The following is a 288,358-nucleotide window of genomic DNA, read 5'->3' on the forward strand; positions in this document are numbered from 1 at the left end:
GTTTGTAGGTAGGATAACAGTCTTGCTGTTAAACAAATTTAATTTGATGCCTTTAGTAGATATTTACCTTTGTTTTTCACTGCATTAGCTGGGGGAAAGGATAAGCCACTGTAACAAAAGATGCTTATATACAATGGTCCAAATAAGCTAGAACATTACTTCTCTCTTACTCAACAGTCTGGCCAGTCTGAGCTGATGAAGCAGTTGTGCACCACGAGGTCATTCAGTCTTGTGTTCAGCCAAGCCCGAGGGTGCTATCTTGCCTGAGGGGTCTATTCTGGGTGACTACTTCATCTGCATTGCATCCTGCCAGAAGGGGAAAGAACAAAAGTCCAGGGCAAGCAGAATGTCCTGTGAAGGGTGACTAGAAACATCACTATTCTCTCATTTCGTCAACCTGGACTGAGCATACGGCCACAGCTAGATATGCTCAGAAATGGAATTTCTACCCCATCTATGTGCCTAGGAAGAAGGGGAAATGGATGGTTAGGACCATGATAAACTTGTTCTGTAACACTATTTATGTAACAGTTTAATATTATATCTTCTTTTTCTCTTAACCCTGTGACCAAGACATAATGATTTTACAAGGGGAGAAACACGTTTAGAGACATTAACCAGTTTTGCCAAATTCACCCATGTAGTAGGTAAAACTTCTCACCTGAACCGAAATCTCCTAACTCAAAATTCCAGGGTGCTATTTTACCTATATGAAAGAGGTTGCCCATTTAAAATTATCAGCAGCTGGACAAATTTTTTTATTATTCACATCAAGTTGGTGTACCTAGAGCTGATTTAGGTACATAATAAATATGCTTATATTTATATATATGTATAAAGCTTATTTAGCTTATTTCGATTATCTTCCAGCTCATTAATATTTTATTTAGGTTTATACTTGCTGTTAAACCCATATATTGAGTATTTTATTTCATTGATTGCTATTTTTCAGCTCTATTTGACTCTTTTTTTTTTTTTTCAATTTGACTCATTGTTGTAGATTCCGGTTCTCTGGTGTGCTTCTCCTTGTCATCTGTTTTTGAGCATCTTAATCACAGTTATTTGAAGTCTGTCTAATAACTCCAATATCCAAGTCACCCATGAGTTTATTTCTGTTGTCTGTTTCTTGGTATGCTTGGGTAAGTTTTGACTGAATGTTGGACAGTCTATGTGAAAAATGATAGGTACTCTGTATCTTCCTCTAGAGAAGATTCCAGAGTGTATTTTGACAGGCAGCAGAGGGGAAGATCACCTCAATGCAGCCAGCCAGGACCAAGTAGATTCAAGGCTGGTTTGCAGTTTTTTTCTGTAAGACTCCAGCTTCTAGTTTCCCCTGCATTCCAGGAAAGTTGCTTTCCAGGAGTGCCCTGATGTTTCCTCTTTTGCGCTTGGATCTGCTTTTGCCACTGAATGCTTCAAAAATTCACCTCTTGCCTTAAACAGCTTAATCAGTCAATTCTTCAAGTGAATGATCGGCGGTAAGTGTCAGGCTTCTCTGTCCCTTTTTTCTGGGATCTTCGGCCCACAGTTCTGGCTGTCTTGGCAGCCACAAACACTTTTCTTTTGTCTCCACAGTTCTATGAGATTGTCTGATGCTCTGCTGTTATCCTTACATGCGGTCCTCTCTTTGGCTTCCTCGAGAAATAGCAATGCCTGGCATTCTTGGCGGCCTTGACAGCTCTCTGATACTTTATAACAGAGGCATGTTTTTGTGGGGTGTGTATGTGTTTAAAAATCTGCTTTTCTCATTCCTAATAGAAGCTGAGGTTTGCTATAAGCTGCTTATAGCTGGAGGCAGGGGTCTCTATGTACTTCAGTATAACTGAAGTGATCATTGTCATGTTGGTTAAGATGCTTGATTTAGGGACTCTGCCTCTTATGAGGTCTAACAGTGAGGATTGCATGATCTTTCCAAAAAGTCCTTTAAAAAGACAATGGTTTTTGCTCATCATTTATTCTTGTTTTTAAAAAAGCCCAAAAGAGAGAGTATCCTCTGCCCCAAATTAACTGCCTATGAATAGTAGTTTGCATTGTTGAGGATTTTGAACTTTCCAGAATGTTTTTACCTATAATATTCACCCCATAAATATATGTTGTATGACTTTTGTATCAATTTTAAAAGATATTTATATTTTTTTGAGACAGGGTCTTGATCTGCTACCCAGGCAGGAGTTTGGTGGTGTGACCACGGCTCACTGCAGCCTCCATTTCCTGGGCTGAGTGATCCTCCTGCCTTAGCCTCCCAAAGGCTAAGGCACCCTTCTGATAGATCCTTGTTTTATAGATGATGAAACCAAGAAACATACTAAGTAAATGGCTTAAAATCACAATCTAATTATAGGCAGGAATAACTAAAATCAGACTTCCCAACTCCTAGCCCTTTCCAATACATTAAAGTGACCTTGATTCATCTGTGTATACATCATGGACCTGTAGTCACGCTCCTAAGTTTAACTTTCCAATATTGCTTGTATCGTTAACTCTGTAACTTTCTATCAAGGATCTTTCCAGTGGCATAGGAAATGTGTATGTCCTCTGAGAGGCACACCTACATGCACTTGGGCAGGTGCACAGGTGGATCTATATTCTCAGCCTGCCCATTCAGTCTGAACAAAAAGGAATCATGATAGTTTGATTCCTGGGTGCAGAGCAATGCTACACACATTCCGATATGGTTGTTGGAGTCTAAGAACAGTGTTCCCATGCAGATACGTGACATGAAAAATACGTGGCCTTCATTTCCTAGAATGTTATAGCCATGGAGTCTTAGAATAACTCTTGGCATCCCAATTAAAAGCTGGATCACTTCCTCCAAATAGTCTTCGCTCACTTCCGGGAGTGGGTTGTATTCACCTTTAGCTCTGTTCATGAGACACTCACATGGGATATTCCTAGCCTTCTGTCCCCTTAGTTACGGGCATTCCAGCCTCACTGCTGTATAACCAGAGGCATGGGAGCTGCAGCTGTCAGAATCCTAATCCCTTCTGCTTGGACTCGTTACCAGTGTGTACAGTAGTAAACTGTGTGCTGTGATGCTAGCCTTTCAGTCACTACCAGAGGTCTCAGCAGCAAAAACAAAAATTGTGGATAATACGTTTTAACCTTCTAGAAACTCAGCTAACTCCTTTAGGTATGTCCAGGCTTTCCATTTAAATATTAGCTTTAAGGCAGACACGTATAATGAAGACGTCTTTCTTTAATGGGAGAGATCTAAATTGGGAGCAAAACATGTGACCACTTTTGCTATCGTTTTAGCTGTGTAGCCTCAATGACATAATTTAACCTTGGCTTTCCTGATTTGCAAACTGTAGGGGAAATAATGTCTTCTAACTTGCTGAAGTATGCTGTAAAAGAAAATGTGGTGGCTGTAAAAAGTACTTTGGGATTCTTGGAAGAAAGGAGTGCTATATTAATTCACGGTACTGTAATAGTTATTTTACCCCAGATTGAGAAGTAAAATATCAAATTGTTGTTTTCCAAAGTTTGAATAACTGTTAAATTTATTCAGATAATCTGCTCTATTCGAGAGGCGTAAATAGTTTCTTCAGTTTTAAATATATCGGCTGTGATAGTATGGACTCCTTAAGGTAGATGCTGCTCAAAAGATTATTTGGCAGTGACTGTTTGACATTGCATACGTGCTAATGATGCATTGATGGTAACAAGAGAGCTTTCAATGTTTTAATCACCTCTTAAATTTTAGGATTGCGATCTTACTAATCAATATGAAGATGATGCCTTTCTTTGTTACAACTGAGGTGGTCTGGTGAAGAATATGTTTTCTTTCTGTAGTAGCTTTTTAAAATTTCTGACTCGGAAGCCTTTGTTCTCATTTTAATTTGTTCTAGATGGTGTTTAAATGGTCTTTCTCAAATCACACTTTGTTAATATATGATATTTTAATATAATTTTGTCTGCTGTATTCGAAGTTAAACTTCATTAAGAAAGTATAAAAGCACTCCATACACATTTTGAATTAATTATTACCATTTGATATTTTAATGTATTATCTATCTAGTTTTCAAGAAATAATGAAGAAAACATCAATATATCATCAACCATCATTTCATTACTTGTTGGATTCAGAAGCTCAAGAAGGTAAATCATTTTATGTTTATGTAGCTTACCAATTCTAAGAAGACAAATAAGTAATAGAATATAAAGTGTCACCTTTGCAATATTCATTAATGTCTTAAAGGGAGCTGGGACTTTTATCAATGGTGTGTTATGTCTCGGTTTATATTTGCGAGCCCGCAAACATCTTGAATAATGTTTAATGTCTATTACTATAGCATGATCTTGATATGTTAAAGATAATTTTGACAGAATGTATTAGATTTATAGACTTGCTAAGCACGTACAGAGTTTTTGATCTTCAAATAAGGAATACTTTTTTTCTCAAGAGCTGTACACTAAATGTTTGATGTGATTTCTAAGCAAATTTTATTTCAGATAAGAAGCTTGTAAGAAAGATAAAAATAGTTTTATGTAAAAACTATAAGTTTTTACTAGTACTTGGATGAAAGGCGAATTTAGGCTATACAAACATCTATAGCCTGAGTTTATGGTTCCTCTAACTATTAATTAGAGGCAAATACATAATGTAATTTGACCTCTGGATGTAAGGAGATTAAGTTTGAATTCTACTATCAGTGTGGTTATTTGAAATTGAACCATCATTTTTATATAGTCTTAAATATCAAGCTTGACTTTGCATGAGTTATGTAATATAACTGTCCCTGTTGTCTTGAGATCAAAAGTACAGACATACACTCTTGACAGACTAGAAAAATTACCGTATTTTTGTAGAGCAGTTGTAATACAAATCTAACTATCTTGATTTCTTTTGTTCTCTCCTTATCTGCACACACTGTAGATGTTTTCTGAACACTATAGTCCTGGTTTTTCTGTTTTTGGCCATTCCAGGTGGCTTCTACCTAGGAGAGCACATCTTTAGGCCAAGAGAGCTGGGTGTATGCCCAGTGTTGGCAGCCTACCTTCCTGAAACACAAATAGTTTCACCAAGTGATTCTTGCAAACCTAACCATTTAAGTTGATCACTTAGAGAACCGAGAAATTTAGATGATTTGAATGAAGATGCAATTTCTGTGTGGTTTATGAATAAAATTACAGCATTATCATTACCATTAGTAACAATTCTTGGTTTCAACTGTGTAGAAGATAATTTGGCAAATTACAAAGGAAATGGAAGAAGTTCAAGGTAAGGTTGAGACAGAACTAGCATTACAATGTTTTACAACACAAACAAACACACTCTGTAATTATATAGCCAATTAAAGCTTTAAAAATATGTTCACACACACAGAGCTAAGGGGATTAAGGATGTGTCCTTGGAGCAGATCAGGTGGCATTTGGTTGGAAAGGCATCACCAAGTAGAGGAACACTCAGTTCTGAAGTACTGAAGTATACGGACTTTTCCTGCCCTAACTCTTTTATACTTAGAATCCTGTGCTTGGAAAGGATGGAGCAAACCCATAGCTCAGTGCTCGTATTTCAACACTGGCATGAAGATCCAAGAATTATAGGATGTCACTTATTTATACACAGATTAAAATTAGGGCTATAGTGGGTGCTGATAATTCTTCTATATGTGTTTCTAAGGCTATATTATAATCTAAAGTGTCTAAAACCTTACCCACATTAACTATTCTAAATATCCTATGTTGCCTGCCTCATGCCAACAGCCTCTCTCCAGCTGTTAGTATATGTAGCAGTCTGTTATAGAACAGTAGGGTCACCCGAGGACCTGCAGCCTTGGGGCAGATTCATCCTTGCCCAAGGCTCAACGATTCTGGCTCACAATGACCCTCAAGTCTGTCACGTCTTGGCATCCTACTTACTACCTCTTGTCAGTTTAGGGCCTTCAAGACATAGATGCCAAAATGGGGCTAAGCATGTAGGGGATTTACTTGGGGAAATGTTTGTGGAGGATAAGGAGGAAACAGAAGTAGGGAAGGAGGGTCTTCAGAGCCCAACGTGGGTCCAGTGCCCGTGAGAGGAGAGAGAGAAGACAGATTGGGTGAAGAGTCTCCAATTGCAACACAATTCTGAGACAGTCTCAGGTGGGCTGATGAAAATCCCTGAGCAGCAGTTGCCCACTAGAGGGGTGTCCTATATGGAACAGGAACCGGCTGGCTTGAGTAGGCAGCCCCAGGAGGAGCACGCTCTCCCAGGAGCCACAGCTGCAGCAGTGGGCAGTGTTGGGCAACTCTGCTCCTTGTGGCAGGTTCTCTTAATCTCAGTGGCACACCCAGAGTAGTATGTATCTAAAATAATTTTCCTTTGCAGGTTTGCCCCTCCACCTATATTTTCGATCTCAGTCAATGGCAACATCACTCCCCAGGCTACCCAGAAACCTGGAATCATCCTGATCTTCTCCTTTTCCTTCACACCCTTCATCATTACATCTCATTGAGTTTACATTCCTGATATGTTTCCCTACCCCTTGTTCCATTTCCACCATCACTTGCCTTGATTCAGGTCTTCATTATCTCTGCTCCTGACTGCTGTTAACCGCCTTGTAATTGTCTGTCTTGCTCTGGGCCAACTCCCTTTCCTTACCCTCTAGTTCTTTTTCCTACTGTAACCTGCACTGCATCATCTTTTAAATCCACATCTTGTCACATTTGTCTTCTGCTTAAAATTCTTCAGTGCCTCGTTGTTTCTTATAGGATGAAATCAAGACTTCTTAGCATGGCATAATGTGTTTTACCTTGTGCTACTATCTTCATTTATCCTATATTCTGGTTCTCAGGGTTTCCAAAGTTCAGAACTGGTCAGGAGACTTTTTGCCAGTGGGCTTTTGCACATGTCATTTCCTGTGTATGACAGGTCTTCCCTTCTCTTATTTGACAAACTCATAATTAGGAAGTCTCAGATAAGTCTTTCCTGAGCTCTCTGAGAGGTGGAACTTTCTATTTTTGAGTTGCCTACTGAAGCCTCTGTTATAGCACTTTTACTGAACCTGTATTATACAGCACTTGGTCTGCCTTCTAATTCATAGTGCCCAGGTACTTAATAAATGAGTGAATGGATGAATGAATTAGCTATAACATAACCCTATTGGCTGACTTAAATTTGCTCATTGGCAATGATCTTGTATTTCTGATCATCACTCAGTTGACTCCCTTCAGGACTTAATATAATGTTCTGCTCAAGGTATCACATTAAAATTTTTCAGGAGCATCTTCATAAATCTTTGCAGAATTGGATTAATGGGTAATATTGCTTTTATAAACAGTATTGCATTAATATATATGGAAATTTATGTAATTGTATCACTGTTTTAAGAAACCAATCAAACTATAGTCTGAGGCAATATATTTAATATACTAGTTGGAGTACTATAGCACATATAATTACTAATGTGAGAATAATTTATTAACACATTTTAAACATTTTACAAGTAACATGAATCATTAACTTCCAGATAAGACTAATAAATTTCTACATGTTGAATAAAAATAACTCTTGAATATACCAGTCTACTTCAGGTGTCTTCAAAACTCAGATTTGAATGTCAAGTTTGAATGTCAATTGTCGCCCCTAGGGGAGACATACCACCACTTCGAAGGCACACAAGTTCATACTTGACTCCTTGACCCAAGGTTACTGCCTTCATTTAGACACTTGTCAGTTTTCATCTAGATTGTTCCAATTCTTCTAATTAGCTTGTAAGGTCACCAGTTCTTCAGCTACTGGTGTCAGATGTAGTTCTTAAATATCAAATCTGATCATGTCAATTCCTGTTCTAATAATCTTTATTGACTCCTCCTTACCTTATAGAACAAAGGTCAATGTTGCACATAAATTTAATCCCAACCTACTTCTTCAGGCTTATTTTCTATAGTTCCCCAGCATACACCTTGCATAATGCTGATTATAATCCTTAAAGACACAATCCCAAATGCCATGATCCTGAATGTTGAAATCCCCTTTGAAATACAAAGGACAAAGAACAAATTCCCTCACATCTAACTGAATTCCCAAACCATAATGATAGATTTGGAATTAGGTGCCATCAAAACTTCTAAAGGTGGATTTCAAGGTGTTACCAACAGTTTCTTTTTCCATTCAGTCCAATACATTTGCCGGAAAATTCAGGTGAGTGGATTGCCTGTGGAATATGGTAACACGGAAAACTTCAGTTTAAAGCGCATTATTTGTCTGCATTGGCATTCCTTGCAGCTGATGAAATTCTAGGAGCTCTTAATGAATTAAAGCTGAATTTTCCTGATGAAGTCAGCAAAGTTACTGACTCTAAAATAACTATGTGCACGGTAGGATAAGAAAGCACACAGTGATGTTGCTGTTTGATCACCAGTATTGTTTCAGCCTAATATGTGGTCTGTATATGAGTGCATGAGCAATGGATTTCCCTGTACCCAAAACAACATAGAAGCATAATACAGAAGATGGGAAATTTAATAGGAAATGCTCATGTCAGTGTATATTGAATCAAATTAGAGTTTCAAAAAGAGCAGCCTCATGTAGAAAATCAATGTGAATGTATTCTTCAAGAAGAGCCATGACCTAAAAGAAAAGAAACAGTTACTCATCTCCATGCAAGACTTCAGAATAGAGTTAATGATCGTGGAAGTCGGCCAGCTCATACAGGCTACCTCCTGTAAGTTGGTAGCCCATAATTTATCCCTGTAATACACTTTTTCCTATGTTGAATTTTCTTTTTAGTTTCTTTGGGAAGGTTTTGTTTTTCTTTTTCCTTTTTTAAAGTTTTTTTTCCTCACCATTTTAAATCATCAGCATTGTTTTTTACAACTCATTATGCTGTATGTTTCACCTTTATATTTTCAAAACTAGAGGTATAAATTGTATGAGCTTTTAGAGAGTTCTAATTTATTTTATGCATTTTTTTTGCAAATTTGACTCCATGAAAGTGCATTTTAATAACACTGACTTTGTGTGTAAGCATTGTGTATATATGTAAAAACCTTAAAACTTCCTCAATAAATAAAGGGATGTCCTTTTTCTGCATCTGCATTTGTGAAAGGTAACATTTTTCAAGATCTCAGCTCTTTAGGCAACTGTATATATGGTGGTGACCCATTGTTGGTATTTAATTTTAATTTTTTCAGCAAGGGGGTCTCACTATGTTGCCCAGGCTGGGCTCTAACAATCCTTCCACCTCGGCTTCCTGAGTAGCAGGGACTACGGGTGTGAGCCACCACATCCAGCTCCATTGTAGGTTTGGATCAGTTTCATCAAAAGACTTAGGTTGGTCATCAGGATATTTCAAGTGACCAAACTATATAAGTGATTTCTTTATGAATACAGTTTGTCTGCTTATAACTGTTATACCCATGTAACTGTGGGTAGCACACCTGAGTGCTTATGATTGCAAAATTATGTATGTTATTGTTGCCAATTTTATTGTATAAAGTAGCCCACGAAGTGTTCTGTTGTATTTTTATGTTTCTAAACTCTTAAAAATGTAAATATGTTTTAAAGAACTTTTAAAATTATTTTTATCAGAATTATGTATTTGGGGTTTTGATCTTTCAGGATTCAACACTGGGGATTATGGCATCAGAAATTGTGTCTTTTGGGATTTTGGCCCAAACCCCTAGCCTTGTACCCTCGCTCTATAGATCTTCTAACAACTCCTGGGCTTAAATATCTCCTCTTTTATGATACTTCTCCTGATTCAACCAACCACTCATGCTTCCATAGCATTTTAGAAAGACTTGTTGTATAGCATTTATCAAGCTATTGACATTTGTTTCGTTGTCTGTCCCTTCCATGATCCCAGTAGCAAACTTGTAGTACAACTAATTCATGTTGTTTTTCCACTTGCATCCTGAGCAATCTCAATAAAAGATACGTTTTCTTTCTTTTGTAAGGACAAAATGTAGCATTGTATGGTCTACTTGATTAGAGTTACAACCTCTATACATTCTTGAAACTAAGAAGACCAGCAGACAGAGAATATTTGTAGAATCTTCTCAGGAATTGGTTTCAACATAAGGGTCCAAGACCTTGGCATTGCTGAGGTTTTCAGAATTGTACCTTTTAAGTTAAGCCTGTGACTATTTACTAATCTGAAAATATCTTTAACTTCTTTTTTTAAAATCTGTAGGCATTTCTAAGAAGCACATGACATTCATCTTTGAATAGAAGATTCATTTGAATGACAGTTTCTTTCATTTACTAGAGGGGATTTTACTTTAAATTTTGCTGGCAGATTTTCATGACAGCCCTCAAATGGAAGCTTGAATTCACTTGTCATAGCTATTAAAGAGTTGTTTTTTTTTTTTTTTTTTTTTTTTTTTGTTGGGGGGATGCATTTCTGTGATCTGGCCCTTCCACTTATTATTGCTATTATTGACCTTAAAACTATAGAAGAGAATAATATAGACAAAGCCTCTATTTTTGAAGGCTTGCTGTAATCCAGAATTGAAGTCAATTCATTGTTGAATTTTCCTCTTAAAATCATCCTCATAATGTAGCAGAATCTTGCTACTTTTCACTTTATACTTGAAACCCCTTTAATTCTCAGGAGAACAAGAGCACCTGGTAGATTTTATTCAGCATCACCAAAGACTGAATAGCAGAAAAATGATGTTAAGACTTTTTTTGTATCAAAAGGATTAAAATACATAAGCCCAAGATAGCAACATAATTGCAGTACTCTGCCTTGACTATGTTTTATTTACAATCTATTTTAATATTTGTGTTTTAATATTCAATTCACCAATCAAATAATGTTCTAAAACTATAGTAGATAGCTTTTATCTGAAGGTACAGTTATCAGAAGTTTTCTGCTTCTCATATAGGGAAGCCGATGTACAGAATCTTGGGTAATATTATCTGGTTTTTGTTGTTTGTCCTGGGGGCAAAGTGCTAGATAATGAGGAAAGAATATATGTGGAAAAATTATTCTTCAGAAATGTATATTAAAATTCCATTGTATGACAATGCTATTAATTTTTGTAGGAATTACTCTTCAAATCTTAAAAACCAGACTATCTACTAATTCACCAATCTTCTCAATATTTGACTCATATTCAACAACTAAATATACATGCAGTTTAAGGGGCCTGTTCTTTGTAAATTATTTGGAGCACAGATTTTTTCCTTTTTATGACAACAAGGCTGCTGTAGGGATGCCTTTATCATAGGGCAGCGCTTTCCATTAGATTCTAGTTTAGAGATTCTTATTATCAACCTTGAAATGGGTGGTGTTATTGTTAGAGCTTAATATTAAACATGTCTTGATTTACATAAAGAATTATCGTTAAAACTATCAATCACCTCAAGGCCGGGTGCGGTGGCTCATGTCTGTAATTCCAGCATTTTGGGAGGCTGAGGTGGGTGGATCAGTTGAGCTCAGGAGTTGGAGACCAGCCTGGGCAACATGGTAAAACCCCATCTCTACTAAAAAAATACAAAAATTAGCCAGGCGTGGTGGCGTGTGGTTGTTGACCCAGCCACTGAGGAGACTGAGGCATGAGAATCACTTGAACTCAGGAGGCAGAGGTTGCAGGGAGCTGGGATTGCGCCACTACACTCCAGTCTGGGTGACAGAGCCAGACTCTGTCAAAACAAAACAAAACAAAAAACAAAACAAAACAAACAAAACCCTCAAAAAACAAAACAACAACAAAAAAAGAAAAAAACTATTACCTCAAAATCTTTAAATAGTAGTTCACACTGGAAAACAGCAACCAATGTTTTAACATGGAAATAATTGTGTGTTTATGTGTATATGTTTGCTTTTAAAGTTTTACACTTTTAGACAAATTATTATTTTTTTCCTTGTCGTAAAGAAATTTCATTTTGATCATCGTTCCTCTAAAAGAATTTTTTATGATTTTATCAGCATGGTACTTACAAAGAGCATATCCCCCTTTAGACAAATTATTTTAGGCAGCCAAGTTTAGTTTATTTGGGTTTCATGCTGTAAATTATGCTAATTTATGAAGGCTACTTGTTGGATGCTTGTAGTATTCATATAATATTTAAATGCAAAAGAGAATATTAATATAAAGCATTATCAATTAAATTTTATTCAACCTGATAATGTTTTCTGTGATACATGACCATCTTAGGTGTATAACTAATTTTGCATTACCATTTATGAGTGATATAGTTGTGCTCTTTTTAAAATGTATATGCAATTAGTAGTGGTTATATTCATTTCATGAAATCTCTTTGAAGGTTCTTTGTTTTAGGAGTGTAAGTAATTTTCAATTATAATATATTCATATATTTTTAAATCTCATTTCCATATGAGATTTATGTAAAGATGGGGTCATTCTTAGAATGAAATAACTCTATTCAGAAGGACACAGTCAAAAGCTAGGAATTCATTTGTTATTCCTCTGTAGTTGTTAGGACAGGAGCACTAATCTGGCCAACTAACCTTTAAAAGAACATGCAAAGTCAAAGATGTCAGGTTGTATCAGTAAATATTCACCGCCAAAGTTTGTATATCAAAGACTGGGACTTTTGAAGATGTTCCTGGGACTTAGTGTACTGTAACATCTATTAATCCCTGATACCTTAGGTGACTTGTCATAGAAGTGCTACATTTACAAGTAGTATGCAAGGAGGCCCAAGAGGACAAATTCAGTTAAAGGTCAAGAAAGCAATTAACGTTCTCTACTTTTCCCTAAAGAACTTCCACAGCAAGTGTTGCCCTCCCCCTGCACCCCCAGTCTTAGCAAGGCAAGTGCATATAGTGAAATAGAAGTTAAAGTTCAAATAAAACACGTTACCAATATTATTTGGTTCTTAGAGCTCTTCCTGAATATGAATGCATACAGTTGTTTAAGGTGAAGTACAGTGAAAAATATTAGAAGAGAAGGCTCTTGCTGAAAAATACCAAATTTCAATTTCTTTGTTTCCCCTCCATCTCTGTCAAGGGTCAATGTTTGCAGTAGTGGTAGAGGTGGGTGGTAGGCTGGGCCTTCCTGTGGGTATGGTTAAATTGGAGTTCTTTTGAGGAGTACATGATTCTGTCTGTATTCTAAGCAGGACACACACACACACACACACACACACACACACACACACACACGCATGCACCCCAACCCTCTATTTTCTAGTCCTTCAAATTTTGAACACTCTTGTGTTCACTCAGATCTTTACTTTTTGATGAACGTGTTGAACTCCCCAAAACTGTCCTTATAAGGTGAGTTTCAAGATTTCTGACCTCTCGGTTGCTACGATTTCTCATTGTCCCTCTAAAGTGGGCCTTCTCTAACTGGATGTACAAGTATAATCTGACTGGTGTAAAATAAAGCCTCTACCTCCCTGATTTTGGAAATTATATTTTTCATGTGGGCTAGGTGCACCGATTTTTTGATGGTCATATTAAACTTTTGACTCATATTGAGCTTGTGGCGAAGTAAATGTATCTATCTGTCCCCACCCCCTACACAGTGCTGCTAAACTCAGGCTGAATATGGTCTCTAGACTTATCTTTGTTAGATTTCACATTGTTAAGGCCAATTCATTGTTATAACTCAAGAAATTTTCCATCACATTTAGTTTTCTATTATACTTGTTGTCGCCATCACATTTATATATTCTGAAAACTTTATAATACTTGTAATGTCATCAGTTAGTCAAACCATTGACAAAACTGTTCATCAAGGCAAAGCTGAGAACACACCATTTATTAGAAATGTCTATCCAAGTGGGCACCAGAGCCAAGAGCGTTGGGAGTACTGTGGAAAAGCACTTTCATCCAATCCAACAATTCTTCATAGGGATGCCAATGTTTGTGTCTGTGGATTTCCAATTTTTCCAAGGGCAGGGACCATGTCTATTTGGCTAGCTACTATATTCCATCACTCAGCACCATGCCTGGGACACAGAACAACCAGGATTGCACTGGGTGGCCAATATGAAGAGGTGGGTTCTTATATTCCATCACCAATCTTTCTCTTAATCTATATGAACTGATTGGTGGCTCTTAAAATACATTGCTTTAAAAAAGTGCATCAATTATTATTTGTTGCATGTAGCACTGCAGAAGTAGACAGTGGTGATTTCAGCTCCCATAAAAATAATAAAGATGTTGCCACCCTGATGAATGGCAATATTAGTTTGCATTATGAGTCATTTTCAAATAGTTTACCTTATTATTTCTCACCTAAAGTCAATTCAAAAGCTCCTTAGTCTAAGCAGAAATGCTGTATTTCTGTCAAGTTCTTTTCTCTTTTCATGGATTTACTTATACAACTATTACCTTTTTCTTTTCCTTTCAGAGACCAGAGAAGACTATGATGACAAGCAGGTGGTCACAGAGATCATGGCAAGATGTTTTATTCCGACTTCGATAACAACTACTTCCTGGGAAAGTTTTCATTTTATTGGTCATGAGATTCGAATTACTGAGGCCATGGATTGTTACGGTGCTGTTGTTTGGCCATCGGTATAATTTCATACAGAATTTGTTACATTCCAATTATTTTTCCAGCCAGTTTTGTTCGTTATTATGTTCTATTTGGAAGAAGAAAACAGGTTCCATATTCCTTCTTTGTGACCTCAAATAATACTATGTTTTAGAAATCATGTGATTGGGAAATTACTTCTCCCAATTAACTCTATAATTCTATTTTATTTTCTTTTTCTTCTTCTTCTTCTTTTTTTTTTTTTTGAGACAGAGTCTTGCTCTGTCACCCAGACTGGAGTACAGGGGCATGGTCTCAGCTCACTGCAACCTCTGCCTCCTGGGTTTAAACTGTTCTTCTGCTGCAGCCTCCTGAGTAGCTGGAACTACAGGCGTGCACCACCACGCCAAGCTAATTTTTGTAATTTTAGTAGGAATGGGGTTTCACCATGTTGGCCAGGCTGGTTTCGAACTCCTTGCCTCAAGTAATTCGTCCACCTCCGCCTCCCGAGGTGCTGGGATTACAGGCGTGAGCCACCACCCTGGACCTCAATTTTTTTTTTTGAGACAAAGTCTCACAATTGTCCCTGAGGCTGGAGTGCAATGGCATGATCTCGGCTCACTGCAACCTCCGCCTCCCAGGTTCCAATGATTCTCCTGCCTCAGCCTCCCAAGTAGCTGGGATTACAGGCGCCTGCCACTATGCCCGGCTAATTTTTGTATTTTTAGTAGAGATGGGGTTTCACCATGTTGGCCAGGCTGGTCTGGAACTCCTGACCTCAGGTGATCCACCTGCCTTGGCCTCCCAAAGTGCTGGGATTACAGGTGTGAGCCACTGTGCCTGGCCACGGGGCCTCAATTAATTGTATTTCTGACTTTATTAAAATTTGTAGGATTAATACAGGGTGTTTACTTCTTCAGTTTTTAAAAGAAGAGTTTAGAGCAGTAAACACTTTCATTTCCCCTTTTATTAGTTCCATTTGAGTTAAACAATTGCAATGAAATCTTTATGAGTCTCACATGTAGAATGTCCTCAAAGACCCTCAATCCTTTACCAACTGTCCCGTGAAGAGTAGTGGACTCACCACCCCACCTGCCCCGATCCCACACACTACTTGGAAATGACTAGTATTATCAGAAGTTGCTTCCTTTAAAAATGATCAAACCTAAGCAACTGAATTCCACTATTTTAGTTCTCTCTCTTTTCCTCTCAGTAATCCCCAAGGAATTTTTCTAACAGAAATGTTGAACCTCTCAGAGGATGCACTTTTGTTGACATTTCTTGGAGTGATGTACAGGTACACACATGAGTACTCTCACATACTCATATATGCATGCATATATATCATAACATTAGCGACATATTTATCCAATAAAGTTTAATTTTACTTTCTGTTATTACTTGCCAAGCATCCCTGTTTTCTTTTTTCTAACTTTCATAGGCCCTTGTTCTATGCTATTTCCTGGAAACAAATGCAAAGCAGTATAATATGGTTGACAAAAACGTAATTGAAATTGGAGCTGGAACAGGACTAGTCTCCATTGTGGCAAGTTTACTTGGTAAGCAGATATTTCTGATTGAATAGAGGGAGTGTCAGAGAATTTGATGATCAAATATCATTAGTTGTTTTACTATTCAGTGTACTATGACCTGCACCTATCTGGGACTCCTTAATTGTTTGAATGGGCTTCATCTAGAAACTACAGATTGTAAAGTCTCCTTACCGGTTTCTTTCATAGTTTTCTGCATTAAGTTGTATTAATTCTTCTTGTGGAATACTGTCACAAGCCTCAGATGAGGTGTTCTAACTAAGCGGTGCACGGAAGCATTCTGGTTGCAAGAGGAGAAATGTGAAATACTAGGCAGAGGCAGATCTATTGCTGCTGATTCAGACGCACTTTAAATTTTAGCACCATTTCAGTGTTCCCACGTAGTTGTAGATTCTTTTTGAGTTTTGAAGTGCTATGTTTTTATGAAAAAGCATGTGTTAGAATAGGGAGAGAGTATTAGAAATCACACAAAAATCACACGTCTGCTTCTATTTTTAGGTGTTTGTCCTTGAATTTGTTTTCTCAGTTCATCTCCATTCTTTTATTTTTTCTCTGTCGCTCAGGTGGAGTGCAGTGGTGTGATCTCCACTCCCTGCAACCTCCGCCTCCCGGGTTCAAGCAGTTCTCCTGCCTCAGCCTCCCCGAGTAGCTGGGACTACAGACACGCACCACCATGCCCAGCTAATTTTTTTGTATTTTTAGTAGAGAGAGAGTTTTGCCATGTTGGCCAGGCTGGTTTCGAACCCTTGACCACAGGTGATTCACCCGCCTGGGCCTCCCAAAGTGCTGGCATTACAGGCGTGAGCCACTGTGCCTGACCCACCTCCATTCTTTTTTATTGTTACCCTGAGTTCTCTCACGAGCATCTTTTCCAACTAAGCATGTGATAGTTTTTAATATATGCCTGAGCCTATTTCAGTTCAGTCTTTTTGCTATTGTTATCTATCTCATTGCCTTAGTTTAGCTCCTTCTCTGATGTGTGCTACCCAGATCCATCCTGATTTCCTTGATCTTCAGAAGTGCACACCTGCCACTTTAAAATCTTTAGAGGAATTGAACATTTAGCAATTTACAACTTTCAAATTTGTTTTTATAAGAGTATTTATAAGTCTCTTGGAGTCTTCCCAAATACATTTTTTTTTTAAAGTTGCTGTATCCTGATATTGTTTGCCAAAGTCACTATTCCATTTAGTAAGGATAGGTCAGAGTCACTATTCGATTTATACCTGAAAGCCTGACTTAGGAGCAGAATTTGTGCTTCGGGGAGTCATTGGTTTTATTAAAAAGAACTGGTCCCTTGAGTCCGCTTGTCTAACTTGGAACAAATATTAAAAGATAGAAACTTTGATTAGTCAGTATGCTTAAAGTGGTAGTGTTTATCTCTCTAGGCAAAAAGATATTAGGGGGAGTTTACATTCAATATGGGCAAAGGTGTGTTCCCTACCCTGAGATTTAAAAAATATTTGTTGAAAATGATAGACCCACCCATAGTAGAATGTAAAGGCTTGTATCTCTGTGAGTGTACCAATGATAGGCATATCTCCCTCCCATTTTAATGTTTTCACAAAATACAATTGATGCCAAGAGACTCGTGATATTGCTGCTGAGGAGTAGCTTCTTATTTGTCTGAGCTGAACTAGACTTCTCTTCCATTTCTGCTTTCTTGTTCTTTACCTGCTCTGTGCTTTTCTGATGCTGCAGATTTGGACAATCTTAGATTTATTTGCAGATTATTTTCAGCCTTTGCTACTGCTCAAAGCTTACTTTAGTGACCAAATTTCTACAGATTTGCTTCTGCCATATTTCTTCCTCAAAAACCCATCACTATTCACTTCTATCCTGGAAATTGTTTACATCCTCTTCTGTGAGCGGTAGCTTTATGAGCACTATACACTTGCTGTGACTAGGTTTTTAGCATCTTTTGATGGGAAGATTTACACTTGTGATGGGCCAAGTTGAAAACCTGGGCATAGCATGGATGTCATCATACTTTTCAGGTAATGCCATGGAAAGGCCTTCTTTCCTCCCTCCACTTCTCACTTGAGCACTTCCTGTTCAACTAGAGGATGTCTGATGTTGCATACACTCACTTGGTCTCACACGACTGAGGCTCAGAATTCTTTTAGGGAGGTACCTATTCTTCCATCAATGACTTCTCGTTGTTTCAGTGAGGGTGCCAAATATTTTGACTTTCTCTTTCTCTTGATTATTTTTCTCCTAGTATGTAGTAGATAAATAGCAAACAAAAACAATAGTAACAGCAAAACATACCAGAAAAAAAAAACCAGGAGAACGTAAAAAATGCCGTGGTGCGCAAAAGTACCATGGGTCTCTGTCTTTTTTTTCTCTTTAAGCAGAGGCATATAGCTGCTTTAGCATCCATTTGAATGGGATTCCCTTTCTGTGTATAGGTACTGACGAGTCTTGTTGTGTGGGGGGATGAACAATTTTGCAGAATTGCAAAGTGCATGTTGGCTTGAAACTCTTGATTGTTCTACCTTATCTCATGAGGGTTACTTTCTCTACTGTCCTTTGCTTCACAGGTGCTCATGTGACGGCCACAGATTTACCCGAATTACTTGGAAACCTGCAATATAATATTTCCCGAAACACCAAAATGAAAAGCAAGCATTTGCCTCAGGTTAAAGAACTCTCCTGGGGAGTAGCTTTAGATACAAACTTCCCCAGGTCTTCTAATAATTTTGACTATATTTTGGCAGCAGATGTGGTCTACGCTCATCCTTTCTTGGAAGAGCTCCTCATTACCTTTGACCATCTGTGCAAAGAAACCACCATCATCCTCTGGGCCATGAAATTCAGGTTGGAGAAGGAAAATAAATTTATAGATAGATTTAAGGAGTTGTTTGACCTGGAGGAAATTTCCAGTTTCCCTAGCCTGAATATTAAGTTGTATAAAGCTGTGAAGAAAAACCGGAGGAGTGTATGACATCCTCAGTGAGGACGTGGAAAGGTTAAGGCAATTTTTAGCAAATAATCACTTGAAAGAAAACCCTGAATAACCTTATGTGCCATTGAGTTTCCCAAGGGCAAATACACACACAGATGCACACACACACACACACACACACACACACACACACACCACTATGAGAATAAAAGATAGTTTCCCAAATTTGCCTCACCCCAGGCAGTAATTTTTCCAGATACTGCATGTGAGTCTGTAGGATTGGGGGTAACTTGTTCCTAGTTTGTCTCCATCAGCACCCAGGCCTGCCTTCTACTCATGCAGTAATAGAAACTCTTGGCAAAGTCACACTGTGCTGTCATTGTCTGCTGTCCTTATTCCTTATATCACCATTTATTATTATTTTAATCAATGGTGCAATTATTATTTTTAATGTATAATCACAAAATGATAGTTTTTAATGATATCTCTTCAGTGAAACTTGTTATTAATTCTTTTAAACATAAGCTTATGATTCTCTCTTTAGAAATAAGGAAATCGACTACAGTGGGATCTGCAAATAAATCTGAACAGGCAGATACATAATGTAATGGTAAATCTCAGACTTTTGTGGTTTCCATTAGTGCTATCTTATAGGTGGTCTATCATCTCTGCCTGGCAGAGTGGACCTCTGATGTAACCTCTGAAATCAGTCAAGCTTGTGGATTTGAGGTCATGGATGAGGACATTTTATTCTGTCCAATGAAAAATGAGTGAACACAAGCAAAAATTGTTGAGATTTTGGAGAAGTTATTGTTTTGTTTTAAGCCAACAATCATTATTTTGTATCACAAAAACAGAAATAAGCATAAACACTTTGTGTTAAAAATATGTATGAAAAGATTTAGGTCTCTGATCTCAGATAATCAGACATATAGCTGGTTTTAAAGTTTAAAGCTCTTCTGATGAACATATATACATCTAGATACTTGAAATACAATATGATTTTTTTCACATAAACTTTCCTTAGAGTAGAATTTCCTTAGAGTAGAATAAAGTCTGTAGTAATTAAAGTCAGTGCAAAAAGAGCAAAGAATTAGGATTTTGTACTATGTAACTGCCTAGACGACACTGCTTGGCAATTACTCTGCCATGTCCCCAGTAACATTTTTTAGGCTGTTACTGTGCCCTCTGGGTGATACTTTCCTTTCTAGAATTAATCCTTTCTGCTTTGGTGAAAGTTTTCTGTCCACTCCAGGTTGAGTATAGTTGAAAAGAATATTTTCTAGAACTCTGATCAGAAAGTCAGGCTACAAATATACTCCAGTGTATTTTATTTTATTTTTTTAGTACATGTGGTTCATAGGACAATCTCTCAATAATTCCCAATATTTACATGGATCTCTGTCATTTTCACAGTCTGTTACTTACATAAAGTCACTTAATCCTCATAACCATTCTAAGAGGTAGAAGCTATGCTATCCCTACTTCACGGATAAAGAAACTGAGGCTGAGATGTCCCCAGGCTACATAGCTGCAGAGTGGTAGTGCTACGACATTCAAGTCCAGGTCTGTACAAGCCCAAATCCTGTATTAACCACTGCACTGTCTTTATATATTTAAAACAAGAATTTTCAAGCTTTTAAAAGCAGGTGAAGTCATTCCTTCAAAAATGAAATAAATATCCAGAAAGATAAGCAAATACATGAGAAAAAAAATGAGACCTGTTCCATTTTAAAACTTGTATTTCCTATGTGAGTAGGTCAGGGTAGGCTTGTTTCGAAGGTGATATTTAGGTGAAGCTGACAGGAGGTAGCAGTGCAGGTGTCTGGGAAAGGGTGTTGCAGGCAGAAGGAACAACCATGCAGGGATCTGAAGGAAGGAGCCAGTCAATCCTCTGGAAATATCAAAGGCCAGTGTGCTTGGCACAGAGCAAGCAGGAGAGGTTGGTGCAGAGTGAGCAAGTATTTAGAGAGGCTACAGGGAGCTAGATCACGTAGGACTGTGTTGCAGGCTGGGTTCTCTAGAAACACACTCTGAGAGGGAATTGGGTGAGCAGATCATTTTTTAGGGAGTGCTGTTGAAATGAAGACCTATGGAAAGGAGTGGAAGGAAGTAGGACAGAAACAGGTCAAACTGCAATGCAGGCCCAGTAACAGTCTGATGTGACCCCCAGACAGAGCACTGGCCTGAGAGTGGCCTCTGGAGTTGCCCTGATTGGAAAGATATGTCTGGGCCTTGATGACCCTGTGTGGCCCAGTCATTGGATATGGGCTGCCCTGGGAAGACTCTGTGACCTTGGGTGAGGTGACTTCAGCTGAGGCAGTCCTGAAGACATTGACCAGCTCCAGCAGCAGGGGTTAGGTCACCCTGAAGAGGATCTGGGTGGCTTATCACAGGGTCCAGCATGACCTTTAGGCCTCAGAAAGAGCTCTGGCTTTTCTTCTGGTAGAATGGAGAATCTGTGAATGGTTTTGCGAGTAGAGGAGTCAAAGAAACTTTCCTCATGTAAGGACCACTCTGGCTGTCATTTTGAGACTAGAATGGGGAGAGATGAGACCAGGGAGAGGCTACCGCAATCTGAGGTGGCAGCCTGCATTGGGGTGGCGAGAAGTGGCCAGTTCTAGATGTGTTTGGCTGCCAGAGTCAACAGACCTTCCCACCATGTAGAGTGTAGAGTGTGTGGGAGAAAGAGTCAGTGCTGAGTCACTGTGCATAAATTTATAGTCAACAGCTTAGAGATAGTTTGTGAAGCTCCCTCAGGGAACAAAAAGACTAGACAGAGGGTAGAACAAGGACTAGGCCCCAAGTCATTAAGAGATCACATATGGGTGTGTATACTGAGATGATTTTGAAGGTTCTACACGCTCTCCCCAACTCCAGTTGTATGCGTATCTGTTGACTTTGAACAACATGAATTTAATACCACAGTGGTTTTTGAACTGGTCAGTAGAGTTCCAAGGCTCCTGAACGCTGCCTCTAGAGGTTTCTGGGAGCCTGAGAGTTGGAAATGCAGCAGAAACCTTGGGGTAACAAATGAAAAAATGACTCCTCTGCTAAGAAAATATTTGAATATCATTACTAAGTTATTTTTAGGTAGAATACATAAGGTGTCCTTTCAAAGACAGCATTAGGACCAAACTAAACATACAGTTCTGTAAAGTTCATCTTTCTCTATGTGCCAATCTGTCAAACGCAGTGTTCCGGATTCATTGTTTTATTCTGTTTATAGCATTCACTCCCAAAGTTTAACACCCACCCACACACACCATGCCCCTCTTTTCCACTTCATTCTATTATCCACTTCATTCTTTTATTCTTTTGTCTTTTTGCTGCAGTTTCTCCATACTTTTTAGATCCAATTTTACAATAATTTAATTTCAAAAGATGTAATTGGAGTAGACCTTTTCTACCTTACTTTTTTTTTTTTTTATTTTAACGACTGGGAATTGATTTGTTAACTTCAATCTAAGGGAGTTATACTGTGAATTTTCGCACCTTTTTATCTGGCTTTTTGACAAGCTAGACTATGTTATTAAAAACCTTGGTCCAATTCTTTCAGTAACTTTCTGGATTTCCAATAGAATGAACTTACTGATTGTCAAGGTTTTAATATAGGTTATTACAGAATAGCTATCACTCCATAGAAGACACCCCAACCTGCAGGAGATTCTCTGCAGCTTAAAATTACACACAGGTAACCATGAGAGTTCTGTTCCCTAGACTGTATCAACTGTCTTTGGAAACTAAGTACTGCACTAAAACCGTCTATCTTGGAATGTAATGATGTATCCTCTTTGATTTGTACCAATTTTTGTCTACCAGAATTTAGAAAAAAAGCTTTTTTTCATTCTGTATTCATACTCTGTTCCCTTTCTTTTGGATAAAGAATTGGTGACATTGGGTAACTTCCTAACATATCTGCAGCCAAATAGGAAGCTCACTATTGTGGAAGAAAAAAGCTGAGGAAGCAATAACAGAATGGAGTGTTCCATTTCTTTCGTTAAGGCCTCAGAGTCTAGGAGCTTGGCGTTCTCAGTGGATGCCTGGTCTTTATAGACAGAGACCATGTCTCATTTGTTTAGGTAGCACCATTGCACATGAACAGACACATAATTTCTAAGTATCATTTGGAAATAAAACACATCCACTGAGTGGAATTTAGCTGCAAGAAGAGATTTGCAGGTATTAACTTTGAAAACAAGCTGGGGACCTTGGATCATAGATATAAAAGAATTAAAGTCAACCATAAGTAAATCAGACAAGTAAGCTTATTGATAAGACTAAAAGAAATGTAATAGACTGTGCTTCTTCCTACTTCATTTTAATTTAGTTTTCATGGAAATCTGTAGGTGAAGAAAATAAAAATGGTCAACAATATGTACTTTTAAGGCACATATAAATTATAAGGCGATAACAGGAAATACAGTTGGGAATGGAGCAAGTAAATGATTTGCAAAAGTATTAGTAGGAATACAGGCACAGCAAAATTTAAAAATTATAGGCATTTGTGTTAGTATGTATGTGTGTGGACCCAGTTCCTTCTATCTTCTTTATGAAGCCTGGAAGTGGTTTGCGAATGAGTTCCACACCCAGATATCACTATGTTTGAGTCTGTGATGTGAAATTAAGTCTAGGATATTACCTGCAAGTCCAGTGTCAGTATTTGCTTTGCTTTGAAGTTCCACACAAAATCAAAGACAGTGTTCTGTATAATTATACTGTAGTATTAACGGGATGGTTGTGTCTTACGTGCCTTGGTTAGCATCAGTTAGTTGTGAGGTCATATTAACTCCTTTTTGAAGGATTCCTGAGCTGGACATTTGTGTTTACTCAGGTCGCATATGGCTGTGTAGTATTTAGATTGCTGGGCATACACTGTTGACTGCTTATTCTACTGAACTAACCTTTGGTCTCTATCATGAGCAGTGCTTTCACTCTCATGATAGAGACCTCTGTGTTCTTTGTTTGTTGTCTTTGTTTGTTTCTTTGTTTCTAAGGCAATTGTCTTTTCCTGAAATCCAATCAAGTTGGCATTTACCATCAAGGAATTTCAAGGGATTATTAAAAACAATAACAGATATCCAGGTCAGTTTTGTGATAAATGGTATTAATGGGAAAAACGGAAAAATACTGAATATCTTCTGCCAACCAAGAACACTTTACCAAACCAAAAAATATTGCTTGGTTTTTCAAACAAAGGCACAAAAGAATGAGATTAAAACATGCTATTAAAATATTTTAATAGCTGGGCATTATTTCATGACACTACAAATATAAGTATAAAATTTTTAAAGTGACTTATTTGGCAAATGCTAGATTTTGTAGTTTATGTTTTGAAAATTTCTGTATTCTCATTGTCCATAGTCTGCAATGTTTATACTGTTTGTTTTAATTTTAAATTACCTTCACTGGAATTTTTTTTTTTAATTTTTAGTGTCATTATTTAATTTGGGTGTTCTTATCTAGTGCCATGGTTCAATTTGGGCTTCTTATCTACTTCTGCGTTTTCTTTGTTAGTAGAGTATGAATCTTAATGGCAAAGGTTGTCTCTTTGTCACAAACCATCATAAATAAGCCCAAAGGACAGGCCATAAAAATGTAAGAAATTCTTAGATTAAAAAACATGAGTAATGCTTCTACCTACCTGGCATGCAGAGGTAAAAGTACAGTTGGCAACTGGTAAATTATTAACACTTTTCTACCAAGGACTTCCTCATTCCTTAGTATCTCTGTGATTAATAGATAGTCAATTTAAGAATTAGAAGATGTAAAGCATAATAAAAACATTTTGTAATCATGTATTGGAAAGAAATTAAGGTAACATTTTGTGCAACATTCAAGGGGTCAGGGGAACAAAGTGCTAGAACTCTTGGGAATAGATTTCATATTTTTTTGAAGAAGTAATTCAAGGAGGATGAAAGGTAATTATAAGTATGCAACTATTAATTAATGCATAATAAATAGTTGAATAAAGAATAATTAATGCAATTCCCTTTTACTTTCCTTGAATTTTAGTTTTTCTTCTTTTGGCAGCCTCTAATGGTTGTCATTCATTCATTTATTTATTCAGTATTTACTGAAAACCCACAATGTGCCAAGCAGAGGCTGCAGACACAATAGTGAACAGGTAGTCAGGGCCAGTCCTCATGGAGACCATGAGCCCAGTGCAGATGGGCAGAGGCAGAACTGGGGATAGCCTGGTAGGGGAAATACATGAAAACCAATCAGTTCTGGGTGTCCTGGCAGTGGGACCTTAGTGCACAATCAGGGCATAGTGAGGGCTTCTGGGGGAAGGTGTAGCTGGGTGAAGGAGATGGAGGTGAGGGCAGAGAGGAGAGATGGGACATGCTCTAGGCAGAAGGAAGTGTGTGTGCTAAGCTTTGGGGGCAAATAGGAGTGACTTGTTGCGATGACTCGCTGGAAAGATTGTAGCTTCTACGAACCTTTGCTGAAGTACTATCCATTATTAGTGGAATACTCACTGCTTTCAGGACTGTTTTAGAGATTTCCAATGTAGCATCTCACTGAATCATCCTGACAACCCTAGTGGCATTACCCCAATTTATATGTGAAGATATTACGGCTCAGCAGAAATAGGCCTCCTCCCAGGTTACACGTGGGTGGCAGTTGTTGGGATGGGAACCTCTGTCTCTATGGCACCAAAGCTTGTGCTGTTTACAGAGTATGGCCTTGTGTAAGTTTTCCACTCTGAGCCCTGCAAGGAAATCCCAAATTTTAATTTTATTCCCCAGCTCATTTGGAGCTATCCGGTTTCATAAACCTTGTCTTCATTTGCCAGCTGAGCACAAATTAGTTTAAGTGGGCTACTCTTGAGATGAGCCTGCAGAAATGTACTCCTATTCATAGTATGTCTCCAAGAGTAGAATTTTATGAATCCACATATATACCCAGCGAAGACTTCACTAAGTTTTTCTTTGCAAGGAATATGGAGCACATATTAGAACAATTAATTTAAAGGTGTATGTTGATCTTAAAACAACCAATGTGGGAAGCGAAAAAGACCCTATTATATAAAGGAGGTGCCGAGGTGGAAGCAAACGCTATTCTTTTGCTTGGGCAATGGCTCAGGAAGAACGAAATGAATGAAATGTGGGCTGCCCTCTGCTGACTTTTCAGCAGAGAAGGCCAAGGGGGTGGGGATGAACTTTAAAACCTCATATGATCTGTTTGTGGCCATATTCTGTGAACGGTGCTGATGTTTATAGGTCTGTTACTAGGCGGGAACTCTCCCTGAATCAGCAGAGTTAAGCCATGGGGTGATGTGAGAACACCAGTTCTTGGAAACCACCTTTTAGCAATCTTTCAACGGGAGGGCCCGCATTGACTCAGGCAGCACAGCCTTCCAATGCCAAAGACCAGGCCAAAGGGACCCAGTGGGAGACTGGAAGGACACCAGTATCTTTGGCAGCAAAGTGCTTGTCTAAGTGGAAATAGCCTTTGGTGCCTGTTAGCCTGAGGTTGACCAGGCACCTATGTCCCTGGAGGGCGATATTGCAGAGTAAGCCGCAAGCCCTGGCCGGAGCCCTCCAACAGGTGACACGATGTAAGCTGATGCAGGAGCAGGGTGGTGGGTGAAGGGGGGAAGGAGGGGTGGCTCGGAGAGCTGCCACAATGTCAGAGGCTGTCTTGTGAGCATAAGGTGAAGAGGACGGTGCTGACTGCCACAGGAGAGCAGAGGCAAGGCAGCCATTGAATGTTCCAGAATGGAGAGAAGGGAAAACATTGTATTTAAAACTTCTTGTGAGAAATGGTTACCTGGCACAGGCACAACTTCAAAAGCAGCATGGTAGAAATGGAAACCCGAGTGAGAGACCCCAAGGTTATTGAGGAAAGGAATCACAAGTGTTTCTCTCTGATAGTCTCTTTATTGTGCTTATTCCTGGCTGATTTTTGAGCTGACCAGCAGAGCCTGAAGCCTGCTGATTGTCATCTCTACGAAGCAGATGACTGAATACGGAGTTTGATAAATGCAAGAAGTCAAAGCCAACATCTGAAGAAATTTCAGCTGGGATGTTGATGCAATCTCTCTGAAATAAAATGCTTGCTTTGCTTCTATTTCATGCTCCTACCAAGTAGGTGATATTCTAAGGATTTAGATACCATTACCCTAGAGCTCCGAGAATAAAATTTGAGTATGAAATTACAGATGATCACCACTGGGAGGACCCGGTGATCTGCAAAATGAACTTTTCCTTCTGAATAAATAAGTAAAAATAAAAGAAATGATTTAAGCAAGTGAATTGAATTATAAAAGATGATATGCAAATGCATCAAAAGTGGCAAGGGGTAAATACACAACAGTGTAATGTGATAAACGTGTGGTGTTGTCTTCTTTTTTTTTTTTTCTTATTTACATATATTTTATATGTTAATTCTTTCTATTCTGTTCATTTTTTTTCCTACTAGATTCTTTTTTTTTTTAATTTATTTATTATTATTATACTTTAAGTTGTAGGGTACATGTGCATAACGTGCAGGTTTGTTACATATGTATACTTGTGCCATGTTGGTGTGCTGCACCCATCAACTCGTCATTTACATCAGGTATAACTCCCAATGCAATCCCTCCCCCCTCCCCCTCCCCCCTCCCCATGATAGGCCCCGTGTGTGATGTTCCCCTTCCTGAGTCCAAGTGATCTCATTGTTCAGTTCCCACCTATAAGTGAGAACATGCGGTGTTTGGTTTTCTGTTCTTGTGATAGTTTGCTAAGAATGATGGTTTCCAGCTGCATCCATGTCCCTACAAAGGACACAAACTCATCCTTTTTGATGGCTGCATAGTATTCCATGGTGTATATGTGCCACATTTTCTTAATCCAATCTGTCACTGATGGACATTTGGGTTGATTCCAAGTCTTTGCTATTGTGAATAGTGCTGCAATAAACATACGTGTGCATGTGTCTTTATAGCAGCATAATTTATAATCCTTTGGGTATATACCCAGTAATGGGATGGCTGGGTCATATGGTACATCTAGTTCTAGATCCTTAAGGAATCGCCATACTGTTTTCCATAATGGTTGAACTAGTTTACAATCCCACCAACAGTGTAAAAGTGTTCCTATTTCTCCACATCCTCTCCAGCACCTGTTGTTTCCTGACTTTTTAATGATCGCCATTCTAACTGGTGTGAGATGGTATCTCATTGTGGTTTTGATTTGCATTTCTCTGATGGCCAGTGATGATGAGCATTTTTTCATGTGTCTGTTGGCTGTATGAATGTCTTCTTTTGAGAAATGTCTGTTCATATCCTTTGCCCACTTTTTGATGGGGTTGTTTGTTTTTTTCTTGTAAATTTGTTTGAGTTCTTTGTAGGTTCTGGATATTAGCCCTTTGTCAGACGAGTAGATTGCAAAAATTTTCTCCCATTCTGTAGGTTGCCTGTTCACTCTGATGGTAGTTTCTTTTGCTGTGCAGAAGCTCTTTAGTTTAATGAGATCCCATTTGTCAATTTTGGCTTTTGCTGCCGTTGCTTTTGGTGTTTTAGACATGAAGTCTTTGCCCATGCCTATGTCCTGAATGGTACTACCTAGGTTTTCCTCTAGGATTTTTATGGTATTAGGTCTAACATTTAAGTCTCTAATTCATCTTGAATTAATTTTCGTATAAGGAGTAAGGAAAGGATCCAGTTTCAGCTTTCTACTTATGGCTAGCCAATTTTCCCATCACCATTTATTAAATAGGGAATCCTTTCCCCATTTCTTGTTTCTCTCAGGTTTGTCAAAGATCAGATGGCTGTAGATGTGTGGTATTATTTCTGAGGACTCTGTTCTGTTCCATTGGTCTATATCTCTGTTTTGGTACCAGTACCATGCTGTTTTAGTTACTGTAGCCTTGTAGTATAGTTTGAAGTCAGGTAGCGTGATGCCTCCAGCTTTGTTCTTTTGACTTAGGATTGTCTTGGAGATGCGGGCTCTTTTTTGGTTCCATATGAACTTTAAAGCAGTTTTTTTCCAATTCTGTGAAGAAACTCATTGGTAGCTTGATGGGGATGGCATTGAATCTATAAATTACCTTGGGCAGTATGGCCATTTTCACGATATTGATTCTTCCTATCCATGAGCATGGTATGTTCTTCCATTTGTTTGTGTCCTCTTTGATTTCACTGAGCGGTGGTTTGTAGTTCTCTTTGAAGAGGTCCTTTACATCCCTTGTAAGTTGGATTCCTAGGTATTTGATTCTCTTTGAAGCAATTGTGAATGGAAGTTCATTCCTGATTTGGCTCTCTGTTTGTCTGTTACTGGTGTATAAGAATGCTTGTGATTTTTGCACATTAATTTTGTATCCTGAGACTTTGCTGAAGTTGCTTATCAGCTTAAGGAGATTTTGGGCTGAGACAATGGGGTTTTCTAAATATACAATCATGTCATCTGCAAACAGGGACAATTTGACTTCTTCTTTTCCTAACTGAATACCCTTGATTTCTTTCTCTTGCCTAATTGCCCTAGCCAGAACTTCCAACACTATGTTGAATAGGAATGGTGAGAGAGGACATCCCTGTCTTGTGCCAGTTTTCAAAGGGAATTTTTCCAGTTTTTGCCCATTCAGTATGATATTGGCTGTGGGTTTGTCATAAATAGCTCTTATTATTTTGAGGTATGTTCCATCAATACCGAATTTATTGAGCGTTTTTAGCATGAAGGGCTGTTGAATTTTGTCAAAAGCCTTTTCTGCATCTATTGAGGTAATCATGTGGTTCTTGTCTTTGGTTCTGTTTATATGCTGGATTATGTTTATTGATTTGCGAATGTTGAACCAGCCTTGCATCCCAGGGATGAAGCCCACTTGATCATGGTGGATAAGCTTTTTGATGTGTTGCTGAATCCGGTTTGCCAGTATTTTATTGAGGATTTTTGCATCGATGTTCATCAGGGATATTGGTCTAAAATTCTCTTTTTTTGTTGTGTCTCTGCCAGGCTTTGGTATCAGGATGATGTTGGCCTCATAAAATGAGTTAGGGAGGATTCCCTCTTTTTCTATTGATTGGAATAGTTTCAGAAGGAATGGTACCAACTCCTCCTTGTACCTCTGGTAGAATTCAGCTGTGAATCCATCTGGTCCTGGACTTTTTTTGGTTGGTAGGCTATTAATTATTGCCTTAATTTCAGAGCCTGCTATTGGTCTATTCAGGGATTCAACTTCTTCCTGGTTTAGTCTTGGAAGTGTGTAAGTGTCCAGGAAATTATCCATTTCTTCTAGATTTTCCAGTTTATTTGCATAGAGGTGTTTATAGTATTCTCTGATGGTAGTTTGTATTTCTGTGGGGTCGGTGGTGATATCCCCTTTATCATTTTTAATTGCGTCGATTTGATTCTTCTCTCTTTTCTTCTTTATTAGTCTTGCTAGCGGTCTGTCAATTTTGTTGATCTTTTCAAAAAACCAACTCCTGGATTCATTGATTTTTTGGAGGGTTTTTTGTGTCTCTATCTCCTTCAGTTCTGCTCTGATCTTAGTTATTTCTTGCCTTCTGCTAGCTTTCGAATGTGTTTGCTCTTGCTTCTCTAGTTCTTTTAATTGCGATGTTAGAGTGTCAATTTTAGATCTTTCCTGCTTTCTCTTGTGGGCATTTAGTGCTATAAATTTCCCTCTACACACTGCTTTAAATGTGTCCCAGAGATTCTGGTATGTTGTATCTTTGTTCTCATTGGTTTCAAAGAACATCTTTATTTCTGCCTTCATTTCGTTATGTACCCAGTAGTCATTCAGGAGCAGGTTGTTCAGTTTCCATGTAGTTGAGCAGTTTTGATTGAGTTTCTTAGTCCTGAGTTCTAGTTTGATTGCACTGTGGTCTGAGAGACAGTTTGTTATAATTTCTGTTCTTGTACATTTGCTGAGGAGTGCTTTACTTCCAATTACGTGGTCAATTTTGGAGTAAGTACGATGTGGTGCTGAGAAGAATGTATATTCTGTTGATTTGGGGTGGAGAGTTCTATAGATGTCTATTAGGTCTGCTTGCTGCAGAGATGAGTTCAGTTCCTGGATATCCTTGTTAACTTTCTGTCTCGTTGATCTGTCTAATGTTGACAGTGGAGTGTTGAAGTCTCCCATTATTATTGTATGGGAGTCTAAGTCTCTTTGTAAGTCTCTAAGGACTTGCTTGATGAATCTGGGTGCTCCTGTATTGGGTGCATATATATTTAGGATAGTTAGCTCTTCTTGTTGAATTGATCCCTTTACCATTATGTAATGGCCTTCTTTGTCTCTTTTGATCTTTGATGGTTTAAAGTCTGTTTTATCAGAGACTAGTATTGCAACCCCCGCTTTTTTTTGTTCTCCATTTGCTTGGTAAATCTTCCTCCATCCCTTTATTTTGAGCCTATGTATGTCTCTGCGTGTGAGATGGGTCTCCTGAATACAGCAGACTGATGGGTCTTGACTCTTGATCCAGTTTGCCAGTCTGTGTCTTTTAATTGGAGCATTTAGTCCATTTACATTTAAGGTTAAGATTGTTATGTGTGAACTTGATCCTGCCATTATGATATTAACTGGTTATTTTGCTCGTTAGTTGATGCAGTTTCTTCCTAGCCTCGATGGTCTTTACATTTTGGCATGTTTTTGCAGTGGCTGGTACCGGTTGTTCCTTTCCATGTTTAGTGCTTCCTTCAGGGTCTCTTGTAAGGCAGGCCTAGTGGTGACAAAATCTCTAAGCATTTGCTTATCTGTAAAGGATTTTATTTCTCCTTCACTTATGAAACTTAGTTTGGCTGGATATGAAATTCTGGGTTTAAAATTCTTTTCTTTAAGAATGTTGAATATTGGCCCGCACTCTCTTCTGGCTTGTAGAGTTTCTGCCGAGAGATCTGCTGTTAGTCTGATGGGCTTCCCTTTGTGGGTAACCCGACCTTTCTCTCTGGCTGCCCTTAAGATTTTTTCCTTCATTTCAACTTTGGTGAATCTGGCAATTATGTGTCTTGGAGTTGCTCTTCTCGAGGAGTATCTTTGTGGCGTTCTCTGTATTTCCTGGATTTGAATGTTGGCCTGCCCTACTAGGTTGGCCTGCCCTACTAGGTTGGGGAAGTTCTCCTGGATGATATCCTGAAGAGTGTTTTCCAACTTGGTTCCATTTTCCCCCTCACTTTCAGGCACCCCAATCAGACGTAGATTTGGTCTTTTTACATAATCCCATACTTCTTGCAGGCTTTGTTCATTTCTTTTTCTTCTTTTTTCTTTTGGTTTCTCTTCTCGCTTCATTTCATTCATTTGATCCTCAATCGCTGATACTCTTTCTCCCAGTTGATCGAGTCGGTTACTGAAGCTTGTGCATTTGTCACGTATTTCTCGTGTCATGGTTTTCATCTCTTTCATTTCGTTTATGACCTTCTCTGCATTAATTACTCTAGCCATCAATTCTTCCACTTTTTTTTCAAGATTTTTAGTTTCTTTGCGCTGGGTACGTAATTCCTCCTTCAGCTCTGAGAAATTTGATGGACTGAAGCCTTCTTCTCTCATCTCGTCAAAGTCATTCTCCGTCCAGCTTTGATCCGTTGCTGGCGATGAGCTGCGCTCCTTTGCCGGGGGAGATGCGCTCTTATTTTTTTGAATTTCCAGCTTTTCTGCCCTGCTTTTTCCCCATCTTTGTGGTTTTATCTGCCTCTGGTCTTTGATGATGGGAATGTACTGATGGGGTTTTGGTGTAGGTGTCCTTCCTGTTTGATAGTTTTCCTTCTAACAGTCAGGACCCTCAGCTGTAGGTCTGTTGGAGATTGCTTGAGGTCCACTCCAGACCCTGTTTGCCTGGGTATCAGCAGCAGAGGCTGCAGAAGATAGAATATTTCTGAACAGCAAGTGTACCTGTCTGATTCTTGCTTTGGAAGCTTCCTCTCAGGGGTGTACTCCACCCTGTGAGGTGTGGGGTGTCAGACTGCCCCTAGTGGGGGATGTCTCCCAGTTAGGCTACTCAGGGGTCAGGGACCCACTTGAGCAGGGAGTCTGTCCCTTCTCAGATCTCAACCTCCGTGTTGGGAGATCCACTGCTCTCTTCAAAGCTGTCAGACAGAGTCGTTTGCGTCTGCAGAGGTTTCGGCTGAGTTTGTTATTGTTTACTGTGCCCTGTCCCCAGAGGTGGAGTCTACAGAGACAGGCAGGTTTCCTTGAGCTGCTGTGAGCTCCACCCAGTTCGAGCTTCCCAGCAGCTTTGTTTACCTACTTAAGCCTCAGAAATGGCGGGCGCCCCTCCCCCAGCCTCGCTGCTGCCTTGCCGGTAGATCACAGACTGCTGTGCTAGCAATGAGGGAGGCTCCGTGGGTGTGGGACCCTCCCGGCCAGGTGTGGGATATGATCTCCTGGTGTGCCTGTTTGCTTAAAGCGCAGTATTGGGGTGGGAGTTACCCGATTTTCCAGGTGTTGTGTGTCTCAGTTCCCCTGGCTAGGAAAAGGGATTCCCTTCCCCCTTGCGCTTCCCAGGTGAGGCAATGCCTCGCCCTGCTTCAGCTCTCGCTGGTCGGGCTGCAGCAGCTGACCAGCACCGATCGTCCGGCACTCCCCAGTGAGATGAACCCAGTACCTCAGTTGAAAATGCAGAAATCACCGGTCTTCTGTGTCGCTCACGCTGGGAGTTGGAGACTGGAGCTGTTCCTATTCGGCCATCTTGCTCCGCCCCCTCTGTCTTCTTTAATTAGGTATTGTTTCAATTCTGCCCCTTGCCTGCGCACTTCGCACACATTATGAAATACATTCTCCAAGAAATGGAGAAATGGGGGCTGGTTTCTAGTTCTTTGAACACTGTACAGGTGTTTGCTGGTGTGTGTTGAGGCGGAAGGGGTGATGAGGGAGGAGACGGAAGAGGAGCCAAGTGTAAGGGAATGAAGACAGGGAGCAAGCAGAGAGGACACTGGGGTGGGAAGGGAGATTTTGATACTTACAGCCTAAGAAGAAATGTCTGATTGTACTTTTCAGATTCCCATTTCTTGTAACCTAGTGGTTCTCAAACCTAAGGGTGCACCCGAATCACCTGGAGGTTTTGTCAAAACACAGGTTGCTGAACCCCAACCCCAGAGTTTCTGATTCAGTGATTTGGAATGGGGCCCGAAGATTTGTGTTTCTAAGTTCCTGGTGATGCTGATGCTGCTGGTCTGGGAACAAGACTTTGAGACCCACTGTGTGGCCGTACACTACATCTCCGTCTTCAGAGATCATCCTTTGAGGCTGGGGCATGTTGGTACAAAAGGGAGATGCTTTCACCTACCTGCTCCACTGTATCCTCCACTCACTCCATCGGCTGTGTCTGATGATTCATATCTCTACAGGCACCTCTTTCTGGAAAGAACACCTTCCCAAGAGGCCTTCCTATGGGTCAGTTCCTCTAGGCTCCATCCTTCCCAAGTTCTTGCAAGATTGCATGATACAGGCGATCATTTTTGCATGCACTAAGTATTCTTTTATGTTTATGGGCCACATATGCCCATTTGAGTCTAACACTTTAAGCATAGTTATAGTCTATGAAGTGAAGACGCAGTGAGAAAAATTGTGCAGAGATTATTTGACAGCCAGAGACTAAGGGGATATTTCTTAAAATTCTAGTTTGGGGACTTTGGATATGAGATGTGTGTAAGCTATTAAAGAACAGAGAGTGACAGTGTTTAATTTTATTGCTACAGTGTGTAATAGCTCCAAATTCAGACAGGCTCTTAATTAAAAATGTGCTCCTAGTCCCAGAGATTGGATTCCCAACCTTTATATGGTCTTCAGAGGTATGATTCTGATATACACGAACAGTGACAATGTTGAGCGTGGGATTTGTGGGGTACAGAGGAGTTTGTAAGGGATGGGGGAACATAGTGGGGGAAGCTCAGTCAGAGTTCTTGATTTCATCAGTGTAGGAGTGTACCTGGGCATGCACCTTGTTTTCACCCACCTTCACCACTTGCTGGATAAGCTAGAAGGTGGTTGGTATTGGTGAGTTGTTTTTTTTTTCGTTTTTTTGTTTTGTTTTTTGTTTTTTGTTTTTTTTGAGATGTGGTCTCGCTCCTACAGCCTTGACCTCCCAGACTCAAGTGATCCTTCCACCTCAGCCACCCCAGTAGCTGGGACTATAGGTGTATGCCACTACACCTGGCTAATTTTTTGTATTTGTTTGTAGAGATGGAGTTTCACCATGTTGTCCAGGCTGGTCTCGAACTCCTGGGTTCAAGCAATCCACTCACCTTGGCCTCCCAAAGTGCTGGAATTACAGACATGGTCCACTGTGCCCAGCCTTGCTTGGTGAGTTTTTTTTTTTTTTTGGTCACAAGTGAAATATTCTGGCAGCATGGAGTATAGTATTTTTTTCCTTTCCAAATATGTGATGAATTCAGGGCATATTCTTCCACGAAACTGGTATCATAATACCTCCAACTAGATAATCTCCATTAAGTAATTTGAAAAACTGAAATTCATCATTTTCATTGTACAAAATAATTTTAAAATAAAAGAAATTTAAGAATTTTGACAGTGGAGGTGAAGGGAGGTGTTCATTTTCTCTTTCCCGCTATGAGGGGACAGTCATCACAGTGAAATATACCAGCCTGAAGCAATAGTTCTCAACCTTGGCTCCTGAGCGGAACCCCATGGGAAGCTTTATGGAAATCCTTTTTCTCTGCTCTGCCTTAATCCATTGAATTTAGAGCCACCAAGAGTGGGGATGGATGTATTTTGGTGCAGAAATCTGTGTTTTTAAAATGCTCTCCACAAGATTTTTGTTGGCCATTTTTTGGGAAATATTGGTGATGTGAATTTGGCTAAATGCCCAGACTCTCTCTCTTTGGCTCTTCCTATACTCTTCATGGCTTGTGATTTACTGAACCACTTATGAATTCAAGTTTTCTCATTGCATGTAATTGCTAAGTAGAGAATTTTCCACATGAAAGACTCCAACTGCGTTGAAACCAACCTCAGCTATATCCTAGGAAACATTTCCCCTAGAGCTCAGTCAATACAGAGTAATTGTTTTTGGAGGAAAGAAAACATACTACCTCACCTCAGTACTAGAATATTAATTGATCTAATCAATAGAAATTGGAATATTCCAATGTTAAACACAAACTACACCCTTTGCCCAATGAGCCACAACACCGCCATTTTCCAAGAACCTGAGTAGTTCAGCCTCACAGAAAAGGGCTCTGCTTTTCACCCGGAAGTGGTCAGGGGTTCTGTAGAAAGGAAGACTCAGTAGGGAGTGACAGTGTCTCAAGCTAAAGTGAAAAGCTGAGAGTGACTGCACAGATCTCCAGGGAGAATACTCCCAGGTTCTCAGTGCTTTCATGGCCGGTCCACTCAGCAACATTAATTATTTCCCCTCTTTGTCTGCACTGGTAAACTGGATGGAGGACAGAACACTAACAACAAAGCCTCACAACGTAAGAAAATAGCTAGATTACATAAAAATAGCTAGATTACATAGGTATGTGTAAAGAGTACACATGTCTCTCTGTGTCATTTCTCATAACAGCACATGAATCTATGACTCTCTCTCGAAATGAAACATTTAAAAAAAGAGTTGTGTGTTCAGATGTATTTACGTATTTGCTTATGGACTGTGCATAAAAAATCTTTTGTGTCCCTCCCTTTCCCCATCCGTCTTCCTCTATGTGTATATGTCTAGTATGTCTTGGGGCATGTAGAAAGTATTCAAATGGTACAGGGAAAAAGCACATTCCAACCTCATGTTGTCGGGATGTGGTAGGCATGATGTCTGATAACAACTGCCCTATATCAAGGGATTTCTTTGAGCCAGGAACTTTGCTGAGTTCTTTATGTTTATTATCCCGAGGATAGGGATTGGGGAGAAATAGGGAATGACTGCAGCTGGGTACAGAGGTTTTGGGGGGGATGATGGAAATGTTCTGGAATTAGTGGTATTGGTTGTGCAATGCTATGAATATACTGAAAACCACTGAATTGTACACTTTAATTACATGGCTTGTATGAATGTGAAAAAAAAATCCTTACAACAGTCTTGTGAGCTAAACACTATTGTCCCATTTTACTGATGAAGAAATTGAAGCTTATTGAGGTTAAGGGACTTGCCTAGGCCACATCAGGTTTTAAATGTTAGAGGAGGGATTTGAACCTAAGCCTAATATTGAAGTTTATGCTTTCACAGTTTTAGCAATCTGTAAGGTAATGGGGATCATATCTACTGGCATCAAATCAAGTGTTTTTGACTTAATCAGTTGCTTTAGAAGAACCTCTTGGTTCCAGAATGACTCAAAATTCTCATGCAAAAAATGTGTTTAAGTATAATATGTTATGAGTTAACCAAATATACAGACTATTAGGAACCTAGAATTTAAAGCTACCTTAAAGCTTAGGAGTCTAATCTCTTATTTAGTGCAAAAGTATTGGTAGCAGATGGTGAATGGGAATTCTTTCAGGAAAGTGACCCTTATCTTTGACAAAACAGTGAATTCTAATTATGAGAAAGTACTTCCTTATATGGAGCTGAAATCTGCTTACCTCTTATAACCAACAAAAAATAAACCTTTTTCCATGCAAAACTAACCTTTTCTATGAAATTGCAATGAGAAGAGTATAAGACAGTCTAAGACAGTCTTTTTGTTTTTCTTTTTCCAGGCTAAGCATCACTAGTTCTTTTTCAATCATTTGTCATTTGAAGTTACTTTCACAATCTTGATTACACTCTTTGGACATACTCCAATTACTCAATATTGCCTCTTAAATTGTGGTCTCCAAAGCTCGAGGCAATGGTGTAGACGTGATCCGACCAAGACAGGAAGCATGCTTTCTGAACATTCTTAATACCTCAGTAATGGAACGTAGGCATTTCATAGATATGGTAGGAACCAAGAAATGTTCCTTCCAGGAATCTGACTTTAGTTGGTTCATAGGAAATATAGTATTGGAACACATTGGTGGACCAATGTGGATCCACCCAGGATGATTATAATATGTGGGATTTCCCATGGAAATTTTTGCCCTTTGTAAACCCAAAGAGTTATTTGCTTTGTAAGGTCAGAGTCCAATGCTTCACTTTTGGTAACTGATGAACTTACTCAAATCTATGCACAGGCTGAGTAACAGGTAAGAGGGAGTGGTCATCTACCAGTAGCTGAGAAGTTACAGGTACCCACCTGAATTTGGCTCCTGGATGAAGGGTCAAGAAGGTATATGACCTTCATATGTGGCATTAGGCATTTTTTCTGTATATGTAGATTCATTTAGGAATTTTCAAAAACCACATTCAATATTTTCTTAAAACCATATGTTTTCTTCAGAAAACTCAAGTTAAGTCATAACAATAAATGTGCTTTGGAACTTTCCTTTTAAGAAGATCTTGCCATTCGACGCAGACTGATCATTTCAAAATAGCACAGAGCCAAAGACAACCATATTGACCTTTAGAGTTGGCATATTTATGTCCACTTTTTATTTGAGTTGAATTTCCTAGATCTGTTTACGTTTCGCTATTGAAACATACATAAACTATAATACTGGTGTAATAATATTACACTTCTCACATTTTTTAAAAGATTAAGAAAAAACTGGTATGCTCCAGTCTCCCTGGTTAGCAGAAGACTATTACGTTGGTCTTATTAGGGCCCTACTCTTCGAATCGTTCAAGAACTTCACAGGCTTGCTCAATCTTGAAAAAAAAATGATGGAGGAGTCTTCATCCAGGGCAGTTGATACTGTTACTCTCATTCAGGCAGTGCTCTTTGGCTATATGTAGGGCACTGATTCTCCCTGTGGGCAACAGAGATCACCCACTCTGGTTGGGAACCACAGGAGCCCTCACCCATGTTCACAGGACCTGTGTTCAGTGCCTAGCCCCTTGTAGTTACTGATCATAGCTTTATTTCTACTGACAACGTAGTTTCCAAGCAGAGCATAGACTCCCATATCTCTAGAAAAAGATTTTTATTTTTAAAAAAGCTTCTTATTTATTTCTTTGAGATGGAGTCTCGCTCTGTCCCCCAGGCTGGAGTGCAATGGTGCGATCTTGGCTCACTGCAACCTCCGCCTCCTGGGTTCAAGCAATTCTCCTGCCTCAGCCTCCCAAGTATCTGGGGTTACAAGCACTCACCACCGTGCCCAGCTGATTTTTGTATTTTTAGTAGAGATGGGGTTTCACCATATTGGCCAGGCTGGTTTCAAACTTCTCACTCAGGTGATCCGCCCACCTCGGCCTCCCAAAGTGCTGGGATTACAGGTGTGAGCCACCGTGCCCGGCCTAAGATTCTTATTTTTTAACTTTAATTCCTTTTAGAGAAATTATTTCTCTTTCTACATCATCTTACCATATTATCTTGTTTTAAACTTGTCTTTTATGTAAATAGGTGCATGCTAATGTTAAACCTTTAATTTACTTAATTTTCTCACAGTGCTAAATATCGTCAAATGAAAATGGCCACTTAGGTGAAAGATCCTTAGTAGAAATAACTTCTCTCCTTTGTCTTGGCCAATATCTGCATGCATGGCATTTGATTTTTTATTAGGAGAGAGGTTGTTGCTACAGTGAATGACCCCCATATTTTTTTTGTTTTCCTTTCCCTTGATAGCAATTTAAAGATGAATTCTCTGTTTTTTTGTGCCTTATCACTTTGATGGTTTCCAGCTTTGTTACTGACTTAAAAAGAGAATTCTGTTGGAATTCTTGTTTTATTCACTAAAGAAATACATAAAGATACTAATAAGCTGATTTGGAATTTTAATAGACCATTATTAGCAATAAAACCAGGCGGCTGTGATTAGATGTCAAGAAATCTGTTGCGTTGGGAGTTAGATCCTGAAAATGTTTTGTGCAGGGCTCAGGAAGAAGAGAAAATTGTTTACCCCTAACAAATGCTGTCCAGGCAGAATTGAGCGGGAAGATGGCCTGGCCTTCTGTTTAGAAAGGCTCTCCGCAGGGTGCTCAGTTTCGTGCCTCTCTTCTGTTTGCTTCAAAGTCTCCATAAGAGAGTTCATTATGAAAAGCCCTTCTTGAAGGTAAAGGCAAAATACCGTTGCTAGGGATAATTCATAAGGGATTTAAATTTGCTCATGCCTCCTATTGCCTTTGGTGTGTTTCAGATAATAAGCAGAAGAGATAAAAGAACACAGCAGAGTAGATCATGATATCTATTTGATTAGCTGACTTGACAGGTATTACCAAGAAATACAGTAAGAAAAATTAAACGCTTCACTGTGGGTATGATACATGTGAAACAATTGAGCAATTCCGTTTATTTGAGTCACAAACTCAAGTCAACAAAAGCAAAAATAAAGATTCTTTTGTAAGTGCGTTTATTCTGACATATCAATTCTTCAGTGGAGGAATATTTGGAAAACAGGACAAGAATATATAATTTTTACTTGAGAACAGCATAGATGAATTAAAATGACTATTAAATGTTTCCTTATTAAAAAGCTTCCTAGGCCAGCACGGTAGCTCACATCTGTAATCCCAGCAATCTAGGAGGCCAACGTGGGAGGATCACCTGAGCTGAGGAACTTCAAGACCAGCCTGGGCAACCCAGTGAGACCCTGTCTTTACAAAAAATTTAAAAATACTAGTTGCATGTGGTAGTGCATGCCTGTAGTCCCAACTACTTGGGAGGCTGAGGTGGGAGGATGGTTTGAGCCCAGGAGGTCGAGGCAGCAGTGAGCTATGATCATGCAGCTGCATGGCAGCCTGGACAACAGAATAGGACCCTGTCTCAAAAAAAAAAAAAAAAAAAAAAAAAAAAAAAAAAATCCAGGAATGTTTAAAAGGTTTCTTGACTTTCCTGTGTTTACATTTGTAACATAAACATTGTTAATACTCATTTTATCCTTAATTTCCTGAGATTTCTGAGAGAAAATACAAAGTAAGGACATAGAATAAAACCTTTGCCAGATCTAGTTAGGAAGTAGTAAACATTTGACTAGTTTTGATACAGATTAAAAACCAAATGAAACAGCTTATTGTGCAAAACCATATTTAAGCGGCTTATAACTTTTGAAAAATACTTTCTCCTTTTGGAATTGAGTAAAACTCCTGCACAATAGGGTACTTGTTAACTTCGGTGTAAAACTGAAAAATTTACCTGGTTTTGAGTTTTTAAAAGGCCTGAGGGAAAGCTTGGGAAGATGTGGTTTTCAGGTACATTTTGCAATGGGGAAGTGACTGCTAGCATAGCTGTGTCCATCCATCTGCCCATGCGGTTGAAAGGTGTGCTCCGGATGCCAAAGGCAAAATGAATAATGTACGGGCCTGGATCCCTGAGGCCTGCGGCAGAGGAGGCAAATGTCTGCAAGGCCAAGACGGAGGGAGGGGCCGCTGCTGGCTCAGACCTGCCGTCTCACATTCCTGTGAAATGTGCTTCACCTTTCTATCATTGTTCATTGTCTCTGGACCTTGAGTAGTTTTTCAGTCAAACTTTAATAAGAAAACCAAATGCACACTCTTGTTCTTAGGTGAGATAAAATCAAGATTGCATTTAAAATCTGGAAGTCAGGAGTGAATGAATGTGGAGCTTTATCACTGAAATGATTTTTCATCCTTACTTCCAAGGAAAGCCTTTGCTTTCTCATTCACCAAAGGCACCAAAAACACAACTAGATCTTTGAGAAACGATAATAGTTTAAGGTAATAGTTTCCTTGATCTCTGCGAGGCTCCTCTGTCTTAAAGTATTTTTTGCTATTTTCTGATGCAGACTGGAAACATGCCATTTGTTCTTGCCTTTAAGCATATAATAGTTCAACGTAGTGATGACAATTTTAGGCTATTTTGACGGCCAAGTGTCTCTTTTCTGGAGTTAAAAGTAGAGGTTCTAGTCTTTCAAGAAGCATTTCAACCATTCAGTTGTCCTGGCTGGAAACACCTCCATTATTATCAAGTCCACTTTTCCTTTTAGCTTTTGAATTATTTCATCATCAAGGCTTATCAATTTTACCTCCTAAACTTTGCCCTTAAAATAGCTATCAAACATTCTCCTGACTTTATTTTTCTTCTGCTCCAGCCCATTTCTCACAGTGTTATTAAAAATTATATATATACATATATTTAATTGACAAAGTATATATTTATCATGTATAACATGTTTTGAGATATGTATACTTGTGGAATAGCTAAATCAAGATAATTAACATATGCATTCCCTCACATACTTACCAAGTTACTGTGAGGAGAACACTTAAAATCTACTCTCTCAGCAATTTTCAAGGATACAATACACTATTAGCTACAGTCACCATGTTGTACAATAGATCTCTTGAACTTATTCCTCCTAACTGAAATTTTTCATTCTTTGACCAACAACTTCCATACACCGTCTTTTTACTTTTCTTAAGTCTTTTAATATCATTTGGAAACATTCATTTATGCAAAGCTTCCAGAAGCACACTCAAAGAATGAATGGGGAACGAAAGGGACACTGCTTTGTGGACCAGGTTAATTACATTGTGTTCTTAAACAATCTGATCTTGCCACTGTCCTGGTTAAAACTTGTTTGTGATATCTTGTTGCCTCAGGTTAGAGTCCAAACCTGTATTCTAGGTAGAACACAGGCCCCTGGCCAAATGATGACAGGCCAGGCTCTCTGAGTCTCCATCCTTTTCCTTTCCTTCTCCTTCCACCCTCTCTGCCTCCTTTCCTCTCCACCCCATCCCATTTCCCTATCAACTTGATGCTCAGTTACTTCCTCTCCCTCAAGCCCATCCTTCTTCATCACAGCCATTCTCTGCTTTGCCATCGCTCTCTGAGCCTGGAATACTCATCTCTTTCCTATTTTGGTTTCCTGCTTGCTCTACAAAGACCCAGCTCAAATGTTCCTCCTCTATAAATTCCCAGAGCGGGCAGCCTCCTGCTCTGTACTCTCCATGATGTAGTCTAGGATGGCTATTTCACATCTCTTTGTCTTTCTTTATGTGTTCTGACCTCTGCCTGTTCAACTAAACTGAACTTTATGAGGCAGAGTCTATGTCTTTTATTTTGTATACAATTGCCTTGCATTGGGCCTAGCATATCACAGGTGTCAACAAATGTTTGTTGATTGAATAAATGAAAGTGTGTTACTTTTCTGGCTAATGTCATATATTTTTCATTTTGTTCTAGGTCTCCAGCAAAGAGCATCCCTTGAGCTGAATGGAATGAACTCAATTAGTTGCTATAAAGTCTATACCTCTTCTAGCCTTTCAGTGATGATTCATTTATCCATTCTTTCATATAACCCACAGTTGTTGAGCATTTTCTATCAGGTGTTTTACTAGCCATTGAGAATGAAAAGATATCTAGGCCAGATATCACATCAGCTTGTCTTGGAGCCCGTCTAGGAAGGGAAAGGAGCTCCAAAACCAGATTTGCCTCCTTACACAATCTGTGGCAACTGTGAGCCTTCTGGCAGTTCGTTTCTAGGCTTATCTTTCAGTTTCAGCAAAAACTGGGGTGAGCTGAGGGCAGGACCAGTTGACATATCGATCCAGTTATAAACACTTCTAAAAGGTCCTTCCTGGCTTTGGTAATGTCTGGGCTCAGACATCTCTGCAAGGCTGAATTGTTTCTAGGTCAACCATTTTGAGGTTCCTTCCTCCCAAATGAATGGTTAAACACTCACAAAAGAAGTATTTTTTTAAGTAATGCAAGGTGGAAAGTGAATGGCTTTTGTTTAGTTTCAAACCGATTCCTCATCTTAGGAAGACAGAAGAGCACTGATGATATCCTGGTGCTGTCGTTTATTTGTTGTGAATTTGCTAATCAAACGCCCACTCCCTTTTCTGTTCCTCTCTGCTCAGCCTTGAGAAGAGTGCTGGCATCTGACTTAAGCGAAAGGGAGGAGCGAGTTTTCTAAGGTGGCAGAATGCCAACATTCCTTTGCCTTCTGTTGTCTTGTGAGTGATGCCAAGTCGTCTGGTGGCTACTTGTAGTAGAGGAAAGGATTATTAATTGTTCCCTGTTAATTCTCTCAAGGATTCTTCAACCCCTTGACTTAAAGTAGCTATGGTAGAGATATTAGAATGACAAACCCAAGGGCACGTAGTAGAATTAATATTCTGCAGCGACCAAAGTTTTGCACAGGTCCCAGTTTCCTTGTTTTCACGTCACTCCCGTATCTCTGGTGAAGTGGATAGGATGAATTGATATCGATGCAAAGCGAAGACAAATGACCATATCCCTTCCTGGCCACGGGGTGACCCAGGTTGCACGGTAATGAGTATAAACAGCGGGCACTCTGAGGCTAAGGAGAGAAAAATGCTGACAGAGCGCTTGCTTTGATTGGATTTATAATATTATTGGGAGAAATGGAAAGCGAGAGGGAGAGAAAGGAAGGGGTGAGGCAATACGGAGTGAGGACGGGGAGACCTGTTTACGGCTGTTTCGTGGTCGTAACTCAACTGCTTTGTTTTGCCCACTCAGTGAACTGACCTTCTTCAATCCTCTTGTATGACAGCTGCAGAGAATAAATTCCTCCTTAATCCACCTCCTAGGCCCAGCCAAGGTAGTGGGAACAGAGCAGCTTTGCACAGAACCAATAAGTTCACTTCCCAGAGGCGAAAGGGTAATTTGTCCTGCCTGTTCACTCCATCACTGACCTTGCTGTTCTGCGGGTGCCCAGGGTACCAATTAGTGCTAATTGCTGCCGATGGTGGTGAAAGATTCTGTGACAAGTCTCTGCTGAGAACAGGGCTGACCCCTAACTCATTTCATGTAGAGCATGCCCAAGAGACCAGGTACTTTGGGATAGTACAACAGTATGGATGGGCGGGGAAGAAAGATCACTGGCAAGAGCACAGGCCTGTCTTGCTACAGTCCACTGACAGCTACTGAAAGCCACAATTAATTTTTCCAGAAAGAGGAATTTTGCCATTGCTTCTCCAGATCTTACTTTGATGTGGAAGGATCCAAAAGTATCCCCAAAGTAAGAGTCGATCTAATTATATCTGGAGTGAAAATTCTCTGCTTCACTTCTGCCTAGCAAAGCAGCCAGAGATCTTTATGCCCAGTGAAATAAATTTTTAACAGACTTGCTATAATGTGTCAAAGTTTCCTAAATGAAGTTGAGCGAGTAAGCATGGCTTTTAAGATCTTTCAATGTGATGGACAAGAAAATATCCATGTAGAGAAAAGTAGGACTGCTTATTGCAATTAGCCACATTATTGCACCTGGAAAATCCTCTCCAAGGGGGATCAGTGGTCCAGGCGTCACACATTTAAATTAATATAAAAGAGGTGCTTTGCATTAGCCAGGAAAAAGTTGAGAGTTTTCTGATTTGACCACTGTACTCTTGAAAAAGGTAGTTCATTTCATATCTAAAGTAACCAGAGCTAGCTTCAACAATTGCCAGCTACCAGTTATAAATAGCTTTCCTTTCTGAAACAAAGCCTCATCTTTCAAATTGCTACTCTCTTAAAGAAAAAAAAGAAAAAACCCTGAGATTCTTTCAGCACTCGCCAGCTGTTCCAGATGTTATGATTCCACATCTAGGGCCACGTTCGGAACTAAAAATATATACATGAGCTTGACTTCCAACTTCTTCACTAAAGTAACATCATAAATAATCTTATTTGTCCCTTTGTTATGTTCTAGAAGTGTTCTTAAGTAGTTTTTAAGGGGAGCGAGAATTTGATCCTCATGTTTTCCATGAAGCCTCTTATGACAAATAGTAAATTTCACTCACAATGTTGTAACCAAGTCCATTAGAGTGTAGTCCAGACTTCTTTTTACTTATAATGAAAAGTAACAAAATATCCTATTGTTATCATATTCATAAAAACAAGAGAAAATGAATAAATTGAATAACAGATACTTTTGAAAGTGGGACTTAAAATAATTTGATTAGAGACAGATCGTGGTAGTCTGAAAAGACTTGGGTGTTTCCAGAGCCCCTGGGATCGAACAGTTCCTACTATGGCCACCAGATGGCCCTATGAGACCAGAGCTTTTCGTGTAGATGCTGGCGGTAGTAGTAGCTGTGGTGGTGGCAGCAACGGTAGTTTCAGGATGGGTTGAGAATCAGGCAGAAAGCAGCAACCGCCCAGCCTTCACGTTGGCTGCATCTCCTCCAACAGTTCTCCATCTCAGACATTAACCAGCTAGTGTGACATTTTAAAAATGGAACTTGGATGATCACATTTTCTTGCTCAAAACTCTCGAATGGTTTCTCAGTATGTGTAGAATAAACTCCAGACTCCTTACCCTGGTTCACAAAGCCCTACATGATCTGGTACATAGCTATTGTTCTGACCTTGTTGCGACCCACCCTTCCTCTAATCTTTTTTTGAGATGGAGTCTCGCTGTCACCAAGCTGGAGTGCAGTGGCGCGGTCTCGGCTCACCGCAACCTCCACCTCCCAGGCCCAAGCGATTCTCCTGCTTCAGCCTCCCAAGTAGCTGGGACTACAGGCATGTGCCGCCACACCCGACTAATTTTTGTATTTTTAGTAGAGACAGGGTTTCACCATGTTGACCATGCCGGTCTGGAATTCCTGACCTCAGGTGATCCGCCTGACTCAGCCTCCTAAAGTGCTGGGATGACAGGCATGAGCCACCGTGCCTGGCTGTCCCCCCTTAATCTTACTCCAGCCACACAGCCTTTTTGTATTTTTATTTATTTATTTTACTTTAAGTTCTGGGATACATGTGCAGAACCTTTTTGTGTTTCTTGAAGGAGCAAAGCTCCTTCAGAGCTTGTGCATTAATTGTCTCATTTGCCTGAGATGCTCTTATTCATATCACCAAATGGCTCGGGTCTTATCCTTCAGCCCTCAACTCAACATCCATGTAGAGTAAAACTGTCCAATCTAAAGCATTAACTCAGCTGCTCTCCAATCTATCACTTTAGTTTTCTGACTAAGCCTTAATCATGATTTCTTTCTTCCTTCCCTTACTTTTTTCCCTTTTTCCCTTTCTTTTCTCTTTTCCTTTTTTCTTTTTTCCTTTCCTTCCTCCCTCCCTTCCTTTCTCTTCCTCTCTTTCTTTTTTCTCTCTCCTCCTTCCCTCCCTCTCTCCCTCCCTCCCTCCCTCCCTCCCTCCCTCCCTCCCTCGTTCCCTCCCTCCCTCCCTCCCTCCCTCCCTTCCTTCCTTCCTTCCTTCCTTCCTTCCTTCCTTCCTTCCTTCCTTCCTTCCTTCCTTCCATCTTCCTATTTACTCATCTAATATATGATCCATGTATTATCAGTTTATCTCCACCGGAATGTAAACACCATGAGAGCAGGATTTTTAAAAAAAATTCGTTGTTATTTATCTCATCATCAGGACCATGGTTGTTCTTGTATAGAGAATGAATAAATGGATGTTTGAGATATTTGTAAGTTAAGCATTTATAGTACAAGTATGGTACATCCACAGATTACTAGCATTTGGATAATTTGTAATGGTAAAATTGGTCATAAATTAGTTAAATTTTTTCATTTGCCAAACAGTTACTGAACAGTAACTAAGTGCCAGGCTTTGTGATGGGCACTAGAGATAATCCAGCACTAAACACTAGCAAGAAAAGTTATGTTCTGAGAGCTCAGGCTCTACACCAAGGCTTTTACATATTATCTCATTTAGTACTTACAACAATATTCTGAAACAAGTGCTTTAATCTCTAATTTCATTTTACAGAGTAATAAACAAATTTAGTCAAGATAAGTAATATACCCAAGATAATATGACTGTTGCATTATAGAACAGGGACTCAACCTCATATGACACAGTCCATCCTGAAGGAATCAACAAAGACAAACAATAGGACTAGACTCCAAGCATGTCTGGCAATAGAAGTATCAGGCAGAGATAACAGCATGATTAAAGACATAAAACAAGTTACCAAAATGTGAACAAGACTATCAGAATAGTCCAGATATATCTAACAACGAACCACATACAATTTCTAGGAAGAATAAAAGAGTAATTGAAATACAAATCTCAGTGGATAAGATAAAGTCTAGCTAGATTTAAAGAGGGTAGTAAACAGATGAAGAGCAAATTCGTGAAGTAGATGATTGATCTAAGGAAATTATCAAGATTACAGCACAGAAAGACTGAGTGCTGGAAATATGTTAAAGAGAAGTTTAGAGATGTGGACAACAGAATTAGAAGGCCCAATATATTTCTAGTAGAAATTCTAGGTGAAAGAAGAGAAAGAAGGGAAAGGCCAATATTTAAGGAGTTTATGGCTAAAACTTTCAGAAAATTGATTAAAGCCATAAATTGACTAAATTTCTTTCTTTTTAAAAAAATTCTATTTTAGGTTCAAGGTACATGCACAGGTTTGTCATATAGGTAAATTGCATATTGTGAGGGTTTGGTATACAAAAATTTCATCACCTATGTAATAAGCATAGCACCTGATAGGTAGTTTTTCAGTCCTCACCTTCCTCCCACACTCTACCCTCAAGTAAGCCCTGGTGTGTGCTGTTCCCTGCTTTGCGTCTCTATGTACTCAATGTTTAGCTCCCACTTACAACATATATGCAGTATTTTGTTTTCTGTTCCTGTGATAGTTCGCTTAGGATAATGACCTCTAACTCCATTCATGTTGCTGCAAAGGACATGATCTCATTCTTTTCTATGGCTACATAGTATTCCATAGTGTATATGTACCACATTTTCTGTATCTAGTCTACCATTGATGGGCATTTAGGATGATTCCACACATTTGCTATTGTGATTAGTGCTGTGATGAATTTGCATGCATGTGTCTTTATGGTAGAATGATTTATATTCCTTTGGGTATATAATCAATAATAGGATTGCTGGGTCAAGTGGTAATTCTGCTTTGAGTTCTTTGAGAAATCATCAAACTGCTTTGCACAGTGGCTGAACTAATTTGCACTCCCACCAGCAGTATAGAGCATTCCCTTTTCACCACAACCCCACTAGCATCTGTTATCTTTTGACTTTTTAATAATAGCCATTATGACTGGTGTGACATGGTATCTCATTGTCATTTTGATGTGCATTTCTCTAATAGTGACACTGAGTATTTTTTCATATGCTTGTTGGCTGTGTATGTCTTCTTTTGAGAAGTATCTGTTCATGTCCTTTGCCCACTTTTTAATGGGGTTGTTTCTTTTCTTGTAATTTTGTTTAAGTTCCTTGTAGATGCTGGATATCAGGCCTTTGTCAGATGGGTAGATTGCAAAAAATTTCTCCCATTCTGTAGGTTGTCTGTGTACTAGCTTCATAGTATCTTTTGCTGTGTAGAAGCTCTTTAGTATAATTAAGTCCCAGCTTCAATTTTTGTGTTTGTTTTGCAATTGCTTTTGGAGTCTTCATCATGAAATCTTTATCAGAGCTTATGTCCAGAATAGTATTTCCTAGATTATCTTCCAGAATTTTTTTTTTTTTTTTTTTTGAGATGGAGTCTTGCTCTGTTGTCCAGGCTGGAGTGCAGTGGTGCAATCTCGGCTTGCTGCAAGCTCCGCCTCCTTGGTTCACGCCATTCTCCTGCCTCAGCGTCCTCCTGAGTAGCTGGGACTACAGGTGCCCACCACCATGCCTGGCAAATTTTTTTTTGTATTTTTAGTAGAGATGGGGTTTCACCATGTTAGCCAGGATGGTCTCAATCTCCTGATTTTGTGGTCTGCCCGCCTTGGCCTCTCAAAGTCCAGAGTTTTTATAGTTTTAAATTTTTCATTTAAGTCTTTAATTCGTCTTGAGTTGATTTTTGTATATGGTGTGAGGAAGGGTTCTAGTTTCAATCTTTTGCATATAGCTAACCATTTATTCCAGCACCATTTATTGAATAGGGAGTCCTTTCTCCATTGCTTTTTTTTTGTCACCTTTGTCAAAAATCAGATGGTTGTAGGTGTGCAGCATTATTTCTGGGCTTTCTATTCTGTTCCATTGGTCTATGTGTTTGTTTTTGTACAAGTATCATGCTATTTTGATTGTGTAGCCTTGCAGTATAGTTTGAAGTTGGGTAATATGATACCTCCAGCTTTGTTCTTTTTGCTTAGGATTACTTTGGCTATTTGAGCTCTTTTTTGGTTCCATATGAATTTTAAGATAGTTTTTTCTACTTCTGTGAAGAATGCCATTGGTAGTTTGATAAGAATAGCATTGAATCTGTAAATTGCTTTGGCAGTATGGCCCTTTTAACAATATTGATTATTCCTATCCATGAACATGGAATGTTTTTCCATTGTTTGTGCCCTCTCTGATTTCTTTGAGCAGGGTTTTGTAATTCTCATTGTAAAGATCCTTTCACTTCCCTGATTAGTTGTACTCCTAGGTTTTTTTTTTTTATGGCTATTGTGAATGGGATTGTGCTCTTGATATGGCTCTCAGCTTGAATGTCATTGGTGTAGGAATCCTACTGATATTTTTACATTGATTTTGTATCGGGAGATTTTGTTGAAGTTGTTTATCAAGTCAAGGAGCTTTTGGATAGAGACTATAGGGTTTTCTAGGTGTAGAATCATATTGCATAAATTGACTAAATTTCATAAATCAGATTAAAAATGCAATGTGTCCTGAGCTGAATAAATAAATCCACACCTAAACACATCTTGATGGAACTTCAGAACGCCACAGGCAAACAGATCTTATAAGCAACCAGAGAAAAAGACGTAGCTCTCCTGCAAAAGAACAACCATTAAACCAAAAGAAGCCTCATCAGCCAAAGTAGATGTTAGAATATAATAGAATAATATTTTCAAAGTGTTGAGGGAAAATCATGGTTAATAAATATTCTATATTTAAACTATATTTCGAGAGGCAAAATAAAAAAAAGACACTTAAAGATAAAGACTGAGTTAGTTTGCCACCAACAAAGCTCTTGATTCAAAACGTCCCATGTAAGAGGTGCTTCAGGAAGAAGGAAACTGAACTCAGAAGGAAGGGGTGAGCTGTGAGAATGAAGGTGAATGTGTGGCTCCATGTGTATAAGCATCATCCACATAAAACCATGGAGGCGGTGACTGTGAAGGGTGGCAAAGTCAAGATGGAACTCAATCGCTGCACAAAATAATATATCACATGGGAAGAGGATGTCTGTACTTAAATCACTCTAAAGTCATCTAAGGTTAGAGACATTGACAATCTTCAGACTTTAAGTATGTTTTTGACTATGCCGAGGTAATCAAGAAAATCTGAATTTCAGGGTGACTTTGTTTAAAGGATGACTTAGCAATCCAGGCTCCTTCCACTTAGTAAGGCCACTGTCTTTGATGCACCCACAGCTGCTATGCATGCTGCTAATAGCGGAGAGAGTGGAAGATTGCAGAGGACATGTGTGGCTAGGCTTAGAAGTGCAGACATCAGGTGTGGCCTCATCCTTTGCCAGGTGCCATTCCCATCATCCTGAACTCATTGCCCTGCTTTTGTGTAATTAGAAATAGGGACAGCTTGTCAAAATACTAAAACACTAAACACTAAAAGAACAGAGGTAGGATCTGTAGCTTGCAAATAAGTAGAGGAAAGAAAAGGAATAAATAAAACTTGGTGAAATCAATAGAAAGCAAAAAGGAGGAAAAAAGCATAGAAAAAATGAAGAGAAAGTACAAAATAAAATAGCAGAATAAGCACAATAAATAACAATTATGTTAAACTTACCACTTATTATGCAGAGATTATCAGAATAGATTAGAAATTCTTTACAGTCAAAGGCAAAAACTAAAACACAAAGCCAGCTGGATGTAATATGCAAGGAGTAAATCTAAAAAAGATTGAAAAGTAAAGGGAAGAAAAAGATATACCAGCTAAATACTAACCAAAGAAAGCTAGTCTAACCATATTCATTGCAACACATCCTTAAGGCAAAAAGCACTGTTAAGGCTGATGAGGGTTACTACATTTGGATTAAAAGGAGTAATTCCAGAGGAATAATTCCGGAGGAAAATGTAAGAATTAAGAAGTCTGAACTTTTAATCACCTAATAATGCAGTTTGTATTTAACCAGCCAAAGTAGTCATCATCACAAGGTAAAATGGACAAATCCCTGTTATAGTGAGAAAGTTTTTAGTACATCTGTCAGTGATCAATAAATGATGCAAAATAAAAATTGGTCAGGCTGTAGTAGATCTGAGCAACACAATTAGTTTACCTGTACGGAACCTTCTCCCAATAGAAAGAATACACATTTAGGAGGATTCTGCCATAACTTTTTCAAGAGATGAAGTGAGCCTCCACCAAAACAACCACAATGAGTTAAAAGCAAAGAACTGGAAAAGTAATAGGATTGGCTATTTACTGAATATGGGAGTTGAGGGGGAAAAGGTGGAATGGAAAATTATTAAGGCCAGCCAGCTGGATTGTGATGCTGTAAACGGTGAGAACAAGAAGGATTGAGGAGGAAGTTTGGGCAGAGGGGAGGATGATGAGTTCAGCGGTGATCTTTTGAGTTGAAAGTGCGTTTTATGGAGAAAGCCGAACATCAGCTCCCCGGGCTGTTCCATTTGAGTAGTCTTCTCTGGCTTTCCATATATGCGTGTTCACAAATAATATTGCTGATTCATCCATATTTAATACATAACTCTTAGTGGAAATGCTACTTGATCAATCAGGTAATACTTAGGGGGCTAATGTTGGAACAGCTAATTTTATTATGCACTATTTATTATTAATTGATTAGGGCTCTTAAGTAGGTAAGAGCTTTTCCTTTCAAGTGGGTTATAGAAGTAACTATTGATTCCTTAAAGCTGATCTATAACATGAAACAGATAATAATAACAATAAGCTATCATTTGTAAGTATGTACAAGCTCTTCCACGTATGCTATTATTATTTTCACAGCGATGCCAGGAGGTAGATAGAATAGGATATATATGATTATACCCATTTTGCAGATGAGGAAATTGAAGGTAAAAATCACACAAGTGTATTCTCTGACCTTCAAATCCTGTTGGTTTTATAATTTAGATTTTCCAAGATGGTTGCAGGCTGAAAAGGTTGAAATGAAAAAAAATAGCCACTTCTGTCTTTCTTTGCTGCTTAATTCGGAGTGCTTTGCTCCCCATGTTATCTCTTGCCCCGGGCTTGCTGTTTTGAGGTCTTTATTTCTCAGGAGGCTTTTTTTTTTTTTTTTTTTTTAAGAAAGAGTCATGTTCTGTCACCCAGGCTGGGGTGCAGTGGCACGATCTCTGCTTGCTGCAACTTCCACCTCCCGGGTTCAAGTGATTCTCCTGCCTCAGCTTCCAAAGGAGCTGGGATCACAGGTATGTGCCACCATGTCTGGCTGATTTTTGTATTTTAGTAGAGATGAGGTTTTGCCACGTTGGCCAGGCTGGTCTCAAACTCCTGACCTCAAGTGATCTGCCCACCTTGGCCTCCCGAAGTATTGGGATTACAGGCGTGAGCCATCATGCCTGACCTCTTCTGAGATGTTTTGATCCTGGAGCTTGTGGATAGGTTTACACGTGTGCAGAGATTTTTACATATGTTTCTATTCACTCCTTTTTTATGCCTTAAAAACAAAACAAAACAAAACAAACCTCAAACCTCCTTTCTTCCTTCCAGTGAGCCTTCCCATGCCATAATGGGTGGAGAGATAAAAGCTACAGTTTCTGGGGGGATTCTGTTCTCTACACTGAACCCTGACCAAGAGTGCCTATGTGATATTTTCTAAAGAAAAACTCGACAACTTTCTTCGATTCTCAGAAGACTCCAGAACCACTGAGGAAAGAGAAAGGAATAGTAACAGGAAGACATGCTTTAAGCAATCGTTAGATTTCTCTTTTGCGTTTCACTCTCCTTTGCGTTTCTCCGTTTTCTCTCTAGGGATTGTAAGTCCAGTTAGAGTTGTATATGACTTGATGACACAGCAGAAGGAGACAGGGGAAGTTTCCAACCTTTTTATTTGGGAACAAACAATACCTACGTACTAAGTTTCTCTATGGTTAAGCTAAAGGAAAATGCCCCTAATGCCCTATACTATTTTTGATATCTCTGGAACGAAATCTATATTATACAAATGCAGCTTCCAAAGGACAGAAGTAATTATACTAGTCCTTACATTTGTTCATTTCTGTATACTTTGGAAAAGTCACTTGCCTTCATTGGAATTAACATAGATGGATTGCTGAGATGACTTGGCTTTCAGCCTCTTTATGCCTGTAGGTCTTAATTCTTCCTCTTCTTTCATTTGAAATTTTTTCTCCTCATCTTTCACTTGCCAAACTCATTCTCATTCTCAAGAATGAGCTAATGTCCCTCCTTTGGGAAGGTAGCTCTTAACTCACCACTAGTCTGATGTAATCACTTTCTAGTCTTCCTCTCTAGATTGTGTGCTCCTTAAACACAAAAGAACGGGTCTTTTGTCTTCAAAAAAAAAAAAAAAAGAAAAGAAAAAAATCTTCTCTAGCACCGAGCATAATGCCTCACATAAAAGGAAATTTATACATACTTTATGTTTTCATATTTGGTGTGAGTAAATATTAGTAGTAAAGTGTGTAATTCTTAAAAGTCTTTTTGAGGCCATACATGTAGCCAACAAGTATATGAAGAAAATATTCAACATCACTAATTGTTAGAAAAATCAAATCAAAACCACAATGAGATACCACCTCACACCGGTCACAATGGCTATTATTAAAAAGTCAAAAATAACAGATGTTGGTGAGGTTACAGAAAAAAGGGAACACTTATACACTGTTGGTGGGAATGCAAATAGTTCAGCCACTGTGGAAAGCAGTTTGGAGAACTTAGAACTACCATTTGACCCAGGAATCCCATCACTGGGTATATACCCAAAGGAATAGAAACCATTCTACAATAAAGACACATGCAGGTATATGGTCATCACAACACTAGCAAAGACATAGAATCAATCTAGATGTCCATCAACAGTGAACTGAATAAAGAAAATGTGTAAGTATACACCATGGAATACTATGTAGCCACAAAAAAAGAATGAAATCATGTCCTTTGCAGCAACATAAACGCAACTGGAGACCATTATCCTAAATGAATTAATGCAGGGACAGAAAACCAAATACAGGCTTGCACTTTCCTTCCCTCCCCTCCCTTCCCAATGCCACGCAAAGAGAAAAAGGAAACCGAATCCAACATATTCTCACGTATAAATGGGTACTCAATAATGAGTACGTGTGGACATGAAGAAGGGAACAGTAGACACCGAGACTTACTTGAGGGTGGAGGGTGGGAATGGAAAAACGATGTATTGGGTACTATGTTCACTGCCTGAGTGATGAAATCATTTGTACACCAAATACCAGCAACACGCAATTCACCCATTTAACAAATCTGTGCATGTACCTTCTGAACCGGAAAGAAAAGTTGGACCAAAATTTTCTCTCGAATATTTTTGAAAATGCACGCATAAAAATGCATGAATGAGGGAAAGAAAAAATGAACTATAGATTTGGCATGCTAGAGATCTGATTGTGTTGATATTGATTGGGAATCCCAACGTGCTCTCTCTATTAACAGTTCAGAAAAACAGTTCCCACTAGTCTCCCTCGCTGCTCTGCCTCTGGCTGGACATTTTTCTTTCTGGGTAAGACCTGAGCACAGAAAACTCTTGTTAGCAATAAAGAATTTCCACTTGCTATTCACTCACATTCATTCCACAAAATTTGTTGAGTGCCTGTTAGGTTCTAGACACTATTTTAGGCACTAAAACTCAAGAACAAAACTGAGAAGAAACATCTGTCTTCTCATTGAGTTTACAGTCTAGTGTAAGGAGATCAAAAATTATCCATCAATACAAGAAGTGAAATATGTTAACATTTATGTGTTATAGAAAAAAATCGAGCTGGGTCAGAGGCTTTGGGGTGTCTGGGTGATAGTGGGGTGCTTTCATTTAAAATAGAGTGGGCAGGAGAGGTCCCTTTGAGAAAGCGAGTCTTGAGGGAAGATGTGGGGCGATTTGACCATGAAGACATCTGGGAGAACAGCATTCCCTGCACAGGAACAGTCAAGGCACAGGCCCTACAGCAGCTGCTGGGGCTGGAGCAGGGTGGGCCAGGGTGAGAGGGAGGGAGGAAGGGGGAGAGATTAGAAGGAGGTAGTGAGGGCCTTTGATGGTTTGGCTGTGTCTTCACCCACATCTCATCTTGAACTGTAGCTCCTATAATTCCCACATGTTGTGGGAGGGACCAGGTGGGAGATAATTGAATCATGGGGGCAGTTTCCTCTCTACTATTCTCATGGTAGTGAATAAGTCTCATGAGATCTGATGGTTTTATAACGGGAAACTCCTTTTGCTTGATTCTCATTTTCTCTCTTGTCTGCCACCATGTAAGACATGCCTTTTGCCTTCTGCCATGATTGTGAGGCCTCTCTTGCCACGTGGAAATTTCAGTTCATTAAACCTCTTTTTCTTTACAAATTACCCAATCTCGGGTATGTCTTTATCAGCAGCATGAAAATAGACCAATTCAGTCTTTTAGGCCATTGTAAGGAATTTGGCTTCTTTCTCTGAGGGAAGAAGGAAGCCACTGGAGGGCTCTGAGCAGAGGAGGAATATAACTTGGCTCAGCGATTTCAAAGGCTTCCTCTGGCTGCTGTGCTGGAAGTGGATGGGGGGTGAGCAATGGTGGAAGACAGAGGAGGTACTGCAGTGAGCTGAAGAGAGGGGACAGGCAGCAGGGGACCAGTAGCAGGTGGACAGGCTCAGGTCAGAGGCATCTGGGTGAATGGTGCTTTTGACTAATCCTGAATAACTGTGAACTTAAACTGAAGACTCAGGAATCTTTTGAAAGGCTTCTATAAAAGTGTAGATATGGGTAATAATTTGTAAGGTTTTTGGATGACATTGCCTATGCTCCACATAGACTCATATCTTGCTTTTTTTAAAATGTGAGTTTTCTTCCAATAAAAGAGTTGCTATTGATTCAACATCCATACCATAAATTGAAAGTCATCTTGGTTGTATTGTGTGAGCTCTGTGGAAGGAATACTTCCTGGATTTGATCAAGAAACTTCATGTCTGAGTAATTTATTAGAGGATTGTGAAGAAGTGTAGGTGCTAGGGGATAATGTTTAGACTTTTCAAAAAGTTCTGGACAATATTTTGTACTACAGGCTATTGAAGTGTAAGTGTTTGAGTAAGAAATTGTTTAAAAAATAAAAAACCAGTAGTATAAATAAAATTTTTGTTGGGGGGCTCATTAAGAAAATTCTAAACAGCAAGATTCTCAGTGAATTCCACAAGTCTATGGTAAGAGACCCTTTCCAGAGAAACAGGAAATACTTTTCACATGGGTAATATGCTAACAGAACACATTAACCGGAAAGCTGGAACCTACTGAAAATAGTAGTAGATCTTAAAAGTCTGAAATAAATTATTTTTGTGGATACCTTCCTAGTTTGACATAAGAGATGTAAAGACGTGTTTGTATGTAAGCCTTTGAGATTGAACCTTAGGGAAGACCAAGAAGTTTCTATGTGGATAACTCACAGATAAACCTCAAATTCAGATTCCCCTCTCCCTCACTCCAGGCTCTTTATCTTGGAGAATTGCCTCATCCTGTCAGTCTATTGCTCAATCCAGAAGCCATGAATACTTCTGCTTGCCTGTTCCCCTAACAAGTGCACAGCTCTGCTGAGTCTTCTATTCCTCATCTGCTCTACTCCCTCCTTGGTATTTCCACCCCCAGCATCCTGCTTGGGGCTCTGCCATTTCCCTTCTGGAATATTCCCCTGGCCACCTGGCTGGCTTCGTGGCCTCCCTTCCAGCCCCACTCCAGCTTGTCTTCAGATGGTACACCAGGATGAGGGTTCTCACCCACAAATCTAATAATGTCTGTTCCCTTGGAAAATCCCTGCACAGCTTCCCCTCGCCTTCCAGATGAAATCCGAAATCTTTAACGTGGCACACAAAGTCTTTTGTTATCTGGCCCTCGCCTTCGTGCTATCGATTCCCCTCTTACCACTCCCTTCCTTGAACCCTGGCACTCTCATTGGAACTGTGTGCAGCTCCCTGTGTGCCCTGCTTATCACAGTGAGGGGCTTTGCATCTGTTTAATTTCCTCCTGCAGCACTGGGCTTCCTGCAGGGTTCATTCCTCCTCCTTCTCCTCAGCATCCCAACTTGAGGTCACTGCCCTAGGAAATCCTTTTTTTTTCTGTCTCTGTTTCTACATCAGGTATCATTCTTGTGTGTTCCTGTAGCATTTTGTGTCTATTGCACTTATTTCTTGAATTGTTACCATTGTTGAAAAAATGTTTTAAATCTTAGTCTCCTTAAGCTTTAGTAAGTCTCAGAAATGTGAAACACGCTTAATTGATGTTTGCTAATAAGAACTCAGACCTTCCACTACATATCCTTGTATATGACTATCAAACACATCTCTATTTTCAGGACTTTTTTTTTTTTTTTTGAGACGGAGTGTTGCACTGTCGCCTGGGCTGGAGTGCAATGGCGCGATCTCGGCTCACTGCAACCTCCGCCTCCTGGGTTCACGCTATTCTCCTGCCTCAGCCTCCTGAGTAGCTAGGATTACAGGTGCACACCACCACACTTGGCTAATTTTTAGTATTTTTAGTAGAGACGGGGTTTCACTACATTGTCCAGACTGGTCTGGAACTCCCGACCTTGTGATCTGCCCACCTTGGCCTCTGGACTTTCGGTTGGGTCTGCATGTAGAGATCTTATTTCTATGTGGTAGTATTTTAAATAGGGGGCTGAAAGGACAAATGACCTCAGTATCTATGGTGTCGTTTATTGCATTCCACTACCATTCCCATGTTTCTGTTTTTTGCCTTCTCTCATCTTCATTTAGCATGCCAATATTTTATAAAATAGATGATGATACAGAACTTTCAAGTATATATCCCAGGAAAGAAACAAGATGGAACCTGGAGTTGGTCATGAAGAATTCTTGAGAGCCAGTATTCTGAGTTTTTCTTTGGTGACCCAATGTAAATCTCTTTGAAAGAAGAGAGGCAAAGAAGTCTGTTTTTCATTCCATCTCTTCGTCTATGTAAATAATTACTATGAGTGTCTAGGCTTTAGGACCAGTGCCATAAAGGCATTTTAAGGTTCAGTTTCACAGACTCATTTCTGACTATCTCAGGACACCATGGGAATGATCTGTGTACTGTGTTGTTCTCTGGAGTGACTTGGCTATGCAGCCCTTTTGCTATGCCACAGCAGCAAAAATCAGGCCTGTTTTATTTAGTTCCTCCTTCTTTCTTCCATTGTTCTCATGTGTTTCAGACCCTCACCAGCTGGTGACTCCCTGTAACCGCCCCCTCCAGCTTCTTTAGGGGTCAACATCCCTATGAGAATGTGAGTCACGGCCACAGTGGCCACTGGATACAGCATTGCTAGAGACAAGTGAAGATCAAGCAAGATGAGGTCAGCACAAGTAGACAGGTACAGTTGTAGAAAGGCCTGGGTGAGCTGTGCTTGGAATGAGACTGGCAAGGCTGATCTGGTGTTAGGCAGAATTCTGGACTTAAAGTTGACAGCAGGTGGGAGAAAATTTCATTAGGGCTGGACATACTATGAAGAATACATAGAGAAATTACTGGCTTTGATAAGGATCTCTGCAGATAAGACATTTTATCTAGGGCAATTCAGATATATTAAATTGGCCCTACTCCAGGTAGAGACTTATTGGTCTTAAAGGGCTCTCATCAGTTAAGGAGAATCCAGTTTCCTTAAAAGGAAAGGTGTTTCTTCATCTAGTTGTGCTTCTTCAGTAGGTGAACAAGAGGGGGAGTGCAAGTGAAGAAGACGGGCACAAAGCCCGGCTTCCTTGTGGACTTGGGCTTCTCCGGGGAGTGCTTGTTCTCAGGGTTGTGGTTGGATCAGCCCTGGGAGGTAAGGAGAGGAGGAGATCGGTTGAGGGCAGTTTTCTTACTTTTCCCTTTGTTTTGGATTTCCCCCTCTGAGACCAAGTCACCATGTGGTGCCAAAGGGAGAGGTTTAGCCCAGGAACATAGATTTCTCATTTTCCAGTGTCCACAGCTCATCCTGCCCATGTAGATCTCCTCTGCACTTTCAAATAAAGCTTTCTGAAATGTAATTTTCATTGTATCAAAAGCCTTTAATGACTTCTTATTGTTAATAAATTGCAAATCCCTTAGGCTGACATTCAAGGGCCTTGACTATCTGGCCCCAACCTACTTCATTCTTCCCAAAGCAATCCTCGACTCAGTGAGGCAAGTGTACTGGCTGTTCCTTGAAGACACATGCAGTTCCTATCTTCAGGATTTGTCCATATACTACTATCACCCATCTAGAACACCTCTTCACTCTTCTCCCTTGATGTGAATTTTTAAACACAACTGCTCAAATCCTACCTTTTCCACTCTTGACCCTTCTGAAACCAGTTGGGTTCTTGCCTTTATTTCCACAATGTCTGTGTTTGGTGATCTCTGGTGAGAGTAAATGAGTGAAAAGAAAACAAAATGTTAATACCGAAGACTGTGTTGAAGGACTATGCTTTCCAGAAGTAAGCTGTCGAAACTTCCTCCAAGAGATAAATGCCTTTAAGATATGCATCTCTTACTTTGCCCTCTTGAGTATCAGATATCTTCCTCTCTCAACATGGCACTTGTTTAAAATCCACTGGGGATATTTTTGCATCACTGACTGAACACACTTAGAGGGCTCACGTAGCAGAACATTCTCAGGACACACTCCATGTCTTGAGTCCAGGACATTTTCAGTGACTTCAGGCTATCAGTTTTCTTTCCAAGCATGCAGACACCACTTACGTAATTCTGGCCTGAAGGGTATTTCCAGGACACTTGTCTGCAGACAAGAGCAAGATAATTAGCACATACACAATGGCCCATACAAAAGGGGGACAATTAGGATAAAAGTTGGAATGGTCCAGATTTTAAACTGAAACTGCTAGCTTGAGAAGGACTCAAGGCAAAGGCTCTACGGGGTGTGGGCCAGGAAAAGTGGGTTGGCATGGTGTTAGAAAGTCCCCATGAAAACACGGGATATGATTTATTTTATGCTTTCTTTTTTTGTTCTTTTGTTTTTGAGATGGAGTCTCGCTCTGTCACCAGGCTGGAGTGCAAGTGCAGTGGTACAATCTTGGCTCACTGCAACCTCTGCCTCCCAGGTTCAAGGGATTCTCCTGCCTCAGCCTCCTGAGTAGCTGGGATTGCAGATGCTCACCACCACACCTGGCTAATTTTTGTATTTTTTGTAGAGACAGCGTTTCACCATGTTGGCCAGGCTGGTCTTGAACTTGACCTCAAGTAATCCACCTGCCTTGGCTTCCCGAAGTGCTGAGATTACAGGCATGAATCACTGCGCCTTGCCATAAGGATATGATTTAGACCCCGAGCATGTTTTCAATGCACACTGGACACTTGCAGATCTCATGTTTGAATGACAGGAATTGACTAACTTTTCAATATGCTAAGATGGGTGGACTTTGGTCAAGGGAGGTCAGGAGCATCCAAGTAGTTGAAAGAGTTCTGAAGTCATTGTATAACCGCTTGCCTTAATGCAGCAAATGTTCTGTGGATAATATCTTCCTGCTGAGTTACATCAAATGGAAATCGAGCTGTGTATTTTCTTAGCATCTTAGGCCACAGTGCCCTGTGCGTTTAACTCAAAACTCTTTAAGCTATAATGGAACGCCCTTAATGGATCATTTGGCATATGTGGTGATGCTTACATGAAACAAACTTCTAAAAAATTTAAACTAAACCTTTTAGAACTTCCCACTAGGGAGCACAGTTGTGTTGAAAGGCAATATAATTTGTGACATCAGAAGACTCTTGTTAGTCCCTTTAGAAAGTGTTCCTCTTTTCATTTTCCTGACTACATTTTCTTTTTTTTTTCAAAAGAAAATAGATTATTTCATTAGATGAAACATTTTAGGATGCATTTGTTTTTTCAGGAATCACATACAAGGTAATAGACTGTTCTGGTGATTTCCATACAGCACAAGTTACATACAAGTAATATTTTATTGAGGTTTTCTGGCCCATTATTTTTATAGGTAAAGTTATATTTAGGGAGGGGTAATGGTGTGTCAGGGAAAACGGATGCTGAGACATAATTAACTTACATTTTAAAGAAAGGCAAGTTAGACACTGGTCTTGGCATGTAAGTTGTAACAATTAGAAAGGGATCTTTATTCTAAAATTATTAACTGCAATAATTAACTTTTAATAAACTCTGATTCTGAGATACTATTGGTTGGTATGACTAAATTTAAAGGTCAGCATTTTGTGGTCGCACACATGTATCTATGTATTTATTTTACTATGATACAATTGGTAAAACTCTCTTTTTTTTTTTTTAATTTTGAGTAGAAGTCAGTAGTAGTTTGCAACATAAATCCAAAAGAATTTAGCAAGCAAACTGTTCAGCATGATTCTGTCTTTCTATTTGTATGAGTGAGGTTTGATGACCCTTGGACCACAAAAGTTTCAACTGTAGACAAAGTGCAACCCAGCACACTCCCGTGAACTTTTAAATGATCCAGCCTGATGACCGTAGCTACAATTAGAAAGAATATTATAGTTCATTTTTCATTTGTTTATATATACACAGTAACTTATTTTATATGCAATCTTGATGCATAACTCAGTAATTATGACACAGTTACCCCCAAATATCTGGGCTATCTGAATTAAAAAAATGTTCTTAATAACCTTGTATTTCTTTCTAAAGAACTTGTAAAAAAGAATGATTGCTTTTCAGAGAAGCAAAGGATAATCAGAGAGCCCAGAGTGGGGGAAATCTCTTCTCTTGGCCTTTGCTTGGGACTCATCCATCTGCTGGCTCTGTACTCAACCATCTATTAAAGCAAACGAGCAGACTCATATTCTTTTTCTGTGGAAGAGCTCATTACCTCTCACCTTTAAGATGAAGCTCTAACTTCTTACATAATGCTCAGTGCAGTAATACTGGGGTCAAGACTGGAATTCTTCCTTAAAGCGAGTTATTGGATTATGATTCTATAGTCAGGGACCTCAGTAATCTTTGGCGTATCTTTTTTTTTTGTTTGTTTATTTCCTTCAAGCCTGGAATCCAGAGCAGACTTTCTTTGGTAAAGAGATGATGCTTTAATTGCTTCAGCCACTATTTTATTTACCAGGCGCTTAAATAATGCTGACTCTTTGCCAGATGTGCGAAAATGTCTTAGAAATAATTAACTCCTTTAATCCTCACAATGACGCTAAGATAGACTCTGACTGTTTCTATTTCATGAATGAGTAAGTCACACGCCCAAGGTCACAAAGGTAGACAGGAGCAGAGGCAGGATGTGAGCACAGGCATCGGCTCTGGAGTCCATGTCCTTGGCCACAGTCTCCGCTGCCATTAAACCATCCATACAGGTCATCTTCTGGAACCTAAACTCTCACGTGCCCTGGCTGGTGTCTCTAAGCCTGTCTTGGAGGATGCTCAGCATCCTTATGGTTCAGCATCCCCCAAAGAAACCCCACACATTTACATCCCACCACCACCTTCCCTTCTTGCAATCCAGACACAGTGGATGCCTGGATGAGATTTCTCAAACTTTGGTGCCTTTATACTTCTCCTCACTTCACTCTTATGGGAGGTCTTTTCCCTTTTTATTCGTAGGATATTCTCTCAGTGACTTTTCAAGATATAGCTCTTTTGACTATTGCCTCCTTCTGGCAGACTGAAGCACGTGCTTGGTCCACACCACTCCAGCGCTTCCTGTTTGATCGTGGCCCTCTTATGTCAGCTTTCGGCCTGATTTGAGTCCTTTTGGACTGCATCTGGGATTAGGGGCCTGGCTCAATAGGCCCCGGAGCCTGATAATTCTGGGTGGTGAGTGTGGGGCCAAGGTCCCACCCCCTTCCTTAATGAAACCCTATAGAATTTTTAAGAGCTGACCACCTTTTGAGAAATGCTTATTATCATTATATGCTTGACATGCTCCTTCTTAACTGGATCAGCCAATCTGTTGAAATAGCTCTCATAACTATAATAAATTATCTGGAACTTGAGCTTCAGAATACAGATATATCACTAGAAAGATCTAATTGAGTTTAACTTTTATTTTTTACTATTTTTTTAACCAAGCAGCAGCACTGATGGGTTTAACTTTTAAAGACATACGTATTTACAAGACTCTGACCAAAATGCTAAGAACAGATGTGAAACAACACTCCACCAAAACATTACATTGAAAGAATATTAATTTCATATTAAATATGCCTATCATAGCCTCATGAATACACAGTTATTAGTATTTCCATAGGAGCTGAAAATGCTCAATAGTTAATAGATTCCTCAGCAATTTATTTCTTGTTAGGATTTCTCCAGTAATCTGTAATAGTTTTGGCAAACTGAAATAACAATATATTGCTATAATCACATAAATCTCCAACAGTTCTTTAGTAAGCCTGGTTTTGATATTTGAAAAACAGATATATTATTTTCACATGCAAACTGAGGATAAGAAAATGTCAGAAAAAAGCAGTTCTTAAGCCAAGTGTGCATTACAACAAAGTTTTTAATATTTTAAAACATTCTTAGCTGGGTGTGGTGGTTCATGCCTGTAATCCCAGTGCTTTGGGGGGCCGAGGTGGGTGGATAACTTGAGGTCAGGAGTTTGAAACCAGCCTGGCCAACATGGTAAAACACTGTTTCTACCAAAAATACAAAAAAAAAAAAAAAAAAAAGCTTGGCATCGTGGCACATGCCTGTAATCCCAGCTACTCGGGAGGCTGAGGCAGGAGAACCGCTTGTACTCGGGAGGTGGAGGTTGCAGTGAGCCGAGATGGCACCATTGCACTCCTGCCTGGGCAACAGAGTGAGACTCCATCTTAGAAAAAAAAATAATAAAGAAAGAAAAAAAATTTCTTACAGTAGGTACCCTTAGGTGCACCTCATGTGACTAATTCCTGCCTCTTTAATATACTATAGCTACCTTTTATTTCTCTGGGAAGTGAAATTTCTTAATAATTGTAAGAAAAGAAAAGGAAATACATATTTTGGGTAAATAAACTACCTGTCTGGAAAATCTTGCTTTAAGTAGAACCAGCACTCGGAATCATTGTCTACATCAAGTACGTTTCAGGACAAACAAACAAAAGTGCCGAGAAAAGGGGAGAAACTAGGACATCAACATAAAAAAGTCCTCAGGTGTGTGCTTCAGTGATGTGTATTTGTGTTGTCTCATAGGATGATTTCAGGAGCAGTTGAAATAATAACAAAAGATTCTCTTTCCTTTCATGTGCAGGAAGTATGGGGCAATAGTTTGAGAAAAACTGAAGGAATAATTAAATGATCAACTGCAAAGATATTAGGAATGTTTGAATAGTGTCTGTCAAGAAGTTACCTTGGCTAAAGAGATTTGAGTTTTGTTCTTTACCACTTGTGAAGTGCTGTTAAAGTTAATATATGTTTTTGTCTTTTTCTGAGGTTAAGTGTTTACTTGGGGATTCCAGTGCATTTTGATGTGGAGATGTTTTAAAAGTAACTTGAAAAAAAGCATGAACACATTACTGTAAAGTGAAGTACACTGTTGCCAAGGATGGTTGGCTTTTAATTTTTACCTTGACTCACTTCGCTATTGAATTGAACATAAACTTCTTTTGTCAACAGACGAAATGAAACAAAATGACATCTATATTCTACATGTTTCTTCCCACGAAAAAGAAGCACTCTATTGGTAACTGGTGCAGTCAAAAAGGGATTTGTGTCTTATGTTTCATTTACCGAAGTTCTTGAAAATGAAGTTTCTTTAGGAGCCTTTGTAAATACTCCTCTTCTACATGATAAAGGTTTTCTGTGCAAATTCATAAATTGCTATAGGAGGGAGGTTTAAATCTATTTGCTGGCACTTGTAAATTAGACATTTTGCACACATTGTAAGTGCAGCCGTGCAGGAAACCTCCACTGATCTGAACTTGAATTTATTCTATCCAGTTTTTACCTGGGAGGCTTTGATTTCCAGTGCAATTAATTAAGCAAACAGGAAGGAAGTTGGTACTCTTTATAAAACAAAGGCCCTTACATTGAGGCTTTCACGGGTCTTGTAAGTAGACAGTTCTCCTAAATCCTGCTTCACAGATCTTTTGATTCTCTCCCAAAAGCTTTATCCTATTCCAATTGATACTCATCACCACAGGAGGTTTGCTACTTGCAAATTTCTCTATTGCTGCTTTCATTTCCTCTTTAGTAATAGAGGCAATCAGTTTCTCATTATCCAGAAGATCCAGTTTTGGCATTTTAATTTTAGCCAGAATTTTCATAATCTCTTATCAGCTGCTAACTCTGATGCAAATATCAGTTTGGAGAACAACAACAACAAAAAGAAACTTTTTACGTTATTGCCATCTAATGATAAGATACAGAACCTACTGAACTAAAACTGTGGTCTTTCTGATTTTGATTCTTATTAATATATTTGTTACTCCCGACATTGAGATACTCATTTACAAAATTGAATAGAGATTTATTAAGAAAATCACAGTACATAATAATACTCATCTTTAAGATTCATTAGATTTCTGCTTTGGGAATTGAACCACATCCGTTATTATCAGGATCATGGAGAATATGTTTGGGTCCTAGTAGGAACAAATCAGTGCCCCTCAGTGAGGGTGGTATTGTCCTGAAAGACTACGATATAGTTGGGCCTGACTAGTCTCTGGTAGTTTTGGGCCAATCGTCCTCCCCACCCTAATCATTAGCCCTGTGTGTTTTTGAAGAATTAGAAGTTAGAAGAACTACCATTTAGGAGAACAGAAAAGAACAAATAAAAACTGGAGAAAAAATTCAAGGGCTTTATAATTCATATTAGTAGACACATTTTACAAAAACAAAGAAATGACTTTCTTATTATAAAATATATAGTGCTTCACAAAGAACACTGGAACGCAATCTGTGATTGTAGTCTTTGACATTCATTTGGTATTTAGGGGTCCGGGGTCCAACTTTTTAACATCGATTTGTATAAACATGTTTGAAATTCTATCTGATTTATTTGAGTAAGCTTACTTTTATGTGTGTGTGTGTGTGTGTGTGTGTGTGTGTGTGTGTGTGTGTGCGCGCGCGCGTGCGCGTTTAGAGATGGGGCCTCACTCTTTTGCCCAGGCTAGAGTGCAGTGGTATAATCAGGGCTCACTGTAGCCTTGACCTCTTGGGCTCAGGTGATCCTTCTGCCTCAGCCTCCCAAGTGGCTGGGACCATAGTCACACACCACCATGCCTAGCTGACTTTTAAAGTTTTTTTGTAGAGACAAGGTCTTGCTATGTTGCCTGGGGCTGGACTTGAATTCCTGGGCTTAAGTCATTCTTTTGTCTCGGCCTCCTGAAGTGCTGGGATTGCAGGTGTGAGTGACCACACCTGGCTTACTTATGTTATAATTTCACTGATTTTATTAATTTAATTTGTAAGTGATTCATTTTTTATTTTTTGGACCTGTGTTCCTGATGGTACATCCATCTGCTTTGGGGCAGCATTTCGTAGACTCTGGGAGCTGGGAGTTTCTTTAACCTGCCAGTCTGTCTAGTGGGACAGCAGCCTATGGGCTTGAGGGCTAGACAAGGGGCACTCTAGTGTCCTTGTTGGAATCTTGGACTCTTTCATTAGTCGGAAAGGCAGCACTGGGAGACTGTAGTTATTAGGAAAAGCAGACAGTCTTTCTTGCCCCCTTGAGCTGCAGCTGCTTCATCCTGAGTTAGGAGCACATCACTGTGGCACAAGGAAATGTATTTTACATAAAAGGAGAGAGACAACTACCAGTCAGGTCGCCTTCTGTGTGACTAAGGCTCAAGGCGCCAATTCTTTTAAAATTCTGCTGACTCCTGCTGCAGGCCATCCCGGCTGATCCTCAGCTGAGCTGACAGGGATGTTCATCTGAGAAAGAAGATTCTGATGAGGGTGGGAAGCAGTGGTGCATGGCAGGGTAGGGGGTCCCCAGGGGTTGCGGTCTAGAAGGGTCACGGTGAGTTGTAGAACAGAAGCACTCAGCATAGGTTAATTCAGTACCCACCATGAGAGACACATTGTTGTAGGCATGGCGGATGTTTGTGAATAGCATGTGGTCTTCGCACATTAGAGACCCTTCCTGTGGAAATCTGCATATCCACATGTTGGCAGTGCTACAGAGGGACGATTTCTGCCTGAGGGAGTCAGAGAAGGTGTCTGGTGTAGGTAACTCTGATATGAGGTTTGTGGGGTGATGGGCTCACCAAGAGAGGAAACACAGGGATGGGAGGGGGTGACAAGAACATTCCTGTTGGAGCTTCACCCCATGGCATGAATCGTGAAGCTCCAAGGTAGGTTTTGTGGAGTGCAGTGGTGACCTGGTGTGTCTGCCGCATAAGGGAGGGGAGGAAAGTGGAAATGTGGACTGGGGTAGTGGGAAGAATCCTCTATCAGTGCAAGTAAGTACACATTCTATGTAGATGAAGCAGGACACTTTTACTCAGTGGGATGACGTGATCACATACCTGTTTGGAGAAGCTAGCTCTGTTGGCCCCAGAGTATGGATTGAAACTGGGGAGAGACTGGGGGAGGGGAATGACATAGGCATGTGGATGGCTGATGCAGAGGACCTGAGCTAAGACAGTAATATCCAGTTGAGATGCTGGATTTGAAATAAAATTCAGAGGCAGAAGCAACTGGGCTTAGAAAATGCAGCAAAAAGAGAGCGGCTAACCGTGAGATCTTGAACTTAGGGATCTAGGAGATGGTTTGCCATGAACAAAGGGAATGCAGGCAGGGGACAGGTTGGATTAGTAGGGAGAGATGATTCCAAATGGTGGAGCCCATACTCCAACTCAATGCAAATACAGAAACACTTCTATTTTCAGCATCTGAGCCTCTCCCAGCGTGATCGCCATTACTGACAGAGCCTCAGAAGACTTTTTTCCATGATAGAAGCGTATTTTTTAGAGCAATTTTAGATTTACAGCAACTTATAAAGATAGTATAGCAGTTTTCTATATACTATGCATCTAATTTCTATTATTAAGATCTTAGATCAGTATGGTACATTTGTTACCATTAATGAAACAATCTTGATTTATTATTTTAACTAAAGTCTGCAGTTTATTAAGATGTCCTTAGTTTTTACCTCATGTCCTTTATTTCTGTGCCAGGATCTCATGTAGGATACCACAGTACATTTAGGTATCATGTTTCCTTGGTTGTGACATTTTCTCTAAGTTTCCTTTTTTTTCCTTTCAGAGACAGAGTCTCTCTGTTGTCCTTGCTGGAGTGCAGTGGCATGATGTTGGCTCATTGCAGAGTTCAACTTCTGGGCTCAAGCGATCTTCCCACCCACTTCAGCCTCTCAAGTAGCTGGGATTACAGGTGCACACCACCATGTCCAGATGATTTTTGTGTTTTTGGTAGAGATAGGGTCTCACTTTGTTGCCCAGGCTGTTCTTGAATTTCAGGGCTCAAGTGATCCTCCTGCCTTGGCCCCTCAAAGTGCTGAGATTACAGGTGTGAGCCATTGTGCCTGGCCCAAGTTTCTTTGTTCTTGACAACCTTGATAGTTTTGAGAATGCCAGGTCAAACACCATCCCTCATTTAGGCTTTTCTTATGATTAGACTAGGCTTATAGGTTTTTGGGACAAAGATCACATAGGTAAAGTACAACTCTCATCACATTATATCAAGGGAGCACACTGTGAATATGACATAACAATTTTTTTTTCCTTTTTTTAGAGACGGGATCTTGCTATGCTGCCCAGACTGGAATGCAGAGGCTATTCACAGGCATGATCATAGTGTCTTACAGCCTCAAACTCCTGGCATCAAGCAATCCTCCTGTCCCAGCCTCTTAAGTAGCTGGGACTACAGGTACAGGCTTCCATGCCTGGCCATGATTTATAAGTGATATTGACCTTGATTACCTGGCTGAGGTCATGTTTGTCAGGTTTCTCCACTGAAAAGCTACTTTTAAAAAAATTCCTTTTTCATAATGCACTCTTTGGAAAGAAGTCACTATGCGTGGCTCAGAGTTAAGGAGTAGGGATTGACACTCCGCCTCCTTGAGGGTGACATATTTACATAAATCACTTGGCATTTTGCACATGAGATTTGTTTTTTCTCCCTCATTCATTAATTTACTCGATCACTTATTTATATCAGTATGGACCCATGGATATTTAATTTGTACTTTGGGTTATGATACAGTACTACTTTATCCTGTTGCTAAATTGCTTGTGCCCTGGCCACTGGGGCTCTTTCAGTTGGCTCCAGTGCCAGCAAAGGGCAGTTGTAAACACATGCTAGGTTGTGTCACCATTGTCTGTGTCAGAGGGAGGGCTGGGATCCATCAGGAGAGCCCTTGAGGTCTGCCTGCAGGAGTCATGGGGAATGGAGAGCAGAGGCTGGTGGGCCCAGAGTTCTGTGTTCAGCAACTCAAAGGTTCTACACATTCTTAAGCAGGAGGGTAACTTTATGAATAGTGTCTTGGATGATTTCTTTGGAAGCTCCATGCATTGTGTAGTTTCACTCATTCATTCATTTAACAAACTTATAAAAATCCTGTTCTATCACCTGCTAGGGAATGAGGGTGGAACATGATGGGGAAAGAGAACTAACACTTACCAAGAACCTACCTGCTACCTGGCATTTTATACACTCAATTCCAATTAATTCTCATAGCAACCCAATGAGTTAGGCATTGCTTTCGACATTTTATAGCTAAGAAACTGAGTTTGCTCTAAGAATAGCCAGTTGCCAGGTACAAAATCTAACTACCCTGCAACTGCTGTCCTATGAGGTAGCACAAGCCAACAATATGAGACATCTGACCAATCCCCAGTTGTTCCAGTGTCTTAGCCCCAGCACCAGAAATGTAAATGAAGAAACTTTCTGATGATTCCAGTCCCTGCCAGCAAATAACTGCAATTGCACAAGAGACCCTGAGCAAGAACTGCCTAGCTGAGCCCAGTCAACACTTAAAACTATGAAAGATAATAAATTGTTTTATTCCACAGAGTTTTGGAGTAGTTTGTAGCAATACAAAACTGATAACTAGCAAACACAGGTGTTTTTTTCCTCTGCACCATCTTCCCTCTGGTAGTGGCTGCTGTTCTGACAAGGATTCTAGATTGAAGCAAAGAACATGGGAAGCCATTACATTTATCTATTGAGGATGCCATGTGGGTCTGGCTTGAGCTGGGTGTTTGTTGATGAGAGGAGGCAGAACTAGGTGCCATCTTAAGAGAACTTGCATTAGAGCAGGACAGAATTTGCATTAGTGCATTGCAGAGGGAAAACGTAGTGAGTTTGTTATCAGATAGTATTGAATTAACAATTGCTTTCTCACTTCCTGGTAGTCTAACCTTGGGCATATTCTTTAACTCTGATTCTCAGTTTCCTTATCTTTACAGTTGGGATGATCTGAGGATAACAACAGATCCAATGAGGCAATAGTAGTAGGTACTCAATAATTGTGTTTCCGTAGTTTTCTAAACATATCTCTATCATAGCACCCGTTGCATTGCATTTGAATGGTTTACTTTCCAGTTTGTCCCCAAAATACTCAAGTCAAGTAGACTCTGAGCTTCCTTAGGAAAGCTTATATTACATATTTTGTATTCTTGCTGATTAGCACAGTATACAGAACAGATATAAATAGCTGCTGAATGAAAGAAGGAATTGATGAATCAGTGAGTAAAGATGAATTGTGGAATGAAAGAAGGATAAAAAATAACTTGAAGGTAACTAGCCTATTTGATTTGGGGTCTGAAGGTAGCATTTGTTAAGAGGGGGAGAACCAAGGTGGAAAGAATTCTAAGAACAATAGAAAGTGGTTGGTAGTAATAGATGTAATACTAGTGTGAGAAAGAGATCTGGCCAAGAAAAAAGTTACAGTGGAGTGTTCAGAAGCCCCAGATGAAGATATTAAGGAAGAAATGGGTGCTGAAGGAGTGGAAGCAGCATTGGAGTCCTCAGGGTTGGCTGGAGATGCCTGTATCCACACATATAGAGTATATGCTTTATCCCCTGAGGAGTTTATTTAGCAGAAGGTGGACATATTAGATTGCATGATACTTAAAGAACACATTTTCTACTCATCCAATCATCAAATATTTACGAATCATCCAATGTATTCTAGCAACTGTGCCCAGCATGGGAACATTGTGCTGATCCAAGCATGTATAATGTTTCCCCCTTATCAAGCATATGTTCAAAAGAGAAGAGAGTCATTGAACAAATTGTCAAGCAAATAAATATGTAACTATTAATTGAAATACAACTTGTGAAGAGAAAATACAGAGACTGCTCGCTTTTCATCAATTCCATTCTTTCATCTGTCCATCTTTAATCAGAGAATGCTTGAATTTCAGCCAAGAACATGACCAGGCATCTAGCATATTTTGCAACCTGCCCAAGTGACTAAGTTCTGGCCAATGGTAAATAAACAGAATTATTATTATTATTTTTATTATCACTTCTCGAGTGTGCCTCAAAAAGGAATCATGTATATTCTCTTGGTCTTTCCCTGCTTCCTGCTGGCTGGAATATAATAACTGAAACTGCAGCCTTCTACTGCAAGATAGAAACCGTGAGTTGGAGACTGTAGAACTTCCCATATAGTCTTGGACTATGGATTATAATGGGGCAGAGGAATGAATTTTCATCTTATTGAAATCATTGCATCTTTTGATCTATTTGTTATTGCTGTTTAGCCCATATCTTAACTAGGAAAACCACAAAAGAGGGTGTATTTGTTTGCTCAGGTTGCTATAACAGAATACCATAGATTGGGTGGTTTAAACAGCAGAAATTTATTGTCTTACATTTCTGGAGGCTGCAAGTCTGAGATCAGGATGCCAACATGGTTGGGTTCTGGTAGGGACTCTCTTTTTGGCTTGTAGACAGCCACTGTCTTGCTGTGTCCTTACATCATGACCGGGATAAAGAGAAAGAGGGAGAGAGAGAAATAGAGAGAGCAAGAACAAGAGAGCACTCTGGCCTCTTCTTATAAGGGCACTGATTCCATCATAAGGGCCCCACCCTCATGACCTCTTCTAACCCTAATCATCTTTCAAAGACCCCATCTCCAAACATCGTCACATTGGGGGCTAAGGCTTCAATATACGAATGTTTGCGGGACACAATTCAGTTCATAGTAGAGGGCAAGGAGAGGACCCAGTTTAAACAGGAGTAAAGGGACAGGAATCTCCCATGAGGACGTATATTTGAAGCTGAATGAAGAAGAGTGCTCCAGATAGAAGGAATGGTGTGTATAAAACCCTTGAAGTGGGAAGGAACTTGATATTTTCAAAGAAGTATGAGGGAAAGCAGGTGACAAAGGACCAGGGTAATCCAAAGTGAAACAGGAAGTCACTGATGGATTTTAAGTATGGGTTACTGTAGACTGATTTGCATTTCCAAAAGCTTACTCTCTACTGGGGGTATTGGAAGGAAAAGCAATGGATGAGGGGGTATCACTCAGCCTCATGGAGGGGATGATGGCAACTAGCCCTAGAGCTGTTGTTGGAGCTGGAGAGAAGCGATGAATTTGAATGATATTTTGAAAGTAGAACTAATCGGTCGTTTTTAATGGATGGGATGTGTGTCAGGGAGAAGTAAGGAGCTTTCAGGGTGATCCCCAAGTTTTGAGAGGGAGGAGACTAGAGGGCGGAAAAAAATTGGCAGATTAAGACCACATGTCCAGTGTCTTTTGAAGATGTTATATGGAAAAAGAGCACCAAATCCAACATTCAGTACCCACCATTGTCAATTACTAGCCATGCCCTTGGGAATGTCACAATTTTACCAACAAAGAAAAGAAAACAAGGTTTTGAGATTAAGAAACATAAAGTCCGCATTTTGAACTTAAAATTCACAGAAGTAATATGTCGTAGTAGAAAGCATGGGCTGTGAAGACAGGTGTCCAGTTATATCACTTCTTTATTGGGTGACCTTGAGGAAGTCACTTAAATTACTAGAACCTCAGTTTTCTCATGTGAAAAAAAAATAGTGGGCTTGTCTTGTGGAATAAAAATGATAATTTCTGTAAAATAATAGCAGACTGTCTGGCATGGTAAGTGCCAAGTAGATATATGCTTAATTGCTCCAAGTAACTTACATTTAGTGTTCAATATGTGTAGAAATCAGATAACTTAATTGTATATTTATATTCTGAAACTCAGAAAGGGGAAGACTGAGAGACAAATACAGGCTGATTTGCCTGGACAACTGCAGTCATTACACTGCTCTCTTTCTCCCCAGGTCTGAATATCCAAACTGGGAGGTGAGTCCCTGAGGGGTATTGGAGTTGGACCCTGTAACTCACTGGTCAACATGTTCTGTTTTACAATTTTCCAGAAGGTAACAGTGATCTTCTGGAAGTTATCAGGCACTAATAGTAAGCTCTGAATGCAACTTCAACAGTTGTCATTATTTTTTAGATTTTTCATTTATAGAAAGTCCATGCAGCTTCCCGGAATTTGGGGGCATTTGCTCAATGTGCTGTGGGGAAGTGGTCTGAGCCTACAGCAAGAACACCACTTTCATAGTTAATAACTAAATAGCCAACAGGGGCACCCACTCAAAGGGGAAACCTGGCCAAGGTATTAGGATTTGTGCTTAGAAAAATGCCTAAGGTATTTCATGGATATTTGATGAAAGTACTTGGTCATCACCATGATTTTAAATTCCAGTGACCTGGAAATTTCAAAGGATGATTTTTTAGAAGTGTTTACTCTTTTTCATCTCAGTGTGTGTTGGATAGTGCAGAATGCATTCCTTCTGTAGAGTTACCCACAGGTGATAGCCTTCTTCTCAGTGTGGCAGAGGGGCCGTTGCGGGAACCCCTGAGGTAGCTGAACATTTATCTGGACCTTGGTGAGAGAGCCTGGCCCCTTGGTACTTTGAAAAGATGTGCAGTTTAGATGGAAACCTTTGGAAGTGCAACACTGGAGAAGTGGTGGGACTTTGCCTCCACGGGTGCAACTTGATCCTATTGGGAAACAAGGATTTGCCTTTTAGAGAGTTTTGCCTCTATCAGATGATTATAATGAGATCCTTCAGCTTCTCCTTAGGCATTACTCTTGCACCTGTTGCTTGTGGGGCTTGAATTTTTAATATGCTAGATGCCACTTTATGTCTCATTCCCAGTGCTGGATTTTAGCAACGCACAGGCAGAAAGCCTGACGTTCCACAGCCATATGCTTACATCGTTACTTAAAGAGAAAGATAGAAGGAGTGGAAAACTTTGATATTTGTTATTTTAATTTTTCAAACAAAAGGAGCAGAATGAATTTCCAGAAGTGAGAACAAAACTAAATTGTGCTGAAGAGAAAATCTATTCTTCTATCCTTTGGACTTATCTTTTTTTTTTTGTACAAGTAGATTATATGCAGGTTAAAATAATTATAAAACTTGGAATTTATCCAGTTGTGTAGTGGGTAATTACAGAGTTGCTTTGTTTAATGATGTGGTATTTTTTTTTTTTTTTTTTTTTTTTTGAGACGGAGTCTCGCTCTGTCGCCCAGCCCAGGCTGGAGTGCAGTGGCGCGATCTCGGCTCACTGCAAGCTCCGCCTCCCGGGTTCACGCCATTCTCCTGCCTCAGCCTCCCGAGTAGCTGGGACTACAGGCGCCCACAACCGCGCCCGGCTAATTTTTTATATTTTTAGTAGAGACGGGGTTTCACCGTGGTCTCGATCTCCTGACCTTGTGATCCGCCCGCCTTGGCCTCCCAAAGTGCTGGGATTACAGGCGTGAGCCACCGCGCCCGGCCTAATGATGTGGTATTTTTATAGAAGGACATTTTTAACCTTTGTCACTAGTGCCAAATGGAAGGAGACACAGCCCTTCATAATAAGTATCATAATTCTAATTGCATCTAAAGTTTATTTAGAAGCAATTCATTTTTAAAGACATGTTCCAGTTTATGTACTTTGTTTTTAGTAGGTAAATATTGCTGAAGTAAATTGGTTTGTGGTAACAAAAGTAAAGTAAGAGCAAGTGCTTGTTAATAATCTGTTCCACTATTCATATTTCCAAAGTCCAGCTCTGGCTAACAGAGACACTGCAAATTCATTTCTAAAACACAAGGCAAGGCCCTTATATAATCAAGTGGCTCATTAGAGAAGATCAGAGGATGTCAAAGTACACTTTAAAAATCAGAGCTAAAGTATTGTATTTAAAAAGAAGATCAAAGTGGACACCATGTCCGGAGATCCTTTGCATATATTATCCTTCTGTATTATTATCAGAAGTGACTTTCATTGACATTCACTGTAAGTCCATACACGTACTAATGATAGATTAAACAGTTAAACCACCACATTTATTCATTTGACATGATTATTGGGTGACTTATGTGCAAAGCGATGTGAAACCCAATACCGCATATAGTGCCTGTCTTTTGTCTTTGAAATGCTGCTACTGAAGTGGCACTTTCAAAAGAGAAGTCATGACACCTTAAATGTTGTCTTGAGGCCAGGATCATTTAAAATAATTAATAGAAGTGGAAAATGTATTAAAATTTCTAAAGGCTTTAAAATGTGAATTTAACTAAAATCAAACATTTATTGAGCACCTCATGCACAAGGTACAGGGCTAGACAAAGTGGGTTGTGCAAAAAGGAATTAAACGTGGTCTTTGTCCTTGAGAAGCCTTTGGTTTAATGGGGGACAGTATATGCAGATCTATGATATGATAGGAGTTATGAGAAAGTGAGAGACAAGATGCTGCATGATCACAGAGGTGAGAGGATTTGCTCTGTTCAGGAGCAGCAGGAAAGGCTCCGTGTGGAGACTGAGTCAGACCCTGAAGTACAGGTTTCAAAGCATATAATGAGGGAAGAGCCTTCTCCGTGGGTACTACTGTGGACAAAGGATGGAGGTGAGGAAGTGCACTGTGCATTTAAGGAAGCATTTCTGTGTAGCTGTGCTAAATGACCTATGAGGGGGATCATTGCATGAATGGCAGAAAAGGAAGAGGTTGAAGTGGAAAGTTTCAGTGATCTGAACGTGATGATCTGAGTTTATAGTCTGATATGGTTTGGCTATGTCCCCACACAAATCTCTGTTTTCATGACAGTGAGTGAGTTCTCAGGAGATCTGATCGTTTTATAAGGGACTCTTCCCCCTATGCTCCTCACTCTTCTCTCTCCTGCTGCCATGTGAAGAAGGTCCTTTGCCTTCTACCATGATTGTAAGTTTCCTGAGGCATCCCACAGCCTTGTGGAACTGTGAGTGAATGAAACCTCTTTCCTTTATGAATTATCCAGTCTTGTAATATTTTTATAGCAGTGTGAGAATGGACTAATACATAATCCTTCTACTTATTAACCATATGCATTTGGGTGTCATTTACCTTTTGGAACCTTAGTTTTCTCATGTCTAAAAGGATGTACTTAATTTCTGGCTGGATGGTTAGAATAAGCTAGCTTGCACTGCAGTAACAAACAAACTCTGAAATCTCAGGGACTTAAAACAATAAAAATGGAATGTTTTCTAACATCAGAGTTTAATTTGGTTTCTAGGGGTGGGAGCTCTGCTGCAGCATGAGTTTTGAGCACTTCATCTTGAGATGCCTTTGTCTCCCACACAGGTCTCCACATTCACCACCAGAGGGGGAGAAAGAGGGAAAGAGTGTGGGCAGTCTTTTAGGGAGCAGGTGTAGAAGTGCATTAAGTCTGTTCACACTCCATAGACAAGAACCAGTCCCATGGTTCCACCTAGATGTCAGGGGCTTAGAAATCGAGTCTTTGGTGTGCCCAGGAGGAAAATGAAGTGCGTTGGGATACACATGACAGTACTCTGTGAATCTCCAATGTTACTGTGAAAATAATTCATAGGGCACTGGGTCTGAAATAGTATGTATGAAAGGACTAGGGCAATGCAAGTCACTCCTGTCATGTTAGTTTCTTAAGACTGGAAATAGATAGGGGCCAGCATATCAGGGAGCTTCAATTGTTATCAATTAGAGAATTTATAGTTTACTCCCTAGGTTGTGGGATTAAAAGCTTTTGAAGAGGGGAGTTGAAAAAAATTTTGCTTGAGGAAGATTGGGCAACTACCTATAGGCCTGGAGGGTCCCGGGGAAAACTGTAGACAATGGTCTTTTGTGGTTGTTGAGGGACTATAGAGCCTGGATGAAAGCCAAAGCCAAGGTTCTGGAAAGGCAGGCAGGGAAGTAGGAGGATGGCAGTAGACTGAGATATTTTATTCATCTTTATATCCACAGTATCTTCCACAGAAGCAGTACCTTCACATGCGGTAAATAAATGTTGCTGAATGAATCAATAATGACTTAATGAATGGATGAGGAAATGAATTCCGTTTTGCAGAACAGTTAATTTTGCATTTGACTTTCTCTCCATATAGATGATAAATCCTTCGAGGTTGGGAATCTTTTTTTTTTTCATCATGAAAGGTCATGATATGGGGCTAATATGCACAAATAATTTATGGCTCTGGGTGGCAGTGAGTCCTCATGCATGCAAATCGGGGAAGAGAAATTTGCAGCTGGGGATTATCCTGGCGACGCCAAGACTAACAAACAATGGAGGGACAAAGCCCATGGACCTGGGGAGACCGAATCAGTGCGAGATGGGAAAAGAAAACTGGCCCATGCAGTTTAAATCTTTTATTGATTTCAGCATAAGTTTCTCACTCAGCAGCATGACATTTTAAATAACAAAGTATTCCTTTGTTAAAATCCAGAGGATTATATGAAATAAACACTACTTCATATGAGAAACTCAGAGTTGAAATAAATGAAAATTGTAAAACCCTATCCATGATTTTACCAAAGAGAAGATAATTTTGTTTTTCAACTTAAATGTAAAATCTATGTAAACAGAATGTTATCTATGTTTGCTGTACTGTAGTGTTTCACTCCATATAATCCTCAGGATTTTAGTAATTTAGTTATTGCTTCTGATAAATCATTTAAACATTTTTGTATTTTCTCTGTTTCTCTAATAAACTTTTTTAGTCATCTGAATCAGCTGGATTGGTGGTAAAGAATTTCATAGAAATCAGCAAACGTGCTCAAAATCATACAATATAGTTATCAAATCAATTATAAGGTGAAACATTCATTTATTCATTTACTAGACATTGACTGAATATCTTCTATATATAGTGGTGGCTGGGGGATTCAATGGTGAAGTAACGATAGATTAGAATCCTTTTTTTTCCAAAACATTGGAGAGCCAGTGCGTTGAATCTCTGCCATTCAACAGGCTGAAGCAGATGACGGCAAACTCTTCCAAATATTTTTGGCCAGTGGAGCTTTTCAATCAATCCTCCCTTCAACTTTAAGGAAACAATATTTGCTTTTTATTTTAGTGTGTGCTTGTAACAATAATTAAGCCATTGTTTCAGCTATAAAATGGCTAACAATCAAAGGGCTATCAACTTTGCCCTGCTTGACTTCCTAATTCTTTTTGTTTTAGAGTTAAGAAAAACTTGTCTAGGTATTTTCAACATATATATATATAATATATATTAATGCAGATATAATACATATATTGTTATATATAATATATATATTTCCATATTAAAGTGATATGTGTGCAATACTATATTTTCAATGACCTAGAGTGCAATAAGACTCCGAGGGCATTCTTCAGCAAAGTAAATAATGTCTGAATTATACAGGGTAAGCCTCCAAACTTCTGTGTTCTATTGTACTATACACACATATATGTGTGTGTGTGTGTGTGTGTGTGTGTATGTGTGTGCGTGTATGTGTATATATATATTTCAGTATTATGAAAATTGTTCTTACAACAACTTAGTTAACTAGAGGTTAGGTGTATGAGCTAACATGTTCCTGTGTAATTAATGAAATGATTTATTACTTTGCAGGTCATTGGAGCAGAGAACAGATGCATGCAAAAGCCTCTGCAGAATTTTACTTCCTTTAGGTGATCAAGGCTAGGATCACAGGATCCTAACCATATAGATATATTTTCAAAGCAAATCCAGCTAAAGATTAATTTTACTCATTTGTAATTTTATTTGTTTGTTTATAATAATGCTATAGTGATTTTTAAACAGACTAGACAGACATTACTCATATCGGGAGGAGCAGAACAATGGTTCTGGGAAATGTTAATCAGGGTTCCCCAAACAAAGGATATCTGATCAGATTAGCTGGGGCTAGCTAGACTGTGTGCTACAGTTCCCATTGGGTGATTCGAAATATTTATTGACGTTTTAAAGTATCCAGAAGGGCTTCAGTAAAAAAAGTATCGAACTTTGCTTGCCATTAACAAACTAACTTAATTGTGCAAGGAAAGTCTATTTTTCTTGGCACAGGATTAACGCTGCATTGCAAGGAAAACTACAAAATGTTTCTTTGACAGCTGTTTGGGAAGTACTGCATTAGCTAATGTAGACTATGCTTAATGCTGTTCAAAATTTTCACTCAAAATGAACCCTAAGTCTAAACTGAATACATCGGTTTAGTTTCACAGCTGTCTGCGAAGTCTTTGGCAATGATCTGGTCATCCTGTTCTACTTGAATTTTCCTAAATGTGTCATGAGGGGATACCGCCATGCCCTGCTATGTGCTTTTCTCTTTGTCTTCTAGAATGTCCTTATGGCTAACTTACACAAAGCCTGTATGTCTCAGCTCAAGTGGGACCTGGAAAAGAGCTCCCTGACCTCCTCTAAATGTCAAGAACTGTGTTATTTTACCCCACTTTTGAGCTAACACTTAAGCCTGCCACTGACTCACGGATGCTGATAGAAGATACAACTCTCCTGGGTGAGAGACAAAGAACTTTTTCCTTCCTGCAGAGCAAGTGGCATGCAGTGAATGCTGGTGTCAGTTCCTTTCGCCTCCCAAGTCTCACGGGGCCACACAGGGGGGTCCTGGAGGTTTAATTACACTAATTAATTAATTAATTAATGTATTTTTATTTTATTTTATTTTTTAAATTTTAAGCTCTGGGATACATGTGCAGAACATGCAGGTTTGTTACATAGGTATACATGCCATGGTGGTTTCCTGGATCTGTCAACCTGTCATCTAGGTTTTAAGCCCCACATGCATTAGATATTTGTCCAAATGCTATCCCTCCCCTTGCCCTGCCACCTGCTGACAGGCCCCAGTGTATGATATTTCCCTCCCTGTGTCCATGTGTTCTCATTGTTCAACTCCCACTTATGAGTGAGAACATGTGGTGTTTGGTTATTTGTTTCTGTGTTAGTTTACTGAGGATGATAGTTTCCAGCTTCATCCATGTCCCTGGAAAGGATGTGATCTCATTCGGGGTCCCGGATGTTGTATGTGTATTTGAGAAACCCTCAGCTTAGGGGACTCCAATATTTGGTAATAAACGAGATGCAAGCAAACCTACCTAAGTTTTGCCCAGGAGGGAGACATTTTCTTTCTTTTTTTTTTTTTTTTGACAGATTTTTGCTCTTGTCATCCAGGCTGGAGTGCAATGGCACAATCTCAGCTCACTGCAACCTCTGCCTCCTCAGTTCAAGCAATTCTCCTGCCTCAGCCTCTCAAATATCTGGGATTACTGGCACCCTCCACCACACCTGGCTAATTTTTGTATTGTTTTAGTAGAGATGGGTTTTCACCATGTTAGCCAGGCTGATCTGGAACTTCTGACCTCAGGCGATCCACCCACCTTGGCCTCCCAAAATGCTCGGATTACAAGTGTGAGCCACCGCGCCCTGCCTGGAGACACTATCTTTATTGTTCTGTATAGCATTCTTCCCACTGCTCCAGAAAAGACACTTCCTATCTTTCCACTGTTCATGTACATTTTTGAAAAGAGAAAAAAGGTTGTCATGCCTCTGCTCAGAAGACGCGTGAAAATGAGAAGGACTCACGGAGAACTGTCTCTCAAGATGAAAATCCTAGTCACCACTTAGTACTCTTCCATGAATTACCCCAACCACCAGTACAATCCCATGATTCTGGTCTTTCTTGAACCGCTCTAAATGGTGCTTTTCTGGTGGGGACGTGCTTTTCTTTCTGCTTTTATTGCAGCCAGCTGAATAACAGACAGAGTAGGCGTTCGGCAAAGTTGATGAGATACAAGGTGGTGTCTTTGAATGTTTTCTGAAGCCATCTTCAAGTGCATTTCCCCAGTTACCTAAGGAGAACGGAGAGAGGAATGGAATAAGCAGGATTTCACTAAAAGGATCAAATGGCTTTAGTAATTCACGGAGGAAATCTTCCTTTCTTACAGAAGCACCAGTGCCACAGAAGCGTTGGTGGAGGCAGCAGGACTCAGTGACCTGCAACTGTTAAGGCGGGGAGAGACCACACTCACCAGAGAGCTGGCAGCCGCACAGGAGCATCGGGGAATGCAATGACAACCAACCATCGTATCAGGGATGAAACAGGGCCTGGCAGGCAGCTGCGACACAGAGCAGCAGATAGGAAGACTATAGACCATGCAGCATCTGCTCAGGAGTTTTCTGGTCACAAAGATACGAAGAGGAAGAGAAAGGAGGATGTGGGAAGGAACAGAGATGGATTATACATTGGGGGAACCCAAGTCAACAAATAAACAAATAAATAATATGCAAGTGAATGAATGCACAAATGCATAAATAACATTTTGCAGGAAGAGTTGGGGTGTGGGGGAATGGGTGGATTGGAGGATAAGGTTAGGCAAGAAACTAGCTGGACCATCAGTAGTGAAGGGCTCCTAACTTAGGTGCTTCTCAAAGGGCAGCTCTCAGTCCAGTAGCTGTTTGTCATGGGTCCATGAAGAGATGAGTGGGGAAATTGGGACTGTGTGTTTAGAAACTGTTGCAGCAATTTGACAGACGCTTCCTTTTTTTGAGACAGATAATTTTTTTTTTATTATTATTATACTTTAAATTCTAGGGTACATGTGCACAACGTGCAGGTTTGTTACATATGTATACATGTGCCATGTTGGTGTGCTGCACCCATTAACTCGTCATTTACATTAGGTATATCTCCTAATGCTGTCCCTCCCGCTTCCCCTAACCCCACGACAGGCCCCAGTGTGTGAAGTTCCCCATCCTGTGTCCAAGTGATCTCATTGTTCAGTTCCCACCTATGAGTGAGAACATGTGATGTTTGGTTTTCTGTCCTTGCGATAGTTTGCTCAGAATGATGGTTTCCAGCTTCATCCATGTCCCTACAAAGCACATGAACCCATCCATTTTTATGACTGCATAGTATTCCATGGTGTATATGTGCCACATTTTCTTAATCCAGTCTATTATTGATGGACATTCGGGTTGGTTCCAAGTCTTTGCTATTATGAATAATGCCACAATAAACATACATGTGCATGTGTCTTTATAGCAGCAGGATTTATAATCCTTTGGGTATATACCCAGGATTGGGATTGCTGGGTCAAATGGTATTTCTAGTTCTAGATCCTTGAGGAATCACCACACTGTCTTCCACAATAGTTGAACTAGTTCACAGTCCCACCAACAGTGTAAAAGTGTTCCTATTTCTCCACATCCTCTCCAGCGCCTGTTGTTTCCTGACTTTTTGATGGTCACCATTCTAACTGGTGTGAGATGGTATCTCATTTTGGTTTTGATTTGCATGTCTTTGATGGCCAGTGATGATGAGCATTTTTTTCATGTGTCTATTGGCTGCATAATTGTCTTCTTTTGAGAAGTGTCTGTTCGTATCCTTCATCCACTTTTTGATGGGGTTGTTTGATTTTTTCTTGTAAATTTCTTTAAGTTCTTTGTAGATTCTGGATATTAGCCCTTTGTCAGATGGTTAGATTGCAAAAATTTTCTCCCATTCTGTAGGTTTCCTGTTCACTCTGATGGTAGTTTCTTTTGCTGTGCAGAAGCTCTTTAGTTTAATTAGATCCCGTTTGTCTATTTTGGCTTTTGTTGCCATCGCTTTTGGTGTTTCAGATATGAAGCCCTTGCCCATGCCTATGTCCTGAATGATATTGCCTAGGTTTTCTTCCAGGGTTTTTATGGTTTTAGTTCTAACATTTAAGTCTTTAATCCATCTTGAATTAATTTTTGTATAAGGTGTAAGGAAGGGATCCAGTTTTCTTTCTACATATTGCTAGACAGTTTTCCCATCACCATTTATTAAATAGGGAATGCTTTCCCCATTTCTTGTTTTTGTCAGATTTGTCAAAGATCAGGTGGCTGTCGATGTGTGGTATTATTTCTGAGGACTCTGTTTGTTCCATTGGTCTATATCTCTGTTTTTGGTACCAGTACCATGCTGTTTTGGTTACTGTAGCCTTGTAGTATAGTTAAAGTCAAGTAGCGTGATGCCTCCAGCTTTGTTCTTTTGGCTTAGGATTGTCTTGGCAATGTGGGGTCTTTTTTGGTTCCATATAAACTTTAAAGTAGTTTTTCCAATTCTGTGAAGAAACTCATTGGTAGCTTGATGGGGATGGCGTTGAATCTATAAATTACCTTGGGCAATATGGCCGTTTTCACAGTATTGATTCTTCCTATCCATGAGCATGGAATATTCTTCCATTTGTTTGTGTCCTCTTTTATTTCATTGAGCAGTGATTTGTAGTTCTCCTTGAAGAGGTCCTTCACATCCCTTGTAAGTTGGATTCCTAGATATTTTATTCTCTTTGAAGCAATTGTGAATGGGAGTTCACTCATGATTTGGCTCTCGGTCTGTTATTGGTGTATAAGAATGCTTGTGATGTTTGCACATTGATTTTGTATCCTGAGACTTTACTGAAGTTGCTTATCAGCTTAAGCAGATTTTGAGCTGAGATGATGGGGTTTTCTAAATAGACAATCATGTCATCTGCAAACAGGGACAATTTGACTTTCTCTTTTCCTAATTGAATACCCTTTATTTCTTTCTCCTGCCTGATTGCCCTGGCCAGAACTTCCAACTCTATGTTGAAAAGGAGTGGTGAGAGAGAGCATCCCTGTCTTGTGCCAGTTTTCAGAGGGAATGCTTCCAGTTTTTGCCCATTCAGTATGATATTGGCTGTGGATTTGTCATAAATAGCTCTTATTATTTTGAGATGAGTCCCATTAATACCTAATTTATTGAGAGTTTTTAGCATGAAGGGCTGTTGAATTTTGTTGAAGGCCTTTTCTGCATCTCTTGAGATAAATGTGTGGTTTTTGTCTTTGGTTCTGTTTATATGATGGATTACATTTATCGATTTGTGTATGTTGAACCAGCCTTGCATCTCAGGGATGAAACCCACTTGATCATGGTGAATGAGCTTTTTGACATGCTGCTGGATTCAGCTTGCCAGTATTTTGTTTAGGATTTTTGCATCAATGTTCATCAGGGATATTGGTCTAAAATTCTCTTTTTTTGTTGTGTCTCTGCCAGGCTTTGGTATCAGGATGATGCTGGCCTCGTAAAATGAATTGGGGAGGATTCCCTCTTTTTCTATTGATTGGAATAGTTTCAGAAGGAATGGTACCAGCTCCTCTTTGTACCTCTGGTAGAATTCGGCTGTGAATCTGTCTGCTCCTGGACTTTTTTTTATTGGTAAACTATTAATTATTGCCTCAATTTCAGAGCCTGTTATTGGTCTATTCAGGGATTTAACTTCTTTCTTGTTTAGTCTTGGGAGGGGGTATATGTCCAGGAATTTATCTATTTCTTCTAGATTTTCTAGTTTATTTGTGTAGAGGTGTTTATAGTATTCTCTGATGGTAGTTTGTATTTCTGTGGGATCGGTGGTGATATCCCCTTTATCATTTTTTATTGCGTCTATTTGATTCTTCTCTCTTTTCTTCTTTATTAGTCTTGCTAGTGGTCTATCAATTTAGTTGATCTTTTCAAAAAACCAGCTCCTGGATTCAGTGACTTTTTAAAGGGTTTTTGTGTCTCTATCTCCTTCAGTTCTGCTCTGATCTTAGTTGTTTCTTGCCTTCTGCTAGCTTTCGAATGTGTTTGCTCTTGCTTCTCTAGTTCTTTTAATTGTGATGTTAGGCTGTCAATTTTAAATCTCTCCTGCTTTCTCTTGTGGGCATTTAGTGCTACAAGTTTTGCTCTACACACTGCTTTAAATGTGTCACAGAGATTCTGGTATGTTGTGTCTTTGTTCTCATTGGTTTCAAAGAACATCTTTATTTCTGCCTTCATTTTGTTATGTACCCAGTAGTCATTCAGGAGCAGGTTGTTCAGTTTTGATGTAGTTGAGCAGTTTTGAGTGAGTTTCTTAATCCTGAGTTCTAGTTTGATTACACTGTGGTCTGAGAGACAGTTTGTTATAATTTCTGTTCTTTTACGTTTGCAGAGGAGTGCTTTACTTCCAACTATGTGGTCAATTTTGGAATAAGTGTGATGCAGTGCTGAGAAGAATGTATATTCTGTTGATTTAGGGTGGAAAGTTCTGTAGATGTCTATTAGGTCTGCTTGGTGCAGAGATGAGTTCAATTCCTGGATATCCTTGTTAACTTTCTGTCTCGTTGATCTGTCTAATGTTGACAGTGGTGTGTTAAAGTCTCCCATTATTATTGTTTGGGAATCTAAGTCTCTTTTTAGGTCTCTAAGGATCTGCTTTATGAATCTGGGTGCTCCTGTATTGGGTGCATATATATTTAGGATAGTTAGCTCTTCTTGTTGAATTGATCCCTTTACCATTATGTAATGGCCTTCTTTGTCTCTTCTGTTCTTTGTTTAAACTCTGTTTTATCAGAGACTAGGATTGCAACCCCTGCTTTTTTTTGTTTTCCATTTGCTTGGTAGATCTTCCTCCATCCCTTTATTTTGAGCCTATGTGTGTCTCTGCACATGAGATGGGTCTCCTGAATACAGCACACTGATGGGTCTTGACTCTTTATCCAATTTGCCAGTCTGTGTCTTTTAATTGGAGTATTTAGCCCATTTACATTTAAAGTTAATATTGTTATGTGTGAATTTGATCATGTCATTATGATGTTAGCTGGTTGTTTTGCTCATTAGTTGATGCAGTTTCTTCCTAGCATTGACGGTCTTTACAATTCGGCATATTTTTGCAGTGGCTGATAATTTCCATGTTTAGTGCTTCCTTCTGGTGGTGACAAAATCTCTCAACATTTGATTGTCTGTAAAGGATTTTATTTCTCCTTCACTTATGAAGCTTAGTTTGGCTGGATATGAAATTCTGGGTTGAAAATTCTTTTCTTTAAGAATGTTGAGTTTTGGTCCCCACTCTCTTCTGTCTTGTAGAGTTTCTGCTGAGAGATCCGCTGTTAGTCTGATGGGCTTCCCTTTGTGGGTAACCCGACCTTTCTCTCTGGCTACCCTTAACATTTTTTCTTTCATTTTAACTTTGGTGAATCTGGGAATTATGTGTCTTGCAGTTGCTCTTCTCGAGGAGTATCTTTGTGGTGTTCTCTGTATTTCCTGAATTTGAATGTTGGCCTGCCTTGCTAGGTTGGGGAAGTTCTCCTGGATAATACCTGAAGAGTGCTTTCCAACTTGGTTCTATTCTCCCCGTCACTTTCAGGTACACCAGTGAGACGTAGATTTGGTTTTTTCACATAGTCCCATATTTCTTGGAGGCTTTGTTCCTTTCTTTTTAGTCTTTTATCTCTAAATTTCTCTTCTCACTTCATTGCATTCATTTGATCTTCAATCACTGATACCCTTTCTTCCAGTTGATCGAATCTGCTACTGAAGCTTGTGTATGCATCATGTAGTTTTCGTGCCATGGTTTTCAGCTCCATCAGGTCATTTAAGGTCTTTTCTACACTGTTTATTCTAGTTAGCCATTTGGCTAATCTTTTTTCAAGGTTTTTAGCTTCTTTGTGATGGCTTCAAACATCCTTCTTTAGCTCGGAGAAGTTTATTATTACTGATCATCTGAAACCTTCTTCTCTCACCTTGTCAAATCATTCTTCATCCAGCTTTGTTCTGTTGCTGATGAGGAGCTGCATTCCTTTGGAGGAGAAGAGGTGCTCTGATTTTTAGAATTTTCAGTTTTTCTGCTCTTGTTTCTCCCTATCTTTGTGGTTTTATCTACCTTTGGTTTTGGTGATGGTGACATACAGATGGGGTTTTAGTGTGGATGTCCTTTCTGTTTGTTAGTTTTCCTTCTAACAGTCAGGACCCTCAGCTGCAGGTCTGTTGGAGTTTGCTGGAGGTCTACTCCAGACCCTGTTTGCCTGGGTATTACCAGCGGAGGCTGCAGAACAGCAAATATTGCAGAAGGGCAAATGTTGCTGTCTGATTGTTCCTCTGGAAGCTTTTTCTCAGAGGGGCACCCAGTCCTATGAGGTGTCAGTTGGCCCCTACTGGGAGGTGCCTCCCAGTTAGACTCCTCTGGGGTCAGGGACCCACTTGAGGAGGTAGTCTGTCCATTCTCATATCTCAAATTGCAAACTGGGAGAACCACTACTCTCTTCAAAGTTGTCAGACAGGGACGTTTAAGTCTGCAGAAGTTTCTGCTGCCTTTTGTTCAGCTATGCCCTGCCCCCAAAGGTGGAGTCTACAGAGGCAGGCAGGCCTCCTTGTGCTGCGGTGGGCTCCACCCAGTTCAAGCTTCCTGGTTGCTTTGCTTACCAACCCAAGCCTCAGCAATGGCGGGTGCCCCTCCCCGAGTCTCGCTGCTGCCTTGCAGTTCGATCTCAGACTGCTGTGCTAGCAATGAGGGAGGCTCCATGGGCATGGGACCCTCTGAGCCAGGCAGAGGATATAATCTCCTGGTGTGTCATTTGCTAAGACTGTTGGAAAAGCACAGTATTAGGGTGGGAGTGACCCAATTTTCCAGGTGCCCTCTGTCACAGCTTTCCTTGGCTAGGAAAGGGAATTCCCCAACCCCTTGCCCTTCCCAGGTAAGGCGATTCCTCGCCCTGCTTCAGCTCATGCTCAGTGGGCTGCACCCACTGTCCGACAAGCCTCAGTGAGATGAACCCAGTACCTCAGTTGGAAATGCAGAAACCACTTATCTTATGTGTCACTCGTGCTGGGAGATGTAGACTGGAGCTGTTCCTATTTGGCCATCTCGGATATGATGAATTTCATAGAAGTAAAATTTGAAATTCAGGGAGGACAACTTGAAGAGATGTCTAGCAGGCAGTTTAAGTAGGATGAGAAAGCAGAGTTAGATATGGAGATATGGGAGTGTGGTGGCTTGATTGCTGTAATGACACCCAATATTGGTGCAGTTTGATGGGGCCTTCCTACATTGACCCTGGGCTTGTCTGTGTGGCTTGCTTTGCCAATGGGACAGCAGCATCTGTGAGGCGAGTGGAGACTTGAAAATGTCGAAGATGTACATTGGGTTTACTATCTAAGTGCTTTTAGAACCTTGAGCAGCCAGGGGAACACACTCAGCCTAGCTGGGTAGATGACAACAAATACATGGCCTAGTTGCCTTTGTGGTCTCAGCTGACAGCCAGACAATCCCCAGAAGCAGGGGCTCCCCATGAGACTGGCAACTCACTGCAAACGCATGAGTAAGCCCAGCCCAGCCTACCAGAAGAATTGCATAGCTGATCCCATTCAATGTTTCTGACCCATAGAATTCTGAGCTAAAAAGATCATTGTTATTTTAAGCCACCATGTTTTGGGGTGACTTGTCATGAAGCAATAAGTCATTGATGCAGAAAGCTATTGCATTAATGGAGTAGTTGCAGACTTTGCAGATTTGAGAGTGCATGAAATCACAAAGAAGTATTAAGATTTGAATGATTTATTTTATTGAGTTTCTTTTATATAATTTTATTTTTAAAACAATCCCCAACTCAGCAAAGTTGCAAGGACAGTAAAAAGAACCTCTTCTTCTCTTTCTTCTTCCTTTCCTCCTTTCCCTCCTCCTCCTCTTTCTTCTTTCTGAATCATTTAATGCCCATCATTTCCAAATACAACCATCAAAGTGAAGAAATTAACACTGATGCATTACTAACATCTAATATTCAGGTCCCACTCAAACTCTCCTGTTGGCCCAATAATACCTGCTAGAGAAAAAAACAATCCAATTCCAAATTATATCTTGCTTTCAGTTGTCTTCATGTCTTTATGTTCTCCTTCATTCTGGGATAATTTTCCAGCATTTTCTTTGACTTTTATAACCTCGAAGAGACTTACTAATCAGTAGCAGCATTTTGAATAGTAATATCCAAAACGAACGCCAATAATATTTCCTAGGCTCTAAAGAAGAGCTACACCACAGTCTAATTGTTATCAAAAGAAATTCAAATATTGCCCAGAGCCCAGTTACAGGGAAAAATGATTTTAGGTTTATTATCTCCATGCCACCCCTGTCTACTTTCCAACGGGTCATAGATTTAGTGAAAGGTCATCTTGCATTCCCCCAGTGACCCCAGAGAGATCCCACCTTCGATCTGGGATCTTTCCCATTTCTCCACCCTAGGTACACACAGATGGAAAAGAACACTGGGGCGTCAATGATGGGTGGAAAGCTAAGCTACTTTGCTAGGTGGTTTTAGAGGACAAACAATCTTCAGATTTCAGGAAATGGTGATTTTTTGTTTTTTTTGTAAATATTTCTTGAAGTAAATAGTCTCCAGAAAGGGAGGTAGCAGAATGGCATTGATCAGGGAAGTGTTTTTCCCTTTAACTTTTGGGGGCAGTTATGACCTCTGGCTTTTGTCCCATGTCTTGCCTGAATGGCTGTTGTCTTACTGACTTTGCTGGTATAATCTATCTGTATTTTCAGGTACCTCATTAAACATTTTTGGGTTGCTGACACAACACTTTTATTATTGAATATTTAGTAATGTTTTATAGGATCAGATTAAGGATTGAAAATGGTCTCACTGTCTCCTTGTCTGATCAAGGAACAAGTGCAAGGATGGCAAGAATGTGCTGGGAATAAGATGGTTTACATGAATCTTTGTGCTTCTTCAGAAATTATCGGCTAGTTTCAGCAGACACTATGGACCTTATCACCTGGAGGGAGTTCTGTACACTACAAAAGAAAGAGTAGAGTGAATATGAGTGTGTGTGTGTGTGTGTGTGTGTGTGTGTGTGTGTGAGAGAGAGAGAGAGAGAGACAGAGAGAGACAGAGAGAGGTTTGTTGGCGGGTTTGTATTTTCCCAATAGCATTTACTTGATGGCAGTTTACTATACTCATTATGTTCTTATGATCACTCCAAACTTCTTTTCATTTTCATTTTTTTATTCTTCTCTCAGTTTAAATTAATACAAGTGAGAGAATTTGAGATAGTTAATTTACAGTTAATGACTATATCTTGAAACATAGCCCACTCTTCTTTGTATATGTAATGGTTATGTTTCAGTAATTCCATTTAGGAATTTGTGAGGCAAAGGTAGAAATTTACTGTGTGTTTAGTCACAAGATAAATACACAGTTTTCAGTCTTCTTCAATATCTTCTAACGGCAGTCACTTTCCTCTAATGGTAACTCACAGAAAACCAATAACATCCCCAATAAAAGGGTTAATGATATTTGATTATCCTCTGGGGCCCTTAGATTCTGCTGAGTCTCTTCTCAGGTCTGGGGAAATATGATTAGTGGTGAAGTCAAGGCAGAGCATCTTGCCGCTGATGGACTCACTCTGTTTCTGCTCAGGGAAGATGGCCAGGGCTGTGGCTCCTTCCAGAACCCATCTGAGAGTCAGTTTTAATCTATTCCTATCAAACTAGGATGTGACCAAAGGCAGGATGTCCTGGTCAAGAAAGCCCAGTGAATAACAACATCCAGCTTGCAATTGTTCAAGGATGCCAAACATTTTGAAAGCTGAGTTCATGGGAGATTGCCCCCTTTTGTATTAAAATTCGGTGTGGGGGTGGGTCAATTAAAGCCCGCTGAAGAGATAGTTCAGAAGTTCTTTACCAACTTCACAGGTAAGATACCTCCCTCCACCCTCTGACACAAAAGGGCAATAACTGAACAAAAAAAGAGCTGTGTCTATCTAAAAGGTTTTTAGAATAAATGAAACATAATTGACTCCGTTACTTTTCCCTGTTTTTAACTGTATAGAGCAATATTTCTCAGACTTTAATGTGCACCAAGTTACGTGGGGATCTTGTTAAACTGCAGCTTGTTACCCCAGTAAGTCTGGGAGGAGGCCCAAGGTCCTGCATTTCTAACAAGCTCCCGGGTGAGGTTGATGCCATGAACCGCACTTGAAGTAGGAGCAGCTACTGTAGGCAGCCTCAAAGGATGGATCAGCAGCATCACATCAGCATCATAGATAAGTTTCTAACATTAAAAAAAAAAAAAAACTTTTTAGAAAGGCAAATTTCCGGGTCCCAGCCCGGGATCACTATAGCAGGTGGAATGGTCCCTCAAAGATGTCCATCCCCCAATCCCTGGATTCTGCAACTGTATTACATGCAACAGGAACTTGGCAGAAAATTAAAGTTTCTAAACTTTTAAGGTAGAAAGTTTATTCCTGATTGTTCAGTGGGCCCAATCTAATCACAGCAAATCCTTAAAAGTAGAGAACTTTCCCTGGCTGGTGTCAGAGAGGTGCAGCAGAGGTGTCAAGAAAATTCAAAGTGTGAGTGGAACCATGCTTGCTGGATAGGCCACAGGGAGAGCATGAGAAGGAATGGAGACGGACTCTAGCCTCCAGCCATTCACCAGCAGCCAGCAAGGAACAGGAACCTCAGTCCTATAACTGCAAGGAATCGAATTCAGGCAGTGACCTGAATGACCTTGAAAGCAGGTTCCCCCCCACAACCTTCAGAATGGAACACAGGCCTGCCAGATGTGGTGGCTCACACCTGTAATCCCGGCACTTTGTGAGGCTGAGGTGGGAGGATTGCTTGAAGCCAGGAGTTTGAGACCAGCCTGGGCACATGCAAAACCCCACTCTAAAAAAAATACAAAAACTAGCCAGGCTTCGTGATGTGCACCTGTAGTCCTAGCTACTCGGAAGGTGGGAGGATTGCTAATGCCCAGAAGTTCAAGGTTAAGGTGAGCTACGATTGTGCTGCTGCACTCCAGCCTGGGCAACAGAGTGAGATCCTGTATCTATTAAAAAGTAATAATAAAGAATAGAACACAAGGCCAGGTATGGTGGTTCAAACTTGTAATCCCAGCACTTTGGGAGACTGAGGTGTGAGGATTATTGAATCCAGGAATTTAAGACCAGCGTGGGCAACATAGCAAAACTCTGCTTCTACCAAAAAAAAAAAAATACAAAAATTAGTGGGATGTGGTGACATGCACCTGTAGTCTCAGCTACTTGGGAGGCTAAAGTGGGAGGATTGCTGGAGCCTGGGAGGTTAAGGCTGCAGTGAGCTGTGATTGTGCCACTGCACTTTAGCTGGGGCAACACAGTGAGACCCTGTCTCAAAAAAAAAAAAAAAAAAAGAGAAAAATATGTAACCCAGACCTGCTGACACCTTAATTTCTGCCTTGTGAGACTCCGTGCAGAACATCCAGTTGAATTGTGCTGTACCTGAACTTCTGACCTACAGATCTGGGAGATAACACATTTATGTGTTTTTAACCCACTTTGTGGTAATTAGTTGCAGCAGCAATAGGAAACTAATATTCTACCTGATGAGAAACTTGGAGTGCAGGGCTCAGCAGTCTGTTTTAACAAGCTCTGCAGGTCATTCCCATGCACTCTGTAGAAAGATCCTGCTTTGCAGTCCAAAATCAGTGAGGTGCCGCCACTTAATAGCTGTTGTTTTTGTAGCACTGGCCAATCTTCCTAACATTCTTAATCTTGAGGTTTTTTTTTTTTTCATCTATAAAATGGGATTAATAAAACAAAGGGTTAGTAACAAACCTTTAGTCAGAATCTCTGGTGGAATATTTAACAGTTCTTATTATAGCAGGCCCTCCAGTGTTACCTTCCTTCCACACTTTACCTCCATGGACACACTAAATACTAACAGTATTGATGATTCTGATGTCAGTTTTCAGAGGATTAGGTCTTGAAACTTGACCTTAATGCTCATTGTGTAAATATGAGCTGGACAGGAAAAACAGGTCTAATTTATAAGTAATTGCCCTGCTCAGCTTAATTGCTACTCTTCAAAGAGAGAACAATGAGTATGTGTCCTTTGCTTTTAGAAAAACATTCAACACTATTCAAATCTGCATACAGAACATTTGGTTCTAAATGTGACCTTTTAATCATAGCAAGAGTATAAGCTGGTTCTTCACATCCCACGATCTTTGCTGTGGGACTACAAAAGCTAAGATATATTTATATTCTGCACCTTCTTAGGAGTCAATGTGCTAATTCAAATTTGTTTGTTTACTGGAGTGCTCTAATAAACATTAATTTTTAAAATTTCAAGTGCATTTTTTTTTCACTTGTGTCCATCTCTGAGCTAAAAATATTTACTCATTCTCTCTTGTTTAACCACTCTGCAGGGTGCACTGCTTCCTCAGATGATTATGTATTCTTCTCCTCCATGATCTCTACAGCCTTTCCTTTCTGACCATCAATCACTGTGGGATGAAACTGGTTGATCAGGTTTATTTTGCAAATGATGCAGTTTGCAAAGTCCCAGGTTCATAGTCATTTCCCATTGCTGTCTAGACCGTACTAAAACTCTCAATCAATCAACACTTCCAGATTAATTTTTCCCTCTGTGAAATAAAAAAAATTAAGAGTTAAATTAGGCTTCCTGGCTTATGTATTTATTAATCAATCAGCCTTCCACATAATACTAAATTAATGTTTATGGTACAATATCTGCATACCGATTTCTATGTCTGCCAGCCCTAAAATAGTGCGGCACTGAAGCAAGATTCTATCTGCTGTGAACATTTTTATAATGAGCTGCAGCCCTGGAAACATTGAAACTCATTTAAAAAGTGACCTGAATAATCTCTCAGAGAAAATTAAATGGGTGAAAGATCATGAATAAGAAGTAAATATATATTTAAACAGCATCAGGATGCCATCTATTCTTTACTGTGCTGGCCTTGCTTTTACTAGCATAAAACTGTATCTAGGTAATTCAGAAAGGAATTGTGGTGGGGTGTCAGAGGGTTGTTCTATGACTTACAGATGCTCTTTATTCACATATATATATAGTGCAAATCTCCCATATCCAGATCATATTTCTTCTTTGACTGTGCACTAAGTATTCTTAGTGTCCAGAGTACGATACTATTTTTTTATGTCTAACAAGATTTGCTTTTCTCCAACAATGGTGTCTAGAATAGAGGTTAGTTACCTAGAGTGTGGTCCTGGGACCAGCATCATTGACATCACCTGGGAGCTTGTTAGAACTGCTGAATCTCTCAGATTCCATCACTTCTGAGTCAGAATCTGCTTTTAACAAAATCCTAGGCAATTTATATGTTCATTAAAGTGGGAGAATCACTGGAGTAAAAAACTGGCTGGGAGAGGGGAATGTGGGAACTATGGGGGATGTGATGAATAGAGGTGGCGAGAGACAATATTGAATCGAAATGTGCTTCTTGCCTGCTCACCATTGAGTGGAGAAGGGTTGGAGAGGCATCGCTTGCTCTCCCTTGCCTTTTTATCCTGGAGTTCAGTAGGATGCATGTGTTAAAAGACCGAGTAGATTTGAGGGCATAGTTTATAATTACACACTGACTGTCCATATGGCTTGCATTCTAAAATGCAGTGTCTTCAGATTTTTACTGTGACCTTAAGTGAGAAGCAGTGTAGGGTAGTGGAAAAACCCAAGGGTTTTAACTCTAACTCTGATAATATGTCAACCATTTATTTATAAAATTGGCAAAATAGACATGCCCATCACAGATGGATTACATGAGATAATGCCTAGGAAGCTCAAACTTCAGTGACCAGAGCAAAGTAGTTATCTACAAAGTGTGTCTTTGCTACTTTTTTTCCTTCTGATCATTCACTGGTCCATCCATCTGCCCATCCCATACCTATTGCTGCATCGATATAAATATAGTGCATAAATCTATCTATCTATCTATCTATCTATCTATCTATCTATCTATCATCTATCTATCCATTCTCACACTGCTAAGAAGATACCTGAGATTGGGTAATTTATAAGGAAAAGAAGTTTAATTGGCTCGTGGTTCTACAGGCTGTGCAGGAAGCATGGCAGTGTCTGCTTCTTGGGAGGCCTCAGGAAACTTACACTCATGGTGGCAGGGAAAGGGGAAGCAGGCAGTTCTTAATGGCAGGGGCAGGAGGAAGTGGGGCAGGGAGATTCTACACACTTTTCAACAGCTAGATCTCATGACAACTCACTGTCACAAGAACAGCACTCAGGGGAAATCCACCCCCATGATCCAATCACCTCCCACCAGGCCCCACCTCCAACACTGGAGATTACAATTCGACATGAGATTTGGGTGGGGACGCAGATCCAAATCATATCAGTCAGTCAATCCATCCATCTACCTACCTACCTCCCTACCTTCCTTCCTTCCTTCGTACCTACCTACCTACCTAGTAGATTTGTCTTTCTTTCTACATTGTTTTTCTGTCTTCTGATATCAGTAATGAATTTTTGTCTTCCAATCAGGTATGCCACTACCAGTATCTCCACTCACTCCCTTTTCCACCTACTCAGGTGAAGACATTGAGGGAAGTCAAAGAGCTTAGGAAGAAGGGTTCCAAACAGCTGAGCTTGCAAGGTATTGAATGCTATCGGGTTAATATCATGTATACATTATGTCCAGCTTCATGAGCTTCTATCCTTTTCCCTCCTAAAAGATGAGTGGCACTTCCCAGGACCAGTCTTATTTCTTCCAACGTGTTCTTATGACACCGATATGGATCAGATGAGGCCATGCACATTTCTCTCCAGCTGGCTTCCTGGTCCCTGCATATGTTTGTTATAGGGTTGGATACTCCCACCAATCCTGGTGAGGAGGGTGAGACTCAGTTAGATTTTGTTGGAATTTAAGCTTTGAATACAACCTTGACAATACTGGAATCTCAGTTCCCACCTCTCTATTGGGATGTGTGGGGAGGGATGAGGAGGGCATGTACCTTGTGCTTGTGTTTTCACAGGGGTGGCTCTTGAGCCCAAGTATCTTCAGGTAATTGGTATCAAGGATCCTGACATTGAGAGAATGAAATTTTGATACTGAAACTGATCCTTCAATATGAACTGGAATTATTCCCCGCTGAGCCGAACTGCTGCTCATTTATCTCGTACATGAAAAAAATCTGCTCTAGCATATGGTTTCACCTTTTATTGAAAAAAAAGGAGTCGTTTTAATTGCTAGTTAAGACTGCTGGGTTACTTTAATTTGCGGGCTTTTTATTAACTGTGGTCTATTTCATTTAAAGCAGCAATAAATGAGATTTGGTGTTAGCCTCCCAATTATTAAATTTCACGGGCACTGTTAGAAGACTCGAGGTCACCCTTTTGAGAGTCTGAGCCATTTGCATTTAAGAATTTAGCATACTTGAACTGAGGGCAGAGTTCGGACACATAGTAGGTTCTTAATACACGTTTGAAAAGTTGAAAAAGTAGATGTGCACAAGTTTGTCTCCATTTCCCTTTGATACTCTTGTTCCCACCCTCTAAGGGTAGAATATACTTTCCCTTCGTTGTATCTCTCAAATGGAAACATGTGGCAACCATTGCTTAAAATATCTGCTGCACGTATTGAAAGCTGTACATTTTCTTATTGAGGGTTAATCTGACTAATTTATTTACTTTTACTTGATGAAGGCAGGCACGAGGAGGAGCTACTCAAATATTAATAGCATGACTATTATGAACAGAGATTGAATGACAGTTTTTAGTTTGGGGAATGGAAGTCCCATTCAACTGACTTAGAAGAGAGACAACATGCTTTGATGGAAAGAATTCTTGAAAATGGTATTTATTTTTTTGAAATTTAGAAGTAGAACTTTTTGTTTTAAATAAAGTTTTTATTTTAAAATAGCTTTGGACATACAGAAAAGTCGTAACAATGGTACGGAGAATTCCCTTACATCTCTCATCCAATGTCCCCCATTGTAAGCATCCTATATCACCACAATACATTTGCCACAAGTAAGGAACAAGTTTAGGTACATTATTCCTAATGAAGCTCAATACTATATTCTGATTCCATCAGTTTCTCCCAAATGTCCTTTCTCCATTCCTGGACCCCATCCAGAAACCACTTACATTTAGTTATCATGACTCCTTAGCCTTCTGCAATATCTGACGGCTTCTTAGACTTTCCTTGTCCTTGATTACCTTGATGGTTTTGAGGAGTGCTGGTCAGAAACTTGTATTCTTATCACAATTCTACTCATCATTGAATTGTGACCTTGAGCAAGTCACTTATCTCTCTAGATCTCAATGAGTTTACCTGCAAAATGTGAGGCTGGAGATGATAATATTGTTTAAGTTCCATCGCGTTCTCAAACTCTCATTCCTTTTCATATTACAGGCAGGTATCAGAACCTGAAGTGTCATGTTTTTTAAAAAATATTTTTATTAAGATGGGGTGTCACCACATTGCCCAGGCTAGCTTCTACCTCCTGGGCTCAAGCAATCCTCCCACCTCAGCCTCCTGAGTAGCTGGAATTACAGGCACATGCCACCATGCTGAGCTCTGTTTTGGTTTTATCTCTAACTTGCTGTTGAACTCTGGCTGGATATTCTAGGTTTCCAAACTGTAGTTCTGTGAGGAATATTCCAGTGTTTTAGCCTTCAAATGGTTAATTTGCCATATTAAAAAATATTATGGGAATCTTAAATGTGTTGTACCTACGTGTCTCTTGGCTACTGTAAGAGACAGAACATAGCTTACCTCCTTTTGATGACTCAGACATTAACTGGACATCAGACATTAAACTGACATGTTTGAATGTTTGTGCGCCCTTGGCGTCATGGAGGTGTCTCAGCCCATTCACCTCAATCAAGGACACAGGATTGTTGTAGTGTTTTGTTTCTTTCATCTTGTCCTTTGCTGTCAGTTGTCACTTCTTATGCTGTTGGTTACCAGAAGAATACAGGTAACTAAACTTCAAGTCAGTAACCTGAAATTTGTACATCATACTAAGCTCACGGCCTCTGGCTCAAGGGTGACTCTATTTGTTTTTCTTCAGAGCAAAGTGCATTAACTTCTTGACAACAATTTTCTTTGCAGCTTTCAGGCCTTTTTAACTGATTTACATGGTTGATAGCAATGACTTGAATGTCTAGAGTTGCCAGAAATCTAATTCATGTGATCTAAGTTGAAGCTGGGGAGGAGTTGTTATATATGAATGTATGCAAATACATATTCAGTGATATATCATGTTTGGTGTATAAAAGAACTACGTTTAAAACATCTTTATCATCCCATACAGTACTTAGCACAGTGTGCTATATGTAAGTAGACAATAATAAATGTTAAAATGCAATCTGAACTTCATCGTGTGGGTTGTAAATCCCAATTCACAAGTATTTGATGGTCACTTAAAATGTGTATGTATTATAAAGGCATGTATATAATCTCTCGAGATTCCTCAGGCCTCCTTGGATTGTGGGTACACGAATGGGGCACTTTAACGGGAGCAATCCAAATTTCACCTGTCCCATGATGCTCACAGAGAACTTTAAATACTTAGAAATTCCCCAGGTGTGCTTAGACGTGTGCTTGTCACCGCCAGATGTGAACACAATCCCCCAGCTTTAACAAGGCAGCCTCTGGGTTTGGCTGTGTTTGCAGATCGCTCCCATCTCTGGTAGCATGTGACGCACTGGAGCCCAGGGCGATGGGATGTGCATGACGTTTTATTGTGGAGCAGAGGGAGGGACTGCTCCCTTTCCTCTGTCTCCCTCTTCCCCCATCTTTATTATTATTATTTAATATTGACGGGGGAAAAGGGGTATTACCCTAAACTGTGTGTTTTTAGTGAAACAGCTTTTCTGGTTCCCCTCCCCTCTCCCTCACACATACTCTCCGTCTCTTTCTACAGGCCTTAGTCAGGTGTTTACTGTGGGGTAAATTGGGAGACAAAGCTGAATAATGGAACCCTTTGTGCTCAGAACCTTCCGACATTGAGACACCGAGGCTTTCCTCCCAGCTCACGCTCATTCTGCCTGTATTCTTTTTCTTTTGGTGGGATCTATAAGAGGCAGTTCCTTCGCACCTCTTCCAGATGTGCTTCTGATGGGCTCACTCTGTGAATTCACTGGATATGCCTACGTATTTGTGACTACCAGCCTAGGCTCCTGCTGGGACCCCAAATATACAGAATCTCCAACTTGCTGGATATTGTACACTTCATGTAGGAGCATACACTTCATGTGTGTACAGCAGGTTACCTATGCTCAATATGGACAACTTTTGGCAATTCCAGGTTTGAGGAACAGTTTAGATATAATTCGGGCCTTATTTTACCTTTGTTATTTCATGCCATGGTGTCCACCTCATGACTTAACTCCTTTACCAATAGAAAGGCAGAGCAAATGCAGAAAACAGCTTAAATACCATTTTAGCAAGGAGTATGGTGAAGGAAGAGAGTAAAAGGATTAAATTGAATGAAATGTTTGAAATCAGTGATAGATTTCAATTATACATAGACTTCTTTCCTCTGAGCACCAGGTTAACAGCAGATTGTGTGTATGTGCAAGTATATCTCCACGTACACACCAATTCCCAAATAGAACATGGTCTTTTCATTCTACTTGTGATATGGCTGGGAGATCAAAGACTAACTCCTGTTGCTTTTTTTATTTCTCAGTATCTGTTGAGAAAGTGCCTCTGTTATGTTTCCAGTTTGTAGAATAGATCCTGTAGAATTTTAAAAGTAAGGCAAAATGTTAGTGGAAAAGATGGATGTGTGTGTGTGTGTGTGTGTTCTATTTTCCACAGCTGTCACCTGCTTTGCAAAGATGTTCTTAAAAGGTACAGAGAAATCCAAGGCATTGCCCATGATACACTTAGGCCTTTAGCCTTGAACCATACTCAGAATGACCTTCTCAAATCCAGTAAACAGTAGCTCTGTGACTATTTTATTACATGCTGTGATGCTCACAGGTGTAAGTAGTTACCCTGAACTTTGGCCCCTTTTTGCTTTTTGAAGTTATGAATCAGTGAACTTGAAGTGACGTGTAGAGAGGAAACCTGCCTTAACCTCCTCCTAAATGGCTTCCCTTTGCACAGTGTCCTGAACAAAAGTGAAAACATATTCTACAAAGTCATTATATTTTTGATCTAACTAGTGGAGAAGAAAAGAGGTTAAAAAAATGAAATTCAGAGGACTCATATTTTTATAGATATAAACCTTTTTCTTTCCAACTTTTATTGTAGGTTAAAGGGATACACGTACAGGTTTTTTACATGGGTAAATTGCATGTGGCTGGAGTTTGGTGTACAGATAATTTTGTCACTCAGTTAATCAGTATAATAGCTTTCTCAATTCTCACCCTCCTCCCACCTTCTACCCTCAAGTAGGCACTGGTATCTTTTATTCCCTTCTTTGTGTCCTCAGATAGACATTTCAAAAATTCTTATAAAAACATTAGGTTGTGGCTGGGTGCGGTGGCTCATGCCTATAATCTCAGCACCTTTTGGGAGGCCAAGGTGGGTGGATCACCTGAGGTTGGGAGTTCAAGACCAGCCTGACCAACATGGAGAAACCCCGACTCTACTAAAAACACAAAATTAGCCAGGCGTGGTGGCACATGCCTGTAATCCCAGCTCATCGGGAGGCTGAGGCAGGAGAATCACTTGAACCTGGGAGGCGGAGGTTGCGGTGAGCCGAGATCATGCCATTGGACTCCAGCCTGGGCAATGAGCGATACTCTGTCTCAAAAAAAAAAAAAAAAAAAAATAGGTTTTTGCGATGGTTCATAGTTCCCTAAAAATATCACCCTGAAAATGTTTGATTTTCGTGGAGCTTTATCAAGCACTCATCAATCAACCAACAAGCCAATCAGTTAATCAATAAGTACATATTTTTGAGTGCCTATTATATGTCCAGGATTTTGTTAATGAATGAATAAGTAAATTTACTTACTGGGCAAATATTTATTAATTTCCTTCTTTGTATAAATAAGGCACAACTAGGTATTTCCAACACTACAAAGAACATATAGTTTCAAGAAACTCAGTTTATTAAGGGAGACAGAATGTGAACGCAGGGTTTAAATACTATGTAACAAGTATAGTAATAGAAGTATTTTCAGGGTAGTGAGATTCACTCATTATTCATTCAATTACTCACTTGCTCATTCATTCAACTTTGGCTTATGTTCTAGACAATGTGTTAGGGTCTGGAAACAGCAGTGTTAGACAAGACAGAAAACTAGCCACTGCCCTCATGGAGCTTATATTTTCATGGAGAAGGGAACGAAACGAACAAATAAGTAAATGCATTATATAAATAAATGCATTTAAGAAAAGTAAATAACATGAAATTGTGATAAGTACCATGAAGGAAAGCAGGCGGATGCATGAGAAAGTATAGCAAATGTCCTTAGAGATACTTGGAAATAAGCAACTAACCAAAATAACTTTGCTTTTAGTTGCCAAGTATTCATATGTGAGGTCATGTGTGCAGCTCTGAGTGGGGCCACCATCTGAAAGAATATCAAGACCCATTACAACTGCACAGAACTGGGCTGGGTAGTGGGACAGGAGCTGGTGCAGGAATAAGCAGATCTGGTCTTCAGTCTTGGCTTGGATATTAATGACCTTAAGATATCGCTGAACACTTCTGGGTGTCAATTTTCTCCCTTGTAGATCAACTACAAGTTCATCTACAAATTGGGCTGGGGGATCTGTAAAGCCCTCTCTAACAATGAAATTCTGCGTTCCCAGTAGGATAGATGTTTCCTCAGCCTTTTACAGAGGGGCTATGTTTTACATTGAGACAAAATATGTACATATGCTTGGCAAGTCTTAGTGCACTATACACTACAATCACTGAAGGAATTAGGCTAGACAGATTCACATGCACATGCCCAGGCCTCATCTGTATGGGATTTGGAAGCAGAGGTAGCTCATCAAAGGCACCCCTGCTCCAAAGACCGTGTGCCTTACACAGTTCCTAGTTCTGCCTTCTCCATACAACCTAGCCTTCTCAACCTCTCACTTTTGCATTTTGATCATTGGCACAAATTTTAGTTCTATTGAACCACCCATGGCTTCCCACAGCATTGGGACGTATGGAGTTATATGACACCAGTCATACAACTCCAAAGACCATGTGCCTTACAGCGTTCCTGGGTCTGCCCGCTTTTAAAGATTTGATGGACGAATCACCTGTGCACCTTATCCCACTTACGCATTTACCTAATCGGAGAAAAACAACAATAGACTTCCAGAGCGGGAGTAGAAAGAGGCAAAGGAAATGGTGGACAAAGGCTCCAGGTGTGCTGGTTGGGCACTGAACCCAAAATTCAAATTCTTGGGTTCCCGTCTAGGCTTGCCACTTTCCAGCCTTGACTCACTGGACAAGATACATTGGGCAAGATAGCCTGGCGTTCTTACCATCCTCACATAAGTAAGTGGTAGAAGTCCTGAATTAGTGGCATTCTGACTTCCTCTTTAGCATCAGATACTCCTTCCAAACAAACCAGGCATGAAATTCCAGCATGCCTGACAGAAAAAACAAGGAGCCACACTGGTGGAAGGAAAGGTTGAAGACCTGTGGCCGTGCTAACTGGGTCTTTCCCTCTCACTCCTAAAGCATTCTTGAGGCAGGAAATCAGGACTTCTGGAAATCCAGTTTGGAAGTCCTTGGGCTAAAGAGCATCTGCATTGATGACAATCTGGTGATATCTCCATGCATGGTCCTTTGAAGTCCCCTTATGGGTCACCAATACACCCACTGACTTTTTCCCTGCTTGTGCTAACTTACTACGTAAAAGGACACGGGTGAATAAAATAATCTTTCTCCCTCGGTTTCTGAGGTTTGGTGGCTTTGAGTACTGGAGAACTCAACTGCAGGTTCCTGCCTTACTGCTTCCATATTCCAGCCACTCTTCTTTAAGTGAATGCTGGCTGGCATTTAGGGCAATCTGGAGGGTTAATTAGAGCCCACCATGGCGATTTAATCCTGCATTAGGTAAAGACACTGTACAGACTGTGGAACACTTGACTTATGCAAATATGACCTTACACAGATTATTCTGTGAAGCCCATAATAACATTTTAGACATGGAAATTTTCACTGTGGGCAGAAACACAAAGTTCTGTGTGGCTGATTGCTGGGAAGCCAGAGTGCTGGGCAGGCAGGGCCATACAAGGGGAGGGCCTTCGGACTTTGCTTTCAGGTTGCTCTGTTTTCCTATGGATTTTTTGCTAGGCTACGTTGTGCTATTTCAGTATTGTTTGTGTTGTTACTCCATTTATTGCATTCTAACTGCGACTGAATAAACCAGGTAATAGCAAGGGGTACATTAGAAGAAAAAAAATCAAAGTTTAAAGGTTCTTAAAAATGCCAAAGCCTTTATTCCATTGTATGTGGATTTTATTTGGCTACTTCAACACTGAAAGGTATTTTGAGCAAAAGCGCAAGTATAATAGAGCACATAATCTTTTCTGCAGATGGTACAATGCTTACGAGTCTAGGTTTTGGAGCTAGACAGATGGATTCTGGGTTTTGTCTCCTCTTCGCTATGTGCTGTTATCAGGTTGCTTACTGTCTTCCAGCTCAGTTTATCTTCTGTAAAGTGGGTGTGATGACACTGGAGTCTGGTAAGATTTTCCTAAAGATTAAATGAGATAATACATGTCATGTGCCTAGCTTTTGGTCTGGTACTTACAAAATCATACAACTCACAATTAAATTTCATTTTTGCATTGTTGGTAACATTTACATTTCATAAATAGCACCTGCTGTGATAGCACTATGGTTTTTTTTTGAGTACTTACAAAAGCAGGATCTAAATGAAAAGTTAGCAATAATGCAGATAAAGGATGAAATTTAAAAATGTATACTATGTACTCAAATGATAATTCAAACAAAGAAGACAGAGAGGGAAAGTAAAATGCTTATAATGCAATGCTGTGGGAAGCCATGGGTGGTTCAATAGATTTAAAATTTGTGCCAATGTTCAAAATGTAAAAGTGAGAGTTTGAGAAGGCTAGTGCAGTCATAAAAGCCATAAAATTATCCTAAAATGTTATGAATAATTATAAGGAGAACCTGGTATGGCACATAGCAACTTTTTATTGTGAATTAAATTGGGCTGTTTTAGGGAATGATGTCAAAAAGGGGCAGACAATAAACTGTCAGTATTAAAGACCACGTAAGCTAGTCATGCATTACTTCTCCTAAAGGGTTCATGTGTTGGCTAAAGCTAGTACTGGCACTGGTCTATCATTTAGAACATCCACGTGGACTCAAAGGCCTTGGCAAGCTTGCAAATGTGTGTATGTTTGAGCCAAATGTGCTTTGCAAGACAGTGGGAGCAGCATGGGTGGAAAAAGTGAGTAGATCTGGGTCTCTATGAGGAAACCCAGGACTAGACCATGCTTTTATCTTTCGAGATCTTTGGCAATAGAATAACCATCAGTCCTAATGGCTTAGTGTTGCCTGAGGCTCTCTTTCCATTGCGTGAATTTATATTTTATCTTCTTGACTTTCAGTTGCTGATAGGTTCTCCCTGACTGACTCCTTACATTCCTGTTTGGCCTGCATTTACTTGGAGTACACCTGTATCCCATTGAGAGGGAGCTTCTTAGGCTGCTAAATTGAAAGCTTCATTTATTTACTTTTTCTTTTCTAGAAGTTGGACTGGCAAGGCCTCTGAAGTGGTGAGTTGACTCTGCCTAGGCTGCTTGTTCTTCAGTCTCAGAACATCTTAGCCACAGGTCATCTTTAAGAACGATTTACTTATTTCATCATGCTGAAAAAGAACACTTAACATGAGATGGACCCGTTTGACACATAGGTGCAATATTGCAAAGTAGATCTCTAGAGCTTGTACTTGCTGAGCAGCAGGTGTTCACCTTTATAACTGTTGGAACTTTACACTTGTGGAACAGTAACTCTCTGTTTCCCTTTCCTGTAGTTTCTGGCAACTGCCATTTTACTTTCTGTTTCTATGAGTTTGACTATTTCAGATCCCCCCCCACGTAAGTGGAATCACTCAGGATTCGTTCTTCTGTTGCCACAGATAAACTTGCATCCACTGATGCTGCCTTGGATGACCTGGGATTTTTTTTTTTTTTTTTTTTTTGAGACACAGTTTTGCTCTGTCACCCAGGCTGGCATGCAATGGCACAATCTCAGCTCATTGCAACCTCCGCCTTCTGGCTATAAGCGATTCTCCTGCCTCAGCCTCACAAGTAGCTGGTATTACAGGCACGCACCAACACGCCTGGCTAATTTTTATATTTTTAGTAGAGACAGGGTTTCGTCATGTTGGCCAGGGTGGTCTCAAACTCCTGACCTCAGGTGATCCACCTGCCTCAGCCTCCCAAAGTCCTGGGATTACAGGCGTGAGCCACCGCGCCTGGCCGGATCACCTGGGATTTTAATCTTCCAGCCTAGCACAGTGCCTGGATTGTAGGAGGCATTCAACACGTACTCTTTGAGAGAGATCTTATTTAGAGTCATTGAATTAAAAGGTTTATTTGGGCCGGGTGTGGTGGCTCACACCTGTAATCTCAGCTCTTTGGGAGTCTGAGGTGGGTGGATCACCATAGGTCAGGAGTTTGAGACCAGCCTGGCCAACATGGAGAAACCCTGTCTCCACTAAAAATACAAAAATTAGCTGGGCATGTTGGTTGGTGCTTATAATCTCAGTTAATCAGGAGGCTGAGGCAGGAAAATCGCTTGAACCCAGGAGGTGGAGGTTGCAGTGGGTGAAGATTGCGCTACTGCACTCCAGCCTGGGCGACAGAGTGATATTCCATCTCAAAATAAATAAATAAATAAAAACTTTATTTACTTTTTGCCAAATAATCAATTTTTGTATTCTTTGGATGCATGGAAGAAAAGGATTGTGGCCAAATACACATGTTTACCAATACAATCAATTTATCGCTAAGTACTAAAGAGTAAAAAATTACAGATGTGACAGAAATAACAACAACATTCATCCTTTGTGCATTTCCCGCCTGCCAGCCCTGGTGCTAAGCTTCATGTTCATTTAATCCTCACAAGAATCCTGGAAGGTATGTATTAGAATCTCGATTTTGTAGATGAGTAGCAGTATTTTAAAGTTTGGGGAATAGCCCGGAAGGTCACAATATTGTTGGAACTGAGCTCATGCACTGGAGATTATGGAATGATTTGATCAATGTTACTCTGCTTCCTTCACTGTCTCCAAGCTCTGACGGAAAAAGCAGCAGACCATCTTAGTCATCACCTGGACAAGCTTTTCTTTTTTTCTTTTTGTTGTTTTATTTCAATAGCTTTTGGGGTCCATGTGTTTTTTTTTGTTATATGGATGAATTATATAATGGTGAAATGTGAGATTTTAGTGAACTCATCACCTGAGTAGTGTACATTGTACCTAATGTGTGGTTTTTATCCTTAGCCCTCTTCCCACCCTCTCCTTTCTGAGTCTCTAAAGTCCATGATACCACTCTGTTTGTCTCTGCATACTCATAGTTTAGCTCCCACTTGTGAGAGCTAAATGAGAACATATGGTTTTTGGTTTTCCATTCCTGTGTTACTTCACTTAGAATAATGGCCTCCAGCTCCATCGAGTTGCTGCAAAAGACATTATTTCATTCCTTTTAAAGGCTGAGTAGTATTCCGTGCTGTATATATGCCACATTTTCTTCATACACTCATGAGTCGATGGACATTTAGGTTGGTTCCACATTTTTGGGCAAGCTTTTCTTTCATAACGTAGATCTATTTTGTCATTTACTTTTGGTTTTACCATTCAGGGTGACAGAGGTATTTTAGATACTCTGATTATGTTAAAGAATAAACCCTGAGGCAGGTGTTTATTGAAATGAATTTAGTTTATCCAGACATATTCCTGGTTCTTAAGTATGTTTCCTTGTTCAAGTTCAACCATTTCAGTTTGGTTTCCTGCTAAACTTGAAGGAATCAAGTATTCTCTTAGAGTAAGAATTTTGCTTCTTGTCACTGAAATGATGAACTTGAGTGCCCCGTGAGACATAAATTGCCAACATGCATCCTGGCATCCTGGAGTGATGTTTAGAGGGGAGTGGTAAGACTGTTCTAGAGTAGTTTCAGTGGAAATGTCTTTCTCTCTCTCTCCTCCACTCTCTCGCTATCATGTTTTCTCTCTCTCTACGTTGTATGTTGAGGAGCACCAACCCCATTAGTAATAAAACTCAATTGCACTGAAAACAGCTGTGGTCAGAATAACTCCAAGGAACCATTCTTCAAAACCCACCGCTGCATGTCAAACCCCAGACTCCACGAACAGGGCAGAAGTTTGATCTTAAATTATTTGAATTTACCCTGTATTCTCCAGCTGTAAATAAATAAAAAGCTCCTTTCTTCCTAAATTTAAATCAGAACTGTTACTAATTTAAACAATTTGCTCAAGCTAATTTGCGGTCATTAATTTCATGCAGATTTTTAGTGCTTTGTAAAAATTACCCATGAAGAAAATCCACAGACAGATATTCTGGGTAAGTGCAGAGACATTAGGTTTCAAACAGTTGGCTTGGGCATAGGCACACCTTTTAATTACACTGAACTTATGATGGGTCAACATTTCAAGGTTTATCTGAATTGTGCGTTACCTTGAGCACTGTCATCACATTCAGGGCAATCACTGACCTTGAAGGAAGAGAGTTAATAATGAATAGCAATTCAGCAATTGCCCATGTCACAAAATAACTGGGGAGACGGGGGTGGGGGGGGTGGGGAGAGAGAGAGAGAGACAGAGAGAGACAGAGACAGAGTGTGAGTTAAAAACATAAAGCTAATGATTCCTTGGGCTTTATGTTCTTTTTCCAAGGTACAATGAACATGCACTCAGCCATATTTTCTTTCCAACTTCCCTCCAGCTGTATTTAGGAACCCTGTCTCTGGCTGTGTCTTTTGTTTTGTGCCCTACACTGGCTTGTATGGGAATGAAACTTGCCAGCTTTTTCCCTGTGTGTGTGAACGAATGAGTATTGGTTAAATTGATTTTACCCTCATCACATTAGGATTACGCTCCGAGAAGTGTGAGTTAGTTGCATCACAACTCAGAAACTCAACTCTTAAAAACTCATAATTTTTCCTCTTTTTCTTTTTAAAAATTCCTTAAAAATCTCTCCTTACTTTCTCTAGGATGAGGAAATCATCCTTAACATAGAAAGATAATTATTCCACATTATTATTATTTTAATATTCTTTTCCTCATCTTCTTTGTGATGGTACCACATTTTTTTTTAAAGCACAAAACAATTCTTTTTCAGCCTCGCGCTGGTACGGAGACGCACTTCTTGTTAAGACTATCAGTTACAAAGCACGGTCTTAAATAAAGTACCCTGTCTCTGGAAAGTGAGCCCCCAAGCATGGACTGAGTGGGCTGGGCAATGCAGGCAAAGTGGAGGCACAGACCACCTGTGCAGCCCAGGTGTGGTCTCTTCCAGGCAACCCCTACATACTGTTCTGTCTCTGTCCTTCTGTCCACTGAAAAGTGCCTATGAGAGCTCACTGAATTCCAGCCTCACCTCCCTGACAGGGCATCTCCGAACAGAGACTTGTAAGAATTCCTGCCAAGTAAGCTGCAGAATGCAAAGTGGTATATGAATATGTAATAGCAGCCATTATCGGTTGATCCCCCTGTCTTTGGAAAGAATCATTTCATTCATTGTGGAGAGAAGGAGGGGCAATTTGAAATGGCCTGAGGTAAGTGGCATTTCATATATTGCCAATCAAATTAACCTTGAACCTTTCTCTGCTACTTAGAATTCCTGTTCTTTTTCTTCTTTCCCCATCATTGAGAATTAAGATGATGTGTATAAAACCACTTTTATCACTGCAATATTGCACTTCATCTTGCCTTCCTTCCCCAGGGAGGAGGGAGACGAACAGTTCTGTGCATCAATCAAACTGACTGAGACTTACAGTGGGGAAAAGTGAGACTCTGTCACTGAATGCAGGATGTCTCAGCTGCAACCCAGTAATTGCTTCTCCCAAACTCCCCTTCCCTCCAGCGCTGGATTCACAAATGCAGCTTGATCTGAGTCGGGCAGCATGAGCCTTAGATCAGAGCTGCCAAACATGCACTTATAAAATTTCACAGGAGTGTGGATCTGAGACTCTTTCATTTCCTGGTTCTCACACGTGGAATTTGAATCTTTGATAGAGTAGGTCTCTTTGGAGCTCCTGGCTGATTTTCTCTTTATCTGAGCAGAAAGCAGCCATTGTATAAATGTGTGTGGTAGGAGGCTATTTAATCTGTGCATTTTGTAAACGAGTATTTAATAATCATGTACCTTTTCAATAAAATCATAGGTACACTCACATACACACACATGCTGTGAATATAGACATTTTTCTTTCTTAACTCTATCTCCCCAGATACATTGAACAAATAAGAAATCTACCCTTTTCAGACAGGCCATGTCTTATTCCTAAATAGTCATTCTGCTAGTTAGAATGACTATTTTATTTCAATCGTGCTCTCCATGTTCTAACCCCCATAACTTTATTTATGCTGTTCCCACCTGGACTGCCTGTCCCTCCCTCTCAACATTTCTACCATGTATGTAACCTTATTATATAACCTCAAGACGACATAATTTTGATTCTATCCACTGTTAGTTCTTTGTCTTATACCTGCCTTAATGGAAGTGATTTCTTTCTTTTTTAAAACCTTAATACACTTGGTAGCTATTTCATGGTACTTACTACATCATATTTGGTACTACATCTATGTGGTTCTTATTTTCCCTATTCTCCGAAATGTTATGATCTGTGTAGGCAAGAGCTGTGCTTGATATTCATGTGTTTTGCACCTAGTGGCAGAAGGATTCCAGAAGGTTTACAAAAGTTTACAGAAAATAAAGGAAATTAAAAACAAATGAGAAAAATGAGGCCAACAAGTTTTCTCTGTAGCTGGACAGTATCTGGAACAGTGCCCTTTAAGCAGAAGCGTGGGGTACTGTGAGTCCCCCAGGTGGAGGTGGTCTCCAAGCTTCTCTAGTCAGCAGGCAGTGGAGCTCCTGGTCAGCAGCTGGAGTTTCCTCAAGTGCACCCAAGCTTGGACAGTAGATTTTGTCACTTTGTATCTATAGTCCACCCCATTTATATTAACAGTTATGCCTGAGCAAATACATATAATATACATTAAATAATACACTTTTATCTCTAGGATCTGTGCCCAGTGAGGTAGAATGAAGTCGGATCCATGAGACAAAATGAGAAAGTGAGTCTTGGTCTTGGTATTGGATAAAGTACGCTGGCAAGCAAGAGCCCATTCTTGTTTGGGGGATGCTTTGGGCAAATATGTAAAGGCAGCACCAGAAATAAATTGTGGTATGTGTGGAGAGAGAGATAGAGATAGAGGAGAGAGAGAGAGAGAGAGAGGGGAAGAGAGAGAGAGAGAAACTCTCTTTTAGCTGGAGTAGAAGGGTCAAGTTGAACGTTGCTGATGACAGTACACTTGTTGGCTACTCTTACCAAGACTGAGGAATACCAGAATGAAGGAAGTAGAAGGAAAGTTTTCTTTAAGGTTTTACATGTATTTATTATGTCATTGTTATTTCCCTCTAAATAGTAATAAACTAAAAATAAGTGACCCTACAATTGGTTGTCCAAACTGGAATATTTCTGAGAGTGGAAGGTGACACTGTCATTGATTCAGGGTGGCAGGCACAGGCCAGCCCTTTCTGTGGCAGCCGGGATGTCCAGTCACCTTCTTGGAAGTGATTGTCATTTCTGTAGAAGTGATCAAAAGACCAATGTGACAACCGGATTTTTTTTAATACTGAAAATAGTTTAGGTTTATCTTTAGTTGTTCACTGAGAAGTCTTTTTTTTTTTTTTTTTTTTTTTAACACAGCCTTACAGAATCACAAACGGTCAGGATCTTCCTCCATATATTAGATGCTCTTTCCTACAGTGTTTTCTAGACAACCACAGGATGGTCGAATTCCCTCACAGAGTGCTATGGATTTCCTCTGCATCTTTTTCTCCCTCTTGACTTCCCTCTTGACTTAGCCAGGACTTCTGTCGTCGTAGCTTGCCACATTTCCATTTGGGGGAAGTTGCATTAGGATAAGAATTGCTTTAAACTATGGCCGTGCTGTTGATGACCTTCTTCGGCCAGTTAAAATTCAGCAGGGATTGAGGTGATGTTGATTAAACAAACCAAGATGTCAGATGTGGGGAGAACCTAGTTTCACTACTCATAAAAAAATTCATAACAACATTGCATTACAATCCATTAGTTTGGTTTGGATATAATATGCTATTAAGAGTGACAAGGTGAATGGCAGGTATGCCTAATTTGAAAGAAGGTAAAGTTCTCCCTATTCCCCCTAAAGCTTCATTCACACTGACAAAGAGAAATACAGAGTTGTTTATCTAGAAAATCCAGGCTGAAAGCGTTCACTACCAAAGACTAAAATTATACTGTCTTGAATGACCTCTGTTGATGACTAACATTGATTAAATTCTTTGAATTATTGCCTAAATCTTTATTTCATTTTTCTAGTGTAGAAAATAATGTAGAGGTGCTCTATAATCGAATGCCTGACAGTCTGAATAACATTCTTCAAAGGGCTTCCAGTCTTTTAAAATGTTATCCCCATTTTGGGAGCAGAGTGGGAACAATAGTAGTCAAAAGTCTAAGGATGTACTTTGGAAACTAAGACTATGACACTTTTTTTTTTTTTTTTTTTTTTACTTTATTAGCATTGTGAACAGAATGATATTATCTTAACATCAGAAAACCAGATGGGAGTGACTGGAACTCAGGAACTCACTGTTTTTTTGTTGTCTTGTTTGCTTGGGAAAGGGAAGGGAGCCAGCTGATTTGATGTCTTATATGTCAAGAATGCGTAATCATCCACACATAAATAAAAGTTTTACAGTATCTAATAATCTGTAAATGAATACCGATTTACAATGAAAACAATTATCCCTGTACAAAATGTCTCAATACGTTTATTATGGTTGCTTCAGATCAAGGATCAGATCTGATAGTGTAAGAGTTGGGTATGATTTGTCTTCTCGGGCTCTTCCTTCCTGAATCTGAGCTCCACCAGGCACTGAACATTGGCTCATAATAGACATACTAGAAATATGTCAAAGGCAGCAGAGAGAAGGGCTTTGACAGCCTTTCCTTTTACCAGTGGCAAAGACAAGGGCTGGCAGGAAGGATCCTTCCCTTTACGCAATTACGTCTTGGGAGCTCCAGCAAAGCATAGTGATTTTTGTACTTTCATTTTTAAAAGCTAAAATGCTCTGAACATTTCATGCTCAATTCATAATCCATTTTCACATTTTCCATTACTCAGAGGAAACTGGAGGCCTGGGCTTTAGATACAAATAATCAAAAATACTTATTCACTTTTCATATGCTGCCATTGATGCTTCGTTAATACTGTACAAAGCAAATTCGAGAAGGCACCACTAAGGAGAGTGGAAATGGTCTAGGAGATGATGTCAGCTCACAAACAATGTGAAAAAGAAAAGTTTCCATTTTCAGTTGGGGGAAAACTTGGCAAGGACTTTATTATCTGGTTAGGAACTAGTCATCTCTTGATTTCCATGCCCCTACTTTCAATTCTGTATCAGCTTTGTACAAGGACCAACACCAAAATGGTTATATTTTAATTCCTCTTACCTAATGAGCTTGTAAATTGGATACATTAGTTATTATAAACTGGGCACTTTTCTCCTTTCGTGAAAGTTATGAAGGGATAAGACACTTTTTATATGGTCTTTTGCTTCTACAGTCACATAGAACTTTTTTTGTGTGTTTTTTTGTTTGTTTGTTTGTTTGTTTTTTCAGATGGAGTCTCGCTCTATCTCTCACGCTGGAGTGTAGTGGCGTGATCTTGGCTCACTGCAACCTCCATCTCCCAGATTCAAGCAATTCTCCTGCCTCAGCCTCCCAAGTAACTGGGACTACAGGCGCTCGCCACCATGCCTGGCTAATTTTTTGTATTTTTATTAGAGATGGGGTTTCACCATGCTGGCCGGGATGGTCTCGAACTCCTGACCTCGTGATCCACCCGCTTCGGCCTCCCAAAGTGCTGGGATTACAGGCGTGAGCCACTACACCAGGCCAGTCATATAGAACTTTTAACTAATATCATAACAATAAACACAAATAGGATTTCAATCAAGGAAATAAACTTTAATTTGAAATCTGGGTGCTCATTTTCTCGATAAATATTTATCACATTTTTTAAAAATGCACCTAGTTCCTCTGATGAGATAGCAAGAGGAAAAATTTGGGACCATTTCCTCAAGGAGCTTAACTTCCAATAAGACAGGACATTTTGCAAGTCATACAAGCCACTATAATAGAGATATGAAATTCTACGAGAGAGATACAGTTTAACCTTACGTGATTTTAGTCACTATTTCTACCCAGGTGAGCTAGGGGTGATCCATGGAGGAGGAGACACTTAATCTGACAGTTAAATTGTACTTAGGATTTAGATATTTGAAAATGAGTCAGTTTATGTAGTATTTACGTATTAGCTAGTTATTATTACTGTTAGTTGTCTATTGCTGCATAACAAGTTACCTCCCAAACACAGTGACTCAAAACAATAAACAGTTATTATTTTGCAGTTTCCATAGGGCAGGAACTTGGGAACAGCTCAGCCGGGGGTTCTGCTCAGGGTTCTCGTGAGGTTGCAGTCAAGTTCTTGGCCAGTGGTCATCTGAAGGCCTGAAGGGGGATGGAGGATCTGCTTCCAAATGGCTTGCTCTTATGGCTCCTGGCAGGAGGCCTCAATTCTTTGCTGGCTCTTGCCAAGCGGGCTCTGTGGGCAACCATGTGGGTCTCTCCATAGGCTTGCCTGAGTGTCCTCATGACTTGGCAGCTGGCTTCTCCCAGAGCCAGCAGTGAGAGAGAGAAAGAGAAAGAGAGAATGGCAGCAAGCACACAAATAATACGGAGGAGGCAGCATCTAGGTTTGAGGGCATTTTCATCACGTCTGCTTCATTCTATTCATTAGAAATGAGTCACTAAGTCCATCCCACATTCAAGAGGAGGGCAACTAGGTCCCACCTCTAAAAAGAAGAGATATCAGAGAATTCATGGACATGTTTCTAGAACCTTTGCAATGGGGCTGGGGAAGACGGGGGAAGATCATTCAACTTCGGGGAGGGGCTGGTCATGGCAAAGATTGACACTTGGAGATAAGTGCAGGATGTGCTGGGTAATTCAGTTTTCAGAGCTTCAGGCTGAGATAATAGTGGAAAAGAAGACAGGAAACACAGAGAGAAGGAATTTAGACTCTATAAAGAAGGGCTGGGAACAGTGTAAGGCTTTTGAGCAGGGTGGAGGGAGGCATAGTCACAGTTATATTTTAGGGCTTAATCTAGCAGTAGGAAGAATCTAACTTTGGGAATTTGGAGACAGCAAAAGAGGGGGCCCTTTAGGAGGCTACCATGGTCAGTAGGGAACGGAGCTGGAAAGAGATAGTTGGAGAATGGCTTCCAAACAAACACTGCTCTTCTTCTTTCCAACTCTACATAGTACAAATAGCTATAAAGATGAATACATTTTTATGTGTCTGACCCAACTGTTAATGGAATCTGCCTGTGTTTTAGATGCTGTGCCTTATGGAGCTCTTACTAGGCTGGTGAGCTGAGCTGTAAGCTTGATGCACGGCAGCAGTCCTTTCTGTGCTGATTGAGTGCAGTTTGTCCCTTGGATGGCAATTGCACAGAATGCCCACAGGGTACATTTCTAATTGAGTGTGTCTCTTAACTGTAGGAAAAGCCCGGTGTTATTGCTCGAATAAAACCATCCTAAATTGGAATTGTTCATAGCAAAATTGCCACCCTTTTCTTTCTTAGTTCCCAATATCTCCATTACCGAGAATGACATTATTCTTCTACAAGCACTTAAAGTGTTCATTTACTCACTGTGTATATTCATGCCTTTTCATTTGCAATGTAGAAGCTTCCTGAGCTTCATGAAGCTGTCCATTCCCATCATACTGGCAACACAGGCCACTAAAAAGCCAGGGGCATGGCCAGAGTCAGAATTCCAACACGGACTTCTTGACCTCCCCATTGTTTCTGTAGGAAATCTGATAACTCCAGGCTGTAGGATTTATTTTTTCTCTCTTCTGAATTTATATGAATTCATGAGTCTCTAAGAGTTTAGCATGTAACCATTTTCCTAATTGTGGGTTGAGCATGGATTGATTTTCGCATCAACTTGACTGCAAGCTCACAGAATGTGTGGGCCAGTATCTTGTGCATTCTTTTAACTGCAGGTGGGGGGATGGATTATGCCCAATGCATTAAGGGAACTTACTGCATTCCCAGGTGAAGAGCACCATTTAGATGAGACTGGTCCCCTTTATTATATTATCCCATCCTCCACACAAGTCTTTTATTCTTTCTCTTCGTACTTCTGAATCCCACCTGTGGTGGAAGCCAGGATGATGATGTATAGCGCCTGCCCACTCCTCTCTTTATGTGGGCTGCCTTTTTGACCCTATGTAAGGGCTAGATGAAAACTTTAAGTGGCCTTTAATTTCCCCAATGTTCATTTGCATCCAATTAATCCAATTTACCTGTGGATAAATTTAAGTCATAATGACGTGATGTTTTGTGAATATTTACGATCCTGAATGTATTAGGTTGTTTCTCTACATTGTTAATATTGCCCAGGACTTAATGCAGTGTGATTCATTACCCATTTAATAGTGCCTCCAGTAACGTCTGAGATGGTTCTTAGGGTGTGCACCAAGGTTTAGTAATGGAGGGATACCTTTTTTTTTAATATTACTTTTTTGTTGCTGCTTACTATCAGTGAAATATCCTGACGCCCTCGGAATATCTTCCAACTCCTGGAATATCAGTAAATACAAATTGGAGGTGAGGGGATTATGATCTAGGCATACCTTTCTGCCTAGGTAATTTTACAGGTAATTTGTACAGTTTTTGGAAAACCATGAATAACAGTTGTACTCTGAGGGGATCAAAGAACCTTCTAGCCAACTCTTTCATTTTTCCTATGAGAAGAATTGTCTTGCAGAGATGTGGAGTGGTTTCTCAAGGGTGCAGGGCCAATTCCTAGGAGAACATCCATGACTTATATACTAAGTTTTCTGGATGCAGTGCTCTGTCCAATAAAAACACACAGAAGAACCCGTTGCTTCTCAGAAAAATCCCTCCAGCCCTCCTCTCCCTAAATCTAACAATCTAATACCAAATGAAACCAAGATAAGAAATCTGTACTTGCTAATTTCTTTTTCTTTTATCTTCCAAGTCATCAGCTTCCGTAGAAGTGGTGGAACAGTATTATCTTATTGTAATTCAAATAGCAAATATCAATGACCATTTGCTAAGTAATCTTATGCAAAATAAATTATCAGATGGACATAGTGACTCACGCCTGTAATCCCAGCACCTTGGGAGGCTGAGGCAGGTGGATCACTTGAGGTCAGGAGTTTGAGACCAGCTTGGCCAACATGGTGAAACCCCATCTCTACTAAAAATACAAAATTAGCCAGGCTTGGTAGAGAGCACCTGTAATCCCAGCTACTCAGGAGGCTGAGGCACGAGAATCACTTGAGCCCTGGAAGCGGATGTTGCTGCAGTGAGCCGAGATTCCACCAAAACTGCACTCCAGCCTGGGACCCCGTCTCAAAAAAAAAAAAAAAAAAAGAAGAGATTACCTTACACTAATATAGAGGGGAGTAATAAACACAAGCACTTCAATTATCAGAAACATGGGAATACCTTTCAGGTATAAATGCACACAATTGGTTTTCAAAAGGTGAGTATTATATTTTGGAGTATGTTGATATCATAACAACATTGTTTTTTAAAAAGTTAATTCTAGAGGTAGTAGAAAAATCTTTATAGGGAATTTGGGCTTTGAGAACGTTTTGGAAGGAGGAGAAAAAGGAGGAGGAGGAGGGGGAGAAGAAGAAAAAGGAGGATGAAGATATGGAGGGTATTTGAATGAGGCAAAGGTGGAAGACAAGTATTTCTCGATGTTCAGAGACACAAGTGGACAGTCATGTAGTGTTATTTGGGTTATTTATAAATAATAATGTAACAATATACATTATTTTATAATGCTTTAATAGTGACCATGGTGATGTAAGATTGGAATGGGTTTATCCGAGAAGGTGGGCAGTAAGTTGAATGTGGTACACAGAGGATTGGAGATGGCTATACTGGCTGATAGTTGAGATGGAAATTCCTGAAATAGAAACTAATAAGATTGACCATTCTTGTTTAATAAGGGGCAAGCAGATGCTCTAGGTGTGGAAATTCTTGCAGGCTAGAGGGATATGAGTTACACAGTACCAGTGGCAGGCAAAAAAGACTATCCCAGTATTGTGAAGAGATACCATGGACTTCAAAGTCAGCAAAGTCGAATATTGCTGAAATCAGGGTTTCAGTTGTGTTAAGGCCTGCTAGATCTACCTCTCTAGTCCCCAAAAGAGTGCTGGCACATAGTAGGTCCTGAACAAATACTTATAGAATACATAGACTAGGCATTTGTGGCTGCATCAGGAAGAATCAGAGAAATCTGATACTATTATGGAGGAGGAAGAGTAAAATTTTCCAATAAGAACAAATACAAAGTCAAAGGAGAGTCTTCATTTGAAGGTTGTCAAGATGACAGATTTAACTGTATTTCCCCAGGAGCTGATGGTGTTGGAGGGCAATGGGATTGGAGCCTGAATAGAAAACATCTGGGGATGTGAGGCGTGCCCTCAAGCAGTCATGTTTCCTTTTAGTGTTGGTTCTGGAACTCATTTAGATACTTTGACATTTTTGTGCTTCCGTAGTGTTAGAGTCAAAGACCTTGAGGTTCTCTGAAGATTCATTTCCTATGATGCGGCAATCTCTAGCACAGTGTTCACATTCCAAGAAGTGCTTAATATTTAACGTGCTCTGACTTCCTTAATCACCTTTCAATATCAGAATCCTGTGCTTTATCAGATAAGCCTTTTTAGCCTATGGCAGGTGATATTGTTTCATCCAATCACAAGGCGTTCAACTCGGATGATGTTGTCTTCAGTGCTGAATCAGGATCTTTCACCAAATTCACGTGTCCTGTCCCTTGCCCACTAAGGAAGTTGCAGAAAAGTTGCGAGGTGAATATTGATTTACTATCTCATCCTGAAATTCTGCGATTCAGTCTCTGATAGAGTGGAAGTGGGTCATGTTCTATGGCTAGCTATATAACATTAGAATGTGGCTTTTTGGAGATATTTTTAGCCTCCTAAAAAAACCTCATGAAATACTCTGCTTTAAAAAATGTTCTAAGTAATGTGAAAAACAGATATTACCACTCTATCCTTGATTCTTAGCCTATTACTGGATATGTCCCCTGGGGCGGGGTAGAGGAGGGGGTCAGGAATGGAGTAGAGCTCGATTTCTGTTATTCACATTATTGAGTAAAAAAATTGTGCTTTTAACATTTTGTCACGTTCATTTTTATGCAACTGCATTAATACAGAAGCATTAAAATGATTTTGTCAAATTGTCTATGTCAGCGTGTTCTGCTTCATCTCTGGAAAAAGACAGAGACTTTGAAAAAGAGCTTCTTAGAGAAGAAGCTTAGGATATGAAAGGTTCTGGGACAAGTCTGTAATTTTTGCTATATTTTATGGAGATACTATGGATTTCTTTGATTCAGGAATTCATATTCTTACTACAGTTCATTTGATCACCAGGATGGTCATGTGCTATTTATTCAGTCCTGAGCTAGATTGGTTTCCCTGTCATAAGCAGTTTAGAATACCCACAGGTATCACTTCCTCTATTGCAGAAAGTTTTGAACTGATCAATGACCTAGCTACATAAAGGAAACGATGCTGCATTAGCAACAAAGCATGTCCTCCAGTGTCTTACTGGGATTGGTCTATCAGGTGAGCGTGGTTAACAGCACAGTATGACATGTTTACATGATCATAGTGCTCTTAAAAATACTATCTAATTTAATGTTGGTGGAGCTACTGTAGTGAGCAGTGAGATCTCTCCACTCAAAACATCTATGCTTGTTAAATTTCACTAATGAAGAATTTCAGATCATTGATCAGTTTTCATTTGTAAATAAAACCTGAACTATATCTGATGAATACAAAATGATAATCATCATAGTTAGTGTGTTTTATTGCCATTATACATATATAAGAAAGTTGGCAGTGCTTTAATATATCTATTCCATCACTTAAGTTTTTTTCTTTTTTCTTTTTTTTGAGACAGAGCCTTCTCTGTCTCCAGGCTGGAGTGCAGGGGTGTGATCTCGGCTCACTCTGCCTCCCAGGTTCAAGCGATTCTCCTGCCTCAGTCTCCCAAGTAGCAGGGACTACAGGCATACACCACTACACCTGGCTAATTTTTGTATTGTTAGTAGAGACGGGGTTTCACCATGTTGGCCAGGATGGTCTCGATTCTTGACCTCACCATCACTTCAAGTCTTTAAAGGCCAGGCTTCCACCAAGGTAGGTTACTCTGACTCTTGTCCTACCAACAGACAGTTATCTGGTGAAATCCCCAAGTGGAGGCTTTGCTGAATCAGAGCCCTGGTTCATTGTTTAGGCCTAGCCCAACAGAGACAATCATAGTTTACACTCTAAACTGGAACTTTGGCTTGCCTCCCTTAAGGAGAAATGGCCTCTGATTTTCCAAAGCAGATGTTCACTTTAATCCAGGGGCAAATGCTGGATTAGGGAAGGTCAGGCAGTTTAGTCTTTCTGTGCTGAAAGACTGGACCTTCCCTAGTCCAGTCCGAAATTCTTCATTAGTGAAATTTAACAAACATAGATGTTGTGAGTGAAGAGGTCTCACTGCTCAATACAGTGACTCCATCAGTATTAAATTAGATAGTATTTGTAAGAGCACTATGATTATGTGCATCCATCACTGCGAATGATGACTCAGTATGATGTTGATGGGATCCTGTGGCAGTTCCCTGGCACAGAAAAGCCCTGCATTCGATTTCTGGTATTGTAAGTTACAACACAGGGGAGTACTTTTCAGGAAACCATATTGTCAAGCCCTATTCTCAGCTCGATTTGTGTTTCTGGGGCAAGGTTAGAACTGAATCAACTTCCAGAGATTGGAAGAATACTTTTTTTTAAAAAAATTTTATTTTAGATTTAGGGGTACGTGTGTAGGTTTGTTGTATCGGTAAACTCATGTCACAAGGGTTTGTTATGCAGATTATTTCATTACCCAGGTACTAAGCCTAGTACCCAACAGTTATACTTCCTGACCCTTTCCCTCCTCCCATCTTCCATCCTCTACCCTCCGATAGGCCTCAGTGTGTATTGTTCCCCTGTATACATCCATGTGTTCTCATCATATAGCTCCCACTTTTAAGTGAGAACGTGTGGTATTTGATTTTATGTTCTTGTGTTAGTTTGCTAAGATTAATGGCCTCCAGCTCCATCTGTGTTCCTGCAAAGAACATGATCTCATTCTTTTTTATGGCTGCATAGTATTCCATGGTGTATATGTACTACATTTTCTTTATCCAACCTGCCACAATGGGCATTTTTTAATGTTGAGAAAACTTTGGGAAAATGTTCAACAACAAGTAAATTTCCTTTGGACATATTCAATATTTAAGTGCTATTTTTGCCATAAGAGTCTCATAAGGTTGTATAAAAGATTGTAAGAGACTTTGAAATCAAGCGGGTGTCTTGATCTACCCTCCATCTGAGTTTCTCTGCTTGTATTTGCCTTTTACTAAGTGTATTAGTCTGTTCTCACACTGCTGTAAAGAACTGCCTGAGACTGAGTAATTTATAAAGGAAAGAGGTTTAATTGACTTACAGTTGTGGAGGGCTGGGGAGGTCTCAGGAAACTTACAATCATGGCAGAAGGGGAAGCAAACACATCCTTTTGGGTGGGGACACAGCCAAACCATATCACTAAGATTCTTTACAAACCTTTGGAGATGAAAGTTAACTTATAGAAAACTGATAAAGATGCAGATAAAAATTCCTTTCAAGAGAAATACAAACTGTGTTCAGTGTAATTAATTAATTCATTCATTATTGTCCCTGTGAATATTGACAGTTCTGCAATTTTTTTTTTCTTTTTTTTTCAGACAGAGACATATGGTCTCTGTCACCTAGGATGGGACACAGTGGTGATAGTAGCTCACTGTAGCCTCAAACTCTTGGGCTCAAGTGATCCTCCTGTTTTAGCCTCTTGAGTAGCTGGGACTACAGACACCTAATGACAGGCCTGGCTAATTTTATTTTCATTTTTATTGTAGAGATTGGGTCTTGTGATGTTTCCCAGGCTGGTCTTGAACTCCTGGCCTCAAGCAATACCCCCACCTTGGTCTCTCAAAGCGCTGGGATAACAAGTATGAGAGTCACTCAAACCCAGCTAAGTCTTACACTTTTTATAAATTCATTTCAGCATTACTTTTTTGACTAAATGTATGTCTGGTTTCCAATATTTCAGTGACATGAGTTCTTTATATATTCTGGATAAAAGTTCTTTGCCATATATATGATTTTCAGGATATCCTAGTCTGTGGCTTGTCATTTCACTTCCTTAGTAACATCATTTTAAGTGCAAATAATTTTAATTTTGATGAAGTCTATTTTACTATTTTTGGGTGTCACATCTAAGAACTCTTTGTCTAACTGAAAGTCATAAAGACTTTATTCTATTGTTTAAAAGTTTTCTAATTGTAGCCCTTATATGTAGGTCTATGATCCATTTAGAGTGAATTATTATGTATGGTGTGAGGTAGTGATCTAAATTTAAATCCATGTTGTATATGGATATCTAATTGTCCCAGAACTATTTGTTGAAAAGACTATCCATTTCCCATTGAATTGGCTTGACACCTTTGTCAAAAATCAATTGGCCATAAATATAAGGATCTATTTCTGGACTCTCACTTCTGTTCCACTGATCCATTAGTATATACTGATAGGCTAGTATCAGATAACTTTAGATATATTGGTATGTTAGTCTTTAGCCAAGATAGGCATTACCAATTAGTAACTGATTCTAAGATTTGTGACACTGTCCTTCTGGAATATGCACTGAAGAGCTTTTGGATTTTTGTTTTTCTTTTTAACAGCAAAAAGAAATCTCTGTAAGCTTTCCTTCCTCATATCTTCACTCTCTCTGACATTTTCTTAATTCAATATATGTATACATACATTTTAAAAGAAAAGAGATATAGACATTTACCATTGGAAAACATTTTGATTCTGGTTCTGTAAAATGACAAGGGATTGATTCAGCAGTTAAGGTTGCCCTAACCCGTTTAAACATCTGATATTCTGGGAGGTCTTAGGTGACTGAAGATTGAGATTAAAATCTCTGGTTCAGTTAGGTTTTCTTTTTAAATTGTTCATACTTTTTTTTCATTGTATTTATATTTTCCCTCAAGTTTTCCCTCAAGTTTTGAATGCTTGCCTTCCCTTCCCTTAAGGCAAATTCCTGGAATTTGAAATGCTGAATTCAAGAAGGATAAACATTTCATTATGTCAAAGTGATAAAAATAAGCATTTATTTTTCTAACTCAAGTGAGCCAGTATTATAAAAAGTAAAGGAATAGCTATGGGATATTAAAGAGTGTAATGCAACTGATGTTGTACATATTAATTGCATTATATACAAAATCTAGTATATGATCATAATCTAATGAAATTGATGTAATATACATTTTAGTGTCTTAATGTTTATGTTTACATTGCTTTCTAAACCAAAGCACATTCTTTTAAGTGGAATGAGTTTTAGTTGATAAAATCCAGTAAGGCTTGAAGTTATTTCATCAACTTTTTGTAACTATCTTTCTCATTAATTCATTCAACTACATTTCATTAGGTAGAGACTGTGTTTTGTGTACATTCCAAGAGGCTGGGCTACAGCTATGCATACAGCCAAGACTCTGCACTCATGGAACTAACGTCCTAGCAGGGAAGACAGACAACAGTAACAATTATATGTAAAATAGTGATAATGGCTATGAGAATATCCAAAGCAAGGTAAGTGAGAGAGTGTGATTAAATAGTAGTGGTTGTAGGTGGATACAACCTTCTTAAGGAGGTGTATCCTTAAGAAGTGTAAGTCCTTCTTAAGGAGGATTTGAGAGGAGACTTAGATGAATTGAGGGTGAGCTGGGTAAATATCTTGGAGAAGAATATTGCAGTTAACGTAAGCAAGTAGTTGGATATGAGGTACAGAGATTTCTAGGCAGCTATGTATCGTGTATGTCTTTGTAGTAGGTCATGGTCAAAAATGTGAATTTTATTCTGAGAAGATAGAAAGCCACAGAGGATTTGGTGGGCTAAAGAGTGACACAATCTTATTTGTGCTTTTAAAAGTTTCTCTGGGGCTGGGCGCAGTGGCTCATGCCTGTAATCCGAGCACTTTGGGAGGTAAAGGCAGGTGGATCACTTGAGGACAAGAGTTCAAGACCAGCCTGGCCCAAATGACAAAACCCTGGCTCTACTAAAAATTAAAAAATTAGCTGGACTTGGTGGTGCGCACCTGTAATTCCAGTTACTTAGGAAGCTGATGCAGGAGAATCACCTGAACCCAGCAAGTGGCGGTTGCAGTGATCCAAGATCATGCCACTGCACTCCAGCCTGGGCAACAGAGTGAGACTATGTCTCAAAAAAAAAAAAAAAGGTTTTTCTGGGAACTATGTATCGTTTTATCTGAAGGTAGACAAGAATGGAGCAAGAAGTGTAGTTAGGAGGCTACTTATTAATATTTCACAGTCTGGGTGAGAATAGTTGGTATCTTGGACTAGGATGGTAGGGGCAGAAGTGATAACGAAAGGTTGGAGTTTGGTTAGGTATTGTCTTTGTCTTCTCAGGCTGCTATAACAAAAATATTGTAGACTTAGTGGCTTATGAACAACAGAAATTTGTTTCTTATAGTTCTGGAGGCTGGGGAGTCTAACATCAAGACACCAGCAGATTCTATATCTGGTGAGGGACCACTTTCTTATAGGCAGCTGTCTTCTTACTCTAGCCTCACATGGCAGAGGGGATCAGGAGTCCCTCTCTAGCTTCTTTTATAAGGCACTGATCCCACTCATGAGGGTACCTCTCCAATAACCTAATCACCTTCCAAAGCCCCCACCTTCTAGTTTCACCATCTTGGAGGTTAGGATTTCAACATATGAATTTTGTGGAGAACAAACATTCAAACCATAGGAGATTTTTAAGGCAGAGCCAACAGGATTTGCTAGAGTATTGAATATGGAGTGTGAGGATAGGATAGTAGACTTTTGGCCTAAACAACTCTGGGCATGTTGACACAGTGTCCTGAGATGTGAAAGATGGAGGAGGATATTTGGAGGCAAAGGTGAAGAGGTAAGGAGTTTTGTTGTGAATATGCACAGTCGGAGATCATTTTCTCATCCTGCTGAAGAGAAAATCCAGTATAATAATGTTCTCAGGAGAAGCCAATGTTTTGTCTCTAGAGCATTTTATTTATTTATTTATTTATTTATTTATTTTTTATTATTATACTTTCTAGGGTACATGTGTACAACGTGCAAGTTTGTTACATATGTATATATGTGCCATATTGGTGTGCTGCACCCATCAACTCATCAGCACCCATCAACTCATCATTTACATCAGTTATAACTCCCAATGCCATCCCTCCCCACTCCCCCTTCCCATAATGGGCCCCGTTGTGTGATGTTGCCCTTCCAGAGTCCAAGTGATCTCATTGTTCAATTCCCACCTATGAGTGAGAACATGCGGTGTTTGGTTTTCTGTTTTTGCGATAGTTTGCTGAGAATGATGGTTTGCAGCTGCATCCATGTTCCTACAAAGGACATGAACTCATCCTTTTTTATGGCTGCATAGTATTCCATGGTGTATATGTGCCACATTTTCTTAATCCAGTCTGTCACTGATGGACATTTGGGTTGATTCCAAGTCGTTGCTATTGTGAATAGTGCTGCAATAAACATATGTGTGCATGTGTCTTTATAGCAGCATGATTTACAATCCTTTGGGTATATACCCAGTAATGCGATGGCTGGGTCATATGGTATTTCTAGTTCTAGATCCTTGAGGAATCACCATACTGTTTTCTGCAATGGTTGAACTAGTTTACAATCCCACCAACAGTGTAAAAGTGTTCCTATTTCTCCACATCCTCTCCAGCACCTGTTGTTTCCTGACTTTTTAATGATTGCTATTCTGACTGGTGTAAGATGGTATCTCATTGTGGTTTTGATTTGCATTTCTCTGATGGCCAGTGATGATGAGCATTTTTTCATGTTTCTGTTGGCTGTATGAATGTCTTCTTTTGAGCCCTTCATGCTAAAAACTCTCAATAAATTCGGTATTGATGGAATGCATCTCAAAATAATAAGAGCTATTTATGACAAACCCACAGCCAATATCATACTGAATGGGCAAAAACTGGAAGCATTCCCTTTGAAAACTGGCACAAGACAGGGATGCCCTCTCTCACCACTCCTATTCAACATAGTATTGGAAGTTCTGGCTAGGGCAATCAGGCAAGAGAAATAAATGAATATTCAGTTAGGAAAAGAAGAAGTCAAATTGTCCCTGTTTGCAGATGACATGATTGTATATTTAGAAACCCCATCATCTCAGCCCAAAATCTCCTTAAGCTGATAAGCAACTTCAGCAAAGTCTCAGGATACAAAATTAATGTGCAAAAATCACAAGCATTCTTATACACCAGTAACAGACAGAGAGCCAAATCATGAATGAACTACCGTTCACAATTACTTCAAAGAGAATAAAATACCTGGGAATCCAACTTACAAGGGATGTAAAGGACTCTTCAAGGAGAACTACAAACCACTGCTCAGTGAAATCAAAGAGGACACAAACAAATGGAAGAACATACCATGCTCATGGATAGGAAGAATCAATATCATGAAAATGGCCATACTGCCCAAGGTAATTTATAGATTCAATGCCATCCCCATCAAGCTACCAATGAGTTTCTTCACAGAATTGGAAAAAAACTGCTTTAAAGTTCATATGGAACCAAAAAAGACCCCGCATTGCCAAGACAATCCTAAGTCAAAAGAACAAAACTGGAGGCATTATGCTACCTGACTTCAAACTATACTACAAGGCTACAGTAACCAAAACAGCATGGTACTGGTATCAAAACAGAGATATAGACGAATGGAACAGAACAGAGCCCTTAGAAATAATACCACACATCTACAGCCATCTGATCTTTGACAAACTTGAGAAAAACAAGAAATGGGGAAAGGATTCCCAATTGAATAAATGGTGCTGGGAAAATTGGCTAGCCATAAGTAGAAAGCTGAAACTGGATCCTTTCCTTAATCCTTATACAAAAATTAATTCAAGATGGATTAGAGACTTAAATGTTAGACCTAATACCATAAAAACCCTAGAAGAAAACCTAGGTAATACCATTCAGGACATAGGCATGGGTAAGGACTTCGTGTCTAAAACACCAAAAGCAACAGCAACAAAAGCCAAAATTGACAAATGGGATCTCATTAAACTAAAGAGCTTCTGCACAGCAAAAGAAACTACCATCAGAGTGAACAGGCAACCTACAGAATGGGAGAAAATTTTTACAATCTACTCATCTGACAAAGGGCTAATATCTAGAACCTACAAAGCACTCAAACAAATTTACAAGAAAAAAACAAACAACCCCATCAAAAAGTGGGCAAAGGATATGAACAGACTTGTCTCTAGAGCTTTTGTAGAATTACTCAATGGCATAATTCTATTCTCAACAAATTGTTTATCCTGGATAAACCCAAAATGTAGTTTATTCTATTTTAAAAATTAGTACACATTTTATCCTCTAAAATTACAGGCTCATTTGTTTATTGGACAGGGCTTTTATTGACTTTTCCTCAGGGTTTGATTTTGTAGGTTTTGGTCTAAACTGCATGAACTGCATAAATATAAACCCATAGTCATATTTAAACAGGCTAAGGAATCCTGTCTGATAGAAATGCAATTTTATTTTTGTGTTAAAAAATGCTTTCTAGTGCCTTTTAAATTAGCTTCTTAAAGAGTATATACTACTTTTCATCCCAGATTTAAAAAATTGTAGTGAGATATACATGATGTAATATTTATCATTTTAATCACTCATAATTTTACAATTCAGTGTTATTAAATACATTCATAGTGTTGCCTAAGCAACAGCACTGTCTATATCCAAGAGTTTTTCATCATTCCCATTCAAAACTCTACACATTAAATAACACTTCTCCTTTTCCCCATCCCCTGGCCCCTGGTAACCTTCATTCTACTTTCTGTTTATTATTTTTTATTTAAAAAGTTTCATTTATAATAATAATTACATATGTTTATGGGGTAGAGTGTGAGGTATTAATATATGCACACATTGTATAATAAGCAAATCAGGGTAGGTAGTATGTCAGTCATCTCAAACCTTTGTCATTTCTTTGTGGTAATAACTTTTGAGATCCTCTTTCCTAGCTGTCTTGAAATACACAATACATTGTTGTTAGCTATAGTTATCCGTCTATGTAATACAACACTGGAACTTATTCTTTCTTATTTTTAACTTGTTTTTTAGCCACTGAACAATCCCCCTCATTACTACCTCTCCGCTTTCTGCCCCAGCCTCTAGTAATCACTGTTTTACTCTCTATGTCTGTGAACTCAACTTTCTATGAGTCCACATGAATTACATCATATGGTATTTATCTTGCTGTGTCTGGTTTATTTTACTTAATACAATGTCCTCCAGATTCATCCATATTGCCACAAATGACAGGATTTCATTCTTTTTTATAGCCAAATACTATTCCATTTTTTATATGTACCACATTTTCTGTATCCATTCATCAGTTGATGAACTATTTGGTTGATTCAATCTCTTGGCTATTGTGAGTGGTGCTTCACTAGGACTGCAGATATCTTTTCAATGTATCAATTCCTTTGGATTTAAATTTCTTTGGATATATATCCATTAGTGGAATTACAGGATTAAATGGTAGGTAGCTCTATTTTTACCTTTTTAAGGCGTCTCCATACTGTTTTTTTATAATGGCTGTACTAATTTACATTCCCACCAGCAGTGTGTAAGAGTTCCCCAGAATTTGTTTGTTTTTGATAATATGAGCATATAACACTTTTGAGTAAGCTGGTTAATGTCCTTTCCCCTTTAGAAGACAGAAAACCTTGCATGGTATTAAGCTTGTATTATTTTGAACTGAGAGTGCCCCAAAAAGTCAGATAATGACCATAATTATTGCTAGGAGGGCTACATATCAATATTCTAAAACCACAGTTACTCTTCTGTGGACACATTCTCCAATATTTAATTAGTTCTCAAAAAATTACAAGTATTTCATCTACTGAAATGTTCACTTTATAGCTTCTATAAATCTGTTTTTGCATTGCTATAAAGAACTACCTGAGACTGGGTAATTTATAAAGAAAAGAGGTTTAATTGGCTCTTGGTTCTGTGGGGTGTACAGGCTTCTGCCTCTGGAGAGGCCTCAGGAAACTTATAATCATGGCAGAAGGTGAAGGGGAAGCAGGCACATATTCATATGTCCAGCAGGAGAAAGAGAGAGAGCAAAGGGGGAAGTGCTACACACTTTCAAACAAGCAGATCTCATGAGAACTCACTCACTATCATGAGAACAGCAAGAGGGAAATCCGCTCCCATTATCCAATCACCTCCCACCAGATCCCTGCCCCAACATTGGGGATTACAATTTGATATGAAATTTTGGTGGAGACACACAGCAAAATTACATCATTCCACCTCAGCCCCTCCAAAATCTCATGTCCTTCTCACATTTTGAAACACAATCATGCCTCCCAACAGTCACCTAAAGTCTTATCTCTTCTAGCATTAACTCAAAAGTCCAAGTTTACTCTCCTCTGAGACAAGGCATGTCCCTTCTGCCTATGAACCTGTAAAATTAAAAACAAGTTAGTTACTTCCAAGATACAATAAGGGTATAGGCATTAGGTAAATGCTCCCATTTCAAAATGGATAAATTGGCCCAAACAAGGGACTACAGGCCCCATGCAAGTCTAAAACCCAGCAGGGCAGTCATTAAATCTTAAAGGTTCAAAATAGTCTCCTTTGATTCCATGACTCACATATCCAGGCCACACTAATGCAAGGAGTGGGCTTCCTAGGCCTTGGGCAGATCTGCCCTCTGGCTCTGCAGGACTCAGCTCCCATGGCTTCTCTCAAGGGCTAGTGTTGAGTGCTTGCAGCTTTTTCAGGTGCATGGTGCAAGATGTTGGTGGATCTACTATTCTGGGATCTGGAGGATGGTGGCCCTCTTCTTACAGCTCCACTAAGCAGTTCGCCAGAGGGGACTCCGTGTAGGGGCTCCAACCCCACATTTCCCCTCCATACTGCCCTAATAGAGGTTATCCATGAGGGCTCTACCACATAGCCTACTTTGCCTGGACATACAGGCATTTCCATACATTCTTTGAAATCTAGGCGGACACTCCCAAGCCTCAGCTCTTGCCCTCTATGCACCTGCAGGCTTAACACCACGTAGAACCCTTGGCAGCCTCTGACTTGCACCCTCTGGAGCAGTGGTCGGAGACTTACCTGGGGCCCTGTTAGCCATGGCTGGAGCTGGGGTGACTGGGACACAGGGCACCATGTCCCAAGGCTGCACAGAGCAGCTGGGCCCTGGTCCTGGCCCAGAAAGCCATTTTCCTCTCCCAGGGCTCCAGGCCTGTAATGGGAGGGGCTGCCTCAATGGTCTCTGAAATGCACTGGAGGCATTTTTTTTGCTCGTTTTCTTGGCTGTTAACATTTAGCTCCTCTTTATTTGTGCAAATTTTTGCAGCAGGCTTGAATTCTTCCGCAGAAAATGGGTTTTTCTTTTCTACTACATGGTCAGGCCATAAATTGTTTGAACTTTAATGCTCTGCTTCTCTTTTAAATATGAGCTCCAATTTCAGATCATCTCTTTGTGAACACGTATGAGTGTACACTGTTAGAAGCAACCAGACTAGCTCTTGAATGCTTTGCTGCTTAGAAATTTCTTCTACCAGATCTCTTAAATCTTTTCTGACATTCAAAGTTCCATAGATCTCTAGAGCAGAAATTTCTTCTATGAGATATCTTAAATCTTCTCTTACATTAAAAGTTCCATAGATCTCTAGAGTAGGGGCACAATGCCACCAGTCTCTTTGCTAAAGTATAGAGTGACCTTTACTCCAGTTCCCAATAAATTTCTTATCTCCATCTGAGACCACATTCGGTTGGACTTTACTGTTCATGTCACTATCAGTGTTTTGATTACAACCAATTGACAAGCCTCTAAAAAGTTCCAAATCTTCCCTCATCTTCCTATCTTCTTCTGATGCCTCCAAATTGTTCCAACCTCTGCTCATTACCCAGTTACAAAGCTGCTTCCACATTTTAAGGTGTTTTTATAGTAATGTCCCACTTCTCTGGTACCAATTTTCTATATTAGTCCATTCTTACATTGTTGTAAATAACAACCCGAGACTCTGTAATTTATAAAGAAAAGAGGTTTAATTCACTTATGTTTCTGTGGGTTTTATAGGCTTCTGCTTCTGGAGAGGCCTCAGGAAAATTACAATCATGGTGGAAGGTGAAGGGGAAGCAGGCACATCTTTACATGCCTGGCAGGAGAAAGAGTGAGAGCAGAGGGAGAAGCGCTACATACTTTCTAACAAGCAGATCTCATGAGAACTCAGTATCATGAGAACAGCAAGGGGGAATCTGCCTCCATTATTCAATCACCTCCCACCAGGGCCCTTCTTCAACTTTGGGGATTACGGTTCAACATGAGATTTGGGTGGGGACACAGTGCCAAACCATATCATAGTTTCTTTAGGACGGTGCATAGTATTACTTCTAATGAAGGTGTCCTATGTGTGCATCGTTGACATTTTCTTTGAGCAAGTTAAGTTACATTTACATCCACTTTAAAAGTTTACTAGGCTTTTGTGAACATAAGTAGAGGAGTAGAACTCTGGGTTCTTGGATGTTCATTTGTTTTTATGATTCACACTACTTTAAGGAGACTCTTAGTTTTACCTATAGTTATGCCTGGCCTTATCTTCTTAGTGGGAAGCCATGCTTTCCTGTCAAGCATGAATATTCAATAAACTCCACAGTTTCCAGAAGAGCTATCAGTTTTACCCCCAGCATGATTGTTAAGGCACATAGGTTTATGTCTTAAGAACAACACAGACTATCTTAATACAGTTGTCATGTAATTTTTTTTTTTTTTAAGTAGGGTCTTATTCTTTCTCCCAGGCTGGAGTGCAGTGGCCTGATCACAGCTCACTGCAGCCTTGACCTCCTGGGCTCCAGCAATCCTCCTGCCTCAGTCTCCTGAGTAGCTGGGACTACAGGTACGCACCACCCCACCTAGATGATGTTTTTGATTTTTAGTAGACATGAGGTCTTATTATATTGCCCAGACTGGTCTCGAACTCCTGAGGTCAAGTGATCCTCCTGCCTTGGCCTCCCAAAGTGCTGTGATTAGAGGTGTGAGCCACTGCACTTGGCATTTTTTTAGAAACTCTCTTGAGGGGATTTTTGAAGAATATGCAGTCCATCAGTTCCTTCTGATATGCTAAAATCCACCAGGTTAAGTCACATCAGCAGAGAGCTGGGTGCCCAAACCTCCTAGTAGTGGGTCTCTGCCAAACTGCTTACAGCAATTTTGGCATGATAATCATAGCCCATATTGATGGCTAATATACATTTGAAACTTACAGTTATGTCAGCTGTAAGGATGTAGTTGAAAATCTTGTTAAATATAACACAAAACCTATTCCATGTCCCCTATGTTTTTTCTAGCTCCCCGTAGCCAAAATTGTTCCCTAATTTCTCAGGAGATGGAACAGATCCCCAGACTACAATCTGCCTTCATTCAAATCTGCAGTTCTCTAACTCTATTAATTAAGAACTTATTTTTCCTCAGAGATTCTCTCTTCTGTTATTTATTGATGTGGATTTTCCCTTTCATTTTGTTGTACTTGGAGGGTAAAGGGGTAATTTATTATTTTTCTTTACTTCAAAGATTCATACAAAAATAGACTGTATCTTCTCAGTTATCATTAAATATGTCTTGGCTAAATTGGTAAGTTGTTTTTTGTTGTCGTGGTTGTTTTAATTTTCATTTGTTTGATTTACTACTGAGGTTAATTTTTTCAAGTATTTATAAACTATTCTATGTCCTCATTTGTGAACGTCATGTTTGTGAGCCATTTACGTACTGGATTCTCAGTGTCTTATTATATTATACAACTTCATCATGTATCAAAGACATAATCTTTGGTTTGTATACATATATATTTGTACTTTGGCTTATATTTGTATGTCTTATATTTATATAATTATCATATATACATATAATTATGTAATTATATAAATATAAGCCTTATAAATTGGCTTATATCTTGAGAAACAGAGGGCTTACATTTTCATGCAGTAAAATCCATCTATCTCTTTCTTTTGTGATTTCTTCCATTGCCTTCTTGCTAGTTACCATTTAATGCAATTTAAAAAAATTACTTCTTGTGGGTTTGGACATGGTCGTATAATTTTTACAAGTCTTGTTTCATAAACAGGCATGGTAGTGTATTATGCATTTTGTGCTTAGGGCACAAAAATACATAATAAATATTTGTTGCTATATTGATAAATGATACTTGATTAATCTATGGAGTTTATATTTCCCCCAAAGTTATGCTGAAAAATTTTAACAGGAATACATAATATTCATTTGCATGAGCATTTCCTTTTGGACACTTATAGAGAATTCAAATAAAGTCATGCTTTTGGACATTAGCAGAAAACTACACCCTTATCATTATTCTTGATTGAATAAGGAAGAAACTCTTTATTATATATTTCAATTTGCCTGGCTTACCAAAAATCCTGTCTTATGCGTGCCGAGGCTCTTGAGTCCAGCTTTACTACATGAAGCATCTGGCAGAGAAATAGGAAAGAATTAAATTGTAACATGATTTCACATCTAGTGAATATGTTTCTATCAATTTTTTTGGTGCATGACTGTGAGGTTGTTGAATCAGTTAGTATTGCATTTGGGGTCCCAAAAGACTAACTCCTGGTGAGGAGGAAAATTCTAAAGTTAGATGGAAGGCTCAAGTCTTAACAGAACCGTGATTCACAGGGGGAGGTGGGGCAGGAAGGAACCAATCACTAAGAAGCCAGCGGCAGAGAAGGAAAAAATGTATTTTGCAATGAAAAACAATCACAGCATTGTTCTTTTTCTTTATCCCAGTGTACCACTTTAAATGCAAAGGAATGGCAGTTTTCCAGAAATTAGTGTCCCTACTTTTTGCCACATTTTAATAAAGGAGGGTAAGCTGATATACATATTTTGACAAATATAAACGTATGGCAAAATCTATATGTCATCTCCCCCAATACTGATTAGTTGATCATAATAACCTCTACTGATTAGTTGAACATAATAACTTTAATGGAAAAGGCGTTCCATTAAAAAACTTCGGGAGTTGCTCTGGGTATCCTTCTTACCCTTGGCTTCTCCAATGATGTACAATCCCACACCTCCTACCAGCTGCCCTCCCTTCTTCATACCTGCCAATGCAATGGTGCAAAAAGGCATTCCCAGAGTCATCCTGTTGACCCCGGTGGGGCTAATTCCCTTAAGTACCTTACATCTTGAGTTTCGTGCTCACATTCTTGCGAGCTTTTGAATGGCTTCCTGCTTCCAGAGGTCACCCTAACTGGAAATTGGCTTTTGGTTTTCTTCTGTGGTCTCAGGGACACTCACGTGACATCCTCTTTTTTGAGTCTTCCCCATCATGGTTATGACAGGGAAGAGCGATGGGGTTTTCTTAACACCTCACCGCTGCGCAGCCTCTGTTCCTATGCTGTCCTGTAGCTCTGCCTCCCATCTGCAGTTGGGAATTGTTTCCACACTGTTCAAGGGTAAAGGAGACATTCTGGATTTTAAAATCAGGGGTCAGTTGCCCTTACATCTTGTTCTAGTGTCCAGACAACTGTAGCCCCGGGCTGCTGCAGCAAGCTGGACCATACAGTTCATGACAAAGGGAGGCTTCTTTTCTAGAGCTTTGAGTTGCCAACATGTGAGTATGGTCAAGCAGCCCACACATATCAGGTGGATACCTTTCCAGAGGTGGCTTCTGTGCTGGGCTGAAGAGTGTCCCCCAGGATTCATGTCCACCTGGAATCTGTGAATATGACCCTATTGGGAAACCAGTCTTTGTAGATGTAATCAAGGTAAGATGAGGTCATACTGGCTTAGGGTGAGCACTAAATCTAGTAAGACAGGTGTCCTGATAAGCAGAGGGAAATATGAACATAGAGACAGGGATACAGGGAGAATGCCATGTACAATGCGGACAGAGATTGGGAGTGATGCATCTGCAAACCAATGAAAACCAAGAGTTGCTGGCAGCACCAGAAACTGGAAGAGGTAGGGAAGGAATCTCCCCCAGAGGCTTTACAAGTAGTGAGGTCATGCTGACATCTTCATTTTAGACTTCCAGCTTCCCGAACTGTGGAGAATAAAGTTCTGTGGTTTAAAGCCACTTTGTGGTAATTTGTATAGCAGGGAATTAATAGAGTGTGATTCAGCAGATGCTTATCTGGAAAAATATGATTATTAATTTCTGAAGGTAACAAAAGTCATCCATAGAATTATCACACATGGTTCCAGGGTAGCCCCTAGGAAGGGGGCTGCAGTGTGAGGTGAATGATTGTCATCTGTTCCCTTACTTTGGCCCACTTAAGGCGATTGGATATTTATGGCCATATGGGTTTCTGCTGGCCCCATCTTAGGGCAAATTGGCGATGCTGGGTTATATACCATCTGTGTCCAGCTTAAGGGCCTGTCATAAAGAAATCTGATGTCCTAAACACCTGTTGAATATTGCTAATCTGGGCTTTATCTCTGACCTGTCCTTGTTTATGTATAGCTGAATATTAGTTTATGTCTGTATTCCCTCCCTGTATTTTTTCTCTTTCATCACATCTTAGTATAGAACTGGTCTACCTTTGCATCTTCTTGCCCCAGGAAAATTTTGTCGCAGTGTGGAAAGCAGAAGTTGTCTGTAAAACTTCCCATTCTTTCTTTTATCTTTGTTTCTGAAAGCCCAAGTTTCAAGGGGAAGGAATGTCTTATAGAAAGCAGCATGGTGACTGGGAAGAAACATGACCAGAGAGAAATTTTCCTTAAAGTCAAATAAATTCCCCAAGTCTGGTGGGTGGACAGGGCCAGGAGAGCAGCAGAAATGTTCCTGGTTCTTCTGAGCAGCCTCCTGAGAATGGTGACAAGAAGCTCCTGGGTGCATCCTGCCAGGGAGAACTCAGGAAGCACCTCTGAATAGGTCCTTGCCCCATGCAAGCACAGACGCTGCAGACGCTTGTTGCAGAAATGAAAGGAACATCTCAGCTGTACCCAGTATGATGGATGACCAGTGGCCCGAGGGACTCTAACATCCTGGCACTGTGTGGGACACTGAACCATGGAATAGCCCTGGATTAATGTGGAGGTCCCAAGAATGCATCCTGTTTCCTGCCAATAGGGAAGAAGGTAGGATCATAATTACAACTAAACTGATTTATAGAAAATAAAGATATGTGGCATTTTTTGCTCATTTGAGTTTGTAGCCTAAGATTCAGCCCCTCTCTCTTCTTCTAGTGGAAACTGATACCAAGAAGGTGCACTTTGTCTGCGGGATTCATTGGTCACAGTAGATCCATTCTCCAATGAGCTCTTTCACCTCCACAGATGTGGTCACCAGGCTTCCAGCAGCAGACTCTGTTGGTCTTTTGATGTTGGAGGGCACTTTTTGAGGCCTCCAACATTTGTACTTATGGTTTACCACCCAACATCCACAAACCAATGGTCTTCAAAACATGCAAAATGGGTACTGACAAATTTCTACTTTGATTACATCTTTTAATTTATTTATTCATTTTATTATTATTGAGACAGAGTCTTGCTCTGTCATCCAGGCTGGAGAGCAGTGGTGCAATCTCGACTCATGGCAACCTTCATCTCCTGGGTTCAAGTGATTCTCATGCCTCAGCCTCCCGAGTAGCTGGGATTACAGGCATATGCCACCATGCCCAGCTAAGTCTACTCTGGTTACATCTTTTAACACCTACCTGTCCACTACAAAATCACATTTTAGCTGCACCTACTGCACTTAGAATGCTGCTTTGGCCTTACATCCCATTCCTCCTCTCTACTCCACAACCCTATGCTGAAAGGCAGCCAGTATCTAAGTGAAATACAGGTGTCTTAGAAGGAACCTGAGAGCCATAATGGGAAGGCCCCAGATAAAAAGTGGGCCAGGGCATCAAATTGTGCCTGGTTCTCCTCTCAGTACATCCACTCTGCCTGCCTCTGCCAGAAGTTTCAGAGTGTTCTCTGGGATTCTTCAAAGTGAGGGAGGAGAACATCCCTGTGGACTTTGGAACCCAATTGCCCATCTTGTTGACTCTATCTTTCTTTACCTGATGGATCATGACCTTATCCTTTACCTTGACTCTGGTGATTTGCTTAGTGAGAAAGAGAACAAGTGGTACAGGAAGCACTGTACTGCCAGGAATGTAGCCTGGGCAGTCTAACGTGAAGACTACTTCTCATGGATGGGATTAGGAGTCCCTCGAGGATCTCTCCCAAGTCTTACAGAAACCCAGACTGTGTTTTGCTGTGTAATTGTGGAGCGGGATGGGGTGGTATTTGAAGAAGCATTCCCTAATGGCAATTTCTTTTACCCCAGTCTTCATTGAAGGCGCGGTACACAAAGGCAATTTTTTCATTTTGTGTCCTGAACACATACAATTGCTGATATTTCCTGTATCACTACACTTTGGATGTCATTCATTTATTCATCAAATGTCTGCCCTCTTACGTACCAGGCACTTTTGTAGGCCATGGGGAAGCATTAGTAAAAACTGTAAATATTGTCTTAATCCCTTCCTTATGGATTTGACCTATTTGAACAATTTCTTATTTTCTGAGGCCATCTTATCCAGATTTGTTTCTTCCCTTTCTCTTTGCACATACAGGGCTAGCTTCTGAGACCCCATCTTGGGCTAGACCTTTTGTCTTGGTTCCAGAAGGAACATTTGACAATATCCTAAAACATATTTGAGTAAATAGTACATGCAGGTATGCACAGGGTGTGATTTTTGCTCTGGTTTTGGAACGAATCGAGAGTCTAAATTGTGCTACATAATTAATTTTGTTCTGGAGAAGAATGCTTTGGTGAAGACAAGGACTTACAGGAGGATCCTTGCTGAAAAGTTAACAAAGGCTTCCTCTGTTGAAGCCAGAGAGCCAAAGCCACGAATTCTGTCCTCCTCAGCACGTCTGCCACCTTGGCACTTAGATGATTTATGTAAAAGCCTTTTGTTGTTTCTCATAATATCATAGCACTTTAAGCTCAAAAAGAAAAAGGGAAAGAATAACAAGGATAATTCTTGGTGAGGCAGTGGGAACACCCAGCCTGCCTGCTCAACCTTTACCCCAAATGAGATTTTTTTTTTCTTTTAAATTAAGGGTATGTACTTTCCCAGTCTTTCAACAGAAAAAAAAAATATGAGTGTTCCCTTGGGTACACTTTCTGTTAGGAAAGCAAATAACGGAAGGAGACCTCTGATTCAAGAAAAGATTTCATAAATATTTCCCAGAAAGACCTGCCTTACTGAGAAGACAGAACAAAAATGGGAAATTCTGAAGTGAAGGCAAACATTGTCTGCTGAGTGTTCTTGCAGAAACATCTGTCTCAGCTCAGCCTGTGTTTGGCAGTTCTTTTCTGTCCTGCAGAATGGAGATTCCTAAATACCACTTGGGATGGTTGAGAGGCTTTTCTATGCTTCTTTTCCATCATCCCTAGGATCTAAATCCTGCCTGATAAGCACATTTTATTTTCACTCAACAATTATTTATTGAGCAACTACTGTCTTCCAGGTTAGTGTATTTGTGAATTTCTAAGGCAAGCCTTTTTTCTCATTATGGTTTATGGGCAGATATAACATGAATGTGGAAATAGTGCAGATGTTTAAAACTGAATTACCAAACCTGAGATAAGAGGGTTGTTAAGTATCAAATGGACACTTTGTTCAACAGCCTGCCAAAATCCTTGGGGTGAAGAATATGACTAGACCTAAGTGCTGATATACACTGAAGAAAGAACATTGTATCAAATGCAGCCAAAACAGTTGATCAGGGAGTACACTTCGCATTTTCCAAAGGAGTCAGTTATTAATGTGTAGTGATCAGTATTTCTCTAGTACCATGGTTGATATTTTCTAACGCATCTGTTGTGAGGTGTGCTAATTTCCTGTAGGGTCAAGAGCATGCTATAGAATTTGTAGGTGGTCACGTGGAGACAGTTTACTTCAAGACACGTGTCAAGAGCAAGTTGAAATATTGCCTAAGTACTCATGTATTGATTTGTCTGTATCTGTTCTTTAATTGTCTGAGATTCCCTGAGTAAGAAGAAGTTCTAAAGCTACAGTTGGTGGATATTAAGAGGATGCAGGTGACTGGTAGCATTCCTGGGTCTTGAAAGTGTCTGAGCTTGTGTGAGGGACATTACTTGGCTTTTTCTGCCACTGTGAACGGGTCTCAGAAGGTCTGGGGTCTGAAGGCTTCTGATCCAATGGGATTCATTCTTCCTTCTCCTGCTAACGCTGATTGTAGAGTGCTTGGAAGTTACCAACCTGCAGAAAGTCTTGAAGGGGCAGAACTAGGTGAAGAATTTGGGAGTGGATTCTTGCTCTCCCTATACCTCCTTATTTATCTCTGTTCCTACAGAGATAAGTGTATAAAATGACAGGAAGCATCGTTTTCTTCACCTTTCCTTATGACATGATGCACTAAAGGGATTCTTAATGTATGAGTCATGTTGGCCAATGATCTTTAGTCTAAAAGATCATAACCTGATAAGCGGGCAAATTATTGTTCAATTTGGACTTCGTGTTTTGGATTAATGATCATGTGTGCAAATCAATCAACTTATTTTCTTTCCAGGGAGGAATGTATAATATTAAGTGCCTATGGGATGAAATGTGTGGGAAGCAACATAAGTGATGGAGTAAAAATCCATGGGCCCCAAACAGCAACACTTCTCTCTCTGTGCCCCTGCTTCTGCCCTGCCCAGGCCAGGGCCTTCTGACAGTGATAAGAAAGGGATAAGATGGTCTTGTCACTGGCAAGTAGCCAAAATAAAAGTGAACTGAGTGATGAGAAAGACCAGGGCCAGCAACTGCTTTACAGCAATAACCTCATGCAATTAAAGGCCTTCATAGAAGTTTCAGTTTTAAAGTCCATTCCTGTATTCCAGTACTTCTGTAACCTGCAGAAAAATGATACATGCTTATATAAAAAGAGAAGGATGGGTGTGGTAAGGAAAGCCTGACATAGGAATCAGAAAATCTGTGTTTTAGTCCCACTTTTGTTATGTACTGTATGTTCTTAGGGAAGTCACATCAGCTCCATGAGCTCCAGTATTCTTCTCTGTAACATGAAGATAACATCCATTTACAGAACTTTTGTAAGCATTAAATATGTGCGCACTGCTTTGTAAGATAGAACGTCCTCAAAATCTTAGACATTCTATGTTCAATAACAATAATAATAGTAAAACCTGATTAAGAGCATCTTTGAGGCAGATATGGTCTTACTGAGCATGCAGATTAAGGAATCAATCTGCTTGTTCTCTTAGGCTGCTGACTTGTTTAGACCAAACATAAACACCAACACTCACTTCTTGAGAAGTTTAATCTCAACCTATCAGCCTTGTGAAAACCTCAATTGAATACTGATGTCATACTAGCTGTGTACACTTAACACAAGAGCAGGGTTTTAAGGCAGTCATAGTATGACCACAAATATTCATCTTGATCAAGACCAGACAAAACATACATATGAAAACCAGTACAAATAAGAGATATGAATTAAGAAAGATCCCCAATTTAGTTCATATGTCCAAAATAATGTCAAGAAACCACTGTGTGAAACCAAGTCCCAGCACTGCTCATATGTACATGTCATTCCAAAGCAAGAGCTCAGTTTGGACAAATCCCCAGCTGGTTGGCATCATCTTAAATTTAGTTAAATTGCAGGATATGTTGTTTCCAACAATTGCATTTCATGACCTCAATCTTGATGCAGTATAACTAAAATACAAGTAACATTTTCAACATCATTAGATGTCCCAACCATATTTCGTGCTCATAAGAACCACATTGGCTCCCTCAGCTACTGCCTGGGATTCATCTTTTATTGGAAATTATACTAAAAATAAAATAAATAAGAAAAGTCTCATTTTTTTCCCATGTGTACTAGGTTGTGGCACATGTACTATGATGATCCGATAGATTTCAGGGTCAGTGTAAGAATATGTTTTTACATCGCTGGATTAGGTTTGGATAACCCCATTAAAAAAACACTAGATACCCCAAAACCAAGATTAATCCTTTAAAAAATGTCAGTGTGTCTCTTACTTCAAGCATCATTTATCACCACTTTTCTATCTTTTCTATACATCTATTAATAAGAACATGCCATGGTCTTAGAAGGAGATTGAAGTCAAATATTTTGCATTTGACATAAGATGCCCGGCTAAATAATTTAATAACTTTCCTCTTTTAACACATGGAGCTAATTTTGCGTCTCCTTGAGAGAAAGTTTGTTTTTCTTAGCTAGGCTTCTGTGTTTGGCCTTAGCATTTCTGTCACCAGCAACCCCCCTTACCAGCACCACTATTAAGCAGAAACTCCAGCCATGGCATTCAACAAAGAAGTGGCAAGCCTCCAAGAAATATATTTCCCACAAACACACAGCTGAGAACATTACAAACTGGGTAGGTCTGGTTTATGTTTGGTTCACCTCCGAATGTCTCACGTAAAACTCAGTTGAATGGACCAGTGGCAATTGAGAAAAATCACTCAGAAACTCTGGGTTTACTGTTCCGACGCTCCCCACATGAGTTTTTTTCTTAGGTGATGCTTTATGGTTTGCTGACAGAGGACATCAAAGAATGGGGACCAGGCTGAAGACAGTTTGCACCATCTTTAATCATTTGGCGAAAGCTCAAGAGGATTTGTTCAGATTCAGTGAAGTAAAAATCCTCCACTTCACCACCTCGTTCAGACAATATGAGAACCAGATGGGTCTGTACGCACAGCCTGATTGCTACTGTCTGATGTAGACTGTTGGAATCTGTATATCTGTGCCATGACATCAGGGAGTGCCACAGCCCTTGCTTTTGCTTGGTAGACCACGCTAGACCTTTTCTAATTAATGGAAGAACGAAAACAGTTGTTCAAAAGGCACCTTGTCCTAGTCATTTGTAAATTCATTCGTTAATGAAACATTACATCAGGTTAGCACTTTACAGTTTACAAAGTGCTTTCATTTCCTCATTTAATCCTTAAAATAACCTTGTGAAATACACAGGGCTGTTGAAAGAGGCTACGCAGCAGAGGAGAAAATCCAGTGTGCTACCATTTCTGCCCTTAAATGTTTGGTGTTAACTTATATATGGTGTAACGTTGAATTATAGCAAATTACAAAATATGTATGTATCCCTGGACCATGTTTCTTCATAAGGGGATTATCCTTCTCCACAATAATTTATGGGGCCACTAATTGTCAGACATTTCCATTGACTTACTCATAACTGTACAGAAGAATGACTTTGTTTCGAGTGGGCGAGGGATGAGTATTTGGAAGAAAAGTTTGAATTGCAGATTAAAATGCAATGTTGAGAAGTCGCGTTTAAAAAAAAATCTTAAAATACCTCATCCATTTTGAAAAATATCTACATGCTTATTTTTGTCATCAATTTTGAGCAAAACTGGCACAATAGAAAGATAAACCACATCTATGTGCAATGTGTATCCCAGAAACTTTGATTGTTTCATAATTGCTCAAACAAAAATATTTCCTTCATTCTTTTGTATACCCTACAGATGTCCAGTGCTAATAGTATTAGAGTAATACTGGGATAGATTTTTCCTCAAGCTGTTTGGCCCAGTGTTTTTAGTTAAGGTGACTGTGCTGACAATGTGGCTATTGAAGTTATGGGTAACAGGCATCTCTGTGGAGAAAAACCATGCCTGCAGGCTCTGATGATTTAGGGGCAGTTTTTGTTAGACTTGCCTCTCAGTTCCTCACAAGCAAATATGGTAACAATGCACCTCTGCTTGCAATTCCTTAGCCTACAGAATCAAGTCCAAATTCCTCTGCAAGGAAAACAAGGATCTTCATCATCTGGCCCTGCCCCTGTGTCTCTCTTCATCTTTGGCCACTTGTACTTTTCTCTCCTTCAGCACTTAAGTCTTTGTTGTCCCTAAACACACGAGCATTTCTCCATGTCTGTGCTTTTGTCCATGTGCACATACCATTCTCTTCAACATGCTTTTTCCCTGCTAATGAGAATAGAAAACTACTCATCCTTCAATGTTATTTCAAGCATGACTTCTATTAATTGCATTTTAACCTCCTGGAGTGGACTGAGGTATCTTCTTTTATGCCTCCATTACACTTGTTAATCTCACCGTGGCATCAACCGTGATATATTTTATTGCCTGTCTGTCTGTCTCCTGAGTAGGTTATAAAATATTTGAAAGCAGGAGCCAAGGAGCCATCTGTCATGGTGCCTGACACAGAGCAAGCACTCAAGTGATTGTGGAAGAAATGAAGGATGGACCACATGACTCCTCAGGAGTCATTTTAAAGTTGTTCTTGTAGATGTCACCTCAAAACGGCAGTAAAGAAAGAAAATATACCTTTTCTTTTCTTTCTTCTCTTTAACAAATTCTGCCTTTTCAAAAATTATAATCTTGAATATAACATTCTTAAAAAGTGATCTGGCTATACTTTTTGGGTTTGCTATAAGCAATATTTTGACGAAATGCCATCAGCAATGTCATAGAAGAACAAAGGACAGTAAATGGCTTTACAAAACACTAACTTGTGGCAAGTCATAATATGCTAAATTATCCATTAAGTGGTTTAAATGATAACTGGACTTGTAGGTTAAAATGTAACAAATAACGTGGTATAAACAGTACGGGTTATTTTACCCAGATTATGACTTTCCTCATTCATTGTTTCATTCATTGTGGTTGTTAAGGATGTTAAGGATGCTGTTGTTAATGAGGGAGTCTTCATAATAACTAGTTTTTCTCAACTTCTGAGATACATTAAGAATTCAGTGACTTGTCACAGGCTTTAATGTATGATTACAGTATCACAACCAAGAAAGCAGGATAACATTAGGGCACAGCTGTGGATGGAGGGCAGGAGCTTAAGTCTATGACTACTCTCTGAAGTTTTTTATGTTAGAGGATGTTTCAGCTGTTATTATGTGAAGCTCCATAGTTATAATTTTATCAGTGATTCTTATCAAATGAGCTTCCTTAATTTTATTCTTTCTTTATATTCTTTTTGATAAGAATACTATTTAGAGCACTTTGCATCCTTTGCCAATTTCGGATTGGGTGACCTCAAGTGAAAATAACAAGATAATCAAGGATGGGGTGTATCACTGTAGTTGTCTGGGAGTCACAAACACATGTAACTTCTTACATGGTGGCACAGGAATTATTGAGGAACTCAGATGATCTAAGGTAAGTAAAATGCCTGGAATCAAGTGAAAGAAGGGAATTAATTTATATGTTCATTAATGGCATTAAATCACACACACACATGTTTTCATTTTCATTTCTCAGCAACCAGTTACATTCCAAGGTTGGTACACCAGCTTGAGATTACATCTTTGTAGTCACAGTGTATACTGTTATAATCTATATACAGAGATGCATCTAAAACCTAATCTTCTGTCACCATAGCCACTATGTATATGGTAGGTACCTAAGGCATATCAATGGAACCATACCCTCTAGACAGATAATTCTGATCCCTATTACTATAAGGAATGATAACGTATGTGATGTTAAAATCCCTATCTCTCTTAATGTTTTTGATTAATGGGAGCACTTTTCACAATAATCCTGTATGATGTCTCCAAAGGTGCCCCCTAATGAGCTATGCCTTAGGGCGTTCAAATCTTTGTGTAGCTTCCTTCCACATTACCTCTGGGCTGGTCTGTGGCTCATGTTACCCATGGAATGCAACAGGAGTAATCCTGTGCCAGCTCTGTTCCTAGCTTTTAAGAAACCTGCAGCTTCTGCATCCTTCCTCTTGAAATAGTCCCTTTTTGGGACCCCCAAGCCGCTATGTAAGAAGGTTAGCTATCTTCCTCAAGAAACCCTGTGGTCAGCACTGAGCCTATGAGGGACAAGAGTGGGGCTGTCTCTCACCTTCCCAGTTGAGCTTCCAGATGACTCCAGGCCCAGGCAACACTTGATTACAATCTCATGAAAGACTCTAAGAGAGACCATCAGAAGACTCCTTGTCTGACCACTGAATTGTGAGAGGTAGTAAATGATAACTGTTGTTTGGAGATACTAGGTATGGGGGTGATTTGTTACATAGCAATAGATAACCAAGACAATATTGCAATATTGAAAACATATCTCAAAATTGCTGGTCTGAAATATACTTTAGAAAATAATTGGCTCTTAGTTGCCCAAAGGACTCAAATTGCTGTTGTGCAGGCTGAGGCTGTTGGAATCCTGGTTCAACTCTGACTGAAGGTGAGCCTTGTATGGCAAAGATCCAGTAGCTTTGTCCCAAGGATCTTAAGAACCCCGAGATGACCCAGGTAGTTGAGACATAAGATATTTTTAGGGACTCCCCTCACCTCGCTCTGCTCAACAGATTGGCCTTGGAAATCAAAATCAAAATCCTTTTTGATGCTGTTTTGTGTTCCCCAACCCTCATACTTGCAGCCAAATTCTTCTAATCATGTTTTTATGTTTATTAGTTTTATATTTATTATTATATGTATTTCTCTTAGAAGTAAAAGGGATGAAAAGAAGGAAGGGTGAAATATTACCAAGATATGGAACCAACCCAAATGTTCATCAATGATAGACTGGATTAAGAAAATATGGCACATATACACCATGGAATACTATGCAGTCATAAAAAAGGATGAGTTCATGTCCTTTGTAGGGACATGGATGCAGCTGGAAACCATCATTCTCAGCAAACTATCACAAGAACAGAAAACCAAACACCGCATGTTCTCACTCATAGGTGGGAATTGAACAATGAGAACACTTGGACACAGGAAGGGGAACATCACACACCGGGGCCTGTTGTGGGGTGCGGGTAGTGAGGAGGGATAACATTAGGAAATATAATTAATGTAAATGACGAGTTGATGGGTGCAGCACACCAGCATGGCACGTGTATACATATGTAACAAACCTGCATGTTGTGCACATGTACCCTAGAACATAAAGTATAATAAAAAAAAATATTACCAAGATAATGATTTTGTAAAAAATGGAGTCTGCAAAGATCTAGGGCTGAAAGGATGAATGAGAAAGGAAAAAAGGCAAAAGAAAATGCAGAATTAAGACAAATTAGCTTTTTCTTAAATCTCAAATCTTTATTTATTTCTTATAATTTTGATAATGCCATATACTTATGAAACTCTTTGTGAGTTTCAAGGCCTTTCTCTCTTACAGTAGATCATTTGCCTTAGGACAATCCTGTAAAATAAGCAGGACATTATTACTCCTAGTTTAGAGGATGCTTTAACAATTATTTCCATTTTATGAATATGTTACCTGGCAATGGCATGGTAATTCTATTTGCACGTTGTGTGTAGAACATTAGTACATGTTCACCTGGGTTGATTTTTTTCAGGTTACTTTGAAGTTAAATGGCGACCAATACTATTGATCAGTGTTATTCTAAGGTCTCCTAAAATTTGCTGAAGTTTTCATTCATTCATTTATTCATCATTTTAATTTACTTTTTGTCAAAGTGGGAATGTCCTTTTAAGTAAAATCTTATAAGAATCCACAATATGTAAAAGCAATACCAGTGGAGCTGTTCTAGTTCAACTGGGGGATGGAAGGATGGTTGGAGCCAATGCCCTTGGCTTGTCTCTTGGTTTCCTCTTCATTGTCCGGCAGCTAACTCTGAGGGAGTCTTTGTAGAACTAGAGCAATACAGAACCCTCCATTTGATTTAATCCCAAACTTGGTGACCCAAGTATGTTTTATTTGCCTGAAGCTTTTTTCTTCCCCCAGCAAAACTACTCATTTCTAATCCAACTTAGTTCTTCCTTTTGTCTCTGTGGATTTTCTATTTGCTTGAGCTCCTAGTGGATGTCACTTGAGATTCTTATGGACTTACCCATGGTGTAAAATGACATCTTTGGTCAGAATTATGAGTACCATTCATCCATTTATCATACACTGAGCTATCCATGCCTCTATTCCTTTTTTCATCCACCACTCACCCACCTATCCTTCTTTCCATTCAAATATCCTCTATCCACTTACTTCTCTATCCATCTATTCATCTGTGCATCTATCATCCATTTTTCATTCACCCACCTTTGTCAGAAGTAAATGGAAGAATAAGATATACTAAGATTATCGTATATAACTATTCATTCATTTATCCATTTATTCATTCATCTAGTAAACAATACAAAGTATCTGCCCTCATAGAGCTTGAATATCAGAAGTAAACTATGACTCTCATTGGATAGCAAAATGGTAAATAAATAAGTAGGCATCTTACTTCACTACATAGAATTATGCACATGATAGAAACATTTTCATATTTTAAAAAGTAGATTAATCATAGTGCTAGTTCTACTTTCTAGGGCTTCTGTGAGAATTCAAGAGATGAAACACCAAACAGGATTGATTAGAGCTTTCTGAAGAAAGATGGCAGTGGAACAAAGAACACCACAATTAATGCTCTCAGTCACTTAGAATCATGGCCCTAAAGCAAAATCCAAAGTTCATAATTCAAGTCTAGAGCCCTAAATTCCAAAACTCCTCCAGAGGGGAAGAAATGGATGCAAAATTGTGCCAAAAATAATTTATTCTAGTTAAAAAAAGAAAGTAATTTTTGGCTGTAATAGTTTTTCTCTGTTCCTAAGGATGGAGATAGTTGGCCATTATTGGTTGACGGAAGAAACTGAAGCAAGCTGTTGAATTTACAGGTTGCTTTTTAAAATAAGTTTTACAGTACAGGGAATTGGAGTAGTTTGTCTACTACTCATGACCACAGTTGAAACTTGGATACTTATAAATGCTAGGAAAGGTGAGGAAATGAAGTAGTTTTTTAGGCTCAGATTCAGGAAAGAAACCTACCCAGACTCTGGATGTAATGTCTGATAGGAAACAGCATATTCCCCTGCTGCTTGTGGAAATGCCGCTTGATAATGAGTTTTGACCCAATTTCTTTCCTTTTTGCAGCATAATAATTTCAATCGCTGGGGATACATTCTGATGCTTTAAAAAATATTCTCCTAGATTAACCAAAAATAGCCTCTTTAATCTGACCCCATCTTACACAGCGCCCCATTCTCACAGTATATTTTACTCAAGATTACATAGTGGTCAGACTCACAAAATAGGACACTGATCTTGAGACTAATTGTCTTTTATGGTTTTCTTGGGACTTTTTCCTGGATATATTATATGGTCATAACAATTCTATTTGCATATTATTTATAGGATATTTATGTATGTTCACTTGGACTTATTTTTCTCCCTCAGGTTACTTTCAAATAAAATGTGATTAATATTTTTGATCAATGCTATTCTAAGGCATGATTGAAATTTGAAGTTTTCAGTCATTCATTCATTCGTCTATTCTTTCTTTTTAGTCTTTTTCAAATAGAAGAAGGGAAAATAGGACAGAAACACAGCATTTACACAGCAAGAATAACTAAAAATCTTTACTGAGCTGGATTTTTCATAGGCTGCTTTCCAGAGTGTGCAATGAGGTTCCCATTTATGTGAGGGCTGCAAGGTCAAATTTCAAAAACCGTCTCCAGTTTTAATTTGGATCAATTTGGAAGAAAGAATTTGAAACTATTTTTAAAAAAGGGTGCAAATGAGGAATGTTATTAGAACCAGTAGAATATAGTGGAAAATGATTCAATTTGAAGCCAGGTGAGAGTTTAATAGTGGTGCTAATTCTTATTACCTATGTGAGGGGGCAAGTCTCAGCCTCTCTGAGCCTCCTTTTCCTTATTGGTAAACAAGAGGTAGTAATTAAGTAGGCCAGAAAGATCACAGAAGTCTTCTTCAATTTGAAGATAGATTAGGAAGATGAATCAGATTGCTTTCACATCGGTTTGCTACCCAACCAGCAAAAAAGCAGAGCAAAGAATATATCAACAGTCAGGACATAAAAAAGGTAGCGGTGGATCTCTGGATCTCTGATGTTATGCCCTTGTCCCTCAGCAAGGCCTGCAAAAATCGAAGGCCTCAGTTCCTACACAGAGGGAAGAATCCCTTCCTTTTCCTAAGGCTCACAATGGGACGGGTCACTTCCAGACACCATTTTTACCTTGATTCTCTAGCTTTTTTTCTGGATGGCTTCTCAACAGCTGCTGTATTCCTCTTCTATCTGCCCAGTGGATGTTGGAGTTGCCTAGAGATCTAGCACCTTTCTGCTCCCCTCCCTCTGTGGGATTTCCTTTGGATAATCTCACAGCATTTGGAAAACTTAGTGTTTCCACGGCTTCCGCTGCCACCATACATACAGAAAGTACTCACGTTTATGTCTAGCCTACACTCGTACCTAATGGACACTTCCACTATAGAAAACCTGAATCTGTTCAGCTCAAACTCAAGCAATAAACTCAGTCCTCCTCAAACATATTTTAGTAAATGGAATCCTCACTGCCTCACTCTCTGAAGCCAGACATTTGGAAATCAGCCTTGATTTCTCACCATTTCGGTGTTGGTTCAGATTCCCTCTGCTCCTGGACTAGCTCTTGCCTAAATTCATTCTGTATTTCTGGCTCAGTGATTTTTGTAATATTCAAATTACATTACATGATTTCTTTGTCCAAAAGGCGATGACGACTCTGCTTTACCTAAGGATAAAATCCATATTTCTTGGTAGGACATATTAGACCCCCCACGGTTGGACTGGCACCTCCTCTCCTATCATTGTTTCCTGACACCTTCATGTGCAACACATGCTCCACCCACAGCAAATGAGCCTCAGTGCTCCAAACTCGGCACATTGTCTCTCACCTATGAACCTTTTCACATTCTTCCTGCTTTTCCTCACTTAAATGCTCTTATCCCTTTTATGGCCATATCAGACTTTTTCTCCACTTCAAAATTCACTTCAGGATGTCTTTCCTGGGGAAGCTTTTCTAGACCCCCACATGGCTGGAATTTCTGTTCTTCTACAGCACTTTTGAAACACTCCTTTTAAAACATTTATCTCACTACCCTGTAGGGGCTTATTCATTTTTCCCTCTCCCTTGCTAGACAATAAGTGGGCTCTTTGAAAGCAAGGGATCTTCTTTCATTCATTCACCGCTAGCCGCAAGCATGTTTACCTGGCACATAGTAGGAGTTACAGAATGCTTTTTAGAAAAGTGAATGCATTCTATAAAATCCAAGCAATATGCCACAGGCACTGTTGTTTTGCCACTGTGTCATTATACTTTTTTTGTGTGTGTGTGTGATAAGGTTTTGTACCCAACTACATTGAGTGTCTGGGTGAAAAATAACTACAGATTGTGATTCTTCATATCTCTTTGTGTGATAATGTGAATTCTTCAGAGAAACAGAGTCAATAGGAGATATATATATATATATACACATGAAGAAATGTATTGTGAGAATTGGCTCACATGATTATGGAGACCAGGAAGTCCCATCATCTGCCACCTGCCAGGTGGAGAATCAGAAAATCTGGTGGTGTAATTTAGTCTAAGTCTGAAGTCTGAGTGTGAAGACATGAGAACCACAGGGCCTGATGGTGAAAGTCCCAGTCTGAGTCCCAAGGCCCAAGAACCAGGGGTAGTGATGTCTGAGGGAAGGAGAAGATGGATGTCCCAGCTCAGAGAGTTAATTTGACCCTTTTCCACATTTTTCATCTATTCAGGCCCTCAACAGATTGGATGGTGCCAACCCACATGGGCGAGAGTGGATCTTCCTTAGTCTACTGATTCAAATGCTAATCTCTTCCGGAAGCACCCTCACAGACACACCCAGACACCATGTTTTACCAGCTGCCCCGGCATCCCTTAGCCTAGTCATGTTGACACATAAAATTAACCATCATACCTTGTTATAAGCAAAGCAGGCCCTCAATTTTTCTTTTCGACAAATGAATGAATGTCAGATGACCGAGAAGGAAGCAAATAGACACAATTACGAGCTTGTGGAAGCCTCACTGGGCTATTGTCCATTTTCCCTCCCATTGCTGTTGCAAATGAGGCTGCTTTAGAAGGAATTTTGTCTCTATTTATTTTCTGGCTCATCTGCTGATGCTGCTGTAGTAGATGCAATAGGAGAGGGAACATTGGAGAGGCTAACGAGGAGGATGACAAATTTAGGAGAAGGAGAAGCAAAAGTATAGGCTAAGAGAGGCTCTGGTTAATCCAGCATTGATTAACCATTGGAGCAATATCATTAACCATTGGAGCAATATCCTTTCAATAGGGTGAGCTGAGCGTAGATGAGGGGAGATGGGTCTTTGTGAGGTGTGTCAGTCGGATTTATGAGGCTTGGTTTGAGCTAGTTGTGGAGAGGACTGTGATGGTGAGAAAAAAAGCAGACTGTTGGCAGGACCCCTGCAGGAAGCTGCTGGAGTCATTACCCAGGGCACGGATAACACTGACAAGTCACACGGCAGGAACTGTTTTCATAGATCTTTTCAAACACAATTAAGTGGATCTAAAATAGAATTTTAAGCTCCCACAACACCTTGACATCAGAAAACCATGAATAAATAAAATTACAAAATCAAAATGCAATTCAAAGGGATTCCATGTGATAATGCCTTTTTCAATAAATGCTGCGGAAAAAAAATTGGATGATAAAACCGTATCATTTCAATTTTCTCCTCAGGGATTTTATATCCATATGCTTTTATGTATAAAAATGTGATTTTGAAAAAAGCCCTGCCACGGAGACTCCTGGGTCCCCGGTAGGTGTTCACAGTAGGAGCAGGCATGGAGGGGCTGGCGGCATCTGTGCCAGGCGGACTGCATTTCCTTATGACATTGCGTGGGGCAGGAAAAACTCTGCTATTCACCTCCTTCAAGGGATTGCCATTTGTGTAAGATTCTCCCTCCAGGGATTGTTCCCTTGGGTTAAGGTATATTTCTGGGAAGTTCAAGTTAAATTACAAGTACATTAGCAAGGATGAGCAGCACATTAATTCAATTACAGGCATAAAGACCTTAATGCAAATTTTTCTAAAATGCATTTTACAGAATATTATTTCTGAGACATATTAAGTAAACAAAGGGGGTCTGTGGCCAGACAAGCTTGGCAAACCCTGGGTTAAATAGAAACAAAGGATTCTTTCCCTGCCTCTTCTCCTCCTCTTCTCTTTTTTCCTCTTCCTCCTCTTTCTCTTCCTTTCCCCCATCCTCCTCCTCTTTCTCTTCCTCTCCCTCCCTGTAGCTCTTTCTTCCTTTCCTTCTCGCTCTTCTTCTCCATCTCTTTCTTCTTCTTTTAACTAGAAATTTCCCAAAGGCTTTATTATGTGTAGAGTGAATTTCCAAGAAAAGAATATAGTCAACAGTTTTCAAAACTTATTTGAATATGAAAAGTGTTTTATTTGTGAGTTAAGAAGAGCACACTTTGGTAAATCTTGTCTTTGCAACAATTAGATCATCACACCTGAAACTTGAGAAGCGCGATGTCAGAAACCCAGGCTCTGGATTTGGGTGAAGTGGGCGGCTGCATGCATGGGACGCTACAGGGGTCCAGGTGAACCAATGGCTGCAGGAAGAGCTCTCGGTAACTTAGGAGGGGAAGTAGCAGAGGTCAGAGGACCTGGAAGGCAAGCCTTCCTTATCTCCCAGTCTCACCTTCTGAGGAAATTCAGGTAGGAAGGACAGGTGGAAAGAAACAGGGGTGATGCGTTGTCTCTGGGCTTCATTTTCAGATTTGATTTTGAGCTCAACTCAGTAACTGCATGAAAAATCTGATCTGAGAAGATGTGGTTAGGGATGAGTTTGGCTCTTCCCCAAATCAACAGGTCCTCTTGGAGAGTGGATTATCTTTAAGTGTGTTAGGTATTTTGAAGACCAGGGTGGCCTCACCCAGCTCTCCTAAAATGACTCTGTGTTCCTAATGTTGCATTTGGACAGAGGACAGGCAGGTTGCATGACATGATGTAAAGATCATGGGCTTTGGCATTAAAAAGGACAGGTTTGGAATTTCAGATACACATGTAAGTCTTAGCTCTGCCACTTGCCCCATTGATGACCTTGCTAAATTACTTTAACTCTCTACCTCAGTTCTTTTCTTTGGTGAAATGTGAGTATATAAACTTGGGTTGCAGTGGTTGAATCTGTCAAATAAGAGAATTACACCAGATCGATTTATACACAACACATGAAAATACACACACACACACACACACAGAAACAGTTCATCAAACCACTTGTAGTAACAAAGAACTGCCTAACCTAATTTCTGTGGTCTGATGCATATAATATATGTTTCTGCCCACATGTCTTGTGTATTTTTATCTCGATATATAGAAACAGACTCTAGAAGGAAAGAAGTTCCTTTAGATAGTGAGATCATATCTACTAAGATGATTTAATTAAGCAGAAAAATCTTAAATGTTTAAATTTAAATTTAAATATCTACATTTTCAGTGTATTCTTTGAATAACTAATGTATGCCCAGTAATGAAAGGCTGAGTCCTAATTTCTGACGCTCCTCATCAAAAAATTTTTCTGAAGGTTAGTTGTTCCACTGGCCATGAATAATTATTAATAACAGTTATTGGGCAGAGTCATTTTTATATTTGCACGGCAATATTTTTGTAGGGCTCCAACTATTCACAAATGCTGTTTCACTATCTCACAAATAAACTTACGAGAGAAATAAGATTGTGTTTGGCCACGTATTCCTATTTTGCTAGATGTGGAATCAGCTTCCTTGGAAACTTTGAGGTTAGAGATATGACTTGGAATTAAGCTAAAAACTGAACATAGTTCTTCTCATTTCCAAGCCTTTGATTTGCCAACCCACGAGTAATGACTAAGCACTTTATATTAATAATGAGGACGATGATTATAATAATAGTTTTTGAGTTTCCTGTTTTGAGCAATTCAACCTGCTTACCCCAAGCCCTTCATCCATTTTTTAAAAATAGGCAAATGAGACCAGAGCCTAATTAGCAGTCAGGATGACTTTTTCCTCTTTTTTACTCGCAATCACTGGATACTGTTGTGTCTTACAAATGTCCATTAGGTTCACCCTCCCCTCTCCAGTCACTTTGCTGTTTCCAATCATTACTTCATCACACAATATATGGATTTTAGAAACAGCTTCCTGACTTGCTTCTCTGCCTTCAGCCTCATTTCTTTTCATTTCACGCTGTGCACCATTACTGCAATACTATTCCAAAGATACCCCTTTCCTTTTGTCACCCTTTCCAGGAGCCTATAGTCCACGCATCAGCCCAATCCCTCTGTCTGACTTTTGAGGCTTTCCATACCTGGGACTTGTCTTAGCTCCAGCTGCCATAACAAAATTCCATAGACTGGATGGCTTCAACAACAGAAATTTATTTCTTACAGTTCTGGAGGCTGACAAGTACAAGATCAAGGTGCTGGCGGAGTTGTTTTCATTCTGAGGCCTCTTCTTCGGGATTGTAGGTGGCCACCATCTTGCTGTGTGCTCACATGACCTCTTTTTTGTGTACCTGTAATGAGGGAGAGAGAGAAAGAGAGACAGAAAGTGCATTCTCACTGGTGTCTCTTACTAAAATGGTACTAATCCCATTGGACCAGAGCCCCACCCTCATGACTTTATCTAACCCTAATTATCTCCCTAAGACTCCATCTTTAAATACCATCATATTGAATACTAAGGATTCAGCTTATGAATTGGGTACTAAGAATTCAGCTTAATGGGGGGACATAAATGTTCAGTCCATACAGGGCTCCTTCAGTCACTCCCGTCCCTTTTCTGTTACTCCTTGGTGTACTGTTATCTCTCATTTTCTCGTGACTAGTATCTCTCCTCTATATGCAGTGATTTTTCTCTGTATGCATCTGTTTCTGCTACTCACCAGCCTTCTCCCTCTCCTGATTCCTTTCCTGTCTCTCTTATTCAGAGGACTTTCTTCTTTCCTTGTATTCTCAAATTGAACATATCCTTTGAAGTCCACCTCAAATCACACCTGTTCCAAAGCACACTTTCTAATCACCAACTCATAGGACTATCCTTTCTCTGAACTCTCGCAGTTATAGTCACACTGTAATTCAACACTTAATCATTCTCTAATTCTTTTATAGTATTTGTGAAATACGTTATTGGAATTTATACTCTACAGGGCACTTTCATGTTCGTAGTCTCGTGTGATTTTCTCAGTGAGGTAGAAATTATTATAATTTCTATTTAATACACAAGAAAATGGAGGTTCATTGAGGTTAAGTGACTTACTACTGGTTATAAAACTCATAACTCAGTGTACAGATGCAGTTTTCTGACTCTAAGACTCGTAGTTCATCTACTCATTGCTTACTCCATTTTATGAATCTTTATACAAATTTTCTTCTTTCCTATAACAATTTAGATTATCTTGTGTCTTATGAATCTCTACAGGATTTAATTCTTTTTTTGTGTGTGTGCATTAGGGGGAAATGAATGCAGTTAATTTATATGAGGGAGTTTAGAGGTTTATTCCAATCGTATTTCTTCATGCTAAATCATAAACTAGATAATTCTGTAATAAATTGTAGTCTATCTATTGAACAAATGGAGAAATAGAAATAATGACTTAATTTCTGCATTCCATCTACTAGATTAGACAATTTCTCTTTATTTTTTTCTCAAGTTAGAAGTGTCAATCAGAAGCTCTTGGCAAAGACAACACATTTATTCAACAAAGCAAGATATCAATTTTGTTTTATTGCAATTGCAATGTGTATATCTAAGTTCCCCAGTACCTGATCTCAGGATAGTTTGGCCTCCCACTCAGATGATGAACTCAGAGGGTGTAGCCATTAGGTGGGGATGAGCGAGCATGGAATAATTTAATAGTGGAAACCCACCAATCACACCTGACCCCAATCCGTCCAGACATAGTGCGAAGAACCCACTTACAAATTCTTTTAGAGTGATACCAAATCAGAAACGTTTAATGTTCACTGAAAAAGCCAAGTTAAGAGTCAAGTTCAGACTTTAGAGGTGTGATATCTACAACTAGAGCCAAGTTAGAAAAGGGTTAGCCCTTTATGCGGCCAACTTAAACAAGACACAATTGAGGCTAACTCATCCCTCCAGGCACTTATAAAACCTACACGTGGGAACTTTTGAAAATGAAGTTAGCACCGATTGTGTCTTATTTTTCTTGGCTGTTTAATGGGCTAACCCTTTAGGAATTTGGCTCTGACTGGAGATATCACACTTTTATGTGTCTGACCTCCTCCTTCAACTTTCCTTTTTTTGGTGTATATATAGAATTTAAAATATCAGATATGGTGTTACATTATGAAGTTTAATAACAGTAAAAGATAAAAACAAAATATGAAAAAGAACAGAATGTGCTTAAATAACAATGTAATTAGACTACCAGGGACATACTGCTTTCTTTGTGGTCTAGTCACATTTAGGGGTTGAGTTGGATAGTACTGGTTAAGATCACCAATGAAGCTATTTGGGAGAATTCCCAAACCAAGCCTTGTTCACTCACTCCCATTACATGCATAGGCAAACATGCTTAAAAGGGGGCTGCAGGGTATGTGGGCATAATAAGGCATGAATTAAGAGGTGCACAGCAGACAGATAATGTACTTTAGTCCAAAGATAGCTCCTGTCCAATTGCCTCAGTGTTTTAAGCTAATAGATTGTGTGTCATTGCTAAGGGCTGGCAGTTCCTGAGGCTACAGGCACAGGTGGGAAAGAGGATGTTGAGAACATAATAAATAATTGCTTTCAAGGGTGTTTTCCTACTGAGATGTTCTGTGTTGCTCCTGTCAGCAAACTTCCACTGCTTTGAGGCTGTAAATTTAAACACCTACTCATCAATGCAGTGTTGGCTGCATAGATTATCCAAGAAACATTTCATGGCATTTGATTAACTTGTAAATCTTTATCACAATGCAGTAATGAAAGCATCTCTACTGAAATCTCCTATATACCCAATTTTGGGCCACTATCTCAAGTGGCCTCTTTCTGAGACACATATATATAGAAAATTGTACTTTATTTTTGGTCCAATGACCAAGTAAATTATACTTGACTGTTCCTTTAACAAGGCCTTCAGTTGAAAAGCACATACAGTTTAATAAATAAGATGTATATTTATCCTTATATTTTCTAGACTTAGGTCCTACAAATTGGTGTTCTTTTTTTTTAAACATTTATGTTTTTCAGCATGGGTGTGCCCATGTGGGAAATATCCTCAACTGTTTACCATGATCTAAGGTTTTATTCTTAATTCATAAGGTTGATTATAATGCAAAATTGATGAAAGGATACTTCCTGCTGTCAAACGTTAGTCAAGAGTCTGTGTACTGAGCTCAGGAAAGGGCATTGTAAATATATACATCTTAATTCCTACTCAGTCCTTTTCTTATTGTTGTGCAGCTAAGGGTAATTCTCTTAAAAATTTGTTGGCATTTTTTATTTGGCAGTTTCATGCTGAGGTAAATGTTGGCAAGTGAACAAACAGCTTCTGTTCCAGCTTCTCTATGGTTCCATTCCAGGTCAGTCCCAGGATCTTGGCATGATTTGAGTAGTTTCTGCTGGGCTCCACCATTTCTGGCCAAGGAGACCTCTGGGAAGCCAAGCTCAGGAATGTAGCCATTCCACTGAACCATTTCCATGGAATGACTCATTTGGAAATCTGTTTTTCCTCTGTGAGATTTCCTGGATCTATCAGTTACTGAAATTCCTAAGCAAAAGATACCATTTCAGGACTTGACCGTTGTTTTTTGTTTGTATGTGTATGATATTTTTTTCTTAGAAACCTGAGGATGGCTTAACTAAATATCCGTTGCCTGAGTCTGTGTTCTTCAGGACTCACTTCTGAAAATCTAAGATTCCTTTAAAGTGGTTCGTATTGTTAAATGACTGAATCTTTACTTTTCTATTTCTGCAGACCTCATACAAATTATTTTATTTTCAAAATAGACAACTAAAAATTGTAGTATCTTGTACATGATGTTTTAGATTATGCACACATTGTGGAAAGGCTCAATGGAGCTAATTAGCATATCTACTACCTCACATACTTATCCCTTTTTTGTGGTGAGAACACTTAAAATCTATTCTCTTAGCAATTTTCAAAGTACAGTACTGTTATTAACTACGGTCACTACATTGTACAATTGATTAGGAATATACTCTGCCTCTCGAACTGGAATTTTGTATCCTTTGACCAACCTCACCCCAAACCCCATGTATCCAGCTCCTGTTAATCACTATTCTACTCTCTACTTAGATTAGTTCGACTTTTTAGATTCCACATATACGTGAGATTATGTGGTATCTGTCTTTCTGTGCCTGGTTTATTTCACTTGATAGAACTTCATTCTTTTTTAAGGCTGAATAGTATTCCTTTGTATATGTTTAGCATATTTTCTTTATCCATTGATCCACTCATGAACACTTAGGTTGATTTGGTATCTTGGCTATTTGCCAATAATGCTGCAATAAACACGGGAGTGCAAATATCTCTCTGACATACTACTGATTTCGTTTTCTTTGGATATACACCCAGTATTGGGATTGCTAGATCCAATGGTAGTTCAATTTTTAATATTTTTGAGAAACCTCCATACTGCTTTCTATAATGACTGTACTAATTTACACCCACCAACAATGTGAAAGGGTTTCCTTTCCTCCATATCCTCATCAGCAATTATCTCTCATCTAATTGTGAATACCCCTTCCAATAGGTGTGAGATGATATCTTATTATAGTTTTAATTTACATTTTCCTGATGATTACTGATGTTGAGCATTTTGTTGTATACTTACTAGCCATTTGTATTTATTCTTTGGAGAAATGTCTAATCAGGTCCTTTAGCCATGTTTTAATTGGGTTATTTGTTTTCTTGCTACTGAATTGAATTCCTTGTATGTTTTGGATATTAACTTATTCTCAGATGTATGAGTTTGCAAATATTTTCTCCCATCCATAGGTTGTCTCTTCACTCTGTTAATTGTTTCTTTGGCTTGCATGAGCTTTTTAATTTGATGTAATCTTATTTGTCTATTTTTGCTTTAGTTGATTTTGCTTTTGAGGTCATATCCAAAAAAAAATCCTTGCCCAGATCAGTGTCATTGAACTTTTCTCTTATGTGTTCTGGTAATTTTTTTTCTTTTTGCAATAATTTTATTAAGTTCAGGGGTACACGTGCAAGTTTGTTACATAGGTAAACACGTGTCATGGAAGTTTTTGTACAGATTATTTCATTACTCACGTATTAAGACTAGTAGCAGTAGTTACTTCCCCCTGACCAACCAACAGTGTGTGTTGTCCCCTTCTATCTGTCCATGTGTTCTCATTGTTTAGCTTCCACTTGTAAGTGAGAATATGCAGTGTTTGATTTTCTGTTCCTACCCTGGTTTGCTAAGGATGATGACCTCCAGCTGCATCCATGTCCCTGCAAAGGATATAACATTGTTCCTTTCTTTTTTTTTTTTTCTTTTTCAATTATACTTTAAATTCTGGGATACATTTACAGAACATGCAGGTTTGTTACATAGGTATACATGTGCCGTGGTAGTTTGCTGCACCCATCTACACGTCACCTACATTAGGTATTTCTCCTAAGGCTATCCTTCCCTTAGCCCCAAAACCCCTGACAGGCCCTGGTGTGTGATGTTCCCCTCCCTGTGTCCATCTGTTCTCATTGTTCAACTCCCACTTATTAGTGAGAACATGCGGTGTTTGGTTTTCTGTTCCTGTGTTAGTTTGCTAAGAATGATGGTTTCGAACTTCACCCATGTCCCTGCAAAGGACCTGAACTCATTCTTTTTTATGACTGCATAGTATTCCATGGTGTATATATGCCACATTTTCTTTATACAGTCTATCATTGATGGGCATTTGGGTTGGTTCCAAGTCTTTGCTATTGTGAACAGTGCTGCAATAAACATACATGTGCATGCGTCTTTAGAGTAGAATGACTTACAATCCTTTGGGTATACACCCAGTAATGGGATTGCTGGGTCAAATGGCATTTCTGGTTCTAGATCCTTGAAGAATCGTCACACTGTCCTCCACAAAGGTTTCACATTTAAGTCTTTAAGCCATTTTGAGTTGGTTTTTGCATTCTTCTGCATGTGGATATCCAGTCGTTTCAGTGCCATTTATTGAAGAGACTGTCCTTTTTCCATTGTGTGTTCTTGGCACCTTGCTAAAAATCAATTCACTGTGAATGTATGTTTTCTTTCTTGAGTCCTCTCTTCTGTTCTATTGGTCTATGTATCTGTTTTATGCCAATACTATGTTGTTTTGATTACTGTAGCTTTGAAGTTTATTTTGAAGTCAGGTAGTGTAAAACCCCAGTGTTGTTCTTTTTGCTCAAGATTGCTTTGGCTATTTGGGGTCTTTTCTAGTTCCATATGAACTTTAGAATTGTTTTCTCTACTTGTGTGACAAATGCTGTTGGAATTTTGATAGGGATTACGTTGAATCTGTAGATCACTTTGAGTAGTATGGAGATTTTAACAATATTAATGATTCCAATCCATGAACACAGGATATCTTTTTATTTATTTTTGCCTTTCTGTATTTCTTTCATCAATGTTTTATAGTTTCCAGTGTATAGGTCTTTTGCCTCCTTCTTTAAGTTTATTTCTGATCATTTTATTTTATTTTTTGGTAGCTATTGTGACTGGAATTGTTTTCTTGATTTCTTTTTCAGATAGTTTATTGTTAGTGTATAGAAATGCTACTGTTTTTGTGTATTAATTATGTATTCTGCAACTTTATTGAATTATTGGTTCTAATAGTTTTTGGGTGGAGTCTTAAGTTTTCTATATATGAGATCATGCTATCTGCAAACAGGAACAAATTAACTTCTTCCTTTTCAATTTGGGTGATCTTTTCTTTTTTCCTTCCTTCCTTCCTTCCTTCCTTCCTTCCTTCCTTCCTTCCTCCCTCCCTCCCTCCCTCCCTCCCTTCCTCCCTCCCTCCCTCTCTCCCTTCCTTCCTTCCTTCCTTCCTTCCTTCCTTCCTTCCTTCCTTCCTTCCTTTCTTCCTTCCTTCCTTCCTTTCTTCCCTCCTTCCCTTCTTCTCTTCTGTTCTTCTTCTTCTCCTCCTCCTCTTCCTCCTTCCTTCCTTCCTTCCTTTCTTCTTTCTTTCTTTCTTTCTTTCTTTCTTTCTTTCTTTCTTTCTTTCTTTCTTTCTTTCTCTTTCTCTCTCTTTCTTTATTTCTCTTCTTTCGTTTCTTTTCTTTTTTCTTCTCTCTCTCTCTTCCTTCCTTCCTTCTTTCCTTCCTTCCTTCTTTCTCTCTCTCTCTCTTTCTTCCTTTTTTTTTTTTTTTTTTGAGATGAAATCTCACTTGGTCACGCAGGCTGAAGTGTAGTGGTGCAATCTTAGCTCACTGCAGCCTCTGCCCCCCGGATTTAAGCAATTCTCATGCATCAGCCTCCCCAGTAGCTGGGATTACAGACGTGAGACCCCACGCTCTTGGCCTCACAAAAATAAACTTTCTTTTTTCTTTTCTCCTTCCTTCCTTCCTTCTTTTCTTTTCTATCTTTTTTTTCTCTTTTCTTCTCTTCTCTTTTCCTTCCTTCCTTCCTTCTTTCCTTCCTTTCTTTCTTTTTCTTTCCTTCCTTCCTTCCTTCTTTCTTTTTCTTTCTTTTCCTTCCTTCCTTCCTTCCTTCCTTTCTTTCTTTCTTTCTTTCTTTCTTTCTTTCTTTCTTTCTTTCTTTCTTTCTTTCTTTCTTCCTTTCTTCCTTTCTTCCTTTCTTCCTTTCTTTCTTCCTTTCTTCCTTTCTTCCTTTCTTCTTTTCTGTCATCCATCCTCTCTCTCTCTCTTTCTTTTTCTCTTCCTGTCCTTCTTTTTGATTAGGTGATTTTCTCTAGCTATATACTTTGCTTATTTTTTATCTTTTGTGTATCTACAATAGGTTTTTGCTTTGTGCTTACCATGGGGCTCACATAAAACATCTTATAATAGGCCATTTTAAGCTGATAACTTAAATTTGATCACATTGAAAAACTCAAAATTTTTATTCTATCCTCCCCATTTTATCTTTTGTGGGTCACAATCTATTTCTTTTCACATTGTGTATCCTTTAACAAATTATTATACTATTATTGTTTTTAATAATTTGGTCTTTTTGCCTTTATGCTAAAGATATAAGTGATTAACACACTACTATTATGGTATTACGATATTCTGATTTTGACTGTTTACTTACTTTTGCCAGTGTGTTTTGTATTTTTATACATTTTCCTATTACTAATTAATTTCTTTCTCTTTTGACTGAAAAACTCTTTTTAGCATTTCCTGTAAGACTGGTCTGTGGTGGTAAACTCCCTAAGCTTTTGTTTTTTGGGAAAGCCATTGTCTCCTTCATTTCTGAAGGATAAGTTTTCTAGATACAGTAATCTTGGTTAGTAGTTTTTTTTTTTCCCCTTCAGCACCTCAGATATATCATCTGACTCTCTCTTGGCCTGCAAAGCTTTTGCTTAAAAATCTGCTGCTAGACTTATTGAAACTCCCTTATATGTGATTTGCTTCTTTTCTCTTTCTGCTTTTAGGATATTCTCATTGTCTTTGATTTTGGATAGTTTGATTATAATATGTATTGATGTAGCCTTGTTTGGATTGAATCTGATTGGACACTTTTAATCTCCTATATATTTATATTTGGAAAGTTATCTGCTTTTATTTTGTAAAAATAAGCTTTCTACTACTTGTCCTCTCTCCCCTCCTTCTTAAACTCCTAAAACTCAAACATTTGCTCTTTTGATACTACCCAATAAAACCCATAATTTTTCTTCATTCTTTTTTATTTTTTCTCCTCTCACTATATATTTTTAAATAAGCTGTCTAAAGGTTGACAGATTTTATTTTCTGCTTGATCAGTTCTGCTGTTGATGCCCTCTACTGCATTTCTCATTTCACTTATTATAATTTTCAGCTCTAGAATTTGTTTTTTAAAAAATAATTTTAATTTCTCCATTAAATTTCTAATTTTGGTCATTTATTGTTTTCCTGATTTCATTGGTTTGTATTTTTTTGAAGTTCACTTATCATTCTTAAAACTATTATTTTGAATTCTTTATCAAGCAGTTCATATATCTTCATTTTTGGGCGGTCATTCACTAGGAGATTATTGTGTTCTTTTGCTGGTATTACATATCCTTGGTCTTTCATACTTCTTGTTGCCTTACAGTGATGTCTGTGCATTTGAAGAAAGAGAGAGGCATCCTAGTCTTTGCAGACTGACTTTATTTGGGAAAGTCCTTTGGCTGTCAGCCCACTCAAAGATTTTGGGCAGGCTATTTGGCATGATCCACAGATGGGATTGCTGCTGGAGTTCTCTGGAAGTTCGCCTTGGTGTCTGGGCCCATAAAGTTGAGCCTGAGACTTGGATCCACTGGACCCACCTGTTGGTTGGGTCCACAGAGAGGATGTGCTTGCAGCCTGTGTCTGTGAAGCCTGGGTCCATAGAGGCTGCTCTGGTGGTTTGGGTTCTGAGCCTGAGTCTGCAAGGACTGGCCAGGTGCTGGGATTGGCTTGGTACCTGGGTCCACTGGGGTGGGTCTGGCACCTGAGTCCATGGGAATGGCCATGGGCCCTGGATCTACTGACGGGAACCTGGAGCCTTGGTCCATGGGAACTGGTCTATCTACCAAGGCCTCCCAGACTCCAGCTGGGTCTGTTGAAGCATGGGGCTAGAGGGGCCGGCCTGGTGGGTGAGATTGCAGGGACCCACCTGGACTAAGCAAGCCCAGAGTTTGTGTCCACAGGTGCTGCAGGCATAGGGCATGAGGCCAGGGGTGCCAGCCTGGAGCAGGTTCAAATTCTAGGACTCTGTGGGCCAACCTAGTTCTGGGCTGTTCTAAAATCTTGGACAGGCTTGGAGTTTGAGCTACAGAGGCTTGCATGTTGCTAGGTATGCCTGGTGTCTTTACCCACAGGTGGGTCAATGATAATCTTGAAAGACACAATCTCAAATGCCATCACCTCAAATGTTTAAAATTCTGAAAGATCAAAATCCCAAAAATATAATTCTGAAAAAAATAATTAAAAAATTATTTAAAAGACATTATTTACATTTTAAAAGGAGATTTACTTTACAAACACATAAAAACATGACAGAATACTTCATAGGCCGTTTTACACAATAAAATAGAAAATAATAACTTACATATTATTGCAAAAGACTTATTGCACGTGCTTATTGCAAGCATAAGCACTCAAGTATGCTACTGACAGTAGCATGAGTAGAACAGTTAGGAGCAGAGAATCATATTCATAAAAAATTAGATCAAAAAGCAAAATGTATGAACACACATCACTATGGTTGGTAATTGTGTGCAACCAGCTTTATAACTGTAGTGATCTAAAATACCATGATGAGCAATCTAAGTCTTTTGGCAAGATCAGTCAAAAACCACAGTGGGTTACTACTGCATATGCAGTTGCCCAAAGAGCTGAGATCTTGAGAATCTTATATTTCACAAATGCAGATGTATAAAAAAGGACATCTCTTCATTTATTGAAGGAAATTTCAATGATTTTACGATGAGAGTCAGAGAAGCTGATGGTATTACTCTCAGTCCAAGCCTGAAAGGCTCAGGACCTAGGTGTCTGGTAGTATAAGTCCTGGAGTCCAAAAGCTGGCAAGCCTGGAGTTCTGATGTCCAAGGAAGCAGAAGAAAAGTCTTTCCCAGCTCTCAGACAGAGATCAGTTTACCTTCTGTATTTCTTCTCTATGGGACCCTTGCTAATTTGATGGTGCCCATCAAAGCTGAGGACAGATCTTCCCCACCTAGCCCACACAGACTCACACACTAATCTACTCTGGAAACACTCTCACAGACACACCCCAAATAATTTTCTATTAGGTTTCTAGATATTCCTTAATTCAGTCAAATTGATTCTAAAAGTAAGTCCACAAGGCTACCCTTTGTCAACCTGTACCCATACATAGCTCCTTAAACCATATTTAATTTTCAATCAAAGGCAAAAACAAAGTATATTTCATCTAAAATGACACAACTATCCTGTGGTTGTGAAGTTTGAAATTTTATTTATTTATTTATTTTTGAGACAGAGTCTCACTCCGTCACCCAGGCTGGAGTGCAGTGGCATGATCTCAGCTCACTCCACTTCCTGGGTTCAAGCGATTCTACTGCCTCAGTCTCCTGACTAGCTGGGAGTAGAGGCGTGTGCCACCCCAGCCGGCTAATTTTTGTGCTTTAGTAGAGATGGGGTTTCACCATGTTGTCCAGGCTGGTCTTGAACTTCTGACCTCAGGGCATCCGTCCGCCTTGGCCTCCCAAAGTGCTGGGATTACAGGAGTGAGCCAACACGTCTGGCTTGATGTTTAAAATTTTAGATGTTAGGGATTTTTTACATTTCCGCATTTGGGATTATGGCATTAAGGGTTGTATTTTTTGGGATTGTGGTCTAAACTTGCAGGGGTCAGCCTGGAGGATGGGTCCAAGGGTGCTGGCTGGATGACTAGGGCTACAGGAACTGACCTGGTGCGTGGGTGGACCTGAAGCCTGGGCCTGTGGAGCCCAGCCCTGTGATACCTAGTCTATCAGACTGGCCTGGAACCTGGGGTTGCAAGATCCTATTTGTGGCTGGTGCAGGCTTAAAGGCTCAGTCCATGGGTACTGTCCTGGAGCTTAGGGCCACAGGGTCTGGTCTGGTGCTGAGAAAGCCTGTGCCTGTATCTCAACTGATGGGTCCCTGGCCTGTAGGTGCTAGTTTGATGGCTTGGGCTCTGGGTGCCAGCCTGGTGCTGGGCCATGCCTGAAGCCTGGTGCTGTGGGGGTCAGCCTGGTGCTGGAGGTGGTCTAGAGACTGGGTTGGCTGGGGTTGGCTTAGTGGTGGGGTAGTTCAGAGACTGATTCTACATTGCAGGCCTGGGGTTTGGGCCTGTGGGATCCAGTCTGGTGCCTGGGTAGGCCTGGAAGTTTAGTCTGTGGGTGTTGAGCCTGAGTCTGTGTCCGTCTGCACCTGCCCAGTGCTGGGTTTTACTGCAGTGGCCTGGGTATTGGAGTTCAAGGCAAAGTCCTATGCTCTCCTTCCTTTCCTTCCCCCAAGCAGAAGGTATCTCCTCTCCAGCCTGTGCTGCCTGGACATGGGGGAGAGGTGACATGGGTAATGGGAAACTGTCTTTCTGACCCTCTTCAATGTGCCTTTTCTCGTTTCTGTGCCACACCCAGGTGCTGCAATCTCTTACTTGGTTTCCTTACCTCTTGCAAATGTATTTTCATGCATAGATAGTTGTTCAAATCAATGTTTCTGTGGGAGGCATGAGTGCTGGAAAATTCAATTCCACCATCTTGCCAACATTTTTTCACATAATTTTTCTTAATATCGCTAATGGTCTTTACAACTTTGTAATTGATTTATTTTCCTGTTTGGAGTGTTAAAATGTACAATGATGGAAAATGATGGTATATTGGAAAGACTTCATCTAAAGATGTGAGAAATTAAAGGAAATTTTAATGCATTCACCAGATATTAATTATATAGCTGCTCTGTGCAAGGTGCATAATAAATGAATATTTACCAAGGACATTTATGTTTTAGAATGATCTAGATATTGTATGACATTGATTGGAATGTCCTTTATTTGAATGAACATTGTTACTTGAGCCATGCGTAAAAGGATTTCCTGGGAGAAATGAATCTTTGAGAAAAGCAGTCTTGATTTAGTGGAGATATAGTGGAAAGAACCTTTTCTAAAAATGGGAAGAATGGCAACAAAATAGAGAAATAAAAGTTTTAAAAGGGCTAAATCAAGTATGCATTTCCAGTTTAGGAGCTTTGCCCTAATTGACTTTATGTAAGACAATATATTTAATGTCCTGAAAAATGGGGATAATGAAATAATGATGTTAGGGAGGCACTGTTACTGAAAAGTTTTAAAGACCATGGCGAGGAAGCCAACTAGACAATAGTTGAGAGATTGATTTTTACACCCTTTTCTTTATGTTTAGCCAAATCTTCTGGAGTGACAATGTTTTCCTCTTTGAGTTAATTAGATCATCTTAATTAAGCATCAAAAATGTGAAAGACAATACATAGTATTCTTAAGAAAAGCAATTGATCTACTCTCAGTGCCCAGTGAAGTGCCTGGAATGTGATATTTGCTCAATAAGCAAGGAATGTTCAGATGAATGACAGGTCCCAAGCAAGTTCAACTCTTCACTTCCCTGAGCATTTATTGCACATGCTCATTGTTGATCATAAATTCCTCTTTAACTGAATAATCACTACTCTTTATATGCTGAAATCTCACCCTTGACCAATTCACAGAAACTCAGAAACTTTCCTAAATGGGAATAGTCCGTCTGAACGGTAGTAAACATGATACTAAAGTTTGCATTATGGAAAACAAATGATGCATAAAAGTTGTGTGCAATGACTTAGAACAAAAAAAAATGGCAATTTTTAACCTATATCTGCTTCTTTAATTGTTTTGGCATGTGAGAATCAGAGTCATGCAGGCATGCAAATATTAGCACATCAGAAGACTGCCCCATGGCTGCTCAGATGCCTTTTTGGTATACCTCTACGCTGCAGAATAGATTCAAAATAGCAAAAAGCAAGTCAGTGTTGTCATATTTGAAATGACTGAAGGTAGTCTTGAACCTTCTCACTGGAGCAACTGTCATGGGGTTAAAGACTTCTACCAAGGCTGCAATGAACCATAAAATCATCCCCACATCTGACATATGGTTCGTAACAGGTTGAACACCCATCAAAGATTACAGAGTGATATTTGACAGCAAATACTTTTGTGGTATCATTTGTTTGGATTTTTAAGAGTGAATATATATATATATATATATATATATATATATATATAAAATTAATATTTCCTTTCCTTTGTGTTTATTGCCTTCCCATACATTTTTTAGGAGTTTGAAAGAAAAACTTCAGAAAAATACCATAAATGTCAATAAATTTTCTGAAGAGAGTTTAATGACATAGTTAAGATTTTTCTTTTTTTTTTTTTTTTGATGGAGTCTCGCTCCATCACCCAGATGGGAGTGTGGTGGCGCAATCTCGGCTCATTGCAACCTCCACCTCCCAGGTTCAAGTGATTCTTCTGCCTCAGCCTCCCAAGTAGCTGGGATTACAAGCATGTGCCACCATGCCTGGCTAATTGTTGTATTTTTAGTAGAGATGGGGTTTTGTCATGTTGGCCAGGCTGGTCTTGAACTCCTGACCTCAAGTGATCTGCCCATCTTGGCCTCCCAAAGTGCTGGGATTACACTACCATGCCTGGCTGTGATATGATATCGGCTCATTGCCTCCCTCCTGGTTTCCAGCCATTCTCCTGCCTCAGCCTCACGAGTAGCTGGGATTATAGGCATGTACTAGCATGCCCAGCCAATTTTTGTATTGTTAATAGAGACGGGGATTCACTATGTTGGCCAGGCTGGTCTCGAACTACTGACCTCTGGTGATCCACCTGCCTTGGTCTCCCAAAGTGCTGGGGTTACAGATGTGAGCCACCACGCCTGGAAAGATTTCTTAAATAAAAAATTGTCTCTTGTCACAGACATGGATGTTCTTCCAGTTATTGAGTGAAAGGAGACTGCCAACACCACCACAACCACATCGACAATACTGACAATAGCAGAGAACAACCACATTTTACAGATGCAGCAAGTGAGGCTGGTGGAGGGTAAATAGCAAAACCAAGGTTACATCACTACAGCTAGTAAATGGCAAAGCTATGGTTTGATTCCAGGATTTTCCAACTCTCTAAACTACTGTTGAGTTCCCAATTATGTCTTATTACATATACAGTTGTGTATCTATCTATCAATACATGAGGTGTCTATGCAAGATTGGTTCCAGAACCTTCCACGGATACCAAAATCCAAGGATACTAAAGTCCCTTGTATAAAATGGTGTAGTATTTGCAAATAAACTATGTACATCCTCCTGTATACTTTAAATCACCTCTAGATTACTGAAAACACCTACTACAAAGCCTACATATGACTTCATTTGTGTGGATTAAAAGTAGTACTTGGCATGCAGCAAATTTAAGTTTTGCTTTTTGGAACTTTCTAGAATTTTTTTTTCCATATACTTTCAATCTACAGTTGTTGAATCTACAGACATGGAACCCATTGATATGGAGAGCAGACTACCTATGATGGTGCTAGTCTTGGTGGTTGAGTCATCCAGTATAAGACATATCCCTGCTCTTTTGAGGATCATATTCTTGTCAGGAAGATAAGAAATGTATAAACAGGCCAGGAACCGTGGCTCACACCTGTAATCCCAGCACTTTGGGAGGCCGAGGTGAGCGGATCACCTGAGGTCGGGAATTTGAGGCCAGCCTGGTCAACATGGAAAAATCTCATCTCTACTAAAAATACAAAAAAACTAGCCAGGTGTGTTGATGCGTGCCTGTAATCCTAGCCACTCAGGGGACTGAGGCAAGAGAATCGCTTGAACCAGGGAGGCGGAGGTTGCAGTGAGCTGAGATTATGCCACTGCACTCCAGCCTGGGTGACAGAGTGAGACTCCATCTCAAAAACAAAACAAAACAAAACACACACACAAAAAAGAAAAAGAAATGTTTAAACAAAAACTCCTCAAAATACAGGGCAATAAACAAGATGTGAAAACTTAACAGAACTCTACACAGGAAAGTGGAGGAGAGAGTTAAAAGAATAGGTAATCATTTTTTTCAAGAGAGATGTGGGTTTTGGTCCCAATCAGTTGTTTTCTGTAATATAAAACATGCTATTATTTACCAGGACAGGCAAATCTACTTAAGGAGAAAAGACATAGCATTTTCATAAATGTTACAGCTCTGTTTAGTTTCAGAAGATACTGATGCGATCGGGGAGGGCTACGCAGAAAAAGGTGGGGCTTGAATGGGGCCTTGAAAGATGAGTGAGATCTGGATGGGAAGAGGAGAATGTTCCAGGCCACTACAATGGTTCACATAACAGCATGGAGTGGAGTGTGCGTGAGGAGTGACTGTAACATACTGAGCAAATTGGCCTTTTTAGAAAATAGGTTTTCTGGGGAAGTGGTACAAGATAAGACTAGAAACTTATAATAACCAACAGAGACCACCTGGCAGGAAGAGGGAAGCTAACTGCAGGGGAAAAAGAAGATACATAATTCATCTCTCAAAATTGCCTCGGGGTTGGTTGTGTTCACATATTAATGTTTTAGCCTGAGATCTTTCCTCAAAAACTCTTAATTTACCATTAAGCACTAAAACCAGATGAATACTGAAATAATTATCTGGAAAAGAGGAAGTAAAAGTTGGGAAATTATTTCCATAACAGCAGAGCGTTTCCTTAGGTGAAAAAAGGTGAGTTATATCTTTTATTATTTTTAATATTTTACTAAAAGTAAAGTCCTTGGAGGGTCAAAAATAAACCTTATCTTCAGTCATTCTTCTTATCTTTGAAACTTATCCGATAAGAGTATTTTCAACTTTTGAGTTGCAGGAACAAACATTCTTAATAAAATTATATGGTACTTTCTTTGATATCTGATTTCTAGCTCTGTTTATTGTCTTTCTTTTGGCATTACTATTACTATTACTGTGCTTTTAAAAACAGGTCATGCAGATTTGTTACTTTTAAGTACATAGAAAACCTTCGAATGAAATGTTTTTCTAGACATTTCTTTTATAAGAACAGGAGCAAGTCTATATATTTTTTCTCATTTTAACTGACTACTAATATGCAGTATTAGCAAGTCAATTTTGGGCATTTCAGGAAACAATAATAAAAAAGTAAGATATTCTTATCCTGTTATTTTACTTCTTTTTCTATTTCATGGTTATAAATGAAAACATTTAGGGAGTTCTACTTAGAAAGGTCCTCTTGAGTTATATACTCCTTGTTAATAAATTGATGTAGAACGTGATTTTCCTTTCAGGAACCCGTGAGGTGGAGATTCTGTTCTGCTTTAAAGTTAGCTTCCCTTTGTATTCTCCACAGGAAGTATACCAAGGCCAAATGAAGTATGTAGACATTAAAGAAATACCCAGTGCTTTAAATCATTGGAGTCAGTCAAGCAAGGACCTTAAGATGCAGTCTCAGGCCTCCCAGATTATGTAAATCTCTCTGAGGGAAAAAGACTTATGTGCAAGAAGTAGTGAAGTGACATTGCAGATTAGAACGCCAAAATTTATTACTATTATGTAGAGGATATTAGAAGAATTCAGAGAAGTTGAGAGGCCAATGAGCAGCACAAGTCATTCTTGACATCTATTCACGGAGGTAATAGGGCAAATCTTACATATATGAAAAGTGTGAGAGGTGCTCTTCAGAGCTAGAGAAACTTGAGTTTGGACTGATGCGGGTAAACTACCTGGGACAGTGGGGGTCGTTTAGACATGGTGGACAAAAGTTGGAGTCAGGTTATGAACAGATTTGAAGTCTGGGTTGAAATGTATGGGGGCAGACATCGCCTATGATAAATTCAGTATCTAAGGCATGTTATATGGTACAACATTTATCCATTAAATAATTCTTTCATTTATTTATTGAACAAATAGCCCTTGACTCCTAATATTCGCTGAACATGCAGTCAAATGTTGGGTGTATAAGGTTTTAGAGAAAGGAGAGACTAGAATAAGAGAAACCAAGAGGCTGATGTAGTTGTCCAGATACGAGAAAATGAGAACTATTACTGGAATAAAGTAATGAAAACAAAGAGGAAGGATTGGATTTAGGAGACTTTTTGAACTAGGATTAGACCGATCATTTTAACTGGTTGGCTACGGGGCATAAAGGAAAGAAAAGAGTAGAAGACAGTTTCAGATTTTCAGTGGGCTGACTGAGAGAATCCTATTGATAGAAAGAATGGAATTAAGTAAGCAGATTCAATTTTAGTGTGAAGAGGACAGGTATCACCTTAAAATAGCAGGGTCTTTATGCAGTTGGAGATATAGGACTGAAGCTTAAATTAAAGATCAAGATTGGAAATAGATATTAGAGTCATTAACAGTATAAAGTTAAAGTCAATACATCTAAATTTAATAAGGCAAATTACCTATTTTCTATGCTTGATATCACAGAGGCAAGAAATAAATATCACACATGTTCACAACTGCTAGGAGAGATCACAGAGAGATGAAGAGAAACTTATGAGGGGCAGAAAAATGGGAGGGAAATGGGAGCAGCCAAGTGTCACATGTGTTGAGGTTTTCAATGTTAATTTTGATAGACTTCTTATTCACAAATATTGTCGCATGCCTACTATGAGCTAGGTATTATTTTTGTCACTAAGTTTCTAAGACTGAGTATAAAAGTCCCTGACTTCATGGAGGTCACCTGTTGGTGGGGTGAGTGCAAGAGAGGTTGAAATACCATAATATTGTGTGATACAATACACAGGCATTTTAACTAAGTGACATAGATATGAAGATTCATACTATGAGCGTAACCCCCCAATAGTATAAAATATATTTTAAAATGGAACATTTTTCCTCTTAGGTTTATGATTCAGTAATCTCAATGACAATAAAATAGAGCCATAAAATAAAGATAAGATGAAATGTGGAATGAACAGAACCTGAGGTGTATGACTTACGCCCGTCACCATCGTATATAATATAGCTTCTTTCCAAGTCTATACAATGTTCAAGTCCTTGAAAGAGAGAGTCGGTAAAGGGACAGGGCAGGACTAGGCACTGGAGATGTGTTTGTTACTCTGGGGAATGAAGTTGCTGAGTAGACCTTTTCTGCATTGTTAGAAAAGTGTGTAATAAACGGAAGAAGCTTCAGTAAGCTGGACAACACACATGAGTGATAATCAGAAGATTTCTCCTTTGCAAATACACATCTTGCTTTTGCAAGGATAGTGTTGTATCTTATGGAAAACATCTGCATAAATATCAGGATCCTGTTCATACTAGTTAGACACATAAAACATGCTTTCTCATGCTCACATACATAAACACAAACACAGTCACACAGTCGGCCCTTGGGTAATTGTCATCATTTCTCATAAGTTTTTCCACGGAACTGATGATAATTCAGGTAACGGTTAAGTATGGCCCTACATAAATGCTTGCTTGTTTAGCCAGGAAACATTTGGTATGAACGGCAAGGTGTGACTGTAAATGGGTTGCTGATATGTATGTGTGGAGTCGATGTGTATTTTGTGAGTTATGAGATAATTTGTTGCAGGGCTATTGATATTTTGAAAGACGAGGATAAGAACGCCTTTGCTAGGTGGCATGGAAAAGAAATAAAGACATTTTGAAACTTTTAAAGACCTATGTGATAGGTCTCTGATATAGGTCATTAAAATAATCATTAATTTACTGAAGAGTCATCAAACCATAACTATTTATGAGGTTTGGAGGAGGTGAAAGAAAACTAACAAAATAAGCCTTTGCAAAGTGCCAAATGATAGTGCAGAAAATAAAAATGATGGGAGTTTAGAAAGGGTGGAGAGTAATGAGATAACCAAATATGAAAAATAATGGACAGTATCTTAACAATTATGGTGGTGTGTGTCATGTAAGATAAAGTGAATCCTGTAGAGATAGCAGTTCGGGCTGGACAGGTGATTTTATTCTCACCTCCTTGGCCCTAAGGAGATGAGAGATTCTTTTGAAGGGAGGCTGGATTTAGGAGCAACTTTAAGCACAGGACCTTATTGAGTGGCTGGGGGAGGTATCAGTGTTTGGCTTGAGGGAATTTTTTTGGTTCAACAGTAGACTTTTCAGGTGAAGAAGAAAGAAACCAAATTTCCTAGTATGAGCAGAGAGACAAGAGCTGAAAATGTTGGAAGAGACAACGTATGGGGATTTCGTGACCAAAGGCAGCAAACCCTGCAATGCTGGTGATTCATTCATGGTCCTTTATATCATAAGAATTAACACCCAGGTTATAAAGTTAATTATATTATATCGCTTCAGCATTTGGGAGAACATAATTTGACACAGCACATTAAAAGTTCCCAGCATAATGAATATATTACTCTAGGATTCTAGCAAGGTCTAACGAATAAATATTTAAAGTTTAAGCACATTCCCAAGAACTTAGTCTAGATTCACTTGATAAACTAGATAAGCTTACAGTTAATGAATTTGTTCTGGTTGACTGAGTTAATAATGAGTGCTTAAAACTCGCCTAATGCATATTTACTCAAAAGTCTTAGGATGGTATGAGTGATGACTCTACGTGCAGTTGGAAACCCAGTGTAATAAATATGTATTCAAAAGCTTCAAAAACGATTACTACACATTAGAATTACATAATTTTTATTTTGCTTTCTGCCCTCTACCCCACCTAATTGCTATATGGCAGGACTTTATTTTTATTACTGCAAATAAATAGTGTAATTATCCTTTAAAGAAATGTGTATGGTCTGCTGGAGAATTAATAAAAATCATTATAATTGCACTGTGTACAAATGAAATATTTTTAACCCATATCTTGGCAGTAGCTATTTGGAAATGTAACAAATAATTTTTATTCTCTACCTCTGCAACTTCTGTGTTTGTTACTTTTAAATTTAAGTCTGTGGGGAAGATTCTTTTGGTTTGGAAATGAGCAACATTTTAAATATTTGGATTCAGGGCTAATATGAATATAAGTATGCAATAAATTTCCTTTGTGATAATGAGAGATATGGCAAATCAAATGTTATAGTCATAATCTTTACGCAACTTTCCACCTTGTTGTGCCCCAAGCCAAATGCTCTAGGGAGAGATTGCCTTGATACTCCTCTTAGCCTTTTAAGTTTTCTGTTGTTCACTGACTCCTCAGGCATTTTTGTGGGTACCTTATCTCTAAGGCAACTCCAGTGACAGGGATCAACAGGTCTGTAAATTAGGAATCCTCCTAGCTGCAAGTGATAACATATCTGGGTAACAACAGATTAAGTAAGTAGGTGTTTGTTTTGCTTAGGTGTCAAGTCTACAGGCTGGCAGCTGTTGGCTTTGCTTCAGTGGCTCAACACTGCTATAGCTGGTTCTGTGCTGTTCTATAGTCGCAGTTGCAGCACCAGGCAACCCTTTGTCTTTAAGGCAGGAGGAGGTGGGAGAAGGGTCAGTGGCAGGTGCCTCTATTACCTCGATAGCAACATCAACAAAAAATTACCAAAGGCTTTGCTAGAATCTTCCTGAAGAGATTTCTGCTTCTATGTAATTGTCTAAAAATGTGTTACATGGCTACCTAGCTGCAAATGAAGGTTGACATGTGTGTTTTTAGTTGAGGTGGGAATCGGAGACGGGGTTGGAAATGAGTGCTGGGTTAACCAGACAATAATGTCTGCCACACCTGAAAAGCCTGTGCCTTACTGGTGAGGGGCAGAGATTCCTAGGGCCAGTGGGAAGGAAGAAGGTACAGATGGCAGAAACGGCAAGACCAATGGAGACATTCATTTCTCTCCACTCCTTCCATACTCAACAGACCCATACATTGACCCCAGGGGAGCCATGTTAATCCTTGAAGCCACTTTTAATATTTCTTTCTCTTGATTTTATTGTCGCAGATATCATAGGATAGTAAAGAAAAATATTGAAATAGCAACCTCAAGGTCTCATTTCCTTAAAAAAAAACCACCATTAATGTTTCTCCTCCTTTTTATTTCCTATCATTTGCATGGATTGCAATATAAATATAATTAACTACCAGTTTGCTTTCTTCACTTAACATGATTTCATATCCCTTTTCCTTCTCTGTCTCATTTTGTTCTTAATGAATATCTGTATTATCTTCACTGACTCCTTTAAAGGATTGACATTAGCAATACAGCTTAGAAGGCTTAGCCTTATGTTTCTTATGCCACGAGGCATGAAAGAGTCATTATGTCCTAGTAGCCAAAGGACAGAATCGTATCTGTTATTTTTCAAAGCTATTCTTTTAAAATTCTTCTGATTTGAGAACAGTAACCACAATGACTTAAGAATTCACTTATACTGTATAAATCAATCAAGCAGCCGAAAACTCTGCTGGTTTGACATGCAAGTAATCTTTGTATTTAAACATCCTAAACTACTATTTTTAATTTTAAATGATGCTACTGTCTCTCTTATTACTTATTGGTGTATTTGTTGGTATGTACTTATTCCCAGCAAAGGCGATGATCATTTCTTAGAATTAATTTTTCCCTACCAGCTTTATAACACTGAACAGGTTTTACATCTACTACTTAGCAAATTGGTCAAACCACTGGAATTTAGAAAATAAAAGAAACTTGGTTACATAACTCCAGAACAATTTTTAAAGCTGATGTATACTTTGTACATTCTTAGCTGATGTTTAACATTTGTTATTATAAGGTTGAATAATTACAAGTTCAATTTCTGACAAAAGCTGAAAATACAATTTGATAAAAATGGAAATTTAAAACTAAAGTGATACATCACTTTTAAATATATCCATTGAAATCTACACAGCTCATAGATATGATATTTATTACCTGTTTTTTTAAAAATGAGAAGCTCTGCCTTCATTTTTGAGAATTTTACATTGTTTTTCTTTTGACTTGAATTTATGTTAATCCATTTTCCATTATAGAATTTTATTCTAATGTAATGTATTTATGAAAATTTTGACACTCTGTGTATTTTTGGATAAATATTATGTAGTTTAGTGCTGTGGTCAACAGTAGAGAATATACAGCTAAACTTCTGGAGTTCAAGTTTTGCCCGTTGAAAGCTGAGAGACATTGGGAAATTTATTTAACAATTCTGTGCCTAAGTTCCCTCAATTATAAAAGTGGGAGAAATATTACCTATCCTGTAGAGATTTTGTGAGGACTAAATGAGTTCACATATATAAATAACTTAGACGAAAGCCTGGAATGCAATACACACTATCCTGTTATTGTTAGACTGAGACAGAGTTCAACCACCATTTTGTGCCTCTTTTTCATGGATTTCAGTGCTTATAAACCTTGTTCACGTAAAGAGGAAGATGATAACGAGAGGATTTTTGGTATATATTGCCCCTCAGATTTCCAAGTTACACGCAAAAACAATATCACATAGTGGTCTATCATCAAAACCTTTTTAAAATGTAAGGATTAACAACTTGATGGAATCCTCTTTCAGTTTTCTTGAAAATAAATAATTGGAATTACCCATCTTTCAAAATGTTTCTTGTACTGAAGTCATTTGCTGTCTCAATTTCTGGAAAGTGTGCCACCAAAGGCTTTCCTAGATGTATCGAAGAGCTCTAGACTCTTCTTCTTCCACTTAGAGTCTGCAAATTTAACTCTATTCTCAGAAAAGGGTTGGGAAGATAAAAGTATTAGATACATTTCCTGCTACATCTTGGGCAATAAAATATTTGATCAGCTTTATTATAATAACGTTTACATAGAATAAGATTCACTAATTTTAAATGTACAGTTCTGTGAATTTTGACAAGTGTACAAAGTTGTGGATCTACCACCAAAGTTATGATATAGAACATTTCTGTCACTCCCAAACGGTGTGTCATGTCTTTTTGCTGTAATTGCCTCCCCAGATGCTTGATGCCTGATTGGCTTTTTGTCACCATTTTACTTCTGGTTACCTTGAGTAAATACCTAGGAGGGAGACTGCTGGGTTTCATGGTCAGTATATGTTTATAAGAAGCTGCAACATGTTTTTGAAAGTGGTTGTACCGCTTAGCAATCTACATTCTTGTGAACACTTATTATTATCAGCACTTTTTTCTTTTTAGTTATTTTATTGAGCATGCAGTGGTACCTTATTGTGGCTTTAATTTGGATTTATCTAATATTAAGTCATGTTGAGTATCTTCTCATGAATGTACCTCCCATTGCCATGTGCTTGTTTGCTTTTAGTACAATTTTTTTGCTGAAGTGTCTATTCAAATTCTTCTGCTCATTTTTCTTTTTTTTTTTTTTTTTTTTTTTTGAGACAGAGTCTCGCTCTGTCGCCCAGGCTGGAGTGCAGTGGCCAGATCTCAGCTCACTGCAAGCTCCGCCTCCCGGGTTCCCGCCATTCTCCTGCCTCAGCCTCCCGAGTAGCTGGGACCACAGGCGCCGCCACCTCGCCCGGCTAATTTTTTGTGTTTTTAGTAGAGACGGGGTTTCGCCGTGTTAGCCAGGATGGTCTCGATCTCCTGACCTTGTGATCCGCCCGACTTGGCCTCCCAAAGTGCTGGGATTACAGGCTTGAGCCACCGCGCCCGGCCTGCTCATTTTTCAGTTGGGTTCCTTGACTTATTATTGAGTTTCAAGAGTTCTTTATGTATTTTAGGTCAATTATTTTATAATGTGCTTTCGTATGTTTTAAATATATTTTTTAAACCTTAGAGCTATAGATTGAGCTCATGTAATTTACAAGAAATGTCTTTTATATTTCTTAATTAGCAGAGAAACCAGTCAATTACATCAGACTTTTTGTCAGAAAAAATTGTTTGACTTCTCTTTTCAGTCTTAACAATATATCAACATGGGCCTCTGTGTTGACCATTTCACATCTGAATTCCAACTTAACATAGATAGATAAGGCTCAAACATTTGTCATAGTTTGGTATCTCTTGGAGGAAAAAATACCCTGTGTCCTCTTTCAATGTCTCTAACCAATGCTACTTTGTTTGCTCTCACAGTATTACTCTCAAAGGTGATGGCTTTTGTGGTTAAATATTGGGATGGAAGTGCTGGCATGTTAATGGAAAATTGTCTTCACTCCGAGACCACTTTATATATTCAAAATGTTTGAACACAAGCCCAAATACTTCATTTCTAAATCATGAAATACATTCCTATACAAATATTCCAACACGGGCCCAAATACTTCCTTTCTAAGTCATTGAGTACATATCTATACAATTGGGAAAAATAAGCTTTTCTCAGGTATCAATATTTTGAATTGTTTGCTTGGTGTTAAAAAAATATTCCTACCCTTGACTAATGTACCATAGTAAGATTAGGCCTGAGAATAACGCCTGGACGTGAAAGAGGAGGTGGAAATGGAGAACCCAGGACAACTCAAACACTGGGCATTTCAGGCAGGGCAGTTTCAGGAAGGCATACATCTGGAAGTTGAAGAAATGGAAACTTACTCCCTATCTATGCCTGCATACCCTTTGAACAATTGCATGAACTCCCAGAGGTAACCATACCACAGTTTGAAGTTTGCAATTTGAAGACTGTTGTTCTAAACTTATGTGGTTTTTGAAAAGGTGAAGGATTGAGAAGCAATGGGATACCAAATATTCCAAGGAGATAAATTGTTTCCTGCTGGAAGAGAGTGAGAGTTTCCTAGATGGAAAAGAGAATGATGTCTTTGAGGAGGAGTCAAATGAGGTTGATAACCTGAATTTCTTCAAGTCTCATTTATGAGAGATTTTAATGCAAGAGCTCCATAATTCTTTGTGTATGTGTATATTATATATATGACATATATATAATATATACATATATTATCTACCACCATTTTGTAGGAGGTGAAAGCTTTATTTATAAGTTCATGAAATACTTATATTATTTTAAATAGGTTACCATTGTATATATACACACACACACATGTATATATATGTATATACATCACCATTTTGTAGAAGATGGTGACTTCATATGTAAGTTCATAAAATACTTTCATTATTATTTTAAATCAGCTATCACTGTCAAACTATTTTTAAGAGTCTTTAATTAATGTTCCCCCATATGATTTGTGGAGGAAAATCCCAGTCAGTATCAGTAGGAGACCGAATTACGAGAGTGTTTAATTAAGAGTTTCTTTCAGGCACTTTTCAAAGAACAATTTAATATCTGAGAAACTCCACCTTATTTGTATCTCTAGAACTGAGCAATGAGAAAATCTTGACACAAGTCACAAAGATTCAACTAGACCAAACATTACAAAAATCATTTTCATTTATTTAAGCCTTTGAAATAAAATATTCATTTAATATGATACTCACAGAGGCAATAAAATACATAATTTAATCGACTTTTCAAATTCGTTTAAAAATAGAGAGCTATCGTTTTAGAAAGCTCAACTATTTTTCTTCCCACTAGCACGGTAGGGAAAAAGACACAAGTCACAAGATACCGCATCATGTAAGAAAGCCAAGTTCTGTCTCGTTCACCTATCTGGATCAACAGGGAGGAGAAACCTGCTTGCTGCAGTTGCTGGCATCCAGGCCCTTGATATTGGGTATGTTGAAATTACGATACGAGTTCTCAGGGTCCCCTAGTGCACCTGTATATCTTTTGATGGGATGAGAAATGTGTAGGAGGTACTTAGCCGCTAGACTGAGTACTTTCTACCATTGGGAGCATACTCTTTGACACTCTCTAAGAAGGAAATCTGTACCCCCTCTCCTCCACTATCTCTTAAAATTATTTAGTCCATTTTGTATTTGTCTAATGATGGAAAAATATGAAGCACTTATTCAACTGTAAATGGAAACCTAGTAGAAAAAGATAAATGCTATGAATTTTAAAAGCAGAATCCATCCCTCATTCCTCTACTGGAAGAGCTAAGTTGAGCTCCTGTTTCCATAATGCATGGGTGCGCCAGCAGGATCTGAACTCAGAACATGCAAATGCAAAAAGCCCTTTCAGCCAAAACACTTGAAATGGACTCTATGAGGCAGTGAAAATATCCAACACAAAATGGAACAAAACCACTAAGGACCGAGTGGTTAAGATTGTGTGCTCTGATTGCTGCAGAAAGAGGGAAAGGAAATTAAATTCGATCTTATAATTGAAAGCTCAGCACTTAACAAGTTATTTTCCCCTGGCAACCAGAAACCCCTGCTGCCATATATCAGATGCTCGTGGCTTCCCTTGGCTACACCTACTTACAGCATCCAAACAACTTGCCTGGCTGGTGGGGCCCTTCTGACTTTAGGGCCCTGGGACATGTTTTCTGTTTCAAATACTGTTTAATACTCATTTCCTGATCGCTCCCAGACTTGATTCTTCTTATGCTACTTACTCCTGCACATCTAATTGGCTCTAATTAAACATTTCAACCAGGTTTCTGTTACTTGTGTTTTCTGTGTATTTTATACTATCACCCATTGAATTCATTCCTCCAGTAGAGTCATGCTGTTTCTCCCAATACTTCTGTCTTTGCACCTCCTGCTACCTCCCTGACCATGTTGCTTACTGTGGATGGTCCCTGTGATCTGAATAGTTGTCATATTAGCTATGTGGACCCGCTGCACACAGGAAAACCTTGAGGAAGTCCCTCTTCCAGGTTTGAAGAGCTCTTTGCCAAATACAAACCACTTGAAAGAATTGTGTTTTTCCTTGAAAGATCTAGTGGGTATCACTGGACCCCTGAGGTAGAGCAACAGATGTGCAATATTCCTGCTGAGTTAAGAGCCTGCATCCAATATGGTTATTGAATTCTACTTCATAATAATTTCCTCTCAGTTCTGCTTTTGGACTGTCCCTGGAGAAGGCAATTTTTTAAAAATACAGAAGTCAGATATTTGCCCATATTATATTACATAGTTATATTACATAGTTATATAAATAAATGGCTTGCAAAGCTTTCAAAATAATGATTAAAATGTCAGTGAAAGATGTTCGTGTCAATTTTTATAATCATAAACACTGAAGAAAATCTTGACCACTATAATAATAATAATAATTCATTACATCTACTTTAACATACAGAAAGTCAGGTCCTCATCTGTGGGCTAGGAGGTTCTGCGTAAGAATTCAGTTTTGGTGTGACGAAGTTCTCATTCTCGGTGTTCCCTATGTCAGGTTTAGCTTGAGAATATTATGGGGGAATATTTCAATGACAATGTGTCTATATGAGTGTACATACATATATAAAACATATGTATATATATATGAAACAATATTTGTCCCATTAAAGAATTGGGCCACCAGTCACTTGGTACTGAAACCAATACATGAATTCAAATGAAATTCAGATTTCCACTTTAACTCTTTTCTGCCAACTGTCCTACCAAAACAAATAATTAAATATAGTTATGGTTTAAGAATGTAATTTAGAACTCGTCTCTTTTGTCCACTTGATGTCTACTTTTCATCGGGTTTAAATCCTCCATTTATCTTATAAAACGATGACTCCGGCTCCGTTGCATTTTCTTTGCTCTCTGGAATTTCTGCCTTGTTTTTTCCATGACATTTCTTGTATGCCACATAAACTAGAAAACAATACACAGGTGGTTAAGTAAATTTTATAATAATAAACTGCAAAATTACTTTGCATAGAGATTCTAACCTATGATTCACATGGCAGATTACATTTTCTGTAGACTGGAGGCTGCTTAGAGAAAGAAATCACCATTCTTAGTTCCATGGTTACTCATGGCGAGAGGGATGACTGCACTTCAGGAAGACCTGGCGTAAATCTTTATGAGACATTTGCTCAGGGCAGCCACAAGCCTTCTTTGGGCATTCAGCCCTGCACGTGGTACTCGACAATGATGAGAACAATAGTGAGGATTTATTGTGTACCACCATATCCCAGTTAATGTGCTCATTCTTAATACATATACACATGGTGCAGTGCAACCTCCGGGACCTTGGTTCGATGGTCTGCTGTAGAAGGACTTGAACTAGAACAACATTCCAGTTCCCTCCCTGCCTTCATTCGATCTTCATTCCCGGAGAGAAGAGACTCGGCTGATGGGCGATCAGCCTTCCTCTTTTCTGTTTAGCTGCTGGTCTCTGGTAGCAAGCATTTCTCGGCTTATTTTTTAGGTCAGCTCATCAGGGTAGGCTCTGCCCTGCGAGGCAAGACCTGCGGTGTCTATGTATGTGTGAGTACGTGTCTGCACATGTGTGAGGCAGTGGAGGAAAGGGTGGTTTCAACAAGCCCATTTGGTTGCAGATTCAAGTCATGTTTTTCAATTAAGTTTTATCCATAGTAAAAGGGCTATTTTGTTATCTGAATATCTGATTTTTCTTCTACTTCTCAATGGGTCACAAAGGCAAGAGGAGGACAGAAAATACTACTTATAGGGTCCCTCAAATTCTAATGCCTCACATATAAAATGGCCATAATAATATTATCTACCTCATAGGGCAATTGTGAACATTAAATGAGATAAAATTAAATGCCTAGCATTGTCTGTGAAGAATAGTAAATGCTCAATAAATGTTAACTTTCATTATGATACACAGCCGAGAGAGACAATGACTTGCTTCAAAGATCTTATTAACCCAAGATCAATATCTCCTTTAGATTGGTCCCTGAACTTCTACTAATATATTATTTTCGAAGCCACTGAACCACACTATTGAATTTAATTGAGCTTGTGGTCAATTTGAAGATCCGCCACTTATTATAAACTGTTTTGAGCTGAGAGTCCTTCAGCTTAAACTTATGCCAATGATTTCATTTAACCAAACTATACTTCTTATTTATCCCTTTTTCTTTCCCCCCTTCTCTCCCTGCCTTCCTCCCTCCTTCCCTCCCTCCTTCCCTCCCCCATCCTTCCTTTTTCCCTTTTCTTTTTTTCCTCTCCTTTATCCAAAAAATATTTAGATTCCTAGTCTTATCACCAAAATATGTTTCCAGGCATTGTATACACTTAACAAAGATTCCGCCCTTATTTTTATACTTACTGATATAACTGTGGGAAATTTCAAGACCGAGTTGAGTGCTCCCTTTTCCTCATTCCTTCAACTTGATTTTTTATTAATCAATCTCTTTGGAGTTAGTTTTCAACTAGTGCATTTACTTAATTGTTCTATCAACCAGTCCACTTTCTCTGGCTTATCTACTGACACCATTAAGTAATTATTTGGAAAAATCCCACTGTGTGACAAATTAGCAGAGCTCTGTACAAACAAGGTTATTATACAGAAAACAAGGTAATTAGGCCTGGACTCCTGCTTCCTGGAGTAGAGATAAATCTGTGGAATATTTTCAGTGGATCCAGAGTATTCTATTCTAGAAAGGAAGCCTTTGCTTTGAGGATGACATTCAAGACAGTAGTGCAGAGGAGATCCGCATCCGAGGGCAGGTTGAAGAGCTGATGAAGTTAAGTAGAAAAGTAAAGCAAAACCATATTTTTAGTAGAGACGGGGTTTCACCATGTTAGCCAGGATAATCTTGATCTCAAGACCTCCCGATCCGCCTGCCTCGGATCCCCGTCTCTACTAAAAATACAAACACAAAATTAGCCGGGCGTGGTGGCGGGCGCCTGTAGTCCTAGCTACTCGGGAGGCTGAGGTGGGAGAATGAGGTGCGTGAACCTGCTAGGTGGAGGTTGCAGTGAGCCAAGATCTTCAAAGAAGATCATTATGAAATGATGCACTCCACTGCACTCCAGCCTGGGTGACGGAACAAGACTCCATCTCAAAAAAAAAAAAAAAAAAGGTAAAGTAAAGCAAAACCAAACAAAACCAAACTGTATCTCTGGACATTTAGTGACTTAACATTTACATTAGTTTTGTTGTGTGCCTTCACTTTATATTCCCCATCAAAATGTCATGAGGCTTTAAAAACTAGCTTTTTAATAAAAAAAAAATAGAATGTAAAAATAGAGGTTAGATATTATCAGCCCTTGGAAAGGAAAATGTAGAAAGAATTTTCAACTAGGTGAAGGCCGGTGGGTGGTGGGGCCTGACGGGAGACGCTGAGAGCTTCATGTCACAGGACAGGAGAAGTAGGAATTACTTAAACTACACCTAGTACTTTACATGAAGAATATTTTTGCTTCAATCACTTCAATTATATGGGTATTTAAAATATATATATGTGTGTGTGTGTGTGTATACACATATGCACACACACACATCTGCCTTGTAAGTTAGCCTGTTAAATTTTCTTTGTGTACCAGTTTTCTGATAAATATCCTATATTTATAAAGCATATCAAGACAATGTTTTGAAAAAGATCCCAAATCCTGAGTTCCTGGGCGAATGCCGGAAGGCGCACAATAAAATGGTCCGGACAGGTTCCTCTGCCTTCCTAATTACTCAGGAAAAGAAAGTCAATGGAGAGAATTGACCTCCATTACTTTTCACTTAAAAATAATCTTTGCTAGAATCTTTTGGTAAAACTACCATCTTTTCATCAGCAATTGGAAAGTCATGATAACATGACGGTGGCTTTTTCCTCTCATGTATTTGTACAATTCACCACCAGGAACGGGGAGGTTTTTAAAAATGTTGTTTTAGCAACTCCAGGATTTTCAAAGATCATCATGAAATGGGATTGGCATGATTCCTTACATCCTAAGAATATTGCGGCAAAGGCGAGCTGGAAAATGCTGTAGATGAGCGGGAAGGTGAATATGATATTGAGCTCCTCAGGAGTAAAGGAGAGCTGAACGATGGTGGAACATAGCTGCGTGTTCTGCATCCCCGTTTCAAAAGCAACCGTTCGGCACCTAAAGAAGATGTTAAGAGAGCATATGTTTTAGCTGTTGTTTTGTTATTGTGAAACATTACAAGCAGATATAATAATAAGTACATAAATGTGCATCTTGTCTCTGCTTTTAATGCATACATTTAAGATAGGCTTATTCAATATATGACTTTCTATGGAATAAATGTAATACTTATTAAGTATATTATACATCATATCACCTATTGTATATAATATACATAAATATATTTAATATGTACATATGAAGAGTTGGCTCATTTACCACAGTGTTCGGTAAGTGGCCAAGGGGGTTCATTTCACCCTTTTCAATTATGATTTTGGTAACAGTCTAGAGCACAGGGCAGCAGCTCAGAAAATGCTCAAGATACGGTATTTGTTGTCGCTGTTTTATTGTTTAATTTGTTTTGTTTAGGCTGGGCTAAACAGGTGGCTCACACCAGTAATCCCAGCACTTTGGGAGGCTGAAGTGGGAGGATTTCTTGAGCCCAAGTGTCCAGGAGTTCAAGATCACCCTGGGCCACATAATGAGACCCTGTTTCTAAAAAACAAGACAAAACAAAAAAAATTTGCCAGGCAAGGTGGTGTGTGCCTGTAGTCCCAGCTTCTCTGGAGGCTGAGGCAGGAGAATCACTTGAGCTGAGGCTTCAGATAGCTATGATTGTGTCACTGGACTCCATCCTGAGTGACAGAGTGAGACCCTGTCTCAAAAAAAAAATGTTTAAATCTTGACAAAAAGTCTATAAGGTAGAAATTATTGTCCCCACTCTACAGATGATAAAACTCAGAGAAAGAGAGAGTGCTGGGCCTGAGGTCCCCCGGGTGGTGTGTGGTAGGATTGGAAGGGAAGCCCAGGTCTGCCTGACTAAAACACTGTGCCCTTCTTGCTGCCCGTTGCCACTCTTCTCTTTCCCAACCTCATACGTGCATCTGTCCCTACACCTGTGTTCTCTCTGCCTGTGGATTCGATGGATTAGTCAAAAAGAATTGTTTTTGCCCAGTGTCAAATCCAGAAGTGCAAAACCCATTCTAATATTTGGCGCCTTCGGAGGATGAGCTCACCCTGCTGCCAGCTGGAGGAACGCTTGTCTATTCCAGGGCAGCCCAACTGCTTTCATTAATGTTACTCCACTCAGAGAATAAGAATGCTTAGCAGTGGAAGAGCCCCATCTGCATGGAAAGTGGAATGGTCCAGAATACTTTGACCAAAAAAGAGGCAGTCAGTATTTTCTTTCTGGGGACTTGCATGACTTTGGAATGAATGGGCCTATTTAGAATGACATATTCAGAAATAGGATGAATGTGATTGATGAAAGGCTAAGGATTTTGATCCTGTCTTCAGTGTTTGCAGCTGTTTTGGGTTGATTATGTCTCCCTCTCCGCCAAAGTCATGTGTTGAAGTCCTAACACTCCGCACCTCAGGATGTGACCTTATGTGGAAACAGGGTCATTGCAGATATAATTAGTTAAGATGAGTTCATTATAGGGGGCCCTCATCCAGGGACTGATGTCCTTATCAAAAGGGGAGTCTGGCCACAGAGACGTGCACTGAGGGAAGACACAGGAAGAAGACGGCTGTCTGCAAGCCACGAGGGAGGCCAATAAGGGATCCCTCCATCATAACCCTCAGAAAGAATCAATCCAGTGACACCTTCATTTTCACTTCTAGTCTCTGAAACTGTGAGACAATAACAGTCTGTTGTTTAAGTCACTCAGTTTGTGGTTCTGTCTTATGGCAACTCTAGCAAAGGAATACAACAGCTATTACAGATTACAATTCCCAATGTGGTTTACTAAAGTGCCATACCTGTGCCAGGGTAGACCAGCGATTCTAGCTAGAAGAAACCCCAGGGAGTAACCTGCCACAGGAAATATTGTCCCTATAATCCACAATTTGGGAGCGATGATCCAGGCGCTTTGGTACAATATTCCTCCAACCACAGCTGTGAGCACAATAAGGATGATGCCCGCAATGGACCCAACCTGAAAGAAAGGGAACAAGGGAACCCAGCAATCATGAGTCAAAGCAAATCCAAGTATGCTTGTCAGAGACAAAACCTCAGCAGTCTCCTTGCCCTTGGGGAAAGTGATGGTAAAATTGTCTTTCTATGTGCTTCTAGCCGGGAGGCTGCAATCAGGCCACTGGAAATCCTGGTGCTTGTCCCATGCTTTAAGCTTTAATTACACAACAGGACAAGTGGCATCCATTTTCAATTAGCCTGAATATTTTCTAGCTTGCAAATTATCCTTGTCAGAACAAAAAAACAGCCCATTTCAGTGAGAACCTGGAAGACTTGGCCTCCGGATTCAACTACTCCTATTCTGTTTCCTTCAGTAAATCACGAACTTTCTGAACTGTAGTTTCTTCATTTGTAACTGGGGATAAAATGTTGCCCCAGCTTCCTTTTATGATTGTTATGATAATGAGAAAATGGGTATAGAACTCTATACAACTTTAAAAAAGGTATAAGCAAATGAAAAGCACTGTTGCTATTTTTTTTTCTCCTTTTCACATTTAAAACAAAATTTGGAGATTATAAACATATTTTTTGTCAAGAAAAGTAAGGAATACAATGGATTTACTTTGCCCCTTGAGCAGCAGAATCTATCTATATTATCTACAACCACATCCAGATCATCTAGCTAGAATATAGTTAGTGAAGGGGAGTGAATAGTTACTATATAAATAGCATTTACTGATTGCCAGCAATGAAGTGGCCATATGGATACAGACATAAGAAAGATAAGTTCTATTTTCTAAGAAAGCCATTTAGATATATTATATAACACAAATTCACATAACAAAGATAACAGTAATATGTGGTGAGGACAGAATAGAGTAAAATCAGGAGGTGATAGTTCAGTTGAGTGTCTTAAAGAATGGGTAGAAATTTTTCCTGTGACTGCAATAAAGAAGGGCATGCTAGGCTGGGTGCAGTGTCTCATACCTGTAATCCCAGCACTTTGGGAGGATCACTTGAGCACAGGAGTTCAAGAACAGAATTAGCAACACAGTGAGATCCCAGCTCTCTCCTCTACACACATATAAAGAAGGGCATTCTAAAAGAGAAGACTGCATGGCTGATGACTTCAGGCCTCCACTCAACAGTAATCATATAATGAGAATAAAAGCATTTCATGGATGGAAAACCCTATCGTTTTGATTGTCATGGTGGAACACTTAACGGTGTGAACTGGGATACTTACTTTAAGTATGATCTTTGCTTTTTGGGGCCATTTGTGATTAACAAACATTCCAATGGAAACAGGAACAACAAGAGCAACCAGAGACGTACCTAAAGATGACAGAAGGGCAATGTCATCAGCAGAACAGGTGACACAGGAAAGAGAAACACAGAAGAACAAACAGCTTGAAGAAGGCTTAAGTAGTATTTCAGTCTTCCTTCTTGAATACACAAAACAGTATACAGAATTACACACACACACACACACGCACACACACACACTTACTCTACTTCTTCACCCACTCCAGTAAATAATTTAATATTATTGGTAGATAATTGATAATGTCAATGCTATAAATTCTTTCACTAAATTCTGCATTAATTTTTTAGAGTTTCTTATATTGCCAGTATATGTTAGTTTCAGTTTGTCAGAGTCTTGACTTCTTTAGTCTTTGGATCTTTATAGTTCTAGGAAGAATAGCTCACCAAGGTTTGTGTGTGTGTGGGGGGGGGGGGGGGGCATACAAAGATGATATTTTACATGTGTTTGCTAGTTCATGGTAGTAGAAATAAAAAATAAATTTAAAATATTGTAAAATGAAAGAAAATGTCCAAAATTAGCTCAAGATCACCAGGTGTTCTGACATCGCATGACTTCTGGTTAAAACTAGCTTTAGTTATTCAAATTTACAGCAGAGAGGTGAGAATATAAGTTGAGAAAGCGTGCTTTAAATTTTCCATGAGATAATATATTTGACGACCTCTCATGTAATTATAGTTCTTTGCAGTAACATGCTCATCCGGCCAGATAAAAGAGTCATACTTCAATTTCACTACGTTAAATTTACTGCTGTTCTTGCATCATATGGTTTGTTTCTCCATGTTATTTAACACTCATTTGTCCAATAGCTGATTTCATATAATTTAGCACCAACAACTTCTAACTTTTCATAGGTTTTTTCTTTTTCAAACATCCTTTTAAAGCAGTATAAGAAGGTGATATTGAACGGTGACATTCTGAGAGTGGATGTTGCATAGTATTGATTGAAGTAGGTAGAGTGAGCTATGACTGGAAAACAGATTCTAGAATCCAAGGCAATAGATATTAATTTAAAGTGAATGCAATAATGATGAAAACATAATTTCCTTGTAGTCTTCTAGCCCTCCTGGCAATATAAGGGTCAGTGATGACTTTTGCACAGAAATTAATTGGCAGAATTAAATAATGACTAAGGGTACTAAGAGTAGGAAAAAAGATAAATGCGGGGGAGTAAGGAGGGAATACTGGAAAAAAGGATGTGGAAGAGAGGCGTTGACGCACGCACTGCTGAGATGCCCCAGAAAACCCCCTCTTGGGTATCCTTGCATCCTGCTGTTTTGGGAGTGATATGGTTTGGCTCTCTGTCCCCACCCATATCTCATGTTGAATTATAATCCCCAGTTGGAGGATTACAACTAGAGGAGGGGTCTGTTGGAGGAGGGGCCTGGTGGGAGGTGATTGAATTGTGGGGGCAAACTTCCCCCTTATTGTTCTTGTGATAGTGAGTTCTCATGTGATCTGGTTATCTATAAGTGTGCACACATCCCTCTTATCTGTCTTTCTCCTGCTCCAGTCATGTAGAAGGTGCCTGCTTCCCCTTCACCTTCTGCCATGATTGTAAGTTTCCTGAGGCCTCCCCTGCCGTGCTTCCTGTACAGTCTGTGGAACTGTGAGCCAACTAAACTTCTTTTCTTTATAAATTACCCAGTCTCAGGTAATTCTTTATAGCAATAAGAGGACAGGTGAATACAAGGAGGAAACACCCTGTCCTGGGTCTTTAGACCATTGCCTAAATTTTTGAAGTTTGTAGGTCTTAAAACCATCTGGATATATGACTTGTTTGTGATGTGGTAGCTTAAATCTAGGTGCAAGTCCTGTGCTTGGAATGTTAGTGTGGTTAGGTTTTCGTCCTATATTTTAATGTGCTGATTCTGTTTGGCCCCTCCTGCTAAGAGTCTTCATCTCTTTGAGGCAGCCCAAGCCAATGGGATAACACACAAGCAGCACCACCTGCCAAAATCCATGGCAGAATTGCTTTTCCTTTCCTGACCAGATGAGGCCAGGTGAAGTTTTTCAGGGACCTGGGGTTGACTGGGAAAGGGACTCTGTTTTTCTTTACACCCACAGTGTGTGGCTCCTGCTTGTAGAGGTGGATGTTTTAACTTTGGTCTCCATTGGGCCGGTAATCTTGTTCCTTTATTTCCCCAGGCTCTGTTTGTTTTATGTATGCCTCATATGCTGATGTCCCTCTGTGAAGTGCCTGTCTATGTAGATGAAAAAGCATCCACTCATGGTTACACATTGAATCCGTAACTTGGTCTTTAACCAAGTTTACACAGTAGATATTAGAGGAAGGAAAGGTAGAAAGAAGAATGAGAATGAAAGAGAGTGGTGGTGAATGGATTCATGTGGTGGGACTGGGAGTCAGATAGATTTGGAGCTGAACATTTCTGTATTCCCAAACTGTGGGAACTGTGTAAGACGTTGAACCCCTCTAAGCTTTGGTTTCCTTATTTGTAAAATGGGCAGAGTTATGTCTGCCTCACAGTGCTATTGTGATAATTAAATGATGAAATGGCTATAAACTTCTTGGCACAAGACACAAATGTGGAGTAGAGAGCAGTAAGTACAACAATTTGCAGCAGTAGTTTTATTTCAGTGGTACCAGCTGCATGGTCTGCCTCCTCCCCATCCAGATGTCAGCATCTGAGGGGGCTCTCAGGTGTTTACTGGATCACTGGAGCATGAAGTTGTACCAAACATGTCTGCCCATAGAGCTGTGTAGAGAATAGACTGCGGGCTATTCCAGCTTCCTAGTGACCCTGGGCAAATAATTACCCTGAGCCACAATTTAGAAAGCAGTGATAACATCTTATGAAGCAGTCAGTTCATTTATTTTCTATGTTAAATAACTAGAAAACCCAACAGCAAAAAGGTGAGCTTGGAGGCCTGGGCACAGGGTTAATGTCTGTAGAAAGTAAAAAGTTTCCTCTTCAAAGTTTCCCTTCTTGTTAAAGGAAAATAATAATAATAATAATAATAAACATTAGAAATAATTTCTTTTAAAGACTAACTTCCTTTAAGCCTCCTTGCTTTGTGCTAATAACTCTTTGTTAAGCCCTATTCTATGTAGCTGTTAGATATAAAGGAATAAGTACATTCTGTGTCCTTGTACTTTAACCAAGTTATTTGTGCTGAACATGCTCACAGGCATGTTCCAGCTCACAGCGTATGCCCCTTCCTTATTGGAAATATTATTACTTTTCTAAGTCCTTTCACAAGCGACTTCCTCTTTTCCTTTGTTCTCTATTGCCTATACCTATTTAGAAAAGTTTTAAATTATTAGCCAGTCAAGTTTTAGCTTAGATTGTGAGGTCTGGCTCCAGCCAATGGAGAGAGGATACAGTAGTCGGGACAAGCTGCATAAGGGATACAAATTGCTTCCCTCCATTGTTCAGGTGTGCTCTTGCCATTGTTTCATCTGTGAGGAGCACTCTTTCTGCAGAAAGTAAAATTGCCTTGCTGTGAAAACTTCTGGTCTGAATGCTGATTTTGCCTTGCAGTACCAAGGAACAAGCATTCTGTTTCTGAATAAACATTTTACATATAACAATATCTTTGTTTTTGAAACTTCTTTCTTTTTCCCTTTTCTTTTCTCTCTTCCTATTTTTCTTTTCTTTTCACTCTTGACCTCTTTTATGATGACCTTTTCCTCCATTGAGGTGATAATTGATTTTTCATTTTCTCCTTATTTCAAAATTTATTCACATTACAGAATATGGTATAAGTCTTTCACACTGTAGTTAGAATTATTCAGTATTTCCATGAGTCATTTTCCAGAAGGGAATGTGTATCAAAAGGAGAATATTTTATGGCTTAAATTATTAAATTATTATAGTGAGTAATGTGGAATCAAAATTCCTCACTCAGCAGGCAGGTTCTTTGAGAGGGATATAATAGTTACCACTCACGTTAACTATGGTTTTTAGCTCTGTGGAAGGCGTCCACTGAGAGAGCAGCTAGAAAGTCAAGCAGCGTGAAGGCAAAGGCAGGTGGTCGTGGAGGGTCACCCTAAAGTCTGTTGTCAGGAGGTTGTATATGATATGAAGGTTCTCTCCAGGGGTCAGAAGAATCTTGTATATCAAAAAACCACACTGAATAGGGCATATTAAGGAGGACAATTCTTTTTTATGGTCTAATGGTGATGGTAAGAGTAGGAGAGAGAGAAGAGGCTACAAACTTTGTAATACAGATCATCCCCAATTAGTATTCACAAAGTTTGTTCTAATTCAGTTGTATATTTCCTCAATCACACTAAATCATGGAAGCAGTCTTTCTTGGAAATGGAAGGCATTTCAGCCCAGCTTCTCATCCCAATAGGAGTCCCTCTTACAAGCATCCAGGTGGCTCACCATTTAGCCTTTGCTTGGATGCTTTCTTCAATGGGAAACCCACACCTTTTTAAGGCAGCTCATTGGGATTTGTTTCCAAGGTCAGTGGGGGGAAAAAAATCCAGGTATTTAGCGTGTAGTGTACCTGGTGATTGTTGTACTATTTTGCCTACATCTTGTCTTTTATTCGTGATAGTTCTATGGGAAATGCCTATTCCTGGTATACCAGGAACTCTCTTGTTCTTCTCTTGACCCTTGTCCCTAAGTTACAACAATAACTTAATCTCCCACTATAATTTGTTTCCCCAGAAACAGAAAATAAGTTTTTTGGGATGGGGGTGAAATGAGACAGAGTCATTACTAGTAAATTTGACTCCTGGAGCATGAAATACAGACTTTGCCATTAAATCAACTTTTGCATCAAGGTGTGGCTCACAGTCGAGTGTTAGAAACAGTGTGTTTCATCTAGTGGTTTTCTATTGTGACACTCTGGATTGCTTACTCAGTGCTCTATTTTGAAACCATTATGTGATTTTAAAAAATGTCTTCAGGCTGGGCGCGGTGGCTCATGCCTGTAATCCCACTTTGGGAGGCTGAGGTGGGCGGATCTCTTGAGGTCAGGAGTTCGAGACCAGCCTGACCAACATGGTGAAACCCCATCCCCACTAAAAATACAAAAATTAGCCAGGCATGGTAGTGCATGCTTGTAATCCCAGCTACTAGGGAGGCTGAGGCAGGAGAATTGCTTGAACCCAGGGGGTGGAGGTTGCAGTGAGCCGAGATCATGCCACTGCACTCCAGCCTGGGTGGCAGAGCGAGACTCAATCTCAAAGGAAAAAAAAAAATTTCTTCAATTCAAGTGTCTGGATGCAAAATCCTATGACCATGAACTAGTGACACTCTGGGTTAAGGAATAGATGGAGGCTCCCACGTTCCCAAAACTTAAGCCTCCTCAGTCCAGACTGACAGGGCTGGGGAGGGGGCTCCTCTCCCTGGTGATTCAAATTGAAGAAAAGACAGGTGATCCCATAAGGTCAAGGTTTGGAATTTACATTCTGCCAACACTCTTCAAACGCAGGGGTGACTTTATAATGAAATCGGGCAGAAACTCCTGCTAGGGCAATAACAGTCGGGTGTGAGCCTGGTCTGAGAGCCTAGCAGGGGGTAAGCGGAGAGTTTGAGGGTAACAGTCAACGGTCTTGCAGAGGGACGACTTACCTATGTTATCATAGGGAATTACGATGCTCCCAGAGTCGACCCACATTTTGGTATAGATAAGGAGGCACAGCGGCATCATTCCAAGGGCAAGCAGTGTGGAGCATGTGGTCATGCTGACGCTGAAAGGCAACGGGCAGATTGACACATCCACCTGTGTGTTCTAGGGAAGATGCTGTTTTATTTTTATTTTTTAATTTAACTTTTATTTTAAGTTGAGGGGTACATGTGCACATTTATTATATAGGTAAACTTGTGTCACGGGGTTTGTCATACAGATTATTTCATCGCCTAGGTATTAAGCCTAGTACCCATTAGTTACGTTTTCTGATCCTCTCCCTCCTCCCATCCTTTAGCCTCCAATAGGCCCCAGTGTGTGTTGTTCCCCTCTGTGTGTCCATGTGTTCTCATCATTTAGCTCCCACTTGTAAGTCAGAACATGGTGTATTTGGTTTTCTGTCCTTGTGTTACTTTGCTAAGGATAATGGCCTCCAGCTCCATCCATGTTCCTGCAAAAGACATGATCTCGTCCATTTTAATGGCTGCATGGTATTCCATGGTGTGTATGTACCACATTTTCTTTATCCAGTCTACCACTGATGGGCATTAAGGTTGATTCTATGCGTATGCTATTGTAAATAGTGCTGCAATGGACATATGTGTGCATGTGTCTTTATAACAGAACGATTTGTATTCTTTTGGGTATATACCCAGTAATGGGATTGATGGGTTGAGTGGTATTTCTGTTTTTAGGTCTTTGAGGAATTGCCACAGTGCTTTCCACAATTGATGAACTAATTTACACTCCCACCAACAGAAGATAAGTTCCTTTTTCTCTGTAACCTTGCCAGCATCTGTTAATTTTTGCCTTTTTAATAATAGCCATTCTGACTTGTGTGATATGGCATCTCATTGTGGTTTTGATTTGCATTTCTCTAATGATCAGTGATGATGAACTTTTTTTCATATGATTGTTGGCTGCATGTGTGACTTCTTTTGAAAAGCGTCCATTCCGGTCCATTGCCCACATTTTAATGGGTTTGTTTGTTGTTTTGTTGGAATATAACTAAACTAAAAAGTTTCTGCACAGCAAAGGAAACTACCAACAGAGTAGACAAACAACCTCCAGAATGGGAGACAATTTTTATTTTCGATTCATGATAAGGAAGTCCTGCAAGAATCTGTCTCAACCTATAGCATCATCTGGTGTGATGAACAGAAATACACATGTGCTGGAGTGTATTCAGGGCCTGGCCTTGAGCACAATGGGCCATATTTGGTGTCTTTCCACTTTGCCTTGTGCCGTCCTTCCCTCCCCTTTTATTCTTAAGGGTCAGAAACAGTATTAAACAATGGGTTAAAAATCATCATTAAACAATGTATAAGGTTTGCTGGGTGTGCCATCCTTCAAACATTCAATCAAAGAAAAGCAAACACATTTAAAGCAGCTGACACCATCAGGACTGCGTGTGTCTGACCATGCTGAGATGGAACAGGCCTTCCTGGGCCCCTGGAATAGAATGCATGTCCAAGGGAGGAGGCCTCGGTGTACTGCCATAAAGCAGAAAAATTACTGCCCAAGTGACCCTAGCTTGAGAAAAGAAGAGGAAACTGACTTAAAAATCAAAAGAAAGCATGCAAGCAGGCAGGGTAGACCTGAATTCTTAGCACTGAGTAAGTCACTGACAATTTAGCAAATGTGTGTTCAGAAGAACTAGTGTCTGGTATCATCCCTGCTCACAGCATTTTATTTCAGTAAGAGGGTCTGGCTGAGTAGGCTCTCTACATGGAGAAATTAATGCCAAATCATGCTATCTCTAGTACTAAGACAGTGGGTCAAAGAAAGATTTCCTGGTCCTCTTCGAGGTGATCTGTACACAGCATACATTCTCTGCCTTTAAAGGCTGAGCTCTAAAGCCACACAGTGTCTGGGCTGAAAGCAGGCAGTGCCGTGCCACTTAGTGTGTTAATTTGAGTAATTTAGTTGACTTCTCTTTACCAGTTTCCTTATTTAAAATGGCTGTAAGGATAGGATGAACTAACAGTGTCCAGCACTTAGAACAACGCAAAGCACTCTATTAAGAGCTGGTTGCTACTACCATTTTTTTTTTTTTAAATAGGGTCTATCTCTGTCACCCAGGCTGGAGTACAGGGTCACTATCTTAGCTCACTGAAGCCTGGGCTCAAGTGATCTTTGCACCTCAGCCTCCCGAGTAGCTGGGATTACAGGCACGAGCCACCATGCCATGCTAATTTTTACATTTTTTTGTAGACATGGGGTTTCACCGTGTTGTTCAGCCTGGTCTCAAACTCCTGGGCTCAGGTGATCTGCTTGCCTAGGCCTTCCAAAGTGCTGGGATTACAGGCAGGAGCCTCTGCACCCTGCATCTCTCTGCTGTGATCATTTATGTTACCATGTTTGTGATATTTTGTGTTCCACCAAATAGAATCAGGAAATTTAGAGAAATGAGAAATTTCTCTGAAAGGCCCTTCTCCCAACAGGTCGTCATTGAGGTTGTCAAGAGTAGTAATTTCTTAAGGGTATTATGTGTGTACTTGAAAGAAAATGCTAAATATTTATATTACCTGCCCCCCAAAACAACAACAACAACGACGACGACAACACCACCACCACCACACTATACTAAGAAAGGAGCTAACAATGAGAAATTTCGTTTCAAGGCTTGTAGATAAATTTACACAGTTTGGCAAAACACAGGGTGGGACAAAGTTCATCAGAGAGCTTAACTTCTCTAATAATATATTTATTTTTAACCAGAATGACCTCATTTAAAATAGGTTTAAATAATTTGGATAAAAATACTTGTTTGAGTAGAGCCAAAATATTATAACAGTAACAAATGCTGTGGATGTATTTAAAACTCTAAGCAGTTCAATCTATTCTGGTTATAGGTTAACTTAATTTAGGTATAAAAGAGATGCTAAGGCAGAATTGTACACCAGACAAACAAGTTAATTTGTTATTAACAGTACTTTGTCCTACTTATAATGAAAGTACTGGAGTTTGAAGGTGATTTTTTTCTCTCTTCCTTCCTCCCTTCTCTCAGTGTTCTCTTTTTTATCTTTTATTTTAAAAAATATATTAGAATGGATTTAAAGTTGTCCCTATAATAAAATCACTTTTGTTTCTGTGCATCCAATGTTTTTTTCTAGAGTGTGGTGGGAGTCTGGTGGGGAAGTGAGGAGGGTTTATTAACTGGATCCCAGTGAAGAGAAGTCTGAGAATTTTTGTTTTAAAATATGAGAAAATGTTAAAGAAGGAAGTCTTTTTCTGTCTTTGTTTTTCTTTCGAAGATCCTTGACAAACCTTTAAATCTGAATATTGCTACGACAATCTATGATGTTGTATCATAATTTTGAGTTTGGTGAGAGCAGTTTCTTAAGGATCGTGAAGAGGGACAAAAGAGGATTTGGAGAAGGAAAGGTTTAGACTTGTGAGTAGCCTTGGTGAAGAGACCTTGCAGATGAACAGACGAATAGGTGGCTGGAAGTTGATGCTATTTGAATGAATACAAGAACAAAATTAAATCACTCAAAATGAGATTCAAAACAATTCACAGATAATTAATTTTAAGAAATAATATAGGAGCCTAAATTAGCAAAAGAATATATCGTCTTACACAAAAAAATCTGAAGTTCTATAAAAGGCATGGATATAAAAAATACATATACTACCTTGAATTTATATTATAATGAGAGAAAAGAGTAAAGTATAAGAAAAAAAAAAAAAAACACTTGGCCTTAATTTTGACTTGCCAGGGAGATTTTCTTTCGCGTGTATGGAAATAAAAGAAAGAATCAATATAAATTTAGTGAATGTTGAGGAATTCAGTGAAATCAGTGTTAAGCAATGTAAAAGACTGTAATCATATTAGAAGTAAAATACCAAGTGTGAAGGATCTAACGTAGTGTATATAGGCAGTGCTAGAAATTGGAGAAATGAAAAGTGATGGAAAGAGTGTAGAGAAAGCTTATGAGCCTGCATAGGGGTTGTGGGTAGATCTGAATGATTCCAATTCTGATTCAGGCATACATTGACTCAATGACCTTGGTCAAGGTTATGAATCTTAACTTTATTATCTGCCAAATGCAGAAAATAATAGTACTAACTCTAGAGGATTCTTGGGAGGATGAAATACACCAACGTATTTTGAGTACTTAGCACTGTGCATGGCATGTACTAGTGTTTAATAAATATTAGCTAGTAAAATAAATGCTACTGGAGAGAAACAATTTTTGGTTACTTTGAGGGAGAATAAAGGAAAAAGTCAAATGGTTTTGGGTTAGGTCTCCCAGAGTAGACAGGAGACATTTAGGGGTTGACATAGGAAGGATTTATTGCTGTGAATTTGTGATTAGCCAGAGGGTCAGGTTTCTTGAATATCTAAAATATCAGTGAATGCTGCACTGGAAGCTGAAAAATCTAACAGCATTTGGCCAAAGAACAAAGGATGTGGTAGGAAAGTCTATAAAATAATAAAAAGGAATGTAGAAAGTAGGTGGCAGGGAAGGAATCGGGGGCAACTGGGAGAAGGATGCATAAGAATGGATTCCCCAAAGAGGAAGCCAAAGAAAGGAAATGAGAAGTCCTTGCATGGTGTGGCTGAGGCCATTAAGAAGGATGAAGACACCGGATATTTGCCTGTGTCTGGGTAGAGAGCAGACACAAAGGACATAAGAGGTTTCTGTGTCCCCTCAACTATGGGTTTTAGCCACCAGCAGATTCACCTGAAATGTCACCTTCTCTTCTCCCTGATGTTTTTGTGCATGTGATGTCCATGGCACAGCTGTAACTTAGGTGAAAATATATGTGCACCAGTCAGATTCACAAACAACTTTCCAGGCTGGGAGTGGTCAGAGAAAGAGCTGAAATTGTACTTGCTGAATTCCAATGATCAAGGATTACTGTCTGTTATTTTTTATTTTTCAAAGTCACCAGAGATTGCAAAATGCAGTGGCTTTCCAGGTTCATAAGAGATGATAGGGTGAGAGGGAAATGTTTTGGTTTCTTCTCCCAAGAACCATAACCAAAAGAGTTAAAATCAGGTGGAATGGTTTTGCTGGCATTGTGTGGCATTAGCTCAATTAGTGGAGCTGCCTGTTAATATAAACAGTCATGTCTTCTTGCCATTGCTAGAGTTCAAGTGGAGATGGAGAAGGTAAAATTCTAAGCATATACAATTGGAAATATAAATGTTAGATAGGATTGTATCTAAATAAATTATCAGAAGTCTTTAGTTATCCAATTCTTAATCCAGAAGAATAAAAAGTTTTGGAAAACTGTTACCCAATAACTCAGGTTCTACTCTTTTAATTAATTTGTATTAAAGAACTATTGGAATATTGTTTTCCTAACACACAATGCATAATATCATCATCTTACATAGCAGTATAATTTAACCTCTTCTCAATGATTAAGACCCATCCTGACAAACATGATTATCGGTTATTCTAAAATACAGTGACAACTTCTTGTGTTTGTAGAATAAGTGACACAGAGACCAGAGACTAGAATAAGTGCTACAGAAACCAGAGAGAATAATTGATAATGAAGAGAGAATATGTGATAGAGAGATTAAGTGATAGAGAATAAGCGATAGAGACATGGCTGTGTGTTGTCAGTGTCTGCTTTGCTTTGTAGGTATTTTGATCTGCTCTTTTGCCCTTCCTAACACTCTGCTTCCTTCCCCACTTCTCATTTCTGGAAAATAGCACAACAGAGATTTAGAATAAAAATAGTTATGTAGGTCCTGCATGAGGAGTGTTTATGAGATTAAGTGAAATTTATTTTGGGTGTGCAGTGTCTTTTATTGGGTCTTGTTGAGCTCTGGATACGTGAGGTTGCTCCATTTTGCGTTATAGGGCTTATTCTGACTTGCTGGAAGAATTCATTTGCGCGGATTTAGCTGGAGGTTTCTACCAAGGCTTCATATTCTACTTTTAGTTCTTATTGAAAAAATAATTTATAGGAATTGTTATGATAGGTAGACAGGATTACATAATCATCTCCTGTTTCAGGAGAAATAAGATTTCCTTAAAACCACAGAAAAATGTAACTTGGAGCTTTTAGGTTATATCTTACTGTTTTTAGCTGACAGAAGAGAATTCATTTCAACAACCTAATAGTCCAGCACCACACACATTTTTTTCTGTCTTATAAAAGGGTTCCATGTGTGGCATTACATTGAGGTACAAAACTCCTCTGCATTAAAAGTTACAAATATTATGAGAAAGCTGTTTATTGGAGGTCAAGGCCCATTGTTCCATGTAGCTCACTTTTCTCAGTGTAATAGTTGCTGGCATTTACAATTCTCACTTCTGTGTATCAGTGTCCAGGTCAAACTAAATCGAAGTCTAAAAAGACCTTATTGCTATATTGTGGTTCACAGATTAACTAAATCTGAATAGCACTTGCCATCCTTTGTTGTTTTATAGAGCTTTCCTTAAATTAAAAAAAAAAAAAAAAAGCAATTGCATGGTGGATATCATGTGCTTTCTTATGTAAAAGACTAAGCCATGTGAAGGTATAGGGTTTGTATGACTTTTCCAAAGCTTCTGGAGAAACCTGCACCAGTTGAAATGAGACAGCAGGTTCCTAATTGCTCACTGGGTACTCTATCAATCCAGTGGCTACATTTCTACACTTTGTGCTTCTCTCCTCTGCCTGTAGTAGCTGGGGATGAACAGAGCTAATTGCCTACTGTACAGTATTTAATAAGCACACGTTGCATTAGCACCTGGATGGTTTGCAGAAGGAAATGCATACCTTTCAAGGGAAATGAGGAATTATGAGCTAAGAAAAAAGACATTTGTCTATTCAACTTTCAGCATTAAATTTCTCAGTCTCGTCACATTAATGCTTCATCTTATTTCTATTAGTTTTTTTTTTTTTCCAGTGCTAGTTCAGACTGGCACAGGATGAATTGGGCAAACATTGCAATTTAGATTACTTTGTGGGAAGTGGAGAAACCATTTTCTGTTTATTTCATAGTAAGGTAAGCATAATTTTAAAAAAAGCTGCTGTAGGCTTTTCCCCCACTTTTAATGCCAGTAGAGGTGAAACAAATATATGAACTCTTCCTTAGGTTTTATACCAGGAAAATGTTTGCCCAAAGAACTGGCTATATTTGATGGAGTTGATCACTGTCTCACTAGAGGTTCTAATGTTTGACAAACAGTTTTATTTTCTGATTGCACCCAGAGCTCCTCATCATTACAAAGAAAGTGTATTTTGCTTTTTTTTTTTTTTTCCCTGCTACCAACAGGATAAACCTCCTCAGCTGCAGCTTGTGGTTTGGAAAAGATTACTTTTTAAAAAAAGCTTTGAATCTTTTCCTAGAGATCAACAGCAATTATGCAACTCCCTGTTAACTGAGTTAGATTTAAAAACACAAACACAAAATATAAATCCCCCAATTCAAATAGCTAAACAGCTGTGCTAGAAGGCATGTGAATGCATTTATTCTGTCCTGTTTAATTCCTTAGTCATATTTTAGATGGGTAGCAAATCAGTTGGACATTCAGTATGCCATAGGCTTCTGGAAGGATTACTCCAAGGTGATTGAGTAGTTAGAGGTGTAGATAGATAATCTTACCTCAGGTCCATGTCGCCATCGACCCAATAGGCCAAGATATTGGAGGAAGTTCCTCCAGGGCAGCATCCCATAATGAGCACCACCACGGCCTGGATGGGGAGGATGTCAAAGGCCACAGACAGGACGAATCCTGTGAGGGGCATGATTCCAAACTGACAGAGGAAGCCAATACAAATGCCCCACGGCCGCTTTATGTGCCCTAGAAATTTCTTGATTTCCACGTTGCATCCCATGGAGAACATCACCAAGGCCAACAGGATGGTCAGCACCGTACTTAGGACCACACTTAGGGTGTTATTGAAATTGCTGTCAGGTACCACACAGGATGCACCAGAGCAAACTGTTGCATTGTCCACACAGCTGTTCGGCTCATTCATTGCTGGGTCTGCTGCTCAAAAGGCCAAGTCCACAGAAGCGCTGGTCCCTGGGCCCTGGCTCTGCTGCCAGTTGAGATAAGCAACGTTTACTTCTACCCCATCAAACTTTTAAACCCCTTCTAAAAATATGTCACTTGGTGTCTCTTTTGAAAGCCACATTAGGGAAGTAATAAAAAACAATAAATGCTAGGATGTCAGTTTCAAGAGGTAGCATTACAACACAGAGCACGTTGTGAATCATAAAAGCCCGGCAAAATTATTGGTCAAGACAGAGAGTTACGATTAATCATTTATTGGCATGATAATTAACCATGAGCTGCGTTAATGTTTAATGCCACGAAGGTTTGTTGGATAATTTCAGTTAAGTGACACTTAAAATCAACTCGGGGCCGGGCGCGGTGGCTCACGCCTGTAATCCCAGCACTTTGGGAGGCCGAGGCGGGCGGATCACAAGGTCAGGAGATCGAGACCACGGTGAAACCCCGTCTCTACTAAAAATACAAAAAATTAGCCGGGCGTGGTGGCGGCACCTGTAGTCCCAGCTACTCGGGAGGCTGAGGCAGGAGAATGGCGGGAACCCAGGAGGCGGAGCTTGCAGTGAGCCGAGATCGCGCCACTGCACTCCAGCCTGGGCGACAGAGCGAGACTCCGTCTCAAAAAAAAAAAAAAAAAAAAAAAAAATCAACTCGGAATAGTACCGAATCTTATAGGGATTGAGCCATAGGAACCAAGCCATATAAAAAGAGCCGTGTTAATGTTTAATGACATGAAGGTTTGTTGGATAATTTCAGTTAAGTGACACTTAAAATCAACTCTGAATAGTACAGAATCTTGGAGGGACTGAGCCATAGGAACACATATTGTTCCCTCATTTTCCTTTCAATAGAAGGGTTTAGGGTCCGGAATAGTTGAGTGCCCTGTGCCAAATTATGTTGCAAATTAGGTGTCAGACTCTGAACTGGGACCCAGATCTCCATCCAGTTGCCTCTCCCAATAGTTTTGCTACTGTATCAGTGTTTCCTGGAATTGCTCTATAGTGTCCATAAAGCATATGGAAGTTTAAGAAACTTCTAGGGTCTTGGTGAGAGAGAGTAGCATTTGGGAAGAGAGAATGTTTTCTGGTGGAAAGGAGGCTGACTTGTACAGCCACCCTCAACCACTTACACATGCAATTATGTGTGCGTTGTCATAGTAACAGAGTGCTTTATAGATGGAGACAATACAATTATTTAGAGGGATGAACCTCAGAGAATTAGGTCAAAGTGACAGGATCTCTTTGTGCTTGGAGTCATAAATTGAAATTCGATCTTTTTTTTTGGCAGGGGGATTCCAAGGGACATTTTTGTAAATGTCAAATAGTCGACCTCATTATGGGCAGAGTGCTGTATTTCAGCACATAGGGAAGATAAAGAAAGAGGTAGAGAAGAGATTGTCCTGTTTTCAGGAGTGTATAACCCAGTTATTGAGTCAGGACACAGAGTAACAAGAAAATTGAATATTCCAATCATGATGCACAATTTGTAGGACGAATTCTAGTTTAATATTCAACTTAATCATCTTAAATTAAGCATTATTATCTCTCCCATTTTACAGATGAGGACTTAAGGGTTGAGGAAATTGAGTGCTTTAGATAAGGTTAAAGGGAAATGAAAGAACAACATGCTTTCCTATGGCTGGTATCTGGAGTACTGGAACCGAGCGTTCTGATTATGCGAAGAAAAGGATCGGTTTGGCTTGCTGGGGATTGGAGTAATATCTTAGAACAGAGCTTCTCAAAACTCAGTGTGAACAGGATTCCCTGGGGGGCCTTGTTAAAATGCAGATTCTGATTCTGGAAGTGTAGGGCGAGTTTTCTTTCTAGCAAGCTTGTAGTTGATGGCAATGACACTGATCTGTGCTCACACTTTTAGTTAGTATCATGGCCTCAGGATATCAGGGTGACAACAGTTGTACCCATATTGGTGACAACGGAACTTACTGGTCACAACTGAAAGCAGCTTTTGCAGAGAAACTCAGTATGGGAAAATTAACCTTTTTCATAACTTGAGTAAATGTGAGCCGTGGCTAGCAGAATGGGCCACTGAGCAGAAGAGCTAATAGAGCGAAATGTCCAAACCACTGGTGGGGGTGCCTAGGCATTGAGCTACTGGGAAAAACCTGAGCCATTTCCTTCCAAGGCAACGGCAATTTGTACTTGTTGATGTGGTTCCCAGCCCAGGAGAGAATCTCTGAGCTATCAAGTCCTGCCTGCCTTTCTAGCACAAGTGGGCTGCCATTACTTCTGTCCTGGCTGCCTGCCAATTCCTAGGAGAGCCTTCTGTCTTTCCCACCTCTTCCCCACCCCAACAGCTAAATGATAAACCAGGTAATTCCCAAAGAGGCCTCCCCTCCCACTCCTAGGTGTATCATGACTTGGCCCTACCCTGCTGGCTGCTCCAAGCATTTCCTGAGACTGACCTCTGGCCTATTTCTGTCGGGAGCTGGCCCTCCCCAGGGCAGATGGGCCAAGTGCACTCCCTGCTGCCACACCTGAGCATCTGCACCTGGCCGCTCACACCTGGGCACCTGCACTCGAGCACCTGTGGCTGGCTCTTCCCCCGACTCCCAAAGCTGGGTGAGGCAGATGCCCATGCAGTGTTGATCAGTTAACTTCAAACACTAGGTGAAAGGCAGAAAGCTAGCCTAGGATTGAACAGCAAATAGCCTCTTCACCAGGTCTGATCTGCAAAAGAAAATTTGAGCCCTGCAGAGGCTCTGAGGATTCTGAAATTTCTTTTAAAGTTGGAAGGCTGCAGTGCAAGGCCCAATGCACAGGGCTCAAGACAAGCATATTTAGACACCCTCCTTTGAACTCAAATGGGTTTCCCAGGGCAGGCCTCCTGTTTTGGGCCACGGCTGTTGCTGGGTTGGCCAGGTGTAATCCATCCTTAGGCTTTTTGCCCACAGTGCTGGAAACAGGGAAGAAAAGTGAAGAGAGCAGAAAGCAGGTTCCGAACAAAGCTCTTCTCAAATTTCAGATGACTTGCTAAGGAGATTTTAGGCTCCCAGGGGCAGAATGCTTTGCATATAGACAACTTGCAAATGAGCAGTCTGTTCGACTAGACAGAGTGCTACAGTTCTGCTTAAAAAAAAGTGCCAGTGCATTTCTAATTTTCACAATGTTTTTACATAAATTTGCACATTAGGCTCAAGAGGTTTTATATTCAAGTATTGGAATGATTCACAATTAATTAGTACCCTTAACTTCAGCTATATTCAAATCCAGACACTGAAAGTATCTAAATGTATAAAAATAATTCTCTTTAATTGTAATACGGAATTGGGAACAGATGCCCACCTGAGAGGGGTAAGTCAGGAGGCTGGAGCTTCATGTTCCTTGTCATCCTTCTCAGTCTTTTCTGCTACATTTTGTCACATCATGGGCTCACATGCAGGCCACCCTCATGAAACCAGGAGCCGATTCCTGCTTCTGGCCGCCTGGGTGCAGACATGGGAATTGTGGTTTAATTTGACATCTGAGTCTTCCCTTTGGTTCCTGTGTATCAATGTGAGGAGGCCAGGGTTTAATAGCTTTCTAGCATGTTTGCCCTGAAGTTCACGTGATAAAAGATGAGCTTCCTATCTTCTATTGTGTTTCATCAGAAATGGCTCTATTCAGGTCAATGACCCTCTGGGATCTGAGTGATTGTGTTAAGTACTTTCCTGTGACTGAAGTTATCTCCCTCTCTCTCCTCTCTAGTTCCTTCCTACAGATTGATCTTTTATAGAACCTGAAAGTCCCACAATTAGAGCTCTTTGGAGTTACCACTGACCCTCTTTAAGACAAAAAGTACCCTGGGGAGAATGCCCCGTGAATGACTAGCTATTCATTCTTGAGTCTTTAGAGGAAAAAGACAGCACAGTATTGAGGAGAAGAAAGTAGGACAGAAGAACCTGGAATCCACTGGATGGAAAACGTACTAGGCTTGGAATCAGAACTGAGTTCTCGATCTGCTTCTTTTGAAAATACTGTGCAGACTATTCAGGTTTTTATGAATGAATGCAAATCCTTATTAAACGTCTGTAGCATGGTCCCACCACTTTGGAAAATGATTATAGCTAAATGTCCATATGCCCTCTAACCCAGTCATTTCAGTCCTAGGTTTCAATCTAAAGAAATCTATAAATGAGGTTCCCCCAGAGACATGAACTAGAATGTTCACAGTGACTCCATTCATAATAGCGCCAAACTGGAAACTATCCAAATGTCCATGAAAGGTAGAATAGGTAAATATATTATAGTATATTCACACGATGGACTTCTATATATCAGCTGGATGAGTAATCTACTACCACAAATCTAATGTGGAGTGAAAGAAACCAGAAACTAAGGAACACATACAAAAACAGGAAAGTGAATCTATGGAGTTAGAAGTTAGGATAGTTGTTACCTTGGAAGTATGGAAGATCAGAGACTAGGAAGGGTCACAAGTACCAATACTTCAATATAAACAAAACCAAAACCCAAAGTCAACCTGACACATTTGATAAGAAGAGATCAGGGAGCAGTCTGTGCCCAGGTCTAGAGAAGGCAGAAAATGACACTGAACTTGAGCAGAATTCAGGAGAGAATAAGACGGGGAGTAGAGATGGAGGAGAGGTTGGGGGATAGGGCTAGGAGGTGTGTAGGTGGATGGCTAGTTCACCATCATTTTAGCAAGGGTTGGCTCTGTTAATTACCCTATGTCTCACTCATTTTGTTGTTGTTATCAATCAATCATTTTCTAAGTATCTGAAAACATTAAGTTCTCTGAACCTATAATTAAATACTTTTTGGTTAATCAGTCCTAGATAAACCTCCAAGCAAATCCTCTTCGTAGACAGCAACTTTTGCATGCTTTCTGGTTCACTAGAAACACGTAATCTTAAAGTAGAAAATTAATCGATGTATTTTGCTAACAGCTCCTGTTGTCCCTTGCAAGCATGACAAACATTTTGTTACTCATATTTTTGTCTTTGCTTTTATAACGTGAGTGAATAGCAAATTCCTGTAAATCCATGACCTTGCGGTGGCTGATTGTATTACTGCTCTCAGTTAATTGCTTCCTACTTCTCTGTAAAGGGATTCTATAGTCACAGCTGTTGAAATTGGCTTGCAGCGCTTCCCTGTTGAAGGAATAGCCATTTTTTTTTTTAATCTTTTTGTGCAGGGTGGGGGGACAGAGTCGTACTCTGTCACCCAGATCGGAGTGCAGTGGTGTGATCACAGTTCACTGTAGCCTCCATTGCCCAGGCTCAAGCTGTTCTCCCACCTCACCCTCTCTACTAGTTGGGACCACAGGCATGCACTACCATGCCTGGCTAACTTTTAAATTTTTTGTAAAGATGGGGGTGGGTGGGATGGGGTCGGGGATGGGCTGGAGGGAGTCTCACTATGTTGCCCAGAGTGGTCTCAAACTCCTGGGCTCGAGCAATTCTTCCATCTCGGCTTCCTAATGTTCTGGGATTACAGGCATGGGCCACCACACCACCACACCTGCCCAGAATAGCCAATTGTTAAGCATTAGTGTTGAGCCATGGGATTGCTTTGGCCAAGTAAGCAATAGTGATAGTGATAGGTATGCTACCTCCAAGCAGAAACTCCTAAAATCACTGTGTGTTTGCACCACATTTTCCCCACTCTTTCCCCTTTGCATGGGAATGGCAAATCCCTGCTAAAAGGTCTTCCCTCATCTATTCCTACAATGAGAAGACACGTGGAGCAGAGCCATGGAAGCCACAGAAACACGAGGTTGTGCTATAAACAACAGGGAGCGTGGGGCCTTTTGTCATATAATATAAAATAGTAAAAACTGTTACTTTTCTGCTGTGATTTTCAAGCTAATCAGATCAGCATTTTTTATGAGTTACTATAATTACGCATTAGAGATTGATTGTGTCCCCACAAAATTCATGAATCGGAAGGCTTAATCCCTGGTACCTCAGAATGTAATAATGTTTGGAGATAAGGTCTTTAAAGTGGTGGTTAAGTTATAATGTAGCCGTTAGAGTGGTGTCCTCAGAAAAAGAGGGAATTTGGACATGTTGAGTGACACCAGGAATGCCTGCCAATCTATCTCTGGTGATGCTTTTTGTCTTAAAGTAAATTTTATCAGTTTTAAAAAATATGACTGCTGGGCGCGGTGGCTCACGCCTGTAATCCCAGCACTTTGGGAGGCCGAGGCGGGCGGATCACATGGTCAGGAGATCGAGACCACCCTGGCTAACACGGTGAAACCCCGTCTCTACTAAAAATACAAAAAAATTAGCCGGGCGCGATGGCGGGCGCTGTAGTCCCAGCTACTCGGGAGGCTGAGGCAGGAGAATGGCGGGAACCCGGGAGGCGGAGCTTGCAGTGAGCTGAGATTGCGCCACTGCACTCCAGCCTGGGGGACAGAGCGAGATTCCGTCTCAAAAAAAAAAAAAATGACTGTACTAGTCTGTTCTCCTGCTGCTAATAAAGATATATCTGAGACTGGGTAATTTATAAAGGAAAGAGGTTTAATGGACTCACAGTTCCACATGGCTGGGGGGTCTCACAATCATGGCATAAGAGCAAGGGATGTCTTACATGGCGGCAGACAAGAGAGCATGTACAGAGGAACTCCCACTTATAAAACCATCAGATCTCATGAGACTTATTCACTATTACGAGAATATTATGGGGGACACTGACTGCATGATTCAGTAATCTCCACCTGGCACCGCCCTTGACACATGGTGATTATTATAATTCAAAGTGAGATTTGGGTGGAGACACAGGGCTAAACCATATCAATGACTACAGCAGATTTCTCCTTGTCATGCTTGTGTGGCATGTCTTTTTGTATTCTTTCATTTGTAATCTTTCTTTTTCTTTAAATTTAAGATGTGTTTTTTTTTAAATAGCAATGCAGAGTTTATTTATTCTGAAAACTCCTTTCACTTACATTTAATATGATGTATTCTATATTTGGGTTTAAATCTTTAGTTTTACCAAATACTTTCTATTTGAATACATATTTTATATTCCCTTTTTCTTTCTTGCCTTGTTTTTAATTTATTATTTTCTATTATTGCATTTGTCTTATGTGTTAGATTGGGAGTTTTAAACAGTGTTGCTATTATTATTTTAGCGGTGGCATTAGACATTACACCATGCCTCCTTTAGTTTTTAAGCCATCGTTTTTGTATTTTTGTCTCATTCTCAGATAATGCAAGAACCTTTATGGACACATGTCATTGAAGCTGTGAATTTTATGTCTCTCTAGCTTAAATTAAGAGAAAGAACCATTATTTTCATTTGCAAGTTAATATTCATTACATTTATCCAAATACTTCTTATTTTGTTGCTCCCCATTTTTTTTTTTTTTTTCATTTCTGAACAACTGTCTGGTTTTTTCTTCCTGAAGACAACACTTAGCATTTTCTTTAGGGAGGGGCTTCTAGCAGCAATTGTTTTTTCAGTTATGATTTGCTATCTCCATTCTTGCAGGATATTTTAACTAAGTATGAAATTATATTTTAGGAGTGATTTACCTTCAGCACTTTGAAGTTATAACTACATTTTATTCTGAATTCCATTGTGTCTATTGAGTGATTATCTATAACGCTTATTGTTGTTACTTTGAAAGTAACTTATCCTTTTTCTCTCTTCTTTCTGATTTTAGTATTTTCTCTTTGTCTTTGGTTTTCAGCATTTAATACAATGTACTTACATATACTTTTTTTATTTATCTTGCCTGAGCTTCATAATGATTTTAAATATATCACTAAACATCTTGTCTCAATTTTGGCAAGCTGTCAGTCACCATCTTAGCAAACATTACTTCTTTTTTTTTTCTCAGACACAAATTGCCCATACTTTAGGCTTTCTCACTGTGCCTTCTGAGTTGCTCACTCTTTCTTATATATCATCTATAATATTTTTTCCATCCTTTATTTTGAACCTATTCTTCTGGTCTATACCAGTTCACCAATTCTCTCTTCATTCAACTGTGTTTATTCTGCTGCTAAGCTGATCTATATGTTTCTAATTTCAATTATTGTACCTTTTATTTTCAGTTTTTTAAGTTATCTAGTTCTATGACGAGAATTTTGTTTGTGATACTCTTGAACACAGTAAGCAGACTTCCTTAAAAATATAGACTTTCTAGTATCTGGAACCACCATGGATCTGATTCCATTGCCTTTTTTTTTCCCCCATACTGGGTTTCATTTATGTTGGCCTGTCTCCTTGATGATTTTTAAAAAGTTCTGTACCAGACTCCAATCACTGTCCTCTATTCTTAAAACATTGTCGGCTGTGCAGCTAATTCTCTCTATTATCTGTTCTAGTATTCCAAGAACAATCCTTTGGGAAAAATGGCCTCCGCCATTTGTTTAACCTCCTTGGATCTCTATTTCCCATCTTATTAGCTATCTGTTATCTTCCAGCAGATTATTTTTAAGGTTTTTACACCTATTTTCGTCTCATGAAAATGTTGGTCAAAAATGCTTACTCTGCTTTAACTTAGGTACTTTTATTTTGAAGAACTATCAAATGTTTGTTTTTAGTGTTACTTCCCTTTTGTCCTTTTATTGATTGACATTCATATGTGAATTTATTTCTGTCAATGAGTTAGTCAAGCAGAATTTGCAATTAATGTGGAAGCGTCATTTCGAGAAAAATGTGGTATTAAGTCATACTAGTAAGCACCATCTCAAACCTTACCATGTAGTTTATTGCTGGCTGCTGTCTGTCTTTGATCCTTACCATTGTATTTTGTTTTATGCTCAAATAGTCACTAAATATTGTAGGTATGACTGTACTTAGAATTTATTTTAGTCTATTCCCCTTACTTGATAGAAGTGGGGGTTGCTATTGCATATCTTGAGGAATATTCTATTTCTTCTTCTCAACCTACCCTTTTCTCGTCTTCAAAGATAATCTCTTTCACGAAGCTGACTTCAACCAGCCAATTGACAGGAAAGAGGGGCCAGGGATGGAAACTTCTCACTCTTATTATGAGCTGATAGTTTAATCTTCACACTATGTGGTCTTCCAGTAAACTTGCCTTTAAAATATGTTGATATGTACAAACTACCACAAGAAAACTTAATTCCCAGGGTTCTAAGAAGAGACATTAGAGGAGTAAAGAGGAATATCATATGTAACTAAATGCAATAAAGAACAAACTTTTTAGTTTTTATACATCAATTGAACTAAATATTGTCACTATTGACAATTCCTTTGGTATTTGGGACATATTGATTGAACTTAATTATGGAATGAGTGAAGCTGATGATATTATATGGGAAAGCCTTGTTTAAAAACATCTGAGCCTTGTCTCTACTAAAAATACAAAAATTAGCCGGGTGTGGTGGCACATGTCTGTAGTCCCAGCTACTCAGGAAGCTGAAGCAGGAGAGTTTCTTGAGGCCGGGAGGCAGAGGTTGCAGTGAGCTGAGATCGTGCCACTGCACTCTAGCCTGAGTGACAGAGTGATACTCTGTCTCAAAAAACAAACAAACAAAAATCTGAGTTCTGGTAAAATGTATATTTTGAAAAATAAATGGGTGTCAATTCCCATCAAGCATCATAAGGCCCCACAATTTGCTCACATATGGGCTTGATTTTCCTGTGGCATATCTCATTTTCATAAACAGAAAATCTTATTGATTTGGAAGTTATTAATCAGAACGCCCTTCTCTGTTACTGAGTGCTGAAAAGGAAGAGCAGAGCTTCTCAAATGTGGTCAGAACTCCAAAAATCTCCACTACATCTTGAGGAATACTGCTCTGGAATTTTGGACTGTCTGCAAGGTTGCTGCAGCCCCAATAAATGTTTAAAAATTTAACTACAATTTGTTCCATCTGTTTCTTTGAGGGTTTTCTTAACATTGGATAATTACTGAAGAGAACATTTTGAATTTTTGCTGCATGTGTGGTAGAATAATTCTTTGATTATTCTTATTATTATTATTATTATTATTATTATTGCTGTAAGAATTTCTTTTTATTCCAAGAAGTTGGTCACTTTTTGGGTTTCTATCACTCAGGAGGTTGTAGATGGATTGCATAGCTAAGCAGGAACCAGGATAGGGCCTCCTTATGTCTTAGCTTCTGGTTTGCTGGTGCAGAGTGGTTGGAGTTTATCAACTTTCCAATGACTGGTTCCTTAAATCAACTCACAAGACAGTGATATTTGAACCAAAATGCCAAATAATTATTAATTGCAATGGGGAAAATTTATTTCTGGTGGTCTCTATTCACATACCTCCTTTGCAGTCTCAGGGTACCTTAAGGGTACTCAGAATTTTGCTTGCTAAAAAGAATGAAGGGAGAAAGATAATCTTGACACCTTTTTTTTTTTTTTTTTTTTCCAGGCTATGTAAAATCCAGAGAGCTCTCCCTGCCTTCCAGATTTCACAACTCTAGTGAGTTTTAGAGAGAACAGCATTTCTGTCCCCAATTCAGTCTTGCTTTCTTCTGAATACTTGATAAAGAGACAGGAATTTCTTTGATTTGTACTTGCCTTTATTTGACCTCTGCTGAACATTGCCTTGATGTTTATACATTATTTTTTCAGAATAATAATCCCATTGAACATTTTCTGGATAATTAGTTAAGTTTTTTCTCGGCTAGTCTGTTCTCCTGCTGCTAATAAAGACAAACCTGAGACTGAGTAATTTATAAAGGAAAGAGGTTTAATTGACTCACAATTCCACATGACTGGGGAGGCCTCACAATCGTGGTGGAAGAGCAAGGGATGTCTTACATGGTGGCAGGCAAGAAAGAGCTTGTGCAGGGGAACTTCTCTTTTTAAAACCATCAGATCTTGTGAGACTTATTCACTATCATGAGAACAGCATGGGAAAGACCTATCCCCATGATTCAGTTACCTCCCACCAGGTCCCTCTCACAACACATGGGAACTGTGGAAGCTACAATTCAACATGAGATTTGGGTGGGGACACAGCCAAACCATATCACAGGCTCTGCTTTTTGAGGATTTCACCTAAAAACATTGTCTTTCTGAAGACTTTTGCAATAAATTATCTTTTCCTTGGCATGTTTGTTTTACTAATTTAATCTGCAGAAGATAACCATCTTAGCTATTTGGTGGGCATTATCTAGTTTATAAATTATGTTCATAAGTTAATATATACAATATTTACATGTTTCATATCAAGTCTCTCAAAATAATACTTTTTACCCCTAAAAACACCTAAATTTTTTCTCAAATAAAGAAAAGAAGATCATTCCTTCGAAATAAAAATTGCATTTGTGTAGCTGGGAGCCTTTCTTGAATGATATCTTGAAACTAAAATGGGAATAATTACTAAAAGGAATCAACACGTATTTCCTGTCCAAATGTAGTAAGTAAAGAATGATTGGACTGTGTTTCATCTTTGGAGCAATGTGTGAAAGGTGGTGCAGAAAGGCTTGGTTTGGTCCCAGTAATAGTGTGAATCTGTGTAGGAGAAGCCAGTGGCAGGTTGTCCCCGGGTGTCCCTGGATTGATTTAATAGCCTCTACTGGGAAGCAAGAATTGGAAGAACAGGCAATTGAAAAGAATAAGTAGCAATATGGTTAAATAACAAGTCTTGAGGTCCTCAAAAAATGAAAAATGGAATTACCATATGATCCAGCATTCCCACTTGTGGGTATATATCCAAAAGGACAGAAAACGGTATCTCAAAGAGTTATTTGCACATTTATGTTTCATTGCACAATTGTTCACAATAGCCAAGAGGCAGGAACAACTTAAATAAACATGGACAGATGGATGGCTGACAAGATGTGTTGTATATATGGAATATTATGGAGCCTTGAAACAGAAGGAAGTCCCGTCATGTGCTATGGCATGGATGAACCTTGAAAATATTCTGCTAAATGAAAAAAGCCAGTCACAAAAAGACAAATACTGCCTAATTCCACTTACAGGAGATATCTAGAGTAGTCAGACTCTTAGAAACAGAAAGTAGAAAAGTGGTCACCAGGGGCTATGGGAGGGGAAAATGGGGAGTTGTTGTTCAGTGGGCACAGAGTTTTGGTTTTGCAGGATGGAAAGTTCTAGAGATCGGTTGCACAACAATGTGAATATGGTTAATACTACGCACTTAAAAATGGTTAAGATTGCAACTTTTATGTTACTTATTTTTTCAACCACAATTTACACATGAAAGGATAGTCTTGGATCATATGGCTTTTTCTCAGCTTCAGACCAATACCAGGACACTTGCCACCTCCATCAGAGCTTTGCACTGTCCCACAGACCTTCACACTTTTCCTGGCCTTGCTTTCATTGCGCATGAATTTTCCTGTCCATGGTTCTTGGTTCACCCAATGGTGCTTCCTCAAGCACCCACATTCTCCAAGGGCTAGGAGGCAAAGTGCTGAGAGGTTCAGAGGGAGACAAAAGCATTGCTTGTTGTGGGAGAGGGGGAAAACAGTTGCTTTCAAAGTCCTTCCTGATCTTGGCCTCATTTTCTTGTTCTTTACCAATAAGTCCCAGGGACAATGTTTGGGTGGACACGGAGTCTGTGAACTCCTAGGAGATACTGTACAAGCACCCAGGCTCAGGTTTCTGGAGGTGATAATATAAAGTTTATGAGAGTGGGGCGGGTGAACTAGTTAAACTTTAAAGTTCTTTCAACCTCTGAGATTCCTTTATTCCCTCCAAATCTTTTTGTCTTTTATTGTTATAAACACAGGCTTTTGTGATGTGTTTATTCAAGATGTCCCTGTTGACATTTTATATTATTCTAAATGTCACTCTCCTATCAATTATATATGAAATTCATATTAATTTCTATATGGGACAATTTATGCAAAATAAGAGGGCTTTGTATGGTTTTGAGATTCTGAAACTTTTGATTTATATAAGATATTAAACAGAATTTTCTACAATAACTTCCCATTTCTGCATTATTTTCTGACTTTGAAAGTGAAGGAGGCCGTAAACTATATTTTACAGTTAACAGACCTTTAAAAAATATCAATAGAGTCTTAGCTTTGGTATCAGTATGCCATCTAGGGACAAATAGGTCTGTCCCAACAATTTTATTTATTTTACTTATCTTAACACATAATTTATTAGCAAAGATTCCACAAAGCTAGCCTTCTCCTAATACAATGCATTAATCGAAGTGGGACATAAACACTGAGGCCAAACCACAACAACCTGCACTATTCAAAGCGGGACAATTATTTCCTGAAGATGAAAGTCTCTTTATGAGTGCTGTCAATTCTTCATCTTTTTCCATAGTAAAAATGCTTTTTAACTGGTTCCTATTGGTATTCCAGGTAGCTAACATTTAAATCATGACTTATTTGTGAGAAATCCCATCTATCAAGAAGTGGGAACAGGCAGTACTATGTTGAGAGAAAGGGGACTTGTAGTGCATCCAAATTAATCTGTTTATGTTTTAAGTATCCTCATTCTATACACATGGAAAATGGATATTTTTAACATTCATCAATAGCTTCACGCAGAACACATTTTGGAAGTCCCTAAGACTTTATACCATTCAGGATACTTAAATTTAAATTTTCATAGATCAGGCAATAAAGTAACAACTCTCAATACCTAGGACTTCTCTCTTTCCTGTGTTACATTTCCTTAACATTTCTTAGTGAGTGTTTATGAATGTTTTGATTTATTTTAACTCCGTAGTAGCCACCTTTAAGTTAAACAGTCACTTGTAAAAGGTTTCATGACTCTACTTTCCCAGTGACATCAGAATTGCTGTTGTCTGTACTATGCTGTATGGGTGGGTATGGAGCTGACCCTTGGAATCAGACATTAGACTGCAGCACAGACCGGAATGATTTGCACTGGCTGCAATGAAGGAGAATGCAATGAACAAACAAATGCTTTCGTTATGTTAGATGGCACAGTTTTGGTTTCCTTCTCCTTAACGTTTCTTCCTTTTGAAGTAGAGAGGAGTCTATCTGGTTCATTTGTGGATCATCAGAAATATAATAAGGATAGCTCTTTAAAAATATAAAATTAAAAAGGAAGCTATTAAGTGTCTACAGAAAATTCCAGAAGCTTATTAGTTTTAATTTTTAAAGTTACCTCTATTACTTACTACAGAGTGGCAACAGAACATTCTGGAGCCAGACCATTGGTTCTGAATCTCAGCCCCTCCTTTCCTACTCATCTGACCTGGGGTAAATTAATGGAAGCATTTTGTGTCTTTGTTTCCTCTTTAGTAAAATGGGTTATAAATAGCACCTAGTTCATGATGACAGCATGAGGATTAAATGACTGTTCAAAGAACATGGAGCAAAGCTTGTTACATTTAGCATATTGGAAAAGGCAGTTTCTTACTTTGATTAAAGAGAAACAAACCAAACCCAATCCTGCGGTTAGCTTTCTAATAACTCCAGTGAAGGGGAAGTGAATGGAAAAAGCCCTTCATTATATGCAAACAAATAAATATTAAGTTCCTACCATAAGCAAAGTAGTACACTAGGGAGAGGCTTAGAAGTGAAAGGTATAGCTCCAAGTGCCAATGTGCGACGCAGTTAGACAGGAGACAAGAGGCAGAGGCTCACTGAGGGTCTCCCATGGTGCCCCGTGCACCTCTCTCATAGCTCTTGTTACCCTGTGTCATTCTTGCTGGTTTCAAGGGTACCTCTGCCTTCTAACAACAGGATCTTTGTTTTAGCCTTAATGCCTAACAGTTCCTGGAGGACACTAAATGTTCAACCCATATTTGTTGATTGAATGAATAAATGCATGAATCCTTTTGAAATAAAATGGCTATGAAACTATTCACTAAAGAAATGAGATTTGATATGGGCTTTGAATGATGGAAGAATTTACATGAGCATTGCCAGATCAAATGCAGGATGTTAAGAATTTCAGATAAACATCAAATATTTTTTTCAGTGTAAATATGTTTCATGCAATATTTGGGACATACTTATACTAAAAAATGATTCACTGTTTACATTTCAGACAGACAATCTTTTTTTTTGTATAAGTATATACAAAATATGGCATGGAATATACTTTTACTAAAATGTATTCATTATTTTTCTGAAATTCAAACTTTGTTTGATGTCCTGTATTTTTATTTGCTAAATCTTGCAACCCCAATAAGAGAAACAGGGAATAGAAGGAATTTTAATGTAAGGAAATGGCAAGAGAAATAGATGTAGGCACTTTGTTTTTGAGAAAATTGGGTTTTGAGTAGAAATATCTGAATGAAGAATTGGGGTGGGAATAATCCCTGGAATAGTACTCTTTCTTTCCATTTTTTTTTTTAAACTGTGTATTTCTGAGCACCCTCCCCTGACCCTACCTTGATCTTCCTTGATCCTCCAGCATAGATGTCCTGTATAAGGTAAAGGGCAAAGAGTTTCCAAGACACGTAGCCTTTTGGTCATTCAACCTATAAAGTTACCTTAAATGCTACCGCCTGTATAAGAGACAGGTACATGACTGTGTGTTCACGAAAACAGTGACTCACAATAAGCATACATTTAGACATTTCAAACAGATTTATTGTAACTCTTTAATGTAAATAGAAACTGACCGTATTGTTTTCTTTAGATAGACTCAACCCTGAATTTTGACAGGTGCTTCGGTAAGTTAGCTGAAAGCCTTTGCTTTGCTCTTTCAATGTTCTTGTTATGAAAGACAGCCTGGGCTACCTCTCCCAATATCAGTGTTCCTTTTTCCTTTTTCTTTCCTTCTTTCCTTCCTCTCTTCCTTCTTTCTATTTCTCTGTCTTTCTTTTTACTAGTTTCGTGATTCAGTACTTTTTAATAAAATCTGGAAACAAACAAACAAACTGTATTGGGAGTTTTTATGTTTATCATATTGTATTAAATACCTAGTGTTCATCATAATTCGCTGGGCTCTGAGAGCCTTATAAATATCTAATAAATGAAAACAACACATTCTTCCAGGTGCTCCTGTTGAAAAACAAGACAAAACATTTGACCTATCTCTTAAATTAACATTCTTTTCCTTAAACTACTTAAAATATTGACTATAAAGACATAGGACCCAATTGTGCTCATTCACAGTAAATCTTCTCATCTTTTCCACCTTTCAACTTTTAGACTTTAAGGCATTTAAAAGGCACGGATCCAGAAAGGCAAAACCACAGAGACCAAGCAGCAAAATGAAAGGAAGATAAAAAGATATTTATTTTCTATCAGCATTCATAACTTTTTATTATTCAACCTAATTTCATTTTTCTGCATATGTGAAGTGAATTGTTTATAATGAGAAAAGGGAGAGAACACTGAATTTCATGGGATGAAAGACTCTTTTAAAGATAAACCAAAGGGCAATTGAGAAGTATGGTCCCAAAGAATAATAATAGAATTTTGCCTTTTAAACTTTATTTTATTTCAGTGATTCCATGGCCTGGTGCATTATGTGGTCACCTGAGAACGTGAAGTACTGGTGGCCTTTCATCTGGAAACATTAAATATAATGCCTGGTTCTCTCTTCTCTCTCTCTCTCTCTGCTTTCAGTATATAGATACAGCTATGGAAAATATTGTTCACTGCCAGTCACAGGAACAGAAGGGAAAAATAAATGTTAGGTTGATAAAATTACTAATATTTGCAAACTAAAACAAATTTAAATAAATATAAGGTGAATAAAGGATATTTCTCCATGATACAGTATTCAATTCAATTTGAAAAATATTTACTCAGTGCTTTCAGCAGGCCAAGCTCTGTTTTAGGCATTGGAGGAAATGTAATGATACAGTCTTTATGCTCAGGCTGATTATGGTTTGATGGTGGCAAGGAAAAAATTCAATATACAAGTGATTACCATACAGAGCAGAATGTAGTAAGAGCCTAAGGAGGGCTATACCCACAGCACCAAGACATGTTTGATGCAGACGAGATTACATCTTGTTGTGAGAGCAGGAGGATAGGGTGATTGTGGTCAGGAAGGAAGTAAAATTTGAAATGGAAATTGACTGGGGGAGAAATGGGAGAATAAGTTTCTGGTGGAAATAAAGTTGCAAATCATTAAAAGGATCGCTGAAAAAGATCTGGCCTTGCTGGAGAGTATGGTGTTTGTAGGCAGTGAAAGGAGATCAGGCTAGAAAGTGAGGTTGGGGCTAAACTTCTGAAGGGCTTTGAATGCCAGAATCCGTCTTTTCTACCTAATGCGGCTGGCTGCAAGAAACCATTGAAGATCAGAATGCAATAATCCGATTAATTTGGCATCCATTTGAAAAGTGCTGTGGATCAGAAGGAATTTGCCAGTAAGAACAAGAAAGACTTGGAAGCAATTTAGAATCCATGTGAGGGGTGATAAGACTCTAAAGAAAGTTGGTGGCAGTAACGGTGGATCTGAGGAGAGCCGAGATCATAGCTGTGTTATAGCCTGCTTCTGTGTTTCAAAGAGGCTTGGTTAGACCAAATCAATCAGCTCCCCGCTACTTCTGGACTTAGATGTGTCTCACTTTCCTTCCTAAGTCCTGGGCTTTCTAGGCTTGCCCAGGAAAAGGGAATGGGGGATAGCGTGTGCAAAGGTTGCTATCTAGTTTATGGCAAATTTTCTTTCCACTTGAGTGTCACGAAAGCAACATTTAAAAATGTTATTTATCACTCTATAAACCACAAACTGATGGAAGAAAGAGTGAGCTGAAACAAGCTCCAAAAGTGCACTTATACTGATTTACCCAGCGCTTGCTCAAGATGCTGTTTTCCAGTTCATGCACTTGAGCAGCTCCCTCTCACTGCACAGGTGCTTGTTTATCAATGTTCAGTTACCTTGGGAAGGGTGTTGGGAGGGAGGTACTGGAGGACAGGTATTGCATCTTTACTCAAGACAGCCAGGAAAGATTGGAGCCAGAAGACAAATACAAAGCCTGCCTACTTAAAAGAGAGAAAGTCTAAAGTCAAGAGTCAGCTTGTGATGAGAACAATGTTGATGAAAAAGGATTGAATAAGATAAAAATGCCTAGGATTAGGATACCTGGAACATGGTCCCATTGTGTAGTGGGCCCAATAATAATAGGTAATATTTATTTAATATTCATTGTATAATAGTGAAGTTGCAGATATTGTAACCTGCATTTTTTTCCCTCTCTCTGATGGTGATATTGAATCAGAGAATGGCATGCCTCAGTTCTGTGAGGTTTCAATGCATTCATATTCAGTTCTTCCACCAGCTTTATGAGGTGGGGTCTATTTTATCTGAACTTCATAGGTGAAGAACTTCAGGAGGTAAACTTCACAAGGAGGGTGAAGTGACTTGTTCCAGATCACATAGCCTGGAAGTGGTGAAGTTAGAATTTAGCTTATAGAGAAAAATAGGAAAAGAAAAATGGAAGGTAAGTATCCTAGGAAAGTTAAAAAATAGTAAGTCCAGTGTTTCAACAGTAAAGTCATGGAAATTTAGGTAAAAATTGCACATGGATATCATCTAGGACTCACTAGAGTAACCGAAATAAATGGTACTTAGATTAGGTACTTACAACATTAAGATTTGGTCTTCAAAACAGACTTTTTAAAAATTAAAAAATTATATTTATTTTCCAGGCAGGGTCTAGCTATGATGCCCAGGCTGGTCTCAAACTTCTGTCCTGAAGCAATCCTCTCAGCTTAGCCTTCCAAAGCATTGGGATTATAGGTTTGAACCACCGCATCCAGCTTTTATTTTTTATATTTTACAAACTGTATCCACAACAATGCTAACATTGGAGTAGGAAGTCTTTGGTGTAAATTTATTTGGCCTTTTTACTTTGTTGGCCTTGTTACTTTAATTGAAATCATACACAGACATAGACTATAAAGATATATTTTTCATTTTCCTGTTCCCACTCTGCTAGACTTTGCCTGCAGTTCTGTGAGGGGAACAAATGCATTTGTCTTTACAATAAATGGGCTCCAAGCTACTGGGCGTTTGTCTGGAAGGACATTCCAGATCTTGGGCACATCAAGTGTGGAGGCCTTTTGCATCTCTCTGAGTCAACAGTCAACCCTGTGAGGGCAAAGTCCTCATTAAAGAAATGGGTGCTAAATAGTGTTAGCCTGGTGACAAAACACGCCTGGGGAGCTATGTGCTGAGCATGGGGATCCACTGCCTTTCCAGGAATGTAAAGCAGTCCTTGTTGCACTGAGAGAAATAATTGTCAAGTTTGTTAAGTTGTTTTCTTGGTTCTCTGGGAGAAAATGTTGGATTCTCTCCCTGATAAGCCAGATAGATACTTTGAGCCGACTTTCAGGGGGCCAAGAGTGTCAAGGTGAAGTTCCCTACTTCTTGGAGGAAATGCGAAGTAAATTGGAATGTATTATAGAGTTTCATCAACTAGGCAATGGGTAACCATATTTGCTGAAGGTATGTTAGTTTAGCAATTGCCCTTTTATAGAATAGCTACTTTTGCATGAAGAGATGTCTTCCAGAAGTTGCCATGTCCAGCCCAGCCCTATTACCTCTATAGAAGCCCACTGTCCTCTTCCCTAGCCTGGAAGTGGATCTACAGGGCAAGCTGGGTGAATTCTTATGATGGAGAATCACCAGGAGAAGTTTCTGGAGACATCAAACTTGCATTTCTCTTTTTCTCCTGAGCAGAGCATTATAAACACCTTCCAAAACCATGATGATCTCTGACTCTTCCCGTGGAGCCTTGCTATCTTTTCCTCTCTGCTTCCTTCTCTCAGTTAAACTTGCCACACTATTGCCCTCATTGCTGCTGTCCTTCCAGAGTGAGCACAGTTACTAGGAATTCACAGGGACAGCTGGGTTAATAGGGGTGGGGTGAAGGAAATTAATGGTAAATTGTAATCTGCATCCCAGAAATAGAAGGTATTGATGACTCAAAGGTGAGGTTTATGTGGATTAAATGGACATGATGGATATGAAAATATTCAAACAATTTATTATGAATAAGGCTGCTCTCATGGGTCTAGATGTGCTATCATCCTGTCCCTTGTGTCCTTGGTTTTGGGATCCTTTTCAGTATGTGCACCGTATGAAATTGGTACATGAGTTGAAAACTATTTATTGGCCTAGTTATAAACATAATTTCTTGGTCTAAGGGCATATCACTTATAATTACCATGATACAAAGATTTTCCCACTCTATATTTATACCTAGAAAATGCATTTCATTCTCATTTGTTTGAGGAATGAATATTCATTTTTAGGTATACTAAGATCTTTGCTTTTCTTCTTCAGGTTGACCTGTTTTGACTCTTCTCTGCTTATTAGCACTTTATAAGCATAGATAGAAGAAATAGAATGAAATAAAACACATTATTTAAGTGTGGTAGATGTTGTAGTAAAGAGAAAAGGGAAGTTTTTTGGAAGATAGGAGACAGTTATTGGCTCATTAATTTCAATTATGTTGTTACTTATTAGCACAAATAATTAACAATTGGCTGTACATAGGAACTTAACAAGAGACCTAAAGATCTTCGATGAGTGGCTATAAGGCTTACCTTTATGTGTGTGCAAAATATTGCTTTTAAATAATAATAATACCTAGAAAATTGTGTCTGTAGCCAGCAATTAGCATTTGCTTTCAGTTAGAAGTTTAATTGTTTCAATAGCTGAGTGAATGTATCTTGAAGTAGGAAACTAATGACATAAACTACTATCTTGTTGAATATGCAGGGCAATAATAATCTCATTGAACCTGTAGTGTGAGTGAGATTCAATTTCACCAAGGCCAAAGTGGTAGACAAGGTATATCAAAAGTATGGGAAGAAGATAGTTAAGCAGAAATACCCAACCTGACATGTCATTGTTTTTATATGTTTTATACCAGCAAAATATCAAGTGAAAGAGGCAAGTTACTTATTACCATGTAGGGGCAGAACAAATTTGGGTTATGTGATCTACAAGAGTATAGTTGTAGTGACTCAAGAAGCAGTAAGGTAAGAGCTATTAGCTGATAAATAGTTTTTTTAAGATTTGTTTGGTTTTGATTTAGAGGAGGACATTTATTGACTACCCACTGTGCCAGATCATTTTTCATTTTCTAACTTACTTGATTCTTCTAATAACCTTGTTATTACTGGCAAATTAGAAGATTTATTTTTGTTAATATTCATTACCAATAGTAGATGTGGTCAGTATCAATCAATTGTTGGGATGTTTATCATAAAATGCAGATATAGGTTTGGAGAGGACTGAATAAAGAACCAAGAAAGGCTGAACCAAAATGATTTTGGGATGCTGACATCACATATTACATCCTAAAAGAAGTGCGAATCATTTATGATAGTGCCATACAGCAAGACAGCTAGTTAGAAAGAACTCTGCAAAGTGTTAGTGGTGGCCATGAGTTCAGTTTTTTGTTTTTTGTTTTTTGTTTTTGTTTTTTTGTAGAATCTTTAGCAACTCTCTATTTCAAGCCTGTAGACTATAACCCTAGCAATCTGCCTTGTAAATATATATTCTTAGCAACTAGAAAAACCAGGTGTGGTGATTTAAAATTCTGTCCACACTCATTTCTTTAAAAGGTAGAGAGTAATTCTATTCCCTTCGCATGTGAGCCACATTTAGTGACTGGTTTCTAATGAATAGGATGAGGCAAAAATGATGATGTGTGACTTTGAAGGTCATAAAAGGCATTGCATCTTCCTTGCTGCCCTCTCGTGGAACACTCATTCTGGAGGACATGTAAGCAGCCTTATGGAGAGATACATTTGGTGAAGAACTGAGGCCTTCTGCTAAGAGTCAGTAAGAAACCAAGGCTTCTGGAAATAGCTGCGAGTGCGCCATCTTGGAAGCAGATGGCCCAGCCCCAGTTGAGCTTTCAGAGAAGGCTGCAGTTCTGCCTGTTATCTTGACTGCAACCTCTGGAGAGACCTTGAGCCATAACTTCCCAGCTAAGCAGCTTTTGCATGTCTTACCCATGCAAACCATGAGATAATAAGTGTTTCTTGATTTAAGCCACTAAGTGTTGACTAATTTGTTATACAACAATAGATAATTAATATACAAAGACAGAGAACATATGTGTCAGCACAAATTAACCTATATTATTCGAAGAAAATAAGTTGGTTGCCCAAAGAAAACAGAGCTTCAAGTCAAGCTTGTGTGCTTATACTTTGCCAGAGAATATAATTGGAGGGAAGAAATAATGAGGGGAAAAAGAATGTGAGGCAAGGAAGACAGGAAACAATTCAAAGTGGTGCCTAATAGAACAGGCTACAATATCGGGGGAACCTGCCCCCAATATTTCAACATAGGTTCTTTCTATTTTCCATAAGTGTCAGTCAGCTGAGAAATAAAGAGAAAGAGTACAAAGAGAGGAATTTTACAGCTGGGCTGCTGGTGGTGACATCACATATCGGTAGCACCATGATGGCCATCTGAGTCTCAAACCAAAAAGTTTTTTATTAAGGGCTTTAAAAGGGGAAGGGATGTAAAACAGGGAGTAGGTACAAAGATCACATGCTTCAAAAGGCAAAAAGCAGAACGACGATCACATGCTTCTGAGGGAACACGACAAAGGCAAAGCAGAACTACTGTTAAGAGTCTATGTTCGGCTGTGCATGTATTGTCTTGATTAACATCTTAAACAACAGAAAACAGGGTTTGAGAGCAGAGGACCAGTCTGACCACAAATTTACCAGGGCGGAGTATTTCCCCACCCTAATAAGCCTGAGGGTACTGCAGTAGACCAGGCGTATCTCAGTCCTTATCTCAACCGCATAAGACAGACACTCACAGAACAACCATTTATAGATCTTCCCCCTGGAATGCATTCCTTTCCCAGAGTATTAATATTAATATTCCTTACTAGGAAAAGAAATTAGCAATATCTCTCCTACTTGCATATCTGTTTATAGGCTCTCTGCAAGAAGAAAAACATGGCTCTTTTTTCCCAACCCTGCAGGCAGTCAGACCTTATGGTTGTCTTCCCTTATTCCCTAAAAATCGCTGTTATTCTGTTCTTTTTCAAGGTGCACTGATTTCATATTGTTCAAACACATGTTTTACAGTCAATTTGTACAGTTAAAGCAATTATCACAGTGGTCCTGAGGTGACGTACATTCTCAATTTACGAAGATAACAGGATTAAGAGATTAAAGTAAAGACAGGCATAGTAAATTATAAAAGTATTATTTGTGAACTGACAAATGTCCATGAAATTCACCATTCATGTTCCTCTGCCACGGCTCCAGTCAGTCCCTCCATTCGGGGTCCCTAACTTCCCACAACACTACAACTTTGAAAGATTACATAGTTGGTTGCTCAGTTACTGGGACTGTATCTAGAGAGTTGGAGAGGTGACATGGAATCACTGTATCTTGGAGCAGTCAAGTAGGAAGGAAGGAAGAAGAATTAATCTCCTGGCTTCTTCCTGTTTATCAAAGGTCACATTACTTTCCATGAGGCATTAACTCCTCATCCTTCTTAGCAGTATTAATTTGTCACTCTGGATATCTTGTGCAATAGCTAGACCCTGGGTGGGACCAATCATATTGGATCTGGGCATTGAGATGGTTGTATTTCCTGCAGGAATGAGTGAGATAAAAGCCAAGACAAAGCCTGACTCTTATCCTCTAGGGAGACTGAGAAAATTGATGGTGTTATGAGATGCAGAGAAATGATTGCAGAAGCTTCTGTCTTTACTGCAGCCATTGTGGCCAGAAGATGAAGTGAGTGGCTGGGACCCAGGGGGCAGAGGGGCCTGGTGGATCTGGGGTGATGATAAAGTGGTCTGGCATCCAATTCAAGGCCCATGATATAAATGTATGAGGACTATTCTGCTGTCAGGAAAATAAGACCATCCTTGTGGAGGCAGCGTCTTGTAGCGGGCAGGAGTTCCAGCTCTGGAATTTGAATCCCAGCTCCTGAATTTACTAGCTAGGTGACCTTGGGCAAGTTTCATGTCCTTTATAGGCATCGGTTATCTAATCTTTATAATAGAGAAAATAATAGCACCTACCACCCAAGGTTGTTGGGAAATTTAAATGAGTTAATAGATCCACAATACTTGCAGCTAAGTGCCAGATAAACATGAGCTATTGCTGATATTACTGCCTACTAGAAGCTTATGTATGTGAAGAACTGATAGACAAAACATAAAACGTAGAACTAATAAGTGAGCAGACAAAAACTCTCAAAGTAGTATGGGTCAAAACTGGATTAAACATTTTGCATGTAAAATGCAAAGTAGCTGTGTAATTGGGGTGGCAAATTAACTGTTGAGTGTTTCTGTTAACTTGTATTTGGGAATGGAAAAGTGGTGGGTCCTTTGATGATTTCTGTGTTGATGAAGGCTGGTAAGTGAGAGTAGGAGAATAACAGCACATTTATTAAGTACTATTTATGTGTTACCTAATTTTTTGGATATGTATTACCACATATGTTATTTAATTTTCCTAGACATGCTAAGGGAGGAAGTTCACATCTTTCCCTTTCTCTTACTAATTTAGTTGGATTTGGGATACTGAAAATCAAAAATCAAGTCAAGAAATAAATAGGAATTAGGGTAGATTTACCTGACTTGGCTTAAATTACATAGCTCAACACCTGAATTGAAGGAAGCAGAGAGAATAATGGGGGAAACAAGGTTCATAAAAAATAAAATTAAGTCAGCCTGCCAGTACACATTTGGGAGACTGGAGGTCAGAGTCAGGAGAGACGAAGAGAACACACATTCCACAAACATTTTATGCCAATGTTCATTATATGCCAGGCATTTTGCTAAATTCAGGTTTCATAAATATGAAAGACAAAAGATTCTTGACCTCAAAGTGTTTTAGCAGGGTGTTGTAGATTAATTTTAAAAAGCTATAATTCAAATGACACATTGTATATTAAATGTATGTATAAATGCATAGAGATTTTCAACTATGAAGGAAATAGGGGCCAGGGACAGTGGCTCATGCCTGTAATCCCAACACTTTGGGAGGCCAAGGCAGGTGGATCACTTGAGGTAAGGAGTTTGAGACCAACCTGGTCAAGCAACGTAGCAAAACCCCTCTCTACCAAAACCACCAAAAAATTAGCTGGGCATGGTGGCACATGCCTGTAATCCTACAGTTAGTTAGTTAGAGGCTGAGGCAGGAAAATCCCTTGAACTTGGGAGACAGAGGTTGCAGTTAGCCAAGATTGGGCTGCTGCATTCCAGTCTGGGTGACAGAACAAGACTCTGTCGCTCCCCCCTCCCTGAAAAAAAAAAAAAAAAAGAGAAGAAAATAGGTAATATAGGACTCATTTTTCTCTGCAATCAACTGCAATGTTGGCTGATATACAGGAAATAACTTTTCAGATATTTGGCAATAAGCAGCTCAGTCTTCTAATGCCTGAGAAAAGGGGAACTAACAATGTGAGTCCCATAGGTTCCTCAGATTTCTTCCTGAAAACACATTTTGGAACATGATATGAGGAGAGGGAACACAAGCAGACCATAGTGGTTGCACTGAACTGAGAAGACAGAGAAGGAGGAGGCTGGAATTTACAGGGCAGAGTACTCAGGAGACTGAGGCAGGAGAATTGCTTGAGCCCAGGAAGTTGAGGTGCAGTGAGCTATGATCACACCATTTCACTCTAGCCTGGGCAACAGAGTAAGACTGTATCTCAAGACACACACACACACACACACACACACACACACACACACACACACAAGCAAATTGAATTAAGTGATATATAGAAACCATATTATATTAACCATTATGTTAGTATAATGGTTACATTGTTGGTTTATTTCCAAACAATAAAACAACTTTGCATTCCAGAGATAAACTCTTACTATAAAAGAAAAACTTACTAACTCCTACTATAAAAGGAAACTCATGTCATCTTGATGATTGAGGAAAAGAATTTCACAAAATACAACATTCACTCATGGTAAAAACTCTCAATAAACTAGGAGTAGAAGAAAATTTCCCCAACCTGGTAAGGGGTGTCTATAAAAGAAACCTACTTCAGTCACGCCTACCAACGTTAGGTGCCTAAGACAGAAATAAGACAAAGCTAGTCATCTTCATCACTTAAATTCAGTATTGTACCCAAGGTTTTCCTATGCAGTGCAATATGATAAGAAAAACAAAGACTTTAGATTGGAAAGGAAGAAGTGTCTTTATATATGGATGGCATGAATTGTATATATATAACCTTAGAAGTCTATAGGCTTTACAAAACAGATACTAGAACTAATGAGTGAATTTTTAGTAAAATGGAAGGATATAGGCTTAATACACAAAAATCAGCTTTGTTTCTATGTATTAGCTATAAAAATATAAAAATAAATAAAAATATCATTTCTCTAAGACATAATCAAATTGCTGAAAAACAGTTATAAGAGAAAAATCTTAGAAGCAAGAGAAAAAAAATGACACATAAGAGAACAAAGTTAAAAGTGACCACTGATTTCTCATAAGAAACAATGCAAGCCAGAATTACAATCTTAATACCTTAGTGAACATAAATTCAAAAATTCTTAGCAAAATACTAGTAAGTTAGAAATAGCCATAGAAAAACATAAAGTCTTTTCTATAGCATATAAAAATGTGAAATAGTTAAAAATAAATTAGACAAAATGTGCACTCTGGTTTGAATTTGTCTCCCCAAAATTCATATGTTGAAATCCTAGCCCCCATGGTGTTGATATGAGAAGGCTGGGCCTTTGGGAAGTAGTGAGGTCGTAAGGGTGAAGCCCTCATGAATGGGATTAGTGCCCTTATAAAGGAAGCCTGAAGGAGCTCAGCTACCGCTTCCACTGTGTGAGGACAGAGCTAGAAGGTGCCATCTATGAACCAGAAAGCAGTCCTTCACCAGACACTCAATATGCTGGCATCTTGATCTTGGACCTTTCAGCCTCCAGAACTGTGAGAAATGTTTCTGCTCTTTGCAAGCAACCCAGTCTGTGGTGTTTTTTTCTAACAGCCAGGATGAACTAAGATATTGTGTAAGATCTGTGTAGAGAAATCTACAAAGAATAAAGAGAGAAGTTAAAGATAATATAAATAAATGGGAATTTATTTAGATTTTAGAACATGATATTAAGATATGAATTTTTCCCATTGACCTATGGATTCTACACAATCCCAATCAAAATCCTAGAAAGCATTTTTTTTGGTAGAAATTTACAAAGTGATTCTAAAATTTCAATGGAAAGGCAAAGAACTTTATTGTACAATATGGAAACCACTAGCCACATGTAAGTATTTAAAGTCAAATTTAAATTAAGTAAAATTAAAAATTTAGTTTCTCAGTTATAAAATCCAAATTTTTCATACACTTAGGTACATGTGGCTGTGGATATTGTATTGGACAGCACAAATATAGAACATTTTTATCATCAAAAAATGTATATTGGATGGTGGTAAGAAACAGCTTAAAGTTTTTGAAAAAACAGAATGAAGGGGAATCTCTTATACTGCTTGATTTCAAGGTGTGTTAGTCCATTTTCACACTGCAGATAACGACATACTTGAGCCTAGGCTGCTGATAAAGACATACCTGAGCCTGCTGATAAAGACATAACTGAGCCTCTCAAAAGAGGTTTAATATGGACTTACAGTTCCAAGTGGCTGGGGAAGCCTCAATCGTGGCACAAAGCAAGGAGGAGCAAGTCACATCTTACATGGATGGCAGCAGGCAAAGAAAAAGAGCTTGTCTTGGGAAACATTCCTTATAATACGATCAGATATCATGAGACCCACCCACCATCATGAGAACGCCATGAGAAAGACCTGCCTCCATGACCCAGTTACCTCCCACTGAGTTCCTCTCACAATGCATGGGAATTCAAGATGAGATTTGGGTGGGGACACAGCCAAACCATTTCTTTCCACCCCTGGCCCTTCCCAAATCTCATGTCCTCACATTTCAAAACCACTCATGGCTTCCCAACAGTCCCCTAAAGTCTTAACTCATTTCAGCATTAACTCAAAAGTCCAAGTACAGTCTCATCTGAGATAAGGCAAGCAAGCCTCTTCCACCTATGAGCCTGTAAAACCAAAAGCAAGTTAGTTACTTCTTAGATACAATGGGAGTACAAACATTGGATAAATACAGCTATTTCAAATGGGAGACTTTGGCCAAAACAAAGGGATTACAGGCCCCATACAAGTCTGAAATCCAGCGGGGCAGACATACCTTAAAGCTCCAAAATGATGTCCTTCGACTCCATGTCTCACATCCAGGTCATGCTGATGCAAGAGGTGGATACACATGGTCTTGGGCAGCTCTGCCCCTGTGACTTTGCAGGGCACAACCTCCCTCCCAACTGCTTTCACAGGCTGGTGTTGAGTGGGGCTTTTCTAGGCACATGGTGCAAGCTGTCAGTGGATCTACCATCCTGGGGTCTGGAGGACAGAGGTCATCACCTCACAGCTCCACTAGATGATGTCCCAATGGGGACTCTGTGGGGGGCTCTGAACCCACATTTCCCTTCCTCACTGCCCTAGCTGAGGTTCTCCATGAGGGTCCCTCCCCTGCAGCAAACATTTGCCTGTACATCCAGGCATTTCCATACTTCTTCTGAAATCTTAGGTGGAGGTTCCCAAACCCCAATTCTTGACTTCTGTGCACTGGCAGGCTTAACGCCATGTGGAAGTTGCCAAGGCCTGAGGCTTGCACACTCTGAAGCCATGTCCTGAGCTCTACGTTGGCCTCTTTCAGTTGTGGCTGGAGTGACTGGGATGCAGGGCACCAAGTCCCTAGGCTGCACACAGCATGGGGACCCTGAGCCCAGCCCATGAAACCATTTTTATCCTCCTACGTCTCTGGGCCTGTGATGGGAGGGGCTACCTTGGAGACCTCTGACATGCCTTGAAGACATTTTTCCCATTGCCTTGGGGATTAACATTCAGCTCCTTGTAACTTATGCAAATTTCTTCAGGCAACTTGAATTTCTCCTCAAAAAATGGGATTTTATTTTCTATCACATTGTCAAGCTACAAATTTTCCAAACTTTAACGCTCTGCTTCCCCTATAAAACTGAATACTTTTAACAGCACCCAAGTCATATCTTGAATGCTTTTTGCTTAGAAATTTCTTCTGCTAGATACCCTAAATCATTTCTCATAAATTCAAATTTCTACAGATCTCTAGGGCGGGGCAAAATGCCACCAGTCTTTTTGCTAAAATATAACAAGATTCACCTTTGATACAGTTCCCAAAAACTTCCTCATGTCCATCTGACACAACCTCAGCCTGGATTTCATTGTCCATATCATTATCAGCATTTTGGTCAAAGCCAATCAACAAGTCTCTAGGGAGTTCCAAACTTTCCCACATTTTCCTGTCTTCTTCTGAACCATCCAAAATGTTCCAACCTCTGCCTCTTACCCAGCTCCAAAGTCACTTCCACATTTTTGGGTATTGTTTCAGCAACACCCCACTCCTGGTACCAATTTGCTGTATTAGTCTGTTTTCACACTGCTGATAAAGACATACCTGAGACTGGGTAATTTACAAAAAAGCAGTTTAATATGGACTTACAGTTTCAAGTGGCTGGGGGAAGTCTCAAAATCATGGCAGAAGGCAAGGAGAAGCAAGTCATGTCTCACATGGACGGTGTCAGGCAAAAGAAAAGAGCTTGTGCTGGGAAACTCCCCCTTATAATACCATCAGATCTCATGAGACTCACCCACCACCATGAGAACATCATGGGAAAGACCTGCTTTCATGATCCACTTACCTCCCACTGAGTAACTCCCACAAGACATGGGAATTCAAGATGAGATTTGGGTAGGGACACAACCAAGATGAGATTTGGGTGGGGACACAAGGCTTAGTTGTGTTCAAGACTGATATTGGCCTAAGAAAAACACATGGAGCAATGAAACAGAATATTGAGTCTAAAAATAGACACATACATATGCAGTCAATTGATTTTCAAAAAAAGTGTTACAGTTGTTCACTGGGGAAACATCATTTCTTAAAAAATAAATTGTTCTGGAGGAGCTGGATATATGTATAAGAAAAATAAACCTCAGCCATTACTTTGTAATTTTCACAAAAACATACTTTAAATATATCATAGAGTTAAATGTTAAAGCTGAAACCATACAACTATGAGACAAAAACATGCAAGAAAATGTTTGTGACATTGGGGTAAGCAAAAATTCCTCAGAAAACAAAAGCTAAATATAACAAACAATGATTAATTTGACTATATCCAAAGCTCTTTTCTTTAAAAGACATGGTTAAGAATATGAGAGGCAAGCTGAAGATTGTGAGAGGATATTAGATTACATGTATTTCACAAGGGACTTGTAGTTAGAATACATAAAGAGTTTCTACAACTTAATAAGAAAAAAAAATATTTGAATAGGAACTTCATAGAAGACAGTATATGAATGGGCAAGGAACACATGAAAACATCATCAACATCATTAATCATTGGGGAAAATAAATGAAAATCGCTGTAAGATACTGCCGTACACCTACTAGAAAGACAAAAAGTAAAGACTTACATCACAAAATATTGGTAACGTCACTGAGTATTGGAAGTCATACATCACTGGGGGAAATCAAAATAGGAGATAACCTGGAAGTTTCTTATAAATATGCACTTGCCATTTTACCTAACAATTTAATTCCAAGAGAAATGAAAATGTATGTTTATATGAAGACTTGTAATGAAATGTTCATGGCAGCTTTATTCATGATGCATAAAAGACAGAAACAATCAAATGTCCATCTACGGCAAAGCTATATACAAACTGTGTGGTATAGCCATATAATGGGTTAAAAAAAAATAAAAACAGTAAAAAATTAGTTAATGATAGATTTAACAATATAGGCACATCTCAAAACATTAATCTGGGAAAAGAAACCAGAAAAAAATGAAAGCAAACTGTAGGATTTGATTTATATCAAATTATAGATCAGGTAAAATGAATCTGTAGTGAGAAAAAGTAGATCAGTAATTTCCCAGGGTAGGGGTAGAATGGACTTGAGTGGATCAGGACACAAGGGACCTTTCAGGGGGAGGGATGGAAGTATTTTGTGTCTCATAAGTAGTGCCAGTCACAATAGTGTATGCATTAGTTAACATGCATTAAACTTTACACATAAAATGAGTAAATTTTATTGAATGTAAATTATGCCTCAACATGGTTGATTTTAAAAGAATAATGATTTATAGGAGAAAATCATAAATTTCTCCAAAAATCATAAATTCAAGTTTTTAAAACGAACATGTCATACATACTTTTAAGTGTCTTTATCTATTTTTATACAGTTCTGTAAATATTATGTAGTTAATAGAAGCACTAAGGCCTGGAAAATTGTTCAAGATATCTGAAACACATGTCACAAACAATTTATAATAATAGCAATAGGTTAAAATGTATTAAGCGGCTGTAATATGTCAGGCACAGTATTAAATGCTTCACATTTATTGTTTCAATAATTACTACAAATCTATGAGATATATATCAATAACATATCCATTTTGCAGGCAAGGAAACTGAGTGGTGGAGGGGTAAAGAACTTGCTAAGAGGTCACAGAGTAGCAAGAGGAAAGTGTATTGGGATATGGGGTGAAAGAGAGAGAATGCTGCTGGAACTTATCTGGGGTTCCATCATAAGATGGAACTTATGAGAAATTATAAGGAGGATGTGTTATTTGCCTGGGACTTGATTATTTTGCCCATGAGGGAAGGCAGGAACAGTATTCAAGCCAAAGGAACAGCGTAAGCACAGACAGATGGGCATGAAAATGCAGGGGAGCTTTTTCCCTCACATTTTAGTTTCTCCAGAGCTAGAAGAAAAAGAAAAGCTGTGTCGATTTAGCAGAAAACTAGGTATGTTTTTCCCAACTCAGAAAATATCCCTGACTTCTTCCATACTCTTTGTGTGCCATGAACTTTAAAATGCTCTCTCTTGCCCCTGGGATCCTTCATTGACAATGGCCACACAGAGCAAGTGGCAGTTGCAGGCTAGCCTGCCTTCCCTGCCCTCACTCCCTGGCACCGTTGGTGGAGTGTCCCTCGCATCATACTTTTGTGTCTGTGATCCAACCCTCAAATTGTACCAATAGACTCACAAAATGGGCCAAATGGTGGAGAATTTCTGGACTTGGCATGGCTCTCCCTCAACCCAGAGAAGGAGAAATATAATTTTGTACGGACTTTCTCAATTCAGAATTTTAATTTTCTCAGTTCAAGATTTATAAAATTTGTTAATTAGAGATATTATTTCAGTTTGGGTCTGATTTTCCAAATTTCTCAGGATACCTAAAATCTATTGTCATTAGCAAGGAATTGAACTGTATTTTCCCCAAGTTCCTAAGTTGCACTAATTCTTAACCACTAATGTGACTGTATTTAAAGATAGGGCCTTTAGGAGGGATTTAAGGTGACACGAAGTCATAAGTGTGTGGCCCTGATCTGATGAGATCAGTGTGCTTATAAGAAGGGACACCGGAAAGCACCAGGTCTGCCTCTTTCTCCCCCACAGCACGTCTGCCACGTGAAGACACAATGAGGGGGCAGCATTTGCAAACCAGGAAGAAGAATCGCACCAAGAACAGAGTCCACTCGCACCAAGAACCGAGTCCACCTGCACTTTGATCTCCATCCGCACTTTGATCTTTGACTTCCAGCCTCCAGGACTTCAAGACATCAATTTCTGTTGTTTAAGCCCCTCAATCTATGGCATTTTGTTATGGCAGCCCATGCAGACTGACTTTACTATGTAGTTCTCAGATAAAACTTAGATGATTTCCTTTTATAAGTTAGAACTAACTTGCATTTACTATTTCATTCGTGAGTTTCTTGAATCCTTTAATACTTGACAGGCACTGTAGTAGTTACCTGTACTAACTACCACTACATTTACCATTCACAGTAACCTTGGAAAATAATTGTTTCAATTTTCCCCATTTTCTATAAAGGGAAACTGAGTAAAAGGGTGGTTTGAAAGGGCAAGTGAGTGGCAAATGAGGTCCACGGGAGACAAAAATCTGCTTTCACTCATCATGCTGCCCTGAATGAAAACCATGAAGCCAAATTTTGAACCAACTTTTCATTGTCTGCCGCTAATTTGCAGCTGCCGCTCTGGGATGCCTCTTCTATCACACTTTGTGTTTGAATGTTGGGTGTAGTATTTGGAGGCCTGTAGAGACTGATGCTGTTGATAGATGTCATCTCTTGTGAGCGCCAGTTGGCCAAGCTTCCTCGGATGTGAACCACGCACAGGCAGCCCCTGACAGTCTCATGACAGAGTGGTGAGTAGCCTGAGACAGCCGTTTGTTTTGAAACTGATCTCAGTGCCATGAATGCTTTGTCATCTGTCAAAAACCAGTGCTGCTTCGTTAACCAGACTGTCATTTCTTTAACGGCAGCATGGCGAGGCACACAACTACCACTGCAGTTACCTGATCATTTCGGAGGCTGCTTATTTAATAAGTACTCTCTGAGTACCATGCAGACGGCAGAGACCAAAATAAAGCAAGGGGCTGCCAACCTGGGGAAGACAGGGCAGAATATGAAGAGATGGGGCAGACTGCTTTTAAAAATATTTTCAAGGTAGAGATGCTGAAGTTAGCTGTCAGGGCCTATGACCCTCCAAAAATAGCATCCAGACTTTTGTTTGTAGTTATGTACATTTAAAAATATTCCCAAAGCTGTGTGTAACTCATAAAAGGTAAAGCACTCCTACTTGAACAAGAAGAAACTTGGGACCTTTGCTTGTCACTTCTGAATTCAGGGTTTGCTTGCCAAGCTAAAGCGGCTGGTGCCAGTTGCTCGTCCCAATGACAGATATTTAGGGAGATGCAAGCTTGATTTCTTTTAGGACCAGAAAAGGCTAAAATAGCAAGACTAGAAGCAGTGACAAATATGAGGCTGCCATGGTTCCTACCCTCTAATGATTTACATTCTATGGTTTATAGAGCTCATGTAGCAAAATTTGAGACTCATTGCAAGACTCTATCTTTAATATTAACATATCTGGATGATAGAAAAGATACTCATATATTTCATGTATACACACATACATATACACTTAGCAAATTATGATGTTATGGAATCTTTTTTCTCTCTTCTACAGGTTTCAAAATGGAACAATAATTTTCTGGGAACTCCACCTCACCCTGTAAAAGTGAAGATTGGGCGAGCCGACTACAGTGTCTTGGCAAAGGACAAAAATATGAAATAACCAGTTCAAAGTCACCTCCCGTGTCTTAGATAGAGCCTCAGCTGCCTCTGTCTTTGAAATTCTTCATTTACTAGGCAGGGTCAGCCCCTCTCAGAGCTGAGCATTTCACAGGATGAAGGTAAAATGACACATGAAATGACGGCACTTAAGCACGGCTGTTTCCTGAGTGTACGTTGTGCTTAGTATGAGAAGTTGTTTCTCATCAGGACAATCTTTAACTTAAGCAATATGTCCTGAAGATGTCTTACAAGGGCAATCAAGATATAGCCAGGGGGCTAAGGGGGAGGAAGTTATAATGTACAAGGTGAGTCTTTGGAGACTCTGAAAAACCCATTAACGGAGAAGTTATTAATGTCTTTTTTTATGCAGCTATAGTGCAGAGGCAGACCCCAAAGAAACCAATCCACATTATGAAACATTTTACAGAAATCCATTTTTAAAAATAGGAGAATGCTATAAATGAAGTCTTGAGGTGGGAACCGAGTACATGCCTGGCCTCCTGGGCCAGTTGTGGATTTTCTAAAGAATAAAAGAAAATTCTACTTTCGCCTTCACTTTGAGACAGAGAAATAGAACAAAATCGCCTACCGTAAAATTTGATTATCATTTTTATTTCTCTCTTTCTCAGATTTAATTTTCTTTCTTTCTCTCTTGTACTTTCCCTAATCAACCCTAATATCTTCAGGCCTCTGTTAACTTGAATTCAGCTTTAAACATATCAGGTTATTAAGACTTCATTAGGTGTGGGTGTGATGCCCAGTCAGGTGAGTTTCTCTACAAATGGTGCTGGAACTCTGGCCCCAAGAATAAGATGCCTGTGTCCTGTTATCAGAAGGGAATAAACTTGGATATTTTTTCTCCTTTAGAGGTTGACAGATTTGCATTAATTTTCATTAGACTAAGAGCTCTTTGTAAACATGAACTGGGTCTTTTTCATCTTTATATCCCTTCCTCATAGCACAGACCTGGTACACAGTAGTGATCAACAGACACTTGTCAGATGAATAAATTCTGAGCCCATGAAAGCTTTGGTTCAACCATTATATGGAGACTTTCTTTTCTTTGCCAGAACCTCTGCTAGTTGCTGTGTCTACAGAGACAATAGAACATGGTCCGCACTTTCAGTGTCCCCTGTGTCTGGTGGGGACGTGAGGAAGAGGGGGATAATTTCCACCAGTGATGGTTGTCACAGAGAAAGAACTCTGAGCAGGTGTTCTCTAAGAGCAGGATAGACAAGGAAGAAAGAATGTTCTAGAGAGACAGGAGCAGGGCCAAAGGCAGGGTAGTGGGCATCTGCAGCCCAGGGGCCCTGGATGCTTGCCTTGGCAACATTCCTTGTGACCTGAGCAAGAAAAGACATTGAAGAGGAATGTTGGAGACTGTGAGTGCATGTGTGGCTCATGGAAAAGGCCTGAGGATCCTAGAACCGAGTACCGTGGTCCTGACACCCCAGCTTGTCTGACTAGGTCACTTAATGCTCTCTAGGAACACCATTTTAAACAATAATATGTACACAGATCATGTATATATTAGTCCGTTCTCACACTGTTATAAAGACATACCTGAGACTGAGTAATTTATAAAGAAAAGAGGCTTAATTGACTCACAGTTCAGCGTGGCTGGGGAGACCTCAGGAAATTTACAATCGTGAGTAGAAGGCAAAGGGCAAGCAAGGCACCTCTTCATGAGGCGGCAGAAAGGAGAATGAATGCAGGAGGAACTACCAAACACTTATACAGCCATCAGATCTCGTGAGAACTCACTCACTATCATGAGAACAGGATAGGAGAAACCACCCCCACGATTCAATTACCTCCACTCGTCTCTCCCTGGACATGTGGGGATTATGGGGCTTATGGGGATTATAATTCAAGATGAGATTTTGGGTGAGGACACAGCCAAACCATATTGGTGCCGAAGTGCAGGAAACATCTCAGTTAACATTAAGCAAAATGCAGATTTGCTCCTCAAACTCAGTTCTCTTAATTCCCAGGGCATAGAGATAGATAGAAAGAAAAAGGGTCAAACCAAATAAACAGCCCTAAATAAAAATTTAAAAATCTTTACTTGACTTTGTTTGATGTTGTTCCTGTGGCTACTGCATGCTTTTGTGCACTCACAGCATTTTTACTTTCTATTGATTTATTTTTATAGAGATGGGGTCCTGCTGTGTTGTCCAGGCTGGTCTTGAACTCCTGGGCTCAAATGGTCCTCCCACCTTGGGCTCCCAAAATGCTGGAATTACAGGTGTGAGCTACCATGCTCAGCCAATAGTGTCTTTAGGGGCAAACTCAGAGGGAAATATCTTCTGTAAGGAGTCTGTTGGGGCCCCACAGGCAAGGCCTTTGCCTACGGACTCATCACTCCCTCTCCCACTTGCCCTGGAGGTTGTCTTGCTGCTGGGTGTGAGATGTCAGAAGGAGTGACCAGGCAACACTTTACCTCATCGTTTTTGGTAAATCATGATCATTCGTTTTTGGTAAATCACGATCACATCATTGTCTACTTATTAAAAGGGCACATTGGAAAAATTGATCTTTCTAGTTCTCAAATTCTACTACTATAGCGACTCCTTCTTTCATCTTCACTATACTCCAATTTTGTTTTCTTCTCCTCCCCCTCTTCTTTGTTTTTCCCTTTAATTTTTTTTTCCCTTGGGCACAGAAAGTAGAAACAGAAACTTCCCTTTGGTTACAACCAGATTTCAAAAACAGATATGAGAGGGATTTTTTATTAATAGTTTGAGCGATGCTGGAGAGTTTAAAGAAGATGTTGTTTACCTGAATTTTAAACTTTACTAAGATGGGTTTTAATCTTTTGTTGTGAATCTGATAAAAAGCATCCCCCGACCCCACAATATTGCATCTGATGTCAGGAAACCATCTTTCTTTCAAAACTCACTCAGGATTGCAGGTTAGGAATCTTTTGCATACCCAGGAATCAAAGACAGGCCAGAGTGGGAGATTGACCATGCCTGTACAGAGTTCATTCTGCTTTTCTTTCTTCTCTTTTGCCTTTTCTAACTCCCCTCTACAACCTCTGGCACTCACATGGGGGCAAGTCACAGCTTTGTCAGGTGGTTTGTTGAAAACAGCACATGTGCTAACCCATGTGCTCCTTGGAGAAAGGCCATCGCCCCTGCCGCAGGCCACTCAGCTGAGAAAGGCATTCTGAAGATGTCAAGCTGCAGGGGAAATGCAAACCAGGTGCCTGGGCTTCAGGAGAGAAATGGAATAGTAATAAAATGTGGCCAGGAGTGCTGCCCTGCGTAGATCTTCCTATTGAAAACCTTTCAATTTTATGAGATATTCTAAATTTCCTGCTCTGCATGCATTTTACAAAATGATAAGCCAGAAATATCAAATTCTACCTACTGTGTGGAAAGTTGGAGCTAGCTAAGGGTGTATGCGCGTTGCCTTTGGTACAGCAATTATTCCTCACACAGTAGTGAGTGTTCTGGATAGGTAAAACGTGCAACCTGTGGATTGAGATAGGGAGGGTGAGAAGCAGTCTGTGTTGGAGTGATATGGCATGAGAGTCATGTGCGAGCACATGTACGATTGTGTGTGGGGGGCTGGCTCACTGACAGACTCTGCCTGCTGCAAAGGAAGCTTAGTGAGCCCTTTTGCTTCTTCATTTTTAAAACCTTCAAGTAAAAAATGACAACCGAAGACACTAAATTAGCAGCAGCATCACTCAAACATCTGGTTCATCAGCCTGACTTTTAGGAGATAAAGATTTATTTCTTAACTAAAGGGTTTTATTTTGCTATTTCAACATGTCAGCTATCAGCCTTGCTTGCAATGCACCTCTTCATACTCAACATAGCGCAAATAGGAAAACAAGGTCATTCCTATTAAAAGAACGTCCTTGCAAAGGCTACATACATATCGTGAGATACTCCTTAAGGGGTTCACAGTGTTTAACTCAGAAGATTCCTTTTCCATTTTGCATCCTGGAGAGTGGTGTGATTTGTATTCATTCTCCAAGTTTTACCTTTTATTTTTAAAATGAAATGAGTTCTCACATGCAGACTTGTAAGTGAATATCCTAAGAGGCTGAAGTGCATTCCTATTCCTTGAACCATCAAGGAGTTCCTCTGGGTAGTGACAGCCCACCAGACACAGGGGACACCGAAAGTGAGGACCATGTTCTATTGTCTCTGTAGACACAGCAACTAGCAGAGGTTCTGGCAAAGAAAAGAAAGTCTCCATATAATGGTTGACATTGTGACAGTGACAGTGACAGTGTAGTGACAGTGACAGTGAAGAAAATTCTTAACTAATTTAAGAATAGTTCTTTGAGACTCCCAGCTATGCCACCTACCGGGTTGGATTGAGAGATCGTTGATTTGATAGATCAAAGATCTTCATCTTGGTAAACCTCCTACAATCTCAAATCTTCACCGTCTTTGGTATGAGTGCAAATGGAATGGATGCCAGTTATTTGATAGGAGCTACATAAATGGGAATGAATCCTGTTGTATCCTGCTCCTGCCTTGTTCATTCTCCCAAGAAGGCTTGGGGAGTCTGCTGCTTTTAGGTGGTATATTCACTTCCTGCTGCTGCTATAGCAAATTACACAGACTCAGTGGTGTCAGATAAAAAGCAAATCTGAGCCATGTGCGGTGGCTCACGCCTGTAATCCCAGCACTTTGGGAGGCCAAGGCGGGTGGGACACAAGGTCAGGAGATCGAGACCATCCTGGCTAACATGGTGAAACCCCATCTATACTAAAAATACAAAAAATTAGCCGGTTTTGGTGACACGCACCTGTAGTCCCAGCTACTGGGGAGGCTGAGGCAGGAGAATCATTTGAATCTAGAAGGCGGAGGTTGCAGTGAGCCGAAATCACACCACTGCACTCCAGCCGGGGCAATAGAGCGAGACTCCCACTCAAAAAACAAAACAAAACAAAACAAAAACACAAAGACAAATCTGAACTTAGGGTGGTGCTATATATGAGAAAGGATTATTGCAAGAGGGATAAAGGGCTGTTGCATTAGGGAGAATTCTGTGACTGTGAAATCTGCAACTGTCTCAGAGGTCAGCCAGAAAAAGGCTTTTCTTTTATAAGGGGGAGTAAACAAGACTAAGGAGAACCAAGCCTGAGAAGTGGGATGAATGAGGAACATGGCATGATAGGACAATAGGACCGAGAACGTTTTCCCCTGAGGTCACCCTATTCCTAGGATAGGATGAAGGAGGGGTTGTTTACTAGCTCTGGTTAAGGGTTGGGACTGAGGGAAGGAGAGAAATTTAGCCAAAGTTAGCTTAACGTCCCTTTTGTTCCAAGTGACAATAGACAAAATAGTTCAACTTATCATTTATGAGGCAAAGAACAGGAATTTGGAAGGTCTGTGTCTGGCCTTGTCCTAAACAAGGGATTATGCTCGAGTGTCATCTAAGTCACATGGGAAAGAGTGACTCTGTAGTAGGTCACTTCCTGGAGCACCTGTTTTCCAGGAACACCAGGCTCAGGTAAAGTTCATCATTGTCAGTGGCTCAGATCATCACACATTTGTTGTCTTGCAGTCTGGAGGTCAGAAGTCCGAGGTGGGTGCTACTGGGTTAAAATCCAGATGGTGGCAGGGCTGTTTTCCTTCCTGGAGGCTCAGGGGATCTCTTACCTCTTTTCTTGCATTTTCTAGCTTCTGGAGGCTGCTGCATTCCTTGGCTTGTGGCCCTTCCATTTGCAAAGCCAGCACTGGCTGGGGGAGTTTTCCTTACAAGGCATCACTCTGATGCTGACTCCTGTCTCTCACTCTTCCACATTCAGGTCCTTCGTGATTATGTCATTTCTGGTCCACCCAGATTATCTAGGCTGCAGCTGATTATCTACCTGCATTCCATCGGCCAGCTAATTCCCTTTCACCACATGAGGTAACACTTAGGTTCTGGGAATTAGGATTTGGATGTCTTTAAGGGTTATTATTCTGCCTACTATTGAAGAGATCCGGAAATAATTCACAGGAGGTAGGAAAAGACTTATTTTACCAAACTCTGCTTTTTGAGTACTTGTTTTATTTTGACTAAAGGCAGCAGCTCTCAAACTTTGCCCTTTTTACACTCTTAAAGTTCCTTGAAGACCCCAAAGAGCCTTTGTTCATATGGCTTATATCTATTGATATTTACTGCACCAGGAATTAAAATTGAGGAAAGTTAGATATTTATTAATTCATTTAAAATATCAATTAAAAGCTCATTATATGTTAATAGGAATAATATATTTTCACTAAAAAATAACTAACTGGGCATTGTGGCATGTACCTGTAGTCCCAACTACTCAGGAGGCTAAGGCAGGAGGATTGCTTGAGCCCAGGGGTTTGAGTCTAGCCTGAGCAACAGAATGAGACCCCATCTCTAAAAATCCAAAGAACAACTCCCCCTCCCAAAGTTTGCTAAAACAAAATTTAGTTAAGAAAAACGGCATTGCTTTCCATTTTTGAAATCTCTTTCATGTCTGGTTTGATAGAAGAGTGCTGGATTTCATATATGCTGCTTTGGTTGAAGTATGTGAAGAATATCCAGCCTCACATAGAAGTGTAGTTGGAAAATGAAGGAGCATTTCAGTAGCATTTATTTATTTATTTATTTGAGACGGAGTTTTGCTCTTGTTGCCCAGTCTGGAGTGCAATGGTGTGCAATGGTGTGATCTCGGCTCACCACAACCTCTGCCTCCCGGGTTCAAGCAATTCTCCTGCCTCAGCCTCCTGAGTGGCTGGGATTACAGGCATGTGCCACCACACCCAGCTAATTTTGTATTTTTAGTACAGATGGGGTTTCTCCATGTTGATCAGGCTGGTCTTGAACTCCCAACCTCAGGTAATCCACCTGCCTCGGCCTTCCAAAATGTTGAGATTACAGGTGTGAGCCACCACGCCCGGCCTCAGTAGCCATTATACATATAAATGTGAATATGCTTCTTTGATATTTACACTAAAATTTGGTAAGTGAGGCAAGTGGTTGTTTTTACACTGTTAATTGCAATATGGAATCTAAAAACATACAGCTTTTTGTAGACTATTACTGGAAAATCCAGGAGTCTTTCAGTTCAAAAAGCTTTTACCCATGAGTGATTTTATAATGCCATTTCCTGTTAATGTGGAAAATACTGGTTCATAGAGTTATGAAGATCTTCCAATTATCCTATTTTATAGTACTACACTAAAAAACTCACATTTGATTATATCACTACTAATTTTATCAGAAAGATTTTTAAGTATTGGGAAGTTCCCAGAGGCTACTTTTTCTTAATTTGAATTTTTCTCTTGAAAGTCAAATTTTATCACTGGCAACAAATTTGCCTTTTCTTGATGTGGACATATGCACTGGTGTTGCAAAAGCAATGGGCAATAAAACTGCTGCAGCCTTTGTACACATCATGGTGGTGGTGCTAAGCTAACACTCACAACATCTTCACCACCACACACTCAGTGAGAGCAAAGAAACCAACGAAAACCTTTTAAATAGGTCCATGATGAAGCAATACAATTATTCATTTTATTATTAAACATCAATCTTTAGTATATTTAAAACATATTCTATGTGACGAAATGACAAGAAGGAATATTATATTTCTATTACAGACCAAAGGCGAGGGTCATCTCCAAGAAAAGATCACAGGCTGCTGGGCTGCAAGCTGAACTACCATTTTTGTGTGAAACAATATTTTTACTTGAAAGAATGGTGGAAGGACAAACTACAGTTTCAGACTTGAGTATGTGGTAGATATTTTCTTAAAAATGAACCAAATGAGCCAGTTGCTTCAAGGAAAACAATAAACAGTGAAAAAGGCAAACAATATCTTTGCATTATTGTAAAAATAGTTTTAGCTTAGAAAAAAAAAAGAAAATTCTTGGGGACTCTGGAGTTGCTATATTATCACTCTGAGAGCCTCTGACTTAAGATTTTTTCAACAGAAGGAGATAAAAAAAAATACCACCTTTGCCTACCTTAGTATAACCATGTTCATTGAATTATCTAATTTGGTAATCAGATGTGTTTGTCATGAAAGAACAAGACAGGACACAGGCAGATTATGTTTGGGAATGTGGAATCAGAAACGTTTGGAGAATGAAAGATGCCGTAAGTGACCTGACTGTAGGCAGCACGTGTCTTGTGAAGCTGAAACGAGTAGAAAACTCTCACGGCAAGAGAGAGTCGTCTTTACTCAGAAGACACTCGCATGACCTAAGTGGCTCAACTTCGTTAAACATCTGTTTGCTCATATGGCTGGGGATAACTGGCTCACCTCCTAATTTTATTGTGAGAGTTAAATGAGAGAATGAATCTAACGTGGGTGATACAGTGTAGGGGCTTAATAATGAAAGCTGTTGTTAGGATGGCTTCACAGCTTATCTCCCGGTCTCTTGGTTCTCTAGACCTTTGTTCAGCAAACACTCATTATTGTTCCGAGACCTTGGGGCATTCCGGATCCAGGTGTGCCAGGTAAACGATTCCTTCTCCACCCTCCAGTCTGACAATGCAGCACGCTCTGGGCTTGCCTTATCCTACCTAACTTATCCTTCATCACTGCAGCCCCAGGTGACTCTGGTTTTGGGGAAATCTACTCTTCATTGATTCCTTGAAGGTGGGGTTTGCCCCTCTGGAGCCAAGAGCAGTGCACTCCTCTGATCTAACAGACCTTCGTCTTTACCAACCAGCCTGCTGCTTGGGGTGAGCCAAAATCTTTCTGTGTCAATGTGTTTTGTAATTTTCAGAACAAGGATCAGAAATCATCTTTAAATGGTCTAAACCATTTTTTATGATAATAATTTAATCTTGAATCTACATTTTCCCCGTGAAGGAAGTATGAGTCACATTTTGAAAATTGCCAGTGATAACTACACTGCAACTACTACTAATAATCATAACGACCAAACTGCCAGGTGCTTTGCAGATATCATTGCATTTAATCTTCCCTGATTTCCTCAGTAGCTATCATGATGCCTTTTTTTTTTTCTTTTTTGCGATAAGGTCTTGCTCTGTCACAGAAATGGAATTTCTGCAATATTGGTGAATGCATTAAGGCTACACACCTAGTTTTAAGGAAAGTTGGAGTTCCAATTAAATTCTGTCTTGCTTTTTCAACATACTTCCCCACTTTCCAAAGAACAGCATGATGCTAGGATTTTAAACAACTACTCACTGCAGTCATAAGAAAAATTCAACTTTCTTTCTCCAGAGTGCTTTTCATTTTTTTTTTTTAAACAGAGGCTTCCTGACATAATTTCTGACCAGAGACAAGTTCTTAGCAGGTTTAGAAAAGACATCTTCAGCTGGGCATGGTGGCTCACGCCTGTAATCCCAGCACTTTGGGAGGCCGAGGTGGGTGGATCACCTGAGGTCAGGAGGTCGAGACCAGCCTGACCAACATGGTGAAACTCTGTCTCTACTAAAAATACACAATTAGCCAGGTGTAGTGTGGCTGTAATCCCAGCTACTTGGGAGACTGAGGCAGGAGGATCGCTTGAACCCAGGAGGTGGAGGTTGCAGTGAGCCAAGATTGCACCATTGCACTCCAGCCAGGGCAACAAGATCGAGAAACTCCATCTCAAAAAACAAAAAAACAAAAACCAACAGATCTTCAAACCTGGTTTCACCCTCAAACTGTGATCACCGCCTGTGCATGTAAAACTTGGCTTCATTTGTCCATTTTGTGCGTTGGAGGTTGATGGTGTCCTGAGGGTGCCCCCTGCTTGGGCATGGGCTCTTCAATCTCATGCTGGCTTTGCTGGTCTGTCCTGAATCAGCAGTGGTGAGGCAGTAGTCAGGTTTGGGGTCGGACTTGGTGATGGCCTTGATCAGGGTTCAGAAAACCATGAGTCTATGAGGTGTAAAAGATATTCTCCTGGGATGGAAAGGGAAAGATTCCTTAAGTGCCCTCCTGGGTGAATTGCATCTGAAAGCTTTGCTGGCAGCTTCTCTGCACTGAAGCTCTGGTGAATGTCTGGGTTATCTCAGTAAAAATAACTCTTGGGCTAAGGGTAAATGTTCTTTTGTGTACTTTCCACACAGCAGCCTGACGTTGCTTGCAGTGTCTTTGTCGGACATCACTGGGCTTAGCCGCACCATTGATCCACTCTGGCCAGTCCATACGGAAGTCATATGCTCCCCACTGCAAGCAATAAATACAACATAGCCCAGAGGAAATGTGTTTATTCCAGCAGCCAGGTGTTTGGGCCTCAATACCTCTTCATGAGTCAGAAAAAAATAGTATTTTTCTATTTGTCTCCCTCCAACTAATCTGAAATTCTTCAGGCATTATCTGCAATGGCTGAGTCTTAATGCTTCCTTTCAAACTTTAATCAGCGACACGAGGCACATGTGTTTGTCTCCTGTGTGTTCCTCGTCATTTGTAAGTGCCAGTTTGTAGGTTTAATATCATCTAAAATGTCAGGGCTCTGGCATGGTTCTAATTTTAGTCCCTTTCTATCTTTCCTCCATTGTTTATGAAATGACATGAATGCGCCTCCACTCAGTAAGGATTTGCTAAGAATTTTGCCACATTTGTCTTACGTTCTGAGCTCATCTGCCTCCTTAAAGATGTTTAATTTTGTGTAATCTCAGGGGAGATTATGTTATTATGAAGAGGCATAGAAAACATAACCAGCTTCAGAATGGGTCGTAGACGTGCCGAGGTTCTAAGCAGGTAGACATCTCTGGTTGGCCCCTGGGAGCAGACCTTGGATGCGCAGAAACTGTTCTCTTGTATGGGTTTTCCAGGCTTTCCAATTCCTCAGCATTGTGGAGTCATGAGGTGTTATTATATTGTCATTAATGAGTGACTTGGCTTATTGAATATTACAGTTTGCATGTAAGATGACTTAGTCAAATAGTGGTTCATTTCCCTTAAAGCATTAAGTATGGCATGGTCTAGTGGTTCTGTGACATCCCTGAGTCCCAGCCTCCTCCCGTTGTTAGCCGGTCCCGACCTTATGGCTTTTGTCGTCTCGTTTACCACCTCATGGCTGTAAGAAGGAGGCTTCAGCTCTGTCCCCCCTGACCTAGTCCAGAACTATCTCAGGACCCTGCTCTCCCTCACCCCACCCTCACTCTTGCAAGGGAGGCAGTGAATGTGAGTATTTCTGGCAAAACATATTGATGCCCTGGGCAACACTGGGATCCTTTTGTAACAAATAGGGGGAGTATTTGGTGTACAGTCCACCCAAGATACATATCTTAATTCTCTTCTGAGTCTAATAATCACTTTTTGTTTCATCTGGCCCTGCCCCTGGGCAGTATTGGCATTCTAGTTTCTGTTACACTCTTCCCTGGGCTCTCAGTGTTTTTCCAATTAACCTTCTGCCATTGCTTACTCAGAGTCCTTGACATGTTGCACATAACTAGGTACAGAAACCTCAAGTATCTTGACTGCTCTTTGAGGCTGTTAGACCCCCCTGACTACTTCCGTGGTTCTTCATTCTGGCAACTGAGACTCACTTCAGGCCTGCCTCACATCCATGAGTCCCCTATTTTTTTAGTCTGTTTCCTTATTGATTCTTAGTGTTTACATTTTTGTGGGTTTTACCCCCTTAGAACCTCTCAGCACATCTACAACCCATTCTGAAATCGGTTTTGTTTTCTGGACCACTGGAAAACCTATACACCCCATGACCAATGCCTGTTAGAAGTCTCCGAAGCTTTAAGCAGTGGTTCTCACTGGAGATCATAAAAGGCAGTACTCATGACAGGTGCTTTCTGTGTTAAGTGCATAAACCCTGAATGCACTCTAACCACATTCCCTTCACTTCATATATCTGAATTGTCAGGGGGATCCAGGAGACGCTCAAATTGAGGATTTTCCCTCTAGACATTGCTGTTATTCTGGTATGACCTATGGTGAGGGAAGGATTGATGCAATTATTTGGACAGGAAATCTAAATTAGTAATTTTCTTTCCAAGTGGGATGACTGCTGGGTAGAAACTTAAGATTCTGGAGGTAGAAAGAAATCTAGACACCACTGGTCAAATGCTTGTGTTTCATAGATAGGACACCTTGCTTCAGAGAGATGGAATTATTAGAAGTCATATGTGTCAGTAGGGGTGGGTCCAGACTTAGGAGCCAAGATTTTACATGCCTGGCTATAGGGTTTTCTCCTTACATTTTTTTAGGAGAAAGGTTTTATCCTTCTACACCTGCCCCTTTCACCTAGGAAGGTTGGAATCACCAAGAAGACTGACTAGCAGTAAGACCAGTGGGTGGCTCAGAGATACTCAGCCACCTGGGACCCACAGATGTGATTGAAACGGTCTTTGTGAAAATGCTAAAGGGTCTCAGCTAAATCTTCTTACATTTTCTGCCTTAGCCTCCCCTCCTTCTGTACTTAAAAAGTATTTTGTCACTACACATTATATCATTGCAATTGCTTTATATAATTAACCTGGAAGAGAAAAAAAGGTGTCTGATTTCAAAGGAGAGTCAGAAATGCATTAATTTACCTTAGTGACTTACTTTATTTAGTGCAAAAGTGTTCCACATACAGAGAGATCAATCACATCACAGATTTTCTTAATTGCACTTTACTCTTGAGTGCAATTAAAAGCATCAGTGCAGCCTGGTTTAATGCTTATATTCTAAAGCCTTCCTTAGCTGTTGCTGAATGGGGTCCTATACTTTAGAAACTGCTTTTACCAGACACAGACACAGAAGGACCTGGGTTATACTCTCCTTTTCTACCCCTTCCAGGTTCTGGATGAATTGGTCTCAGTGTTCACTGTGTGCTGGGCAATGAAATTGTTAAAAAATAATGAAACCACAGCAACAAGACAAGCTCCCCAGGTGATGCTTCAGGGCAGTCAAGGTAGAGATGAACATTTTCCTGAGTTTATCAAAATATTGCTTACATTTAAGCAATCAGTTTTCATGAACTGAAATATACATTACACTTTTCTATGTAAAATGCTCTGTATAAGTCATTTAATGTAATTTTATAAATACATACTTATATATGACAAATGTAGATTTGTGTTCAATAATATCTGTTCTGCAATCTTTTTTTTTTTTTTACAACTAGTTATTAAGGCAAAATGAATCAATCAGGCTCCATTGAGGGAAAGCTGAACTGAATACCAGAAGTGGTCAGATTTCATGTGTCGTTAAATTATTCAAATCTTTATTTAACAAAATAATTGGTTCTCTGGTAGATAACAATAGTTTTCCCTCAATATCCATTCTTCCTTCTCCTTTAATCATAGAACTTCAAAATGCTAGCTGGAGACATAATTTCCCAGAATAAAAACTAAATTCCCTAACCTCTTTCACAGCTATTATGGACATATAATTAAATTCTAGCCAAAGTGATATGAGTAGAAGTGGCATAGTGTCTTCCAGGGAGCCTCCTCGAAGAGAGGGAGCACACACCTCTGTCCCTTCTTCTATCTGACTCCATGGGACCTGCTGTTAGAGCCAAGGCTGCCATCTTGATACACAAAGCTGCCGTCAAGTGCTGAGAATGGCCCGGTTTCCTAATGAGTGTGGAGCCATTATACGTAGTCAATTTGAGAGAGAAATAAATCACTTCTTGCTTCAGCCACTCTTGTTTTGTGTTTTCTATCTCATTAAGCCAAACTGAATTCCTCACCCATTCTGTATTATAACTGGATGTGACTGTGCTAGTTAGGGGAGGGACATACTGAACAGAGTGTCTGGCTAGTTCATAGACATTCTGAAACATTCTGAAAACATTTATGGCTCTAAGAAAGGTCATTCTATACTCTTGACACTTTTTCAAAGTTCCTAGTCTTCATCTACAGTTCAGTCCATTTTGATCTGTTTTCACTCTTCCGGTTGTCTTCATATGTCCTCTTTCCATCTCGATGGGCGATGATCCAAGATGGTAAAACCAAGAGACAGAACTGATAGAATCTATTGCTTTAAGCGTGTAAAATCACATCTCTAAGGGTCTCAGATACTAATTCTTCAAGGCCCACACCTACAGTGCAAGTTTTGAGCACAATGTATTTGAAGAATGCAATTATTAATTGGATGGATAAGAATTGAAGATTGATGAACATTATTTTTCAAAGGAAATCCAACCCGTGAATTGCTAAATTGAAGTTAGTCATTGAGGTTTTGGACCATGATATTGGCGATTGCCCACTGGCTTTGCTAAATTAGGAAACAGTGTCTTGAAACCAAACAAGACACTTGGTTTTGGTTTTGGTACATGGAACCAAAACCAAACTCTGTTAAAAGATGTTGAAGTTATCGAGGTCGGGCACGGTGACTCATGCCTATAATCCCAGCACTTTAGGAGGCCGAGGCGGGCGGATCACGAGGTCAGGAGATCGAGACCATCCTGGCTAACACAGTGAAACCCTGTCTCTACTAAAAATACAAAAAATTAGCCGGGCGTGGTGACGGGCGCCTGTAGTCCCAGCTACTTGGGAGGCTGAGGCAGGAGAATGGCGTGAACCCGGGAGGCGGAGCTTGCAGTGAGCCGAGATGGTGCCACTGCACTCCAGCCTGGGCAACAGAGCGAGACTCCGTCTCCAAAAAAAAAAAAAAAAAAAAAAAAGAAAAAAGAAAAAGAAAAAGAAAAAAAGGATCTCGAAGATATCTAAACAATGATGGCAGGAAAATAGTCTAATCATCATCTATCTTGAGGTCAGAATCAGTTACTACTGCTGCACAGAGATAAAATAAAATGGCTGGGAAATGGTGGTGGCTGCGCTAAAAGAGGGAGAGAGACCCAAATCGAAGTCTTTGGTACCCTTCAGGTAGTTATGCACCTGCTATCTCCCTTGGCCGCCATGGAACTTGATGCATGTCCTGTGCTCGATTCATATAGAAATGCTAGATGTGTTAATGTAGTACAGAAAATGTTTGTCTCAACATTAAAAAAAGAGATTGGAAACAACAGAGAGTGTCCAAGAAGAACAAAAAATGTGTATAGAAGAATGGGTTATATAAGAAAATGTAAAGATTTGGCATGCAGCTTGAAAGGGAGTTTAAGATGTGATAATGGTTTCAAAGCATCTTTTGACATGAAGGCCTAAAGAGGACTGAACAATAGTATGAATTAAGATATATCACAGACATTTTGATTCATGTAGAAAAAGGTAATTTGGAAAACTGCATATGGTGGAAGAAAAATGTAAGAAACTCATTTTACTATGAATTGAACTTTAACATTTTAAGTGATTATCAAATTATTTTGACAATGAATGACTTACAATATTTTGTTTGACTCAAACTTGTGACTGAGGCAAGTACAGTTTATTATAGAGACTAGTTAGAAGGCAGCAGAAACAATTTCACAGAAGCAAATAGATATGTCTAGCTCACGTTTTGCTAATACATAGTAAACTGCAAAAGTCTTCTAATTTTTAGGTACTGAAAGTCAGAGTGATGATTAATTAGATTGGGAATTTGTCTCTGTAGTAAAAGATTATCTTGACAATAGATGGAAATAATGGAGTTTCTATTCTAAGAAATATTCTCCCTAAAGCAATCTTACCTTTACTGGAACTAGGTAAGCAAATTTTGATGGTATTCCCTTTGGATTCCTAAAGAATAGTGAACTCATATGAAAATGAAGAAATTTCAGTTTGAAACTATTAAAGAAGGAAGAGATGAGACTAATGGGCTGAAGATAAAATCCGAACCCATCAATTGCACCTTAGATTTTATTTTACTAAAGTGATTAGAAAGATTTATTGCCTGTGTCTTAACAAGAGAATTAAGCAAATTGAGTCAATTATTTAAGTCATATTTATTTGAAAGTCTGTTTTGAGGCCACAATTTAGCTTGACTGTCATTTAGAAGATCATCTGCTCACTTTTCCTTTAAAAATTTTATTTATTTGTTTAATTAAAGATTTTGTATAGTGACAATAAACAGATTTACTTTTTTTGAGACAAAATCAATGATCACATTATACAATCATAAATAGATAGAAGCTGATAAATAACTGGTTAATTTACTCTGAACAACTGAATGGAAAACAACATCTTAGTATCCTTCCCTTAAAATCCAAATGATATGGTTCTTTCTCAAATCTAAGCAAAATTATAAACACCACTCAATTTTTTTTAAAACACCTCAAATGATATGTCTTTGTCAATTCATCATTATACATTGCTCATAGAGTCAGGCTACATAAAAATGCTTTCTTTCACGTATATTTCAAGTTTGTTTGTTGAATATAACTTGTAAGACTTGCTTTTCTAATTAAAGAATCTAAATAATTTGTAGAAACATTCAGATATATTCAAAGCATTTTTTCCATTGTTTAATCTTCATACAGTTTGAAATAAGCATGGAATTTTATAATCGACTTTACTGATTTTTCTTTCCCTCCCTCCCTCCCTCCCTTCCCTCCCTCCCTCCCTCCCTCCCTCCCTCTCTCTCTCTCTCTCTCTCTCTTTCTCTCTCTTTCTTTCTTTCTTTCTTTCTTTCTTTCTTTCTTTCTTTCTTTCTTTCTTTCTTTCTTTCTTTCTTTCTTTCTTTCTTTCTTTCTTTCTTTCCTTTCTTTCTCTTTCTTTCTTTCTTTCTTTCTTTCTTTCTTTCTTTCTTTCTTTCTTTTCTTTTCTTTTTCTTTCTTTTTTCGCTGAGACTGGAGTGCAAAGGTGTGATCATGGCTCACTGTAGCCTCAATCTCCCAGGCTCAAGTCATCCTCCCACCTCAGCCTCCCATGTAGCTACAATCATAGGTGCACAACAGCATGCTCAACTAATGTTATTAAAATATTTTTTTTTTAGGGAAGGGGTCTTGCTATGTTGCCCAGGCTTTTCTCAAACTCTTGGGCTCAATTAATTCTCCTGTCTTGACCTCCCAAGGTGTGATTACAGGCATAAGCCATTGTGCCTGGCCTATCAACAGTCTTAAGAATGGCTTAGATGTATATGGCTTCCCTGTATTTACACAACAGTTGTGGGAAACTGAATGGTGACACTATTAGAGCAATCAAATGACTTATTACTGAAAGCCACCTAGAGATTGTCTAGTTCAAACCCAAATTCTATTTTTAGATTAAGAGTTTTAAACTATCAAGGAAATGATGAGAGTAATGGGCTGAAGATAAAATGCAAACCTACCAATTGTACCTTAGATTTTATTTTACTGAGGAGAAAGATTTACTGCCTGTATCTTAACAAAATAATTAAGCAAATTGAGTCTATTGTGCTATCAAACATTAGATAGTATTGCTTTTATTGAACTGTATTTTTGTACCCATTAACCATCCCACTTCATCCTCACCTCCCCACTAGGCTTCCCAGCCTCTGCTAACCATTATTCAACTCTCTATCATCATGAGATCAATTTTTTTTAGCTCCCATATCTGAGTGAGAACTTGCAAAATTTGTCTTTCTGTGTCCAGCTTATTTCATTTAACATAATGTACTTCAGTTCCATCCATGCAGCTGCAAATGACTTGACTTTATTCTTTTTTATTGCTGAATAATATTTCATTGTGTATATATGCCACATTTTCTTTATCCATTTATCTGTTGATGGAGACTTAGGTTAATTTCATGTTTTGGCTATTGTGGATAGTGCTGCGATAAACATGGGAGCGCAGATATCACTTTGATACATGCATTTTCTTTCTTTTGGATATATAGATAGCTTTGGGGTTGTGAATCATATGATAGCTATATTTCTAGTTTTTTGAGGACCCTCCAAACTGTTCTCCATAGTGACTGTACTAAATTTACATTCCCTCCAACAAGGTACAAGGGTTCCCCTTTTTCTACATCCTCACCAGCGTTCATTATTGCCTGTCTTTTTGATAAAAGCTCTTTTAACTGCAGTGAGAGGATATTTCATTGTGGTTTTGATTTGCATTTCTCTGATGATTAGTGACATTGAACACCTTTTCGTGTACCTATTTGCCGTTTGTATGTCTTCTTTTGAGAAATGTCTGTGTCTATTCAGATCTTTTCCCCATTTGTGAATTGGATTATTTGGGATTATATTTTGCTATTTTGTTTGAGCTCCTTATACATTCTGGTTATTTGAATTTTCTCCTTCATGAATTTCTGATTATATTTGTTTTCCAGTTCGCCACTGGAATCTTAGTTGTTTTCTAATTAAATGTGTAACCGTCATAGATGTTGCACGTGTTTTGCTAAAATTGAAACTATTTTTGGTAGCATATTTTATTTTTTTGCTGATCATGTCCTCTTTCTTTTTTTAATAAAATAGTTCTTAATAATTATCACATTTATATTATTTAAATTCTTTGTGTTGTTGAAAATCATTTTGTGAAGTTCCAAACTTGAGATTTTAATTAGGATATCTAACCTACGTATGGAGTTGCAAGGAATCAATGTCTTTCTTCTGTCTCCATATGCAGAAGCATGGATGCTTTTGATAATTTATTCAGGTTTTCTTTTATTATACATTGGTTTTCTTTTAAACATGTTTTCTACACACGGTAGAAAAAAATACATTTGCACAATAATATGCCCAGAAAAAAATGCTAACAGCTTTCAAGGCTTTTGTAAAAACTAAACATTTCGCTATAAGGTTGTTATTGGTATACCGGAAAAATTCTTGATATTTGCGTATTTGTCTTGTGTACATCTACTGTGTTGAATTTTGTTATTAATTCGAGGGAGTGTTTTCAGCTTATTTATATAGATTTTCTAGATATATAGCAGTGTCTGTCATTAATAATGATACTATTGTCTCTTCCTAATTATTATAATCTGTTTTCAGTCTCAGTGTAGCACCCAGAACAATGGTAAAGGAGAATGATTGTTGTAACCTTCCTTTAATGAGGTCGGCACTCATTGACTTAATGACAATGGCTTTTGGTATGAGATTGTTCATCTACCTCATGTTTTTATTCTTAAGATTAAAAAAACTTATAAAACCAAGAATAATGATTGAATTTTATTAAATATTTCTTTTTAACAATCAATTAAGGTGACTACAAGATTTTTCCAGTTTGAGTTAAAAATTCTAGAATCTATTGTTATAAAGCTAGAATCATTATTATTATAATGCTAGAATCCTTATTAAAGCATTCAGGGATTTGTTCTTGATATTAATGTGTTATACATTTGCTAGTATTTCAGTTAGGACTTTTATATATACATACAGAAATATATAAGATTGATCTCTAATTTCTGTTTTGCTCATTATCAAACTTTTGTTTATTAGAGTTATGGTAGATTCGTAAGATACATTCCTCAGCTTAACTTTTTTCCTAGGTGTAAAAAGATGTATAAATGACCAGGATGATGAAGCAAATCAAAGGTTGAAATTATTCACTGTGTGCCTGGACACAAAATAAAATACAGTCTTTACCTTATGCACTCTATTTTTAGACACATTCAGTTTTCAGTTTAGTTATTTAATGTTGTTCCAGTGTAACCTCCATTTATTTGTAATATATCAAATTCTTAACATGAAATTATTCAAAATATTCTACATTTGTTGATTTAACTTTTTTCTAAATTTTCTTTTTTTTTTCTTGATTTGGTATTCCCGTTACTTAAATTATTCCCTAAGAAACAACTATTTTATTAATATATATTAATTTTATTTTTTCTGCATCTGTTTTTTATTGTGTTCTCTTTTATTCACACATTTATCATTTTCTGGTGAAGTTATTTTTAATATTTTAAACTCCATTTAAAAATGACGTATTAGTATTTTTTCTATTTTTAGCCAGGTGTACTGGCTCATGCCCGTAGTCACAGTTACTCTGGAGGCTGAGGTGGGAGAATACTTTGAGCCCAGAATTTGGAGGCAGAAGTAAGCTGTGATCACACCACTGAACTCCAGCCTGGGTGACAAAGTGAGACCCTGTCTCTTCAATAAGTAAATACAATTTTAAAATTAAAAATATTATAGTATTCTTAGGCTTTAGAATGGTGGTGGCCTCATCATGATTTTATTTTGCAATGTTTTCTATCTCTTTTTTCAATGAAGTCTTCAAATAATGTTTTAGCATTCAGGATCTTTGTATCATATGAATAAATTTATAACATTATCAGATAATATATTATTATCTGATAATCTGGCCTCTATAATTTCTGCCTCTACGATTATGGAATTGAGATTGGTTTTGGCTCAGTTTACTATTGAGTTTTCTGTAGAATGTAAAACTTGGTTTAGCTTGACTAAGATTAATTTACTAATTATGTTGTTTTAATTATTTATGTCTTTGAATGTATCTGATCTATCACATATTGGTACTGGTGTATTGAAGGGGTTCACTGTATTTTTGCTTTTTGTTCATTGTTCTTTGCATTTATAAGAGAGATATATAATTTTAAAATGTATAATTAGGTAGGTTATATATAATATGTAAGATAACTATGACATTATTTTATGTGGAGTATAAGTGTATTGCCTATTTGTCTTATTATTTGTATTAATATAATGTGATGGTTCTTTTTAGTTTTAATACACTTAATATTGAGTACTTCTTTTATATTAATCTTGTCTCCTTAGCTCTTTTTGGTTGCTGTTTGCTTCATATCTGATGTATCCTTCTATTTATTTATTTTTATTTATTTATTTATTTTTATTTAAATTAAATTAAATTAAAAATAAGTAAACAAAAAGTCAAATCCACAAATCTTTGTGCTTTAGCATGAGGCGTTGAAGTCACTAGTATAATTGATATGTATAATAACTTTTCTTGTTTTCTGCACCTTCTTTTCATGGTCCTGATTATCTTGTCTTGTTGTTGAAAGGTTAAGTGAAATAATAGCAGGGTTGCTGGCATACCCTATGCTCTCTATAAACATTTAGGCGAAGCAACATGTTTCAGTGGCTCAACACTGGCTCTGAAGGCTAGTCTTCTGAGTTAAAATTGCACTTCTAACACTTACAGGCTATTTGTCTTCGAATAATTTACTGATTTTTTATTTTGATCTTCAATGTCATTGCTGAAAAATGTGGCAAATAATAGCATCTACTTCATAAAATGGTTTTAAGGAAATAAATAAAAAAAGGAGAAGCAAACATGTATAGTACTTGGCATAAAATGAGAGTTAAATAAATATTATCTATTTTTATTCTTTGCAGATTCTTGAATCTTGCTTTTTTGTTCTGTAGTGATTTGGAAAACAGGTGTGCATCCTGTTTTTAACTCCACTGGCAATTTCCTTTGAAGTTTTTCAAAAACACACTGCAATCCAAATTTTTCTAATTACCAATGAACAACAGTATCATAACTTCTGACTCTGCCCTATGGAAAACTGATCTCAGCATATTTTTAGCAAACTTTATGAACTTTTACATTTTTATCATTTAAAAAGTAAATCTGAATCTTATTGACACATATAATTGTTAGTAAACTACAGACTTTTTTGAAAAAAACATTTTACTCTATTATTTAAAGGATAATTTAAACATTTTATATTGAAATTAGCCAGGCGTGGGGGTGTGCACCTGTGGTCCCAGCTACTCAGGAGCCTGAGGCAGGAGAATTGTTTCAGTCTGGGAGGTGGAGTCTGCAGTGAGCTGTGATTATGCCACTGCACTGCAGCCTGGGCAACAGAGCAAGACCCTGTCTCAAAAAAAAATTATAGTGATTTTCTCTTATTTGCAAAACATCACTTAGATATGTAACTACTGTACTTGTTTAATTTTATTATGTACTCAGCCATTTTTCTTTAGGTTATGTATTCCATATTTCTGGCTCTTTAATTTTCATTACATTTTTGGTCATGTAGAGAATATTCTGAAGTCTTTTTTCAGGCAATATACCTCAAAATTATTTTTCAGTTTTCTTACATATCTGGAAAAAGAAAACCCTTCCCTTCCCATTTGTGAATTAACAACTAGTTTGATGTAGGGAAGTCTTTGATTTCTATACACCTGTGTGGACATTGCTCTATTTTCTTCTGAAATCTATTCTGAAGATGGAGAAATATGAGGCCAATGTGATGTTTCTTCTATTGTAGAAAACCAGAGTCCCTTGTCTGTTATATACTCTGCTTTGTTTTCATTTTCTTTTTCATAACTCATCAGAGTCCTCAGCCAACTCTTTGGAATGAATTTAGAGAAAGAAATCGCTTCTTTGTATAATACCTGTATAATCTTGGACAAGTTGTTTAATCTTCTTAAGCCTCAATTTTGTCATAAAAAGGTTGCTAATAGGATTGCCAAGGAATTAAACATGTCAGAAACCATTCTAGATGCTTCTATGTATATCATTATGTATTACTATTTTGATCCTCTCAAAATCTTTACAAGACAGAGACTTTTAACACTCCTAATTTACAGATAAGAAAACTAAGATATTTTGCCTCCTAATTTTATCTCCTAATTTACAGAGAGGTAAAATAATTTGCCTAAGCTCATACCTCTAGTAAGTGGTGGTCTAGAGTTTAACACTAGGCAGTCTTAATCAAGATTTACTTTTTAAGTCACAGCACAGTTTTTTAAACCACAGTTTTTCATAGTGCTAAAACGTAGCTATGCCTATATTTAAAAGACTCTGTCGAATGAGGCTAGCTAGGTACAAAGGACCTACTGCAATACACTGAGCGCCCCAGGATTGAGAACGTCCAAGAAGATTCCAGTAGTCCTGTGTGGCAAAGTGTCCTCGATCCTCATCAGTTTAAGTAACTGAGGTTAGCAACATGGCCCAGAGTGTGATTCAGGGGCACAGGTTTGAAGGTGGTATGACCTTGAAATACATTTAGTTCAGCAATTTATTTAGGAATGTTTAATTCCAAAACAACTTTATGGTTTGAGACATTTCCAACCACTTTGGGAAGGCAGCTGGTAGGTCTGGGAATTGAGATTTCATCAGATCCAACAAAGGCAAGCTTAGGGGCAAAATAGGCTTGGGAAGCAAGTTATGCTTTCTACTTAAGCTTGTAGTCTGAAATCTTGCAATTTTCTGAAGTTTTGGGATGGGGTAAGGAGGGCTTTATGGGACTGTCTATGTAGTGTTTTGAGGTCATAGTTAATGGAAGAAATGGAAATAATTCAGCAATGGACCTTTATTATTCCTTTTAAGTGTCCAGCATTTTATTTCCCTGACCGAGCATAGCCGATTCCCCTGCCATGATGAGATTTTGTGGAGGAGAGCCAACTTCCTAGCCTAGAAGCAAAAATACCAGAAACACACTTTTCCAATCTCTTTTTCAGCTAGGAGTGTTGAACCTGGACTTCACTGTGCACAGAGTCAGAGAACATGGAGGATGTGAATTTCCAGGGCAGGAATAACAGCAGGGCACAGACTTTCCCCTAGTGGCAGGAATAATTTCTCCTGGCTATTGAGTTATGTGCCCTGAAAGAATCAGGGAATATTCAGGATCGTGAAATTCAATGGTCAACCACCCATGCTGCAGTTTAAACAGAGCCTGCCCTGCAGATGTGGTCTAGCTTGAAACTTCTTCCAACTTTCAAATTTGTCTTCTGCTCGTCCTCCTGCTTGTATCACTCTTAGGTGTCCTGTTTTGGTTTATGACTGTAATCCTTTGTCTGAAACCCTTGTTATTAGCCCCTATTTTCCAGCTGCCCCTCAAGTTCCCTTTTTTTTTTTGTTTTCATTTATGAGTCCAATAAACTTATGTTACAGGAATTTTTTGGCCAATAACTTGTCTTAGAATTCTTTTTGATATTTATTTCAGACTTCATCTCATCTTTTATGTTCCAAACCCATCTCTTATGTTCCTTACCCATCTGTGTTCCAAGCCCAAATCTTCCAAGCCTGGGTCTTGCTGTGGGAATAGGTGAGACCCACTATGTGTCTATTCAGCAGGATACAGGTTGATATGAAGGGAGTTCACTTAAAATTAAGAGTATAGGTTCAAGAACTAGACAATTTTTGGCTTCTAGGCTCCTGTTTTTAGTGTCGGTGTGGTCCAATAACCTGCAAGGGTTGGTTTCCTGATCTTAACAAGTATAGTGACAGCAATTGCCTCACAGTGTTGCCATGAGAACTAATCAAAGTTGTACATAGAAAATGGTTAGCTCAGTGCTAGGCACTCAGGCCCTCCCTAACAATGTTGCTGTCATCACTCAGATTTGTTGGGCAGTGGCAATGCTTTGGATTTGGGAGAGTTCTAGGTTATATTTCACCCTCTGTTTGTCAAGCAGAGATTAGCTTTTATGTGGACACGGACTTAATTCACTTAGTTTACCTTCTAGAACCTGGAAACACAGATGTTAGCTGGGTCTTGTTAGTTCCTCCTTTTCAGTGTCACACTATATAAATAATAATTCTAACATGCACCTAAGATAATGCACTCAACACATAACTGATATACATAATGTTCCAAAGGGATATAAATACATGCAAGTAAAAATGGCAATAGTTTGTGTAAGCTGATGCTTAAACCAAGAGGTGTCATTTCAATAGAGCAGGAAGTGGGATGCTGGAAATGGCTGTTCTCTGATGACATTCCTAGCTCTCCGGTTAAGCGTTCTATCATCACTGTGTCAAGGTAAAATCCTTTTACCACTCTGCTCATTTTGCTCTGATTCCTCCCTGTTCTCTTTCTTATCTTCTTTTACGAATTGCATTTTCTGCTAAGATTTGGTACGCAGAACTGGAGCTAGTTCTGTTTATTTGCAATCCTGCCCTAATGTGGGCTGAAGATGTTTTGGAGAATGAAGCCTCTGTGAGTTGCTTTAAGTGATGTGAAGTCTGCTGGAAAAAGATGTCTGTTGACTTCCTTTTGTATCCACCCTCTCCCTCTCCTGCCCCCTACCTTGTAAAACACAAAGTGAGAGTCTAGGGAAGGTATGGAGGGCTGGAGCGAATGGCACACATTTAAAGGGGTACTGTGGGCCAAGCCCTACACTAGTCAATTTATTCATATTATCTGATTTAAGCATCACCACAACCCAATGAGGAGAACATTAGCACTGTTTTACAGTTGAGAAAACTGAAGCTTGGAGAGGTTATGTAACTTGCTTAATGTAAACTAACAGTTAATAAATGAAGTACTAGGATCCAAACTCAAGTTGGTCTAACTCCAAATCGAGAAATCATTCCGCTACCCTATCTTATCTCTTGCCCTTTTTAATGGTCTCTATTTAATAGTCTCTAGAGTTTGTAAGTCTCCACCCAACCCTACTTTTGCAGTAGCACAAATGAAAAGCAATTGAAATATATTGGACTGAAAAGATTCCGGAATACACATTACCGTTACTTTCCGTGAGGGGTAGATGTTCAAGTCTAAGGTGGGGTGGTTGTGTTTGCTACATAAATCTGGAAGGTCTTTCATCCCTTTTCCAAGGTTGGAGAGCATGGTTTTCCATTGCAGTGGCGAGATGATGAGATTAAACTATTATCAGGTGAAACCACATGCAGTTCCAATTTCCGAATATTTCTGCTTTCAAATGACTTCTCTGGAGGGAAAGGGGCTATAAATCCCCTAAACAAATAATAATAAATGTTCTGGTCGGTGTCTGTATCACAGAAAGATTACTTTGGCATGCTGGCACTTAGCAAATGAGAAATGTCAAAACAAATAAACTGCTTAATCCATATTGGATCATGACAAATTGATTTGGAAATCCTGTTTTCTCCTATCAGGGGCTGCTCCTGCAATGGATTGTTTCACATTTTTTATACCGGCTTTGAGGCCTTTGACTCGTGTTATTGAGAATAGAAAGGCAATTTAGCAGTTCTGTAAGGTGTATGACAAAATGCTTTTAAAAAAGTTTTTATCATCCTTTTCCTGAATTGATATTTTATGTCACCTTTGTACAGTCATGATTACATCAACTTTTTATGCTGAGGAAAATGCTCGATTTAAGTATCTATAACTATTTCCATCATCTTCTATTTTTTATTATTTCATTCTGAGTATCTATAAAAAATAGCTGCTTTAAAATTACGCAGAATCATAATGACTTTGCTAGCTATCGTCAATCAATTGCTGCTGAAGAGATCCTTAACAAATTATTATATTTAAGAGAAACTTGTAGAAAGCTGATTGCTGCCCTATCAAATTAAGACTTGTTAATTGTATGGCCATAAATGTGGTTATTTTCTTATGTTATTTTTAATAATTTATTTTCTCACAAACTTAATAGATAACACATAAAACATAATTCTTTTGTGCTATTAACTCTTCTTCTAAAACTCCCAACACTCTCAAGTAGTGTGGTGGTTGATTTTGATTGTTAAGTTGATTGGATTAAGGGATACTCAGCTGGTAAAATATTAATCATTAACATATATATTAATTATTCTCAGTGCTATAGTGGGCACTGAGCCTGTCCCTCTTCTACTGAAAGAGAAACCCTGGTGGCTTGTCAATTGGTTAGAATAATTGGGTTGCCCCAAAGGTGTCTGTGAAGGTGTTTCTGGAGGGTTACTGGCATTCGAGTTGGTGGGTGAGTGAGAAGCCCAGCCCTCAGTGTGGGCAGGCACCCTCCAATTGAAATATATTGGACTAAGAGGCTGGAGGCCCGATGGCACAAAAGGGTGGAAGAAGGATTAATTCTTTCTCTCCCTTCCAGAGATGGGAAACCCTTCTTCTCCCATCCTTCGATGTAAGAACCCCAGGCTCTCTGCCTTCAGACTTCGGGATCTGCATCAGCGGCGCCTTGGGCTCTTGGACTGAGAGTTACACCATAGGCTTCCTTGGTTCTGAGGCCCTCAGAGTTGCACTGAGCCACACCATTTTCCCTGGTTCTCCAGCTTGCAGATGGTGTATCGGGAGACTTAGTCTCCATAATCTAGTGAGCCAATTCTCCTGATAAAGATCTTCTTATCTCTCTCTATATATATCCTATTAATAACGTCTCTGAGGGGAACCCTGACTAAACAGGTAGATGCTATTACTATCTGCATATCAGAGAGGAGGGAAGTGAGGTGCAGGTTCAATAACCTACCTAAGGTCATAGATGCTAAGCGACGGCACCTGGGCATGAACCGCACAGCCTGGTGAAAGAATCTATGCTGCATTTCCTTAATAAATGAGTGAAGAAAGCATCATATTCTTTCTTCTCAGTGCAAATAAGTTTTAGAAAATTGTAGTCATTTTTACTTCACTTGTCACTTTATGCTCACTGCCTTACAATACCTGGAACGCATATTTCCAAGGCATATATTATTATTCCTCAACAGTATTGTCACTTCAAGGGCCCACATGGGGAGTGGCTACATCAAAATCACATGACTTCTAGTAGCCAGTGGCAATCGGTAGGACTGAAAATTAAGACTAAGGAGTTGGATTCCAAATTCATTCCTCCTTCTCATTCCCAGATAATCAGTTGTCAAATACCAACAATAGCTTATTACACTTTTACTCTAACTTCATTTCAGCTCAACTTAGTCTGCTGAGTTTCTAAAGATGGCAGCAATCCTGGGTGGGTACCTATAGTAAATCACTCACACCAACACCATTTGAGAAGCCAGAACTAGCACGGGCAATGTGAAGGCTAGTAAGAACAGTAGTCTGTGCCAGAGATTGTAAACTGGTGACTTCAGGCCAAACATGGTGACTTCAGGCGTATAGATGTCTTTAGTCAAGCCAGCTGAGTGTTTCACTTTTTAAAACTTAGTGGCCAATGCTTAACAATTCACACACATTTAGATTTCCTTCTGATGTGAAGGAAACATGAGACAATCTGGCAATCTTGGGTTCTCACTGCTAATGCCAACAATGGATTGGACCTGAAGGCAGCTGCCCTGTATATGTGTCATTCATTCTTCAAGCCTGCCTAGCTCTGACCATGCACCATTTTCTTGCAGCTCTCTGAATTGGCTCGTTTTGTGTATTAAGCGAACAATGATTAGCAGTCAAGTCTGTGATTCCTGCCTATGCAAAATTTTCTGTTCTTTAATCTTGTGAAAAAGAAATCTCTGTCACATGATTAACCAATTCTGGCGTTGCATGATTAGATTTCAGACTGTGTAAGAAACAGAAAAGAACTTGGACTTTGGAGTCAGGAAACTCTAGGTTCAAATTTAGACCCTGGAAATTATTGATGTATAACCACTGAAAAGTTTCTTTCTCTCTTTGACCATTGTTTTCTTCCTGTGTAAAGTGGAAAAAAAGACCACGTGGCAGAGAACTATGAGTGCAAATCTGGCATCCAATAGATGCCGGGTTTCTTCAACCTTTGCTACGACAAGTGGCACTAAAGAATCTGCAAAAAGACTTTGACTTTATTCTCAACAATTTCAGTCTGATAAGGGGGACAGACTAGTGTCCCATTATCTATGATGTTAACTTTGGTCACCTGCTTACTGTGGATTTTTGCCAGGTTTCGCCACTGTAAAGTTACTATTTCCCTTTTTGTGATTAGTAAATAATTTGTTGGGAGCTATTTAGAGACATTGCAAATATCTTATTCTTCATCGACTTTTACCCGATGGTTTAAAGATTCATAAATGGTTTTTGCCTGAATAAATTACTATGATAGTTGCCAAAAATACCTGACCATGGTTTTGGAAGCCAGGGAGCATAATCAGTATTTTCCGAGAAAGATCCTGGAAAGGCCTCCCCCGCCAGACAGCAGTACACCATTGTTGGTATCCCTGCAATGAAAGAAATGCATTCTGCTATTCATCTTGGTACTACTTACTTTAATGCCTTGGGACTGAGTCAGAGAAGGTGTCTTGTCCTCCAGGTATGATAGGGTAAGACAGGAAGACATGGAGTCTTTCATTTCTGTGGTTGGACATGGTGAACTGACTTTCATGGAGAATACACATAGTCAGAAACTGCAAAAATGCATGATGCATGTTGCAGTGGCATACCTGTGTTACTCCTTTAGAAACAATGAGTGCCCCGTTCATCTCTGACCACGGCTTCCATCCATCACCCTCCCTCTCCCTCACACTGCCTCGGCCAAACTGGCCTCCTCGCTGTTTCTCAAACAGGTTGTGCACATTTCTGCCTCAGGGCTTTTGCACTGGCTGTGTTAGCTGATGGGAATCCTTTTCTCTACATATCCAAAAAGTTCTTCCCTTACTTTCTTAAAATCTTTCCTCGTTTGAGAAAGGCCTACTTCGACTACTCATTTAAAATTGCAACACTCTCTCTTTAGGACTCCTTTTATCCTGAGTAACTTTTTTTTCCCTGCTGCTCTATAGATAGAGCTGGGCTATCCCATAGGCAGAGCAGCCTGCTTTTCTTCTAGCATTGTAGCAAGCTATGTAAGTTACTTTCTATATTGTCTTGATTATTCCTAATCAGTCTCCACTAGAATGTTAGTGCTACAAAGGCTGAATTTTTGTTGTTGTTCGGTTTTGTCTAAGAGCTAGAACAATGATTGTTGGGTAAATATTGTTGCATGAAGGAATGAATGAATGGTAGTTTCTGCTTAAAATTCAATGATGGGGCAGACTTCCACTTGGTTATGAAATAGAAGAAAAATTAAATAATCTAGGAGAGTGGAACTATTCTCTGGCAAGGTTGCCCATGAAGACATTTGGTCTGAGCACCTGAGCCCTGTGGACCTGCCTTTTTTTTTTTTTTTTTTTTTGAGATGGACCCTCACTCTGTCATCAGGCTACAGTGCAGTGGCCTGATCTTGGCTCATTGCAACCTCTGCCTCCTAGGTTCCTAGGTTCAAGAGATTCTCCTGCCTCAGCCTCCCGAGTGGCTGGGATTACAAGCGCCTGCCACCATGCCCGGCTAATTTTTGTATTTTTAGTAGAGATGGGATTTCCCCGTGTTAGCCAGGATGGTCTCGATCTCCTGACCTCGTGATCCACCTGCCTCAGTCTCCTAAAGTGCTGGGATTACAGGCGTGAGCCACTCCACCTGGCTGTGCCACCATGCCCGGCTGCACCTGCCTCATTTTTATCTGTAAGGCGGCTCTCTCTGCTTTCCTGATGGGTGGGTGGAAGGTGCTCTGCCACTCTCTCTCATTATCTCTCATTATACCACATGTCATAAATCCTGGCGTCCAAAGGGAGTGTAGATTTCTCTGTTTTGCTTTCAAATCCCATACCCCTGGCAGAGACTCCTTGCTCCTGTTTGAGTCAGCTGCCACATCCTATGCTCACCTAACTGTGAGAGAAAAGGAGGTCTCAGGGCTGCCTGAGGCCACCCTGTGGTCTCATGCTTGTGACTAGTGACCTTGCAAAGGGAAGGAGAACCTGCCTTCTCCTCGGGTGCCCTTAACTTCAAACAGTTGGGTACAGTTTGCTTCTGTTCCCTTTATCACCCAGGCATTTTGTCCTAATTTGTCCCTTTCTCCTTCACTCTTTTTCTGATCCCCACTCACACTGGTCTTTGTTCTTGAGGTTAAAAGCAGTTCAGGCCAGCTTGATGCTTCTCAATGCACTCCGAGGCACGGGAAACACAATTGAAGGGGCTGGTCAGGCTCTGCCCCTCAATCTCTGATGTGATGTGGGGCTCCTCAGATGGTGTAGCTGATGGAGGCCCCAGCGTCCTCCTTGGTGGTCACTGGTCAGTTTTCACTCTGTCTCTTATGCAGTGTATTAACCCCAGGGAGGCATTTGCTCTCTGCAACAGATAATGGAAAGAGCCTGTTGGGAACGAGGCTGCCCATCCAACTCCTTTGCTCTTCTGATAAAAGCAGACTGGGGTGCAGTCAGCACCGGTCGGGTTCCTTTAAAGACCTGCCTTGCCAAGAGAAGGGTTGTTTGTTCAGGTTTGCCCTTGACTGGCATAAAAGGCATTGCACAGACTGGAGTAATGGTATTCCATGGGTCTTGTCCAGAGTAACTTTAGAAAATAATTGATGAGCATTTGTTATTTTTCCCAGCTTAACATTCAACTTGTGGGTGATCCCCATTGTTAGACTTCACCTAAACCTGGCTTTGTGCCACTTTTTTTCTTAGACTTGGAAACTCAAAAGATTATGTAAGTTTGTTGGTTGTTAAGTATTGGATGTCTTCCCATGGAGACTGGACCAGAGACAGCAACATAGTTCCAGGTAAATTTATGAGTTTTTATTCAGGCTGGACGTTTTGGCCTCATATGAGGACATTTTAGTGCATTTTGCTGCATTCCTAGAAAACACCTTCAAATGTTGACCTGCCAGTGTGCTGTGCTGCAATTCTATATGGGGGTGCAAGGAACACTTCTGACTAACTGAGAAGGAAAAAAATGGCTTCCTGACGCTCTTGCTGGGCCACACAGGTCACCTACTAAGCCGATTCAACGGCTGAACTTTTGTATAAAAAATATAGATAAAGCAATCCCCTCTGGCAGAATGAAAGTTTCCACTAAATGTGAGCCAAGGGCCATCAGCTAAATTGAAAGATAAAGACATGCAAAGGATATCTAGTGCCCTGGTGCATGTGGAACTGAACCGTTTTACCTAGAGGTCAAGGGAGTCACAGTGGACGAGGTCCCTTGAGGGGAAGTGGAGAAGCCAAGGGGCTGGAGGAGATGCTCAGGCTGAGAGTGACAGGCAGAAGCCAGGAAGCTTAGCCACAGGCATGAGCCTCAGGCAGAGCTGAGTGGTCTCTGCCTGGGGAGGAGAGAAGCAAAGACATGCCAATCAGAGAACAGAGTTCAGCTGCCAAAAAGTGCAGTGAACCAGTTTTCTCTCCCCATCTCCTTACAATGGAGAGAAAATTAAAAACAACCAACAAACAACAGACTATCATCCATACCTTTTATAGTGAATTTGTAGCTGTTATAATATTGTTATGTAGATAAGATTTTTTGAATGAGTTCTGGAGATTTAACGTACTGAATGGTGACTATTGTTAACAATACTCTATTGAATACTTGAAATTTGCTAAGATATTGATCTTGGGTATTGTCATAATACACAACAAATATTAACTATGTGAGGTGATGAATATGTTAATGAGTGCGAAGGTGGTAATCCTTTCACAATGTATATCAAAACATGCTGTACATCTTAAATATATCCAACTTTTATTTGTGAATTATACCTCAAAAAAGCTGGAAAAGATAATGAAATAATATTCTGTGTTGGGTGCTTTTTTGTTGGGAAATGGCCCTGCACCAATCTCATGCTCTTGATGTCAAGTAAAAATTCTTGCTTTATCCCTAGATGGGGCTCATTTTTACCTATATAATTCTGGTTACAACAATGTGAAATGGTACTGTGCAAGAGTTATTTTCTTTCATGCCTGCTGTTTGTGTTTAATGACTTGGATCTCTGTTTTAACACAATATCCACAACTTAAAACTTAGAGAACTGCCAACACAGATGCTAGTTTACTTTGTATAGCTCTAAGATGAGAACTTCAATTTCATATTGGGGGAAAGTTACCTACCCCTCCCCTCCCTGCCCTTAGAAGCTAGAACTTATTTATGAAGCAACCTCAGCTAAATGCAAAGAAGACAAGCAAAAAGAGAGAGAATGCATGTCTATTCCAAGTCTATTATGTTCCCTGTTCGGCGTGTGACAGCCTGAGCCTTAGTGGTTTTGACACTGTGGTCCCATGAGCTCTAGCTTCTGATGAGGTTTCCTGGTGATGTTCTGAGAGCCAAGCAGAGAGTCTATCCTCCTGAAGTTCCACTTGGTCTGCTTTATACTTTGGGATTACCTGTCACATTTGTTTTAAAGATGGTTACTCTTGCTTAAAAATAAATTTAAAAATGGTTTCTGTATAACACTTAGTCTTCACAACATTCCTGTGTGTTTGCTACCCTGATTTCCATTTTATAGATGAAAGAATTGGGGTCCTTGGTAATCATCTGGTGTAGGGTCACAGATGGGTAAGTGGCCTCCCGCTCAGTATTTCTCCACAGTCTCACTCAGAAGTAAGGAAAGATGCCTCTGAGAGAAGTGACTTAAACGTTCATACACTAATGCATGTTCCTCACCAAGGAGTCCCTGACTATCGCTCTTTTATCACTATGACGATGGACATGACAGGCAGATTTCACAACAACATTCAACAAGTATTGATTGAGTTAAGTGTCAAATAGAAATATGCTCCAACCTGAAACGAGGCTGTGAGGATATAGGGCGGTGAATGGGACACTTGACTTCATGGATAGACAGATATAAATCAGAAACTACAGTCTTGTTTTCAATTTTGAGAAGTACCAGGTCCTATCGAGATAAACAGTATAGAGTTTGATGGGAAGAAAAGAGGTGCTCAAAGCAAACTGGCTGAGAGGTGATGGCCGAACAGCAACGATGGGGGTAGAAGAACTCTAGAAAGCAGACACACAAGCTACAATGTAAGCCCTTTTGTTAATAACAGCTGTCTTCTATTACATTCTTACAATGGGATTATTAATATTAATTTTTCCGGCAACCCTAAGAGAAAATAGTGACCACAGGTGTGTACGTGTGTTTACAGAGGAGAAAGCTGAGTGGTGAAAGGTCACACAACTCCCTGAAATCTGCAGCCACGAGGGAGGGGCAGCAGCCTGGAGCCCTAGAGCCATCTGTCCAGGCACTGAGCTCTTAGCAGCCCACACTCCTAACTGTGCTTCTGTACTCCTGCTCAACACAGCCTTGACCCTGGTGCAGCAGCGTGGACAAACCACACATTCCTTTTTACAGCAAATGGAATTTATACTGCTTGTTAGCCCCAAATTGGCTCCCCATGCTCCCCTTTCTTGCTGGAGGCCTGAGTGATGGCTGCCAGTCTCTGTCCTCTGTAAAGCCCATAGCATCCCCCCAAGCCTTGTCACCACCCCACCTGGCATCTGCAACTTGCTTCCCTGAGGCAAGTGCTCAGTCCTTCTTATTCTAACCTAAGAGCTCTAATCTCAGTGGGAACACGGGCAGGGAGGGTCTTGCAAATCAAGCCGGGGAGCTCGGGAATTTAGGAAGCCTTTGTGTGGTGGCAATACTGGTCTAATGATCATGACCACCTTGCTAAGACAAAGAACGGTTCTCACCTCTTCTGATCCAGGATACATCTCTGGAATGCCTTTTGTTTCTCAATGTGTGGGCCTGGAGACTTACTGAGGTCGTGATACCAGGTGGCAGCTAATAGCCACTTCAGGTGCTTCCTTGTGGGCAATTGCAAGTTTTAAAACTTCCCTGTGTTCTTGTCTCCTGCTGGAGTATTATATTCGGGTGATTTCCACAAATTTGTTTTTTCTAGTTTAAAAGAGAAATTAGACTCTATTTTTAATGTTCTTTATGAACCCCCTCCATGACAAAACAATAGCCAATAGTGCTTAAAATTTCCAAGAATGATTTAACTTCATTGGGAAAGATCATATGTAAATGTCTTTACACACCCTTATATAGATTTCATGTCAAAAATTCTTCAGCCTGCAAGTTCAACTTTACAGTTTTAAATCAGAGGTTTTTATATACCTTAGCTAGGTTATGAGGGTTTCAGAATTTAAGGGCAAAAACTCTTACTTCTATAAATGTTATTTCAATGTATCAAGAATCCCCAAATGGTAGTCAGACAGCATTTATCCCTGGTTTATCATTGATTTATTATTTATTAAACACTTCATTATACCAGGCACTGGGTGGGGGTGAGGGTGGGGGTGAGGGTGGGGGTGGGGGGATGGATCCAGCAGTGACTAAAACAGACGAAGTACCTGGTTTCGCTGAATTTATATTTTAGTTTAGGAAAACACACAACAATATAAAACATAAATTTAAAAAAGGTTAATTTCAGATAGCAAAAAGTGATACGAAGAGAATGGAATGGTGTGATAGAGACCCAACTTCCAGCTGAGGGCTACCGGTTCTACCTGAGGCAAAGTGGTTAGGAAAGCTGTTAATTATGGTGACGTTTAAGTAGAGACCTGAATGGAGAGAGAAGCCAAGCCTGTGAAGACTGGTGTTCCAGCAAGAGGGATTACATGTGCAAGGGTCCTGAGGCTGGAATGTGCCTTGTGACTTCAAGAATAGAAGGACTCATGTGGCAAAAGTGAAGCGTGGAGTGTCCAGGGAATTGTGGAAAAGCTGGAGGAGAAGAGGAGGCTGGGTATGGGACCCCAACATGGAGTTGGATTTTATTCTGTGTGAGGTGGGAAGCCATTGGAGAGTTTTATTCAGGGCACTGACATCACTTGGAAAAGAGTAAAAGAATACCCTGGATAACAGGATGTAAAAGCAGTGGCAGAGAGGCTTGGCAGGTGGCTGGGGAGGTCCAGACTACTAGGATGGCCCTTGGACCAGACAGGAAACAGTGGAAACGGGAGAAGTGGGTGAGGTCCATGTATATTTCAGAAGTAGCACTGATGGGATTTGCTGATGGATTGCAGGCAGGGAGTAAAGAAAATGGAGGAGGTGGTAAGGAAGATTCCCAGACTTTTGACTTTACCTGTGTAGATGGATGGTGGTGCCATTCACTGAAATGGGGAAGACTGAGTGAGGATTTGAGGTGAAATGACAAACTCTGATTTGAGATTTGAGTGTGAGATTCATATTAGATATCAATGTGAGATCAGGGGAAGAGGGAAGGAGAAATCAACCAAGGGAAGCTGAGAAGGAGCCCTAGGTAAGTGGAATAACGAGAGTTTTGTAGAAACCAATAGAAGAAAGAACTCCAAGAAGGAAGGAGTGGTGAACTGAATTAGGTAAATGTGGAAAGTCGAATGTCACAGCTGTGGAAGAGGGTCCAATGGGGGCTCACTGGCAGTCTTGACTTGGTCAGTTGATGGAGGAAATAGAAATCTGGTTGGAATCAGTGACAAAATTGGGAAGTGAGAAAGTAGAGACAGTAGAAACAGCTCTTCCTTGAGGTTATGCTGTGAAGGGGGCATTGCGTGGTGGTTAGGACACTTGTACATTAAATATTGTTAAGGTGGGAGGTGTATCATACATTTGCACTTTAAAGGGAGAGTTCTGGTACCGCGGGAGGCTATCATCTTATACCAGTCAGAATGGCTATTACTAAAAAGGCAGAAAAAATTTACATGTTGGTGAGGATGCAGAGAAAAGACAGTGTTTATACATTGTTGGTGGGAATATAAATTAGTACAACCTCTATGGAGAACAGCATGGAGATTTCTCAAAGAACTAAAACTAGGAGGACCACAGGATCTGGCAGTCTGGATATCTGGATACCCAAAAGAAAATATATCATTCTATTAAAAGGATACCTGCATTTGTCTGTTTATTGCAGCACTAGTCACTATAGGCAAACTATGGAATCAACCCATATTCAACAATGGATGAATGAATAAAGAAAATGTAGCATATATGCACAGTAGAATACTATTCAGCCATAAAAAATGAAATCAAGTCTTTTGCCTCAATATGGATGGAACGGAAGACTATTATTTTAAGTAAAACAACTCAGACACAGAAAGACAAATACCACATGTTCTCACTTACACGTCGGAGCAAAATAACATACATGTGGACGTAGAGTGGGAATGGTAGATGATGAAGACTCAAAACAGTTTCAGGGTGGATGTGGGCAGACGATGAGAAATGACTTAACGAGTGCAGTATACATTATTCGGGTCATGGATGCCCTAAAATCCCCGACTTCACCACTGTCAATACAGACATGTGACAAAATTACGCTTAGACTCCATATATTTATACAAATAAAATTTAAATTAAAAATGCAGTTGAGATGGGAGGTGAGATAACTCCTGAGAGTAGCCAGGTAAAGCATGTGTGAAGGTGAGTGAGGATGGGGACAGAGCACCAAGAGAAGGGTGGGTTTTGATTCCGTCTGGGGCACTTGATGTGTCCGAAGAGGAAAGGCAGAGGACAGACAAAGATATGCAGAGGCCGGTGAACTTGATGGTGTCAGAATGAGGAAACTCTTATGGCTTCCATTTTCTCAGTATAGCAATAAAATGATCTAAAGATAGAATATACTATACTATAAGTATGGATAGATTTAGGGGAACAATCCATTAAAAATGTAAAGGGGTGCGGGGAGCAGATCTGTAGCTTACAGTGGTGAGCCATCAGCTATCCAGACCCATCCATGTCCTCGGGTTTCTTTGTAACCGAGGTCTTGAGCAACCATGTTCTATTAGATATCAGTGCCTACTGATAAAATGTGGGCATTGCAGTCCAGGGCTGCTGAATGTGAATGGTTCAAAGCTTCCCATTTCACAGAGAATAAAACCCAAACTCTATCTCAAGACCCCATATGTGAACCCAGCCTCTGCTCCTACCTCAGCTTTACTGGAAGGTTTCAGAAATATCTTTTAGCACTGGGGTAGCTGCAAGGAGACCCTTAAAATGAGAAAGATGGCAAAGAAAAAGTGACTAGTTATTAAGAAAGTGTCCTTTTAGCTGATTTCTTAGAAAAATGTATTCTTTGAAAATAAAGTTTATATTTTATAATTAAAGTCTGTAAGATAGTAGAACTTTGGATCCATTAATCATTCCGACCTTCCTGCTTTTAACTTCTGCTCAGCTGGTGTTTGTTACTCAACATACCAATATAGCCAATTCTTCCCTTCTCAGAGATGCTTTTGAAGTCTGGCTTGTGGATTTCTCTTCCTTACGCAGCCTCTTAGATACTTGTGCTGCCCAGGCCTTGATGTTCAGCATTTTTCTCTCCACGCTATGTACTTTCCCTCTTTCCCCGGACAATCTCATTCACCCCGAAGACGTCAACTATCACGTATGTGCTCTGGTAACCAGGAGATCTGTATTTAGTTCCCTCTCCTCCTTGAAGACTGGGAATGGGTGGTCCATTCTTTATGGACTTCTCTTATCAGTGCTCCATCTTATGTCTTACATTTAATTCAAAGCAAACTGGATTTCTCGTTCCCCTCACCTTCAAAATCTGCCCTACCTCTGGTCTGAAGGTTGGGCAATTCAACCTTCCTTCTTACAGTTGCCCAAGTGAGAAAACAAGAAATTATATTTCCATCTCTACCTCTGGTATCCTTGGTCCTTGGTGTCTCTCAAATATGTTCCCACCTTCCCTCCTCTTTTCTCTTTTTTGCTGGACTTTTCCAAGAGCAACACTAGGTGTTTCTTCTGTATCTAGTCCCTGTTCCTTCACATTATTTTCTTCCTTACCTACTTCTCTCATCCCATTTCTTGTTCCTTCTCTACAAGCATAGTTGTAGCTTAACCAAACTTCTTATCTCTGTATGAAAACATTAATCTTTCATCTCCGTGGCTGGCACATGACTGAAGTACTGTTTATATCTAATTAACTCATTAATTAACTGATCCATCTATTCATTAACTATCCAACTTTTAAATTTGTCATATTTTAAATTTTGATTCATTTATTTCTTAGCACAAAGGCATTGTTCTAGTCACTGAAGAAAGGGAGCCAGGAGGACCCTCACTTTTCCTTTAAGATCTGACTCAGAATGGGATTCTCTGTGATGCCTCCATGACCCCTCATCTGACCTAGGCTGGGTTGGGCATTCCTCCTGTCTGTCCTCACATCACTGTTACACACCTTTGTCAGAGTACCTGGCACACAGTATGTCATTATTGATCAGCTTATCTGAGACACCTGGGAACTGAGATTCAGGGGGCTGTTCTTCATGTCTCTGTCCCAGCCAGACACATGGTTGTGGCTTATTAATACTGAATTCACCAGTACAGGAACAAACGAAAGGATGTTTGAACACCAGCCACCTTCCTCAATTTTTAGTGGTTCCAAAACAGCAGTGTTTTTAATGATCCATTTATATAGGTTTCCAGATAACTTGCTATAAAAGCACTGCTATTTGATTAAGGGTTCAGGGGGTCAGATTAGATGGTCTGATAAAAGTTCCTCTCAATTCCCTCCTGCTAATATATCTATAGATATGGAGGGTTATCCAAGGTGAGGAGACTGACAAATGATCTAATGCAATCCTAGGCTGTGTTAATAGAGGAAAGAAGGGTGTCCAGTTCACAGAAGATAATAAGCTTTCTGTACTCAGCACTACTGAACTCACTGCAGGAAGACTGCGATTAATTCTAGCTGCCTTATTGAAGCAGGAGAGGACCCCTCTGACATCTATTCAGAGAGGTCCAGAGGTCAGTGGGTAATGAACCTTATCTCATATAAGCAATGGTTGAATGTACAGTAAATGTTAATGGAGAAAAGAGACATCAGCACAGAAACACGTCTTCAGGAATTTGAGGCCTGTTATGTGGGAGAGGAATTAAGGCTATTCCATTAGACTTTAGGAGGGAGGATTTTGGGGCCTAGAATTGTCTATAGAATAGATTTTCGCTAATTATAAGTAAGAATGTTTTAACAATTGAAACGGGCTGCCTTTCATATTACTGAGTTTCTCAATGCCAGCAGAGTGCAAGAAGACAATTGCTATTTGGTAGATAATCTCCCGAGACCAAAGATTCTGCTATTCCAAGATAGTGACCTTATTTTCCTCATCTCCAAAAAAGATTTCAGAAGAAATGAAATTTAAGTACATCAGGACAATTTAGGAAACAAGAAGAAAGTCCTGGAAGACAATTATACTCAGGAGTAGGTCCGTCAGAAGCTTTTGGAGGTCTCAACTGCAGAAGAACTTGAAAAGTAGTTTTGATAGTCACTTGTTAAAATAATTTATCTCCTTGGGTTCAGAATCAAGAGGAAGTAAATAGGCAGGGTGTTATTATCCCTGAATCAAGGTTTTATTTGACTTATATAATATCTATTTTCCTTATAGTAATAGTGTAGTAAATTATATAGTAAAGCATTTTTGAGCATGGAAATAATTTAATTAAGAAAAAACCAACAATAACAATAAATAAAACAGAAAGGATAGAGGACAGATTAATGTCTTATCATCAACTGTATTGCTAACAAAATACATTAAGGAATTTGACTGTAAGATCTTACAGAACCTAAAACTATTTTTTTAATAAAAAAATTGTTCCTGTTCTAATCCAGGTATTTATTATTTTATCTTTACTCATGATTGCCAAGCATTAAAGTATTTTTAAATGTTTTAAAGGTTTTTTCCCCAACTAATTTCTATCCATATGTGGCATTTTTGTAGACTGTTTTATTAGAACAAATTAACAAATATATCCTTTATTTGAGTATTGGGATATGAAATTCAAATTGGTATTATTTTTATAGTTTATCTGTACTATCTTTGCCTGCTGCATGCATATAAATTCCATTATCATTAATAAGAGTTATGCTCATACAATGAGAGCATTTACTCATTAGTGTCTAATGCACCTCTCAAGGTTATCCTAAGGTGCAGAAGTTTAATGAGTACTTAATGAGAACTCTAGTACCACTGATTAAGAATATCTATCATGTTTGTGATATGGATATCACAATCTAACACAGAGAAGGTAGTAAAAAAATTTAGTCCCAAATAACCTCTTTTGTTATTAATCACATGTATGGAAAGCACTTTGTGCTGACAAAGTTATGACCTTTAATTTAGTCCATTAATACTTGAAATCTGCTAATCTCTTAAGTAATTCATCACAATTTAAATTTTCATGCAGTATATGACACTTTTGTAACAAATAATATTACATAAGACTGGAAAACTTAGAACATGTTTTAAAATAGAAGTTTCATATATATTGAAAAACTGCTTGCACAAAATTTAGTAACGTTTTTGCCATTGCTTTGAAAAATAATTGACAATGGAGGAATCCATTGGCTGTTAATATAGTGTGAATGAAATCAGTCTAGATAATTCAGAGCAATCTTATTACGTCTTCATCACATAGGTTCATAATTATACATCATGAGCAAGAGGAAAACATTTTTAATTGTGAAACATCTTCTGAAACTCCTACTAACAGTTTGATTTGAACATTTTGATCAATTTTATCTGCTAGGTTAAAAAACCAGGTAAAATATAAAGTGGAATTGTTTAAATGGGATTCTGAGTACCTTTTTACATTCTCAGCTAAACAAAGTTTTTGACAGATCCATTGTTCTTAGCCATGGTGCTAGCAATGCTTCCCATGGTACCTGTTATTTTTTCTTTTTAATCACATACTGAAAAGTTTCTTTCCCAAGGACTTGATAGATTAACGAGTGTCCTCCTACATTATGAAATGGTGGTTGTAATGATCAAATGAGGTAATATATATAAAAGTGCTTTATAGCCATAAAAGGCTTTATAGATATATAATTTGTTTTTGTTGGATATCAGTAAAAATGGTCTGTAAAGTTGATAGCTTCTGAATGGGAATTGGGTGGATTGTAATAGATATGTGGAATGGTAAGTGTTCCAGGGCTTGCTTTCTCTCTGTCTCTCCATTCTTTTATTTTTTCTTCTTCTTCTTCCTTTTTTTTTTTTTTTTCTTGATATGGCATCTTGCTCTGTTGCCTAGGCTGAAGTGCAGTGGCACAATCTCAGCTCACTGCAATCTCTGTTTCCCAGACTCAAGCAATCCTCCTACCTCTGCCTCCCAAGTAGCTGGGACTATAGATGTGCACTGTCATACCTGACTAATTTTTGTGCTTTTTGGAGAGATGGTGTTTCGCCATATTGCCCAGGCTGGTCATGAGTCTTTTTCTATCTTTCTACATTTCTGTCTCTGTCTCTCTCTCATGTTCACACATCCACACCCACATATTTCAACTGACTTGCCATTTTAATGTATACTTACTATAATTAGACCTAAATCTTATAGCCCGAATTCCTTGGGTAGAAAAAATATTCATTCAGATTGATACATAGTGGATTTCTTACCCATAAGAATCAGGAAAAGCATGCGGGATGATATAACAGGTACCCAGTAGATGAAACCTGAGAAATTAAACTAAAAGGAAGTAAGTGAAGACCATGGTAAGGATTGATGAGTCTTGCCATACTCTCTCTAGAGTAACAAAGCAAGGAGGAGAGAGGTCTTTGGTACATCACACAGCATAGGAAAAAGGGAAGATTAGGAGTAATTGACTGGAAGTTCAAATATGAAACCACTGTTAATAGATCCTATGCAGGTGTCATCATTTTATTTATGACTGCTTCTTAAGTATATTAGTTCATTTGGACTTCTATAACGAAGTAGCATACACTTGACAGACCATAAACAACAGAAATGTATTTCATATGGCTCTAGAGGCTGAGAAGTCTAAGGTTAATGCACAGTAGATCTGGCGTCTAATGAGGGCCCACTCCTGGTTTGCGGATGGGTAACTTTTGTCATATCCTCCCAAGGTAGAAAGAGTGCTAGAGAACTCTCTGGGGCCTTTTTGATAAGGGTGCTCATCCCATTCATGAGGGTTTCATTGTGACTAATCACCTCTCAAAAGCCCCATCTCCCAATATCATCTCATTGGGGGTTAGAAGTTCAAGTCTGGAGCTGTGGGGACAAACATTCATTTCATAACATCAAGGGTGAGGCAAATGTATGAGCATTAGAATGCATCATGGAATCCTTTTGACACTCACCAAATATCCCTTTGGGAAATGTAATTTTACCTCCTTTGTAATGAGAGACTTTTGGCATACCTATTATACTATCAAAGTATTAGATTACTTTGATCTCATTTTTCTCTTGTTCATGATCTGGAAGAGGATATGCTACTAGTATATACTAGTGGGTAGATACATTACTAGTGGGTAGTTTCAAGATGGAAAAATTGGAAGAAGAAAAACAAGATGCCTAAATTAACCATGGCTAGATCATAACTGTCTGGAATGAATGTATATGTATTTCAATTTCAAAGCATATAGGATTTGGTACATCTTTCAGATTGATATGTACATAAAACATTTATAGCTGTAGCCTGTTTTAACCTCTAATAAATGAAATGGATGAATAAACCTTGAAGATACTACATGCCTTGGTAAAACTAAATGTGTTGTAGAAAGTAATGCTGAGCTTGATATCAATACCACTTATTTAAAAATCTGCATATCAGAAAGTATACAAAGCATATACATGAAGCTTGATAAATATTCACACAGTATGCCCACCACAGAGATGAGGAAATAGAAACCCGTGAGAAAGCCTATTCGGTGGTGATGCCTTACCTGAAGAGATCACAGGATATCTTTCAAGTCAAGGCTATCATCAGTGTCCTCTTTTTTAAAATTATACTGTGATTTTTTTAATGACCTTTTAAAAAGAGTAGTTTTAGGTTCACAGCAAAATTGAGAGGAAGGTACAGTGATTTCCTATATACCGCCTGCCCCCATACAGGCACAGCCTCCCCCACCATTGCATTCCCTCACCTCAGAGGCACATTTGTTATGATTGATGAACCTAAATGGACACATGGTCATCACCCAAAGTCCATAGTTTACATTAGGGCTCCCTGTAGTTGTTGTACATCCTATGGGTTTGGACAAATGTACAATGACATGTATCCACCATGATACTATCGTGGAGAGTAGTTTCACAACCTAAAAACCCTCTGTGCTCTGTCCGTTTATCCCCCCTCTCCCTGTGATTACCTTTGAAATAAAAATATCAGATTTATTGACGAAGCTGATTCAGGTAAGTCTGTAGCTCTGGAAACACAAGAGTTAATTGTCAAACTTTTCCAGTTGATGACTTTTATAGCCGATAGCATTTTCTGTACGTCTGCTTGGTCATTTACACTATCTTTAATAGTTCTGAGCATTTGGCATTTTGCCCTTGAAATGTTATGGAAATCATATCCAGATTTTTGAAAGCAACTCTGTTAGAATCAGCATTTTCTTTTCTGAAGAAGTCTCAGAGAAATGACTCCTTTACAATTTTAAAAGTTAATGTGTTTGGGGGACAGGGGCTTTGAAAACATCAATTTGTAGACCAGGTGCAGTGGGATATCTCCTGTGAAGTAAAGAGCTTAGGTCAAAATTTCACCCTCTATAACTTGGGGTATATTCCCATGTGTACAAAATTGTATGGTCCACGCTGTTAAGCAAATTCATAAAGTGATAGGGCTAAGATGAAAATCTCAGCTTTTTCAAGTATTGTTCGTTTCCTGCAAAACCCAGTGAAATCAGAAAATCATGACATGAATGAAGGATAGGAGAGAGTGCTAGTGAAAGTCTTTACAGCCTTTTCCAAATTTTCGGCAGTTCTTTTTCCGTATACCACAGCAACACTCTCGTAAGATCCTGTTTAATACATAAAAATATTTTCCTTCATAAGCCATGGTCAGAACTATAGGTTATCCATTTAATGGCACCACAGTCAATTGAAAAGTGAAAACCATGGCCAACTGACTTTTTACTTTTAACTTCTTTTCTTCTCTTGCTTATTGACTTAAAAAACAGTGGAATTGAGTAACCCTTTGAGAAATTAGTCAATGTCAAACATTTAGCTAATTTACCTTGCTCAAGTATTTAGGGAACTTCTTAAACATTTTGTAGCTTTGTAAACACACATGATGTAATAAAACAAAACATATATTGAAAAATTATTCTGAGTAAGAGCCAAAGGAGGAAGAGTCAGATGAGTTTACAAAGAAAGTCAGTCCGCAAAAATGCGGGCAGCAGAGCTTGCTTTCTTAATAAAGTTAAGCTAAAAGCTCTGAGTTTCTTTAAAAATAAAAATCAAACAAGAAAACACTCTCAGTTACAAGATTTTCCCTGTCCCTAAGGCCATTTGGCTAACGGCAGACATTGCCCGCTAGTGTCCTGCGAGGACCATGTTATCTACGGACAGCTTCCTGAGCTTCTGTCCTGCACTAGGTGTTTTTAATGTGTTCTTTCCATTCTCAAAATAATTTTTGAAGGAGATATTATCATCTCCTGTAAACAGATTAGGAAATGGAGCCAGAGAGCTTTTGTAATTCATGCAAAGTCACAGGCATAATTAGCTGTGTACCAGATTATTGAAACCTGGTTTCTCTGCGGTCAAAGTGCACACTTTGCCTTCTACACAATTCCACTTTTCAATGGACGGCTTTTGTATATTCAGTTGTGTGAAGATTATGACTATCTTTACAAGCTGACTTATTCAGGCTTCCGTGAATATTTTCTGTAAGACATGGTTGCCTGGGGATCAGTCCCTGTGCCTAATATGGGGCAGCTATTCACTCTTCTTCGACTGAACTGAAATCAGGAAAATCCAATCAACAAATCATCAGGAGGGACTGAAACATTCCAAACATTGCTCTGGGTGTCTGGGTGTAGGTGAGTGGTTGTACAAACATTTAATTCTTAGTCTTTTATCTTATAAGGCTTAATAATCTGGCTAAATAAGCCTTAAGTATGGGGAAATGTAATGATTAAATATTAAAATAACACTTAAGAATGAAAAGTAGAAGAGTCACAAGAAGCAGTATAAAATAAATTGACAAATGAATAATACAGGTCATAATTGCTAGAATATTTCAAAGGAGGGAGATACCACTTTTATGAAGCTGATAAGGAAAGGTTTTATGAAGGTAGCAGAATTTCTAAACTCTCAACTCAAATGTTCAGTTGTTTTTTTTGTTTTGTTTTCATTTATATAAGTTTAACAGAAAATTGTACAATTAATTCCAGTCCTCAGAAAATGATACTAGAATATTGGACAATATACTCCACTGACCTTTTAGGAGATTTCCAGCAAGTGAAACTAGGGTGCATTGATTGTATTTTGTGCCTTGGAATTTGCAAGTGATTGTTTTGAGGGCTATAGACACACAGCAGAGAAAACCATAATATTTAGCAGTTCAAAGACATGGACAACTCCAAAAGATACCCCTTGAGAAGTAGTGCAGTAGAATTTTCCTTATTGAATGGATGAACGAATAGAATAGAAACAGACATCAACTGCCTGTGTTTTCCTAATAAGGCTGAAGAAACTAGTTTGGAAGTTTAGTTCCTGATTCAGTATCTTGAATTTCAAAGAGGCTGGCTCACTTAGTAGGCATATTGTTCTTATAAAACCCATTTCAGTCATTATTTAGTTGTCTTTTGGCATGACGTAGTTCATATTTCTGTTATAATGAGAGTAGCACATTTTGATCATTTTTGCTTAAGAAAATGAGGAGTTGTTTCATAGGTTAATCCCTGTGCTGTTAACACTTCATAAATTAATGTGTATTTAGGATGAGATCAGCTTGCTTGATTAGTTCTTGCCTGTTTTCCAAACCATGCTTGAACACCTTCATCAGACAGACGTCTGAAAATTCACCATCTTACATTCTTAAACTTTCTGCTACTTTATGCTGGTACTGAGTAAGGCCACCATGGATTAAATGTTTTTAATCAGACATTTAAATAGTTTTTCAGAAGTTTTCCTCTCACATGGAGTCGTATATGACTAGTTCGATTATACTTTCTAATTTTTGAGAGATTTCCAGAATAAGGTGAAGAAGGTAAGCTAGATAGTGAACTGGTCAGATACATTCAGTGGGCTCCAAGAAGGTGCTCTGGTGGGAGAAGATGGCCAGGAATGAAAGATTCATTTTGAAGAGAAGATGGAGTGGAAGCTTTGGTCTTTTTAGTGTTCTCAGGAGTACCTGCAATGGCGAAAAATCAGACAACTAACAGACACACTTATGGATCTCAAGTTCAGTTTCTTGCCTTGAGGTTAGATACATCTTTGTCCCTCATGTCCTACATCATGACACTTCCTGAGTCGACTCCACCCTGCAGTTGCTTCAGGCCAGCACAGATGGCTGCCACCACTGACACTCCGTTTACATGTTTGTTTCTTTTCCCATTTCTCACTTTGCACCTCAGTCCTGCCACACTAGCCTCCTTGCTGTTCCTCAAATTTGCTAATGTCACTGCCACCTTGGGGCCTTTGCACGTTCTTTCTTTGCTTGGTGTGTTCTTCTCCTTGACATCTTTATCTATTCAAAGTATCAGAGAAGTCTTTCCTGACTATTCTATATGAAAAGCAACCAATACCCATGTGCATCATCATCTATGCCCTGTCCACTGATAGCATAACCTGATAAATATGTATTAATTTCCTTTCTGTCTTCTCTCAATAAAACATTGGCTTCATGAGGGAATAGTCTCAGTCACTGCCTCTTTGATTCACTGCTACATCCCCAATGCGAAAATAGTTTTCAGAAACATAGTAGGTGTGCCTACTACTATTTGTTGGGAGTATATGGTTGTACATATTTCCTTTCAGAATTACATTAATGTTACTATCACTATCATACAATTTTACAATTGATTGTAAGTAGACTTCGGCATTCATGAAGATACCGTTAATCATTTCTTCTCTTCCTACTTCACTTCTGTAAGTCACTTAGCTGGTGTGGGAGCTGGGCTCAGTGCCCAGTAACCCATCTCAGGAACACACAGGGAGCGCTATAGAGAGAACTTGATGTTTTGGGGTCTATGAAGCTTTATGGATGCTTTCCCCATGAATATCAAGGATCTATGTTGTGTGACCTGTTCATCAACTTTTATCCTTGTTATTTTAATTCATAACTGAATTGTATATTTTGTGAGGAGCACGAACCATGTTGGGTACTCTGTGTGCGTGTGTGTGTGTGTGTGTGTGTGTGTGTGTGTGCTCCTATAGTGTCTTCACCACAGACTGGGTCCATAATTGACATTTAAGAAGTATCTATGAATAGAAGTATAAGAGTAACTGAACTAAGTTTTAGAGAAACATGTTTTTAATTCTTCCAAACTAAGTAAATATTTGAAGAGCTGTGAATACCTGTAGTTTCTAAAACTTTTATTTGAATTTTTCAGTTTGATTTATAACATGTATTTAACACAGAATAATGCAAAGAAAAACACCCTGAAATAGAGGACTCTGTGATGATATTAAGGTTGAAATTCTGTAACATATTCTTGTGTATTCAACTGACCATTTTATGATAATGCAATTGTGAGAATAGGAGATGATCTCAATTTAAATTGCCTTTGGCTTCCTGATATTCACTTTGACAAACCAAAATTGGAGTTTATTGCATGTTTAAATATGAAAATTATGGTAACAACGTTCTACTTTAGCTAACTCATAGTCAAAAACATTTTTAGTTTCTTCCTAATTTAACAAAAATGTCATTTTCCTATAATATGTTTTGGATTTACTTAGTTGCACATTCTACTGTTCATGCTAATTTGTTTAATGGAAACCTATGCTTTACCTAAAATCAATGACTTTTCCAGATTGGAGCATCTTACATCTTATTAAGCCTCCTTCTCTTCTACATTTTTTTGTATGAGCAGTTTGGTTCACTAATTAGTTAAGTATTTCTGTGTGTTTGTGGAAAGTGACATCTTATTACTCACATTTACAGGAAGGGAGCTAAGAGCAACTGGGTCAGGCGGGCGTGGTGGCTCATGCCTGCAATCCCAGCACTTTGGGAGGCAGAGGAGGGCGGATCACTTGAGGTCAGGAGCTCGAGACTAGCCTGGTCAACATGGTGAACTCCGTCTGTACTAAAAATTACACAAATTAGCTGGGCGTGCTGGCTAGTGTCTGTAATCCCAGCTACTTGGGAGGCTGAGGCAGGAGAATCGTTTTAACCCAGGAGGCGGAGGCTGCAGTGAGCCGAGATCGTGCCATCTCAAAAAGAAAAAAAAAAAAAAAAAAAGAGCAACTGGTTCCAGTGGGTGCCCAGGTTTCTAGATATGCTGGGCAGATAATCCTGAGTATGCTGAGATTTGAGGTGCCCAAGGAAAGCTTAGCTGTTCCAATGGACCCCTGTGATTCCTACCGAAGATTCTACCTTTGCATTGAATGAGGGATTCTATTCATTCCCCTCTTTAATGTGCAAATATTTCTGGGTGGAGTGGTCTAGTAAGCCATAATGTATTATGAATTGTTTGGGGCCTTGGAACGTTAAAGATAAAAGGTGAAATGTAGCTTTACACCCAGATCAAGCTCCCTTCTTATGAGCTTCTTTTGAGTCTTTGACAAATTGTGGAGTTTGTATTTTCTAGTAATATGTTCGATTTACCTACACCAGAAAGACTGGTGGAGTGCGATGATCCTTAAATAGCTATGTTTAAGAAAACGAAAGGTTTCTGTGGTCAAATTAATTTGGGAAATAATGGAATAAATTAAATCAAACAGCATTTTTCCTATAGGCCTTTGAAAATTCTGGGATCATAAAAAAGAGATGACACTGAGGGAACCACGCTGTATCCATTAGTTTAGCCATCAGAAACGGGGCAAGTTAACACAGTGTGTTTAGTCTCATGTGTGAGCTGCTCTCCTGCATAACTCCGCTTGCTATGAAATGAGATCGCAGATACCATATAAAGCACCAAGCATAATATCTGGAGTATGGTGGGCACTTTTAGAATGTTGGGTTTTTTCCTTTCTGTTTTCTCCTTTTACTCTTCGGAAAATCAAGAACTTCAAGCCAGTACTCCACAAAAATTAATATTTTATAATACTGACTTTTCATTCATTAGTCTGAGTCTCTTTCCAAAGAATTTATTAGCATTATTTAAGTAGAAAATATTTGAATCCTTTCCTATCATAAACTTGATTAGTATAAATGCTTCTGTTTATTTCCTGTAAGGTGTTTTTATATGAATTTATTTATGTGAATGCTAATATTTAAATGATATGGTAATAGGTCTATATAAAAGTGAATGGTAGATTTGAAGTGTTTTAGGATGATTATTATGTGTCTTAATGTTAATTACTTAGATCATATGCAAATTAAAATAGAATATTAAATAGATAATATTTCAATTTATTTAACCTATGTTGTAGGTTACTCTAAGAGATAATTTTCCTCTTGTTTGAAAATCAAGCTATTTTAGATTGCAGCGAGCTTTTAAAGTATTCATAGGTTTCGTCTGGTCATCTGAAGTGAAAACTGGGTTCCCAAGGCATGCTTATGTGTGTTTTAGAACCTTTTTTTTTTTTTTTTTTGTGAAACGGAGTCTCGCTCTGTAGCCCAGGCTGGAGTGCAGTGGTGCGATCTCAGCTCACTGCAAGCTCCGCCTCCCGGGTTCCTGCCATTCTCCCGCCTCAGCCTTCCGAGTAGCTGGAACTGCCGGCGCCGCCATCTCGCCCGGCTAGTTTCTTGTATTTTTTAGTAGAGACGGGGTTTCACCATGTTAGCCAGGATGGTCTCGATCTTCTGACCTCGTAATCCGCCCGTCTCGGCCTCCCAAAGTGCTGGGATTACAGGCGTGAGCCACAGCGCCCGGCCGAGAACCTATTTTTTAAGGAAAAATTGAGGCCAACGATGATAAGAAGTGACATTCTTGAACATTTGATGAAAACTAAAGAATTCTCCCAAACAAGTAAGTATTTCACAGTTATTGAAAAAGACTATATGGCAAAAATAAAAATGACATATATTAACTTTTTCAAAGCAATAAATTTTTATAGTGTAAATTTTTCAGATATCTTCGGGCATTTTTAGGGTGTCTGGGCATTTTTAGGGTGTTTACCATTTTCTGGTAGTTTAATCTAAATAAACTCTCAGGCAAGCAGAGTTTTAAAGATGACACAGTACATCTCCCTGACCTTATTAAGCCTCTCCCTCTTTCATTATTAATTCGTTTAAAGAGGTGTCATTTTTCCAACTACATTTTTAGTTGTTCTAGCTATAGTAATGGGAGAAAACAAACAACCTGAACCTTAAAGTCAGCATTGCAAGAATATCGACACAGACTCAGAAGAACTAGATGTATACACACTCTTTGGATAAAGAGCAGTTTTCAGAAACATTTCTCAGCTCATTGTGCACAATCGTTGACATTTTGCCACTGAAATCTTTTAAATGTTGTAGCCCTTTGAAATTTGTGTAAAGGCTTTGCTTCACATTAAAGTAGATGAGAATATAAGGAAAAGCCAAAAATAAAATCTTTCAAAGCATGCCTGGTATTGTAGGGATTTATGATGGTATCACATCTAGGGATCAGTGAACACAAATTTGTTAAGAAAAAAAAGGCATGATTTTTCACAGTTCCTGAGAGACTGTCTAAAGAGTGATAAAAACAAAATCCACTGGTGGAACTCACTAGAATTGGACTAAGTACCATAGTCATGGGATTTATTTAATTTACTGTTGGGTTTGGCTCTGTAAGAGCATGTCAGCACGATGTGGAGTGAAACCAACACATAAGAATCACTTTAGTCTGACGTGGTCAGTTGTCCCATACGTCATTGTTAAAGTTTGTTTGAACTTTCTGTCCCAGGTTCCCAGAGAGTTATGGGGGATGCCACAAGGTGCCATATTTAAGTTAAAAATCTAGGAAGAAGCTCTTGATGTGATGCTTGTAGAATACCGACACTGAAATTTCTGGTTTTCTTTCTTTTTGTTTTGATTTCTCCTGGTACTTTTAATTGTTTCGTTTTTAATATTTGAATAGTTCATCCATCTGATTTTATTTTGATGCAAAGCATTAGGCAGGAATTCAACTTTGTTTTTCTTTCTTGGTAGAAATCTCTTGCTAACTTAAAATGACGTCTTTAAAATATAACAAATTCCTGTATGTGCTTATGTCTATTTTGGAACTTCCTATTTCATTTCATTGATCACTTTACTGATGCACTAGTATCACACTTTTAAAGTATCGAACCTTCAGAATTTTAATGTCTGTAAATGTCAGTTACCTCTCATTGCTGTTATTTCTCAAATGTTTTCTTGATGCTTTTAAAATTTTTAATTTTTTCAGATATCAATGTATCTTATTCCAGATAAAATCCCATCAGTAATTTAATTGGAATTACATTTTATTTAACTCTTAAAAAACATGAGAAGCTTTCTACTTTATCTTTTATCATTAAATTTTTTTATATAAATTGTGCACATATCCTGTTCAGATTATAATGCCCAGTTTTCTGAGTAAATCAATATATTCAGATTAAGTACTACCTTTTCGAAACCTTTCTCCTTTCAGCCTTCTCCTGTAGAAAAAACTGCCTCCTCCAACCATGAAAATAGATTTATTTTGGGCACCTATAAACCAGCAATCTGAGGATCCCATGCCTTGTCCCTGAGGGACAGAGGGACTCTAAACTTTCCTTCTTTGCAGCTAGGCATCAGATCAGGTGTTTTCCATTCAAATAGCCTCTCTCATCTTCCTTGTGGCTTATCTCATGTGATTTACACCGGTGTTAGGAACAACACCTCACTCTATACAATTTGCATATGTTAGCTCATAAGAAAGCTCACACATCCCGTACAACCTTGTCCAACTAAGTACTGCGTAGAGGATGTGATGTAACACAGTGCTTCTTACCCATCCTGCTGCCATGCATTTGTCTCTTAATGAATGACTGCGTGTAATAACATTCACATACCAAGGTCATGCTTTGGTTTGCCACTTCTCCTCATTCCCCAATACTTAATATCAACCTTTCCACCACAAGCAGAGTCCTTTTCACCCTTCCGCAGTGTTTTCATTTCTTAATTGACACCAGTTTCTCCATCTCAGCGTGAGTGACATTAGGGGCTGGACCACTCTCTGTGGTGGGGGCATTGTCAGGTGCTTAGCAGCATTCCTGGCCTGGACCCACCAGATGGTCAGCAGCATCCTCCCCCAGCATGGCAATCAGAAGTGTCTCCAGATATGGCCAAGTGTCTTCTGGAGGACAGAATCACAGCTGCTTGAGAACTTCCCCCCAGAACTCCGTGGAGATCTTCATTTACTCCTTTTCAGAGCTGTAATTTGATCAGCCTCCCTATCTCTCCTACTGGTCTATCAGCTCTCTGGGAACTCTCCTTACCTGAGTCAGGAAAACTTCAAGGCTCTAACTGTGAGTCCACCTTTTGCTCCTGCTGACTAACCCCAGATTCTGTGGAAAGTTCTTGCTGCCTGGGGCCCCCTGGCTTTAATTTATTGCATCCTTGAGTCTCGCAGGTTCTGCCTTGAACAATTACCATGCTTCACGTCCTTACTTGCACCTAAGTAGGTGTGTGTGATCACATATAACACTGGGTGTGATCAAGTATAACACTGGATAGAACGCAAGGGGTCAGTGGAGAAGACCAGAGAGAATTTTGATTCAATT

The 288,358-nt window shown here is 39.3% G+C and overlaps 2 protein-coding genes across 6 annotated transcripts; one reads left to right on the forward strand and one right to left on the reverse strand.

Annotated features, from left to right (window-relative positions):
- The first annotated feature begins 2,995 nt into the window (after positions 1–2,995).
- On the forward strand, positions 2,996–213,036 carry LOC707949 (putative methyltransferase-like protein 21E). Of its 5 annotated transcripts, none has more exons than XM_077973969.1 (7): positions 3,016–3,130; positions 3,312–3,419; positions 4,019–4,098; positions 14,257–14,423; positions 15,824–15,941; positions 34,940–35,061; positions 80,971–81,580. In XM_077973969.1, the coding sequence occupies exons 3-7, from the start codon at positions 4,032–4,034 to the stop codon at positions 81,442–81,444; spliced, it is 948 nt and encodes a 315-aa protein (XP_077830095.1). In that variant the 5' UTR covers positions 3,016–3,130; positions 3,312–3,419; positions 4,019–4,031; the 3' UTR covers positions 81,445–81,580. The 5 variants fall into 5 exon arrangements, with proteins under 5 accessions (XP_077830096.1, XP_077830095.1, XP_001096385.3 ...); XM_077973973.1 differs by lacking the exons at positions 3,016–3,130; positions 80,971–81,580 and adding exons at positions 18,476–18,573; positions 212,144–213,036 and having other exon boundaries at positions 3,285–3,419; XM_077973970.1 differs by lacking the exon at positions 3,312–3,419 and having other exon boundaries at positions 2,996–3,130.
- SLC10A2 (solute carrier family 10 member 2) lies at positions 179,483–202,018 on the reverse strand. The gene is made up of 6 exons (XM_001095212.5): positions 201,403–202,018; positions 193,790–193,908; positions 188,163–188,251; positions 186,763–186,938; positions 184,802–184,959; positions 179,483–181,761 (listed from the first exon to the last, which is right to left on the reverse strand). The coding sequence occupies exons 1-6, from the start codon at positions 201,777–201,779 to the stop codon at positions 181,634–181,636; spliced, it is 1,047 nt and encodes a 348-aa protein (XP_001095212.3). The 5' UTR covers positions 201,780–202,018; the 3' UTR covers positions 179,483–181,633.
- Positions 213,037–288,358: the final 75,322 nt, after the last annotated feature.

This window comes from Macaca mulatta, chromosome 17, assembly GCF_049350105.2.
Source record: "Macaca mulatta isolate MMU2019108-1 chromosome 17, T2T-MMU8v2.0, whole genome shotgun sequence".
NCBI classification, from domain to species: Eukaryota; Metazoa; Chordata; class Mammalia; order Primates; family Cercopithecidae; genus Macaca; species Macaca mulatta.

Bases quoted from the DNA above. Each gene is read 5' to 3' on its own strand.
- LOC707949 (XM_077973970.1), top strand. From the start codon at position 4,032: ATGAAGAAAACATCAATATATCATCAACCATCATTTCATTACTTGTTG. The intron at 4,099-14,256 runs GTAAATCATTTT...TTTTCCTTTCAG, and splicing joins GGATTCAGAAGCTCAAGAAG to AGACCAGAGAAGACTATGAT. The intron at 14,424-15,823 runs GTATAATTTCAT...TAACTTTCATAG, and splicing joins GTGCTGTTGTTTGGCCATCG to GCCCTTGTTCTATGCTATTT.
- SLC10A2 (XM_001095212.5), bottom strand. From the start codon at position 201,779: ATGAATGAGCCGAACAGCTGTGTGGACAATGCAACAGTTTGCTCTGGT. The intron at 188,252-193,789 runs GTAAGTCGTCCC...TGTCATCTTTAG, and splicing joins AATTCCCTATGATAACATAG to GTACGTCTCTGGTTGCTCTT. The intron at 181,762-184,801 runs GTAAGGAATCAT...ATTGTTTTCTAG, and splicing joins TGCCGCAATATTCTTAGGAT to TTTATGTGGCATACAAGAAA.